Source organism: Myxocyprinus asiaticus, chromosome 34 (genome assembly GCF_019703515.2).
Source record: "Myxocyprinus asiaticus isolate MX2 ecotype Aquarium Trade chromosome 34, UBuf_Myxa_2, whole genome shotgun sequence".
Classification (NCBI taxonomy): domain Eukaryota; kingdom Metazoa; phylum Chordata; class Actinopteri; order Cypriniformes; family Catostomidae; genus Myxocyprinus; species Myxocyprinus asiaticus.
In genome coordinates, this window is record NC_059377.1 from 37,257,984 (window position 1) to 37,546,341 (window position 288,358).

Here is a 288,358-nt window from a genome sequence, read left to right on the forward strand (position 1 = left end):
GAATTTCTTTCGACCTTGTCATAGTGTGCTACTTAGTGAGACCTTTTAGCCAACTTCATGCTGCTGAAAAATTTATATTTAGGTGTTGATTTTATTGAACAGGGCTGGCACTAATCAGGCCTGTGTCTAGTCTAGCTGAACACTGTTATGAACGCAGTTTCATAGATTTGGGGATTTAGTAACTGGGGTTTTTTAGTAACTTATTTATTGAACTTTCTTGCTTCAATAAATAACATTATCATTTAAAAACTGTATTTTGTGTTTACTCAGATTGCCTTTGTTTTATGTTAAAAAAATATATATATATATTTTTATAACAAGTTAGTATAAGATAGAAGAAATCAGAATGGGGGCAAATACTTTTTCAAAGCACTGTATATATATATATATATATATATATATATATATATATATATATATATATATATATATTTTCTTTTCTTTTTTTTTTTACTTTTGGGGTGAAATATGACCCGAACATGTTCTTGACAAGCTGACATGGAGAAAAAAAAAACATCCCAACAAGTTCAATTAACATTAACAGTGTTAACAGTATGAGAACATTTACCTCTGTAATGGGTTTTCTATGAACTCTGCAAGTCTGTTAATGGTTTTACTGTCATTAGTTCTCTCTCAGAGGTTTATAACCTTTCTCCTTTTAGCTTTTTACGAGTCTGGTGCTGTGACAGTTATAGAGGTGACTTCTCCCGAAATAATTTTGTTAGATTAACAAAAAATATATACATCTCACTCTATATTGCATGATTTTTTTTTTAACATTTTCTTTATAATTCATCATATTTATTTGTTCGAAATGCCAGGTGGTCAGTGATAGATAATATTTAATGTACAAAATAAATAAATAAAATAAAAATGGCTCTTTCACTCACACACATCACCTAAAGGTGTGGGTCACCCTGTTAAAAGACTGTCTGCACATACAGATAGAGACCAAGGGCTGGTAAAACAGCCTATATATTTATACAGGCTGTTTTATATATATACAGTTTGGGGTTTTATATGAAAGAGAAAGGAAAAGACAGGCTGCAGTAAAGTCTTTGATGAATTCCCTGGTTACATTCAGCCGCTGTTTCATTTTGATGATGAAGAGAGCTTGCACACCCGTGCACACACACACACACACACACACACAAAACCACACCTCTAAAAACAGAATTACAAACATGCCTTGAAGCCAACTCTCCCAAATAACAGAAATATGTCTCCTCATTATGACACACACACACACACACACACACATACACACACACTCCCCTTGTCAGCTGTCCTGCCTGCTTTAATCTTTCTGCTCAATGCAGACCCCCAGTCTCTCCCCCTCTCTCCCCCTTTCCCTCTCTCTCTCTCTCTCTCTCTTTCTCTCTCGCTCCACTGTTCTGTGTGATAGAATATCGATCGCTTGCCTTGTCTCAGCAGAAAGGGGGAAGGGAGGGTGCAATGGTCAGATGTGCACCAAGGTTGTCTCCTTGGCAACTGCTGGATAGGTCACAGGGTTGCCATGGTGCCTAGGTCGTCAGGGTCACCAGGAGGGGGAGGGGTCGTGTGGCTGACCAGTAATGTTTGGGTGATGAGTAAGTGTGGAAATGGAATTGGTCTGTGTTTTGGATGTTTGTGTGTGATTGTGTGTATGCAGGTGGGCTGGACAGTCATAGAACAGTTAATTCAATATGGTGATGTTTAGTTCTTATGTTGCTATGACATTTTGGCTTGTCTCTCAACTTCAGACACACACACACACACACACACACACACACACACAAGGAGGTGGCATAAACATATGATTAGTAAAGTTTACATTTGCAACAATGAACTAATTTCCAATTTTATATAAAGAGATGTGACAAGAAGATAAAAATCAAATCCTCAAAATAGCATGGAAGGTTCAATCAATGTTGCTTCTGTTTGATCACTTAAACTCTTGATTTTCAAACCTGGATCACAATTATAACAATTTGAGGAACAAAGTAGAGTAGTTGCAATCTAAATCGTTTTCACTCATGTTGTTATTTGTATAGGGAAGAAGCTGCACATAGTCGACAATAGAACAGAAGGATTTGCAGTATGCATGAGAACATTGTGAATGCGACTGTACGTCATAAAGTATCGCTAGATGGCGTCCAAACTCACTGAATCATGTGATTTCTTTGTGAGAATTATTTGAAGAGTCAGTTTTCATTCAAGCTTTGATTTAACCCGTTTATTCGAATCACAGTACACATTATGCCGTGTTGTACTTCTTGTACTTATTCAGTCATTTTCTACCGTATTCCAGTTAAAGTATAAACGATATTCTTAATAGAAAACTACTTATATATGTTTTTAATGATATTTTGAGGTATCAGAATTCCAGACACAATTCCATCCAGAAGTGCTTGAACATATCATATCCTGTTTATTTCAGCAGTTTGGTCAACAGTTTTATGTAGGTTAAGATGATTCATATGTACATTTATCATAAAATTGATGAAGGTATATAATGTTTATTTAAATATTAAAAATATGTATTTAATGTAGTGCAGCTGAGTGAAGCCGGCAATAAGGATTCTGTTTCTTTTGAAGCAGGTGTCTTAGTCGCGGTGAATTTTCACGAGGTGTGTTTGAAGGAAACATCTTAATTAGTAAAACTGATATTTGATCCATTTGAGGGACCAGGATGGAAAGAATATTGACTTTGGCGAGCAGAAACTTGAGATTCAAGCGACCAGATGTGGCTGATCACAGTGACAAGACTGGCGTGTATGGTGTGATGAAGGATTTTAGGTAATTGTTGTACGGACCATCGGCAGCATTGCAGGTCTGGAAAAGTGTCTTGGGTTTAATTCTCGCAGTTACTGGCCGAGAGCTGAGCACAGGCGGAAAATGAGAGAATTTCCAGAGGTTAAATACAAGTCGAGCGGAAGCGTTGTGGATGCGCTCGGCGGGACGCATGGCAGATGCAGGTAGACCAGAGTGGAGTGAACTGTCTGCACAGACTCTGCAGTAGTCTGTGATTGAATAAATGCACATGAGTAGAAGCTTAAAAGCCTGATTAATGTTATTGGTAATATTCCATTCCTTGCATCGTCTTCACTGATAGGTATGAATGATCACCTTGGGGTTAACACGGTTTTGGAAGGTTAACTTTAAAATGCCAATAGTGATAGAAATGGGCAAGCTGCAAATAAAAATATAGGCCTGTAGTTTTTTGTCAAGCTGCAAATAAGCTTTCACTTTGCAAGTACTATATGTTTCTGAGTTCAACAGGCAGGTAGTTGACATAGCTAGTCAAACAGCAAGCTGCAGTGTATGCAACTATTTTACAATGCAAATATATTATTACTTAATACAAATTAAGCTCAGTCGACAGCATTTGTGGCATAATGTTGATTACCGCAAAAAAATAAAAAATAAAAAATAAATAAATAAATAAAAAATTATTTCGACTCGTCCTTGCTTTTCTTTAAATCAAAATGCAAATATCGAAGTTACAGTGAGGCACTTACAATGGAAGTGAATGGGGCCAATTTTTGGATGGTTTAAAAGCAGAAATGTCAAGTCTATAATTTTATAAAAGCACTTACAATAATTTTTCTGTTAAAACTTGTGTATTATTTGAGCTGTACGATTGTTTAAATAATTTTTACAGTCATTTTAGGGTTTTAATGTTTGTTTATATTACATCATCATGGTAAGGAAGTTGTAAAATTGGCTCTAACTTTATACAGAAAAGGTTAGTAAGTGATTTTATCACACTAAAATCATGTTAACACGCATATTTATATATTGTGGCTATACTTTTGAACAGTTACGAATTTGCCCCATTCACTTCCATTGTAAGTGCCTCACTGGAACCCAGATTTTTGCTTTTTTAAAGAAAAAGAGGGGCAAGTCAAAATTAAATTTTTGTAGGAATCAACATTATGCCACAAATGCTGTCAATTTAGCTTAACTTGAATTGAACCTGGAATATTTCTTTAAAAAATAATTTTCATAGCAGGACCAATTTTTAAAAAAAATGCAAAAATTGACTTAAAAATGGTCAAAAACCTTAAAGAAATGGTGACCAGTCATATAATCTAAAATATGCACTATGTCTGAAATACTGAAGTGTTATTTCAATAGCTCTCACTGCAGGCAGAATGTTTGTTTTTGAATGTTTTGTCATTTGTCAGCTACTCATATTGACATTCCTAACTTGTTTTCCATTTATGGTAGTGTTTTATGTAAAAAAGCAACAAAGCAGCAGTGTTTCTGCAATACTTTAGCTGACTTTGTACTTGCAAATAGCCAGTAGCCAAACATTTTATCAGCTAACCAACTAGTGTGCAAGTTAAGCTACATTAGGGGATCTTCAGTAGTTTACTTTCAAGCACTCGTAAAATGGAATATGCACAAAAGAAAAAAAATTTCTGTGCCTTTATACATGCAAAATGCTGAAGCTTATCAATGAAGTCGTGTTGATGTATGTTAAATTTGTCAATGTCCATCAAGTGGAATCCAACCCTCAATTATTCAAGCTCCCTCACAAATGTGCCCCTTCTTCTCGGTTGTCATGGAAACAGCTAAGATGCTGGGTACAACAGGGGAAAGTGAGAGAAGGAGAGATGGAGGGTGAGGGACACAAAAGTGTCTGAAGGTCGCACACAGATTAAAGGTGGGTGATGACAAAAGTGTGTATGTGTCGGTCAAGGTTTGAGTTGGGTTCCTCATATTTATAAAATTAGATACTTCATATGAATTCCAGATCTCTTTTGCACAGTACTGCGCCAACACCTAAATATTGCAACAACTTGGTTTTATGCCATATCACGCCATGATCTTACTCTTTCTCCTGATCTCTCTCTTTCTTTTTCAATCATTCTCCCTGAAAGAGCCAGATGGGGTGATCGCTTTTTATTCTCGTAGGCCCTCCTGCACGTGCCTCCTATTCAGAACCTTAAAGCGTTTAATTCATGAGGGGCCTCTACATCCCTTCCTCCGCCCTCGGTCTTTCACCCCTCTCTCTTTCTCTGATTCACTCTTACACCATCCCATTTCTTCCTCTGTTCACCTCACTCTTTTTTCTTTTGGTTCCTCTATTCACTCCCCTCCTCTCTCTGACTCTGTCTCTTTACTCCATACAGTTCTGTCTCTTTCAGATGTTCTGTCGTTTATTTACCTTTTAGGCCTGAAATTTATATTTTGAGATATACTGCCATGGCCCTATTAAAATTAGATTTTTGTTTGAAAGGGAATGTCCAAGCACACTTTATATAACAACATTTAACTGTAAGTTAGTACTGCTGCATGCTTTATTGTTGTGCATTTGATTAAATTAATCAAATGTGCAATATAGCATGCAACAGTAATTGATGGCAATTAAATATTATTAGCTTATATAAAGTTATTATTATTATTTTTTTTTCTATAAGGATAGACATACTCCTCTTTCTCATAATTGCACATTCTGAGTAAGTGGCTATTAGATGGTTCCATTGTTCTTAGATTTATTCTGAGGACAGAGCAAAGGTTGTCACAGATAAATATTTTTGTTGAGTAGCCAGATGTGAAATTAGTTAATCAAAAAAACAAACAAAAAAAAAAAACAAACAAACAAAAAAAAAAAAGCACAAAATTGACATGGACACATTGACGTCGTTTAGTGGTCAGTCGGTGTGGGGTTTTCCATTATTTGATTCTAATGGACAATATTTAAATTTAGAATATTTCTGTACAGTACTGACCAAATTCTTTATATCATTTAATTCATATTATTTTATCATTTTTGAAATACACACATTTGTTCCTTTCATTTTAATGAACTCTCCACCTTTCGACGGGACCCGTGGCAGAAACGGTGGGGTTATTTAGTGCCGTTAGCCTTTAACTGTTATTGAATGTGGTCAATATTTATTCGGCTTCACTTAACGCGAAAATAATAAGGCCTTGTGTTAGTGACCGGTGTTAGAGAGGCCGATGCGCCGTCGAGTGGAAATCGATAAACACACTGAGTTAATTATGAGAAATCAATTAAAAGGATGGAATTGTGACTTTTATAAAGAGCTAACTGCCATGGAGATATCGACAGGTCGAAAGGGGAAAGAAAGACGCATCCTCCCGCGCGTGACTCTCAGCGAGTGTGTTTTGAAGTCTCGAGCGCGCGGCTGTTATCTCTATCAAGAGAGACGAGAAAGAGAGCTGCTGGCCTGAACTACAAAGATTCAACACAGATCTTCCAGCTTCAAGCTGTCTGTCTCTCAAGATTTAAGAAGCGTTATTGGCATGGTTGAGAGCTTTACATTGTCAATGCATTATATTTCAGCTGTAGCCTATTTAAAACATTTATATAGGTTATAGGCTATATATTTGGACATTTTGGCAAATTTGAGGATTATGTGCATAAATATTTTAATGCTAAAAATTGGTCCAGTTTAGGCTACCTGACCCTAAAGACGCAAATCTCTTTTTCTCACACCCTCATTCACTCTCTTTTCTTTTGACCTCCTCCACAAATTCACCAAGACTTTAATCGAAAGGTTAGTTTACTGACCTAATCTGAAGACTCATAAATCTTGTAGTGTAAGCTTTTACTTTAGCTGAAATTAATTATTTGCCATCAGCCTTTGTGGAACAAAGTTCCCATTACTTGTCTGCCAAAGAAAGGAAAAGAAAAGAAAGGAAAAATCATTTATTATTTATGATTTATAAACTTACGGACTGCAGAATACATTTGGTTATTTAGCAAATGCAATATGCAAACACTTTTCTTGTTTTCACCCATAGTTTATTTTAGAAGGAAATAAACAGTAGTCAGATGTATATTTATTTAGTTTCAATGTAAGAATTCGATTATCACACAGTTTAACCAGACGTTTTTAATCTGATCTTTTCAACTTTAACCTAAAGTTTTAATTTATTCACGGTCAAGTTCAAGTCGGAAGTTTGGCTGTTGTGGTGTTTATTGTCGTGTTTTTTCGTGTTTAGAAATGGACCGTCATTGAATTTACAATGGAATATTAGTTAGTTTTAGTCTTAATATATTAGCATTGTTTCGAATGTATTTTTGACAGTAAGGTGCATTTAGATTTGATGTTTTTATGATTTAACATTTGAAATAATTAATTTGGCGATTGCTAAAATTACAATTTTTATTTTTTATTTTTTTTATTTTTGGGTAAGTAGGATATGGATTTTACTTTTATTTATTTTTAAAACTCAGACATAGGCTACGTTGTCAGTGCAGACAGACTGAATTCTTACATTTGGAATAAACGCAAATGTATGTAAATAAATATTAATTTTAAAGTAATGACTACTTTGAGTTCAGAACTAAACGATTAGAAATCGAAATATTGCCATCTATGTTTTTTTATGCAAAAAAATGCAAATATGCAAAAATATGTACAGGCAAAGATATATTAATCAACATGTTTTGTAAGCATACATATACATATTCTTCGATAATAATTAGTTTTATGAATATATTTGTTTAATTTGCTTATAGAAATGCAATTAAATCGATATAATTTAGGATAGAAAATGACAGATCACAGCAAGCAAAATTCCTTTTGATACCATTTTGAAATTCATTTTTTGATACCTGAATATGTGCAGGTGCAAATCGAAAATGAAAGACGTCAAAAGTACGCAGTAAACAGGCATTTGATTTCCAATAAACAACCTTTTATTTGTGTTAATCATACTGTTAAATGGATGGAAATTTAGGGACTGATCATTTTTAATAAAAGTATGCGCATGAATAAATAAAATCTTTATATTATTATTGTTAATTATAAAACCAAGAAAGATATTGCATAAAAAATAATGAAACAGGCAAAATATACATGTTTAAAGATATTTAACAAATACATCACTGTGGCTAATGTTTTGCATTTTAAGACCTATCGTGGGCAATGTTAAGTCATAACATTCACTTTCATATTGGCCTATCCAGCCATCAGTTTTTATTGTTTTCGATTAGAACAAGTATAGGCACCCCAATATTTCTGCGGACATGCACGTCATAATAAAAAAATGCTGCGATAATTATTATTTTTTAATAATGTCGATTTCAAATTTTACAACTTTATTATTTTTTTTATTTTTTTACAGACATTTTACAGCAACGGTTGTTCCAAGAGTCTGTGACTTTAAAAATAAATACAATACAATTTGTCCACATAATGTGCAAAGCTGTGCAAAGCCCATTAGCTTGCGACCTCAGTGTCAAAGGGCAGCTGGTCAGTCTCGAGACGGACATCATCTTCTGTCCTTATTGCTCTGTAATTCATTAATAGAACGACATGCTTAACAGTACATAAAAATACATATATGTAATTCAGAGACTCTCTGTTCCAGTGGTGTGAAATATTCCAGATATGCTGCCAATGTCTAATAAACGGTGATGAAAATTGAACCTACACTGTTATAATATTGTATATGCTGCATAGGCTCGATATATATCATATAAAATGCAGCATGTAAAAATGTATAAAATAAAATAGATATAGTCTAATTCAATGGTTTTATATATAATACCTCTAACATCATATAGGCTATTTCATATAGATGCTACATTGTGATATCCTGGTGGAATTACTTTTAATTTACTTAGTATTGCTGCTTATGGGCACAAGCAGTCTTTACTCTGCGGCGGATTCTCTTGTTTGGCTTGGATGTACTCTAATCAATAGCTTAGATTCTCCTGAGCTGATGCATTGACTTTTTGATGTGTCATCATAAGAATAGTCAGTGAAGTTTGACATTGATGGTTTTGCTTTACACTTTCCTGTCTGGATTACATAGTTTGTGTGCTTAGAGACCAAATCAAGTGTGTGTGTGCTTGTGTGTGTTTTTAATTTTAATGGTAATACATTTTTAATTGTTAAAATAGACTTCTGAGGAGTTCATTAAACATTTTTTTAAAAGTCTGAATCGGTAAATCCAAATGAATAGTTAGTCAGTTTTTGATGAGCTGAGCTGATATTATGAAAATATTATTGTCTACACTGCCAATATACAGTATACTTAGGTTTGTAAAATGTTTATCCATTTATATTTTATATACAGAATGAATCAAATGATTTGATTGTTTTGTGACAAACGCATATACGCATGCACACACACGTACACTCTGTAAGCTCTGTGCTGGTTGGTCGTCCAGGTGGTTAGAATGCGGGCAAGTGATCAAGTTGAGGGGTCAAAGGTCAATTTCATCCCAGACGAATGACCTCATTTGCTGGAGGCTGACCCCTGTGGTCAAACTGGTAAGAGGAGGAAAGAAAGAGATAAATACAGAGAGAGAATGGGGGAAAGAAACAGAATGATTGGCAATGGGACTGGTCATCTAACAGTCATGCACTCTTGATAGTGTAGTGTCTATGTATTTGGTCAAATTCTGCCATTCTTGTTTTGCTATCATGCATTTCTCTCTCTCTATGCATTAACATCTGACCTTGACCAGTGACACTGAACCTAACCTTAAAGAATGCCTAAACATCAACCCCCACTGCACCAAAATGCACACACACATACATTAAGAGAGAGAAGAGAGAAGCAAACACACACAGATGTCCAGCTAGAAGCTTGTGAGTAGATGTTAAGTAGTAAATGTTGGACTATTGCACTCTAATCTACATACAAATACTTTCCTCTCTAAATCTTCCCTCGTTTTTTTTTTTTTTTTTTATAAAATAAAATAAAAATAAATATGGAAATTCCTTAAAATTTTAGTCATATGCATTGCATGACCTATTTAATTTTCTTTTGGATTGTTTTTTTTTTTTATGATCAGAAAGCTGTAAAACTCGAAAAGGGTTTCCTTCACAAAACAGCACTGTTGCCATAAACTGATAAAAAGAGCTGTAGTGCATTTTTTCTATTTTTTCAGCAGCTACAGAGGTGGTCAGTTTGTACTAGTGGCAACAGTGATCACCCTAGCAACCTTTATCTCTGACCGGCAAACAAACGACTGTAGATGTATATAAGTACTGTATATATATATATATATATATATATATATATGTGTGTGTGTGTGTGTGTGTGTGTGTGTGTGTGTATTTACACACATAAATAACATAAGAAAGGAACAAGTGAAAAAGCAATAAGCACAGAAGTCTCGACACTAAGTATTTTACACTTCTATCATTTTTGTCACTTCTCCTCCCCCAAACACCCTTCTCTTTTTCTTTCTTTCTCCAACATCCTGTTAATCCCTGCCCACTTCACCACATGTTTTCTAATCCCAAATATCAGAGGTATCCCCCTCTTGCCTTTGAGCCCCTAATGCTGTAACCTCCTTTGATATAACCTCCTTTGCTTCCTCTTTCCCTCGTTTTCCCTCATCTTATCACTCACTCACACTCCTTGCACTTGTCCTCTCTCGCTTTGTGTATTTTTCCTTGAATTCTTTTTCTTCTCTATTTCATTTCAGTTGCTTTCTTCATTGGTTTGTGTAGTTTATTTAGCCACAAATAATGAAAAACTACTGTCTATATTTTTAATTGGATAATGCTAAATAACTCTAGGCCTAAACTGTATATTCTTACTGAATCCTCATGTCCATGGAGTGTGAGGGTATGTAGGCTCGCCACCGTCATATTTGTTCACATTGCCAAGTGTGAACATCATATCAATAGGTTAATAGGCACGGTGTCACATTCAGTAAGTCGCTGATTAGTTGGCACTTCACCAATCTATAAACTAGTCGGGAGTCATAGACCCTTCCGCATTGATTTCCCCCCTCTGCCTTAAGAATGAGGTAGAGGTCGGCATGAAGTTCAGGTATTGATCAACCCCAAATCACAACCCACCCGTTCCATGTCAACCTGTGCCACTGTAGCTATCCCATGCTTTTGTATGGTGTAGGCAATGGGGCTTTGTTTTGCTTGCTTCTCACCTGTTACCCGGTCAGGGTGCTTTGATAATTAGGCCTTGTTGTGATTGACAGCTAGATGCTACAAGCTTACCCATGGATGAGTGCCTCTGTGTTTGACCATCTGATGGGACCGTTGAACCAACTGCTATACTTGCACATCAAAAACACGGCTGTGTATATGCACACTAACCTTTGACTCCCTAATTTGCTTAGTCACAATTTAAACTTGTGTGATGGTCCATTTAGGTTGGCCGTTGTCCATAATGGACCCTTCTTGCCAGCACTCGTTCATTATTTGTGTCAAACCTCTCCTCCCCTTTCCCCTTTCCTTTCATTTTTTTTCCCCTTTCTTTTTCTTCTTCGGTGGGTAATTGCATGCCATAGTCCTTTATTTTCATCCCCTATTTTTCTTCATCTGCCGCCTTTTCATTGACTGTACTTCCTTCCCTTTTTCTTGCCCACTTCCCTCTATCCATGTTCAGCTTTGCAGTTCTTCTCTTCTATACTTCCTGATTCCCAGCTGTAATCGCATCAGCGCTGCTTCCCTCATTCATTCTCTCCCTCTCTTTTTCGCTCTCCCTCTCTTTCTCGTCTTCACTGTGTAAGCAAGAGAGTAGAGGTTGTTAAACATTTTTCTTCTCTCTTAATTGTTTTGACTTGTGCCATCGGCATCCCGATTAGGGCCCATTGATTTCCTAGTGCTAAGTGCATTGATTTCTACATTTCTTATTGATCTCGGTTCTAAATCTACCCACACTCAGTCTCAATGCACAAGGCGAGACAGAGTAAAAAGAGAGAGAAGAGAAATCAGTAAAGTATTTAATATTATTAGCCATTAAAGGCATTTAAAAGTTTAAGATTATCAGACAATTTTATATACTGTAGTTAAATGGAAAGGCTATTTTTATGTGTGGTTCTAAAGATATGGTTAGTCAATAAATTCAGAGTTATTAGCTGTGTACTGATGTTTGAGGAGTAAAAATCATAGGTTAATATTACATATGTGTCATTTTATACAGTAAACTACTGTCGTAATTAAGAGATTCCGTCTTCAGACTTCCGTAATTCCATGAACGCTCCAGCTTGAAAGTTGTGATGTCATGTAAAAAGAACCAATATGGCAGTGACGTCAAAAGTTAAAGGTAATGAACACAAATTTCTGGTTGATATTCCATTCGATTTAGATACAATTTGATTGGATTCTGATTCACTTATATATTTGAGTTATAATGTCCATTCGTCATATGGAATAAATTCTAGCTCGGCTTATGCTGTAAATTATACTGGAAACCTTCTAACTTATTGCATTATGAAAATATTCAGTTTAAAAATTAACAAAAGGGCCCATCCAAGCTATGCAGTTCAATTGCTATATATTTAACAGAAAAAAATAATCAACACAAACAAAACTGAAGTAAACTTTAAAGTAAATGGTCGATCTTGGGACTTTAAGAACTGATATCAGGATCGTTCAAACAAAGATTGCGATTAATTGGAAAATCAATATTTTTACCTGACCTTACCACAAGCAAGCATTTTCAAACCATTTTTCCCACTGATACACAATACGCCAATACACAATGAATACACAACATACTAATCAGCTCACAATATAGTGGATATTAAAACGCACACACATATTATAAATCCATACAGCACATTTACCCTCTCTTTTTTTAACACACACACACACACACACACACACACAACACATTTGTTTCTCTATGCTAGCGCTCGGATACAAATGCTTTACCTTTTACTATGTCTAACCAGACACACACACACACTTAATCGGCACCCCATAAAGATCACAGATGGGTATTGGGGTTTTATCCTCTTCCACTGTAACGGTGGATCACATATTTAGCAGGCCTCTGACTGGGAAAAGTCAGCTACCCCTCTCAAGCTAGTCTGTGTGCTACTGATAGCCCCTTCCATGTCATAGCATTAGGCCGCTGCAGGCGAGACACATCACCAGCACTTTGGGGGTCGATGTCTTTTACCAACACTGACTGCTGGGTCTTCAGCTGCTGTCTCCCGAGTCTTTGATCGTGTTAAAACTAGCATAGCGTGGAATCAGTAGGAACTGGAAAATACTTTTTCTATTATAATTTGCAGCAAGCAGAAAGGATGCATTAATGAAAAAGAAATAAAAAATCTTGTTTGTGAATTTTAACCCATACAAGCAAATGTGTGAAATCAAAATATTGTAAGAATGTTTGGCGGGCTGTGCAAGAAAAGCTTGAAAAAAGGCAACAAGGTGTAAATAAGCAGCCTACTGCGAACTGTATGTGTGATTAGAGACTCAAAGGAAGGACGTTTGTTGAAATAATTTAATTTTGAGTCATTGTAATATAGACTTTATTAATAAATCTTATATTCTGCACTCTTAAGCTTATTGTGTTTAAGGAATATTACGGGTTCAACACAAATGAAACTAAATCGACAGCATTTGTTGCATATTGTTGATTACCACGAAAAATCACTCGTCCCTCCTTTTAAAATAGAAAAAATCGGTGTTACGGTGAAGCACTTACAATGGAAGTGAATGGGGCTAATTTTTGGAGGGTTCAAAGGCTGAAATGTGAAGCACTTACCTTAATTCTTCTGTTAAAACTTGCGCATTGTGTGAGCTATAAAGTTTTTTAAATTGTCGTTTTTAAAGTCATTTTAGGGTTTAGGCGTTATGTAGTCATGACAACAAAGTTGTAAAATTGGATGTAACTTTACACAGAAAAGGTTAGTAAGCAATTTTATCACACTAAAATCATGATTACATGCATATTATTTATGTCTTGTGGCTAAACGTTTGAAACAGTCAGTATTTTAACGTTTATCGTCTGGCCCCATTCACTTCCATTGTAAATGCCTAACTGGATCCTTGATCTTAGCTTTTTTTTAAAGAAAAGGAGGGACAAGTCGAAATTATCTTTTGTAGTAATCAACATTAAGCCACAAATGCTGTCGATTGAGCTTAACTTGTATTGAACCCGGAATATTTCTTTAAATGTTTCAAAGTGCAATAAACGTAGAAAGGGAGAAAGGATAAATTATAAAATATTTTAACAATAGCATTTTAAACAGAAACAGAAATCAAACACAGCTATCTCATCTGAAAAACTACATTTCCCAACATTCCCTGGCATTGATGAGCAGGTAATCCATTAATAAGACATGAGCTGATGTCTATTGGTGATAAAGAGGACCACATTAACAATGTGCAATTATTACCCTGATCTGTGTGTGGTGAAAGAGAGCTATAAGGCACAGAGGATGGATTTGTATTCGGGTATTGGCAGACTTGAGCCGGGTATTGACGATATGTCAGCACTGATCATTAGATCAGCTGAACATAGAAAGTGAGTGTCTCTGTTTGAATCTGCCTCCATCATTCAGGAAAGGCAGATATGATGACCGAAAGGCTAAAAGTTGTGTAAATGTTGGTGCGTTTTCACAGGAAAACCTTTCTGATTTTTTTCTTGTTTGTGTTTTAGGTGTAGATGTGTGCATATAAGAGCGATAAAGAGAGTAGAAACATCATAATGCATCCATGTGTAAAAGAAATAGATGTTTTGTGTGTGAGTGAGTGAGAGAAAGAATGACTGTATTGTGTGTACCTGAGTGTTTGTGAGGGAGAGTCCTAGTCACAGTATTAGCTGCTTGTTACAGCATGAGGGGGTGTTGATATAATTGTAAGCTGGTATTGATTGGGGCGCCTTGTTATTGATGAGAGAGAATTTAATTCAACAAACGCATTTGTCAACATGACATTGCCATTTAACGATGAACTCTTTCACTATCGCTGTCTGGTGCACCCACACAGACACACACAGAAGGAAGTTTCTTTTTATGAGTGTGCTAGGTAATGATTGTTTCTATTGATTGCCATGTTCTTTTTATTTTTTTTATTTTTTTTATCACATCAAGACCTGCGTAAGCGATGATAATTATGTCAGCAATAATACTGATATTTGACAAATTTGGACACAAAGTTAAACTGAAAGAAATCCCAGTATTTGAACACCCTATGCAGTTGTATCTGGCAGTTTTGTGGTAGATGCTAAAATTTTGGACTAAAATATGTTGGTCAATCAAGTATTTAGTGATAGATTAACAACAGTTGAGTAATAATTTTCTTCAAGTTTTTTTTCCCCACATTTGTTTTTTTATTTAAAGCAAGTATATGTCCATATGTCCTGTTGTTGCTCAGGTATATAGTAGACTACTAGCTGACCACTGTATATGTAACCAAATGGAAATGTCATATTTGGAAACTGTGTTTCAGTCCACACACCTTTCTTCCTTCCTTCTCTGCGCTAGACGTGCAAAACACACTATATTCTACAAGAAATAATTGCTTTTGTCTGGAAGGAGTTTGAATGGGGGGGGGGGGGTACAACGCGTGCCCTCTCAGGCGAGGGGGATTCGTGAGGGACAACTTGTCGCTTCTTTTTTCTTCTGTTCCCCCCTCTTGCTCCTTGGACAGGAGGATGTCATAACCATAGTGTGTCTGTTGTGTTGCACAAAAATCTTATTTTTCAAAAAAACCTAAATACTTGTATATTTAATATTAGCCTAGTTCTTCATGTATCAAATAGCTATAAAAGCATGTTTCAAATTTAGCTATTTAGTCAATTTAATTTTTTATTTTTTTATTTTATTTATTTATTTTTTTTTTATGTGATACATTGGCCAATATCTGATCTATGTGAAACAGGTAGACACAGTTTAGAGACGTTGGTGCGAATTGGGGGGGGGGGGGGGGCTCTGCTCTTTCGATTTTTCCCGTATTGACTGCGATGTTTAGCGTATAGATTTTTCTATTTAAAAATCTATGTCGGCAATAATCTTGTGTGTAAGTGCGCAGCATAGATTGCAGCTTTATTACTGACAGCACACAATGTGTCGGAGGAGGAAAAGGGAAAGAGAGAAAAAAAGAAAGGAGGGATCGAGGGAATGAAAAGATAGAATATGAGAGAGAGATATACCCTCATAGACCAGTAATGGACCAAATGAAACTTTTGTGAGGCACCGAGAATCGCTTTCTATTTGTAGCCAAATGTGATCACAATATCATTCGCCACGTTAAATAATCACCATAACATGTAAATGACCGGTCGTTTAAATCGCCCCATCTTTTCCGCAGACATACCTGCATGTAGATGAGGATATAATAATCACCTGATGTAAGCCGCTCGGTGAATGCATGTAAGCCTATCGATCAGCGGCCCACCGCGATCATCAGAGTCATCATAATGAAGAGTAATCAAGCGATCAATACGCAGGATAGCTCGCCTTATATGGGATTAGTTAAAAAAAAAAAAAAAAAGGGGTGGCGGGGGGTAGGAAAGTGGGGGAGGTATGGATGGAGAGAGAGAGGGGAGGCGGGGGGAGTATAGCGGCTGGTCCTCTCGTTTCAGTGTTGCTTTCATACCGGGAGGCGGACAGAGCTCGCGAGCTACCGGGGGTCCCAGATAACGGGACTATCGTAACGGACACACACGCACACACAGACGGATGGTGGTGGGACAGAGCCAAAGAGCTGAAATTCGCTTGACGGGTACCGTGTTGTTTTCTTTTCGTTCAGTTTTAACATTCCGAGTACAAACAGTCTTGTTTATTAATTTATTTATGAATCGATTTATTGCGTTTTAATTACCGGCTAGTGAGTGGAGGCGAAGGGGGAGGAGCGTACACAGCCGCTGCGTAGCCTTATACTTATGTAATTGATTATTTAAATATATTAAGCGAATATATTATAAAGCCTATATTTATGCAAAAAATAAGAAATAAAAACAAAATGCTGCTTGAGATGCATGCAGGAGAGCTAGAAACCAAATATTCCCGTTAAACAATTGTAAACAGTTCTTTTTTTAAGCCAACGCTGCCAGTAACCGAGACTTGATTGTAATGATCCAAGCAGTTTTTGTACTAACGCGAACCCGATTTTGACTCCAGATTTTTTTTAAAGTGGAACCAGAGTTCGGCGCGCGTAAGGCCATTGTGACGTTTACCGTTCTCACACCTGTTCTCGCGCGGGATACGTAAAACCCAGGATTACGACTGAAAGGTTTGGATCAAATAAATAAATCACAATTTCAGTTTATGGGCTGAAAATTTCCTCTTTATGTCTAAGAGTCTTAGAACCGCTTGATAAAACCACTGTTATTCTAATTTATTCGAAATTACTAGTGAAGAGATCAAACAAACGGTAGTTGACCACAGACCGCTTGAAAGATTCCCGACTATCCGTCTGTGTGTCAGTCCGAGATAGAGCATTCCTGCCGAAGCTGTAGTGACGACAGAGATGCACAATACCAAAAAAAATGTTAAAGATAGCTTGAGCCATTTACTCAAGTAATTTAATAAACCAAATAAATACCATTACCAAAAAATTCAAAAGAGTAAACAACCTCTAACACAAGTCTACGTGACAAAAGCAACCAAAGAAGAAACTCAATACAAGCGCCAAAGTCCAAGAAACCATAGCAGAAAAACCCAGACGACAGCGGATCATGTTTGTTCCCTTGCCGGTGCCGTTAGTGTTTCAGAGATCCGCTCCTGACTTCAGCGCCTGGCGACTCAAGTCTCCGCTGCCTCTGCGCTCCGGTAACTCCGGTAAGAGACCTTGCCTTCCTCTGGTTCATGTCGGTAACAGTTTTTTTCTTCTCACGGCTGAAAAGAAGACTATGTGGAGCTGAAACACCTGTTCAGCCCCAGTCAACCTTCTCAGTGAAATCCATTCAATGTATTTTTTCAAGCTTTTTCTTATGAAATAAGACCTAATTTTTCCAGTTTTTATTGTTATTTTTAATTGTGCCACCTCGATACTTTGATAAGTGTAGCTACTGTAGGCTATAGCCTATTTGATGAAGGTTGGTTGAGTTGAGAGAAGATGTCTGCTTATAATTGCCCTTGTTTGCTTCGTCTCGGCCTATTTTAGCTTTTATCTTCTGTTCTCCCAGTATCTGCTTCCCCATCTGCCGTCTGACTCTCTTCTCACGGCCGGTTCAGGGATTATTCATGGTAATTTATCGATTCCGCCAAGATCGATACAGGCAGACCGCGAGAATTTAACAAGTTTGTGAATGCCACTTTGTTTTTGTTTTTTAATCTAATTTGAAGTATTTTTACATTAGGGATAAATAACATAATTTAATTAACTTAATCATTTAATTTCAAATTACAGTAATCACAAGACCTGACTGTAATTTAGGATACAAGTTATGGCTTTTATGACAAAGACAGAACTGTTTTACTATTTTGTTTTTCTATTATAAAGAGTTTTTACAAAGAGAGTTGCAAGACTTTTCATTTGGCTGTGTATGTACTTATTCTTAAGTACCTAATACAAATAAACATCATAATGTGTAGGCTAATTATGTTACTTATGTGCTTGTAAATAAGATAAGTACCATAGTAATGAATTGTAACAGCATGTAACAAGCATGGACATTGCAATGTGAAGTGGTACCAAGAAGTTTTATTGGCCTCAAAATGACAAAGACTGTGTACATATTTGTACTTTTTTAAGGAGTGTTGGTTGTGTGAAGGGGGCAGACGTATACAGCATCTGGCCTTCAAGCAAGCAGAAATGTTCCAACCAGCAGATGGATTAGGCAGCACACTCTCACGGCGAAATCATCAGTATTCGTACGACTTTTCTAAATTTGGCTAATTCGTATGATATCGCGGGACTGCACTCGTTTGAATTCCTACGGCTTTCACTACAGCCAATGACGTCCCTGGACATCATTTCCATCTAATATGTGACAATTACTTGCTTCTGTCACACACAACAGCTTCCTATCATGTTTACACACTCTACTGATTGGTTAAGTTTAGATAAGGGGTTTGGGTAAGGGCATAATATTAATAAGTATGTCCTTAATGCCTCGTGCATGGAACTCGCGCTTACTTCCGCAATAAACTTCCGGGAATTTGCACGTGATGAAGTCGTACGAGTTTATGCGAACAACATTGTGCGAGACCATATGAAATAACCAACTCGTAAATTATGTACGAATTTTCATGAGATCGGATTGGATTAGACGCAGTATGCAACAATTATCGCACATGTCGCACACCCGCTCACAACAGCTGAAATGTAAATAAGGAAATTAGAAACTTTGTTTCGCATTTTTGCTCCAGTTTCTTCACAGCTTGTGTAAAAGAGCTGAATATTAATAAGTATAGGCTATATCTCAAGAACAGAGTGCAGGAGTCTTTAATTACTTACTGGCGCCTAAATGCGTAAAGAGCCAGACGTTAAGCTTTCGTCAGCGGCACCACATAATAGGCCCACATGGTGATCTCGTTTCGTTAAAAGCAGGTAGTGTTAAAATTGGATCTGCCGGCTTATTTGAGCCTGGGATTTGACGTTTAGGTCAGATGTCTAATGTTTTGAAGGATGTTGAGGGAGAAAGAGAAACAGGAGGATTTTATGATGTTATAGTGTATGGTGTTCCTGGTGTGAAATGCTAAATAGTTAGGAATGATAAAATTTCTTATACAGTTACAAGAAAGCCTAACAAATTATAATGGGCATAATTGTTCATTTTGCAGCTTGTGTATTGTAAACAGATTGTTATGGTGTTTTCATGTTACGTCTATGCATTACGTACTTGTGTTCTGTGTTTGCAGACACTGGTGTATGTTTATGTCTTCTGTGGGTTTGCAATGATTAGCCTCTTTAATGTCTGGAGGGCAAATGTCATCATCACTCTATGATGTATCAGTGTGAGTCACATTCCACTTTTTTCCCTTCAAAAACTGATGTTTTCATTTTTTTTAATATGAAATAGGAGAAAATGTTCTGTGTGTATTTGACTGTTCAGTTGTCACTTCTAGATTAATCTAGACGTCTAGATTAAAACCTTTTAATGCTTTGATCATAAAGCAAGACTCAAAATGGACACCAGGCGCCAGATCTAACATTAAATGCTGCAGAGGTCAGATTGACAGCCAAACAGCCAATAAGGATTTATATTTGTAGTGAGGGGAACACCTTACAGGTGATAGACACTATGGAGGGCATCAGTTTAAAGTTTTCATTGCGGGTGGTTTTTTTTGTTGTTGTGTTTTTTCAGATGATGACCATGATTTGCAGAGTATTACTAGAGAATATCTACAAAATAATTTACCCAATGTGTTGCTGAATACAGTGATGTCAGGAAGAATTACTGTATGTTTTAAACTAGTCTGTGTATATCTGTGAGCGCTTAGGCTGTTAATAGGTTTGTGAAAATTATTAATATGGCGCTATTATATTATGTAGATGCACTATTATACATTAACATTCTCCAATGCAAAGCTTGTTTTATTAAACAACTGTCTGTAAATGTATGTTTCAAATTTGATCACATTGCGTAAACACTCTCACAAGGAAACATCACTCTACCTATGTGAATCTTCATGGATTGTATGAAGTCTTGTTTAAAGCTAGTAGAATCAGTATAACGAAGCATGTAATGTAGGTCCTAAAGTCTGAGACCCTAGTGAAAATGAAACCTAAAATGAAGATAAAACATTTATGATTCATTTATTATTTCTATGTCACTAATTAAATAGACAAAATTTGTGAAATATGTTAGCTTGTGGAGTCCATGCCAGCTTAAAAGCATGTTGCCATTAAAAAAAGGGGGCAAAAATGGACAAACCAGATATAAAGAAATTCTGAAATTCATTAAAAGTGTTTAATTTTTTCACTCAAATTGTTACGCTAATAATACAATTTGTAATTTAAAACAAATTGCACCAGGAATGCAAAATAGAAGTGGTCTCAGATGTTTGAACCACACTTTTTGTATTAGCTATTTGCATTATTGCATATGTAAATATGTAAAAAAACAAAAAACAATGTAAATATTAAGCAAAATTATTACAGAATTCGATTAAGCCGATTCTAATGTGTTTTAGCTTTTACAAGAAAATGCTTATGTTAACAAGAACATTTTTACCAATTTAGTTTTGGTATTGTTAACATAGTTCATCAGGGAGTTGTCAGAATTCATTTTCCTTTGGCGCTGTGATTATGAGCCACATTGTAATGTTGTTCTTTTTTTTTTTTTTTGCGCAATCTATCAACTCCTTTCAGTGTTAGTGAGTTTTTGTGATACTTAAACAATAATTTTTCACAGCCCGTTCACTGCAGTCAAACCGCAAATTAGTTGCTACAAACTAGTCTTACCTTGCTTCCAAAAAACAGGTGTAAAAGGCGTGAAACAAGTAGCTGCTGTTAAAGGAGAATTTAGGGGTCCGTTGTGGGGCTGCTTGAGGTTAACGGTCAAATTTGATCAGGTCACTTGATGGTTAGTTTCGTCATGTGTCTGTCTGCGTATGTGAGTTGTTTACACTGATACAAATTTACAGTTTGATGCCCCATGAAGTGTTTTAACCTCAAACAGGTATTGATTAAGGAAGATCAGCCCTGCTGTCCACAGCCGGAGTGTGTGTACGCACGCACATGTGTATAGATCGGATTTGAGCAGGAACGTCGGCGAGTCCCAGTGCTAACGTGATTGCAAATGACAAAATGTCCACCCGGGTTTGTTAGGGACATAATGGGGAATCAATAGACACAACAGAGATGTCAATACAACATGCTTTATTGCATTAAACCACCTCTCTCTTCCCCATTCCGACACCTCTCCCTCCACGCCAGCTCTGTCTCACATACACGTCAACACACACATCTGCTGCTTCGTGGGTTTTTTTTACAATTTTTTATATTGTACTTACAGGAGACTGAAATCATTTGAAGTGCTGCACTCATTGCACTATGTAGGCCCTATCTCTGAACGTATACACACACATGCATTAAGACAAACACACATATATTCGAGTTCCCCCGCTGAGAGCCCACCTTTCCGATTGGAGCCATCTCTATCCCTCCATCCATCTCTCTCTCTCTCTTGAGTATCCATGGAGACATTCATAGGCCATTAAACAGATGGTAATAAAGGGATGTAGGTAAACACTCTCTCCCCTACGCGAGTCCTCACCTCTGCGATGGAGACCACCATCATGACCACTGGCAACTAAATGGACCTCATTCTGACTCCAATACCCTATATCTGGCAGGGCCAAGTGGTTTTTGTCGTGCTCTAATGTGTGTTTGCGGTAGCTGGTGTGTAGGTGAGGACGTATGCGTAATGACCGCTGGAGGGACAGTGTGTGTCGGCCAATTTCTGATAGCTCTTAACACACTGAGCGCTATTATGGTCCAACCATCTGAAAATGGAATCCAGTGGTCATATTGTGCAGAGGGAGCTCTGCACAAGGTCTGTGGACTTTTATCAGACTCATAAACCAAATAACACACTGCAGCCATGTTAATACACTCTCTGGTCAGCTGTAGCCGGTCTCTCTCTGTATCTGTTGTATCTACCCTGCTGGAAAACCAGGTCATACCAGCTTAAGGCCCAAAGCATACTTGCAAACTCCATTTCTTTTGTCGTCGGAACACAATTCATAGTGCAACACAACTATGCATTGCATTCTATAAGTTGCCGCTATATCAGACTGATCACACTGTGAATTTGGCGACAGTAGGTCGAAAATTCTGCTGCTGAAATCTGTACTTACTGAAATTTTAATCACTGCCACCAGTGGCCGAAGTTGGAAGTATTGTTGAACGAATGAGCGCTTGTGATGTTCAGTTTCCGGGTGAAATGTCCACAGAGTGGTACCAAAAGCAAGTTGTATTTTTAGTTGTAAATGAAGTAACACCATCAACAGGAATGCATATTTTTTTTAACTCTACCTAGTGTTATTATAGTTAATGAAAACTAAAACGAAAATTAACTTAAATAATTTTCATTAACTAAAATATAAAATAAAAACTGAAATTATTGGAAAAAACCGAAACTAAACTAAAATACTTTTTCATAACTCAAAAAATACATAAAATAAAATAAAAATGGGTAAATATGGGCAAAGTGGGACACTACTGGAAATTTTGCTTTTCTTGACACTTTGAATTATGATCCAATCGCCACATAACCTAACATTATACCTTTGAAGATAGCTTAGGATGTCTTATACCTTAGTCAAAAGCAAAAATGAAGACATTTTCAGTACAGGGAAGTAAAACCTTTGAAGAAACCCTTTTAAACAAATCCCAGATTTTTAAAGCAGTGCTGGTAAAGTGGGACAGGGGCAAAATTATTCTCTAGGAAATATCTACAAAGTTCTGGAATTAATTTTTATATTTTCTAATACATTTTCACATCATAACATAATATTAACTTTTACTTTTTTATAACCTTAACAAGATTTACCTAAATTTTCTTTACCATTGCTTTTCCCACCAGTGGTAATGAAATGAGCTCTGCCACACATCCCAAAGTAAAACCATCAATTTAAAACCTCAAAAAGATAAAGGGATAGTTGACCCAAAAATGAAAAGTCTCTTATCATTTATTTACCCTCATGCCATCCCAGATGTATAAGACTTTCTTTTTCTGCTGAACACAAACGAAGATTTTTAGAAGAATATTTAGCCTCTGTAGGTTCATACAATGCAAGTCAACAGGGTCCAAAACCTTGAAGTTCCAAAAAGCACATAAAGGCAGGATAAAAGTAATCCATAAGTGGTTTAATCCATGTCTTCTGAAGTGATCTAATCTGTTTTGGGTGAGAACAGACCAAAATGTAACTCCTTTTTCACTGTACATCTTGCAATTGCAGTCTGCAGGAACAATCATGATTTCAAGCTGGATTACACTTACTAGTAGAGCTCGCAGAGTGCTAGATGGTGCTGGGAAATATAATCGATCTTGAAATCATGATTGCCAAGGAGACTGCTGATGTCAAGATTTACAGTAAAAGGACTTAAATATTGATCTATTTCTCACCCACACCTATCATATTGCTTCTTAAGACATGGATTTACTGTAACCACTTGAGTCGTATGCATTACTTTTATGCCACCTTTATGTGCTTTTTGGAGCTTCAAAGTTCTGGACCCTGTTGACTTGCATTGTGAGGACCTAAAGAGCTGAAATATTCTTATAAAAATCTTCATTTGTGTTCAGCAGAAGAAAGTCACACACATCTGGGATGGCATGAGGGTGAGTACATTTATTTGAGAACTTTCATTTTTGGGTGAAATATTCCTTTGATTGTGTACTCCCAAAAGATTAGTTTAGTAAAGATTTATAATCATTTAATGAAATACATATGGATACAAAGTGGATCAAGCTTAAATGTCCTTTGTCACTTTACCCATATTCACCCTATATTATAAAATTGCAACATTTACAATTCACATTAAACATGAAAATACCAATAGACAGAGGTAACACAAGACTGCCCTGAAAAATTTTATATGAGACTTTTTAAAATACACCAGTAAACACTCAGCTTTGGCAACCATAAAAAAATACTAAAACTAAAATAAAAACTAGCTAAACTTGGAGTTGGCCAGTGTGACGCCAGCTTTAGTTAAAATTGGTTGAAGTGTCGACATGTTTATAGTTAATAACATCCAGTTTGTTGGCATAGACATTTTAAGGGAACTCTATCACCCTCTTAGAGTACTTTAAGTATGTTCAATGGGACCAAATGTTTAAAATGCGTTGTTTCTTCATACTTTGAGCATGTTGAGTATGTTTCGGGCATAAAGTGGTCCAGCTTGTTTTTGAAACATCACAGCTGGTCCATGGTGGTTTACTAGCTCTATCTATCTTGAGCAATCCAGATTATCACCTATCTAGACCAGCTTGGACCAGCTCAAAACCATGTAAAACATGCTACCATAAGAAACTGGTTTTAGCTGGATTTTTCAGCCAGGTCTACTTCATTTCTCCATCTGTTCATCACCCTTTAAATCTTATTCTAGTTTTTATTACTCATTGGTTCTATACACAAGTACCTCACACCTTTGCCTTATTTACAATCAGATACTTCTTTTTTCAGAAGCAGTGTGTGAATAGCCGTAGGGCTCTTCATCAGGGTCAGGGTCTTACTGACTCCTAATTACGTTCAAGAATTAGATTTCACACTGTTAAAAGCAACCACACAAAACCAACATTTACACTTGTGCATTAATATGCACTAACAAAACATACATTTACACCTACAGTAGCCTATATCCTTTTGTGGCATCCAAAATATGATCCAACCATTGTCAGAAATGTTGGAATTGATTTTCAGGGCCTTTATGATTCTTTTCTAACATATAGGTAACACACAGCGTGTTGTTCATTTATGTCTGTTTAAGTTTGTCCTACCCCACATTTGAAATATCTGGGACATTTTTGTCAGTTTCAGTGGCATTTTAGCCCCAATTTCCCTCACTGTTGTCCATTTTTTTGAGCCCTTAATCAAAGGAAATCCCTCTTTTTGAGGAAAACAGTCAGGGTTCACTCATTTTATTATAGAGAGAAAGAGAGACATAGTCCATTGCCCTCTGGTCAGAGAGAGTGACCGTGGGCCATGTAGAACTGAAATTGTTGGCAGTTGAGTTTCATGCATTAGCGTTTAGGACAGAGAAAAAAACGAGTTAGATGGAGAGATCAAGAGCGGATGGAATGAAAAAAAGTATTGTGTACACATTCATATTGATTGTTAATTTCATGTTTGAATTAATATTCACTTTTAAACTTGTATTGATTTATTTCGTTTTCACTGTGCAGGCTTCAGTGTTTCATATGTGTGTCTTTCACAAGTATCTACATCTGACCGGTGTGATGTGGCCATTGAAGTAATAACATGGAATCATAAAAACCAGAGCTTGTTTGATTGAATTTGTCCGCCCTGCATTTCATTTCAGCTCCTGAACCGAGAGTGTCCCGTTTTGGGTGGGTTTTCAGCACCTGGTTTAATTTGATGGACAAGCTGTAATAAAATTAGCATGTGTATGTATCTATATGTGTGTGTATGTGTGCTTAGACTTGAGGGATGGGTTGCCCTTCCCCTTGGCTGTGTGTAGTGGTTACAGTCGGGGTTGGAAGGGAGAAATTTAATATCCCTCCACAATGTATACACAATGAAGGGGGTATTGCAACAATGGTGCGGAATAGAAGAGAGAGAGGCGTGAGCGGCAGCTTTTAATAAATCTGAGTGCTTTTGCGCTTCGATCTTCTCGGAGTAACCACATCTTTACCCTACACCCCCCCACCCTGATACACTTACACACACATTCACTCACACAACACAAGCATATTCTCACACTTTTGACAATGGACATGGCCAAATAAAGACACACATAATGACACACAAACAAGTTCACATATTCATAAATTACTTCAAAGAGTGCTGTTCACCTCTGATTCATGCTCTCTTGCGAGATTTGAACTTTTGAAAAAAAAAAAATAAATAAATAACAACAACATTATTATGAAAATTTGAACTTTATTTCTTTGAATGACTTGTGAGCCCAAAGGAATGCAGCAGGCCACAGAGACTCATACACATTCTGATTGTTAGGACAGTGTTCAAGGAAACATTTCATTTTCTTGGTATTGTTAAATGTCCACTTAACAACCTTTTATGCTTTTCTTGCATGCCTATTCATTCGTTTGACCCTTTAAATAAAATCAACCGTCTTACAAGCATCTGTCTTTTATAGTTCTCTTTTTAACTTTTTTAAATTTTACTCTTCTCAACTCTTTCTTTTTTCACTTAAGGAACCAAAGTCTTCTCTCTTGCCTCCTCATGTTGTATATGAATGTGGAAGACAACGCTGAACACAAAGCAACACACGCTTCGGAGACACACACGCACAAAGATATACATTGTGATCTGTGTATAAACCCATTTACCCTAATGCAGAAATGCACATACAAACACACACACAGCTGACAAATAATCTTCTGATGGTTTCTTCAGGGGATTGAGTCAAATGCACAAGATAAACACACACACACACACACACACATACTGATATGGATCAAACACACATCCTCTCTTACTCCAAACTCCATTCAGTTACTTAGTGATTAACATTTTTGTGAAAAATCCCAAGGACATGAAACATTTTTTTCCTACTACAGGCTGAAAAGTAGGTTATTACAATCTCTGAAACAAATGGTTTTGTTTTGGACCTTGGTGTGTTAGGCGGTTTTAACCGCACTTTTGTCTGAAAAGTGTTGAACATTTTTGTCCCAAAATCCTTGCCACCCACTTTCCTCTAATATTAAATAAAAGCGCATAAGAATCAAAGACTCTAATCTTCTAATGGATTTATTTCTTTTTACCCAACATGACACTTCTGATTTGTGTATATGAATAATACGTTTTTGTATGTTGAGAATAACTAGGTCAGGTGACCCCCCCATCCCCTCCACTTCTCTTTGCATCTATCCATCTTCCCCTGTTCCATATGCAGGATGATATACGTAGCGGTCAGCTGCATAATTCTATAAAGAAATCTTGCTCTGATTACCCAAGAGGGTAACCACGGGAACTGGGCAGTTGGTGTGGGTGTGGTTTACCTGACAGGCTGCCTGGCTAATCCAGTAGATAAGATAAATAGGTAGCGTAGCGGTGAACGTAAGTGGACTTGACCTCCGCCGGCACGGCAGCGGCGGATGTTTTAAGATAATGACGGAGCTTTGACACGCACTCACGCACGCAATTCTTCAATGTCTACATTTAGCTTGAGATTTGTTATTGTTTTCTTTGAGTTGTAGCGTCGAGCAACAAAGAAAATCTTCAGTCGCATTAGTGTATTCAAAGGAGCCTGCCTGAATACGTGAACGTGCCAAGCAGCTCTTGAAAGGAGGACTCTCTTGAGGGCGGCTGTGTATTCAAATTTCTCTTGTTGAAGATCTTGAAAAGAATCTGAATGCCTCAGCCGGTTCAAAATGCCCTCAAAAGGATGCGCCGAGACTGTGAAAGACGCTCTTTTCTACGTGTGGCTAAAAAGACACCCCCGATTGGAGTGTGTTCACCAGTTGTCCATCCAGCCGTGCACTCTGACCCCTCTCACCTCCCTTTGTCTGCCCGCCAGGGGCAGTGGGGGTTGACAAGTTGACCCCTGACCTTCTCCTCTCCCCTACCCCTCCTCCGGCCCTCTCCCGTGCCCCTTCCATTCACTTGTGGCCACTCATCATCCCCCTCTATGCTTTTTTATCTCATTCTGTCTTTCTAAAGCGTTGTGTTCTTATTGACTCACTTGCCGTCTCAAGTTCAAGGCCTCGCCGGGCCGCTTGCATTGAGGCAGGACTGAGGCAACCATGCACAGACCGTAATGCACCACGTGTGTCTGATTAGCAAATAATGCTACAATGCGCAAAATCTCCACATATGCACAAATCCAGGTAAATCAGTTGTTGTTGGTTAAAAATTGGTCATAGGAATCTAAAAGGACCAGTGTTGCTTATTATTATTTATAACCATCTAAGAAATCAGTTGTTTTCAAATGGTTTTGCTTCAGTTTTGCATTGGATCAAGTGGTGAGCAAACATAGTACCAAATTTACTGTGCAAAAGTAAACAGAAATGTTTTTAATTATTGGTAACTCTTTACAATAAGGTTTTATTTGTTAACATTAGTACATGCATCAAGTATCATGAACTAACACTGAACAATAATTTTTAAAGCATTTCTAAATCTTGATTATTATAATTTTTTTAATATAGGCTACTATTTTTCTTTGTTAATGCATTATGAACTATTATTAACTAATGTTTGAGTATAAAACTTTTAAAAATATATTAGTATGTGTTGAAATTAACCTTAACCAAGAAATGTGCTGTAAAAGTATTTTTCATTGTTAGATCATGTTAACTAATGTAGTTAACTAATGTTAATAATGTTAACAAATACAGCCTTATTATAAAGTGTTACATTATTTTTCATTTATTATGTTCATTAAGCCAATAGTTCACAGCACAAAACAAATTGGTGTGTTTGCGAACATTTTTGCAAGTGAACCTGAATTTAAAGTAGTCTGGGTTCTTGTTTCTTATACATTGTGTAGTTTTGTTAATGGTTTTTGTGGAGTAGGGTACGTCACGCAACCTGTCCATGTTAGCAGTTGCCTAATTTGGCTAGCTTCTAACAAGTGACAGATGAATTTGTGTCAAAGTACCATAGAGTTTGACTGGATGCACAGCCGTTGACGTCAACAGCAAAAAATATGGGAAGCATTTTCTTCCTTTTAAAGTTGATAAGCCTATTTTTTATTTTTATCCTAACTATACATGGTTAATATAAGTGGTATGTATGATGTTCTGTGCATTTTTGGAAGTGTATCAGTGGCATTCTTCAGAGAGAATTTCTTGATATTTTTGGAGGCATTTGATATTTCACACATTTTGAATGTGTTTGACCTCACTTTTGAAAGTTTGTTATGAGTTGAACAGGATTGAAATCGTTCTCAAGATTAATTCAATGTGCAAAGTAAACCTAAATGAGCCACACAATACATGGCAGTTACACAAGAATGTGGCTCAGTATGTTACGAGGTGTTGAGGTGTGCACTGAATGAATTGTAGAAAGGCATAGAAATGCTTGTAAAAAGAGATTGAAAATGAATAAAAAAAATATATTTTATTAAGTCAACCCAAAGAATGTGCATGGAATATCTGTGTATGTTTGCGTGTGAATGCGTTTTTTATGTCTTTTCTTTGGATGGTGTAATTGAGTGATTATTGGAAGGACCCCAGGGTGGAGGCTTGAGAAGAGGAAAGAAAGAGGGAAGGTTTTAGATCGGTACAAAAATAATAAGACCGAATTTGTCGCATTTCACACAGATGAGTTCTTAATGTGGTATCATAAATCGCTGAGCTATAGAGAAGACTGAATCTTAAGGACATGAAAGATTCTTTTTTAATACAGGCTGAAATGTAGGCTCTTAAAATCTCTGAAACAAATGATCGTAGCTGCAGCGTCATTGCTAAAAAGTACTATTTCTTTATTTTTTAAAGGGATAATTCACCCCAAAATAAAATATTCTGTCATCATTTACTCACCCTTAACCATTTACTCATGTTGTTACAAACCTTATGACTTAATTTCTCCTGTGGAACACAAAAAGAGATGTTAGACAGTATGTTGGTCTCAGTCACCATTCACTTTCATTGCATCTTTTTTCCATACAATATAAGTGAATGGTGACTGAGACTGTCATTCTGTCTTGCATCACATTTTGTGGTCCAAGAAAGTTTTTGCAAAACTCCTGCTGTTCCATACTGTAAATAAATATTATTAGAGATTTTAAGGTATTCTACTGTATTCAATTGTAATATTTACTGAAGTTGTTAAAAACGACTGTCAAATGTTCTACAGTGGCTGAAAAAAAATCGTTTATTCTCTCAGCCATAAAAGGAAATACAAAAATTGCTCTGCACGTGTGCAATCTGTAGGTGCAGCTTTTAAGATCCCTCTTTTAACACACATTCAAACGCTCACATACACACACCAACTGTGCTTTCTGTCCTAAAAGCCCCTTTTTACTCCCTCAATTTTGTCCATTTCTCGTCCATCCTCTCCGCTTTTATATTAGCAGGCGGTGAAAACCACATACAGAAAATAACACAAAAAGATGTGCTTGTCGAATTATAAGCCTCGCCACATGTGTCTTACCTTGAAGATATTCCTCATTCCCTTTTTTTTAATCCATCAGAAATTACGTTTCAAAGATAACAATTATTTGTATCGGTGCACTTAATGTTAAATTGTCCATCAACAATATGGCTATACCACTGTGAAAATGGTACATACATTGTGCACGTCGTTTTTCACTGCTGGAATTATTAAATCATTTGTCACGCTGACGGAGTGCTCCGAGAAGGTTCTATCTATCTATGTTGGGCTTTTATGTGACTTCAGCAACATATATGTGGCCATGACGGTATGGTCATTAGTAGGGAGCACCCAGGTTTAGAGAATGCCGTATATACTAGTTTTCAGTGAAAACCTTCTCAATGGACAGAATCAGTTATGGTTATTGCAAAATCGTCCACAAATGCCTTATGTTATGTAATGCCTTATGAAGTTGACATGAAAATAGAACCTACATTGTATATATATATATATATATATATATATATATATATATATATATATATATATATATATATATATATATATATATATATATATATATATATATATATATGCTGTTATCAAGAATAAAATTGTTATCATCAGTCTTTATACTGACACACTGTATCGGATATAGCTACCTGTTGCCGTTCTTGCTATTTAAATGTGCTGTACGTGTTGGGACCTGGGTAGCTCAGTGGTAAAAGACGCTGGCTACCACCCCTGGAGTTCGCTAGCTCGCTAGTTCAAATCCCAGAGTATGCTGAGTGACTCAAGCCAGGTCTCCTAAGCAACCAAATTGGCCCAGTTGCTAGGGAGGGTAGAGTCACAGGGAGGTAGGTAACCTCCTCGTGGTCGCTATAATGTGGTTCGTTCTCGGTGGGGCGCGGATGCCGCGGTGGGTGGCGTGAAGCCTCCACACGCGCTATGTCTCCATGGCAACGCGCTCAACAAGCCACGTGATAAGATGCGCGGGTTGATGGTTTCAGACGCGGAGGCAACTGGGATTCGTCCTCTGCCTTGAGGCGAATCACTACACAACCACGAGGACTTAAAAGCGCATTGGGAATTGGGCATTCCAAATTGGGTGAAAAAGGGAAAAAAATAAGAAAAAAATAAAAATATACTGTACACAGGAATCTTTCTGAACTTTTAAGAAAAATGTATATGAAATGAAAATGTGTTGTAACTCGTTATCACTTGCAAAGTTTTTAAAATGCAAAGAAACTACATGTTTAAAGAAACCAAAAGAAACTCTGTACCAGTAAATTAGCGTTCAGCTGTATAATTAATTAGTAAATACTGTATGTTGTCAAGCAGTGCATTGTTAGTTTTTTTTATTAAAACTGCCACAAAAAATGCATGACTGTATAGAGTCACAGTGATTTAATAGATGAACCTCATATAGAGACATTGTTGCGTGTTTCCATTAGTTTAGTTTCCACAGTGAGAAGGGTAGTTAACAGAAAAGAGCGAGGTGAGCGTCCAGGGTTCGGAAATGAGAAATGACCCAACGCCACACCAGCAACCCCTCCACCTCTCCCCTCCCTGTCTGTCCCATCCCCCTCTCCTTTATCCTTCCCCCAGGAAAGAATGAAGGAGGGATGGGTCAGGAGAAGAGGAGAGAGAGAAAGAGAGACAGAAAGCATTAAAATTCATGGACTTTTTTATTTTCCCCACTGAAAATCAATACCGTCTACTATGGATGAGGTGAACAGTGGACAACAGTGGTTGTGGGCAGGGGAGGTTTGGGGTGGGGTGGGGTGGGGTGGGGGTGGATGTGGCGGGGTAGATGGATGGGAGGGTTGTTGTTCATTAAGTGTAAGCTGCAATACTGGGGACCCCTTAGTAGGGTGCAGAGCAGAGGCTATTGTCCAAGCGCCAGTCACACAGGAAAAGGGAATGAGGGTGAAGGTGGGACCATTGGACAGGGCAGTGTGTGTCCAGTCACACCAGGTACACGCAGAACACACACACACACATGCTTCCAAACTTCACACTTTCCATCAATCCATCCATCCATCCATCCATCCATCCATCATTTTGTCTATCTATCATTCTATGTATCTTACGAGCCAAATTTAATGATTATTACATGACTGTGGTGACATTTTAACAAAATGATATTACATGGCTCCTTACACAAATCGCAGCAGTCCCAAGGTGAAATGTCCACTTTGTGGCGCAAATGGCGAGTAAATGTTCTCCCAAATGGATGAGATTGTTAAGGTTAATTCTCTAAGGAGTTTTAAATGAGAAAAACCTACCTCCCTACCCTAAACCTTAAACCTAAACCTAACCAATAGTGTCTTATAAAGCAAATGTGACATGAAAAACACAATTGCTGAAGCAACCACATCATTTTGTGGTGCTTCTATGACACTTTTGGCTCACATGTGCTCCTCAGGACTCATACACAGATTATTTGAATCGCAATTGCAATGCTCCGTTTGATCGCATTTGAACAAGCTTGTGAATATAGTTGGTTATGTAATGCAAATGTTAAAATGTATCACCGTACAAGTCATGCACTATAGTAGAAATGTTTTGATGACATAAGACAGTATTGTGTGAGGAACAGGAGCGAAAAGTAAGTGTTTATGAACTAATAATCTGCTCTTTTACTTGTCAATTGTGTGTAAGGGAATAAAAGTTGTTGTTGTAGTTAGTGCCTCTGTAGGGTTCATTTCACCAGGAAAGTGCTGCTATATGTACAATGAGCCACGTAAAAATGATGTTTCAAAATGTAGCTATAGTAACGTTTAATAGCAGAAATCCATGAGTGTTGGTTATGCATGTTTTTGAGATGTTACAGACATTACATCAGAAACTAGCATAATTAATTCTGATTCAAAGTAATGGCCAGCATCATTCAATCACTGCCAACTGTTTAAATAAAATTATACACTCTAAATTCTGAATCTATGTACTGATTTCCATCGTCCCATGTCTGACAAACATGTTGAGTGGTCCAAACATCATCTGCAGCCTGAAACTGAACTTTTGATAGGAAATTGAATGCATTTAGCTCCATAGAGTGCTATAGGATGCTCCCTTGTTCTCTTGCTCCCTGTTTAGTGAATGGCTTAACCTCCAGTGGGCTGTCTGTCTGCACTGGTCTCAGAAAAGTTCGAAATGCACTTTATGTTTATCCTAACTCCATATAAAGCCTCTGAAAGCAACATTTTTTAGCTTTTGGATGAACCCATTAATTCCCAATGTGAAAATGCACAGCAAACATAAGAATGCATTTACCAGTGTTAATGAATAGAACCATACTGTAAAATAAAATGTAACAAAATTTATATTAAAATGAAGTGAAATGACCCACAGATGTGTTAATGTTGAAAGTTATTCAAAATAATTAACTATAATTGTGTTTTTTTTGTGTTTTTTTTTTTTACTTTTAATGGAATAATGTCCCAAAGTTCACATAATTGGACATCATGTTTATCAGTGCGCTGATGCATGAACAATTTATGAGTTTTTTAAAGCACCATATCAAACGAAACTAGAGCTGCTGCTCTTTATGCCCAAACAGGTTTCAATGAAAAAACTTAGAGGTTTCTTACTAGAGGCACTTTTGTTGGCTCTGCGCCTGTAGAAGCGCTTCAAGGAAATTCATGTCATGCTGTTGTGTCACGTGACTCTGTGCTCCAGAAGTTTAACCCTTAAATAACAGTCTAGATTATTGTGAACAGTATTTAGTCAGTTTAAATTAATTTTAATTATGTGTTGCATATAGCGAAGCCAAAAACTATCGTCCACACCTGTGGACGTGGGGTCGCTCGAAGGTGTAATTGACCGTTGTCCTGGGCAACCAACTTACTTCATAGCTATGATAGTTTCATGTCTCTCGTATCACTCTACCATCTCTTTCCTCTCACATAATAAGATAATTTCAACTCAAATGATGAAGTTTATTTATTTAATTTTGTATTTATTTATTTGCTAAGCAGTTATGTAATAAGTGCGATAATGTACAGTCAGCTGGTCGTTATCGCAAAATAAATCCCTTCAGGGTGATGCAAGACCTTTTATCCCATACTTATAGGCCTATATGTCTATATGTATATATCTTGCTCCCGTCAGATATGACAGCATCTTGTCCCGGCATGTTCACACTCAGCAGTACTCTTGTTTTTCACTCCATTCTCAGAAAGGCACTCACCTCTCACACTTCCTCCCCAGGACATCAGGAACCCCATTACCATTGTGCATACATGTATGTCCAAATGCACACACACATATGGCAATATATGTGCACTGTGGGGGGATGGCTATCTGTGCACATAAAGGACTTGTGAGGTTGGTTACTATGGGGATAGGTGTGGAGGTGTAGCTTTTTTGCCTGACGTGAGTATAAGTGTCATAAATAATGAAAAGGAAACAGCATTGAAATGCAAAGGCTGAGGCTTAGACATGTGGGTCGTATCGACATTTGTGAATTCTGATATCCACAGAGTGTGGAGTTTGTAGCTCAAAACTGTGGAGCCTGAAAGGGACTGAAGCTTAGTGATATTATATTGATATGTTGACAGATATTTGTGATATTGATTCTGAACACATGTATTAAATAAAAATAAAAAAAATCTTTGGTGGCTTTATTGTATTTACAGTGCCACTATTTGCCTTTTTACTATTTATTTATTTATTTGTATATTTGCTTTGTTTTTGTTTGAAAATCATGAATTTGCTGATTTAATAATTTAATGTATAATTTCTAATTAATAGGGCCTCATTTAGTAGTTTTATGCAAACATTTTTGTTCAGGGTGACTTCACAAAGGAAGGTGACATTCTTCAGTTTATCTTTAGTTATTTCTATGTATTTTGTCTAGTTTCTTTAAATAGATGTCATTTAACCTTTTCACGTGTTGCAAAATTCATGAAAAGTGTTTCCTGTTTCGCCTGGCATATTTTAGCAGAATGGTTTGCTTTACAGAAAACAATGCCTGTTTTTTGTGTGTGTAATAATATAATCCTTTTATTATTATTATTTGGTTATGAAAAAGAATCTGTGCACTTCAAATTGAAATCAATCACTGCAAACTTTGAATCCAGTTCGAATCACTACAAATCTAGAATCAAATCTGAATGATGGCAAACTTTGAATCAAATTCATCTCACTACAAGGTCCAAAGGGATATCGAATTGCTGTAAGATCATAATAGCTTTGATTATAAAGGGAGTGTTTTAGTTTTGTCATTTCACTCACTTGTAGTGTATACGGGGTGTTATGGACTTTTACATGACAGTTTTAGATCACACTTTGAGTCCATTATAACACTCCCATTACAATCATCAAAGCTGTCTACACATACAGGTGCATCTCAATAAATTAGAATGTCGTGGAAAAGTTCATTTATTTCAGTAATTCAACTCAAATTGTGGAACTCGTGTATTAAATCAATTCAGTGCACACAGACTGAAGTAGTTTAAGTCTTTGGTTCTTTTAATCGTGATGATTTTGGCTCACATTTAACAAAAACCCACCAATTCACTATCTCAAAAAATTAGAATATGGTGACATGCCAATCAGCTAATCAACTCAAAACACCTGCAAAGTTTTCCTGAGCCTTCAAAATGGTCTCTCAGTTTGGTTCACTAGGCTACACAATCATGGGGAAGACTGCTGATCTGACAGTTGTCCAGAAGACAATCATTGACACCCTTCACAAGGAGGGTAAGCCACAAACATTCATTGCCAAAGAAGCTGGCTGTTCACAGTGTGCTGTATCCAAGCATGTTAACAGAAAGTTGAGTGGAAGGAAAAAGTGTGGAAGAAAAAGATGTATAACCAACCGAGAGAACCGCAGCCTTATGATTGTCAAGCAAAATCGATTCAAGAATTTGGGTGACCTTCACAAGGAATGGACTGAGGCTGGGGTCAAGGCATCAAGAGCCACCACACACAGACATGTCAAGGAATTTGTCTACAGTTGTCGTATTCCTCTTGTTAAGCCACTCCTGAACCACAGACAACGTCAGAGGCGTCTTACCTGGGCTAAGGAGAAGAAGAACTGGACTGTTGCCCAGTGTTCCAAAGTCCTCTTTTCAGATGAGAGCATGTTTTGTATTTCATTTGGAAACCAAGGTCCTAGAGTCTGGAGGAAGGGTGGAGAAGCTCATAGCCCAAGTTGCTTGAAGTCCAGTGTTAAGTTTCCACAGTCTGTGATGATTTGGGGTGCAATGTCATCTGCTGGTGTTGGTCCATTGTGTTTTTTGAAAAGCAAAGTCACTGCACCCGTTTACCAAGAAATTTTGGAGCACTTCAGGCTTCCTTCTGTTGACCAGCTTTTTAAAGATGCTGATTTCATTTTCCAGCAGGATTTGGCACCTGCCCACACTGCCAAAAGCACCAAAAGTTGGTTAAATGACCATGGTGTTGGTGTGCTTGACTGGCCAGCAAACTCACCAGACCTGAACCCCATAGAGAATCTATGGGGTATTGTCAAGAGGAAAATGAGAAACAAGAGACCAAAAAATGCAGATGAGCTGAAGGCCACTGTCAAAGAAACCTGGGCTTCCATACCACCTCAGCAGTGCCACAAACTGATCACCTCCATGCCACGCCAAATTGAGGCAGTAATTAAAGCAAAAGGAGCCCCTACCAAGTATTGAGTACATATATAGTAAATGAACATACTTTCCAGAAGGCCAACAATTCACTAAAAATGTTTTTTTTATTGGTCTTATGATGTATTCTAATTTTTTGAGATAGTGAATTGGTGGGTTTTTGTTAAATGTGAGCCAAAATCATCACAATTAAAAGAACCAAAGACTTAAACTACTTCAGTCTGTGTGCATTGAATTTATTTAATACACGAGTTTCACAATTTGAGTTGAATTACTGAAATAAATGAACTTTTCCACGACATTCTAATTTATTGAGATGCACCTGTAAGCTCATAAATCTACACTTTGAATTGAAATCGAATGACCATCAGCCTTGAATCAAATTCGAATAATTGAAAACGTATTTACTTATATCAATTCTGATACTGAATTGTATCTGAATCACTGCAGACTTAAGCTGTTTCTCAATGTGCTTTCTTATGCGTTCTTAAGTTCTTGTGAACTCTTTTGACGTCATCATCCACCATCGAAAAAAAGAGAAAATAGAAATGAGGTTGTTGAATCTACATATCACGGCACATCTCAAAATGTGTGTAGATACTTTCTATGTCCTCCTGTCCTTCCGAGTTCAGTCTTTCAAGGCAAAACAGATTTTCACGAGAACACAAGTCTGTTCTTTGTGTTCTCAGCATTGAGAAACATCTAATTTAATTCAATGAAACCTTAGAATCAAATCCAAATAACTGAAAACGTAGAATCGAATCCAAATCACTGCAACTTTTGAATCCAGTTCAAATCATTGAAATCTTAGAATCAAATTCAAATAACTGAAATCTTAAAATCAAATCCAAATAATGGAAAATGTAGAATCAAATCCAAATCACTGCAAACTTTAAATCCAGTTCAAATCACTGAAATCTTAAAATCAAATCTTAAAATCAAACCCAAATAATTGAAACGTAGAATCGAATCAAAATCACTGCAAACTTTGAATCTGGTTAGAATCACCGCAGACTTTGAATCCAGTTCAAATCACTGAAATTGTAGAAAATAATCCAAATAAAACCGATATCTCTGCAAGCTTCAAAGGGGTTTTGAATCACCATAAATAAATAAAAAAGCTTAGATTATAAAGGGAGAATTCTAGTTTTGTCCTGTCCCTCTCCCTAGCAGTGTAGATGGGTGTTATGGACTTTTAGATGACAGATAGAGGTTTGAATTGCACGTTGAATCACACTTTTTAGTGGCCTTTTTTATTTCTAAGATTACACATGGAGGTGGACATCACGGATATAGACCTGAACTACAAATAGAGGTTGGAGTGCATTTTGTGCTCACAGGTGAGGCGAGTGTGTGTGTGTGTGTGTGTGTGTGTGTGTATAAGTGTGTGTGTGTGTGTGTGTGTGTGTGTGTGTCTGAATGTGTGTGAACGTGGACCCTTTGAAGTGGAAATGGCCTCTGGTTGGCAGTAGGCCAATGCATCAATAAAGGCAACTGGAGTTTGAGAGCTAGTGAGAGGCATTTAAGTTCCATTTCTCCCAGGCCTTACAGCCTTACAGAAAGATCTGCTCTCTCTCTCCCTGTGTCTCTCTCTTTCTCTTTCTTTCACGCACGCCCTCACAGAGAGAGAGAGAGAGTGAGAGAAAGAGAAAGAGAAAGAGAGAGAGAGAGTAATCAGGCCAGACTTGTGCACTACAATGTTCAAGTGTGCCATAATTGAATATGTGTGCCGGGATGTTTATGTGTGTGTGATGGTTGCTGATTTTGAAGTGGCTTGTTAGACACTACCACAGTAGGGCTGACTTTCAAGTTTCATCATGAAAGATGTATTTTTGTGATGTGTACAAAACGCACAATTGAACTGGGAGACACAAGCACACACTTGTTTCTTTGCTAATCTGGCTAATCTGGCATTGTCACAAATAGCCGCAACATATATGCACGCCTTTTAGTTTGTCCATCTGTTTTTTAGCAGTTATTTACAAAACTTGTGTGTAACACTTAATAAACCTGTAATAATCCATTTATTTTCCATTTCTCTCCTTTTTTCTCCCAGTAACATTTCATTCTCAGCATGGTTTAAAGGAATATTCCAGGTTCAATACTAGCATTTGTGGCATAATGTTGATTACCACAAAAAAAATTGCAGTTACATTTAAAGCACTGGATGGGAATGGGGCCAGTCCATAAACGTTTCCAAAAGTAAAGCCACCATATGTAAACAGTATATGTGTTAACATGATTTTAGTGTGATAAAATCGCATACTAACCTTATCTGTGTAAAGTTATAGCCAATTTTACAACTTCGGTGTCATGATGATGTCATACTGGTAAACCCTGTACTCAGTTAAACTATGTAACACTGGTAAATCCCTTATTTTTTCGCACTAAAATCACGTTAGCATGCATATTCTTTAAGTCTTGTGGCTATTCTTTTGAGTATTTTAACGTTTACGGATTGGCCCCATTCACTTCCATTGTAAGTGCTTTACTGTAACTGCGATTTTTGCTTTTGTTTTTAAATAAATAATGTTCATTCAAAATATTTTTTTGTGGTAATCAACATCATGCAACAAACGCTGTCGATTGAACATAACTTGTATTGAACCTGCAACATTCCTTGAACATTGGCTTTATTAACCACTTTTGTTAGCCAAGGCTTTTTGACTTTTATTTATTGAGAATGATACCCAAAGTTGAGAGATGATAGGAAATGATGAAGAGGAAATCGGATCAGTACATAACACAGGTCAGATTCGAACCTGCATGAGCACTAAGGCTCAATGCATCTGCAACTAGGCCACGGCTCCAACTATAGCTGGACTTTTGAGTTTTTGTGCAGTGTGAACCATTCAAAATGGTTTGGATTTTGGATTTTCAATTGATTTAGGTTGATCATAAAAGTACGTACTGATCAGAACTCTTTGACAATAACTTTTTTTCTCCTGAGAAAGGATTTTATTTCTAAGTGCAACAACGACAAATACTATCACAGTTTTTACTCTTGGTTCCTGTTTTACTGTTATCGATTAAACAAACACAACAGCATTCTACGTCTTTCCCTGTTGCTTTTGCTTCGTACAACTGTTGCATCACTCTTTTTTTCTGCCAACTCACAACCTATTTGCAGTAACCCTACAAAACACGCGGCCGTCCTCCCTCTCTTTCTCATTCTCTCTCTCCCTCTCTTTCTCTCTATTGATCTAGTCATAGTTTTCTGTCTTCAGTGTGCTGGCTGGCTGGCTTTAATCAATACAGATAATTGTCTGCTTTCTCCCGATGCCAAACAGTCTGTGTTTTCTCTCAATGAGTCCAGGTCTTCCCCCAACTTACACACATACACACACACACAGGGCCCACCTACCCGGGATTCCCCCCCATTAATGACGGGAGATAACCTGCTTTCCTTACCGATTTTTCCTTCCCCCCACCTCTGCTCCCCCTCTCATCGATTGCTGTGAGATATCGCCCCACGTGCCCCTCTCTCCCAGTGTAAACATGGCGAGCACGTGGTGCCAGAATTACACACACTCACATGCATAAACAAATATGCAACACAAAGCTGTTTGTTATGCAGGTGAATTACATTGGAAATGTCACCCTGGCTGGCCCCAGACAGTAACATACGCCTTCCTTCGATTGAATAGCCACTGATGACTGATGGCTTCAGTCTTCACAAGAAGTTACTAAGACATCTTAAAATCTCACTTATTTATCTATTAGTTGTTGAAACATTGAGTGTTTACATGCACAGCAATACGCTGATTACTAGCAAAAATCAGCTCATTTAAAAAACGAAAACGTAAGTAACCCAGATTTTAAACTAGTGCATCATTCTATGCTTTTGACATTACAACGTAAACAGCCATGCACACAACTCTAGCGCACATTGGATAAACCAGTAAAAATTCTGGTGTTTACATGCAATGCAAAATCAAGGTAATTGGCCAAAATATTAGTTTGTCGACCGTTTATTACCATACCCCGATAAAGGAAAGCCATTTAAGGCATTTACATGACCACACATCTGCTTAATAAGCATAAGCAGTTTAAGAACATCCATGTAAATGCACTCACTGTTGAAAGGCGTGTAAATTTCAATTGCTTCGACTGCAGGCCTTCTTCAAATAACACTTCACTTCAGAATATTGAAAGTATAATTTTTAGGGATGCAAGATATTTTAGGGATTTTTTTGTCCAAAAATTGCATAAAATGCTATTTTCGGTTTTCGGCTGAAAGAGAAAAAATGCTGAAAATCTTGGCAGAAAATGTAAACAGAAACAATAAAAACACTCACATTAAGAAAAAGCATTGTTTATGTTGCACATTAAAGCCCACATCCCCAGAAGTGAAGTGATTGTTTTCTTGGTAATCAGCGCATTTAATAAAGTGTTTTCCAGTGCTCTGATATTGTGTTATTATGTGTCATGGTCGTTACTCTCAAGCTACAATATGACATTAAAGAAGCATAAAAGCACCATTATAGGAGTCCATGTGACTCGTGCATTATTTTCAAAGTCTCTTGAAGCCATACAATAGTTTTGTGAACCATAAAGGATGTGTTTAATAAGTAAATATATAGTCTGCATGCACACTGCTTCAGTAAATGAGCACTGCTCTGTTGACAAACACTCATAGCCATGCTAATTATGGGCTCATGATGATGCTTTGCTTCTTGGAGTGGTCTGCCAAAATAAAAGCCAAAGGGTTTTAAAGTAAAAAATTATGACTGAAATTGTATTATTGTATAATATAACTATATTATTATTATTATTATTATTATTATTAACAATAATAATTAGTGCTGTCAGTTGATGTAAATGTTTTATTGTGATTAATCGCATAATTTCTATAGTTAATCGTGATTAATCGCAGATTTTAAAAGTTGTGAAATTTTACTCTGTATATATTTTTTCCCTGTCAAAAGGCATTTATTTGCTTTTTAGGAAAGAAAACAAAACAATACTTAACAACATAATGCTTTATAAACATTTTCCAAGCCTTCCACAGTATAAAATAGAAATGCACTAAAATAGCACCGATTTATGTAACATTAAAAGTTTCTAGTGGGAGTCTAAGTGGGAGTTTGACTAATTGAAAGAACTAGCCCCTCCATAGGTTCCATATTTATTGCTGTGGGCATTAAATCTCTTAAACTATCATCCTTTACAATACAGCTGGCAGACTGTGGCTATCCGCTGTGCTACAGCAATCATAAAGCTGCGTTCATGATTCGCATGAGGGCATCAATGCCAACATCAAGTGGCGCATTGAACTCCACATGAAAAGCGCTGCAGCCAACGTTTTTATAATAGTTAAGACTCGACGTGCATCTGTGGTAATTAAACTGCACATAACAGCGGCTGTAAAGTACTTGATTTCTGTCACAAGTCCCATCTGGGTTTGTTTTGTACAAAAAATAACGTTAAGAGGTTCTTTCTTCATCACTTGATCATTGACACGGAATCTCTGTTGTGTGTGTGTTGTGGTGTGTGCGTCTGTGTAGTGACTCTGGGCGGACACATCGACACATCACAAAGGTTCCGCCCTGGTCCGACCAATGTTTATGCTGGTTTATGCTTTATCAACGGTAAATGCGTTAATCGTGATTAAGAAAAATGTACGCGTTAACGTTTAAAATTAATTGCATGTGTAAACGCGTTAATTTTGACAGCTCTAATAATAATATATTACAAATGACAATAACATTTAAACTGACCCAGTAGATTAGTAAACAATAAAGGTTTGATAGTCTTCACATTTTTATGTAATTTTTCTCTGTCTGCTCTATTTTATAATGGTGTGTAGCTATAGAAAAGCGGTTTCGGAGCATCCCTAATAATACAATTTAGAATTTGTTTAGTTATTCTAAGAATTTTCATTTCTCTGCATCACTAATAACTTTACGTAGTAAAGTCAGCTCTTTCAATGCATGTCTCTTGACTCCGTTTTGCTGCCTTACTTGATGAGAAACATACAGTAAAAGATAATGTTCAGTATTTTGAATGTAGCATTGACTTTGGCCTAACAGCTCTTTTGTAGACGATTGTGTAGCCTTGCATCCTCAATACAAAAACAATTTAACCATGTTGATTTAATGTTTTTTGTAGCATGTTCATGCATTGGCAGTTGCAGACATACTCATTTACTACTTATTGAAACGTTAAACCTCCCATACCTTAAAATAATTATGACAAACATCACAGGTCAGTGAAAAGGCAAGGACATTCCCGGTTTTCCAATAGCAGGATTCCTTGCAAGATACAGTCCAGCATTTGGAGCAGAATAACTTATCTACATACCAAGGTTTTTTTGTTCAAGGTCATAGCTTTGAAAATGATGCAGACAGAATCGTGAGATGGTTTGAATGGCTGTCCGCTCAGTCAGAGCAGATGTATTGAGAAGAATTATAGCCTGAAGTACTCTCATTAACTGTTGTGCATTTCAATTCATTTGTTCAAGTTGAAGAATCTTCTTTAGGCTTCTGAGCATCATTAACAATGTAGGAAAATCTATTTCTATGCCAGGTTTATAAAAGATGTTTATGCTACACTTGTAATAGCATTCATATGTTAAAGACAACATTATATCAATATTAATACTTTCTATAAAATGAATGAATAAATGCCCCTAGTCTTATTGTGCACGGTGCATCAGTGCATGTTATTCTAATGAAAAAAAAAGTTTGTTTTCATAATCTATTATTAAAATTTAACACCCTTTCTCCACCTCTGCAATTATATGACTTGGCCTGTGTGGGGAATGGTAATATTAACCAATAATATCCTAGTGTAACATGTTTCTCCAACACTCTCATCCAGTTGGGTGACTCCCTGATCCAATTCCCCCTCCACCAATTTCTGTCAAGATAATGACAAAAAAGTCCAAAATCTCCATGGATACAATTAAGTCCCACCCAACATTATTTCCCATTAAACATTCTGTTTCACTTGATTATATTTCACATTATAGAAGATAAATGCATTTTATGTTGTCTTTAAAAATATTGTGGTACAGTAGGTCACTATGATTTCTATGTTTCATTCATTTATTCAGTCTACTACATTAAGTCCCTAATATTGTTTACTGTGTGATTTAGTTTTTCTCTATTCGTTATTCAGTGGTCCAGCATCCAGTATTGTGGTACTGGAGATTCAGCCATTTTGTGCGTCTTATTTTTTCTGATCCAATTTGTGTTGGTCACCAGTGTGAAATGGCGGTAGGCCGGGGGACCGGCACTCTCCAAAGCCTCTCAGGTCTCTTCCTCTTCATATCTCTCTCTTTCACTCTTTCTCTCAGCTGGTGATGTGCCACTCACCCGGCACCTTACTGGCCTGGCACCCAGCACGACCAGCAATCAAGAGACAGCACACATAAACACACACGTATACATGTGCAAGCAAAGACATGTCCGAAATATGCTCCCTTAGTCTTCTTTTTTTAAATGATAACAAAGTATTTGTACAGCAAAGTGTATAAAGATGCTATCAAAATACCCACCATGCAAAAAATATCCATATTGGTGTGATGTTGCTGTAGTTTTTATGATATTTATACTATATTTATATTATTTATATATTATTAATAAGGAGACACACTAATAAATGTGCCAATCAAATAGTAACATAATTTATCTGACTCTTTTTTTAAATGACTTGTTGCTTGGTAATAATTTTAGTATAGGGCAGAGAGCATTTTGCACATTTTAACGATGACTTTTAAATAATATTATGTCAATGACATTCGTTTTATACATTTTTGACATGAATTTAGGATTGGGGCCACATAGGCAATAAGATATATTTCAATTCTGCCTCCTCCTCTTGGCAGAAAGCAAAAACACAACAGTTTCCTAACACACTACAAATCAAACTCAAAAGGTGACTTTGCAAAGTACTTTTAAGAGAGCACACACACGTGCTTGCTTCGGCAGCACATATACTAAAATTGGAACGATACAGAGAAGATTAGCATGGATTAGGATGACATGCAAATTCGTGAAGCGCTCCATATTTTTGGCGTGCTGAGTGACTCTAGTCAGTCTTCCTAAGCAACCAATTGGCCCGGTTGCTAGGGTAGGTAGTGTCACGTTAGGTTAACCTCCTCGTGGTCGCTAAAATGTGGTTCTCGCTCTCGGTGGGGCGTTTGGTGAGTTGTGCGTGGATGCCGCGGAGAATAGCGTGAAGCCTCCACCCGCGCTACATCTCCGCGGTAACGTGCTCAACAAGCCACGTGATAAGATGTGCAGATTGACAGTCTTAGATGCGGAGGCAAATGAGATTTGTCCTCCGCCACCCAGATTGAGGCTAGTCACTACGCCACCATGAGGACTTTGAGCGCATTGGGAATTCCAAATTGGGGAGAAAAAAAAAGAAAAAAAGAGAGCACACACACGCATGCACACACTCTCCCTTTCAATGCCTTGAAGACAAAACACTTACCTTGCCATTTCCCCTTGAAATACACACACTCACTGTGATTTTGGCAAAATTGCCATGTAGCCAAAGACATAGCAACAAAGAGAGGATGGGGGGATATGGGGCGTTGGGGGGAGGGGGGTTGGGTGTTTGTGTGTGTCATTTGGTGAGTGAACATAAGTGGCACTGAGGCGGTGGAAAGGTAGGCTGATGGAAAGGGCGAGGTAAAATTAGACAGGAGAGTGGCCGCCTTTTTTGAACAGGCAGAGCTCAGGACAGCCTCAGAGAATGAAGGCAGCCATGAGCTTTATGTTTGCAAGTAACACTGACAATTCAAAATGGAGTTTGGTTAAAAAACCAAGCAGAAGCCGTGAAAGAGCTTGGAATTAGCGCAGGTGCTGTGGCCAAAATGGACAGCGAAAAACACAGAAAGAAGAAGAGTTTGAATGCACCCCAGGGAGCCATGGGTGAAAAACCTTGCCCAAGGGCAGGAGCCGATGGTAGAGGGGGCCTTCATCCATCCAACTATCCCTCTCGTTCTCCCTCCCTCCCTCCATTATTCAGGGGAATTGTCTGTCCATCTACCTCCACACTTCCATCCTAACATTTTCAAACACTGTAGGTGTTACATTCAGCCTAATCTCATGAAAATTTAGTCGACTGTGGTGACATTTTTGCAAAATGACATTATGTGGTTCCGTACGCATATCACAGCAATCCCGAAGTAAAATGTCTACTGAGTGGCGCTAAGAGCAAGTTAAATGTTCTCCCAAACAGATAAGGTGAAATTGAGTTTTAAATCAACACAACCTTCTTTCCAACCCTAAACATTAAACCTAAACATAATCGATAGTGTCATAAAAAGCCAATGTGAGATAAAAAAACACAATTGCTGAAGCAACTACTTCATTTTGTGGTGCTTCTATGACACTTTCAGCTAACATGTCAACTTGTGTGCTCTACAGGGCTCACATCCTGGTCCTTTGCTTCTCTATCTGTTTTGCTACCATGCAATCTGAACGCACTTGAACAAGTTTGTAAATGTTGTTGGTTATGTAATGCAAATGATAACATGTATCGGTCTACAAATCATACATTGAAGTAAATGTGCTTTGATGTCATAGGATAGCATTGTGTGTGGAAACGGGCAAAAAGAATGTGTTTATAAACTAATAATTTTCCGTAAAAATCAACTTGCAAAAATATAGGTATAGTAACGTGGTTCTATGACACCAAGTTAATTTCCCTTTCTTTTGTTGTGCCTTGGCAAGAGCACTTGTTCTGCTCTGTTTTGCAAGGACAGCGAATGATTCCACAAGACAACAAAAAGGAGAGTGAAATGAAGAAATTAGGTTGAGGACAAGGGAATATGTCTAAGTTTGTGTGTATTCGTCCATGTTTGATATGTGAAGGCCACTGTTGATTTGACTCCCTGCTGCACTTGTGTAAGAAGTGGTTGGGTAAATACAACACAAGCCGCCTTAGTTCAAAGTTAAACAGATGGTGCGGATTTAAATCCCTGGGTGTATAAATGACCAAATAAACAACAGAAAGAGAGTGTATATGTGTTTGAGATAAAGCAAAACAAAAAGAAGAAATGAGAAAAGGGGGGAGGTAGCCGGCATTGCAAAAGTGCCTCCAATGCGTGCGGGTCTGAGCACCTCCGAGAGGGGCCCCGATCGATACCAACTCAGAGCAATAAAGCTTTCTCCCTGTCATCTCCACAGAATACAAAGCAGAATGGGGGAGAGAAGGGGAGGGGGTGGTGGAGGGGGGATAGAGGGGTGAAAAGCTGTTCCGCTAGCCAGACCAATTTCCTAACCCTCCCTTCTCCTCTCCCTCCACCTTTTTTAGCCCTCCAACTACTACCATGTACACCACCTTTTCTCTCTCCTTCCTCGCCCTTTTCGTAGACTTCTTCCTGTCTGCCACAAGCCAAGGTGTTGTGTCTAGTTATATTCTTAATACTGTTTGAATAATTAACTTAATTCATTACTGCAGTTTTAACCGTATTGATAGCAGGTGAAATATTCTGCAGGATACAGTGAAATTAAGAAGGGATGCAGAGGGATGGGGCACCAGGTTCAAACCGGGGGATGCAGAGACGAAACAGGTTTGAGGTTGTTCCATTACAGACGAGGGAGGCAGGAAAGAAAGGGTGAAAGCAAGATAGAGAGATAGAGATGGAAAATCTAGGTGAGGAAGAAAGACACGCAGGCAGGGAGGAAGAGGTCAAATAAGTGTTCTCTTTAATTGAGAGCCAATTTAAACCCAGCGCAATCGATAAACCTATACACCGAGCAATCTACCGTCCCCCATAACACATACATCATGCTGTTTAGTTGCTTAGTAGATTCTGTCATGGACAGACACTTCAGCCCACAGATGGGATTCATGGACACATTGGATTGGCTCGGCTCCAGTGGTCATTGAACTTGCCGTGTATTTGTATTGGATTTAAATGTAACATTTGCTAAATATTAAATTTCTTTTTCGTACTTTGGAGGGGATGTCAGGAAGCAGTCATAATTGTACACTGCGTTTTGAAGAGGTAGATACTCTTTCCCTCTCTATCCATCTGAGCCCCCTCCCTCCCTTCTTCAGATCTGCTCTTTATTAGGAGACAGCTGTGTAAATCTTCGTTGCCTTTCCTTTGTTTTTATTGTACAATCACAATGCACCCTCACTCGTTTCCCTCCTCTTCCTCACTTTTCATCTTCTCTTTGTTTCTCCCTCATCTTCTCTTATTTCCTGCGTTTACTCATATCTTTCACTAATATGGTTTCTGGCACTCATCGCAGTCCACTCGTTCTCCATCCATCCCTCCATCCCTGACACCTCCTGTCGGGGTGAAATAATAGAAGGACAGAGGGTCGGGGTGGATGGACAGAGGGATGGAGTAAGGGTGGAAGCGTTGGCCTCCCCTGTTTTGTGCGTTCCCCCTGGGGAGTGTGGTAATAATGGTAGCCATACAGGGGAGGGGGGAGAGAGGAGCGATTATTGTCTTGTAGGGAGTCAGAGGTATCGATCTGCCCAGAAATATGTGGTGCGCGAAAGAGGTACTGTATCGGAGATAATATACACTCCTGAGACGGCAGGCGCAGAGGCACACACACATACACACTAATACAAAATACTAACCGAGAGGTGCTCACGTGCACACACAAATACAAATATGAAATACCCACTGCGAGAGAGAGGCTTACACACACTCGCGCCAAATTTATTTACGTAAATCCACTCTAAGAAAAACACACTCAAGCTCCAAGCTGGAAACACACACATGACCACAGCTAGAGGCAAAGATAATACAACCCCCCCATCCACCCCCCCCCCCCCAACACACACACCCCCTGCACCATACAAAAAAGACACTAATACAGATATACCCTGGCAAAAGATTCACATGATGTGATGGACAGCCACCTATGTATATATGAACTTTTTGCATGCACATTGGAAACAAACAAATTAAAAAATTTAAATAAATGTTATTTGGAATTATTAAAAGCTCACTGAAAAATTTAATATATTCATATATTATTTAAAACTTTAGCAACTCACTAAATCAATATATTAACAAACTGTTTAACAAAATCCACTGCATAATACTTAATTTCCAATGTTGCAGACTTAAATTGCAGTACATTCTTGTTCTAGGAGGTGAAATAATTTCTTGTCAAAACCATACCAAAATTCTGGTTTTAGTTTGATTATCACATATACGCTCACACACACACACACACACACACACACACACACACACACACACACACACACACACACACACACATGCAGGTCTTTCACTGCTGTTGCCTGGCAACCTGGCTAGGTGTCCTATTGGAGAGCTGCACTGTCCAGTGATGTCATGACCGCAGCTGACCAGCACTGCTGAACGCTATACAGAGAGCGAGAGAGAGAGAAATATACCAAACACCAAAGGCCTAGAGTTTGTGTGGCTTTTGCGTAAAGTTTTGTAGAGGCATTACAATTATTTTTTTTAACCAATGACATTTTTGCTAAATGAGTTCCTTTGTAATGGCAGTTTTAGGCAATTATATGATTATGATAAGGAGTAGTAAAACCACAACAGCCATCTGTTGTGTGCACATATGCGCCATTATGATGCAACAGTATGTATTATTAAAACTTACTGTGCAAAGATCTGATGGGATTCTTCAGGTGCACTGAATACAAAACCTGACCAGAACATGTTGCAACTTTATATTTCTATTTGTGAGAAACACACAGAAAAAGAGGTCTAATTTTAAACCTGTACCCCTCCATTGTTCTGCTCCATTGTCTTTAAATAAGGTCAACAGCCGATAAGATTTAACACCCTAACCTGCCTCCGCATCTCTCCTTGAGGGGATGGGGAGTCATGGCTGTGCTTGAAGTATGGGAAGGTGTGTGTGTTTGTACCGCATCCTCAGAGCCCTACGTTTATCTTTTGATTTGTTGTTTTGGTGTTGCATTAGTCTGGGTAAAAGGAATATGCTGGATTAAATACAAGTTAAGATTATCCACAACATCTGTAGCATGCTGTCAATTACCACAGTTTTTTTTTTTTTTTTAATTGTCACTCAGTTTGTACGAAAAAAAAAAGTGTTGGCAGTTATGTACTAGCAATGTAAGGCTACAGGGGCAGTGTATTTCTCTGCATGAGTTTGTTTGTTTTTAGAAGCTCTAAAGTTTTTCTATGGTAATCAACAATTGATTTCAATTGTTTACGGAATATAACTTTAATATAATTACTTTTGACCTCTTTATCTGACATCTTTTATAAACATCTCATATTTTTGCCAGCCTCTCTCAATTACACCATCAACTAATTACATCAAAACTAATTCAAGCACTGCGACCAGTCACCGTTATTTATTGAGCTGTCCCTGAGAGAGACTCCGCCTTCTGTTTCTCCGAGGCAGACTCACCCCCTCACTGGCCTCCCCAAAGGTCAAGGGGGGCAAGACCAGGGGGAGGGGGACGAGAAAGGGTGTGCAGCGGAGTGACCCTTGACCTTAACACACGCCACCCAGCATCCCTCTTTCAGTCTCTTAAATGGACATACACACACACACCCACCCAAGTGCCGTCTGTCACGGCCCTGACAGGCGTTACTGAGGTGGTTGGGGGTACATAAAAGGAGGCCCAAAAACTTGCTAAACCCCTGACCGTGACCCTGAACGTTACCCACACACACTTATTCAGAAGACAGATTCATTATGAGTGGTGGGGTAAAAGATTTAAACCAGAGGATGCATCCACTGTCCTGTGGGTGAATAAGTGTGTGTGTATTTGTGTTTAAGCAAGAACGTGTGTGCTGTATATTTTAATATGAATGCAAGTGAATGATAGTTGTATAGCAAGGATACTGTATGGTGAAATCATTGGTACAGTATATCACCAAAAAACAAAAAACAAAAAAAAAAACACTTTTTCTTTTCAGAATGTTAGCATAACATTTTCTCACTTCTAAAATTTGGAGCAGTACTACTTAGCTTTCCTTGGAAATTAAATCAAACGAGAACAACATCAAGCTGGAAATTAAGCCGTTATGCAAATTCATGTTTGTTTTGTTTTTTTAGTTAGCGCATTTAAATCGCGTCATTGCTAAAACGGTTGATGTCTGTTACTGCCGCTCAATATTGGGTGTAATGCATTACTAAGTAATTAATTACTGTAGTTAAAATACTTTTTCATTGAAAAAAGTAAAGTAAGGGATTACTCTTAATTTTTCAGTAATTTAATTAGTTACTTCTGATGTAATTGCGTTAAATACTGTATAGACTCTAGAACATTTCTATATAAAACAATAGTGAATTTAAAATCGAAATGTAATATCTAATGTTAAAATGTATGTTTTCTAATTTAACGCTGCCCCTTTACATTCTATGACCAGTTCATGAATAATTTATTTGATTGTATATGATTTATTTGAAAGAATTAAAAGAACAGTTTCATGTCTATCCTTGTATTTTTCATCTGGTGGAGGTTGATAAGGGTTTTAGAAAGTAATTAGTAGCCTAATAAGTAATGCAGTTACTTTTCAGACAGAGTAATTAGTACAGTAATCTAATTACACTGTAGATGATGTAATTAGTAGTTAGTAATTAATTACTTTTTTTAAAGTAGCCTAACTTACCCAACACTGCAGGTGCTGCATGAACGATGCTAATATTTTTGGCCTCACTTAAATGTTATTTACATTGATATAAGACTAACTTTCTTTAAAATATATATATATTTAAAATCAATCTAATTTTAAAAAGTTAAAAGTAGAAAATCGGAAGAAAACACTCGTTCGATCCACTGAAGACGCTCGTACAGCCTGAGAAGGGTTTAATTCGGGTCTCTCTTTGACTTCAAATAACTCAAAGTAGAGCCTGTTTTCTTGCGTGTAATACATGTCAAATAAACATGACCAGAAAAAGTAAAAGTTGTAAAGAAATAAGAAGAAAACGATCGTTAGATCATTGTAAGCAGCCCGTGCAGCGTAAAGATGAACGACATTAAAGGCGTTGCTTCCCTCTTGTGGTTCAGTTCCGCCATTGCAGTTTCATTTTCGCTGGGCAGACGTGGTCATTTCAGTGCTTTGAGAATGAGAAGTGGAAAAGAGAGGCGTGTGAAGAGAGGGAAGAACGAGAGTGAAATATAGGCGACTTATTTTTCATTCAAATGATAAGCACTTTCCAGCCACCCCAGCACTTTCTTATGCTGTCTAGAGCTATGACTATCTCCCTTTCTCTACCTATATCTCTCTCATTCATCCTCGAGCCCCTCTTCCTCTTTTAAAATATTGAAAAACACCACTTCAAACCAAACCACAATAAAAACAGCATGCCTATTTTACCTTGTCTATGTTTCTCTTCAATAACACTTTCCTTTTTTGTGTTTGCTCTCTCTCGTACCCACGTTCAAAGGATGTCAGAGGAAGTAAAGGGGTGAAAGATTGTATTAGGGGGTGGAGAAAAAAATGTGGGTGTGAGGGAAATTAGGAGAGAGTGACTGTATGAACTGCCGCCTCTTTTAACGCCCCTCTCTCATTCATCCTCATTCTCTCAATTTGAGATAAGAGCACTTGTCAGGACAGAAGTTTGGGTCAGCAGCCTTCTAACAATTTTAAACTTGAATATTCAAATGATATGAATATTTGCTCTGTAATTTGCATGAACAGGGATTGGTCAGCTTGATAGGGCACTGTGAGATGGACTGACGTCTTTCCTGTACAATGATAAACCTGAGAGACTCAGACTGCAGACGGAAGGCTGTGGTTTATTTATAAAATGGCGGCAATGGCGAAATGTCTGAATTCCAGGTAAGTCAGTGTCTTTCTCTCTCTCTCTCTAATGATCTCTCGAGAGGGGGCCTCAAGGTTACAGTAATTAGTTTCGCCTTCGCTAACAGACTCTGCTAATGAGAGGACATCAAAACCAACTGGACTAGGGGCAAAAGTAATGAAATGTCAGGAGCAACTCTCTGGACAAATGCAAGAGACTTGAATATCTCTGTGTGTGTGTGTGTGTGTGTGTGTGTGAGAGAGAGAGAGAGAGAGAGAGAGAGAGATTGTATATTAGGTGTTATGTATGTTGGTTCAGTGTGGTATATGCAAATAACATGTACAGGTCCTGTGGCTTTTCTAACATACAGTATAAGAGTAGATGAGATATATTTGAGGTAACTAATGTGTTTGAAAATCAGTGTGAATGTGTTGTGTATTTATTCTATGTTTAGGTGAGAATATAGTGTAAACTTTATGTTATAATCAGGGCAGTGTAACAGTTTTGCTCTATTCTGCTGTGTCTGCATTTGCGCTAGTGCATGAAAAAATAAAAGATTAAAAAAACGACCCCACTTCTGAGGCTTTGCGCTATTATCTGCAGCAAAAATGTAGAAATCACAACCTAAGCATTTACTCTGTTCAGTTCAGTTTTTTTTTTTTTTTATGATTTGATAGTTGCTTTTCACAATCCCTCAATAAAAACTGCTCAGGTCTTCCTTCATAATAACGCTTAGAAAACTACATTTATTTTAGGCGCACACACACATTTCCCCTCAAACGTATTCAGGTTATTACATGAAAAATTTGCATCATTATAGCATTAGTTTCTATAAAAATAACTTGTATAATACATATATAATTAAAATAAGCTAAGTAAAATGTGAATTAATAATGTAATTTATGCATTCATATTCATAACATTATATTAATATGAAAATTAAAGGAATATTCCATGTTCAATACAAGTTAATCTCGATTGACAGCAAAAAAAAAAAAAAAAACAATTGAAGGTACATTGAGAGGCACAATGGAAGTGAATGGGGCAATTTTTGTAGGGTTTAAAGGCAGAAATTTAAAGCTAATAATTTAATTAAATGTATTACATTTATTTCTCTGTTAAAACTCATATATTATTTGAGCTGTACAGTTGCTTAAATCATTTTTACAGTCATTTTAAGGTTTGTTGGCATTGGCATTTTAAGGTTTGTTGGCATAAATTAGCTATAACTTTACACAGAAAAGGTTAGTAAGCGATTTTAATTTTATCACACTAAAATCAAGTTAACATGCATATTGTTTATGTCTCATGGCTAAGCTTTTAAAACAGTTAGTATTTTAACATTTATGGATTGGCGCCCATTTACTTCCATTGTAAGTGACTAACTCTAACCCAGTTTTGCTTTTTTTTTTTTTTTCTCCCCAATTTGGAATGCCCAATTCCCAATGCACCCTAATGACTCCCCTCAATCCGGGTGGCGGAGGACGAATCTCAGTTGCCTCCGCATCTGAGACCGTCAGTCGTAGCTTGTTGAGCGCGTTTCTGCGGAGACTTAGTGCATGTGGAGGCCCATGCTATTCTACCCTCCCTAGCAACCGGGCCAATTTGGTTGCTTAGGAGACCTGGCTGGAGTCACTCAGCACGCCCTGGATTCGAACTCGTGACTCCAGGTGTGGTAGTTAGCATCAATACTCGCTGAGCTACCCAGGCCCCCCCAGTTTTGCTTTTTTAAAGAAATGGAGGGTCAAGTCGAAATTGATTTTTGTGGTAATCATCATTATGCCACAAACTTGTATTGAACCTGGAATATTCCTTTAAGCCATCTTTACACTGCAAAGGTGGCACAGAAGCTGCATCTGATGTTGAATTGAGGTGTATTTACTGTTTAATGCTGCTCAGAGCAGGCATAAATGCCTTTACACAGCAATTACAATTAGTGTTATGAGATTAATGCTTTAAATATAAAATCATAAATGTATAAATATGAAACAAATTAAAATATACAGTTATACTTTTAAATTTGAAACTAAATTATGAAATACCCCTTACAAAACATTCTTAACTAGCCGCAAATTTGCAGCAATTTGCTCGTTATTTCCATATGCAAATGAGCTTTTGATTCACCGCAAATGTTTGCCAGAAGTTTTCAGCTCTTCACCAGTGTTGGTGAACCTCCAGCAAACCTTTGGCAACAATGGACAATTTCCTGCAGGTTTGCCGCAAAGCTCATTTGCATGGGAAAATTAACAGTGGCAAGTTTGCGGCAAATTTGCCATGAACTCTCGATTTTCGTAAGGGATGCTCTATCATGACAACAAAGTTTTTTTAAGGCTGCTCAGATGCTACATTTCTTTCACACAGAACCAAAGCGTCATCAGAACTGCCTTTGATACTCTGGGCTGAGGTGAGTCAGAGCAAGCATAATTTAATCTGGCTTTTATGCACCATTGCGTCTTTACACAGACGTTTGAGCAGATGTAAACGGTCCTGCTCAACCCACTCCGAAGAAGATTCGAACCGGCGTCTCCGGCATGGGAGGCTAACCAGGAGGCTAAAGTCTCCAGCACCAAGCGTCAGTCGCTAGTGTGCCTCTTGAGGCCAGGGGAGTGAGGTTTACACACTGCACAGCTACCTACCAGCTGGCAACCATTACACAGGCACAAAGCAGGCTTAACTTGGCTGTGTAAAGATGCCTTTAGTTACTTTTTAGGTTCATTTTGTAATCAGTTGCTTGTTACACAATTATTTAAAACAATGGTATTCCAATGCTCTCAGTTAAAGAACATGACTTGACTTGTACATGGTTTCCCACAGTCAGCTTTTAAAAAGATGCAACTGGTGCTGATTGATTGAGTTTTTCCAAGAATATTTCTCACTCGCATCGTTCACTCTCTCTCCTCTCTCTCTCTCTCTCTCTCTCTCTCTGTGATAAAAGTGCATGAAAGACTACAAGTTTAAACAGGAAATGGGGGTGACACAAGACTGACTCACACACAGCAAAGAGGTTTGTGGGTAATAGTGTCACACAATAGATGGCATGTGTCTAAACCTTCACATTTTTCACATTCTTTAGTGATGAGAGTGATATTTCCAATGAAGATATTACAGTGTGCCCTGGGAATTGTTAAGGTTTCAGTAAATTAGTCATGTTTATTGTGTTCTAGAAATCACAAGATCAGTCATTACAAAAACTGATCTCTATAGCATATTAAAATAAATAATATGCAAATGCTGAATATTTTATCGATAAATGAAATATTAAGAGTCTTTAAGAGACACGTAAGCTTCTGAAAATGAATGGCATATATTGAGTAATCTGGCCAAATAAAGTTTCTTTCAATCACTAACTTTCATGAGTTGATTTGGAAAAGTGCTCCTTGAAATGAAACATTTTAATTCAATCTTATTCTTTTAGAACTTGTATAAAAACACAGATATGTAGATGATTTTCAATGTTAAATGCAACCTCTGATTTTGTGAAGTGTCAAGAGTATTATACCCTTAGAAAGTTAAGGCATTTGGAGTTTATGAAGTTAAGATAATAGACAGATAAACAGTCCTACTTCATAAAACATCAACATTGAGCATATTTCTCTGAGCGTCTATGTTTTTATTAACCGGCCTAATGGCTGATTTATTACAGCCTCATTAAATCTTAGATCACTCTAACACTTAAAAAAAATATAAATAAATATGAAAAAAAATTCAGTTGTATAAAAAACATAAAATATAATATAACAACAAATAACATTTATTTATATTTTATTCATTCATTTTTATTTTATTCATTTATTTGTTTTATTTATTATTTGTATTTATTTATTTATTTTTTTTGCTGTTTGAGTTGGCTATGGTTTTTCTTTAAAAACTTAACCTCCTTAGTTTTACATAACAGGCTCCTCAGATCAGCATATTGGTTTTAGGGTTCTTTAAAGCACTAGTACAGATTGTTTCCTAAAAAAAAACTGGAGATTAAAAAGTTATTTGTGAAACTTTTAAAAGGTTCTGCTACAGCATCAAGTTGTAAATCCCCTTTTTTAGATCTAATTGGACTCTTTATTTTTAAGAGTGAAGGGTGGTCTTTAGTCAAACACACAGATGGAGGAAGTGTGAGACACGTTTATTCAACCTACGCATCATATTCGTCTCTCAAAGGCCTTTCGTGGCTTTGCATCATGAAACAAAAATCAAGAAAACAATTCGGTGGCATGTTGACTGTGATTTTACAGTGTACTTACACTTAAAATTGATAGTTCGCCTCACAAATGTGACTGTCTGGAAACAGGAGATCAATCTTTTCTTTCATTTCAACTCATTCAATATCAGTGAGTAATTCATCTTAATTTAGTAACTCAGTTGAGTGCAGTGGGTGGCAGAGGTTGGAGTTTCGCTTGCCTCGGTTGGAAAGTGGCTTTAATTTGAGTTTGCCTCCTATGACTAAAGCAAGTGAAATTAGTGAAGCACTAAAACAGCACCCACAGTCACAATAGTGGCATATCAAGTGAAGGAGCTTTTCTCATTGAGTGATCCGAGGACAGAAAGAGTTCTGAAAAATTCCGGTGAGTCACAAACACACCGACCTGCGATTTCTGATTAAAATGTACTTAACAAAATACACCATCTATTGAAATAGGCTAGAATTTAATATCAGATTACTATTATGATTTCTGTGCATGATTCTTGTGGATTGGTCATTGTTTTTTGTGATTTTGTAGGGTAGGTTTAGTAAAAAAGAGTAGAGAGAGAGAGACTCATTGTGCATTAAAGTTCTGATATTTTGTTTAGTGATTCTTTAATATTGTGAGTGCTGAATGTCTAATTTATGTACGTTTGTTCAATGTAAAACTTAAGTTACTTAAGAATGTTTATTTTACGTTGGCCTGGGTAGCTCAGCGAGTAAAGACGCTGACTATCACCCCTGGAGTCGCGAGTTTGAATCCAGGGCGTTCTGAGTGACTCCAGCCAGGTCTCCTAAGCAACCAAATTGGTCCGGTTGCTAGGGAGGGTAGAGTCACATGAGTTAACCTCCTCGTGGTTGCTATAATGTGGTTCTCGCTCTCGGTGGGGCACATGGTGAGTTGTACGTGGATGCCACGGAGAATAGCATGAAGCCTCCACACGCACGTCTCCGCAGTAACGCGCTCAACAAGCCATGTGATAAAATGCTCGGATTGATGGTCTCAGACGCGGAGGCAACTGAGATTCCTCCTCTTCCACCCAGAGCAATTGTATTTTCATAATTAAATTAATTTACCAATATAAACAAATAGAACCTAATTGTAAAGTGTTACCAATTAAATATAATTTTTCATTTAGAGTGAATAATATTTATATAATATCGATGTTAATTAAATACTGAATCATAGTTTTTTATAGGAATGCCTATTAACTTTGCGTTTACATTGCTTGTGTGGCATATTTTTAAAAATGGTTCAACTTTTGTTGAAATTGTTACATTTTTTTCTTATTTCCTTACCTTTTCACAAACTGACTTGATTGCATTCATAAAATGAGTCAAGTCAACAAGTCTAGCCATGTCATATATGACCTAATTTGAAAATCAGAGAACTGAACAGGAAAATCTATTTATTCTTGGAAATGGCCATGTAGATGGTCCAGTGCGGCCATTAATTTCACCCAGATTAAGGAGGAGAAAAGCTGTTATCATCCCAAGAAGTGCAACACTACTCTCACGGGACAAATCCTCTCCTGACTGCATTAACAACTATTGGTGGTGTGTTTACGTTTGTTTGTGTGTGTACATGAGTGTGTATCTATATGAATGATGCCGTGCAGGATGGGACATGCCCCTCTCTCCCTGCTGCTCTCTGGGAGGCGTAGGTGCTGTATTAGGATGAAGAGAGTGTCAAACAGGATGAAAACAAAATGAAATAGAAAAGTAAAGGGCAAATGGAAGACGGACAGAGAAGTAAAACTGCACGCAGAATACTTTTGCTGATGGAAACTGTACAATTTTGCGACTAACGTGTTGTTTCATTGATTACAGGCTTTGGTTTATTTATTACAACTTGGATGGAATTTGGATGTTTGGATGTTTTATCATTTACATTATAATAAATGTTAATGCTGGATGTAGCAATACCAATATTTTAAATAATGTTGTCAAACTACAAGACTATTTAACTGCAATAAATGTAAGTGATTGAAAATGAGACACTTAAAAGAAACAGTGACCAGTTACAGCGTGTAAAATATACACTTTTCCTAATACATTCATATACATTTTAACCTAAATCTTGATGTTAAACAACATTTTATGGACGTTTTTTTCAACTACCCTTTTATCTAGTAAGATACAATTATAGGACTAAGTGACACATTATGTCTAAGTTATACAATTAAATATATATATAAATATATTGATTAAATACATATAGACTACTATATACAAATATTAGACATTGTGTTTAGACATTGTATTTTAAAAATAGTTTTCAAGCAGTTTCTCTCTGTTTTTGCAGATATCAGGATGTCTAAATCCATAGAGGATGACAAGATGGGTACTGAGCTTCCAATGGACAGTACAGGTAAGAATGATTATTTCAACATTAATTTGTGTGTTTATCCTCACACTACTGAAGGTGTAATTACGTCTGATTACTTTGACATTTGTAGTACAAATTATTAAGTCATATTGTTCCTGTTTTATCGCCCCCACCAGAATGATTCATGCATATACCTAGACGTGTTTGTGTGTGTGTGATTTTGTTTTGTCACAATTCTCACATTTTCCACTTTGTCTGAATCATACACTAACAGAACACTTTAGTCAGCCGTGGCCCCAATCTGATCCACACACACACACACACACACACACCCACACCAGCATACAGTAACCAAGGTTAAACGCTCCATGGTATTCCAATAATGCAGTGCCTCTGGCAAACTAGACCACGTTTTGTTGATGTGAGGCCCAGAGCCTTAGGCACTACTCTGACCTGATGTGTGCTTACATGTGTGTTTGTGTTTGTGTTTTTTTACAGACTCTGAGAGGAACAGTCCTGAAGCCAGCGATCAGGTGTGTGAACATCTTTCACTACAAGTTTTATACGAGTTATTGATGTAAATAAATGTGTTTAATTATAATTATTAGGGCTGACGATTTAGCACGTTAACTCAGTGTGATTAATTATATATAAAATAACACATTAAAAAAATTAATGCAATTAATCATGTCTCCAGGCCGGAATAAGGAATATTCCATCGGAGCAATTCAAGCTTGAAGTACCACCTGTTTTCAGCAGGGGGCAGTATGCAAAACTCCAGCTGTATAGGCAATGAGCAGCTGTACAGACAATAAACCACATTTAGGCTTGCTTGGCATTAGTGACAGCACAAGATGAGAATGCATTGTTGTGTTCAAAAACAGCTGGATGGAGCGCAATTTCAAATGCATGGATCTTAAGACGTGCTGTTCTAAGTTTCAAACTAAGGGGCCGTTTACACGACAACGTTTTCAACTAAAAACGGAAAACTTCTTATGTGTTTTGGCTGTTCGTTTACACGATAACTGCGTTTTGGGGCAGCTTTTGATAAAGGGTTTCAAAGTGCAAGTTTTTGAAAACGATGCCGTTATCGTCTCCGTGTAAACATACAAAAAATCGAATTTATGAAAACAATGACGTCATGCGCACGCGTATTACGTGTTCAGTCTTTCACCTAAAAACGGAAAACTTTTTATGCGTTTTGGCTGTTCGTTTACACAATAACTGCTTTTGGGGCAGCTTTTGAAAAAGGGTTTCAAAGTGCAAGTTTTTGAAAACGATGCCGTTATCGTCTCTGTGTAAACATACAAAAATGCGAATTTGTGAAAACGATGACGTCATGCGCACACGTATTACGTGTTCAGTCTATAGGCATGCACGCGAGTACTTCAAAACAACACACGAGACATTCAAAACTACAACGGCGGACTACAGGACTGTGTTTGTGCTGCTCAAGATTTTGAGTTTATTGACGCTTCTCCAGCAAAGTGTTGATTTACTGCCTCACTAATACGACCAGCGATCGCCATCTTCATTGTTTGTATTCACCGCTCTGTGGAAGAATGCTTATGTGTGCAGGCACGTAGTGTTTCTTTACAAAGTGACATCGCCAGCTACTGGCTTGGCATGCATAATACAGCGTTTTTAGTCGTTTTCGCGGATCCGTGTGGACGGGGATCGTTTTGACAACATTGTCGTCTGTACGCAAAACTTCAAGTACATCGTTGTCGTGTAAATGTACCCTGAGTTTAACTTGACACAGCAACCTAAAAACACTTTGTTTATGATGTGATGCAACCAAAATTAGACGCTCCAAAAGCGTTCAACTGACGCATGTGTACATTGACACATTCTTAGAAAAGCCCTTATAATGAATCTACCTGGGACAGATGAACAAGTTCAATTGCAAAATGGATTGCTGTGGACTGTCGGCCAATGATAGGCTTATGTTCAGTAATATGGAAATAAACAATATATTGCCTTCTTAAGCCACTTTTCGTATTGTCTTATCAATTCTTCACGTCTGCCACAATAATGTAATGCATTTTAGCTATCTGAAATAGATGGGCTTTCTCAGCAAATATTTATACATGCGATTATTTGCAATTATCATGTAATTGATTTGATTTGAAATGTTAATCGATTAAGAGCCTAAACGAAATACACTAGAAAATCATAATTCAAGAAAATAGCCAACTATAATTACACAATAGAGACCGTATTTCACATATCTATATATTTAACAAATGGTTTCATCAATAAGGGCCATTGTGAAGTATGTCAGTGTCTTGGATATTGACCTCATGGATTGTTACTGGGAAGTTTATTGAAGGTTACTGTGGTGGCTCTACAAAAATAAAAATAAAAATAAAAATAAATGCCAATGAAAAACATCTAATCTGCATATTTTGAGGGAAATGTCCTCCTTAATGTCTAAGGTAAAGTCCATCTGTCAAAACCATCTAGATGTTCCACTAGTGGAACAATGTTTTGTGGACAATTTGTTAAATTTACACATCATGTTTGGAGACACTGGAAAAACCTAAATGTTAGTGTCGTCTTACTTATGAACAATGTTAGCGGGAGTATAAAGGAGTCGGTTGGTTGTTCTGCCTCAGGGGCTTGTAGTCTGCAATGATCCAACTCCAAAAGTATTTTGCAAAATGTCAGGGTGTCTGTCTGTGATTTAAACCTAAAAAAAAGTCTGATAAAAAAGTCAGAGTGTGTTCTTTGGAAACGGTATTCTTTTGACAGTCAAACGTTTAAAAACCTGGTCTCATTGAATCACGCTACTGTACCAAAATTATCACTAAATGATTTTTATGTTGCTCGTATGTATTGCGCCAATTTCGTGGTGAAATAAACACTAGACTACAACAACGATGTATAATTCATTTTTACACGAATCACGAGTAAAACGGCAGATTATCAGTTCATAAACACTTTCCCTGTTCCTCGCACAATGCTATCTTATGACATCTAAACACTTTTACTATAGCGCATGACTTGTAAGGTGAATTTTATCCCTTGCATTACATAACCGACTAAATTTACAAGCATGATTAAGTTGCGCAGTTGCCCAACTGATAGAGAGTTGCACTTGCGATGAAACAGCTTATCGAACAAGAAACAAATGCAGGGTGGGGATTTGAGTTTATCCATTGGTTGTTGATTGGATTGTGAAAATATGGGCATTGCATAACGGAACGGAGGCAGATCTGAATGCAAGTTTGCAGTTGACACACACACCCCTACCACCGTGCTGCTCAAGTCAGAGCCGGTTATCGGTGAAACTGAGCAGTGATCTCAACACATTTATTATCAAACTGACAACATAAATGTACAAGCACATCGTTGTCATAATATGCATTTAGAAAATAGATAGGGTGAATTTTCATTTCATGCCGACTTTAAGAGCACGTGAGTTGATGCATGAGCCAAAAGTGCCATAGAAGCACCACAAAATGGCTTTGTGTTTTTCATCTCACATTTGCTTTTTATGACACAATCGGTTAGGTTTAAGGTGCGGTCACATTTACCTTTGCACAGCGAAATTGTGTGGCCGAAAAAGGCGTGGGCCTTCTTTTTATTGCAGCACTTTATACTCTGTGAGTGATGTTAAAAAGAAACTTGCCACTAAAATGACATCCGTGTTAACTATGAATATTCAGTGTAGCAGTATACGAAGCATCGCCCACACAGACGTCACTGCCAAACCAAGCAACTTCCTATTGGTCAACGCGGTGAATTCGCCTGTCAAAATTCCCCAAATTGAACTCCATGCGAAATCCGTGAGGGGATTTTCGAAATTCACGATCGTGTGGATTCCCATTGAAATTACTGTATTTCACTTGCGGAATTTCGCAGTGCGAAGGTTAATGTGACCGCGCCTTAAGGTTTAGGGTAGCGAGGTAGGTTTTGTTGATTTAAAACTCAATAGAGCATAAACCTTAAACTCATCTGTTTGGGAGAAAATTTAGCTCACTTTTAGCGGCACACAGTTGACATTTCACCTTGGAACTGCCACAATACATGTAATGAATCATGTTATAGCACTGTGCAAAAATGTCACCACAGTCACAGAATTTTCATGAGATCAGGCTGATTTCGAAATACTTTGTCGTAATTTTAATCAGTATTATCATTTTTTAATTTGAAACAAAAACTTTTTTTTTCCTAATCAGACCCTGCCAATGAAAACAAGTCCTTTCTGTCTGTCTCCTGCCCCCAGCAACATAAAGGTATGTTTGTTTGTTTTTCTAAATTCTTTTATTCTGTCCTTGTTTACTAAAACAAATGCAGGTAGTTCTATGTTAAGATGAGAATTCTTCAGTCCTTTGAGCTGCATTCCAAACTAGAAGCCAGAAAATATACAGCTGCAAGATACTGAGAGAGAGAGAGAGAGAGAGAGAGAGAGAGCTATGATGTTTAAAAGGTATATAAAGAGAGATTGATCAATTAGAAGTAAAGTGTAAAGGGGAAGGATCGACATTTGAGAGTAGGAAAGTTCCAGTCAGTAGAGTTAACGCAGACCCTTCAGTTACACATGATGGACTGGATATTTACTTAACTAAATGAGCATAACTGCTGCTTTTCACCTGAACCTGAGAGTAAGTGTGTTTATTTATGAAAATATACTTCATGTGTACTAGTTTCTGTCAAAAATGAAGTGCTAGTTGGCAAAGTTGGTTGTTGACATGAAGTAATGGCATTGATCCATAGAATTTGCATGTTAGCGTCAAACTATATGTACCAATAACAAATGACGACTTTAATTTGTTACAGATCATGTCTCTCACAAGTGACTTGATAGTTCATAATTTGTATTTTTTCCTTGCAAATATACATACTTTTATTGCATTGTTTTTCAAAGTTTTAGTGGATTATTATTATTATTATTATTAATTAAATAAATAAAAACACATTAAAACATGCTAAAAAAAAGTATTTTTTTATTCATAATTGTTTAAAACTATATTACAGTACAGTTTTGTGTTTTATTAGTAGTGTTTCTTTAAAATGTGTTAACTGTTAATTTTGTAATTGAAGAAAATGTAAGTAGTAAAGAGTATTTTGGTGTTCAGAAATTTGTGTGTTTCATACTGTTTTTGTACTGTTGGTGTTTGTGACTGGATATGTGCGTGTATATGTGCAAAGGATCGATGTGTTACATTATTAGTGTTTATGCAATATAAATAACTGATATAACATATATATATATATATATATATATATATATATATATATATATAAAAGAGATTAGTGTTTTTGCTATTGTTGTTTAGTTATTGTTGTTGTATATTTGAGTTTATGTATTTATTTGTGTGCTTTGTAGTTGAAAGCAGAGGAAGCTGCTGAGATGGCTAGTGTTCACGCCCCTCCACCTCCTCCGGCTCAGCCTCCTCTATCACACACACAACTTATGCTGGCAGGCAGTCAGCTTGCTGGGGTATGTGCTTACACACAAAGACAAGTTCACGTAAAAACAGGAATGCAAAACAACCAACATACTAAAACCTTTTTAAATCTTTGATGGAGACGGTTAAAGGTTTTTAAAACTCATTTAACTAAGTAGCAGTCAACAAAATGGCATTAATGGAATTAACAGTAACACTTTGCTCTAAGGTTTATTTGTTAACATTAGTAAATGCATTATTTATCATGAACTAACAATGAACAATATATTTAGTTCATAATGCATTAACTAATGTTAATATATAGAACTTGTAGTTTTAATAATGTATTTGTATGTTGCAATAAGATTTAACGAGATTAATGAGTGCTGTAAAAGTATTGCTCATTGTTAGTTCATGTTAACTAATTTCATTAACTAATGTTGACGAATACAACCTTATATGTGTTCCAAATTAACATTAATTTTGGTGCAACTTTATTTTGTTTATTTATTTCATTGAAGCTACAATGGTGAAATTAGTGCCCTTGTCAAATTGCTACACAAACTTGCTATACGAAAGATTTAAATGGGGCTTTCTTTTGTTTAAACAGTCCTCTCAGATGGCAAATTATGTTTGGGTTCCCAACATGTTTTTCTCAGCTGATCCCTTATGACCTAAGTTATTTACATGAAGTACCCCCTGAAATGTCAAGTTCTAACCTTTCAAAACATAAAAAGAATAATACATTTAATGACTAATAATAATTAAAACTGTTTAATGTTACACATTATTTTACATTTCTATCTTTTCTGTCTCACACTCCCCTTCGCAGTTCAATCATGAACACATGGTTTTGTGAACACCGGTTGAACACCTTGGTCTAAAAGTAGTATTCTGAAACAAACTTTTTTTTTTTTGCAATAATAATACAGCTGAATGCATTTATTTTTGTATGACATATGGATTCATGGATCTTTCTTACTTTTTTTCTTATTTTCGCTCTCTGCTTCTATTAACTCCACTGCATGCTTTTGGTTGATATATAACCTTTGTAATTTATTCATGCTGTGGATAATATCATAGGGTTTTGCTTGCTAAAAATTTCCTCAAGCTAATGAATTCTAACTCTGCTGCTTGGTGACACTGTTCTTTTCTCCACCTTCTCTCTACATCCCTCACTTCTTTCCTTCCTCTCTTTAGCTGGCAGCTCTCCTCCCTGCACAGCAGCAGCTGTTGCTGCAGCAGGCTCAGGCGCAGCTATTAGCTGCAGCGGTGCAGCAGTCCAACGCTGCGCATGCCGCCCATGCAGCTGCGGCAGCCAATCAGCAGCATCAGACGCAACAGCAGCAGGCCAATCAGGCAGCAGCACAAGCCCAGAATCAAGCCAAACCTGAGCAAACCCCATCTCCACTTGCCCTATCACAGCCTATCCAGCTAACTGCCCAGGTACAGCTGCAACTTCTGCAGTGTGGTTTTAGTTTTAAAACTGCATCTTTGATTGGCACCCAGTTTTGCATACTTTTGCATTTTAGTTAAATGAATATTCTGGGTTAAATACAATTTATAAAATGGATAGTTCTGCCTCGAAATTTTCATTGGATAAGCCTGGAAGTAAAAATCCTATTCATTTTTTACATAGGGGAATAATTTACAATATCTTATAAACATTTTAAAGAAAGACAGATATTTTAAATCGATGGTATATGCTTCTGTTGAAGCCATCAGTCAGCATTATTTCAACTTAATAAAAAATAAATTATGGGGGGCCTGGGTAGCTCAGCAAATAAAGACACTGACTACCACACCGGAGATGCATTCGAATCCAGGGCATGCTGAGTGACTTCAGTCAGGCTTCCTAAGCAACCAATTGGCCCGGTTGCTAGGGTGGGTAGAGTCACGTTGGGTTAACCTCCTCGTGGCCGCTATAATGTGTGGTTCTCGCTCTCGGTGTGGCGCGTGGTTAGTTGTGCATGGATGCCGGAGAATAGTGTGGGCCTCCACACATGCTAGGTGTCCGTGGTAACGCGCTCAACAAGCCACGTGATAAGATGCACAGATTGACGGTCTCAGATGCGGAGGCAACTGAGATTCGTCCTTCGCCACCCGGACTGATGTGAGTCACTACACCACCACAAGGATTTAGAGCTTATTGGGAATTGGGCATTCCAGATTGGGGAGAAAAGGGGAGAAAATCCAAAAAAATAAAAAAATAAATAATGTTTAGCTCTGCAGTGACTGGCCACTTCCATTATGCAATCCCCCTAAACAACACTTCTTATATATATAAGTATATATCTGAATATTTACAACATACCGTAAACATATTTTTTCTATAATTATTATCAACAAATTTAAATCAATAGTTTTATATTTTTCCATACTTTTTCATTCAATTATTTCATTCACAATGCTTCGTTCATTCCCTTACTGAAGACGTTAAGTACACAGTCTTGAACTATTGTCTGTTTGTATGATTTCCAAATACTTTTAGGCTTCAAATATTGTAATGTTGTTATTCACCACAGAGCTAGTTGGTTTGGTTTATGTCTTAGAACTTATGAAGGATGTTTATGAAATCCCTATGGAAATAAAGAATTGGAAAAATACTTCCAGAACCAAGATGCTGAAAAGTGGGCAGGCATTGTTATGCTCTATAAATCTGTGACCACACATTATATAGTGGCAATTTGCAAAATTGCTTGGCAACCAGAAACAGCCTACATACTTAACTGTATTTTTGGTGGAAATTTTTTTAATCCTATTATTAACTTTAGTGACTTTTATTATATTGCTGTTGCCACCTGAAGTTTTTTCACTCGAGGTTTTGCATGGCTGACGATTACATCAGACATAAATTATAAAACTTACAGAAAACACATTTACAGTAATGTACCTACAATGGAAGTCTGACATTATTAAAATATGCTACTATTGCCTTTTGTTCCCTGAAGGTCTGGTTAAGTAAACAGTTTGTTTTCATTTTGTCAGTCACATGTGACATGAGACTTGAAATAAATATAAATATCAAATTAACGGACAATGCAAATAGCGTTTTACTCTAAATGGTTTGCTTTCAAACTTTGTCATGTAACATGGCTGTACTTTTTCTTCTGTCCCCCCTTGTCTTTTCTCTTTTCATCCTCATAAGTCTCTCTTTCTCTCTCTGAAGGACATTCAGCAGTTTTTGCAGCTACAGCAGTTGGTACTAATGCCAGGTCATCATCTACAGTCTCCTGCTCAGTTCCTGCTGCCCCAAGCCCAGACTCAGCATGGCCAGCAAGGTTAGATACACCCATTCCCACAATGTATTAAGATGGTTATAGGGTCAATGGTAATCGTAGCTGTAACATGTTGAATGCTCATCCTGTTATGTGTTTCATCACGAGCATTATTTTCCCTGATTATATTAAATTACATGATCAATGATCTTGTGATGCTTTAGTTTATAATGGCCATTTACTCTCTCTCAGGTTTGCTTTCAACACAAAATTTGATTCCACTACCTCAGCAAAGCCCAGGGAGTCTCCTGACCACCCCACCTAGACTGGGGCTCCAAGCACAGGTAAGCACAAAGGCCTTTGTAGCCTAAGCTTAGAACAATTCTACACTAAAGGCCCCGATATACTTCTGGGTAAAAAGGAGTTCGAAACAGCCGAGCAACGGTATACTGTTTGTGAACATTCAGACATCTGCCACACTGCTGTGGGAGGCGTTTATAAGTACATTTAAATATGAGGACACTCAGTAAAACCTTAACTAATGTGACATTAAAATGAGTAATCAATGACTGTATGCCTCATTCTATGAGTAGAATTCACATGAGGTCAGTAAAAGAAGTTGTTTTAACCACTTGATGATGATTTAAAGTAAATTAATGTTTATATGCAGTAGAAAATGTTAGATTTGTCTTGTTTACATTCTGTTTAAATGACGCTAATGTACTAACACGCTATACGTAGCCATAATAAGCACCGATTATACTCTATTTTTGTATTTATGATGACACTGATACTACAGCAAAGACTGGTGTATAAAAGAGTGTCAATGGGCAGAATACAGACAAAAGAATGATGATAGGCATATCTTATTTTAGGCAGATGTATGAATGGCTTTCGCTGCAGATAGCACATGAGTGAATAGGCTCTTGAGAGTATTTGAGTAGATTTAAATCCTTTTTTAGACTAATAAAAAAAAAAAATAATTCATGGTCTTGGAAAATGTCTCTAAGTGAACAATCGTACAGATGTAGGGTAAATTTGCACCAGCTCGCTAATAAATCTGCATGCCAGTGTGTTCATGTTGATTGAACTCGACTGACTAAACAACGTAAACAAAATTAGGTGGAGCTTCAGGTCACACCTACTGATGACGTGGACCAATGGCAGAAAGGTGTTAAGGCGCCAGTAAGAATTTTTCCTAAACGTTTGCCTAGTCAAGCTGTTACAAACCACCAAAATGAATGCAAAAACACCTTCTTTTTGGCCAGATTTTGCTCTAAATGACATCACACCGTTCATTCTTCGATTTCGTAGGAAGTATATCAGGGCCTTAAGGAGGAACAGTCATAGTTGGTCTTATAAGTCATACCTGTTAGCGCCCTCTGCAGATTTGAAAAGTTCAGTGAAGTCAGGCCTGACTCCACAAGGGGGCCTGGGTGGGCCTTGTCCACCCTATATAGAGGCTGGCCCACTCTGGCATCCACCTCCCCAACTATCTGGCCCACCCAGTGAGTCCTACAGCCCACTTCATAGCTTAGGGTGCTTTCACACTGGCAGTTTAGTTCGAAATTTTTCGCATGAAAAATTGGTAATGTGAAAGCTGTCATGAGGACCGGGGAGCGCACCGCGGTACCAAGACTACCTGTAGGAAGTGGTCTGAGTTCGGTTGCAATGGAACTGTAGCGCAATTCATGTGAATGTGAAAGCAACTCGGACTCGGGGGCGCACTCGTTCAGGAAGTAAAGTAACCTGCGCATGCGTTTTAGCCGATGACGACATCTATCTATCTATCTATACACCTTATAAATACTATATATAAATACTATTATAGGTTATAAATATAGGGTATAATAGGAGATGACAGTGGCGATAACTTCACATTGGACACCAGCGTAAGCGTGCAGTGTAAACAAAGATGCAAATGAATTCCTTGCAATCAGCTGTGTCCTCAAAAAATGCCGTTTGCGAGCAGCAGCAAGCCGCCTTCCCCTGGACATCTGATGAGTTACACCATGAAGCGCACATATATGCAGTTGTCGTTCACTCTGCTGTGCATAATGGCACCAAAATAACAAAAAAACAAAAAGTATGATGAGTCGCATTGTGTTCTCCATGCGTGTTTGTGATGACGTAAGATGAACGCAAATGGACCGGGGTTCGTTAGAATCAAGTGAGTGTGAAACCAGACCAAAGCTGCGGGGGGCACCGGGACCAATCGCACTCGGAATCGGACCGCAGCAAACGTGCCCAGTGTGAAAGCCCCCTTAGAGCTGGAGCTGGGCCAGAGTGAAGTGAAAAAAAATATTGCTGCCGAATGCATCAAATTTACACTAGTCATGTGTCAACTGTAACAAGGGAACTAAAAGACGAGGGTAGAGAGAATTACATGTGCCCTAACCAGGCGACAAGCAATAAATCGGACCTTTTCCATGGCAATCTGAGTTTTTGTCCTAAACCAGTTATGATCATGACAAGCAACAGGCAACAACATTTTGTAAGTCGCTTGGTGTCTTTTTCTGTTGCGTTGCATTGAGCAGCGCTACCCACATTAAAATCCCTTTGGTCCAAAATTCAAATTCATCATGTGAATTTGTCGCTCTGCACAGCATTTTTTTTTACATTCAGAGAGGACAGAAAAACCAGTGGAACCTGTTGTGTCGCACCTAGTTGGAAGATGTTGTTGTACTAAGGGAAATATTACAAATGAGCCTTAGAAACTATGATTATCGAGACATTTTTTTGGAATATGTTTGAAATGTTCTCAAACTACGCACGTGTTTGAGAAAGTAGTCTGTTTTCCCAATTTGTGCTGTAGCATCATCCTGATGACAGGCTGTGGTCATTACAGAGGGAGAAGAGTGTGGAGAGCGCCGTGAGCTCCGCCCCCTCCTCAGCCCCGCCCATGAGCTCCATTTCCTCCGTGACCCCACATGCAGAGGAGCCCAGTGATTTAGAGGAGCTCGAACAGTTTGCACGAACCTTCAAACAAAGAAGAATTAAACTGGGTTTCACACAGGTGTGTGCTAATGTCTGATATTATTTGTCACATTTTGAAAACACCTTTTTTAAAGTCTGACACTAACAAAAATCAAACTAAAATGAACTTTAATTGCATTAATAATTTTGGAGATACAGACCACAAGATCCAAGCACAATGTTGTAATGTCGTAAATGACTACAATTCGGAGGAAGTTTCAAATTCATACATTAATTTGAAACTAACATTCCAAATATAATAAAAATGTATCATTAATATCACATTTCACAAAATTCACAAAAATATTACTTATATTAGATCACATGCATTTGAGCTGAATCTGAAGAAATGAATAAAATAAGTGAATGCTAACTATGCTCTATGTCTTCATGTAGGGGGATGTTGGAATGGCGATGGGTAAACTATACGGCAATGACTTCAGTCAGACCACCATCTCACGCTTCGAGGCTCTCAACCTCAGCTTCAAGAACATGTGCAAGCTGAAACCTTTGCTGGAGAAATGGCTGAGTGATGCAGGTGTGTGTTTGTGACTGTGCAGGTCTGTTTCCTATTGGCATGTCACATTGGCATTCTTTATGATCAATGTTGTGTGTGTTTATTGTACAGAAACCATGGCAATAGACAGCATGCTGCCGAGCCCCAGTTCACTGTCCTCACCTCTGCTGGGCTTTGAAGGGTTGCCCGGACGCCGCCGGAAGAAACGCACCAGCATTGAGACCAACGTCCGCATAGCCCTGGAGCGCAACTTTATCATGGTTAGATACACACACATCATACTACTAAGATTTTAATTCCTTTTACAGAAATTGTATTTCGTTCAAATGACTTTATTTGTGTGACTCCAGCCAGGTCTCCTAAGCAACCAAATTGGCCCGGTTGCTAGGGAGGGTAGAGTCACATGGGGTAACCTCCTCGTGGTCGCTATAATGTGGTTTGTTCTCGGTGGGGCTTGTGGTGAATTGAGCGTGGTTGCCGCGGTGGATGGCGTGAAGCCTCCACACGCGCTATGTCTCCGTGGCAACGCGCTCAACAAGCCACGTGATAAGATGCGCGGGTTGACTGTCTCAGACGCGGAGGCAACTGGGATTCGTCCTCCGCCACCCGTACCGAGGCGAATCACTACGCCACCACGAGGACTTAGAGCGCATTGGGAATTGGGCATTCCAAATTGGGAGAAAAAGGGGAAAAATCCCCAAAAAATAAAAAATAAAAAATAAAATAATAAATGACTTTATTTGTTGACGTTTTATTAAAATGACGTTATTTCACACAGCAGGAATTACCTTTTTTTTTTTTTTTTTTGCTGTCTCATGATAAAATTATATTAGTTTTGTTTTTGCTGATGCCATTTTTTATTTATTTTTTTGCTCTCTGGAGAAGCAGAGGTCTACCAACAAACTAAATTATTGCAATTCACAGTATAAGAATTTTATGTCACCATATTAAATGCCACATACTTCTGGCACGACAGTAGATCTATTACTAATTACTATTACTATTACTGTGAACATATTTTATACATGATTAAATACATACACTCACTGAGCACTTTATTAAAAACACTATGGTCCTAATAAAGTGCCCGACGTGGTCTTTTGCTGTTGTAGCCCATCCGCCTCAAGGTTCAACATGTTGTTCATTCTGAGATGTTATTCTGCTCACTACAATTGTACAGAGTGGTTATCTGAGTTACCGTAGCCTTTCTGTCAGCTTGAACCAGTCTGGCAATTCTCCGTTGACCTCTCTCATCAACAAGGTGTTACTGTCTGCAGAACTGCCGCTCACTGGATGGTTTTTTGTTTTTGGCACCATACTGAGTAAATGATAGAGACTGATGTGCATGAAAATCCCAGAAAAGCTCCTGACCCGTATATGCATGATTTTATGCATTGCACTGCTGCCACATGATTGGCTGATTAGATAATCGCATGAATAAGTAGGTGTACAGTTGTTCCTAATAAAGTGCTCATTGAGTGTAGTATCATAGGCCAGTTTACTTCAGCAAAAACGTTTGTTTCTAACCAAGGCTTCACTCTAAAGCAACACAGTTAAAGTAGGAATAGATTTTGGTTTTGATATGATATGAGTATAGCAAGCAAGAGAACATAGCTAATGGATAAAAAAACGTCCAGCTGCCACCACCCAAATCTGCACTAACAGTACAAATTCAAACGTAAAAAAATAAATAAAATAAAAAAGGTCAAACTTCACCCGTTCCAAGATCACTTTGTTTCATACGGCTTCACATGTGGTCACAACCTACCGCAGACACTCTATTGTTTTATGATGCACACAAAAATGTTGGTTAGACTGATACATTTTTTTTTTTTAAATTGTCAAAGTCATGTTGAAGCCAATATGTCACTTAAAGCACTAGAGGCGTCTTATACTGTTTTACTTCTTGTGGAGAAGTCATAATTAAAAGCCTCATTCCATTGTTTAAGGAAGTCATTCAGATAATACAGTCCATCATCAAATCAATGATATGTCCCTTAACCAGATGAATAAATTGAATAGGAACAGGTCAGTTCGCATTGCAGTTGATAGTGTGAATTTTTAGAATAATTACTATAGTGAATTATTAACAAGTAAATTATTATTAAAAATACCCAGTTCAAAAATAGTTTAATAATGTTAAATAATGACCAGTTTGAATGTAAACAATCTGGAGGTTTGTACCTCCAGATGGTGGGAAACATGTCCTAAAAAGTCCTTAAACAAAAATTATTTAAAGGAAATTATTTGTGTGCATGCTCTCAAGAATAAAAAATAAATAAATCTGTATTTGCATTCATTTTTGAATGGTAATGTTAAAAAAAAAAAAAACAAACAAACAAAAAAAAAAATTGCTAACCTGCATTTTTGCATGCCTAGCACTGTTGTAGTGTGATAAAGTGTGCATTTTAGACACTTGAATCAATCAATCATGCATCAAAATAAAAGAGTTTTGGGCTGAAACTTGGCTTAGGCCTGAGTGCACATGTTTGGCATGTCTCATGCAACTCATCTCACAGGGTTATTATAGTTTTTAGTCTTTATCTCTGTTTTATTTTCAATTTATCTTTCAATTTAATTTTCACTGCCATCTAGTGGCAATTTACAGTAGTAAAGGTTGAAATTTTATGATAAACAGTGTACTGTATCTAAAATCCTTAATGTTTGTCTGTTTAGTTTTTTTATTTTATTTTGGTTAACAAACATTTTTTCATTTAGTTTTCAGGTCTTTTTTTTTTTTTTTTTCAGGTTTTGTTAAAGATAATAACACACTCTCACCCTCTGCAGAACCAGAAGCCTACCTCTGAAGAAATCCTACTGATGGCCGAGCAGCTCAACATGGAGAAAGAGGTCATCCGCGTCTGGTTCTGCAACCGACGGCAGAAAGAGAAACGTATAAACCCATCTAGTGCCACCCCTCCCCTGCCCACTCAAGCCCCTGTACAGATGCACAAACCCCCATGCTATAGCCCGCACATGGTATGGCTTACCCACTCACATTTTTTGACTGTTGATTTAGCCCAAAGCCATTGAAGTTGATGATTAGCTTTGGAATCATGTTTGGAAGGAGCATGGTGAGAATGGGTGCAAGATGTGGTTTAGAGAAGGCTTGTCTGGTCATTTGAATAATGTTCCATGAAAGAGTAGACCGGACCTTCAATTGTTAAGCCTAAAAAAACATTCAATGGAAATCGTCTGCCTGTTTTAGTTTGTTTGTTTCTATCCAGTTTAAACTTACTTGAGCCTGACTACAATAATGTATTTTAAGAACTAGGGTGCATGTTAGTGGCTTTTGATTAAGTTTTATTTTGTATAATGCAGTTTCCTTAATCTTTGCATTAGAGCTGCATGATTATGACAAAAATCATAATTGCTTATTACTCCCCTTGATATTGTAATTGTGATTAATTTAGATTCATAGAGTTTACATAAATATATTTATTTTATGTGGGGTATCTGCATGTCATATTCTTTATGTAAACAAAACATCCAAAACCATCTTATAACTGTGCGTAAATTATGTTATTGCAGTTTAATAGCATAATGAACAGAAAATTTTGATTAAATTATACACTAAGCGAGCAACAGACAGAAAAATATGTTGTAAATAGACAATTCTGATATAACGGGAGTAGAATAGAATACCTTAATTGAAATGTATCATGATTATTTAATTGTGGTGAATATAATTTTTATCTCAGTCATTTATTTGAATAACTGTGCAGCCCTTGCATGCATAACCAATAAAGGAGGTTAGATCTTAACAATGTTGTCTTTTTTTTTCATTAGATGTCCAGTCAGGGAATGGCCCAAGCAGTCACCAGTCTCAGCACAACAGGTAGGATTTCTCTAAGATTGCATAGATGGAGTGTATATGTTGTACTAGGTTGCACATTTTACATTAGTGGTCACAAGGACAGACACTAAATCTCTCTCCATATGTAGCCGTTAGTCCCACACCTTCCGTGGCCTGCCCTCTTAACCTCAGTGGACATGCAGCAATGAGCTCCGCCCCTTCCTCTGTGACCCCGCCTCCTCTCAGCACAGTGAGCCCCACCCCACCCAATCTCGGCAACCCTGGCTTGAACACAGGGTAAGAATTTGTCCATATTCAAATGTTAATAAATAACTATATAAGTATAGCCTAGCCTACATCCCAGTTGTGTTTGACTTTCTTTCAGCTGAACACAAACAAAGATGTTTAGAATAATATCTCAGCTCTGTAGGTCCATACAATGCAAGTGAATGGGTACCAATATTTTGAAGCTCCAAAAGCACAATAAAGGCAGAATCAAAGTAATCCATACGACTCCAGTGGTTAAATCAATGTCTTTCAAAGCGATATGATAAGTGTGGGTGAGATACAGATCAATATTTCTATCACTTACACATTCTTCTTTTTTTGTTTTTGGCGATTCGCATTCTTCATGCATATCGCCACCTACAGGGCAGGGAGGAGAATTTATAGTACAAAAGGACTTAAATATTGATCTGTTTCTCACTCACACCTCTCATATTGCTTCTGAAAATATAGAGTAAATGTAACCACTGGAGTCTGATGGATTACTTTTATGCTGCCTTTATTGTGCTTTTTGGAGCTTCAAGATTTTGGTACCCATTCATTTGCATTGTATGGACCTACAGAGCTGAAATATTCATCTAAAAATCTTTGTTTGTGTTTAGAACAAGAAAGAAAGACATATACATCTGGGATTGCATGAGGGTGAGTAAATGATGAGCGAATTTTCATTTTGGGGTGGACTATTCCTTTAAGTGAGAATTAAAATGTTTAAATAAGCTGGAGTTACTCAGAGCTTTGGTTAATTAATAACCCACCAAAATTATAAACATTTTGTTATTTGTTGATGTAATTTCAATCAATTATCTATAAATGTTATTTATTATATATTAATTCACTCATTTAGTTTCTACATCTATTTATTATACAGTATGTCTGACATCAGAAGCAATTAATATTTGCTTTAATCCAGTATCTACTGTTATAAATAACCCAAATGTTAAAATGTAAGACTGTCATCATTATTCTGGACTATTATTCTGTCAGCAACTTTCATCATGACTGAGCATTCTGTACTGAAATAATTACAGTTTAACTGTATTCTTATTATACTTCCATACTATTCTCTGTTGTGTTCCCACTTGCCTATTTTAGTGTGATCGAGCATGCTGAATTTCTTGCTCTTTAGTTTTCTCTCTTCGTCTGTCTTGATGTAATTCTTTCCAGCATGTGAAAAAAAATCACTCTCCATGATAAGGATAAGGTTGCTCTTGAAATGTCACTAAAATGCTTGTTTCTCTCCGCTTGTATGAATGGTGCGTGTTTGTGGGCATGTGTAAATGACACCAAACATATTGCAGGAACACAATGATGGGTGTAAGCACAGGATTGAACCAGGCCCTCCTTGGCAGTAACCCTCTGGCCACAATGCAAGGTTTGTCATAGAGAAAGGACAAGAAAATAAGGGGTAGAAAGAAAGATGGAGGCAAAATAAGATATGCTTAAAAAGAGATAAACCAAGTTAAGGGAACAAGAGAATTCTATGTGAAGAGAAGAACATACTGAAAGATGGAAGTATGAAGGTGTGATTTAATAGTGTATATTTATAATATTTAATAAGGGGGTGGAGAAGACAGTTGGAGAGCTATAATTATTATCAATCAAACCTATCCATCATTCCATCATCAAACAGGGTTCCACTATTTTTAGGAGATGTAAGTGACATTATTGAAGCAGACCAAAGGAATGAAATATGTTCACCGCATGTTCATCACATCACATCACATCTGCATCCCCACTATTTACCTACATGTGTGTGTGTGTGTGTGTGTGTGCGAGTACGCGCTTGTGTGTGAAGAATTGTTTGGGTTTGTGAATCTTTTTTTGTCTCATTTCAAAGCTTCTGTCATTTCTACATTCTTCCATTTGTTTAAGTCATTATGAAGTCAAAATTGGTCTTATTTTCTTTCCTAATACATGTTCCTGGTCTTATTGTGCATGATTCTTCATTGCACGTTATACTGTAACTTTTAAATTGAATGCCTGTTAAGGTTATGGCAATACTAGAAAATAACGACAGATTTGAAAACAAGCAAACGTGAATATGTGAAATACTGTTCTCAAAGGGTAACTTGATCTTTAGCCTCCAAGTAACAGTCAGAAAGCCTCCTCAAAAGTGGGTGCCAGTACCCAGTTTTGTACGATCCAATTAACTGGATGGATAAAACCAAGGCCCACCATATATTGTGTTTTTTTCAGTGAATACTGTGTTTCACTTGTGAAATACTTCACACTACGTAAGTAAAATGGGTTGTGAATGCTGTTTCGTGTTGACTTGAGAGCTCATTTTCATCCTCATCACTCAGACTTATAGTATAGGAATATATAGGAATAGTTTACTCCGAAATTATTATTCTCTCATCATCTACTCACTCATATGTCGTCTCAAACTCATATGACTTTTTCTTCTGAGGAACACAAACAGAATTTTTTTAAGGAAATATGATGTGTTTATATCCATAAAGAGGATATAAATTTGGATATAGATTTGGAGCAAGTCAATGGGCTCCAAAACTTTCAAGCTCCAAAAAGGACATAAACGCAGCATAAAAGTAATCCATAAGACTTGTGTGATTTAATCCGTCTTCTGAAGCGATACAATCGATTTGGATGAGGAACAGACAAGACGCGTCAAGTGCGAGGAAGTATAATAATCTTCTCTCATGAACGTGCCAATGAGACTGGGGATGTCAAGATTTATAGTGAATAAGGACTTCAGTTTTGGTCTTTTTCTCACCTAAAGTGATTGTATCGCTTCAGAAGACATGGATTAAACTATACGAGTCGTATGGATTACCTTTATGCTGCCTTTGGACCTCACTGACTTACATTGTCTGGATACAAACACATCAGACATCCTTCAGTTTTTTTTTTTTTTTGCATGTGTTCCACAAAATAAATAAAGTAATACGAGTTTGAGATGGCATGAAGATGAGTAAATGATGAGAGAATTTTTATTTTTGGGTGAACTAAGGTTTTTCAAAGCGTAAATGCACTGTATGTACTAATGTTCCGTCTTCTATCCTTCTTTTTCCATATCTTTTCTCATCTGTTTTGCAGCCCTGGCTGCCAGTGGTGGCCAGATGCCCATTTCTGCTCTTGAGGGTAGCGGCCAAATGTTCCTGGGTGGAGCTGGAGGTCCAGGAGCTGAACTTCGCCAATCCCTCTTCTTAAACCGTCCCACTTTACTGGCCTTGGCAACAGGCGCAGGAATGGGACTGGTCGGCACCCCCAGGGCTTCTCCGCCTCCTGGTGCGAGTGGCGTGAGCCCAGACTCATGCTCCGTCTCCTCCTGCTCAAGTCCCGCCTCCTTCTGCTCATTAGGCGAAGCCTCACCACCCCCTCTGGGTGGAGCTATGGCTGAGTGATGCCCACAACAACCTGCTGCACTTGAGGGGAGTCAGAGGGGCGGAAGGAACAAGTAAAACAAAATTCGCCTTTTCAACCAAAGCCATCTCTCACTCACTCCATGTCTCTCTTTTGCTCTCTCTCTCTCTCTCTCTCTCTCTCTCTCTCATTAAATCTTTTAATGCCAAAAATACAGACAGATAGAGGGAGAAATGAGCAGGAGAGAATAAGGATGAGGAGAGAACAGGAGAATGGGGACTGTTTAAACCAAAAAATATTTATGTATAAACGTGGAGAGGTGGCTTCATGGAGCTACTTTGAGAATGTACATTTATTCCTTTCTGAATGGAAAAAGACAAACTTACATTTAACAGATGAAACTGAGGGCAGGGTTGAAAGCCAAAAAAAAAAAAAACCTTTACAGTGGAAAAAACTAAGAAAATGGGTGGCAAAGAATGGAACAAAGGAAGGACATCTGACAAGTGTCACTGGACGGTGGAAAGAGAAACCAAAAAATAAATACATGGAAGAAGAATGGAGAGATTCACAAAGACAAAAAAAAAAAAAAAAAAAAAGACAAAAATGCCAAAATCGCCAAAAACCAAAATACCAAAACCAAAAATCGGAGAGAAAAGCTTTACCTAAGACTTTTAAACCTGACTTGTCCAGGATCAGATTAACTCTACACAACACCAAAAACTTGCTCATTTTATTATTTTCTTCACATTAATTTTCCATGCACCCCTTATCATTTTGATGGCCTATAATTTTTGTAAAAAAAAAAAAAAAAAACTATTTGTAAATGTCTTTCTCCATCTACCTCTGCTATTTAACTAGTTAGATGTACTCATTCTTTCTCATTCCATTATTTCATAATATTCAAAAATAATTTGGGTCAAAATTGTTTAGATCAATACCACAACAATTGAAGAATTTGGAGGGAGGTTTGAAAAAACAAAAATACCTCCACTTTCATATCTGCATCTTAATAGTATTGCATGATTGTTCAACACGCATAAACACATGTACACTAAAACTACTGTGATACACCTCCCTAATTTTTCCCTTTCCGTGATTTATCAATTCATTTGTCCATCCATTCGAAACTCATCCATGCCTCAAACTTTGAGTCACTTTCTTGGATACCAAAGCATTTGTCTGACATTTTGCGTCAGCTAAAAAGTGCTCAGACGACGAGACCTCAGATGTGTCAAAAAAGCCAACCAACATACACAAGAAGACAAAGAAATTAAAATGTAAATGTAAAAGAAAAAAATCGCCCTAAGCCCCAAAATCCTTGCCTTCCATCCTCTTTGGACCCCTCTCCTGTGCCTTGGAAAAAACCGGAAGGATCAAATGGAGGAAAGACGAGCAAAACCGATGACAGGCTAGAGGAGCAGCGACCGAAGAGGATCTGAGGAACATGCAGGGGAAATTCTACAACCAAGATGCAGAGGGGAGCCTTTAAATCGGGACATGTGATGTCACTGTTGTTGCTTTTTTATTTTTTCAACACACGGATTAAACCAAAAATGAAACCAAACCAAAACCAATGGACAACTAAACTTTGCTCAATGGAATGGGGAAAACAATGAAACCAAATACTTGGAGTGGACATACAGGAGGTGGACAAGGAGGATGTTTTTAGAAACTAGTCGATCACAGACTGATATTGTTGTATACGAAAAGGCAAAATGTGGCTTTGACTGGGAGACCATTCCTTCACCTCCTCTCTCCTTTCCGTTAAGTCGATGCTTTCACTCTCCGTCCTGTACAGGAGAATATCTATTAACCTCATCGAACTGAACTTCAGAATATATAAATATATATTTTTTGTTTTATTGCTTTTTCTCTTGGTCTGTCTGTTTCTGCTGTATGACCTTGTCTCTTTGCTTTATATTTTTGGGGTAATGGGGTAATGTATTGCCTATTTTCATATTTTGTGTGTTTTTGCATCATTTTAAATGTGTTGTGTTTGGGAGTTTCCCTCATCAGGCAGTTGGAAACAATACTGTGAAAATGTAGCTTCCAAGTTTTGCTCCGATTGTGAATGTTGTGAAACAATAAGCCAAAACTGAAAAAATACCCAAAGCGAAAACATTTTTCGACTCACAAGAAAACCAAATAGCAACCTAACCAATGCACAAAGTGTAGAGAAGACTGCTGTATTGGTGCTAGGTCTCTTTGAGAAGAGATAGCTAACAAGGAGAGAACTGTGTGCAAATGTTACTTAAGAAGACGTGTGTGTGAATGAGTGTGAACATGGAAGCTCATCTCCAGCATGGAAACCAAACCGAAAAATGACCAGTAAGCCAACTTACCTTTCGTGTGTCAACAAAATGGTTTTTGACTATGTGATCTTAGACACATAGAAAAACACGGACGAATAAACACCAATTAAAAATGTAGTGGAGGGGGGCTTGGGGTGGGTTTGGGGTTTAAAACCAACTGAAAATCCAGTTGACATTACACTTCTAGAGGGAATGTACCTGTTAGTGCTTTGATAGATTTTGTAGGAAAAAAAATCTATGTTCAATGCTTACTATTGCTAATGTGAAAAAAAAAAAAAAAAAAAGGCTGTGATAAAAATAGTCCTTATGAAATGTTGATAATGATGATAACTTGATTTTAGACCAAAAGCTTTAAACTGTCTCTCTTTGAATTTTTTTTCCCTCAAAAATTTGTATTTATTGTGTGAGGGGAGGGTGTATCGGTGATTTATATGTTACCAACTCTTCATCTTATTTATTGGCTTATTTATCTATTTATAATGTTTTAATTTATCGATTCGATCTTTTTTAATCTTCGTAATACCAAACTGGGGGAATGTGGGGTAGCTTGAGAAAAAAATAATGCCATTGTCGTTGTTTAGACAAAAGATAATTTCTTTGTAAACCCAGATGTTTTGAAACCAAATCTAGTTACTAAATGGGCGCAAGCTTTCTATCGGTATCAAATTTGCGCACCACTTTTGACTACAGAGAGAATCAAAAATATGTTAAAAACTAATTCTCTTACTGGTTCTCAACAAAGTCAGTGTAATATATAGTCATGGGCTAATGTTAAACTTGATGTCCACGCTGTTGCTCCAACTCTTTTTTTCTTGTTTTGTTTTTGGTCTTTATTTAAATATGTTGGATGAGGGAAAAAGAGAGAGAGATACGCTTCTGCATATACCTCATGTTTGATTAGAAATGTCAAATAAATGGGAAAAAAGCTTTAAGAATTTGAAAAGGGGGAGCAGAGGAGATATTGCTCAGGAGAGGGTCTTTTAGCAACTTTTGCATGAGTATAAGGGTTCACAGACGTCCCCAGAAGATCTATTCTCAGTCCAGTTCAGATATCTGGCCCACTAGCTCTATAGTCAGGAATTCATAATCAGTTTTTAAAAACTAAAATGGTAGTTTTCTTTTTTTTTTTTTTACATTATTTTTTATGGTTTTAGATGTGTAAATTGCTCATGTGATTATTCCTTTTTGTATATATCTTTGTGTGTTTGTGTGTGTGGTTGGCTCTGCTGTAGAGGCCCCTGAATGATACCAAAGTTAAACCTCTACTGTTGGACCTCTCACAAATTAGACAGTCAAAATGCATGGACATTTTTGTAGACCGACCATTATCTTAGATATTCACTGCAACATATTTTATCGGCAGAATTTTCTATATTAGCTACAGTATTCAAATTAGAACTTCAGTTAGGTCAAATTATGTTGACATAAAACATTGTGGGTTTAAAGGAATATTGAATGCATCATATCGGTTGTCTCGTTGTTTTCCTTACGTTTTTCTTTTCTCCAACCAATACAGCTTAAATCCAAAGGTAAATAATTAGGTCAGCAAATGAATATTTCAATGCTAAAACCTCAAGAGTTGAAACCAAAGAAGTTCCACCATTACTTAAACATGTTGTCAGGAAACATGCAGATGCGTTTACTCTAGTTCTGTTTTTGGAAAACATACTCGCTACTCTTTTTTTATTTCATGTTGATGCTGATACTAATTACATGGCGATGATCACTTTTGACTCTGTATCTCTGCGTTTGCGAAGATCCCTTTTCCTCTGTCTGTGTGTGTCTCGCTCTTACCTCAGAAGCTCTCCATGGAATTTGTAAACCATTCTGGATTTTAATCTGGATTTTGTTCAGAACTGTTGAACTGTCTGTTACTCATCGCTCTCTGTGTGCCTGTTGTATGGGTGGGACCGGGGTGGGGAAAAAGGGAGGGGGCCAAACAGGCAATAAGTGTTAGGATTAAAGTGCAACTTTAGACCAAAAATGTGTCCCTGTCTGGTTTTTATTTTTTTTACCTTATTTGGGAAAGGCAGACATTCCTGAACATTCCTGATAGAAAGCAGATGGAATAAAACATTGAGGATTAGAAAGTGAGGGACTAGAAGCAACATACATTCTGTCCTTCTTTATATATTTATTTGCAAGTGTAAATTAAGTATTCCTTCTAAATGACATGTAACTAACTCAAGTTACTACCTCTGAGATGGTTAGCTAAGAAATTAAACTTTTATGTCACACCTGACATCAATTACGTAATGGAAATCCAGGTCCTCTGGAGTCCTTTGACATTCCCAAACACTTTCATTTGATAACACTAACAAGCTGATCACTACTCAAGCCTGAGTCAGAAATAATAATTCTCTTAAAAGATGGCTATGATGTCTTTTGAAAAGCCACTCAAGCACCACTTTCTAACATCTAAACAGCAATGTCTTCACCCCTTTGACTGTGTGACGTCATTATGCTGTCACTTCTAAACACGACAAATATTTGGAATGTTTGAAATCCCTAACAGTGTATTTACCTTCTACCCTTTTACCTTTGATGCAGCACAAACTAGCACAAACTAGCTGACTATTGCAGTACCATGGTATAGTGATGGCATTACACTGCCTGGCCAAAAAAAAGTTGCATACTCTAATATTTCATTGGACCGCCTTTAGCTTTGATTATGGCGCGCATTCGTTGTAGCATTGTTTCGAAAACCTTATGCAACAACACAACATTTATTTCCATCCAGAGTTGCATTAATTTTTGGCCATGATCTTGTATTGATGACGGGAGAGTCGAACCACTCCATAAAGTCTTCTCCAGCACATCCCAAAGACTTTCAATGGGTTTAAGGTCAGGACTCTGTGGTAGCCAATTCATATGTGAAAATGATTCCTCATGCTCCCTGATCCACTCTTTCACAACTTGAGCCCAATGAATCTTGGCATTGTCGTCCTTGAATATGCCTGTGCCGTCAGGGGAAAAAAAATCCATTAATGGGATAACCTGGTCATTCAGTACATTCAGGTAGTCAGCTGACTTAATTTTATTGCCGCATAACGTTGCTGAGCCTAGACTGACCAACTGAAGCAACCCCATATCATAACACTGCCTCCAGAGGCTTGTACAGTGGGCACTATGCATGACCTTCGTTCCTTCTCGCGCCCATCGCTTTGGTGTAGGTAGGGTAAATCTGGACTCAGCAGCCCACATGACCTTTTTCCATTGCTCCACAGTCCAATCTTTATGCTCCCTAGCAAACTGAAGTAGTTTTTTGTGATTAGCCTCACTAGCAAGTGGCTTTCTTGTGGCCACACAGCTGTTTAGTCCCAATTCTGTAAGTTCTCGTCACATTGTGCATGTGGAAATGGTCTTAATTTCACTATTAAACATAGCCGTAAGTTCTACTGTTGTTTTTTTACGATGTGACTTCAAGCGTTTTAGTGATCTCCGATCACGATCATTCAAGATTTTTTTGTGATCACATTTCGTCCATGACGCTGATGGTTCACCTCCTTCCAGGTTTTAATAATGCGCTGGACATTTTTTATCCCAATTCCAGTGATTTTAGCAATCTCCTTAGTTGTTTTCTTTGTTTGATGCAGGCCAATAATTTGAAACACAGTAACATCTTTTCCACGACAACGGGATACGTCTTCCGACATGGTTGTTTAAGAAATGAGAAGCTACACTCTGCATCAGTTAAGGTTAAAATAATTGTTGCCAGCTGAAACATTTTAATCACTGCAATAATGATCCAAATATAGGCTCTTGAGTATCTGCTTATTTAAAAACCCAAACGGCAACTTTTTTTTTTTTTTTTTGGCCAGGCAGTTTAGATAGTAATACAATGGCCCTTTATTATAGTACTGACTGTATTTACATTTTAACACAGTCAGCATATTTCCTTTGGCACAGCTTTGGCCCAAATAACCATCTGAAATGTGGCTCTGCTCAGAAAGTGAATGACAGCCTAAATCTGTTACAAATCTTTTTAGCCAGAACAGAACCAAAACATTGCCAGAACTCCATCAGTAAAAGCGTGTGTGGTCCATACATGGGCTTTATATATAGTTATTGTTTAGTTGAGTTCTGTTAAGGCCTGATGGCTCTTATGTGGCCCACATATGGCTGATAGACAAGAACCACAACAAATAAATCACAATCTTTTTTATTTTAAGTACAAATAGCATGTTAAACATTACAGAGGTGTGTTGATGTTGGTAGTAACATTGGAAGTGGTTAGAAACTGTCTAACGCATGATGTGAGCATATTTCCAATCATTTTTATTTTTTATTTAAAGAAGCAATATGTAATATTTACTGTACTAAAGCATAAAATTATCATAATATGTTATCAGAGATTTAGGAAACATGCTAAGTTGAAATACTGGCTTCTCCGAAAACAATGCTACAGCCAGTATATTCTACTTTGAAATGTCTGTTATGGGACGTTTGTGTTTTGGCCTGTGTGATCCCGCCTATTGCCCATTTCCCAGTAGTATTTAAACACCTCGGGTTGCCAGATTTGAAACAACTTAGCAGGCGAACAGAGCGCGCTACAGCCACTGAAGCCAGCAATACGTCTAGCAAACATTGACAGAGTTATAAAAAAATCCACATGAGCTGGTGTATAATTTAAAAACAATAAAAACATTGCAAACGAATACATTAGCTTATCAACTTACAGTGTAAGGCTCGTTGCTTGCCGTTGTCAGTTTGCTCGTTCCTGTTGCGTGTCCTCAACCTGGCAACCCGCGTGAGCTTCGAGTATGGGGAGGAGGGGGCGTTGGAGACGACTCCCTGCAATATTTTGAATTGGGACTGCATTACCCATTTTTAACGCTTGATGTCAATGTTACATATTGTTCCTTTAAGATAATGTTAAACATAACACATGAAATGTGTATTAATGTTGGTAGTCATATAAGAAAAAACACCCATGGGCAATATCTTTTTCATTCACAACCTGTCAGAAAAAAAAAAAAAAAGGTGCACAAGGCATTTCCATCCACAGAACTGCCTCTCGGGTGTTTTTTGTTTTTGGCACCATTCTGAGTAAATTCTAGAGACTGTTGTGTGTGAAAATCCCAGGAGATCAGCAGTTACAGAAATACTCAAAGCAGCCCGTCTGGCACCAACAATCATGCCATGGTCCAAATCACTGAGATCACATCTCCCCCCACCCCCTCTAATGGTTGATGTGAACATTAACTGAAGCTCCTGACCCGTATCTGCCTGATTTTATGCACTGCTGACACACAACTGGCTGATTAGATAATGGCATGGATGACTGTATATATATATATATATATATATATATATATATATATATATATATATATATATATATATGTATATATATATGTATGTATGTATGTATGTATGTATGTATGTATATATATATATATATATATATATATATATATATATATATATATATATATATATGTATGTATGTATGTATGTATGTGTCTATATATATATATATATATATATATATATATATATATATATATATATGTGTATGTATGTATGTATGTATGTATGTATGTGTCTATATATATATATACATTATTATTATTATTATTATTATTATTATTATTATTAATAGTAGTAGTAGTAGTAACATATCGAACATTATTTCTGAGATTAATGTAACTACATATTTCAAATAATTTTCATATCACCTGAATAACACTACACACATCATCTTTGCCTAACACTTTTGATCCTAGGTACCAAGAAATAGTAGATTTACTCCTTCAAAACAAAGACAAATAATTGTGAATATATCAGTATTAGGACTTTAAAATGCCAAAACTTACCTAAAGATGCTTAAGTGTGTGTCAGGGTACAGCAGTTATGAGGAGAAAAGAAGAGCGGGGAAAATGGCCACAGTCCAGTATTTAAGTTGCTGTGCAGTGACAGTTTCACCAGTTCCCTTAACAGGAATTGAAAGATGATGCTATAACAACAAGAGCACCCAATTGCATTGTTGAACAGGTTGATTTACCACACCTGCCTGCATGTGTTTTTTTCAAGCATTCCAAGAGAAAATTCCACATTTGGCCCAAAGGTTCTTACTTTCTGGGAAGGTAGCCTACTTCAAAGATGGTACATGTCCAAAATACAATGGTAGTACCGTGGAAATTTTGGTACTCTTTTGTTAGCATAAATGTACCTCACTTCACAGAAAAATACAAATTAATTATTTAAAAAAATTATAAGACACTATGCAAAACATTTGGATGTAGCTGGTAAAAATAGCAGTATTCCTTTGTTATTCTCGAAAATTATCCCAAGACCTCGCCATGGAAATTGAATCAAGTATTTTCATCCGATAGTTCACCGTGAGGAAAACAACACAGCTTCAAGATTCCCTCTGGCTTTTTTCCCGCCTAATTGTATTTTGAATCACAAAACGGTTAGTATTTGCAGAGATGTGCAATACCAACATTAACCACTAGGTGGACTCCCATCTCTATCTGAATTCAAATGTTGACCTGCAGTCTTCCACGCAACGGATTTTACTAGATCAAGGGTCTGCGGTGTGAATTCATGTAAATAACCTCTTGACTGGTAACATTCCCATTTTGTGACAACCCAACGTGATGGGTGTGTTATTTTGAATACATATTTGAATGTTAGCTGTGACTCTGAATATTGGTTTTTGAAGCTGTGGAACAACTGCAAATTGGTTCTCAACACAGTGACACGAAAGCTTATTTTTCACATGCTTTGAAGTATAAAGATATAATTTATTACATTGTACCTCACATATTATATGACTTTTGACATCTAATATCTAGAGTTAATTTTTGACAGCATGCCTTTTAACATAGGCTTGAGGGACTAACTTGTAACTACTACTGGTACTTGCTATGGCATCGTTTTGACAGCAAGTTTTGCATGAGCAAGCACCACTTTAATTTTACTTCAGAAAATGTAAAATATTAATAAATTGGTTGGAAACCTGCAACAGACCCACTAAATGAACAAAGCGCTAACACTTCATCTTCAAAAAAAACATTTTAAGATTTACACATTTCAGTTTCATAACAAAATTCCATCCAGTTGAATTGAGAAGACTTTAACAAAATAAAACGTAAAATCCCTACATATTTTAAGCTGAATTAATTTAGTTAAAAATTACACAATTCAGTTTGTTGGAATTTTGTTTTAAAATTGAAATGCTTAAATCTTAAATATTGGCAAAAATATTTTTTTGAGTGCATGAAGTACTGGTAAATGGTAATGCATTTTAGTTCTGTAATGTTAAACTCCTGTCACTGATTAAATCATTATAAGACAAAATTAATATCATGAGCTCAGAGTGAGGAATGGCAGGCATTCAAAATCCCCCTTTGATCGTATAATGATGAGCATGCTCATTCTCATAATACTCTATACACCTGCACTGCCTGACCACACAAAAGCAAGAAATAGCCGGAGTGTCTGCATTCTCACTCTGAAAAATTCACTCAGCCATGTCCTCCACATTAAAACAAAAAGCCAACAACTTCAACAAACAAGGTCATTCACAGTCAAGGCCTTGTGTTAAACATAAGCTGGCCAAATGTGTAGGATGTGTACTTCTAGAGACCAGAAAGCAAGACGTAAAAAGACACGGACACAATACGTGTTTCCAGTTTTAAATGTACAATCACTGATGAATTTTAAGCAGTACAATCCAATGCTAGCTGTAGCTGCGATAGTCTACACAAAGTAGAGTATTCTTCCAAGTGCATTCACTAGAACTTAATGACACATAGGTTATCTTAAAGGAATATTCCGGGTTCAATACAAGTTATGCTCAATTGACAACATTTGTGGCATAATGTTGTTGATTTCCACAGAATTTTTTTTTTTTCCTATTTTCCTTTTCTTAAATCGTGATTACAATGAGGCACAATGGAAGTAAACGTGGCCAATTTTGGAAATTTAATATAAGCACTTTAAGTTTTCAGTTAAAACTTGTGGATTGTTTGAGCTGTAAAGTTTAAGTTGTCATTTTTCCCCGTCGTTTTAGGGTTTACGGCATTATGTCATCATGGCAGCAAAGTTGTAAAATTGTAAAGTTAGTAAGCTTTATTTTTTTAATCACACTAAAATCAACAAACATATTGTTTATGTCTTGTGGCTATATTTAAAAAAAAAAATGAGTATTTTAACATTTACAGACTTGTCCCATTCAATTCCATTGTAAGCGCCTCACTGTTACCCAGATTTTTTTTTTTTTTTTTTTTTTTTTAAGAAAATATTTTATGGTAATCAACATTATGCTACAAATGCTGTCGATTGTGCTTAACTTGTATTGAACCAAGAACATTCCTTTAAAGGAGTAGTTCAACCAAATATGAAAATACTCACTATAAATTTTTAACTCACTCTCATTTAATCAAAGGTATCTGCCACTTGACGCAAACAATTTTATTTTATTTAAATGGTTAGTACATCCCAAAATGAATTATTTGGGAAATATTTGGCAGAATGTTCAGGCTGCTCTTGGCTCGTCGCATTCGGTCACGAAACACACGAGAAACTATGGTGTTGGGCATCGTTGACGTCAGACCTGGTGCAACGTGTTTCGATGTGCCATTTTTGAGTATAGGCAAATGTGTTTTGAAAACTGAAATGGAGGGGAATATATTGCATGAGTAACAACATCAGTTTCAGTCTGTTCAACACAAATTTATTGAATGGCTTCAGAAGACTTGTAATATAGAGCGCAAGTTGTATGAAATACTTTTATGATATTTTTGCTTTTTTGACGTTTTTTGGAGCTCAATAGCATCAGTCCCTTTTCACTTACATTGTATGGAAAACAAAATTTTCTTCTAACACCTCCTTTTGTGTTCTACAGAAGAAAGAATGTCATATGGGTTTGGAACAACATAAAATGACGAAACAACCATTTAAAGTTCCAATAGTATTGATTTGCATTAAATTTAATAGATAAATGTGAAATCACCAGTAAATTGTGTTAGCCTAGAAGCGTTAACAATTATACTTATTTGAATCCTTCATTCAGTATGCCAAACTACAACGTAGTGATAGTTTGTTATTATAATAACATTAAATAATCATGTATTATTAGCTTGGCTTATGTCTACTGTATGTGTGGTTGCAGACTAATGGCCATAGCAACAGACACCGCGAGGTGTTTCTCGACACCCGATGAACGTGATTGAGGTCGGAGCATTGGCAAGCTGTCTGCACACCACAGTCATCCTGGCATTGAGTACACAAACACATATTCTCACCCTCTTTCTTTATTTCTCTCTCCCTCACAAACCAACACTGTGTTCCTCTCACTGCAACACATAAAAACACACACATTTCCTCTGTACTGCATGTGTTAAAAGGCAGGGCCACGACTTCATTGCCAGTGAGGTAATGAGGCTGCCGTTGCCACACAGTCTGCAGTTTTCGACAGACTCACCCGGCCCGGGCATCTTTTCACTCTTTCCAAACCCAGTGCTCCGTCTCACATTTACTTTATCCCATATATCTCAATTTTACCCCATCGTTTCCATTCCCTCTCCATTTTTTTTTTCCGTATCACTCTGTCTTTTTCTTAAAAATAACTCCGCACTTTGTTGCTTTAATATGAAACAAATTTTTGAGAGACTTTGATGACGCATCCAACCAAAACAAAGTGGAGATATTGGTTTATGGCAGCATAACATTTTTCACTCAGTGACTATTTTCAGCTGTTCCACGATATGAAAGGAAGATAGAGAGAGAGATGGTTCAAGTGAGGGAGGGCGAGAAAACAGGAGAAGGAAGAGGAGGAAGTTGCAAAGAGTGAGAATAGAAGTAGGAAGAGAGAGTTCCTAGCTGAGATACAGGAGATGCTGTCAACACATGCACCTGCCCGGCCCAATATAGACTGACATCGTTCTGCACATACCAGCGGCCCTCACACACACACACACACACACACACATATAAACATGCGTACTCTCTCATAACCATTTGGAGTGCTTCAACACTTAACCTTACTTGAACGCTAATGTTTCTTTTGACTGGTGCGTCATGTCTCTGCTCCACAATTTACTTCTGTTCTCACTTTTAATTCCTTTCCCTCATTTCATTGCTCTCATAGGCTTGGCACAGTGCTTGGCATAGTGCCTGAAATGGGTCAAATATAACTCTCACATTCCTGTGCCTCAGTCTCTTTTCCTTGCTGGCTTATAGGGGCCACACAAACACACATACATACACAAACACAGTCTGCCTCTCTCAGGGATTACAGTAGACTTTATTTACACCTAATCAAGTGGTCGCAGGGCACCTGGTTTTACCACTTTCGAAATGTTTACTTTAAATAGCTCAAGGGTGCTCGCATATGTAGCGTTTGGTGGTTTGTGTGCGTGTGTGATATATTAATTCTGCATTCTACTATATTTGCTTACAGGAAGGAGCTAGTCAGCATCACTGAAAGTCCCGAATATTCCTGAAAGTCATTTTCAAGAAATTTTATAGTCTACTATATATTTCCCTTACTTTTTTTTGCGTCACTATAATGTTATTAGTGATGCTGCTTTTCAAAGTTTAAGGGATAGTTCACCCAAAAATGAAAATTCTGTCATCATTTACTCATTATCGCTTTGTTCCAAACCCCTATGTCTTTCTTGCTTCTTTTGAACACAAAAGGAAATGTAACGCAGGATGTTAGCCTCAGTCCCCATTCACTTTCATTGTATGGAAAACAGATCTTAGAGATTTTTTTTTTATCTAGGGCAAGTGCATAACCACCTAACAACGAATCAGAACACCTTAGAAGCAACATAGCAATGTCCTGGCAACCACCCAGAACATTTTAACATTGTGGCTGTGAATTTTACATAGGCAAACACCAGTAATATTTTCTTCAGAAAATGGAGAACTAGCAGCACTGGGGAAGCAACGGCAATCTTGCAGAATTCAATAATATCACATACAATATTACTATAAGTGACAACATTAAATTTAACATAAATTTATACTTAATATAGGCCTACACTAATAAACCTATTTTATATAACAGAATCGAAATACACTCACTGAGCACTTTATTAGGAACACAATGGTGCTAATAATGGTCCCGACGTGGTCTTCTGCAGTTGCAGCCCATCCGCCTCAAAGTTCGACGTGTTGTGCATTCTTAGATGCTATTCTGCTCTGTACAGTTGTACAGAGTGGTTATCTGTGTTACTGTAGCCTTTCTGTCAGCTCGAACCAGTCAGGGCTGCGTTTCCCAAAACCATCGTAAGCCTAAGTAGATTGTAGAAACCATTGGTGACATTGGTCTCCACGATCAACTTAAGCTTGCAATGCTTCTGGGAAACGCAGCCCTGGCCAGTCTCTCTTGACCTCTCTCATCAACAGGAGGTTTTTGTCTACAGAACTTGCGCTCACTTGATGTTTTTTGTTTCTGTCGTTATTCTGAGTAAACTCTAGAGACTGTTGTGCGTGAAAATCCCAGAAGATCGGCAGTTACAGAAATACTCAAACCAGCCTGTCTGGCACTAACAATCATGCCACAGTCAAAATCACTGAGAACACATTTTTCCCCATTCTGATGGTTGATGCCTCTGACCCGTATCTGCATGATTTTATGCATTGCACAGGTGCCACACAATTGGCTGGTTAGATAATCGCACGAATATGTAAGTGTAGAGGTGTTCCAAATAAAGTGCTCAGTGAGTGTATAATGATAAACAGCAGCAATACATTAAATATTTTGCTTCAAAAAAGAAGACAATGTCCCTTTAAAGCTGTGCAGGGCTCAAGCGAATCAGTGAATCATTTAAATCAGTTAATTTACATGAACCCTTTGAAAGAACTAAAATTAATCAGAGTTCCCAATGCTAACTCTAAAGGAATCGTTTGTTTTAAACGGAACTCTAGTTCTCTCTCTTCCTCTTTTTAACCTCATAAACCTCTTTCTCTTCCTCCATTCTTTCACCCCATCATCCCTCATATACATCTATCTGCTCTTCCCCAAAGTGAAAGTGTGATAATCCTATTAGAAAAGTGTGAATACCAGCCGTGACAATGAGAAGCAGAGAGAAAGAGGACACTGAACAGAATGTGAGAGTTTGTATGTACTTGAATGGGAAACATGGACATCAATTTGCATGGTCCAAATCTAGAATCCCTTTGAGATATAAATGTATGTTTGAAGATGAGATATTGTCATTGGGATTGCAGCACTGTAAAAATCTCTCTCTGAAGTTGTGTGTAAAGTCAAAGGTGTGTTAAGAGGTTAGCGTGGCAGACAGCAGAGAGACAGGCCAAATGTGTTTCCTGAAGAGTTCAAGCTTCAAGAAAATAAACAAGTCTTTTGATCACAAAGAGTCTATTCACACATGCTCTTTTACACACACACACACACACACACACACACACACACACACACACACGAGAGAGATGTATACATAAACTCTCCCTCTCTCTCTCTCTTGGAGTCTCTTGCTCTCTTTTTCTTTCCCCCGTTGCCCTTCCCCCTCCACTTTCGGGCTGCTGCTTTACCCCTTGCACTTTTAGCATTTTATCCCCACCCGTTCCTTTCTCTGTCATCCTCACACTCTTTCCTAATCCCTGATTCCCTTGAGAATTCCTCGCCATCGGTCCCACAGCACTTCCATATCTCTCTCTGCCTCTTTCTCTCTCTTTCTCAGCTGAGAAGCCTGGAAGACATTGAGACCTCAAGTGCCACAGTTTATCTCTTTTTTGAAAAGCTAGTGAAAAAAATAAATAAAAAGGTATGGTTATTTACGGACCTTGACACCTTTAAACACCTTTATAACACTATTACGCATATACACACACACACACACACAAGTACCTTCCATCATTGGTGCACAAAGCTTCCTTTGTTTGTTTGAGTGTGTGTGTTTTTGGATTCTAGATGCATGTAAATGTGGATGTGTATATTGGGTCCCCTTCACGGGGTCAATGGGGGCCATTTACTACTACAACTATAGTAATGTTTGGAAGATGACTAAGGGAGGGCACTTTGCCTATTGAACCTCAATCGTATTAACATTAATTTTCCTTAATCAAAACAATACTGATCATCATTGCTTTGATTAGTCCTTCATTAACTTTTAACGACTGGCCATTAAACAATACGGTAAGCCATCAGTGATTAATTGTTTTCATTCATTCTAAATCCCCAGCTGTATGATCATTGGCATTAAATGTGTGGGAGATGGCAAGCTAATTGCAATGATTGTGGTGCTTTTTGTAGACTTGTCGGTAGGTGATAAGTTGAAGGGACGACAGGTTGAAGGAAACCTTTGATTTGTTAATGTTTGACTGTTAACATCAGTCCTGTCTCTACGTAAAACAACTTGAAAATACTACATAACTCAAAACGATTGTAATTAGAGATGTGCCATGAGGATGTCCTCATTCAAAGGCATAGAAGAATTGGGTTTTTACGTAAAATTGTTGGTTTGCTTATATGTTTTACTGTTAATACAACATGTTCAAACTGTCAGTATAAAGGCTAGTGTGAAAGTGTTTTAGTACAGTCAACAGGAAGCACATGTGCCAACGACGTGCAAAGACTCTGACTGTCTGCATATCTTGAAAAACGAGGCTGCACATGGATAGTCCGCGCGTACTTTGCTAATGACGAATTTTGTGTCACGGTCACTGTATGCGAGACTTACCTGCAGCAGATTTCAGAAACGGATGATAGCAGGGGAAAAGTCATTCATATTTATGAGTAAAGCACTACCTGATTTGTTAGGGTTAGTTTCTCTGACCAACCAGGTAATGCTTTTCTGATAAATATTATTGAATCATCCAATCAGGTATAGCTTTCTTCATGAATATAAATGACTTTTCCTCTGCCATCCTACATTCTGGAAATTCACATACCGGCACTCTGAAAAGTGAATTATACTTTGGCCTTAATGGCACCTACACACTAGAGTTTACACTATGTCAGTGAACACTGCAAATCCATTGACTGATCATTTTTTGTTTTTATGGGTTGTGTGTTGCAAAGACAAAGACAATTTAAATCAACACACTTTGATGTGGGCATCAGTTGATCAATGTGAAGTTCAGATTGATGGGTCCAGTTGCACTTTTGGAAACCCAATTCCACACCTTCAATATGAACCTTACGCATACCTATTCATAGAATGCTCCATCAGAAATTTTTATAGCGTGTAAGTGTCCTAAATCTTGCTTACATGAAAATAATTTACATTGGGCATTAAACATCGAGTTTTGGTATTTTACGCTCTCATGGTGGTGGCCTGCTAGACGTAACTCTTAAGTTTGTTTAAATAAGGTACTGGAGTCGTTTGCTTGACAAAGCCCCCTGAAAGTCATCTGCTCTTGGTGCTCCACTGGGACGTAATTATTGACATAATTACGTATATGTCTGTGTTCAGAATTAGAAACACGCAAAAGTTAAAACACTCTGTGAATACCATGGAAAAAACAGCACATAAATTACATCTTTCTTCTCCCATTTTGGAGTATGGATAATCTTTATGACGTACTTGTCCCTGCTATGTCCTTCCATTCCTTTGATATTCTTGGATTCCCAAAAAAGGCTTCTTTTTTTTTTTGTAAGTGCACAGTTATGGTTTTCATTAAGTTACAAGAATATGTGAATTGCCTCTTATTAGTGCTGTACTCAAAAAAGCACTACGGTTTGCCTTGCTTCATCTACCACTTGTGTGTTCCCAAAGCCCATTTTCCTTGAGTATGACTCCTCTATTTCTCTCTTTCTTTCTCATCTCTGTCTCTCCCCCTCTCTTTCTTTCCTGCGCGTCTGTCTGTCATCCTGATTAGAGACGGCGGGGTCGTGCCACAAAGGAAAGGAGTGAGAGAAAACATTTCCAAATGAGGCCACAAACTAAATCTCTGTCTCTTTATCTGTATCGATCGTATTGAGTAATTTGCTTACGCACAAGCAAATGGCTGCATTGAGAGTGTGACACCCACAGCCATCTTCACATTAACATCAATTACTTGTAGATGTCACTTTTTCCTATGTAAATTTAATTCTAATGACTGAGGTTTGAGCGTTGAGTGAATTGTATCATGCATAATGAAAGACAAATGTTATTTATCATTTATTTTAAAATCACTTTCTTTTAAAGATTAAGTGTGGGGTTTTGTTGCATTCTCAGCATTTGGGCCCTGGAAATAGTGCTCAGAAATGGGTAGATGTCAAGGCCTGGCGTATGTGCGTGTGCTTGCTAGTAGCATTAACATTGAACTGGTAATTTAGCACTTACATGCAAATGGTTTTCAAATGTCATCTACTACCCTTGAGTTTCCACTCACAACTGCTCCAGCTCTAAGAGTGAGAAAGGGAGGAGGTGGAGGAAAAGAATGATAGATAAGGAGAAGAGAAGGCCACCTACAGACTCACATTCGTTTCTCACTCCAGCCCACATTTAGCACTCTCAATAACAATTACATGTCTGAGTAAACAACCTTGAAGAACGTTCTTACGTGTTCGATCCATATGCTGACACTGACACTTCACCTTGTGCAAATAAGAAGCTATTTTGCCGTTACGTTGACATAATCATTTTGATTACCCCAAAAGAATGGTGTGGGGTGGGGGATATCAAACCTTAATTGCACAGGTACATCACCCAGACATCTATTTGATGTGTATGTGTACATCTGGAAGACATATTTTTAGATTGTTTGCTCATCTGCAATACGTCTATAAAACACTTCCTCTCAGATGTCAAAAGGACATGTAGTAGATGTCTTTGAGATGTTTATGATTTAAAATGTATGTAAATCTCCACTTTTAAGATGTTTATCAGATGTTTATTAGACTGTGATGCTTTCCAGATTAAATACTCTTAAAGGGATTGTTCACCCAAAAATGAAAATTCTCTCATCATTTACTCACCCTCATGCCATCCCAGATGTGTATGACTTTCTTTGTTCTGCTGAACACAAACAAAGATTTTTAGAAGAATATCTCAGCTCTGTAGGTCCATACAATGCAAATGAATGGCGGCCAGAACTTTGAAGGCCAAAAAAACACATGAAGGCAGCATAAAACTTATCCATATGACTCCATATCTTCAAAAGTGATATGATAGGTGTGGGTGAGAGACAGATCAATACTTAAAGGTGATGTAAGCGAATATACAACAATTTTCTTACTCCCTGAAATGTATTAATGAAATAAGTGTTGTGAGATATCTCAGCTTTGTCTGGAACAGCTTTAGACTCTGTAAACAGCTAACAAAAATGTGTCCACGGCCACGGTCTCTGACGCTTTCTGGCTGTCAATCATTTTGTGCGTTCTCAAGTATTGTAGTTGCAGCAAATTATTGAGGCTTAATGCCATTTTTATGCCATGTTGCTCATAACAGTTGTCAGTTGAGGGCGCTATTGTGCTGCTGTTATTTTTGACAACTGCTTCTCAATAAAGCTCATTTGGTATCTTTGGAGTGCCGGGTTTTAGAAAGAGGGGGCGTGGCTATTCCAATGGCTCAGCTTGTGGAAATTCTAGAATGGCTAAAATCGAGAAGGGTGTAGCTGCAGGGATTGCTCCAAAAAAGGGCGTGAGCTCCAAATCGCCATTAAAGATATAGAGAACTCTTAATCGTGCCCTTTCCGGGGGGGAGTTTCTCCCCTTTTCTCCCCAATTTGGTATGCCCAAAATTCCTAATGCACTCTAGGTCCTCATGGTGGCATAGTGACTCGCCTCAATCCAGGTGGCGGAGGATGAATCTCAGTTGTTGCCATGTCTGAGACAGTCAATCTATGCATCTTATCATGAGGCTTGTTGAGCACGTTACCGTGGAGACCTAGTGTGTGTGGAGGCACGCACAACTCACCACGTGCCCCACCAAGAGCAAGAACCACATTATAGCGACCACGAGGAGGTTAACCCAATATGACTCTACCTGAGCCAATTGGTTGCTTAGGAAGCCTAACTGGAGTCACTCAGCAAGCCCTGGATTTGAACTTGCGACTCCAGATGTGGTAGTCAGCATCTTTACTTGCTGAGCTACCCAGGTCCCACTCTTTCCCTAACCTTAACCGTGAGTGGAAGTGATGCCACCTTTTGGAGTTGGAACAACCCCCTTTTGGCGCAAGCCCGCCCTAGAGATTTGGAGATTCTTGAAATTCTTGCTTCACCCGTTATTACCTAACACCCGTTATTACTGCCAGTCACAGTGTGGCCATAACTGAGCTAAACTGTTTTTAGTACGGACACAACAACCCATAATACACATCTTATTTTTGCCGTCATTTGTTGTGATGCGTCAACCTTTGAGACTTTGAGGAATGCGAGACCACCTCTGACAACTGCTCTTTTTTTCGGTTTTCGGTCTGTCTCTGTGGGACAACATGTCATCATCACCTCGCAAAATGCTAGCCAAGTTTAGACGGCGTTGACTGTCTCCACAGAAACGCCTCGTGCCAAAGTGACGCCAACCCGGCACAAATGGTGAGTGGGCGTGGTTACTCAGTGTATCCCCGCCCCTCCCTCCCCCGTTTAGCGTGGGCGGTCCCGTGTGCCTGGAAGAACGAAACACTACACCCCGAAAGAGGAGGAGGACGAGGAAAGGAGGCGGCAGACTGGAGAGAGAGAGTGTTGCACGGAGCGAGTGGAAAAAGAAAAAGTCCATGGAAAGAGAGGGGGGAAAGTGGATCTTGTTTCTCTCGTCTCGTGTGTTTTGATTTTGTTGGCATCGCCGTGTGTTTCAACGTGAAGGCTTGAATATGCAACTTCGCAGCGCGCATAAAGTAATAAGTAGTTCAGCACGGACACGGCCCTTGTCCAGCAACACGACGCGCTCCGATATCTGACCGCAAGAGAGCGAGTCTCTCCGGCCACAAGGCAACAACGGTCCACGCTGAGCAGGAAAAACAAAACACATAAAACTCCAAACAAACTGTGGGAGTACGAGTAAAGGGGCTGGATCTGTGCAGGAGCGGAGGAGGAAAAGTTTACAGAGGAGTTTTGAGTGCGATCCTGAGCTCATTTCATCTCTTTCTCGCTCACACTCTCTCTCTTCTTTCTCAGTTAGCACGACTTGCTAACGAAGCGGCAATACTCTCAAACATGAAGACCCCGGGCGACACGGGTAAGTTCACCTAAACAACTACATCAGATATGTTTACTCCAACTTTTAAAAGCTATATCTGAATCATTCAGAGGTCAAAGGTGTATTTTAGGGAGGTTCGATGCGTGTGTCGCATGGGGTTTCACTGTGGATATACAGCCCGCTAATTCCACTCTGATTAGCTGGTTAGCCACTTAAACTTTTGTGTGTTTATGTTATAAATGACTTTATGCGTCGAGATTTAGCTCAGAAAAGCGCAATAGGTCAGGAATGAGAAATGTAGGTGGTAAATTGTTGGTTTAAAAGGATGGGAAAGTTAACAGAGGAAAACCAAGCAGCTAGCTGACAAACAAAGTTAGTTTTCATGAGTTTTGGGTTATTCGACTGTTTGTGTTTATATTGTTACGGTTGTGTAACATTGGCGTTGTAAAACATAAAAAGTGTATTTTGAATGGTTGTCAACTCGCGTTGTTTATTAAGCTAAATTGTTCGCTATTAACGATTAAAACTTAAAGGTACTCGAGGGCACACAAGTTTTGGCTTACTTTTTTCTATTGATCTGTCCCGAGTTAGACGATCAAGTCTGGTTTAGGTATCTCTCCGATTATAATCTTAATTCTTTAACTTCCCGATGCTTAAAAGTTTAGGAGGAGATGTTAAAAATATTTTAAACGGTGACTTTATAACCGGTTGTGTTGATCAAGTGTGGCCTCCACCATTTGCGAGCAACTTTCAGCCATTTGGCCCTGAGAAAAGTGGCATCCCATCACAGCGCCTCTCTCAGTGTGCTGGAGGATTTTACACAAGATATTTCACATTTTTGCTTTGTATGTGTTTCCTGTTGTTTTTATGTAACTTAGCCTTTATTCGATTGGATATTGTATTAAAGTTAGTAAAGTGAAGAGTTAGTTTGGCTCCAAGTCTTAGTTGGCTTTGTTCACTCTCTGAAGGAGGCTAATTTTGGATAAGCTGACAGTCAGACACTTTTACTTTTTTTTTTAGTTTTGCATTTAAAGTGAAGAATATAACTGTTCAAATGGCAATATGTGCCTAAATAACCATTGACTTTTTTAATAATCAAGTGAATATTCATCTGGTTGTTTGGAAAAAGGATGCCAGTCCATGTCTTTTTAATCTCTGCTCCACCAACGGTGAAGTCGTGCTCTTCTGCATTAAACCATTAGTTACTTCTTCCATTCCTCCTCCCCCTTGTTTGGTCTCCAGCATATAAAGTAACCCTTCTTATGGTATGGTAGAAGTTTTCCATGTTGTGCTTCGTGTCTGGGACGCAAGTCTGCGTTTTTGCGTAGGTGTGCAGAGGTGGGGTTCTGTGCACACTTACTAACTCAATGTCAACTCCAAACAGAGTGGGATTTTAGAGGTAGTTCAGCTCACAAAGGATCTGATCCAGTTATTTTATTTTATTTATTTTTTTTGTCTTCATTGGTTCTGGACATTACTCTTCGTTTAACTGCATTAAATGCATCTTTCACTAAGAGATCCTGCATGCTGTGGTATGTAAAAGGAATGGGCAATGTAGAGCGTGTGTGTTTCTTCATCTCCCAACCCTTGCATTTATGATTGGACAGTACTTAAATAAACAGAATTTGAAAAGAGTTTTTGTCAGTGGAAATAAGCTGTACGCTTATTCTCTGTGCCATATCAAATTGTTCCTTTCAGGCGAGGTGTACCCCGCCCAAGACACCTAGGCTTTGTGTTTGGACTATGAGCTTGGTCCCTTGCTTTTGAATAGCTATTTTGCTACCCAAGGGATTAAAGAGTCATCTAAACCAGCAATTTTACCTGCTGTTTATTAGTATTGATTTGGAATGAAGTCACCGCCTTTCTGCCTTTATCGCACATTTAAGTGATAATCAAGGGTATTTTGTATACTATTATTCTATTGAACTTTCAAACATAGTCTGACCTAGATTGTAGAAGTTGCAGAAAAGTATGTTTGTATTCACATTTAAAGGAATGTTCCAGGTTCAAAACAAGGTTAAGCTCAGTTAACAGCATTTTTGGCTAGGGCTGCACCTAACGATTATTTTTTTATCGATTAATCTAACGATAATTTTTTTACCGATTAATCTAACGATTATTTTTCTGGTTAGTCTAACAACTAATTTGCCGATTATTCTAAAGATTTGTTATAATTATTACTTGATTGTCTCATATTTCAATATTTTATTAAATCATCTTCTCTTAAACAAACAAATGTACAAGAAACGAAGTGTGCACTGCAGGGCATTATTCTGCAACAAAAAACAGTGTTACTATGAATGCAAACTTTAATACAGTGAAAAAGACACTCTATTAGCATAACATATATGTATATATAAATAAATACAAATTTCCAACATTCTTTTGAATGTCCATGTACTAAAATAAAATATTTTATGCCATGAGTGTACCTTCATTAACTATTAGTATTGTTTTGAATGGCCATGGAAAATGAAGCAATGTGATAATTTTACCTGGTCGCAAAGAGTAGTCCATTAATTTACCTGATGAACTTTCACCTTTAGCTGACCCTTTATGCTTTGCAGAGCTAATGTGTGCTTCTAAGTCACTTGCACCTTTATTAGCAACTGACACATAAGTGCCAGCTTTACATGTTATACATTCTGCTTCCCACGGATCTCGACCTGGATGAAAGCATGGGAATTTTTTATGCAAATCTTCTATAAATTTGCACTTTCGTTTGGGCATTGTTTCCATTCAGCTGTCATTTGCTGCTGCTGTCAAGCAACTGTTTGATGCCGAACACAACAGCGCGTTCGCAGAGAGATTGACAGGCAGGAATTTGGCCAATAGTTGCTGCAAGCCTCTTATAATTGACCAATTGGTGTGCGAGAAGGCGGGACTTACAAAGAGGGGTTAAAGCAATGCAAATATGCATGCACACACAATGAAGTATTAGACCAGATGCATATCACAATGCAACTCAAGCTGAATCACGGACATTTCCGCAAATTTAGAAATCCCGGCCAGATGCTTTTTTAAGGGCCGAAAAAGAGGACATGTCCAGGATAAAGAGGACGTATGGTTACCCTATGTTAGCAGCGGTGCAGAATTTACTTTTAACATGGGGGCGATGAGGAAACATTTAGAAAATCAATTTAAAGTGACTACTACTAACAGAAACACGTGTTGTAATACTAATATGTCATGCTTGGGTGGAGACAAAAAGTAAACAGGACTTATGGTGCTGCCTTGCTGCCGTCTTGACAAAGCGCTCTGGGACGCTTTCGCTTCAAGTGTTCGTTCATGGCGGTTGTACTGCTGTGATGAGCCATTTCCAATTTGCATAGCTTACGCAGCACCACATTGTTGGGTCTCTGGCTAAAATACTCCCACGCTTTAGATGACCGTAGGCGAGTTTTTTTTTAGCTGCAGCTTGTTCTTCTGGGGAATCCATACTTAAATCGGGCGCTACCATTTTAATTACTCCATTGCGATGCGCCAACGCATGTTATGCAAATTGACGTATTTCTGTAATCGATGACATCGATTACGTCGATGAATTGTCCCAGCCATATTTGTGGCTTAATGTTGATTTCTACATGCACACACACACAAATGTTTTTATTTTTATATAAAAAAGCAAAAAGTACGGTCATAGTTTTTGTGCTTGCAATGGAAGTGAATGGGGCCAGTCCATAAACATTAAAATACACATTGTTTCAAAAGTATAGCCACAAGATGTAAACATAACATATGTTGACTAAGGCTGCAACTAATGATTATTTTGATAATCGACTAATCTAACAATTATTCGACTATTCGGGTGATTGCAACAATTAATCATTAGCTCTTAACTGACTATTCATCTTTTACCTTGACTTAAAAGATTGTAATAAACATGCTTACTAACAATAAAGAGGACAAAACATCTTTTAAAAATACCTTTAAATGACATTCATTGAATTACTTGAATTAAAAAATTCCCTTTAATTCAGTTTAATTCAGTAAAAAAATAAAAAATAAATCACTGCAAAAATCACATTGTAATCAAGTGTTTTGTCTTGTTTTCCATTTGAAATGAACTAAAAATCCTCAAAACATGATACATTTACCTGAGAAACAACATATATTTAGTCTTGCTTTCAGAGAATGGATCTTGAATATCAGTGTATTTTGTATATAAGTGTATTTTTTAACTTGTTTATTCATACATACACCTAAGCCAAATACATTTAAACTAAATTTTTCACAATTCCTGACATTTAATCATAGAAAACATTCCCTGTCTGAGGTCAGTTAGGATCACTACTTTATTTTAAGAATGTGAAATGTCAGAATAATAGTACAGATAATTATTTATTTCAGCTTTTATTTATTTCTTCACATTCCCAGTGGGTCAGAAGTTTACATACACTTTGTTAGTATTTGGTAGCATTGCCTTTAAATTGTTTAACTTGGGTCAAACATTTTGGGTAGCCTTCCACAAGCATCTCACAATAAGTTGCTGGAATTTTGGCCCATTCCTCCAGACAGAACTGGTGTAACTGAGTCAGGTTTGTAGGCCTACTTGCTCGCACACGCTTTTTCAGTTCTGCCCACAAATCTTCTATCAGATTGAGGTCAGGGCTTTGTGATGGCCACTCCTATACCTTGACTTTGTTGTTCTTAAGCTATTATGCCACAACTTTGGAGGTATGCTTGGGGTCATTGCCCATTTGCGACCGAGTTTTAACTTCCTGGCTGATGTCTTGAGATGTTGCTTCAATATATCCACAAAATTTTCCTTCCTCATGATGCCATCTATTTTGTGGAGTGCACCAGTCCCTCCTGCAGCAAAGCACCCTCACAACATGATGCTGCCACCCCCATGCTTCACGGTTGGGATGGTGTTCTTCGGCTTGCAAGCCTCATCCTTTTTCCTCCAAACATAACAATGGTCATTATGGCTATACAGTTACATTTTTGTTTCATTAGACCAGAGGACATTTCTCCAAAAAGTAGGATCTTTGTCCCCATGTGCACTTGCAAACTGTAGTCTGGCTTTTTAATGGGGGTTTTGAAGCAGTGGCTTCTTCCTTGCTGAGCAGCCTTTCAGGTTATGTTGATCTAGGACTTGTTTTACTGTGGATATAGATACTTGTCTGCATGTTTCCTCCAGCATCTTCACAAGGTCCTTTGCTGTTGTTCTGGGATTGATTTGCACTTTTTGCACCAAACTATGTTCATCTCTTGGAGACAGAATGCGCCTCCTTCCTGAGCGGTATGATGGCTGTGTGGTCCCATGTCGTTTATACTTGCGTACTATTGTTTGTAGAGATGAATGTGGTACCTTCAGGCATTTGGAAATTGCTCCCAAGGATGAACCAGACTTGTGAAGGTCCACATTTATTTTCTGAGGTCTTGGCTGATTTCTTTTGATTTTCCCATGATGTCAAGCAAAGAGGCACTGAGTTTGAAGGTAGGCTTTAAAATACATCCACAGGTACACCTCCAGTTCAGTACACCTCCTATCAGAAGCTAATCGGTTAATTGTCTAAAGCCTTGACATAATTTTCTGGAATTTTCCAAGCTGCTTAAAGGCACAGTTAACTTAGTGTATGTAAACTTCTGACCCACTGGAACTGTGATATAGTCAATTAAAAGTGAAACGATCTGTCTGTAAACAGTTGTTGGAAAAATTACTTGTCATGCACAAAGCATCTCCCCCTTAGTTTGGGTCACTTCACACGACTCATAGAAGTGGCGCTGACCACACAGAGATATGCCAGTTTCGGAGTTTATACTTATTTACATGACCTGCTTCCTTATTATTTGAACTTTAATAAAGGATGCATTAAAGATATAATGACGAGGTGTTTCCTTTAAACACGCTCTGAAATGCAAGTTTTGCTTCAGTAGAACGGCAGCTCCAGCTCCGCTGTATTTCACAACGGGAGTGCTTCTGTATTTTGTTATTTTTTATTTTTTTTATAATTTCCTCATACTTTGCGATCTACATCACTTGAAGCTGTTTGGAAAGTTTGGAGTGCATGTGGACTGTAAGCTGTGTCTTCTTCCTCTCCTCAGTCAGGCGTGAGATGCTGCTCTCGTGCACCATCATTAGTTTCATATCTGATCTCGTTACTTTAATGAGATCAAATGACTATTCGACAACGAAAATTTGTCGTAATTTTTAAAAAAAAATGTATTTATTTTGTGGATTTTTCCCCTTTTTCTCCCAATTTGCAATGCCCAATTCCCAATATGCTTTTAAGTCCTCGTAATCGCGTAGTGGTTCGCCTCAGTCTTGGTATCGGAGGACCAATCCCAGTTTCCTCCGCGTCTGAGATCGTCAACCCATGCATCTTATCACGTGGCTTGTTGAGCGTGTTGCCACGGAGACATAGCGCATGTGGAGGCTTCACGCCATCCACCGCGGCAACCACGCTCAACTCACCACGCGCTCCACCGAGAACGAACCACATTATAGCTATCACAAGGAAGTTACCCCGTGTGACTCTACGCTCCCTAGCAACTGGGCCAATTTGGTTGCTTAGGAGACCTGGCTGGAGTCACTCAGCACGCGCTGGGATTCGAACTAGCGAACTCCAGGGGTGGTAGCCAGCGTCTTTATCACTGAGCTACCCAGGCCCCCGTAAATTTTTTTTTTATTGTTGACGTTGTCGACTAAACATTTCAGCCCTAATGTTGACATGATATTAGTGAGGTCAAATCGCTCACTAATCTTATCTGTGTAAAGTTATATCCAATATTAAGACTTTGTCGTCATGACAACGAAGCCCTGTAATCCCAGTATTGGATAGAACTTTGCACAGATAAGGTTGACAAGCGATTTTTATCACATTAAACCCATGTAAACATACACGTTTACATCTTGTGGCTATACTTTTGAAACAGTGTGTATGTTCATGTTTATGGGCTGGCCCCATTTACTTCAGAATCTGAATGAGCTTTATTGCCAAGTATGCTTACACATACAATTAATTTGACTTGGTGACAGGAGCTTCCAGTGTACAACAATACAAAAACAGCAGCAAGACATAGATAATAATAAAAAATAAAAAATAATTATACACACGTACAGACACATGCATACATACATACACATGGGTAGTACTTCCATTGAAAGGGCCTTATTGTAACTGAAATATTTTCTTTACAAGTCAGTTTTTTTTTCTGCTAATCAACATTATGCAAAAAATCCTTTTGATTGAGCTTAACTTGTATTGAATTCAGAACACTCCTTAAAGCCTGAGCTATTGTTTAAAGTTCCAATGTGTTTTTCATGCTATCAGTAGGGTTAATGCGGAAAAAAGATGCACAGTTGCATCAGTTGTCTGCACTTTGGCACTCTATTTTGTCATCAACTCTTGCCCAGTTAAGCACGATATCAGTCTGTCTTGTAGGCCAATAAGTGGCCTATTTTTGGTGCATTTTTCCAATTGCGTTATTCATTATATCAACGGTTTGCCACATGTGGGTCTCACATCTGGAAACAGGCACTCTTGTCCCTTCCAGCGTATGAAGTTAAGGGACCCACATGGGCAATTAGCCAGTGTTTAGGGAGGGTGGTTGGTGCCATTATTTTTCAAAGGAGAGTCCAGGTCGGGGTGGGTTGAGCGTAGGTGTAAGTGTATAATTTCTGCTTTGCTACAAAGGTATGATTCACTGTTCCATTGGCAAGAAAGTGCCATGGGTTTTTTAAGTCATTCTTCTATTTGGATGTTTTTTTTGCATTTTTAAAAATTTTTTTTATTTGTTCTCTTTTTGTAAGCTTAGCAAGTCATCACTGAGATATGAGGTAGTTAATGCTACTAAATTCATCCCAGACATTTCATTGTAAAGTTTGCGAATACAGCCTTTCTATAAACAGATGCATGTCTGTAAGAGATTTTCTGAGCCATTAGGATCGGAGAGACATTGTACATCTCTCGAGAATCTGACTTAAACGTTTCAAAATGAGATTATTTGTAGCTTTCAGGTTAACATCTCATGATATCTGGGTTGCTTACTTGAATGTCATAGCAGTAGAATCGCTGAGGAAGCATGCATGTGATTGGTTGATTGTGTTGTTTGTGGCTCAGCAGATTGACTGTGTTTCCTGGCCTGTGTTTTTTCCTGGAAACACCGTAAAGATAAACATCTAACCAGCCACACAGTAACACTCAAGTTAGTTAGCTCATAGTGGCATACTTTGGGTTTAAAGAGACATACACAAATTTACTAGTTTAATGGTGAGCTACTTTAACCTGCAGGGTATTTAGAGAACTATCCAAGAGAAACAAAATAAATCGACTACTAGCTGTGGACTTGAACCTACTTTCTTATTGCATCTGTACACTTCCAATTAAATCTCCAATTACATACACCGATCAGCTACAACATTAAAACCACCTGCCTAATATTATGTAGGTCCCCCTCATGCTGCCAAAACAGCACCAACCCGCATCTCAGAATAGCATTCTGAGATGATATTCTTCTCACCACAATTGTATAGAGCGCTTATCTGAGTTACCGTAGCCTTTTTGTCAGCTCGAACCAGTCTGGCCATTCTCTGTTGACCTCTCTCATCAACAAGGCATTTCCGTCCACAGAACTGACACTTACTGGATGTTTTTTGATTTTAGCACCATTCCGAGTAAATTCTTGAGACTGTTGTGTGTGAAAATCCCAGGAGATCAGCAGTTACAGAAATACTCAAACCAGCCCATCTGACACCAACAATCATCCATGTGATTATCTAATCAGCCAATCGTGTGGCAGCAGTGCATAAAATCATGCAGATATGATCAGAAGCTTTAGTTAATGTTCACATCAACCATCAGAATGTGAAAAAATGTGATCTCAGTGATTTTGACTTGCATGATTGTTGGTGCCAGATGGGCTGGTTTGAGTATTTCTGTAACTGTTGATCTCCTGGGATTTTCACACACAACAGTCTCTAGAATTTACACCGAATGGTGCCAAAAACGTCCAGTGAGTGGCAGTTTTGTGGACGGAAGTGCCTTGTTGATGAGAGAGGTCAACAGAGAATGGCCAGACTGGTTCGAGCTGACAAAAAGGCTACGGTAACTCAGATAACCACTCTGTACAATTGTAGTGAGCAGAATAGCATCTCAGAATGCACAACCTGTCGAACCTTGTGGTGGAAGAGCTACAACAGCAGAAGACCACGTCGGGCACTTTATTAGGACCATAGTGTTCCTAATAATGTGCTCAGTGAGTGTAGAAATAAGCTAGGCTACTATTTTTTTAAATTTATTTTTTGGTTTAATAATGTTGATCTCTGCCAGTGTTAAAGTTAGAAATGTCCTTTGTAAATTTTCTGGTTTAAATATTGACATTAAATGAGTTGTTTACCCAAATATGAAAATGTTGTCTTTACTATAGCGATCCATGTTGTTAATACAATGGCAATGATGATAAGGACTAGGGCTGCAACTAACGATCATTTTGATAGTCGATTATTTTTTCGATTAATCAGATAAAAAAACTGAAATGTTTATTTCCTGTGTTTAATTAAAATGTTTGTATTTATTTTATTTTTTATGAAATGATAAAGGGCACGAGTATTTGGTTTGATTTTACGGTACTGAATTCTACTACACGATTCTATACTCTCACAAAACTTTGAACAAAGCCCAAAAAATGAAAAGTTACATATGTATTTATTATTATTATTAATATTCTTATTCCTCTCAGGACATAAAAAGTTCCTTTCCATTACTTGTAAAGCTTAACAAAACATACTGTTCATTAAAGAGTAAAATAATCCATCAGGGATGGATTGGGACAAAAAATCAGCCCAGCAGAGGGCAAAATGACACCAGAATAAAAATATTAATAATTCTGCCCGGCTGAAAAGACATAATTATGTTACTGATTACTAGGGATGTGCGCTACGACTAATTTGACTGTCGTTTAAACGGAAGTTTTGTAACCGACTAGTCGACTAGTCTAAAGAGAAACCAACCTTCAGAAAACAGTTAAAAAAAAAAAAAAAAGTTTTTATGTGACCCATTTAAAATACTTAATCTATTCCAAATCCAACGCTAAATTCCACTGAAAAGGGGCATTTATCTACAACGTGTTCGCCTTGAATTATGATCATTGTACATTAAATATAGAACATGACACGCATTCATTGAATCAACATTAGCGAATATTTAATAGACATATTTATTGAAAACAATTGAATGAATAGTGCAGGATTAATGGAACAACCCTAAAAGCCTGTTCTAAATGGAAATCACCAAGTAAAAGTTACTTAACATATTAAAACAGTCAGGACATTGTTGAAAATAACTAACAGGTAGACTAAGCCAAATCTATGAGAGAGAAAAAAAATGCGCTGAAAAGTTGCGCGTATTTCACAACGTGCAGTCGTGCATTAACCATTGATATAATATGACGGCTGTTCGGTAAAGAACATCAAACAATAAGAGTTATGATGTAAAAAAATAAAAAATAGTAGCTATAGGAAAGAAAAATAGGCCTGTGATGTAGCCTAACATAAACCTAATGTATTCTAAACATGACGCGTACACAGAATAAAAGATAGTTTAACACGCTAAGCAGTCAGCACCTCGTTGAAAATAGCCTTCTTAATCAGCAGATTAAAAAATGACATGCCTAGTCTAAAACAGTTATTTTCTAGGCTGCTTACTCAAAAGCATAAATGTTTTGATGAGTAAAATTAACAAGTGGACATGGTCCTGTGGACGCAGCCTGAGGTGAAATTAAACTCTGTATCTGCTCCAGATATCCTCTTTTTTTTTAAATAATATTTGTATTATTAATTCTATTTAAAATATGTAACATTAATATGACAGTAATTTAAGTGCAGCCTAGTAATTCCAGTGTCGACTAGCAGCATCAGAACCGTCTAGTTGACTAGTCTCGCACATCCCTACTGATTACATACATTTTAAGTATTTTAAAATTCATATTGTAAGTTTTAAAAAGTATATTCATTCATTACATGTTTCTAAACTATTATTTTAGAAAAAAACACTAATTGAAGTGTATGCTTATCCAGTAAAATACTGTTTGCCGTATTATAAATTTACTGGTGAAATCAGACACATTTAGCATTATCAGATCTATCAAATGTCAAGACTCTTAGCATTATAATACATTATATTCAGCATACAGTTTAATATAGTACAAGCATCAGATTCACTCTCGCACTGAAAAGTCTCATCCCAGACTTTTTGTCACGACATCCTAAACTCATTGTATTACATGCGCTTACATGATGAGAAGAAACCATCTAAAACACTTTAAAAGCCGGCACACTTGGACCTCTGTGACATTGTGATTGTGATTGCTGCATAATTGATTCCACTGAAACTGAAATTGCGGTAAGATGTTGCACGCGTATAATCAAAATGATTGCGCTCCCTTTCTCCATTGCAATCGGTTTGATTGACGTGGATGCGCGCTCGCGTGTTCGGTAAAGTTTAACGGAGGCTCGCTTATGGTAAAGACAAACCGTTTTGCGAAATGGAAATATGCGCCTGATTTTAAATTCATAGTATGTATACATTACAAAACATAGAAAATAGCAGTAAAATTTACGTTATTTGCTGGAGAGAAACAAGTCTAAAGCGCATTTAATCAGCACAAGTCCTCTTTCAACACAATGCAGCAAACGCTCCACTATAAACTGTATGATTATAATTATCTTCTTTGAAGTGTTTATAAAGTGCTCTTGTGCGATGGGCATCTTGGGTCATGTTTTGACATTTTGAAGTTGAACATTTCGACTTGTCTCCGTCGTTTTTCAAACGAGTTATCATGCAACATGTTTCACTGGTCTGTAAAGTGACGTCACTGATGGAGCTTCTCTGTGCTCGCCGCAAATATCCAACTAATCGATAATAAAATTCATGCCGATTGATTAGTTGTTGCAGCCCTAATAACGACTCGCATTACAGTTTATAAAGGAACTAAAAAGTAGTTAATGTGACTTGTGCATCATATTCCAAGTGCTCTGGTGGCATATGATACGAAATGTACGTTGTTTTTAGGTGAAAATCTTGGGCAATGATTGGCCTACATTTATGGTACATTTTGGGTTCTTTTTAAAGCTTTAAAATCAGTCACCATCAACTGCTATTGTATTTAAAAGACTGACTGGTATATTCATTATAACAGCTCCTTTTGTGTTTCATATAAGAAAGAATATCTTAATATACAGGTTTGGAATGACATGGGATGAAAAAACGATGATAGAATTTTTTATTTTTAGGTGAATGATTTCTTTAATATATAGTAGGTAAGGTAATGACTAGACATTTTGTCATTCTAGATCCTGTTGGGTTTGTCCTAGATGATTTCCAGCAATTATCGATGTTTGATTTCACTCTGACCTGAAAAATACCACTCATGTTTGTTCAAAAACTGAAGAAAAGATCTCTACTTTTCAGAATCAGTCGCATTTGTGACCGCAGGCTTTGCTTTTCCTGCCTTTAGTCTCAGATCAATAGCTTTCCCTGCATGCTTGAACTAAGAAACCACATTTTTCTCAAAAAACAGGAATACCTTTTTTGATGAGCAAGATCATTTGTGATAGTGTGCACAACACACTCTCTTTCTTGCCTTCTAGGATGGTCTTTGTTAGCTTTCAATAGTCAGTGTAGGGTTCATCTATGGCTCTTTGTCATATATAACGCCACACCTTACTTTAATCTGCATTTGAAGACTAATGCCATGTGCACAGGTTAATTTGTGTCCTTGTGCCAATCGGGTCACTAACTGCGGTTTTAGCACGCCCGACTTTCAGAGTGTTGTGTTTAGTAGAAGCCACAGTTTGGTGGGAGCTCTGAGGTTTCGTCGAGACTGTGGCTGACAGTCCCCCCCACCCGTGTGTGTTCGTCTGTATGAGCATATGGCTTTGGCTGTCCTTTTGGTGTGTGTGTGTGTGTGTGGTCACGCTTGTGTAACAGTTTGTTAGTTTGAGTTGCGTATACTTTCCCTGACATTTTCAAGAGCGGTCCCTTTTGTAGTTTGGGCCCATGTTTATGATGACCAAAGTTGTAAAGTGTTAGAAAGTGCTCGTGAGTTTCTCGACAGTTTAGAGCAAGCTGAAAAATTATGGGGCGAAAAAATGTACAGGGTTAGTAGGTTGGGAAATTTGTCAGTGTGTCAGTGTAAATATCAAATTAATCTCCCACTTCCTCTAGTGCAGTATTGGGGAATCAGTAACTAAAAGTAACAACCCTACTAACCTAGTGATATTTTTTGTTTGTTTTCAAAATACTGCTATATCTCTTCTGTAGATTCTGTTTTTAGGTACAGATTCTTCTTTCTATTTTTCAACCTTTTTTTTTTTTTTTTTTTTTTTTTTTTGTGGCACCCAATATCCAGTTCTCGCAAATATAAATGAGAATGGTTTTGAGACAATGACGCACACTTTCCCCATAATATGGTTGTAATGAAGACAAGAAGTCATGGTTTTAAGCGTGTATTTGGTATGCATGTATGTGTACAGCGCAGTTTATTAGTGGGGCCCAGACCCCCCACATTCCACTTTAATGGCTGCTGTCTGTGTTGCATTACACACACACATACACACCCCAGCCTTCACTGAAGGAGGCACACACAGACGCGTTCCTAATTCTCACTGTTGCGCACTCTCTCCGTCTCTTGAGCTGCCATTTTTGTGGTGACGCCACTTTGACTCGCTCCCACTTTTATTTTTATGCAGCCAATTTATTTTTGCAGGCAGATCCAGTGCTGGTGCAATGGGGCTGGGATTAAACTGGGCCATTTGTTTGAGAGAGAGAGAGAGAGAGTGAGAGAGACGGTTATTGTAATTAAGACTACATAGTAGAGCTGCAGGATTAAGACAGTAATCATTATTGTAGATTATTTCCATTCATATTGTAATTGCATTTCATTTTAACAATGAAATTTACATTAAAATACTTGTGTTGTGTGGGGCATATGCCTGCCATATTCTTTACGTATAAAACAAACTGAGAACTGTTTCTGAATTACTTCATTGTGGTTTTTAGTGGTCGACCGATAAATCGGCCGATATTCTGACTTTTTTAATTATCGCATCGGCCGATATCTTTTTTGTTGTTGATATTGAGGGTGCCGAAAATCACCTGCTTGCATGTGAAGTGAATGAGACATGTAAACTACCAGTCACGGTTCATTTGTTGTTACGTGCCATCGTGTTACTACAATAATAGACCGGTGTGCAACAAAGTCTCATTTAAATGGTCCGCATATCAGAGCTGCGGCAGACACGTTTGAGCTCATAATGTTAAAGTGCTCGCCTGTTTCATTCTCCCTCCCTCCTCAACAGTCCCCTGTAACTTTTAACTGATTGTCTAATGATAAAAAGGCAAATGTCAATAAACTAATATCATAAACCATCTGCTAATATGCACGTAGCTCGTTTAAACAGATGTAATAAACCAATCTCACAACTTCAGCAGATCCATGTCCTGTGCAGCGCTCATTGATTTACCTCTAAAGCAAGTATTCTAACAGCCTCTCCTCAACAGTTCCCTGTAACATTTCTAATGATAAAAGGCAAATATCAATAAAACTATTATTTACCGTTTGCAAATATGCAGTATCTCGTTTTCACGAACCTCATGAAAATCCAGCATTTTCTTCCCGTCGAGCGCTCCTCTAATATCTTCCTCTGAAGCGCGTATTCTATCAGCCAGAATCAAAACTTCAGGTCAAAAGTTCCTCTGATTCACAAATCATGATGGTCCACGGTCACAATCCAAGCAGGCGATCCAGGCTGTTTAAACTGTCAGGAGATTGCTGCAGCTCGCTGGATCCGCATGAGCACGTGAGTGCAACCAAAGTCTTTCTAGCAAGTCAGTCCACTGTCGGCCATTTTTTGGAATGCTCTTGGTAGGCTATTTCCAGTCATGAAAGTGCAGCTCCTATCTACTTGAATGAGGAAAGACCGAAATCTCCAAAATGGTTTGTCAAGATTACAATCAAAGAACATATTTCAAATCTGCAGTAAAATCTGACAACACTGGTATCATAAATGGTGCTTTTTTTATCTCCGGTTACACGCACAAACACAATTTTCCCAGCTTTTATAGCTTATCTGCATGCGCGTTCTCGAGTTGATTGACAGGTGATGTCTGTATCTAAAATGTGATTGGCTTTTTTACCTGTAAGGCAGGACTTCCTATCTACATCTGTTCACCGTTGGCTGCAGTTGGATGTTCTTATTTTTCACATTCATTTTAATAGAAGTGGCCCGTCTCTGCTAAATAGTCTCTGGTGCAGCTTCAAAGTAAAAGTGCTTCACGTGTGCTATAAGTAAATGTCTTATTCACTGTGCGCTGTATGTACAATTGGTTTGATTCTGTATTTTTTGAGTAAATGCTATTGCTAACGTGGACATGCCATCCATGGTTGCTGGACTACTGTGTGTACTGTTATTTCCTTCTTCCTAATATATTAACAATTTCTTCTTGTGCAAATAAATGACTAAAATTTGATGACTAAACAGAAATCAGAAGAAACTGCTATCTACCATTAAAAATACAGTATTTTTTTAGATTCTTTTTTTTTTTTTACAAAGTTAATGTTTTGTGTGAAATTGAGTAAATATAGTGCTAAATAAGAGATATTTTTTTTAGCAATTTTATGTTTGTTATTTACTATATTAAACTGTTTGATATATCGGCATTGTATCGGCCACCCTGCTCTCTGGATATCGGCATCGGCCATTAAAAAACCCATATCGGTCGACCACTAGTGGTTTCATTTACAAATGTGAACATAGTGATAATATTAATGGAAATTTAACCATTAACTCTGGTGAGTTCAACAACCCACATCATTTCTACTTTCATAAAATGGCGACATTAGTTTGTTTACTTCACTTAGTCTGTGCTTAAACGAATAGTAAACACCAGTTTTCCAATTTGGAGTACTGTAAGCCTAATAAATTGTCTTCTGTGTTCCCCATTTAATGTTGCCTAATAATTTCCCCTGTGTTCTTATCAAATATGTGTATATATTCCTTTTAATTAATGCAGTTAATGCTGTCTAAAGAAAAGAAAATAGACCTACATTTTATGTTCAAAGTGAACATGTTTTTGTATTTATTATTTAAACATTTTCATCTTTGTTTCTTAAATGATGCTTTCCCTTAGCAAGTCGTTTTGGTTGTTAAAGGGGGCCTTTGTACGCCATCATTTTATTTCAAAGTTTAATTCTGTGACCTGCAAATTAAAAACTTTTCTTTTTGAAGTGGATTATGAATACATGTTGATGTCACTTTTGAATAAATGTTTTTCATAATGACCGGTAGTGTTGTCATGGTACCAAAATTTCAGTAGTCGGTAATGATGAAATTTCACAGTTCTCGATAACAATTTCGATACCACAACAAAAATATGCTAATATTATAATGTGCTATTGAACACCAGTTTAGTTATTTTTAATTATTTCATAATTATAGTTTAATTATTATTATTTTCCAGAACTTTCCAGAACATTTTTTCAAGTTTAATTTAACTTCATCATCAAAATGGTGTCTAATCAATAAATTCTTAATGTTTAACATGTGAAAATAGAACTTTTCAAAATGTCATTGCATTTTTTTGCCAAACTTTTATTCAAAAACTGTTTTGCTTGTGATATTTTGATTAATTATTATTATTATAATTATTACAGTGAATATAACATTTTACTGTACAGTTGTAATATATTTTTCTTCAATTTCAGGCATGTAGATTTTATTTTAAATCATGCTTTTATTATGACGTGTGTTTGCCGGATGCTTCACTTTTCCGGATAAATAGTTCGTGACACGGTGCAGTGAGGTCATTGAAGACTTAAGTCATGTCTGAAATCTCATCTCTTTACATTGGCCTTTGAGTCTGACAAATGAAATGTAGGACACCATTTTGGAGTGTTTGGATTTTGTGTTTTACTGGTGTTTGTGGTAATTGTAAACTTTATTACTGAGAAGCACTTTGGTCAACTCTGTTGTTTTAAATGCGATATAAAGAAAGCTGAGATTAAAGTGCAAATGCTGTGATTTTAATTATATAAATATCTATTTTACATGTGCTGTGTGGTTCACAATGTGAATGATTCTCAATGTCTGTGGAGTTTATAGTGGATAAGTGGTCGTATTTATTTAAAGTACGCTGCTCGTCCATAGTAAGATTGCAGCCTTTAGCGGTTTAATAAATCACACTAGGACATCACGATTTTAATTTGATTAATTGTCCATTTCAGTGTACAAGGAGTAACAGAGCACTCGTTCAAAATAAGCCTGTGAGCATATTAAAGCAGTCGTGTGTAAGTCATACTGCACATTGGTACCAGATTGAGTCGGTGCTCGGTACTACCGGCAGGGCCATAGCTAGTGGAGTGAAAGGTGGTAACGATTCTAAGGGCCCACAGTTCCATGGGGGCCCCACAACAAATTCTAAACTGTAATTTTTAAAAGGAAAGGTCCCAGAGCTTCATACAGTCAGGGGGCCAAAATACCTTGCTACGTCCCTGACTACCGGAACTGTAACTGTATCGTTACATCATTTTTTACTTTAGTATCGACTTGGTACCGAAGTACCGGTACTTTTGACAACACTAATGACTGGTGTTTCATCACTCATTATATTTGCCTTAATGACATTTTATAAAAATGTATTTCCAAAGGTCAATCTTTTACTTTAAAGTACTTTATAGACCTTATTCACAGTAGCACCATCTTTGAATTTTAATGGGAATGACAACAAGGCTTTGAGGGACAGACTTGCATCTCTTCAATGGCACGAACAGTATAAAGCTGTAAAAAGCTCCTAGATCACATCTGATTTTCCACAACTCATGTTGTCTGGAGTTTTTTGTTTACAGAATGTTTTTGAAAAGATGTTTTTTCAATGTCTTGTCCACAGAACAATCCAAAAACACTTTAAACTGCAGTACAACCCATTGTAAAGACTGTACATCTGTCCCTCTGCCTCATTGTTATTCCCATCAAAAATCAAAGATGGTGCTGCTGTGAATAAGGTCTATAGTTTACTTCAGATTTGGTTGTGTTCTTTATTCTGTCTTTTAAATAAATGGCAATTGAACTGCATAGTTTGGGAGCTGTTGTTCATTTTTTAAATTAATATTTTGTAATGTACCAAGTTAGAAGGTTCCCTATTTCATTTACAGGATAAACTGAGCATTCCTTTATGTAAGCAAAATTAACGTTCTAACTGAAACATACCCAAATTAATCAGAATTTAATCAAGTCATATCAGAATATAATTAAATCAAGAGCTTGTAATTTGGAATCCAATCAAACCGGGAAATCTTTATCGCTACTCAGCCCTACTATACATCAGCAAATCGAGTGCCTAAATGGTCAACCTCACATTGGCCCTCTTTGTAACGTCATAAACAAAACTGTTACTCACATTGTAAGTAAATTATACACCGAAAGCGAGCAACCATGATGTCTGTGATTGGTTAAAATGCTCAACTGTAGCAAAATACACATAGTAAATAGAAAGGTTTGACACAACAAGAGTAGTACACCTAAATGTCATACTTTAATTGACATTTTTCATGATTAATTAATTGTAGAAGCTGTGTTGTGATGTGATATATTCTATTAATTGTGCAGTGCAGCCCTGCTACATAAGGGCCATGCAGGTTTGATCTCAGCTCCTGATCTGAGTCATGGAGGTCTACGTGGAGGAGAGAGTGCTTTCAGAACCTGTCAGTGGATTTCCAATTCTGTGTAGGCCACCAAATAGGGCGGTGGAACTTTCAACCACTTTTGCAGAATAGTGGAAATTAGAGCATTTAAAAATTAAATTATTCGTGAACCAAACATTTTCAGTGGGATTCTGGTGTCTCGTGGCACTTAGGTGTTTTCCAGACCTTTAAACTTTGTGGTTTGAAGTAGAACAACCTAAAAAGTCATGCTGGCCTCAATGGGACATATAGCCCAATGCTAGCGTTGTTGAGTGGCTGTGATTGACATGTGTTTGTGCGTAGTTTGCGGAGGCCTGATGTCTGTGTGCTAATGGAAACCTTGTAAATGAAAGGCCCATTAGCAGCGAGGCAAAGGATTGGCAAGGTTTTTCGGTGCTGCAGACTTTGCCAGGGGTTGGAGGGAAAAACAGGGAGCGACAGTGAAGACGGCATTTAAATCCCACAGCTGGAGCCGCGGCATGTGCCGTCAGCGACTGTGTGTATTTGTGTGCATGTGCATTTGTCTTTGGAGGAAAATGAAAGTGAAGAGTGAGTCTAGAGACCTAACCACAACACAGAACTTGAAAAGAGGCAATCTATTGACTTCTCATTCTCGCCCCCCCTCCCATCACCACCACCTCTTTTTCCACTCCATCATGCTCTCCCTGCTCTGTTCTCTTTTGATCTCTTTTGTGATCTTGGGTCTTTTTTTTTATTGCTCTTCATTTTGACTTTCCAGTTGGGTGGTATAATTATTGAATGCACAACTCGCGACAGTCATTGTAGTAATCTACAACAAAGTCTGTAGGAAACTTTGTAATAGCACGCCCTGACATGCTGGGATGGGCATGAGTAGGCTACTCAGAATTTATTGAAATAATCATCAATCAATAATTGCTTAACGCAATGATTGCTTGATTAACTTTTACATTCATCGAAAATGTGCCTCGATTTTCATTTTAAGATTGGCGTCATTGTCGGCGATACAAAACAATTTGTGCCAACACCATACATGGTGACCTTTAGTCTTGTACAGTAACATTGTTACAACACTTAATGAAAAAGGTGGGGTACACATTTGCAGCTATCCATTTAGCAGACATTTTTATCCAGTCTTCATCAGTTTGTCTAAGTATACATGACAAGGAATGGGAAATGTAAGGAATTTAACAATTCTGATTCCTCTTAACGATTCCGGTTCCTTAACAGTTCCAGTAATGATTCCAGTAATTCTTTGTACCTTTTTTTTAAAAGAATTATTTGGAAATGAGAAATGTAATTCTTGTATTTACTAACCTCTGCTGTCTGTTACCAAGTGATGAGATCATTTCAGATTTCTACAGAGCAGATATAACTAATCAGAAATAAATTTAATACAGGTCTTGTAAAAGATGTGTTTGCAGACTTAGACGCATGAATACAATCCAATAATAGATCCTAACTATATTTTAAATAAATCTAAACCAACAAGAAATGTTATGGCATATTTAATTATTTTATAAAAGTCCACTTATTACAACAAAACTCGTGTATCTTTAATTATACATTGTCTTATGAACAACCAGTTATTAACTACACTTCTTGATTTAATAGAGACACAGGTCATCATTAAATAAACAGTAACAGTTCCAGAGATAGTTTAGAATGTGTTTTGTAGCCTAATGTCAGGCTTCAGGCTTGTGAGACTTCAACATTCATAACTTGCTCATCAGTATAAGATTACTTGTATACTGGACTATACTGAAAGTGCTGTATGTTTCACGCTGTAGATTCAAAAGAACCGGCTCATTAGAATTATTCTTTCGGAATCGGAATATACTGGAAGCGCTGTATATTTTCAGGAAGGTGTTCCAGCCGCATCGGCAGAAAATTGCACACAGGAAAACCGTTAACGGAACCGAAAGTCATGAAGATCTTACGATTTCCAGTATTTTTTTAAAGAATGGAACTGGTTCTGAACAAGAATGTAGGGTTCCCAACCCTATACATGACACAGTGTGTAATTGAATATTTGAAGGAAGGACTTCAGCTGAGGAACTGTTAAATACACACTGTGGGTCACCTCTGTCTTTTAAAGCATAATGAAAAAAATAGATATACACTCGTCTAGCACTTTATTAGGAACACCTATACACCTACTTGTGATTATCTAATCAGCCAATCGTGTGGCAGCAGTGCAGTGCATAAAGTCATGCAATTACAGGTCAGGAGCTTCAGTTAATGTTCACATCAACCATCAGAATGGGGAAAAATGTACTCAGTGATTTTGACAGTGGCATGATTATTGGTGCCAGACAGGCTGGTTTGAGTATTTCTATAACTGCTGATCTCCTGGGATTTTCATGCACAACAGTCTCTAGAGTTTACTCAGAATGGTGTTGTAAACATCCAGTGAGTGGCCTTTTTGATGAGAGAGGTCAACGGAGAATGGCCAGACCGGTTTGAGCTGACAGAAAAGATAAAGTAACTCTGATAACCACTCTGTACAATTTTATTGAGCAGAATAGCATCTCAGAATGCACAACATGTCAGACCTTGAGGCTACAACAGCAGAACACGTCGGGCACCTTACAGTATTAGGACCATAATGTTCCTAATAAAGTGCTTGGTGAGTGTAGATTGGGTACAACTAAATGGAACCGAACGTGGGGGTCTTTTTTAATATGTTTAAAATTTGAACAGTTTTTTATCTTGACACTGTATTAATGCCGAAACATACTCTACGCAAGTACGTGAACGTGGATACAAGTGCTTGGCCAACAAGATGCTAAAAATGACGCCCATCTGTTGCATACCTTTATGCATTCAACAGTGCTGTTGTAGTCCCCCAAAGGAATCTGTTGATTTATCTGTTGCATTCTCAAGCTGTCAAAGTGACCAAAATGCCCCTCCCTGCTGTTATGGAGGTGGAAAGAGGAATTAAAGGTGAGACACAAGTCGTTGTCATTGCCTGCTGTAGTTGGTCATTAAATAGAGGAGGTTGAACCCACCAAGTGTTGCCTCCGGGGTCCCCATGGAGACATTCAGACGCCTAGTCTCAAACACTTGTTCTCTTTTCTTTAGACATTCCACAACACACACACACTCACTCAGTCAGGTCATACAATCTAGAGAATCACCTGGGGCCCAGATGATTGTCTCCTGGCCAGTCTTTGGGTTTAATGGTGCTTTTGTGCTGTTGATGTAGACCAATCACTACTCTCAGCAGGGTGATGTCTCCAGTTTTTTTTTTTTTTTTAAATCCAGCACTCGTTTAAATTGTTACAACAATTATTTTTTGTGTCTTTTGAGTCAGCTTTACCCTACTAAAATTATTATGCAAATCAGTTAAGTACCACCCCCCACCCCATCAAACAGGTAGATCTTACAATGGGGACATACTTAAACTGAGGACGTATCTAAACATGCTGTAACAAGTATGTCTGCTTTGTGTTAAATGCTATCTTTTAGATGTTATGAGATTTTATTTCCGTAGAATTGTCTTTAAATCCTGTTTTCAACTTCATGGAAATTGCAGGGTTCACCAACGAATACGCCTCATTTTTTCTGAACTTGCATGGTTTTGCATTGCTGGAAGGGTAGGTACGGCATTCATCACAAGTTGAAGCCATGTGGAAATGCCAGTAATAGAACAATGGGGCAAAAAAGAATCAGAATCAAAGCCCACAACTGGGAGGGAAAACTGTACAAAATTTAGTAAGCTGCCTTGTAAAGCAACCTATAATAGGGAACAGTAGCTATGGGGCGAGACAGTGGATAGAAAGTACACCATGTTTATTCCTCAAAGTCCATTTGGCGGCCTTGCACATCTACAAGTTTGCATTTCTTTTTTCGGCAACTCTAGAGAAGAGTTTCTCTTGGTCGGTCCTGCCCAACCCTGTGTGATCTGACATAGGCGGGGCAATGGGGGTTAAAATTAGCTACTCAGAATGAGCTCTTCAAGTATTAAGGAGAAAACGCTGAGCTTTATAGTAGCCAGATTCAACCCGGCTGACTTCCACCTGCCCTCGTACACCAGGAGGGTGAGGTTTATTTTAGTTTCACTGAAGGTATAAGCGTTATCATGTCTTCCACACTATACAGTTGGTTTGGGAGTATCTCAAATTTGGCCAGACTTGCTGTAAATTTTAGAAAGTTCTTATGAGAAGTCACCTGTTTAGACTCTGCATTATAAACATCTATGTTGACCCTTGTGACAGACTTTTTATCTGTTTTGGGGTATGCCTAATCTGGAAGCGGTATCTGGAACCGGAAAAATCAAGCAGGTCTGTGCAGGTTTCCTTTGATTGATCCTTCTGTAAGACTCTGCCCATGACTAAGTGTGAACAGAACAGGGGGAAGGAAAAGAAATCGGTTAAAAGTTCTTGTAGATGTGGCCCCACTGCGAGATAAATCAAGGATGAAAGCTTTACTGTGATAAGATATTAGAAATCCACGTCTCGCTGATAAAACGTAATGCCACTATCACCCTTGCAACCTCAACTTTTCTAATGACTTTTGCTCAGCTGCCTGAGCGAAGGCCATTGGAGTGTGTGATTTAACACTGATGAAGAGAACATGATGGCTGGAGGAGGCTTAAGATGGAATCTTGGAGATTCCACATTATCAGTGATCTTAAGGGGTTGCTGTTTTTGCCATTCTAACTTAGCTTTTGTGCACTAGTATATCAGTTCATATTACAATGATATTTAATAGCTTATTCAATATATATTGTCATTTTTAAAGTTTTGCAATTCTGTATTACAATTTTATGGTACAGTATATTTAGCTGTTATCCCCATTTTTTTTTTTTTTTTTTTTTTTGGGGGGGGTGGGGGGGGGAATTTTTCCCCTTTTTCTCCCAATTTGGAATGCCCAATTCCCAATGCACTCTAAGTCCTCGTGGTCGCATAGTGATTCGCCTCAGTCCGGGTGGCAGAGGACGAATCCCAGTTGCCTCCACGTCTGAGACAGTCAACCCGCACATCTTATCATGTGGCTTGTTGAGCGCGTTGCCACGGAGACATAGCGCGTGTGGAGGCTTCACGCCATCCACCGCAGCAACCACGCCCAATTCACCATGCACCCCACCGAGAACAAACCACATTATAGCGACCACGAGGAGATTACCCCATGTGACTCTACCCTCCCTAGCAACCGGGCCAATTTGGTTGCTTAAGAGACCTGGCTGGAGTCACTCAGCACGCCCTAGGATGCAAACTAGCGAACTCCAGGGGTGGTAGCCAGCGTATTTTACTACTGAGCTACCCAGGCCCCTGTTATCCCCATTTTTGTTAGAAATGAAAGGTTTACTGAAGAACAGTTGTGTCTGATATGACATTTCTTTCACTCTGTAATAAAGAATTGGCAGGTAAAAGGTTGGGATATGCAAAACTACCAGTTGTCATAATTGACTAGTCAATGCATTGTCTGAGCTATTAGCTGACTAGTCGTGTTACGGAACTCAGGACCCACTTTATATTAGGTGTCTTTAACTACTACATACTTAAGTCTTTGATACAATGTACTTATGTACATGCGTGTAGTTGCATTGTACTTACATTTAAAGTACCTGCATTTAATTACACCTTTAGTTACCTTACTAAACTTAAGCCTACCCTAACCCTACTCCAAAACCTACCCCTACCTCAACCTCAGTAGCAGCAAATGTGAATCTTGTGAGAATTGTAACACACTAAGTACATTGTATGTATTTTGATGTTAGTACATAGTAGTTAAAGACACAATATAAATTGTGGCTGGAACCCACGTATAATTAGGCTGCATTATGTCCATGTGACACCTATAAGATGTGTTTCATAAGGATATATAGATGTTAAGCTCAGCCCTTTAACAAGGGAACTGATGGATATTCAACAAATTAATAGGCTAAATAACTATAACCTCTATCGCACAAAACTGTCAAAGTAAAAAACGTACGAAGTGAGCAAGGCTCCGATACAAAACCGCTTTTGCGCATCTGTGACGCAGAATGACATGCTTTAATGTAACTGGAGCGTTTGGAGTCACAGGGTGATCCTCGCTCCGCTTTCAAAAGTGCACAGCTGTTTATAAAATTGCAGGCACGCAACATGTAGTTCATAGCAGTTTTTGTAACCGAATAAAACGTTTTACCACCCCTAGTAAATAAAACATTTCATGGTTTTTAACCGTAGATTCTAAGTTCTTACGGTTAAATTTACCATTACATTTTTATTGCGGTTAATGGTGAAACTGTATAATCGCGACATCCCTATATGCGAGTGGTGATTATTTTATACATATTTTTTTAAATTAAAATTAATTTCTTTAGGAGTAAGACTTTTTAATGAAGCGTCTTTAACATCTCTTCAAAAAATGTAAAATACAGGAAGGTTGATAAACAGTTACAATCAGCACCTTATAGCAATTGGTGTTGAACCCAAACAAATGCTGCCATGTTGTCATATGCTATATGAGGTTCAAGATCTAGGGTAATGTTTGGAAAGTAAAGTGAGGTTTTTGGTGATATTCGCAGAATTGCAGGCCAAGTTAGTGAGTGCACGCACAGTTCAGTAGACCTGCACAGGCCTGTTGGTAAGGATTGTTTGGCAGGCAGCCGTTGCAGGCTGCTCCTCATGCTCGGCAGTCTTCACATAGCAGGAAAATTGGCCCAGAAACGCGCCCTGCCTGACCGTTTATGGTTGATTTAATCATATCCCTACGAGGAACTCCCCTGTGACACGTCTGGTTTCTGTCTGGGCAGAGTTGGCCGTCGCACTGCGGCGTCCCGGACATCTGGAGCACTGTCTCCACCGCCGTGTGCCGGTAACTGAGTTTTTGGTCTCGCTGGTGTTGACATGAAGATTATAGACGTGAAAATAACAGCTACTAGATGTTTAGCTTATGGAGCCACAGCTGAGAAAGTATTAGACGTAGCTAATGACGACGGTTTTCAGGACACAAGGCGCTCTTCACTGTCTGCTTGGGTGGGAAATACCCTCAAGGTGTGACATGGGTGGCCAGATGACCTAGAGCCTTGGATAACACTTTTGCAAACATAATCAAACACTTGATTGCTTTTGCTCTCAGTTCTCTCGTATTTGGGTTAAAGTGTTCCCAAAACACCTGTTTTAAGTGTGGAATATCAAGCACTTTAGATCAAGGAGACAGATTATCCGTATTATGACTATAACATACACTACTGGTGTGGGTTACTGATTGCGTTATTTTCATACTGTTGGGATAACGGAGTCTACCCAAGTTGGGAAAAACATAGATGCTTAAATCATAGAATCAGGTAATTACATCGAGCAGTTGTACAGTTTTTAAATGCAGTGAATAATTTTTTTTATTTTTTTGTTTATTTTATTTTTACTATCCATAAATGTGTAAACCACACACATGCTCAAAAATTTTGCCTTTTTTTTTTTTCCAATGGTGATGTTTATAAATTAATAAACATTAAATTAACATTAAAATAAAAAAAAAATCTGCATAGATTTGCTAAGGTGAATCAGTCTTACTCAGCCACTTTGAAACTTGTCTCGGTTCAATAACATGTGCGAGTAATTTGGTAACCCTTGTCTAATAAACATTTTAATTGTTCTTACCCACATTCACAGTAAATGTAAAAAAGCAAAACTGTAGAGACTTACACACTTTGGGGGTAATAAAACTCGTAACACAAAAATGTCCGAAATTTTACAACAAACTCACCGAAATCTCACGGGGTACTACTTTTCTCAATTACTCTATAGGTCAGATGGAACCAGGGTCAGAAATCAACTTCTTCATTAAGGGGCAAGATTTGATTTCCAGGGGCATTTTTGTATTTATTATTTTACCTTTACAAGGGCAAAATAAATTCTGTTCTAACGTTATAAAATGACCCCGTCATCCTTTTGTATTATAATTTAAAAAATTAATTCAATTTGAAAAATTGCATGTTTCAATTACAAATTTGCACATCTGCATAATGTACATTGTTACTGAAACAACTTTTTTTCTCATGCACACTTCCAAATATTTTGACTATTAAATTAACATAGCTTACAAAACTAATGCACCGACATAGAGGAGATGACAGCATTTCTCCAGATTTGGAATGAGGAGCTTAAAAAACGTAGCAACTCCTTCATGCCAATTGAATAAAACAATGCAAAAATAAACATTTCACAATGAAATTTAGTCAGAAATATGATTTATACACTAAATGTGGTTCATGTAAAATTATTATTGTATCATTTAATAATGTTTTATTTCACTTCAAGGCTATTTATCCAGATACTATTTTTGTTAATATTATTATTAACTACATTGTAGCACTTGGTTACATTATATTTTATGTTCTCTCAGACCTGATTAACTTAAAAAATCATCCATCCCTCCCGCACTTTTGGCTTCTAGCAGTTGAGGAGGCTTTTCACTTATCTCAAACTGAGAAGTATAAGTGAGATGAACCGATGGGCAGGCAAATAGGCTATGGCACAGGGAGTGACAGTGTTACTAGGACAGTGGCCGAGTTCAAAATGACATACTACCTTCCTACTCCTACTATTTCTGCCATAGACAACCATGGCAGAAGTAGTATGGGTAGTATGCCATTCCGAACTCAGCCTGTATATTTTGAATAAAAGGACAGAACGGTCAAGTAATTTAGCGCATGAGCACGACACTGAACTGCTGCGGAGTGTGAGAAGCGAGTGCCCATTTGTGTGCGTTTATGGCACGAGCATCCACCACTGACTCTGCACAACAGATGACACGAAACAAATTATGTTCAGTGAAAATTCCAATAAAGATTGCGATTGTATGTATTTGGAGCTAGTCCTGTATCAGATTTTATTAATAACACAACAACTCTTTGTGGGAGCATTTTTGCCCCCATATTTTGAATTTAGGGGGCATTTTGCCCAGAGCCCCCGTTCATTTCCAACCCTGGATGGAGAGATGGAGATGAGAGGTGTAACAGGTGATTAAGTGTCTCTTCTCACCATGCAGCTGGTACACAAAGCATTTTTGCTATTTCTGCCTTTCTTGTCAAATGTGCTGCATTATGGCTAATGATGGAGCGCCAAGATATGAAAGGTGTCAAAACTATAGATCGCTCCAATGTCACACTTGCAATGTTAACAGCTTTGTTAATTATTAACAGGAGCGATAGATTTATTGCGTCGTTTGCTAATGGAGACGCAGAAAAACACCATTTGCATGTCGAGTTAACAGGTTTAGAAAAGTTTATACATATGTTACATCTTAAATTCAGTAACTATCCGACAAAGCGCTTCCACACTGCGCACGCTCACACTAAACTCAAGCGTTCATAACGGTCGCGTAACGCTTCTTTATGGGTAAAAAGAAAAGAAAGGAGACAAGTGTGCAAGTTCATCAACTTGCACACGCCAAGGCCAGTTATGGTTTTAAGCCGGTGGATACCTGCATGATGGACAAAGCTGAGCTACAATCACACTGTGTACAAACGTACTGGGAATATTACTGCTGTCTTTTTATATCAGTCTCCACGTTGTTAACCTGTCACGTTCATTTAAAGCTGGCCGCACACGTGCAGCTGATCAGATCGGGTGCGGCATTAAGCCAAGAGCTATAAATGAGCTATAAAAGCTTATTCAGCCTTTGGTGGATTTACAACATATCTAACTTTAGCTTCAAATTTGAATTAATTGGAAAAATCAGAAAAAGCGCCCAGCCCTTGGGGCAACAACCCTGAACACCTTTACTGTCAGGGTTGGCAAGAGGTGACATGACTGTGTTGTGCACACACACACACACACAAACACAAATGGCGTGTTATGCAAGAGTGCATGTCGGGGATCATGTCAGGGCTGCAGGCTGGCACTGCGCACTGCTGGTTGTCCGACTCTTTGATCCTCTCCTCTCAACCTGAGTGTTTATTCTCTTCTTCTGGTCGTCTCCCTCTCTCTGTCTGTCTCTCTTGTCCAATGTTCACCATATTCTGTTCTCTGCTGTTTGCTTTTTCTCAGTTTTTGTGCACTTGTCATATTGGTGGATAGGGTTGGGGGATATAGCTAAAAATGTAAATAAATATAGACCTATATTCGCCCTTTTGACAATATTCAATAAATATCTTGATATTAAAGTACTGATAATTGTTATATAATTTTGACCAAGCCATTGTATCCCTGTATATTTAAAATGTTTAAACAAGATGCAAAAAACATTAAAATTAGTAAAAATGATGTCCTAGAACAGTTTACTTTACTGACACTTTACTGTTTGTATCACTCCGTTTGTGTTCGTGTGTAAGAGCAACACGTGTGTTAAAAGCAGCAAAATATGTCTTTTCATTTATCCCTATGACATTAAAGATTTTAGATTTTAGGTGGTGACAAAAGACCATTTTTATGTGTTATGAGCCAGTTGAGTAGACAGCGTTCATTTGAGTCAGCGCTATCAGCCAGTGATCGGTTTCTTTGAAGTCATCTGCATTGTGTCTCGCTCCATGATTGCTCGGATTACTACTACACTACAGCTGGGAAATAAAGTTAAACTAACAACTTCAGCACTGAGGCTTATCACAGCTGAGAGACACAACAAAGTAATCAAACATACTCAAAGTGCTTACATACGGGAGTTTCTCATTGGGAGCAGATGTAAACATTCAACATGGCGGAGGAGAGAATGAACCGGCTACTGCGAAAACTTGGGGAGAACCCCAATCGTATGGTTATTTAAAAAAATAATAGGATATATTTGACCAAAATATCATTATCTTCAGCAAGCTGACTAACACTACACCTGAGGAATAGGGTTAAACAGCTATAGCTTTACTGTTCATCACTGCTTGTGAGTGCGAAAGACGCAGGTAATCGCACTCTCTCTCTCTCTCAAACACACAGACACATTCTTGTTTCTCCAATAACTTGTAGAAACAGCCCACGCCTTCATTAGTTCTACAGTGATGTTTTTGAATTGTGCACATATTTTGATCTAGCAACGGCAGATCCTGATCGGTGGTGAAAGAAATTAGTTCCATGCACAAGCACATTTTTTTGTGACAGTCCTTAGTTTTTTTGGCATTTTATTTACTTAGTTGAACTGTTGAATAAAAGCAATATCACACTCGCACCCCTAAGTGCCATACAGCATTCTTGCTCGTGTGATATTGCTTTAATAAATCATGTAGAATATATTTTAAATATTAAATATATTGTTCAGTTTTATATAGTCACTGATTATTTGTTCGTCTAAGTTAGACCCAAGGTATTGCACACCCAACATCTTAACGCAAATAAAAAGGTGGGATCCATATTGAGAAAAACAAACATTCAGTTGCAGGGTTTTTATTTATTTATTAGTTTTTATTAGTTTTTGTCGGGGGCGTTCTCAGTAGCCCAAAAACATGCATTCAAGCAAAACAACGCTGACTCATTCTATCTACGGACAGAGTAATGCATCAAACTGCCAAACGTACCCAGATGGACTTCAGTGTGTCCGTATCATCATCAGGAGTTTTCACCACTCTACAAGGCAGTGTGACATTTTCCTGCAGATTGTAAGTGGAACGTTTAGGCAGCAGCGCAGTTTGTGGTTCTTTGTATTATCCTGCACACATTCACACTGGTACACACTTTTTTTTCCCCGTCGCCACCATCATTAGTAGATGGAGAACGACCTTTTCCTCTGCCTAAATATAGAGCCCACAAAGAATAGGAGGAAGGGAGGGAAGTGGGGGATAGAGGAAGAGAACGGAGAAAGAGAGCGAGAGAAACAGAACGAATGAGTGTGAGGGCCCTAAACATTTCTGAGCCTTTAAATACAGACCAGAGATGCAGGATGGTGTTTTTGTTTTCTTTTTCGTTCTTGCGTCATAGTATCACCCTAAAAAGAGCTTTTACAGCCGACTGTTTTTAGACCCTTTACGTACAGGTTATTTGGCAGAAACTTATAAAGAACTGTTAATGTATTACTGTCATCCATCCAATTTCCTGTGTCTGAAATGCACCATTCCTTGTGTAACATTTGGTCAGATGTACGTCAGCCGGTTTGTTTATCCGTGTTAGAACAGTTTGTACAGGTGGTATCATGTAAGCCTTGTGTCATATTGTTTTTGCATGTGTGTGTGTGTACAGGGCCCTGTCAAGCGAGGGTTTTGTCAGGTGGTCTCCTGACTCCATAGCCATTAGTGACAGTTACCATCAGAGTAACGGCAGTCCCAACAGAACCCACAGACACCGGGGGACGTGCCTGTTATAGCTGTTATTGCGCTTTTGATTGAGAGTGTTTGTGTGCACGCGCTAAGTTGTCTTGTGGGCTTGTGGTCTAATGTGAAAAAAAGTGTGTTATGGCATACTGGTTTGTTTGAAAGTACCTCAAAGCAGTTTCTTGTAAAGTAATTTCTCAGCCCTCCCCAGAGTCTGATTTCTAGCCTGGGTGTGGGGTCCCCCAGCCACAACTTAACAACTGACTGTGATTGTCTTGAAATGTATTGTTGATGCGGCACTTTGCTGTAACAACAGTGCATAAGACTAAACTTTAAGCATTAAAGAGACAAAACTTCTTGAGTGTTTTACTGTGCTAAATGTTATTCACAGTTAAGCTCGGCAAGTTCATCATGCAAAAGCTTATCACGCAAAAACACTCAAGTTGCGTCTCTCAATTAATTTGAGAATTGCATCTCCCATTAAAACCATCACCGCTAAAAATATTAATGTTAGTAGTCGACCCCACTAATCGATTAGTTGACCACCCTGTCACATCCCTACTAGCTCTAGACTCGAGCATTGTGGTGGTGAGTTTTGCACAGGCAACTACTTTCTTTTCTTTCTTTTTCTCCAAGAATGTCAACCTGTTGATCATTACTGTATTGCCAATTGTGAATTTCTCACTCTTTTTTATTTATTTATTTATTTATTTTTTCAATTAAGTAAACATTGCTTCAAGTTTTGTTTAATTAGGACCCTGTTAAATCAGTTTTATTTTTTTCTGAATTCTACGGGGTTTTTTTTTTTTTTTTTAAGTGCACCTGTTATGATTTTTAAACGTGCCTAATTTAGTTTTAAAGATCTCATACAGTAGATTTACATGCATCCAAGTTCAAAAAACACTTTAATTTGCTCATAATTTAAGTTGCAGCATTACTTTTTTCCCCCAGTGTCAAAAACGACTCCTTCAATGATCCGTTCTAAAGGATTCATTTTAAACTCCTCCTTTCAGAAAGCCTACTCTGCTCTGATTGGTCAGATGTCCCAGTCTGTTGTGATTGGTCTTTCGCTTACAGCACGTGTCAGAAAGAAAACGGCCACTACCATATACGAGTTTCGGCTCTGTCTGAAAAAATGTCTGTTTTACCTTACCAATTTGAGCCCGAGTCCAATAGTGATACATTGGAAGATCAACCTGAACCACCATCGCAAGCACGACGAGAACAGGACGTTTCTCAGTGGTAAGTTTTTATATGTAGTTTGACAATAACGTGAGTTAGCTGGTTAGCAGAGGCTACAGCCTGCACTGGCTGTACATGCAAACAGACCAGAGGAGGGTTTTTTGTTACCAAATTGTGTAGGTTAGTACAGGAAGTAAGTCTGGAATTACTAACGACTCGTTTCAGGTGTTCAAAATCGTTTCTTTATTTTGGGTGTCAGTAACTACATATTTTGTGCACTTCGATTTTTGAAACTTTGGAGACTTTTTTACATTCACAAACAGCTATGTAACACACTACATGAAAGGTAATATTTGAAAAACCATAATAGGTGTTCTTTAAATGTTCTGAATCCCATGTTTTAAAGATTTTAAATTTCATCATCAAAATTGTGTCTAATCAAATGAATCACAATTACAATTAAGGACAATTACTTTTCAACAAAACAATTTTACTACAGTGCTTTAGTAAAGATCCTCACAACATAATCTAAAACAACATTTGTCTTATTTTTGTCAATTAAAGTGCTGCACAGCAGAGCATCACATTATTTACATTTATGCATTTGGCAGACACTTTTATCCAAAGCGACTTACAGTGCACTTATTACAGGGACAATCCCCCTGGAGCAACCTGGAGTTAAGTGCCTTGCTCAAGGACACAATGGTGGTGGCTGTGGGGATTGAACCAGCAACCTTCCAGTTATGTGCTTTAGCCCACTACGCCACCACCACTACATAATAAATGAAAACATTGATGAAAACTTCTATTCAGTACAACAGCACTCTTGCTTGTGAAATATAGGTTCAACATAATAATAAAATACATTTTACCAAACACTAGTAATACATTTCTGTCGCTATTTCTTACATTTCACACAAAGCTTTTATTTTGAATCAAACTTTTATTTTGACGTGAAGACGTTTCTGGTTCTGTGATTTTGACGGAAGTTTCACACTTTCGGATAAGACGTCGGTTATATGACCCAGTGTGATTATGAAATTTTGAAGCACAAAATGCTGCGATGTAATGATATAAATATACACTCACTGAGCACTTAAACTGTAATACCTGTACACCTACTTATTCATGCGATTATCTAATCAGACAAGCGTTTGGCAGCAGTACAGTGCATAAAATCATGCAGATACAGGTCAGGAGTTTCAGTTAATGTTCACATCAACCATCAGAATGGGTGAAAATGTGATTTCAGTGAGTTCAATTGTAGACAGGCTGTTTTTAGTATTTCTGTAACTCATCTCCTGTGATTTTCATGCACAACAGTCTCTAGAGTTTACTCAGAATGATGGGAAAAACAAAAAACATCCAGTGAGCGGCAGTTCTGTGGATGGGAATGACTTGTTGATTAGAGAGATCAACGGAGAATGGCCAGACAGGTTTGAGCTGACAGAGCGGCTACGATAACTCGGATAACCACTCTGTACAATTGTAGTGAGAAGGATTGCATATCAGGATGTACATGCACAAGGATGAACCTTGAGGCGGGTGGGCTACAACAACAGAAGACCACGTCGGGGACTTTATTAGGACCATAGTGTTCATAATAAAGTGCTCTGTGAGTGTATAGGCTGCAGGCGCTATGCGCATCACAGTGAATGAGCGCTCTATCCTGTACTACAATAATCACAGCTAGCAATGCTCATAAAATGTGGTGTTTTCAGCATATGAGCAGCTTCACACATTATCAGTGCAACGCGCAGTACATTTAGAATACATTTATTTAATTAAATCACACCCATTTGATGTTTAATAATCACACTAGGACATATCACAATTTTAATTTGATTATTTGTCCATTTCGGTGTAAAAGGAGAATCTGAACAAGCGCTCAAACACATCACTACTCCAATAAGTGTACCTTTTTAATAGTTCACAATTTTTCCATTATGATTTAATTAATTGATTAATTAAGTTCATTTTTTCCTCAGCTTTGCGTATTTATAGAGCTAAAATGTCTTGTTGCTAGGAGATTGTGTGGGAGGCAGGGACCCAATGAACGAATGGATGAGAGCAGAGGGAAAAGGAGCACTTCTTGTGAATGCTGAATGACAAACACTCACGTATACGCTGTGAGTCAGCTCTGACACGCACACGCAGTAGGAAGCTTTGTTTCTGTATGCCCACTCTCTTGGTGGAGGTCTGGTCCCACAAACACTCAACTAAACATGTATGATCTGTTTAGTGTGACGTGCCTCAGTAAGGTTGGCATGAAAGGATGAAGGCTGGGAAATGTTTAGCATGTAACTTGAGGATCAGGGGTGTTTTTGAAGTTGTGTTTTACAAACTTTGCTGGAAGAGAGGTCAAAATTACAGGCTGAAATCGTTGGGAGTTTTTCCTCAAAGTTCTTGCAAAACTTCTTAAATATTAAGTGCATAATTTATCTATCAGCTAATGCTGTAAATTATACAGGAAACCTTCTAACTTTGTACATTATGAAAATATTAATGTTAAAAATTAATAGGCCCCAAACTATGCAGTTCAAGTCTAGTCATTTTTAATTGTATAGCGCCTTTCACAACACACATCGTTTCAAAGCAGTTTTACAGAAGCTATATATTTGACAGATATAATAATTAACACAACCAAAACTGAAGTAAACTTTATAGTAAAAATAAAAGATTGATCTTGGCATTTTAAGAGTCATTATTAGTACCGTTCAAATGAAGATCACGATTAACTGTAAAATCTGTATTTTTACTCAGCCCTAACCTCTGTGGTTTCAAACCCAACTTTCTTGCGTAGAACACAAGAAAAAGATGAGTAGTGAATGTTGGCTGAGGCTTTTTGGGTGAACTATGCCTTTTGTGTGCAAAATGTAACTAAAAATCTTGATACAGCATTGTGCTGTAAAATATCGCAATACGAACATTGCAATACGTTGAAATGGTATTTTTTTATTTTTTTCACACCTTTCTTGATTGTTACATGGATATTTAACTTCTGAAATATCCTGACCCATACAAGCAAGGCAAACCTGATCTTTAGCTTCTGTTTAGTGGGTCAAATCAGTTTACCATCTTGAAATTGCCAGATCTCTCAAACAAGTATCTCAACCATGAGTCAAGCTGCATGTCCGACTGTTCAGCAGTTGTCACGGACAGTTAGTACCAGCCCACGTTGTCCAAGTCATCCTACCGCCCCCCTGCGCAGTGTGGCTCCCTGCAGCACATGTGTGGGGTTGGCGGTGGCGGTAATGCTGAGCTGTTCTGCATTAGCTGCCTAACACGGTGATGGGCTTTATTAGCAGCCACGCTCTAAACAGTCTGAAATGGGAAATCTTTAGTATGGGAAATATTTTGTTATTTTCGGCCATTCCCACTTGACATGTTGCGCTAAGAGAGAGGATATTAGTTTAAGACTGGTTTTTGTGTTTTGTTGTGATTTTAGTTTTTTCTTTACTAATTGGACATTTTAAAATTTCTAATTTCGGGGTAACCAAAATACTTGATCTTTTTTTGGAGTCTGTTTTTTTTTTTTTTTTGCATTTTGCACTTTCTTTTACTTCAGCAGGTACTGAAGTCAAAAGGCATGCCTTACTCTTTCTTGAACCTTATGGCAAATATTTGAGATATTTCTCCCATATTTCTCTATTTCTTTTTTTTTACATGTTTGTCAATTCAAAGACCTTTCTGTAGTCTCACAGTTTGTTGATTCATATAGCTTTCTACTAGGGCTGAACGATTTGGATAAATTGCTTTTAGTGTTGTCAAAAGTACCTTTACTTCGGTACCAAGTCGATACTAAAATAAAAAAGATGTAACGATACCAGTGTTTCTGCAGTACCGGTAGTACTGAGCACCGACTCAATCCGGTACCAATGTGCAGTATGACTAACACAAGACTGCTTTAAAATGCTCACAGACTTATTTTTAACACCTGCTCTGTTACTCCTTGTACACTGAAATGGACAATTAATCAAATTAAAATCGTGATGTCATAGTGTGATTTATTAAACCACTAAAGGCTACAATCTTAGTGTGGACGAGCTGCGTACTTTAAATAAATATGACCGTTCATCCACTATAAACTCCACAGACATTGAGAATCATTCACATTGTGAACCACACAGCACATGTAAAATATATATTTATATAATTAAAATCACAGCATTTGCACTTTAATCTCAGCTTTCTTTACATCGCATTTAAAACAACAAAGTGCTTCTCAGTAATAAAGTTTAAAATTACCACAAACACCAGTGATCTAAAACACAGGATACAAATACCTGTTTGTGTACCTTTTTTATCCACTTTGTGAAAGGCCACTTTTCATAATTTTTTGGGACCCAGTTAATTGAATATTATACAGTATTATTGTAATATAATACTGAATAATAATAATAATAATGAAGAAATATTTTACAAAAAGATATTGTTAATATGCAATTGCACTGTGTTTTTGTAATAATTTCTTGAACCCTCAAGCCTTTTTTTGGCAAAAAACTGAAGGAGTGGCAACCTGTTCCCTTTTATCCACAAAAGCCTGGTGTCATGTGGTTATTTTATATTTGTATAGTAATTTGTAGCAGACAAACATATGTGGAATTACGCAGATGTACAATTAGTGAACCTAGAGCGATTTAAATATAATGCGCTTGACAGACTGAACTCTTGAGTACATCTGTCAATCTGGAGACCAGGTAAAATTTGTGTGTACTGAGCATAGAACTGCTCTGAAAAAGCTGAAACACTGTTAACCCTTTTCCACCAAAATTGCAATGGCTGGTTCATGGCCCAGGCAATCTGCAGCCTATCGTAATGTGGCCATGCTTTTCCTCTGACTTGAGAGCCAAACGGTGACGTAACGGGTTATGTGGCTGCTTGGTAGTTTTACGTGACTACCTCAAACATAAACAAACATGGTGTGTCACTTTGTTTGTGTAGCTTACAGTTTTAACTCCTTTTTTTTTTTAGGACATATAGAGAAATTCAATCCAGCATTATTACATTGCTCAACAAGATTGCCAGAGATAGTAGTCTCTGTTTTCTTTCTTTGCAATTACTCTAGTTTATCTCGGATCTCCGTAGAAGACCATATCGCAAGTAGAGTGCTTGTTTTTTCTGCGTTTCCTAGGTTTTTTATTGTTGTTGTAGAATGATGATGTACTCTTTGCTTCAGATGTTAGCTGCTGTAGTTGTTTGGTGAAATTTTGGTGACAAAACATAATCATGCCCTCCGCCCCCTGGCATAATCGCTTCCTGCGTAGAGACCAGCAAGCTTTTGGGCCAGATTTTCCGCACCTGAATGGCTTTTTTGTGCGGTGGAAGCACGCATAACAGTTCGAAAATTCGCACTGGCCTGGGAACCTGCCCCTGAACCATGTAGGTGGAAAAGGGCAATGTATGATCAGGACAGGAGCCTCATGCATGCTCAGAGTATGTGTAAAAGCACAGCATAGTGGGCAGCATGTTCCAAACTATTTATTTATTTAATTAAAAATCAGCGCTTGCCGTTTGATAATCGCTCTAGGTCATATTGCGCTTTAAAACTTTATAATCATTCAGCCCAATGCTACTTTCTACAGTCTCATTCTTGAACCAAATATTCTCAGATAGTTCTTCGATTTTTCTTGTTTTACATGTTTATCATTTCAAAGAGCTTTCTACAATCTCAGCTTTTTGCTGTCTCTTGGTTTGTCAGTTTAATAAAAGAGCTTTCAGCTGTCCAATAGTGGTCATGCCTCTAGATCTCACATTGACTTAGCATTGTGCATGGATAAGTTATAGGCCTGTCACTTAGAATGTTGTGTAATCATCTGACAGATGTTAATATTCCTCTGCCATTACCAAAGCACAAACAGTTTTAGTAATGAGACAGAAGACCCTCAAAGTCATTGCCACATTTTTGTCTCAACTCCAAAAATCTTCTGCTTTTCTTTTGCTTGAAGTTGAGTCTAGAAGTATAGACCATGCACACTCCTGTTGCTCCTCCTGTGATTACATGAGTGTTGTTTTGACTACTACCTCAAGGATTCAATATTGAAATTCGTTTAATAGACACCTTGGCATTCTGATGAGTTATTTAAACGTGTGTTCTCAGACGTGACTATAAGCTAAACTGGTTGTACTGTACCGCTAAGCCAGGTTGCATGCAATATTTTATCAAAATTCAGAGAATTGTGAATTCTAGTGCTGGGAATCGGCATCTATTTACTACTATCACGATACATGTCATGGCTCGATATAGGCTACGAGACCATAATTGTATACCAATTCTTTTTTGTCCAGTAAAAGCTAGGGTACTTAGTTTTTCCGTGTGTGTTATGTTTAATGAGGGATCTAGCGCTTTAACCTTTTAAAGTATACTATATTGACCACGTACCCATACAGTTTGATGCATAAGCACACTACAACTGCTATAACTCAAGGCGCATGTACAGACAATGCGGATAGTCTGTGCGTACTATGCTGATGAAAAAAAATTGCGTTACGCACGCTGTGCAAGCTGCGCACGTATAACCGAAGTAAATTTTGGCCAGTTTCGGGTATTATGCTTATTTAGACAACTTGCTTTTCAAGTAATTGAACTGTATGAAATTATGTGGATGCACACATGAATAAAAACATATCCATACAAGGATCTAAAGCATCATTGTAATATTATGAGAAAAATAATTGCAATATATTGATATTAGACTGTCAAATTAAAACTTCGAATATTCGTTGAATTTTAGATAAAAATGCACATTAAAATGCTAAAAATAGAATTGAAATTTTGGATGTGTGCCAAGCACTAGGGCTGCTAGGATCACTGGGCAACTACCCCACCGCTGTGTGTACTGCCACCGGTGGTGATGTGCACCTAAACCATCAACTTATTGCAAAAACCTGAAATAAATTCATAAAATAATAGCATGTCATGAGCATAGATAAGTATTAGATCCTTTGTTACTGTGTTGTCAATTCTAAATGCTAGAGACGTATTCATTTTAGGGCTGCACCTAATGATTATTTTTTTATCGATTAATCTAACGATTCTTTTTCCGATTAGTCGATTAATCTAACGACTAATTTGTCGATTATTCTAAAGAGTTTTTATAATTATTACTTGATTAATATAACAATTAACCCAAAATAAATATAAAAAACTTGTCTCATTAATATTTCAATATTTTATTAAATCTTCTCTTAAACACAAACAAATGTACAAGAAACAAAGTGTGCACTGCAGGGCATTATTCTGCAACAAAAAACAGTGTTACTATGAATGCAAACTTTAATACAGTGAAAAAGACACTCTATTAGCATAACATAAATATATATATAAATAAATACAAATTTCCAACATTCTTTTGAATGTCCATGTACTAAAATAAAATATTTGATGCCATGAGTGTACCTTCATTAACTATTACTATTATTTTGAATGGCCATGGAAAATGAAGCAATGTGATAATTTTACCTGGTCGCAAAAAGTAGTCCCTTAATTTACCTGATGAACTTTCACCTTTTGCTGACCCTTTTTGCTCCGCAGAGCTAATGTGTGCTTCTAAATCACTTGCACCTCTATTAGCAACTGACACATAAGTGCCAGCTTTACATGTCATACATTCTGTTTCCCATGGATCTCAACCTGGATGAAAGCATGGGAATTTTTGGTGCAAATCTTCTGTAAATTTGCACTTTCGTTTGGGCATTGTTTCCACTCAGCTGTCATTTGCTGCTGCTGTCAAGCAACAGTTTAATGCCGACAGTGCGTTCGTGGAGAGATTGACACGCAGGAGTTTGGCCAATAGTTGCTGCAAGCCTCTTATAATCGACTAATTGGTGTGCGTGAAGGCGGGACTTACAAAGAGGGGTTAAAGCAATGCAAATATGCGCGCACACACAATGAAGTATTAGACCAGATGCACATCACAATGCAACTAAAGCCGAATCCCGGACATTTTCGCAAATTTTGAAATCCTGGCCGGATGCTTTTTTTAAGGTCCGATAAAGAGGACATGTCCGGGATAAAGAGGACGTATGGTTACCCTACGTTAGCAGCGGTGCAAAAATTACTTTTAACATGGGGGCGATGAGGAAACATTTAGAAAATCAATTTAAAGTGACTACTACTAACAGAAACACGTGTTGTAATACTAATGTCATGCTTGGGTGGAGACAAAAAGTAAACAGGACTTATGGTGCTGCCTTGCTGCCATCTTGACAAAGCGCTCTGGGACGCTTTCGCTTCAAGTGTTCGTTCATGGCGGTTGTACTGCTGTGATGAGCCATTTCCAATTTGCATAGCTTACACAGCACCACATTGTTGGGTCTCTGGCTAAAATACTCCCATGCTATAGATGACCATAGGCGAGTTTTTTTTAGCTGCAGCTTGTTCTTCGGGGAATCCATACTTAAATTGGGCGCTGCCATTTTAATTACTCCACTCGAAGTTTCATCAACGATTACGTCGATGAATCTTCCCAGCCCTAATTCATTTTCAGTTTTTTGGAGACTTTAGGATTTTGCGCAACATAGTTACGCATCTAGCGGTGTTCAGCTCTTTTAGCAACCACAGTTCAGACGGGGCAATCCTCAAAATACTATGACTGGATCATTTGTTTTATTCAAACAAGATGTTTCTCTTTCTAAAGTATTGTTAGTACATTAGTTATATCTTGCAGTGTTATCTATTTCTCATCATATTGTAGTCGAATGTAGTTAAGTTGAATTTCTCATCTTTGTTAATGGACAAAAGCACATTTATTTTTGTCTGTAATTTCATTTATGATATTAGTACTGCATCTGAACATGTATTTGGTACAGCTGGAAATGTCATAACCCAGTGAGATCCTCTTAAAAAACAATGTGTTTTGTTGTTTTTTTTTTTTTTTCTGAAAAAATTCAAAACATCTGAATTTCTAATTGAAAAGCTTTCATTAAATATAGAATATATAGAACATTATGGTAATATTTTTGTGAAAAATTAAAAATTAGTTTCTCAGCCCTTTTTACAGCCCTACTGTGTAATATATATATGAGCCCAACAGACTTCATTGACAAACATCATCCCTAACTGTCACTATATGGTAATTTTGTCTTCAAAGAAGTTGCACAGTTGCCCTTTGCCTAAAGTTATTGAAGAGACAACAGAAGTAAGATGACCCTCTTGTTGTTCTAGAAAAGACAAGCATGATAAAACATAGCCTTACCTCAACCTTCATTGCACACTGTCATGACAAGATTGTAGGAATCATAAAGAAAACATTCTATGAAAGTGACATGCATTACAAAGTCATATTTGTGTCTGATCTCTAGGGTTTGCTTTCCCAGACTGGGCGTACAAGCCAGAGTCGAGTCCTGGTTCCAGACAGATCCAGCTGTGGCACTTCATTCTTGAGCTGCTGCGGAAGGAGGAGTACCACGATGTCATTGCCTGGCAGGGGGATTATGGAGAGTTTGTTATCAAAGACCCGGACGAGGTGGCACGACTGTGGGGCGCCCGCAAGTGCAAGCCACAGATGAATTATGACAAGCTCAGCCGAGCACTCAGGTAAAGCCTAATTTTGCAAATAAATCCACAAAATAGTACTTGTGCTCTTCGATTTTCATCAGACATGGCTTTGCTGATAGCGCGGAGAGATGTACGTAGAGTAGCTGGATGTATGAAGGTAATGGCTCTATTTCAAAACCAAGTGAACTGCCTACCAAGGCAACAATTATAGGCATCATAAACACTCTGCCTTCACTCTTCCAGGTGAATACCTCATTTTGGCCAAAATCTTAAGGTAGCATCACGTGTCCCTCATGGATAAGATAATCCCAGATATTTTTGTAAGAAAACCTTAAACCAAGATGACAGACATAGTTGAGGGAAATGTCAATTGTAAACGGGCTGTGAAATTTTACTCCTTAATTTCTGCAATTAATAGTTGACTGTTTAATGCGTTAATTTAAACACAGTATCTTTTTTTTTACTTCCTGAAACTTTACTAATGTTTTTCCCCACTTCCTGGCATATATAAGTATCCAGGAGGTGCACGCTCGACCACACTGGACGTCCTTCCACAGAAACTGATTGTGTGGAGCAGTGCATGCTTATTCATTATGCACGAAGCATGTCCCAGGCATTATAAACATGGGAGTGGATTTACTGTATGAAGACTTCACCCCAAAGTGGTGAGCTAGGTGTGGGAGAGATATGAGCAAGCCGCCGTATCTCTTCACATTACCTGAAAATGCTCACTCACTGTCATCTGAACTAGTGTCAATAGCAAAACCGTGGGAGAGAGACTCTGTGTGTGTGTGTGTGTGTGTGCGATTGAGACTGAACGGCAACTATAGAAAATAATCGTCTTGAGATTTTAAACTAGAGCATTCAGTATGTTTTATATATGTATGTATAGTGTTTAATAATGCATTGGCAATTAGAGTCCAACCGATACCAATTTTAGAGAGGGAAAATTCACTGATTACCGATATGGTTGCCGATATATTTAATTTTTGAGCTGGGATGAAAACATACCTTTTCTGTGTGGCTTTTTCACCGATTTTGCACCAATATGACTATGCAAAGGTACTTAGAAGGCTGCTTTCTTAAATATTTTTATCAAAGAATATTTGACATTATTATTATACATTTTCAACAAATTCTAGAAATGAACACTGAGAAAATAAAGAATAAATAAAAATACAATAAATAGCTTAATAAACATCAGTACTGTATGTTTAGTATAAGTCAATTGCTGACCATTTAAATAAAGAATAATTAAAAATAAAACAAATAGCTAAATAAACATCAGTACTGTTTAGTATCAGTCAAATGCTGACCGTTTAAATAATGAATAAATAAAAATAAAATAAATAGCTAAATAAACATCAGTACTGTTTAGTATCAGTCAAATGCTGACCGTTTAAATAATGAATAAATAAAAATAAAATAAATAGCTAAATAAACATCAGTACTGTTTAGTATCAGTCAAATGCTGACTATTTTAGTACTGCCGAGTCAAGATAAACACATAAGCAGCGGTGTTAGGAAACTTTCAACGGTGGAAAACCAGACTTTTAAATATTACATTTTTGTAAATGCAGTGACTAGAATTGTTCGGATGAAGGGGGTACCAAACTGTGAATCCTGAACAAAACAGTTTGGTGAATACTTGTTTACTCATTAGCTTCCACTCAGCTGACAACAATGAAAGTAGCTACGTGATTAGCTAGTTAGCTATAAGCTCGTTGTCATGGAGAGTAAAAGACAGACGTTGTTTATTTTACTTTCCAGCATTGCGTCTCACCAACTAGGTAACAACATAGCATAAAAATCAATACTCAACAGACACAATCCACCACCGCACCATTGTCTGCTGAGCTGCAAAAAGATGCTCTGATGTTTACCTTTCAATCTGCTACATTACTGACTGCACTGACAAACTATAGCTGGCTAACAGCAAACAGACATGAGTGACATGGTTGTCAGGGATAAGGTTAATGTTATATTATTTATATTGAAAAGGGAAAATGATGGGGTCATTGTTTATCAAGTTTCCAATATGTATTTCACAGTTAACTAGTTAACTTGACAACACACAGCTTAACTCCGCCCTGTCTGCAGAGCCACCATCAGTTCAGCTCTGTAAATAATTGGAGGCGGAGCGCGCTCTGCTGGACAAACTACGTTATGACACCAATTATAAAGCATTGTTTTCTGCATTATATGTTCTGAAAAAAAGTTTTCATACCGGCACATATCGGTAAAATATACAGCAATACCGATATATCGGTGAAAGGCTAATATCGGCCGACCGATATATCGGTTGCCAATAGTGCCCGATATATCGGTTGGGCACTATTGGCAATGTACATTTAAGTTTATCTCGCCAATAAAGCTTGATATAAACTGAATCTGCCCATTTAATCCTATTATTAAAAAGTCCACTGGAAAATGACAGAAGATTTTGCCCAACTTTAATTATAGCATTTCCACTGATTTTATGGCATATATATATATATATATATATATATATATATATATATATATATATATATATATATCACTTGTATCAAAGATACCTGTAGAAATGTCTAATTAACTCTATTTGCTAAAAACTGAGCATTTTAACATGTACATTTTTAAATAATTAAATGATGACAAACCAATTGTTTTCAAGTTATTTGAGACAAAGTATAAAGTAAATATATTTATAATTATATTTTAATGTTTATTTTAATCTGCCATGTACCTTGATTAATCACGTTTAATTAGTTTAAAAAAAAATCAATTCACAGCCCTATTATAAATATTTTATTTAGAACTGAAAATTATCAATAAAAAAACAAATAAAAAACAGTCAATATTTTAAATATTAATAATATGGATTATTGAGCATATTTTAGCAACATGCTAACTTCAGATTGCATGTTAGCAGCATGTGAACATCATTAGAATCTATCTGCATTTGTGAGCACTAGTCGTGACTGGTCGTGGAGGTGGGCTATTTGTGCGACACCCCTAAATCAGTCTTTCTCTGACAGTATTGCTGAATATCTCATTTCACTTGTCGTTCATACACCTCACCATAATGCATGCCATCTTTTTATTAGCAACACTTTTATCTGTTCGTTAGCCTGCCTCCTTGTACGGACCTGTACGGCCTTTTTCTGTCCTTGTCTGTCATTCGCAATCTGTCCAGTTGCCTGTTTGTCAGTCTTTTCCTGTTATTCAACTCATCGGACCAGTCACCATGGCAACCTGAGGATGCCCAATCAAAACTGCTGAACCTGATCTCAGCATCCCAGAATAATCAAGCCCACTTTGTGTTTATCAGCCATCACTTACAGGACTAGCGTGCATCCTCCACTTCTGAGAACTCTTTCAATTTTTCAAAGAGATATGGACATATGAATGGATGAAAAGAGGGAGGGGGAGGGAAGGGAACAGAAAGATATGAACAGTTCAGATGTGGAGCAGGCAGTTCTTTAGTGTCACAGCAGAGATTGGGACGATTCTCAGAAATGCATAGACGTCACCTCTGTTTAGCACATTTGGAAGATATAAAAAAAATGTTTTCTTAATTAATTTTAAGGACTTATTTATACTTCTGCATCGAACCTAGGCCGTAGGGTACGCCGTTGCCTGATGTGCACCTCTTCAAAAATGTAACAGTGTTGTGTCAGTACAGACCACAACAGCTGTGATTGGTCCGCTTTGTTACCAGAGACCGTCTCTCAAGATGACAAAATAAAAAATCTGAGGTAATGTCGCAATTAAAAAAAAAAAAGAAAAAAAAATTAAGACCAATGCATCATATTGTATTGTATTTGGACACGCACTCTTTCTTTCGGTTTGTCTAAGGACACACACATTCTCGTGACCTTTGACTTTTTCAAGCTTTGTTGAAGCTGATCTTGCTGGTCTTGTTGGAGCTCTACTGAACAGATCAGGTGTTGATACTTGCAGTTTTCATAAGTAGGCTCACACAGAATCTGGGCTCTGCAGATTTTCGAAGAATATGAACGCCTACATTCCCTAAAATTCTGCACATATCCCACCCTTTGCATTTACCGTTCTAGTTACTATTACCATTGCTTGTATTTAGAGTTAGGGATTTAAACAAACCCCAAGCTCTAACATCGTGGTAGACTTATGATTTCAACCTTTTGAACAATTAAACAGACAAAAAAAAAAAAAGACCATGCTATGAAAAAATTATTTGTAACACCCTGTCAAACATTGTACTTGGATATATACAATGATACTGAAAGATATGTTCAAGGCTCTTTAAAGAATCCCATGATATTACCATGGCACACATGCAAAATAAATGTGATACTAAATGATCATACTTTTTGTAAGTGTATAATTGCAGTTTTGAATAAATGTTTAAATAGACAGGATAATATACAGTTAGAAAGTTGTTTCATTTGATAATACTTTCAAGTTTTGTAATGTCAGGTCTGTTTAAAACACTTTACCGTAGTTAAATCTGTTCTGTAGATTTTACCTCACAACAAGTGCAGAAAACTTGAGTGCAGATTCATAACCATCAGTATTCCTCACATTGGCCTGAAGGCATTCTCTCTCACTTTTTGCTCGATTTATACATCTAAGAGGTTGCACATGTTCCTTAAAACATTTTACACCCAAACACCATTCACATTTGCTTCATTATATTTTGTTAACCTGATGCCACTTGTAGACCATCGTATAGCCAGACCGGTGCTTCCATGATGGATGTTGTGTGTGCTAAAAGCTAAACACGCAGCCATTCGGATCAGCCAGTTTACAGAGTGGCTTATCTGGCCCATGTGCACGTAGTATGTGAATGTCTGCACACCACACATGGGCAAAGGCATACACACTTAAGAGCTCTTTGTGCTGTTTTGAAGCGAGTTCAAATGCACTTCAAAGAGTGTTTCTGTTTGCCTCAGCATGTTTGTGTCTGAGTGTAATTGTGTTTTTTTTATGTGTATATGCCCTTTACTCTGTCGTTTGAGCTTGTGCAACCGCACTGAATCTGTGAACAGTGTGCAGACATTAAAAACTTTCAGTGCTCCATTTTACAAATCACTGTATATATCAAAATAATGTCTTCTCACACTGATGCCAAAGCACATGCACCCTCCACTACCTCAGTGATGTCTTAATTAAGCTTAAATAGCTTGTCTGATGGAGATACCACATAAAACACACTGAACTCATGAATTGTCTTAAATATCAGAACTTCAGATGGTTATAAACATGAAGTTATGAATCTGCTCACAGAAATGTTGTTGGCCAAATCCTTTCCTTCATCTTTGAAAAGATATAACATTTGATTTTAATTTAACTTTCTATAGGCTTTATAACAATGCTGTAATCATTAATGGTACAGATAATTACATCTCAATTTAAACTTAAAAGAATTTGTTTTTTTACTCTTTAAAAAAAAAAGCTGTTTCAACATTTCTGGCCAGACTTTTAGCATTCTGACTATTGCAATATATTACTACTACACAAGATTCATTAAGATTCATTCAAGCGTTAGTTCCCCCAAAAAATAAAATTTTAGAATAAATAAATATATAGTATGTGCTACATTAGAAGAGAAAAATTACAAGATACTTTGAATGACCTACTAGCTGTTTTTAAAAGCAAACAAGTTAAAATGTTGCTGCCAATAAGAAGTTCTATATTTGGAATAAACTCAGTGCACTGTCATTATGTAAAAAAAAACTATCCAATTGCTTGCTTTCAATGCTTTTGTTGCATTTAGACCTTTTTCATTATCTGAAAACTGATAATTGTTTCTGTAAAGTTTAGCAAGTGCAAGAATGTCAAACGCATACAAATTGATGGCCTTCAACAAATTGTGGCTCCATATAATGGCTTTCACAAGTGTGTAACCATGCCAACACTGTTTCTGCAGATACTACTACAACAAAAGGATTTTGCACAAGACCAAAGGGAAGAGATTCACCTACAAGTTCAACTTCAACAAGCTGGTGCTGGTTAACTATCCGTTCATTGACATGGGCTCTGCAGGTGAAGACCCCTGTTTCTAAAACCCAATATTTCAATAGAAAGTGAAACATAGGTTCTCTTTATCATTTTATTTTGAAGTATTCCATTTTTTGTAATTACAGTTTTTTTTGTCACTTTTTCTGTAGGTTCTGGCATTCCACAGAGTGCTCCACCTGTCCCATCTGGCATTAGCAATCATTTCCGTTTCCCTCCATCCACGCCATCAGACATACTCTCTCCCAGTGAGGAACTTCGCAGTCCAGGTGTCTTCAGTGGTGTGACTCGTCGTATGGCTCGTGGCTCTGTCTCCGACTGCAGCGATGGCACCTCTACAAACTCTGAGCTTGAGGAAACAGGCATAGCTGCCGGCGATGACCGCCCAGCCGACCGGGCCTTCAGAAACCTTCTCCACCCACGCCTGTCCCATGATTCTCTGTTCCGCCTCTATGGCACACCACCCAACCTAACCGGGCTGCCCAGGAGCGGGCCCCATGCGCCCCCTCACAGGGTACACCACGAACCCCTGTCCCCCTTCCCAGTGTCCCCTCTCCCAGGCCCTGGAGGCTTGCTGGCTCCTGCTCTTTCTCCAGCTCTCTCAATGACCCCCACATCTCACATACCCTACACACCTTCCCCATCCCTTTCACCCATGTTGGGATCCCACTTCTCGTTCAATCCAGAAGACATGAAGCGCTGCCTGCAAGCTCACACTCAGAGTGTCTACAATTATCATTTGAGTCCCCGTGCATTCCTGCACTACCCCAACATCATCATCCCCCAGCCCCAGCGCCCAGACAAGGGGCTAGGAGGGCCGGCAGGCATAGGTGCACACCTCCCAGGTCACCCTTTGCACCATCAGGCTGAGGAGCCTCATCTATCTACTTTCAAGTTTAAATTACAGCCACCACCTCTAGGCCGCAAACAAAGAGAAGGGCCAACCTCAGTTGTAGGAAACTCTGGAGGTTCGGCCGCTTCCTTCTTATACAGTGGTGAGCCTGGTTCTGCTTCTGGGCAGGGGTCAACTTCAGCCTCAGCTGGAATGATGAACCCAACCCCACCACCACCAGAGATAAAGGTGTGTTTTCTTTCCTTTGTGGTTTTGCCATAGTTTTGATGGTGATCACATCAATTTATTAAGAACCTGTACTTTGCACTCAGCTTGGCTTAACACTTAAAATGGACTCAAAGGGCTCATTCACACAAGACAGGTTATTGCATTCAGAAACAGCTAGACGGGGCATAACAGGATTGAGCGAAGTGCATTTATAGATGCATTAAATCCCAGATAGCATTGTCCATATAATGTAATCACTTAATACACTTGTGATCCCACTCCCAGCTTCATCTGATTGGTTGAAACTTGAGTTTAAACCGATTAAGCATCAGTGCATCACTGACAGGGCTCTATCAGTGCACTTTTAACATTACTGTCTCCTCATGATGAATCAAAAGTGTTGTACTGCTTTTCTTGTTAGTCGCTTTGAATAAAAGCAACTAGTAAATGAATAAATGCTAATTTAATTGCTCAACCCTCTCTATAGCTGGTTAAAAAAGTGAAGTAATATTGAAAAATACAGTTGCCTGTAACTTTTTTATTTTTTTATTTTTTTTATTTTTTATTTTTTTTCACCTTTAGGTTGAGCCCATCTCAGACATGGAGTCAGAGGAAGAAGTTGAGGTCACCGACATAAGCGAGGAGGAGCATGAAGATGACGAGTGTGACGTCTTTACCCCTCCCCATTCCAATGGTTGCTCCGCCCATCCACCAAACCACGATCGAATGACCGATGATGACGATCTCGAGGAAGATGTCTTCAAGACTCCAGCTGCCCCTACTGCTGGATTTGGCCCGACACTTCTAGGTCTTAAAGTAGAACCTAGGGAGCTTAACTTGGGCCTGGGTGCTCCCATCAGTCCTGGAGGTACACGCTGCATTCCCCTCAAGCTGCGCTTTAAACGTCGCTGGAGCGAAGACCAGCGAATGGAGGCAGGAGCTGAAGAGGCCGAGGACAAGAAGAGTAGGGCTGAGAAGGAAGAGCTTACCCAGGAGGCAGAGCCTAAATTGGGGGAGGAAAATGGAGATAGAAAGAGTCCAGAAAGTTTGGTTGCACCCCTTGGGACGGGCCAGAGGAGGGTGAGCTCTGAGCTGCAGCGAGCGACTGCACAGTTGTCTTTAGAAAACAATGTTTGCTGAAGCAACGTGGTCAAACAGATAAATGTACATAGACAAAGCTGTCCTTCTTAAGGCGACTGCTTCACCATGCTCTCCAACTGCCCACAGAATTTACACACAGACCCATCTAACCATGCAACTGCTCAAGTCCATTCGACTCACTTGGAAGCCCAAACTAACATTCAAACAACTATACACAAAGGTTCGCCTCAAAGTGTTGCGACACTAAGAATTAGCAATACTTTCATTTTCTCTTATGAATATCAAGTAATAGAGCCCCTCCCTTACCGAATTCATTTCTTATTGATTGCTGTGTAGACCTTCACCATCCCAAGTTTAAGTCTGTAAAAACTTGGAAGCTTTTTCCCCAGCAGCAGCCCTTGGAAGGTATCCATTTTTGATTCGATTTGGGGATCAACTTATTGATTTCCAAATTCAAGAGATTACAGAAATGTCTGAACCAGATGTTGATGCACACCTGTAAAATATGTGTTGTGATATCTGATTGTAATTATAAATTGGTCTCCTCCTCATCTTGTTTTCCCCTTTTCATTCATCCCCATGGAATTTGGGGTCACAGTCCTGTGGACATTATCTCATGTTTAGCAGACACTCTTGGATAAAGTGAGAAGTGCAGGAGGATGTTGGGCGCACCCTTCAAACTCGATCATAGTTCTCAAACTTACCGAATACGGATGCTCTTCTCCAGGCAACATGCTATTTTTTTCATCGCTCACCAAGATTCAAGTCCCCCACCCAGACTTTCAAAAAACCACCTTGCCTTTTGTTTTCAAGTCAGGACCTTCGTGTTGTGTCACTGCCTTCAGAGTGGTTAATGCTTGAGTGCTACCATTGAAATGCTGCCTTCACTGCCATAGTGTCCAACCAAGACACCAGCTATCCGAGTTGTTCAGCAAGTTCAGCCTTTGCTAATGGGACCACTCAACAACCTCTTAACGTATCTTACACGTGTATATATAATGAGGATTTGTTTTATATACAATAGTCCATCTACATGACCACCAGCTGTAAGACGAATTATGGATTGCATATGATTATTACTTCTCCACCTCTTGATGTTATTTATTTTTTTATAATGCATTTTTAACCCATGATTGGGGATAAGTAGAAGGAACATTGGGGCATCATATAAGTAGGTGCAGGTGCTTAAAAAGCTATGAATGTGTTGGTGTGAACGTATGGTTTTAGTTTAAACGTTGTAATTCTTACTAAAACCATTTTTAAAATCCCATACACCCCTTTGGTTCGTAAAAAAGAGAATCACCATTGTTTAAGCGAAGATCTCAGGCATACCTCACCATATACCCTTCTTCTATTAAATAGGTCGTCTTTGAATATGAAGCCTTTTAAAGAACAACAACAACAACAAAAAAAATGTGCCTTTTTATGTACAAACAGAAGACTTGACTCCCCAATGATTTTAAATAAGATGTGTTGCTTTAACCACGATACATACAAACTCACACACAGGAGAGGCCTTAGAAACATGACCTCAAACACTGCTATTATGCCTTAGTTTTTTACCTGAAAAGAAACTATCCTAAATAAAATTGCATTAGAGTCCATATATTGTCTCACTTTATTGCAAGATAGTTGTTTATATTTGATAAAAAAATAAATAAAAAAAAAACCTCAAAACACAGGTTTGGATATGAGCTATATTTCTGAAGGTAAATCTATATGAATATCTATGTAAGCAGAGTTTAGTTTCAGGGCCCTACAGTGATTTACTGTGAATGAAAAGTGTTGTTATAGACAAAGCTAAACATAACTGACCAATCATTGAGAACCTTGACTGGCACAGCTGTCCTTGGCCTTATAAGGTCTACATATATAGTTTGCTCACTCAGATCACGCACACGTCCTGTCGCATTTGTGCATTTTTTTCCTCTGTCTCTCTGCAGTGTTTTAGTTGTAGGAGACCGTGTTTTATCTAACATGATCAAGATTGAACAGGTATCACTTTTTGGAGCACTCGAACATGCGCATGTCAATGTCGTTTGAGCACAACCAGCTTCTTTTGTAGCAAAATGTAAGGATATCCTAGTAAACAGTGATGTCGTGTTCTTGAATAATGTCATGACCATGTCCTTGAAAAAGGGACCTCATTTTAGTAAACAGTTTAAATCAAAGAAAGAGGAAAATCAGACACTTAGCCCTAATCAGAGGAGGAAATTTAGGACCTGGCACACTCCACTTTTTTATTTTATTTTATTTTTTACTTTTTTGGAGTTTTATCTTCGTTTTACGGCCTTAAACCGGTATTTCAACTGACAGCTGCCTTATATTTGTTAGAAAATATTTTTTTCCTCTTGTCTTTTCAATATAAACAGTGCTGTTTTATTATAATTTTGTTTATATTCCCATTTATATTATTGCTGGTATTTTTTATTTTATTTTTTATTTTTTTTTATCTGAATTTTAGCCTCAAGATGCCATTTTAACAAAAGCGTACTTCTCTACCCTCTTTGATTCCACAATATAAAAGTGCTCTGGCTTTGTATTAATGCTGGTTTTTAGTTGTATTTTAGAAAACCAGGTGAAAGGGGAGGGGGTGACATTATGCTATCACGTTATTTTTATTTTATTATGTCCTTTTTGGTTTTATATATATATATATATATATATATATATATATATTCCATTTTTGGGGATGATGTAAGAAAAAGACAGTTATTTCTTTAATGTGTTCAAGGTCTCATTTATGCTTCTCTCTTCTTTTCATCTCAGCGTTTAACACTTGTAAAGAGAGATGAAATTTGACATCACAAGCAACCCTATATACTTTTGTTTCTCTTGTGGTTTCTTTTTCTCTTGTAATTAAAACTGTAATCAGGGTTCATTAAAACAGGTAAAAGCGGATCTAGTGGTCTTGTCCTTTAATTTGCATCTGTCTGTTTCCTAATTTTACCCATGCTGAGCTCCATTTGTAATGGAGTCGGTATCTCACATTGCGATCAGTTGAAATGTATTTGCAAAGCGGCAGAAATAAACACTTAAAGAAACGGATAATATTTCTACATTGTCACTACATTAAATATTTTAAGCCTCAAAAGGTTTACTATGGTAATACAATGAGCTAGTAGACATTGTACCATAGTAATTTTTTATTTATTTTTCTTGTGTACGTAGTGTCCCATAGTAATACTGTGGTTTTCTTTAAAATAGCCATGAGTACCATGTAAATGCCATGGTGTATGAATATGATCATCATACAAAACAGTGGCATTACTGTCTGTTACCATCGCTGTACCATGGCATGACTGCAGTACACTTTTGTAACTCCTGACACATTTACCCTGCTAACCATAGTTAACTGTATTTACTACTACACTTAATTATGACTCTCAAACTTTTAAACAGTGTAAGAAGCTTTCAGAAACAATTTTTGTTTGACACTTAACTGCCAGTTAGGTCTGCACGATTATGGCAAAAATCCTAATTGCTGATTATTTCCTTTGATTATTCATTTCGATTAATATAATTTACATTAAAATATTTCTTTTGTGTGGGGCAGTTGCATGCCATATTATGTAAGCTATGCATCAAAAACAACTTGAGAACTATGTTCCAGAATTGCTTTTAATATTTTAATTGAATGAAAAACAAAAAGTGTTGTTCATATTTTGAAATTGCACACCGTATAATTTGAGATAGTGAGAATTACTGATATGAATTTAGACTCATTAAACGTGTCAGATTTGGCTTTGCATTCATGCACACATCAGCCCCAAAAAATGTCGTAAATAGGAAATTTTGACGCAAATAGAGCACATCTAAATGGAATGCTGTAATCGACACTTCACAATTCTATAATTGTGACCACTGTAATTGTCGATTATTTTATTTATTTTTGATTAATTGTGCAGCCAGTAGCCTACCAATTTGCCACAGATTTATTAACAATTACTGTGTCAACTGTGGTGTTTTGGGCTAAAACTAAGATTACCACGGTACGTTTTTGTACATTGTGTTGATGAAAATAAAGAAAAAAGCTTTTATGCATCATATCATCGTTTTGGACTTTATTCAGGTTCAATACAAGTGAAGCTCAATCGACAGCATTTGTAGCATAATGTGATTACCACAAAAATAATTTCGACTTAAAAAAAAAAAAGCAATAATTGAGGTTACAGTGAGGCACTTACAATGGAAGTCAATGGGGCCAATTTTTGGAAGGTTTAAAGGCAGAAATGTGATGCTTATAATTTTGTAAAAGCACTTATATTAATTCTTCTGTTAAAACTCGTGTATTATTTGAGCTATTAAGTTGTTTAAATCATAATTTTTACAGTCGTTTTAGGGTTTGTTTGACAGTACATCGTCAAGGAAACAAAGTTTTAAAATTGTCTATTTAACGTTTAAAACGTTTCAGTGACATCACTTTTTCCCCACAGCCACCTCTGTACTGTTGATCCATGCCAAGGATTCATCTCCGTATGCCAGCGAGTCTGATGTGTGACCAGCAAGTGCACATGTCTACAGGTACATCACCGTAAAAATGTCCCATTCAAAAGTTACACATGTTTGTGATCTGTTCTGATTTGGTCAAAATATTACAAAACATCTGTGATGATCCTGTCTGTATGAATGTAAATGCTGCTTTTAACTCATGAAGAACACACAGAAAGCAACCTTGTCATATTAGTGAATATGAATAATATGTTTACATTGTAGTCTGGTGGTGTGAAATAAAGTCTGTGCTTCACAATCTTATGATGTGATGTTTATTGACTAACATTAGTATATACACATTAAATATATACTACATATTTACATTATAGTGCTTTTTTATTTATTACAATGTGTTAACATGCATACCTTTATACAGTCTGGGTGTTATGAATAACATCGTCCTATGTGCCTTTCCAGTTTAATTGTATCCGAATCGATGGTGTTATAAATATTAGTGACACGTGTACAGATAACTGACATGTCTGAATACATGAGCAAAGACCCACAAGTGTTTTTATCCCTGCTCTCCCCCTTCATCGCTGCTTTACTTGGCGAAATGAAGCCGTGTCTCTTAAAAGATAAAACTTTCTTGAAAGAAAACTTACATTTAAGCTCTGGTAATGAAATGGCATTATCATCTTTTCAATATTTATAAATAGAAACAAAAATGTTGTCGAATTTTGCCGCATCCCAATGAAGGTAAATGGAATTTTGGTCACAAGCATGGGGGCGCAGTCATACAGTGACGTCACATGAAACAGGTCAGCTTGCTTCATGTGTGTTTGTGACTGACATATACAGTATATAGAACTGGATCGCTGACACAACGCTAAACAGCCAACAGGAGGTGAAGCCACCAGAAGTGTTCGAGCGGCCATCTTGGTATGCCCAAACTGCCATAAAGCATCAGTGACTGACAGCCGAAAACACCCGTTTAACCGTCTCTGACCTGCGGCTACGACAGTTGCATTTTGTCCTCTAGTGACAATCATGTTTAATGGTTAATTCGCTTGTCATGGATCATATTCGTTACGGGAGAAGATACAACTTTCCTGGGACTTTGCATGGATCAAAAGCATTTTGAGGTTTTTCTTGATATCGTTTGACGGGTGTTTATCCATTGACTGCCATTGTTTCCTCCCGCTGATGGTCACAAATATGGCAGCTATGGGGGAAAAGTGACGTCACTGAAACAGGTCAATATCTTTACACAGAAAAGGTTAGTAAGTGATTTTATCACACTAAAATCATGTTAACAGGCATATTGTTTGCGTCTTGTGGCTATACTTTTGAAACGGTGAGTATTTTAACGTTTATGGATTAACTCCATTCACTTCCATTGTAAGTACCTCACTGTAAAACAGTTTTGCTTTTTTAAAGAAAAAGTAGGGGGAAAGTCGAAAAACATTTTGTGGCAATCAATATTATGCCACAAATACTGTCGATTGAGCTTAACTTGTATTGAACCTGGAATATTCCTTTAAGCACAGCTATGGAAAATGCTAAGTAATATCGGGTCAGTTTATCCGGACAGAAACAAAGACAGTTTAAACTCTTTTAGTTCTGTGCATCTTTTGTTTTGTTGTTACAAAAACAAAAAGAGCTCAAAGAACAAGGGCTGTTATATTGGAGACCTGTTAGAGCAAAGCAAGATGCAAAAATGAACCAGGATTTGCTTTCCTAACTGACTGGAAATTCGTGTCGCTTAAAGACTGTTAACACTAATGTTTCTAAACCAACCTGACAGGGCATTTTAAATATTGGGGGTTGAATATGAAACAACAATTATATGTTTGAGAGGGAAACCTGGAACCATTACCTGTGTAACAGTTACGATTCTGGATCAGTTTTCACCTTTTGCACAAGTATGCTGACAATATCTTAACCCTTGTGCAACCTTCGGGACATTTTTGTCTTTTTCATTTTTGTTTTGTTGATCACTTTGGCCAACGGCATAAATTTAGCCAAAGGTGTGTATTTTGGGGGGAATTTATTTTTTTTCTTTTTTTTTTTTTTTTTTTTTATTAACATTTTTTATTGATACCAAGACAGACAAAAATAAATTTAACCATAAAATTATGCATTAGGAGTCAACTTATAACCCTTTATAACACCCCTCACCACACACACACACACACACACACACACACACACACACAAATATAAAATAACTAAATACCCACATATAAACAGACACACAAATAGAAATACGTAAGTACATTTTTTTTAAAAAGACAAAGTTCAACATATAGGAGAAAAAAAAATACAAAACTGTCTCCCTCCACTGCCCCACACTAGGACCTCTCCAAATGAGACTGCCCCATTTTCTGCCATAACTTAACAGGTTCCTCAACCATCTGGAAGTCATCTCGAAAGCTGCCACTTTACCCAACTCGGTGCACCACTCACGAAATGAGGGTGCATCAGTTGACTTCCAACCCCTAAGGATTAGCTGTCTGCCAATCATCACGCTGGTTAGGACCCAACTTTTCATATATTTATCTCCTATATTCAGGACCCCTCCATCACCCAAAATACAAAGTCTGAGGCAAAATGAAAACTGAGTGTCCAGTACGTCACACACAAAACACTGGATCCTCAACCAAAATTCCTGAATCTTAATACCACGCCAAAAAACATGGGTTGTGTCCCCGTCTTCTGACTGGCATTGCCAGCAGGTGGGTGAGTCTTTAAGACCAAGCCTATACAATCTAGAGGGGGTCCAGTAGAACTGATGCAAAATCTTAAATTGCATCAGACGGATCCTTGCATCTCTAGATGCAGACCTGATGCTTTTTAGGATCCTAGCCCACTCTCCCTCCTCCAATATCAAGTTTAAATCTTTCTCCCATAATCTCTTGAGAGAAGACAAAGCTCCATCCCCCAGACTCTGAATTAACAGGGAGTAATACACTGAAGCATCATGACCTTTCCCATCAGTAGTATTCACCATTTCCAAAGTATCTGCCGTTTTAGGGGGGTGTACACCACTCTCAAAAACAGTACAGGGCAGGTGGCGCAGCTGTAAAAACCTAAAGAACTGGGATCTAGGAATCTTAAAATGTTGAACCAAATTATCAAAAGATCTCAGTATTCCACTCTAATATAGGTCACCGAGTGTAGTAACCCCCCTCCCAATCCACTCTGACCAACAGAAAGGGGACTTATTAATATGTAATTTAGGGTTCAGCCATATGCTTGAGGCAACATTTAAATAAATGTCCGAATTAAACACTCTGGACACTTTAGTCCAAACCACGTGCAAATGCTAAATAACGGGGTGTGATTTAACTTCTCCGGTTAGTTTGATCAAAAGGCTTTGCAGTGGTGAAAATGGCGCAAGAACTTCTTGTTCAATAAGAAACCAGGGAGGAGCTCTCTCAGGTGGAAGTGACCAATGAGCCAAATGTCTGAGACCGAACGCATAATAATAAAACAAAATCTTGGGTAGGCCTAGCCCACATTTGTCTATCGGCCTATGTAACTTATTAAAATGCAATCTGGGACGTTTACCATTCCAAATGAAGGACTTCGCTATGCTTTCAAATTGCTTGAAATAAGAGAGGGGGACATCTATAGGGAGAGACTGTAGCAGGTAGTTAAATTTTGGAATACAATTCATTTTAATTACATTAACCTTCCCAATTATTGATAAGTTTAATGAAGCCCACCTGCCCACATCATTCGAAAACCATTTTATTAAGGGATCAATATTAACTCTGACTAAATCAGACAAATTTGCTGGGAATAAAATTCCCAAATACTTAATGCCCTGTTTGGGCCACTGAAATGCGCCCGGCTGGAAGGCCGTTACTGGACAGTATGCTGTCAAAGCCAAAGCTTCAGATTTAGACCAATTGACTTTGTATCTTGAGAACTTGGAAAAGGAATTAATAATTCTGTGGAGGCAAGGCATAGATCTAGTGGGGTCGGAGACAAATAATAAAATATCATCTGCGCAAAGCAGAATGCGCCACACCTCCCGCAATCACCCCTGGAAAATCATCCTCCTTTCTTATCGCGGCTGCTAATGGTTCCAGGGCAAGACAGAACAATAATGGGGAAAGAGGGCAACCCTGCTGAGTGCCCCTATCCAGAGTAAAATAATCTGAAATTAATCAATTTCTTTGTACTGCTGCTACAGGGTGTCTATAAAGTAACTTAATCCAACCAATAAATGTACTCTGGAACCCATACATTTCCAAAATCTTAAAAAGATAATCCCATTCTACCATATCAAATGCCTTTTCGGCATCAAGTGAGATGGCAGCGACTGGAGACTGATCATTTGCTACTGACCACATGATATTGATGAGACGCCTGAGTTATCAGAAGAGCTGCATTCCCGAATAAACCCCACCTGATCTATATGTATAAGAGATATCATAACCTTACTTAATCAGTTAGCCAAAATTTTTGACAAAATTTTTACAACTAGTTGGATCAGGGAGATTGGACGGTAACTTTTACACTCGCTTGGATCTTTGTCCTTTTTTAAGAATCAGACTGATCCGGGCTTGTGTCATGGTTGGCGGAAGCTTTCCATTCTTTAATGATTCAGTATAAACTTGTAACAAAAGTGGAGCCAGTTCTGTAGCATAGGATCTAAAAAAATCTGCTGCAAAACCATCTGGCCCTGGAGCCTTGCCAGTAGGTAGGGACTTAATTACCTCGTCAAGCTCCTCCAAGGTTATCTCAGAATCAAGAGTGTTTTTTGCTCAGTCTTCAGTTTAGGAAGATCTAATAGTTCCACAAAGTTTCTAATATCTTCATCAGTAGACGAAGACGTGGAACTATAGAGATCAAGATAGAATTCTTTAAAAGCATTATTAATATCAATGGCTGAGGTAAATATTTCACCACCAGCAGATTTCACTGAGGGAATGGTAGAAAAAGACTCTCTCTGCTTTATATATCTAGCCAAAAGTTCCCTGCTTTGTCCCCCGACTCAAAGTATGACTGTCTTGCCCTGAATAACCAAAACTCCACTTTCTGCGACAAAATAGTATTATATCTATATTTCAATCGGGTTTCTCTGAGGCCATCAGATGACATACGGCACTTCAGCTCTGCCTCTACACTTTTAATATTTCCTTCCAACTCCACGAGTTCTCGTGCTTTGGATTTTTTGATGAATGATGCATACTGTATGATCCGACCCCTAAGAACCGCCTTAAGTGCCTCCCAAGCCATGCCCACAGAGGATACTGAGGACCAGTTGGTCTGCATATTAACATTGATTTCAGTCTTTAACATTTGTTGGAAATCAGGATTTTACAAAAGGGATACATTAAGGCGCAAACTATATGGTTTCTTATTTTTTTGGGGGGGGGGGGGGGGGGTTTGATATTGCAACCTCAATTCCTATAATGCAGCTATAATACACTGTGTACACAAAATAGTTACACTCAGGACCTTAAGGACAAAAATGTCCCAATTGAAACCCTTTAAAACTGCAATATTTGATCCCAGTGCCATTAAAGCATTTCGTTCCGGAGCCCTGGCTTCAAAATGTAAATTAAAAATTTTACACCAGATGGCACCATTTTTCTCATGTTTAACCTATGGAGCAAATACATTCTTTTTTCCTATTATCTGTTTGTTGTATTATAGAGCACTGCAGACCAGTTGAATAAATGATGCAGCTAAAATATTGTGGGTGTGTTGGTATGGATGTCAGAGTGTGTTTTGTATGTGTCTATTGAGAAATGTGTGTGTGTGTGTTTGTGGGTAAAAAAACAACAGTGGAATTATGTAAACAAACTGGCATTTAAAGGGTTAAAATCCTGAAAATGAATGAGTATTTGGTAGTTAAGATCAGGACCGATGTTAGTTAAAAAATCTAAGTCCGTGAAAGTGGAAAATAATATTAAAATATATTTTTATGGTAGTATTTTGACGTGGACATTTTTGTACTCTAAGGTCCTAAGTGTGAGTTTGTGTTTTTAAATCTGACACTGCACAAAAAATAATAATGCATCCAATAAAGTGTTGTTGCTACACTGATATATCCCAGACTGTGATAATCAAAATAAATAAATTTAAAAAATGAAAAATTCCCCTTAGCATTTAGTATATGGGAAATAATTCATTTTTTTTGTTTGTTTTTTTCATAAAAAACAACAGTGGTATTATATAAACAAACTGGCATTTAATGGGTTAAAATCCTGAAAATGAATGAATATTTGGTAGTTATGATCAGGACTGATGTGGGTTAAAATAGTTAACTCATTGAAAGTGGAAAAAAAATATTAATATATAATATTATTATGGCAGTTTTTTGATGCGGACATTTTTGTCCTCTAAGGACCTTTGAGTCACTTTTTTAAATTGACGCACAAGGGTTAAACGCACGCCGACACTTTAATTAATGTCCCTACTTTTTCCAGTTTTGTCCACCTGTAATTATTTGTGAAATAGCGCCCTCTGCTGCCATGTCAATGTAATCGTTCAATCTTGTTAAGCAGTTCCCCAAGTTCTAAAAGACGAAATGTGTATCTTTTTCGATGTTAAAGTACTTTAAATACAATTACAAATAAGCCATTAGTAAGCTGACTTGCAAGAGAAGTAATCATTAATATTTTAATTTTTTTTTCCTTTTTGGTGCCGCTAGTGGTACAGGAAATACACCCTTCAAATTACCGAATAAACGTCGAGCTCATTAATATTAGGTAGACCTAAAAAAAACTTTATATGTTTAAAGGGATCGTTCAGTAAATATATGCACCTTTACTGTATCTTTTATCCACAATCAAAGTGAATTGTCTGCCTCACATCTCCTTTTGTGTTCCACAGAATAAAACACGTCATGTGGGTTTGGAACAGCATGCGGGTGAGTAAATGATGACAGAACTTTCATTTTTGGGTGAACTGTAAACAGTTGATGCTGGTGTGATTTATCACAAATCACCATTAAGTGGCAGTATAGGATATTTGTGCACTGTGTGCATTGTAACTAAAAATGTTTTTAATATGGAAAATTATAAAATCTTATTATTCAAAATACATTTACCTGTCAGCCTGCCAGTCATTTTACACTTTCAAAACCCAATAGTTACATTTTTAAACACATTTGTTATATGTATTGTTATTTTGGGTATGTAATTTTTAGGGTACAATGGGATCTAAAGGTCCCCCAAAAACACTAAACAGCAACAAAAACTAACATAGTTCTTTCCTTGTTTGTCACTATACTCTGAAAAATATTCCTGATCCATGAGATCATTGCATCCAAAGTCTAAAGTTTGATTTTGGGGTAATTTGATCTAATATTTAATCATTTTCAAAATGTTGCAAATTTATGTAGCTAATGAGAATCCCTGAAATTATCACATTTAATTTGAGACAAAATACTCTTTTGTCGTTTTCAGTTTTGTTCAAAGTAATTAGATCAAAGATTTTTAATAACTGTTCAATAAGTGAAAGAATAGTATTTGGGGTAAAAAGCCCCCCTGTTGCAGGGGCTAAAGGCCCCATTGAAACACTTTTTTTTTTTTTTTTTAAGTGGACCGAATAGATTTGTAATGAAAAAATGTCAAAGTGGGCTCGTATTGACTGATCCAATTTCAATGGAGATTAATTTGTTAAAAGAATACTTGAGATGTTTTAAAATGCCAAATGGTTAACCATTTTCTAAAGTGCTTAATTTGAATAAGCATTATCTTAATTTGTTAAGTATTTGACTAAGTTGACAAATGTTGCCCTATAACTATTGTCCCTATATATTTACATGATATCACACTTTGGGGACTTTTACACCAAGTGTGGAGTAAGAGGCTCACTCGAACCCCCCCCCTTTTTTTATATAAAGAATTTGAATCAAACAACCTTCCTTTATTCTTTATTTTCACACAGATTATGTTGCTCCATCAGTATTTAACACAAACAAATGTATTTTTTAAATCTTGATACACTTTGTGACCAGAAAAAAAAAATCAACATTTTCTTAAGGTGTGCCTTTAGCCCCATTGTGTCCTATTATGCCTATTAGCATTCTTATTAGTATTATACATGTATAATATACAGTATCATCTCAATACACAATGCAACAACTAACAAAAAAGTGCCATATTCTTACTATGTTTTTAGACATGTACCATGATAATACCGTGGTATTTTCTGAAGTACCATAGAATACCATGTCAGTACCACTGAATGTTAATATGATAATCACCATGGTTTTACCATCTGATGCCATCACAGTAGACTGGGGAAAAAAACTGTTGCACCGTACTGTCCTGTCAAGGTTGTATTACTGTTTTTCAGAACTAAAGTTCTCAGATCTCCTCACTCTGCAATAATCAGATATCTTACAGAAACTCATGTGGGGGATGCAGTTGGGGGTCATACAGAGGTTGACTGACAAGAAAGCCTGGACGCTTGCTGGGAGAGCTCATTGACTGGTTAACGGTAGGTCAAAGATCAAGTCTTGCTAGAAAAAAGGGCACGATGGAACAGTGGGTGGTTGTAACAAAGAGGACTAATTTGTTTGTGTGTGTGTGTTTTTTAAGAGGCTGTGTGTGTCTGTTGTTTGGTTGATTGATTCATTGAATCTGACTGGCTTTACTCTTTCTATTTTAATTTGTCCGTTTTATATGCCTTTATAGGTTACACTTTAGATCTTATAAATGTTTTGTTAAATAGATCAAAAGTTTATTTCTTACTTCATCCACAGGCACCTAACCAGTACTTGAGTAAATTTGTTAAAGGTGCACTCAGTAATTTTTTCCTCATTAAAAAAATTTAACTCAAAAGTTTGGAATAATGTACAGATTTTGCTCTTATGGAAAGAAATTGGTACTTTTATTCACCAAAGTGGCATTCAACTGATCACAATGTATAGTCAGGACATTAATAATGTGAAAAATTACTATTACAATTTGAAAAAAAAAAAAAAAAAAATGTCAGAACTTCTTAAACTACTTCAAAGAGTTCTCATCAAAAAATCCTACATGTGCAGCACTTCTCACGCACCTTACAGTCCAGCTGATCCCACAAAATCTCAATGGGGTTAAGATCCATAACACTCTTTTCCAATTATCTGTTGTCCAATGTCTGTGTTTCTTTACCCACTCGAACCTTTTCTTTTTGTTTTTCTGTTTCAAAAGTGGCTTTTTCGTTGCAATTCTTCCCATAAGGCCTGCACCCCTGAGTCTTCTCTTTACTGTTGTACATGAAACTGGTGTTGAGCGGGTAGAATTCAATGAAGCTGTCAGCTGAGGACATGTGAGGTGTCTATTTCTCAAACTAGACCCTCTGATGTACTTATCCTCTTTTTTAGTTGTACATCTGGCCTTCCACATCTCTTTCTGTCCTTGTTAGAGCCAGTTGTACTTTGTCTTTGAAGACTGTAGTGTACATCTTTGTATGAAATCTTCAATTTTTGGCAGTTTCAAGCATTGTATAGCCTTCATTCCTCAAAACAATGATTGACTGATGAATTTCTGGAGAAAGGATTATTTTTTTGCCATTTTTGACCTAATATTGACCTTAAGACATGCCAGTCTATTGCATACTGTGGCAACTCAAAAACAAACACAAAGACAATGTTAAGCTTCATTTAACAAACCAAATAGCTTTCAACTGTGTTTTATATAATGGCAAGTGATTTTCTAGAACCAAATTAGCAATTTAGCATGATTACTCAAGGATAAGCTGTAGGAGTGATGGCTGCTTGAAATGGGGCCTATCTAGATTTGATCAAAAATGACTTTGTTCAAATAGTGATGGTGCTGTTTTTTACATCAGTAATGTCCTGACTATACTTTGTGATCCGTTGAATGCCACTTTGGTGAATTAAAGTACCAATTTCCTTCCGAAACAGCAAAATCTGTACATTATTCCAAACTTTTGTCCACCAGAGTACATGAATTTAAATTTTGCAATATAATTTTGACTTATAGGCCATTTCATTTATGGAGTCATGTTTAAAATGTTCTCTGTTCTTCTTCTTTACAGTTTAACAGTTTGTGCCTCTTGTGAATGTCTTTTGGTGTGTGTGTGTGTGTGTGTGTGTGTGTGTGTGTGTGTAAGTCAGACCGTAGTAGCTGTTTGTTTCCTCATTGTTTGAGTCAATAATTTTTTATCTGACAAGGAAGAAAAGGTGTACACAAATACTCAAATGAGTCTAGAGAACAAGCACACTAAAAAACTGGTACATTTGGAGAATAATAGAGGAAAGGCATAATAGAACGCATCACTTAGCAGCCGGAGTTTTCAATTTAAAACATGTTTCCAATGCAGAGCCCTTTTATTCTGTTGCTCCATATGTATTACTTCATAATATCTCTATCAAAATGTGTGGCTATAGGAAACCTAAAACTCACATTTTTACGGAATAAGCTACATTTTGGCCTCTGTTTCCCTTTCATTTTCACTTTGTTTTATAGGTCAGTGTGAAAGTGGCCTTTGAGTCATGACATAACTCTAGTTTTTCTACTCTTAGTTAAATGTTAACCTTGCAAAGATCTATATTCAACGTCAACCCAGGCCAGGACTTCTCGGGAGCTTTAACAGAACAACAGAACAGGGTGTGGTGTGTACTGAAAGATTAATGTCTATGTGTGGAAGAGTGAGTGCATACGTGCCTGTGTGCATTATGCAATTTTCAATTGCATGTAATAGCTGCATGCAGAGAGCGTGACAGTGCAACTGATCTGTGATGCATAAACTCATATCATCTCCATAAATGCAGTCAATGTCCTCTGTGTAAGCAAAGCACGCACAAACAACCTCTCTGTGTTAAAACCACACATTTATTCAAATAGGACTCAAAGGAGGCAGCCCATGATACGATTACATTAAAACTGAATTTGCAATGCAGGGATGTCTATCTGTCACACTCTATGGCATTGCATTGCAATCTCCCATTTAAGCTAATTTACTCTCGACCATTTCTGTTTGGATGTAGTGATGGCAACAGGCATAATGAGCTCATCATATGGCTTGGTCATTGGTCTGGAGACCCCCGCAGGTTGACCAATCACGGGTTGATTTGATGACGCTGGCGCTTTAAGGCGGGCTTAAGACTCTAACTGACGTCATAATAGTGCGAACGAGCTTTGTGATTGGATAGATTCGTTATGGTATAGAATCCACTTATAAGCCTAGAGGGAGACTGGAGTTGGAAAAAAGTTGTTCTATCCGTTGTTTTCAATTTATAATAAATATTTGGGAGTTAAAATAACCCAAACTTACTTAGACGAGGACTTAGAAGCGTGTTTCGTCCTGTTTATTTTTTGCGATAATGTCAGACCTCCTAATTTTCTGCAGTAATCCTCGCAAGTGAACTGTATTATATAACTTTTGGATTAGTTTGGAGTTTAAACGCATTTTAGAAAATATTGCAGACACTAATATTTCATCCAGCCAATTATCAGCGTTTTCCCTATCCAATTGGTGTATAATGTTAGTATTCTCGATTTCGCACATCTACTCCCTTCGGCTGGCCCTCCCCTTCATTCTCATTGGATGATACAGTTGCAGGATCGACCAGCTGTTTCTTGTTTTCCCATAACGCGATTCGTCCGGACGACGTGCCACTCAAGCGGATTTTGACAGATGACTCCACCCTCATCAACGTTATGCGAGTTCCGATTGGTTACTGTACCCTTTTGTGGACGCTGATTGGCTGAGGGCAGTAGTTGTCAAGGCTTAGGGCTTCATTCACCATTTTGCGACTGTAGAGTAGCCTGGAACACAAACGGCTGGACTTTTTCTCATTTGGGTGTCTTTGCGGAAAAAAAACAGTCTTTGCAAAAACTGTCGCGATGATACAGTAGTTTTATCCGATTCATTTTCGCATCGACATAATTTCGACGGCACTGTAAATATTCACGGGGTGAGTTGAAACCTTTGCTACAAATCTTTCATCTGCAGTACTGCAGTGATCTGCCTACATTTTTATGCTGTGTTTTGCCTTTAAGCCGCGGATCCTCTGAAACTGTTGCCACTGGTTTATCTACAATGTTTCCCTGGTGGTATTCTTTTTTTTCTTTTGTGGATTGTATAAAATGGGAGAGTAAGCATTTTACATTACACGCACCTGGAAAGGGAGGGGTACGGGTGCATACTAGTTAGCCTAAAAACTTTCTTTCCAGAAAATATTTGCACGACACAACAGCTACGGCTTCGACAAACTGTTTATATCTATTGGTTCGCTTTTCAGGGACTGTCACTTCTGAAATCCATAGTTATTTACAGCAAGATAATGCTGATTTTTTTGTTATTGAAACTTGGATATTTCCATAAATGTGGCACACTCCCCCTCCCACTGTCGGTCCTTCTTTTCTGCGACTTGAAGGCCTGCTCTCTTCCTGTTGACGGGGCTGTAGAAACATTGTATCCACTGAATAAACAAAAGTATCTTTCGATCTGCTACAATGTTGCGTCGCGGATTAAACCCCTGCGATCATTGCTCTGATGTTGTCACCACGCAACGCATACGTGCAAAGCTTTACAATTGCATTTTACTTAAAATGTTATATCTTTGTAGGTTATAAGCAGACATATGAAAAGATCAAATGTTTTCCCTCGTATATTAGTATTATAGACAGTGTCGCCCTCGATTCAGAAGCCTATGGGAGACGGGAAACTGCTCTGCGGCCTTGTGTTATGGAGGAGGCCTACGCCACTCCACTGTGTCGTAGGTGGTTGTAAGCGTAAAGTAGGGCACTACGACCAATAAAAGCGCTTGACACAGATACGGCTGTGTACTACTCAGCAAAAACTTTCGCAAGTCGACGACAGCATCACCATTGTCGATGGGAAACAGGGCCTTTACTTTGTTTCACTTGTTTTTGAGCAACTTTTGGGAAGCTGCTTCTGATATGTTTATTTGGAGACTTGCTGTTGCTTAGGAACTTATTACTGAGCATTTGGCGAGTCATAATAAGATTTAGTTGTTATAAGTGTTAGTTTGTGGTTGCAGCTGACAAACCAACAAGGTTGAAGTGATTGATCATGCATTGCAAATGAATTTAATTAGAACTGTGACTTTGTATGCTACCGTAAACATGCATTGGAATAGTACAGTGTCCCTAAAACCTTTATTGTCTCTCTGACTGGAAATGAAAAGAGATTCTGTTTTTCTTTTTCTTTTTTTTTTTTTTTTTTACAATATAATTTTCTTACTGGAGGCAATATACTTGCATATCATAGATTTGCATGTTGCCTGCAAACTTGTTTTACAGTGCAAATGACAGTGTGGTAATTGTGGTTTGTGCTCACAAGAATGGGGCAGTTTTGCAGTAAGGGCCCTTAACAATCTGTTAGATCTTAGGCTAATAGTTAATCAAAAGAGGTTATTCATGTCCTTAAACCATAATATACATTTAACACAACTGAACTAAAAAATCCATTATAAGTTAAATAATCCATATGGGTGTTATTATAGTTTGTGAAAAGCCTCCAGTCATATTAAATAGTCGTAAACCTATGTATATTTTGAGATATTCAAAGCTTAAATTAATTTAAATTTGACTTCACTAGGCTATTTGTAATTATTTGGACTACTGTAACGTGTATGTAAACTGGGTTGTAGCACCATCTGAGTGTCTGAATATACTTAGGCAAACATTTATGTTGATGACTGCTTATCTCGGGTTGAGTTTTAGACACAGTACACACTGAAAGAAGTTTGGATGGAAGTTGAAGGAAATGGTGTTTTGGTGGGAGGAAGGAATGTGAAAGTAGTAATGTGTAAGGATGGCATTGTACATTGAGATGTAGTAATGCTGAGACAGGAAGTGAGGACTGTAGGGGTGGATTGTCTCTAACAAATGCAAAAAGGTCACTTGAAAGAGCGAGTGAGTGAGAGAGTCTTAGAGTCACAAAAATAACACCGAACAAGGAATTCCCCCACCTCCTAAGTTCCAGCCAAACCAAAGTGTGTGTGTGTGTGTGTGACTTGTCTGGGCAAGCAGGTTTTTGTGTTCAGTTTGTGATAAAGTGTTTAGTAATAAGTTGTGTTATATACAAGTCGTAAGGCTATGTTATATAATATAATATATAATGATGTTTTGTTGTAATTAGGCAGTAAACCTAAAACTACATTTTCTGTACTAGATTTGATTTTTTACTTGTGTAGACAATGTTCTCAGTATGAGTATTCTATTACTGTAAAAAGGACTAATCCATCTTATGTGCTCTGTTTCATTACAGGGTCTAATTTAAGAAGGAAAAGACAAAGCAAACAGGAAGAAGCTGGGACAAGAAGAGAAGAAAAAGAGAGAGAAAGGGCGGGATGCAAGAGGGAAACAGTGTGGAAGATATTGATAGGCCAGGACTCACAGGAAATCAGGAGGATTATAGACTCCTTTAAAGCTAGAAAAGATGAAGCCCATTCAAATACAAGGAAGGCGATCACCCCCCTCCACTCGTGCCAAGGGAGTTAAGAGGAGGGCAGCAAACAGTAGTCCACAGGAAGAGAAGAGAGACACAGAGGAAAAACCCCAAATTTCACCTACCTCTCCCAAGAGACATATCTCCTCAAATTCTGACTCATCACAGGAAGGGCCAGTGAGAAGAAGCGGGTTTGCAGAGAAGAAGGGGATCTACAGTGATGGGACCCTCAAAATAAGAGGGGATTGTGGGAAGGCAGAGGAACATCCTGGGAGCGGAACACACAGCGACAGCAGCAGTTGCACGGTCAGTGCCAGCAATAGCCCCAACTCTTCATTTAGTCGTAAGACAGCCACTTTTAAGGCCCGTGTGCCCAAGAAGAAGTACACCTCTGAGCACTGTGCCAGAAATCATGGCAACGCTAGCAGTCCCAGCACACCCCCACAGAGCAGCAACAACTCTCACAACATTGCTGGTGCTAGCCAGGGACCAGCATCCTCTGCAGTACATAGAGATACACATGGCCAAAGCCTGCTGGGTGAGGACAACATTTCTGGGTACTTAAACAACAGTGTAATTGGGCCTATGGATAGAATGGCAGGTGAGGGCGGTGAGAGGGATGGAACAAGAACATCTAGTCCACAGCGTTGCTCCTCAACAGATACGGCCAGTGAGCACTCAGCTGACATAGATGTGACAGTCTCAGGACCCGATTCCCACTCCAACTCCCAACAGCCACAAGCACATAGTACTTTAACAACCTCACAGGAGAGCCTGTCAGCAGGGTTAGCTGAAGCCCTTGCAAAGGGTCTTAAGAATCAAAGAGTTCTGGCCCGACAGAGTCCAAGTTTAGGAGATGAGTGGCCTCCTGATCGGGGCCGGGATATGTCAGGAATGTTTCGTGCTGGTGTTGTACGAAGAGTCAGCGAGGAGCATGGGAGTGTGGAGGTGCAGCTAAATGGTGAGAAGACCCTATGCAAGTACCCTTTTCGAGTGGCTACTGATTCTGTTGACCTAATTCTGGATGCGCCCCCTCCTGGGGTGGTGCCATTGCCTATAGGCTCACGGGTCTGTATACCCTTCGGAGGAGGTGACGAGGGTCGTGAGGGAGCACGACAGTGGTATAGAGAAGGCATAGTCACTCAAGTGGATCAGCATCCTGCTGTATCTTGCCCGTACCGTGTCCGGCTATGGGAGGATCTGTCCGATGAGAGAAAGGAGAGGAGAGGTGAAGAGGAAGATGGAATGGGGATCAGTGCTAAGGCTGTTTGGGTCTCACGACAGAATCTCCGTCTACTGGTTCCTCCTTGGGACCTAGAGCCACCCCAGCCTGCTGAGCCAGGGATTGATGGCAGGAGGGGGAGAGAAAGAGAGTGGGAGGAAATAGAGGAGATGGAAGTGGAGCAGGAGGTGGTTAGGTTAACCAGGCCAACATTTGGAGTTCCGAGATTGTTGCATCCTGTAACTGTACCTTTCACATCAACCCTTTCTTCATCCTCTGCTGTTAGCACTGCCATTACCTCTGTATTCAGTTTAGCTCCAAATAGAGACTGGGAACATAACAGAGAGAAGGATCAGGAGAGAGACAGAGACTTGCAAAGGCACTTAGAGAGAGAAAGGGAAAGAGATCGAGAAAGGGAGAAGCACAAGCTTCTTCCTCTTCATCCATCCACCCCAGAGGAGGACATGGAGGTCAGCCGTCTCAGCCAGCTAAGGGACGGTGGGCTCACTGCAGACATGGGAAGCAAAGCTCTAAAGGTTCCTTCTCAGCATCAACCTATTCTTTCTAAACCAAACTACCTCAACTCTCCCCTTTCTGTGGTGAGAGGCCTCAGCACCCCAATTGCACACCACCTGCCCCTTGTCCCTCATCCAAATCACCCCCCTGTGCTGCTGGGCCTAGATTCAGCAACAGGGGCGGCAGTCATCTCCTCCACACTCCAGATGCCTCCCCTACCCCCCACCTCCTCTCAAGGCTCCCTAGACAAGACCCCTAGCTCAAATTCACATGGAGCATCAGGGGGTGGCTCTGGGTCGTCTTCCTCTTCATCACGTTCCCGTACACCACTCACGGCTGCTCAGCAGAAGTACAAGAAAGGTGATGTGGTGTGTACCCCTACAGGCATCCGCAAGAAGTTCAACGGCAAGCAGTGGCGCAGACTTTGCTCACGTGAAGGATGCTCAAAAGAGTCACAGAGACGTGGCTATTGCTCGCGGCATCTCTCCATGCGCACCAAGGAGATGGAAGCTGGAGGTGGGGTGGGCCGAGACAGGAATGGTGCCAGTAGCACAGGCACTCTCACACCCGACCTTCGTTTAGGTGGACGCACCAGCAGCGAGTATGACTGGGATGACAACTCACGTGACAGCAGTGAAGCTAGCAGCCGTGGAGGGGATTCTCGGCCACGTCTGGTCATGGCCTCTCTCATACCGCAAGATCTATCACGTGACCTTTCCCGCTTTGACTTTGATGACTGCGAGGCTGCAAATATGCTGATGTCACTTGGCAGCTCGCGCTCATGCACACCCTTCTTTTCACCTGTTTCCAATCAGTCTCCATTCTCCCCTGCACCATCCCCCTCACCCTCTCCGCTATTTGGCTTCCGCCCAGCTAATTTCAGCCCCATCACTGCACCTTCACCTCTGACCCCTCGCCGCCCTCGCCACCTCAGTGGCACAAAGATCCCGGGCACCCCCGGCACAGAACGTGAGCGCCATCTCTCCGGCATCATGCCCACCTTTCAAACTAATTTGACATTCACTGTACCCATGAGCCCCAGTAAACGTAAGCTGGATGCCCCACCACCCCCGCTGCCCAGTGTGTCAGACTATGTTAAGTCTGATTCTCAGCTGAATGACCCTGGTCTTGGCCTCAACACGGCAGCATTCAGGGTTCTGTCCCCCCAAAGCCAGCCTACCACCCCCTCATCTATCTCATTCCCTCGACAAAGGAGCACCACGAGTCGGCCCTCATCTTCTGCTGCCTCCACCCCTCCACCCATGCTGGTTTCCCCCACACCACCCTCTCCTCTGCCACAGGATCCTAGTTTACGCCGCATTGTTCCCCTACGAGATTCGCCCGTCATTGTTCGAAACCCTGATGTGCCGTTGGCTAAGTTCAGTGATAGTCCCCTGAGCCGTAGAGGAAACTTACTGTCTAGGGGGCACAGCCAGACTCCGCATCTCACTGTGGGCCTCCAGGCCCCCGTGCCCATCAATGGTGCTGCCACCAATGGAGACGTTCTCCTGCGGAATCCTGCTCCCAACTTAGTCTTGGTGACCTCCTCCGAGTCATTGACATCTGTGGCTCCTGGACATCCTGCCCACTCAAGCCCTGCCCCTTTGAATGTGTCCACCTCTAATGCATCCATTGGTCCAGTTCTTGCAATATCTGGCTCAGGAAGAAAGGAGCAAAAGAGGAAGCCGGGGGGCCATGCAGATGCTGGTGGTAGTGCTCTTCCACAGCCTGTAGCTTGCCATCCTTCACCCACTGCTCTGCTACCCCTTATCCTGCCAGCAGAGTCCCCTCATCCTGCTCCTCGCAAAGACATCATCATGGGACGACCTGGCACTGGTAAGAGCCCTAAAAGAGGAATAATTGCAAACAGAATACTATAATTTTTTAATTACACATCACAATAGCCATCAAATAGAGTTTACAATATTTAAAGTATTTAAAAATGCAAGAGAGCTTAAAGGGATTGTTCACCCAAAAGTTCATATTGAGTCACCATTTACTTGCTCTAATATTCCAAACCTGTATTAGTTTCTTTCTTTAGTGGGAACACAAAAGGAGATATTAGGCAGAATGTTATTCTCAATCAAGCATTCACTTTCATTTCCATACAATGAAGGTGAATGGTAACTGAGGCTTACAGTCTGCCTAGCATCTCCTTTTGTTTTCCCATGGAAGAAAGTCTCCTGAACTATGAAAGAGCTACCTTTGAGCAGTACATTTTTTCTAGGTTAGTTTCTGCAGGCTACTATTTGCTGTTTTGTAGTGTGGAGGAATCCAACACACACTTTATTTCCTCTTTAAAAAAAAAAAAAAAGGGAGCACAGAGTGCCTTTGGTATGCTGGTTAACAACAGGTGTTTCTTTGGGTGTGTGTAGTGAAGAATCTTCTGTGCTTTTAGGGTCAGTGTTTTTTATAGAAAGTTGTAGCATGTCTGAAATGAAATGCAGGAACTTGCCCAGACATGTACAGCTAGAGGGGGATTGGACCACCCTGATTCTCTTGAGCACTTAGACTCACAATTAGCTGGAATGACAGATGCTCAGAGCATGTTACACACTTTCTTACACACTTTCTCTGTCTTGGCAATCACTGATACAAAGCAAAACACATATACAAATGCTCACTCCACATATGTATACAAATGAATGGCTTTCGTTCTCAGATTAATGTGCACTGTGGCACAAAAAGGTGCTGGTTTTAGCAGTTTCCTCTTAAGACAATAGAGAGGCTGTAGGTTTTCTGAAACAGCCATGTATTATATATAAAAGGTTTGTCTGTTTCTGCATGTAGTCTGGACCAACGTGGAGCCCCGCTCTGTGCCAGTTTTCCCATGGCATTCATTGGTTCCTTTTCTGGAGACCAGTCAATCAAATACGTCCACACAGCCTACGGAAGGCCAAACACTTGTAAATACGAACAAAGGTAAACTTTTATAAGAATGGACATTTTAACATCTACTTTAGTATGATATTTATACTAGTATATATACTGTATACACCGATCAGCCACAACATTAAAACCACTTGCCTAATATTGTGTAGGTCCCCCTTATGCCGCCAAAACAGCACCAACCCACATCTCAGAATAGCATTCTGAGATGCTATTCTTCTCACCACAATTGTACAGTGCGGTTATCTGAGTTACCATAGACTTTGTCAATTTTAACCAGTCTGGCCATTCTCTGTTGGCCTCTCTCATCAACAAGGCATTTCCGTCGGGAGGGGTAATAGTGAGGGTTAAAGGTTAAATGTTGATTCATTGTATATATGTTGTGTTTTTTTTCTTTGTTATATGTCTACGAATCAATAAAAAATGTTAATTGAAAGAAAAAAAGCAAGGCATTTCCGTCCACAGAACTGCCGCTCACTGGATGTTTTTGTTTTTGGCACCATCATATTCTAGAGACTGTTGTGTGTGAAAATCCCAGGAGATCAGCAGTTACAGAAATACTCAAACCAGCCCATCTGACACCAACAATCATCCATGCGTTTTTCTAATTAGCCAATCATTAGCACTGGCAGCAGTGCAGTGCGTAAAATCAAGCTTCTGTTAATGTTCACATCAATCATCAGAATGGGGAAAATGTGATCTCTGTGATTTGGAACGTGGCGTGATTGTTGGTGCCAGACGGGCTGGTTGAAGTATTTCTGTAACTGCTGATCTCCTTGGAATTTCACACACAACCGTATCTAGAGTTTACTCAGAATGGTGCCAAAAACAAAAACATCCAGTGAGTGGCAGTTCTGTTGATGAAAATGCCTTGTTGATGAGAGTGGTCAACGGAGAATGGCCAGACTGGTTCAAGCTCTCAGAAAGGCTACGGTAACTCAGATAACCACTCTGTACAATTGTAGTGAGAACTGCCACTCACTGGATGTTTTTTGTTTTTGGCACCATTCTAAGTAATCTCTAGAGACTGTTGTGTGTGAAAATCCCAGGAGATCAGCAGTTACAGAAATACTCAAACCAGCCCATCTGGCACCAACAATCATGCCACGGTCGAAATCACTGAAATCACAATCTTCCCCATTCTGATGGTTGATGTGAATATTAACTGAAGCTTCTGACCTGTATCTGCATGATTTTATGCATTGCACTGCTGCCACACGATTGGCTGATTAGATAATTGCATGAATATGTAGGTGTACAAGTGTTCCTAATAAAGTTCCCAGTGAGTGTTTACTTTTATTTATATGAAATATTGGGTGCTTTCTGTTAAATATATAAAGGAAGTTAATCATCTTACAGAACCTCGCTTTGGAGTTGCCCTTGTGACTGAGGGACGTATTGACCAACCTGCACCAGAGAGAGGTTCCCCGTGTTGCCCCCCTCCTTCTACTGAAGACCCACCAGTTGAAAGAGATGGAGGCGATAGTGAGACAGAAAGTGATGCTGATGATCTGTAAATATCCATTTGCTTCTTGCTCTTGTCTGCCATACCAAACTTGTCAATTTTTTTTCTATATTTTATTTTCATATATAAGGCATTTTGGGACAAATGTGGTAATGTTTCTTTATGACCCAATGTAACTTATTTTGTTTTTCAGTTTTTTTCCAGGTGTAGCCCGAGAGACCTCTCCATCTACTGGCCCAGTGAAAAGACGCTCACAGTCTCTCAGTGCACTTCCCAAAGACGGTGACAAAAAGGTAAGCTCTAGTCCCTAATCTTCTATTTCTGTTAGCATTTTCATTCTGTAGCATCATCATCTAACACTCTTAAGGTGTTTTTACACTGACACTGATTAAATCATAGGGGTCCGCCAGTCACTGTACTGTTGGTTGCTAGTAGGAAATCCTGTTAGAATGCTGCATCCAACTGTATTAGGCTGTATCACTCTCTCCACTTCCATTGGTAGACACAGCATATTAACAAAAAGTTGAACTTGTCTTTTTTATTTTTTTATTAATAGCTTTCAAATGTTTTTCTGTGTGAACACCCCTTCCAATTTTATTCAAACCAGACGTGACAGGAAAGCACAGTGGAATCTCATTGTACCAATAATAAACATCAAATAATTTCTGATTGACTTCTGTTTTTCTCTGCATAGTATTTCATTTTCAGTTAAGTTACTTGATGCTGGAAACTTGTTGCGTCATGCCTAGTTATGACACAGTGTAACAGTCACAGAGGTCAAGCATGCTCATTAATAGAAAGTCAGATAAAAGAGTTCCTTTATTATCATTTTTAAAAACTGCTTTACAAATCTACACTGAACTGATCATTGTTTTTTCCTCCTCACTTTTTCTCTCACACCTAAACATAGAGGGAAAAGGACCACATAAGACGGCCAATGAATGCGTTTATGATTTTTAGTAAGCGCCATCGTGCACTGGTGCATCAGCGGCACCCTAACCAGGACAACCGCACAGTCAGTAAAATACTGGGCGAGTGGTGGTACGCCCTGGGACCTAAAGAGAAGCAGAAGTATCATGACCTTGCCTTCCAGGTACATTCAGTGCTTCCTGGTACTTTTTGTGAAATATTGTATTATTTGTTGAAGATATATTGACAATATATCACTATTACTGTTGCTCATATTATGGTTAGGGATTTGAACAAAACCCTAACCCCAAGTATTAAACTTGGGAGTGTAATGCTTCTTGCAGCATCTGTGTAACGGACATCAATGATACCTCCAGTTGTTCGGCTTGTTGAGAGGTGTGCCATTACTTTTGTGAATGAAAAGACTTGCCACTTTCTGGCTGATGATAAAACAGACAAAAGAATTCCACAGACTTACATTGAAGGAAGGGCCTGAGCAATATCTGGGAATCATTTATCTTAAAGACTTTAGCATTGGTTAACCACAGTCTTGCATCGGTTGGTGACTTTTGCACGGACCCCTCACATTATCTTCAGAAAATGTAAAAATCTAGTTTTACACAATATTAACTCAAAATTCACACCTGATTAATTGGCTACTGCTTTAAATGAGAGAACTCTTCATTGGGTTCTGTGGTCTATTTAGGCTTTAGTCAAATGTTTCTTTTTTTCTCTCTTTAAGGTGAAGGAGGCTCACTTCCGGGCTCACCCTGATTGGAAATGGTGTAACAAGGACAGGAGGAAGTCTCTGTCTGAGGGCCGGGGAACTCCAGGGGCCAAAGAAACTCGCGAGCGCAGCGTATCTGAGAGCACAGGTCCGCGTGGGTGTTTGTTTATATGTGTGGGTGTTTGTTGGGTTTCTGAAACTATCAGTGCATACTAGTGTGAAAGAGAGCTGATGTTAAATTACTCCTTTTCTCTTCCCAGAGGCCCATTCCGCATCTCAGGGGGCAGACCACAAAGGAGCAGGTCCCAACTGGACATCACCTCGATCTGACTGTCATGGAGGATTAATGGGAGGGCAGAATCAACGGCCTCGTGCTTTTTCTCAGAGTACTGTGCATACTCTGGAGAGGAGGGACAATGAGAGAGAGATAGAAAGCGCAGGTCTGTTTCCACCCCGCCCCACTACTCACCCTCTATTCCAGCGAAGGGTGAGTGAGGATGTGACCAGTGATGAAGAGCGCATGGTGATCTGCGAGGAAGATGGGGATGATGATGTCATGGGTGAGTGAAATTTTATATGTATAATTTATATGCATGTTTAGGTAAAAGTAATTCAATATCATCTTTAAGACTCATCCAACCAAAAAAAATAAAAATAGTATAGCTTATCGAAGAGAGGTGTGGTATTACTTTTCGAATCGATCTTAGAATTTTCTTTGGGGGGATGGTAAAATGGGCAAAAACATCCCATAGAGACTTGAGATTTGGCTCTTTCGACTTGGGCCAGTAATCAACAACCCAGAACACCCTAGCATTGTGGCTGCAGGTTTTGCATGGGCAGGCACCGCTCAGAAACCGCTTTTTCCAGAAAATGTAAAAATCTAGCTATACAAACAGATCTTAGTAGATGATGCAGTTATGTGAGAAATGTAAAGTCTGCCTGAAAATTAATATCATTCAGAGAGTTTTTCTAGCTGTTCATCCTTATTGTCTCATTATTACTCTCTCAACTGATTTCAGTGTCTTTGTCTCCCCAGAGCCTGTTAAACTAGTATTATGAATAAAACATGGTCCATTTTTAAACATTTTAGTTTTAGAACCCCATCAGCTGAAAAATTATTCATTACTTTGTTGGAAAAACCAGGTCATACCAGTTTAAAGCTGCACTGACTAACTTTGGGCTCTTTAGCGACATCTGTGGTTGAAACCTAAAATTGCAAGTAACTTGCAGAGGAATATTTTACTCTAATTTGTTTCGGCACTGCTCTTCTGCGCAGATGATCATGAATCTCGTAGTTTGAGGTTACCTGGACGTTGCCTGCATGGGGACATTGCATCACTCGAAGATACTCACTTGCAAATCCGGAGTCGTGACGCAAGGACAGATGATGTTAGCCTGCGATTTCATGCCAAATCTGACCTGACAGCTCAAATGATTAATGATTATTTTATAATTATGATTTTATTAATTATTAATTATTATAGGCCTACCGTAGTGAATTGGGGTAAGACAAGAACAGGGTTTTGAGCACAGATTTTTGTACTTGCTCAATTATTCAATTTAGTTAATTATTAACAAAAAAAATCTTACATAGTGCAGCTTTAAGTAGGTCAGCATGGTTTTTGGAGTAGGTGTTTTTTGCTGGTCTAATGTGGTCTACCAGATCTAAATGTCTTAAACAACATGGTCTACTATGTTGAAACCAGGTCCACCAACTGGCAGTCCATCTGCTTATCTAGACCTCTTTGAAATCATGCAAGATAAATTTCCAGCAGTATAGATCAGGCTAAATCTTCTCACTGCTCAGCTCTCTTACTCCCATTAGTGTGACACATTAAAACCCTGGTCTTTCATTTTAATGTTTCACTGTGATTTCTCTGCAGAGGACTCATTTGCAGAAGGCTCCATAGACCTGAAGTGTAGAGAGAGAGTGACAGCAAGTGATGATGAAAACGACCATGCAGATGAGGCTGATAGCAAGGTAAAGCTTAATAAAGTACATCCAGCTGTGTTGTGTTTTCTTGAATAAAGACACTTCTCTTTTAATATTTTGTCCACAAAATGTGATTCCTTTACAGTTCGTAAGATTAGCCACATTATCTTAACAACAGAAAAGGATATTTGCTATTGTTATTTCTAAATGTTTTTTCATGTAGCTCAACTGGTAGAGCTTGGTGCTAGCAACGTCAAGGTCATGGGTTTGATTCACAAGGAATGCATGTACCAATGAAATGTATACCTTGAAAGCACTGTAAATCCCTTTCAGTTTAAATGTCTGCCAAATGTGTACATACTATATTAGATTTAGTGGTATAGTAATGGTTTAGGCTTGGGCAGGTATGTTTAATGTTGCAGGTTCAGTCCCAAGCAGTGATAACCTGAATATTGAGTTACTGAGATCACATTCCTTCTCTGTCATCTTTGTGTTCTTGAGAAAGGCACTTACTATAACTCTTATGCAATGAGCAATAAGTCACTTCAGATGAAAATTATTGCTGAGTTGCATGTAACAACTATTTCCTCATGATTTCATCTGATGGTGTCCTTAAAAATAGGTATATACTAAAGGTACTAGAGGTTTGGTGTCTGTGGCCGTATACACATGGTATTAAAATCTGTTTTGGATGATCAGATCACAAGTGGACAGTGCTAAAAAATAGTGTAAATGGGATCCAAAGCGGTTTGTGATCCGATCATTCAAACCACATTCGAATCGGAGGTAGTCAGATTGCATTTGACCACATTGCATTTGTAGTGTAAACAGTAATGCATCTTGCACACCATTGAAGGACCGCCTACCCATTCAACATGTAATGATTATGGCAAAACAAGACTTTGAAACTTTGCCAGCTGCTTTATGTAATGTATGACTTCAAAAGAAAATAACCATTTAATTGAAACATTTCGAAAAGCCAATACACGCACAAGACTAAAACTATTACAACCATCTGATCGAAAAAATTTGAAAAGCCAATACATGCACAAGACTAAAGCTACAACAACAATCCAATCAAAAATTTCGAAAAGCCAGTACATACTCAAGTGCTTTCTTTCTCTTAGATAGGTGACCAAACAAAATTTAGAGGTTCATTTGGCCACTGACTTAATAATTTGGCCTAAGGTTGACTCCTAGGTAACAGCATTACAAAAAATATTGGGGTTTGATGATGTGGGCTAATTGCAAATAGTAATCTCAATTTTCTTCCCCACCTTTCGATTCCCTCGTCTTCAGCACACCTTCCAACAAGTAGTCCATTCCTCTTTGGCGTTCTCTCCTGGTAGTTCAACTGCCATCAAAGATGAAGACCGGCAAAAAGAGAACATAGACAGGAAGAAAAAGAGAGGGATGGAGGGAGTAAAGCAGGAGAATGGGGGGCCCAAAGAAGGGAAAGAAGGAGGTGGAGGAGGACAGGTTCCTTCTCATGCAAATTCAGCCTCCATTACTAGTATAAATGCCACTTTGCTGCATGAGGCAGGGATGTACCACACACAAGGTGCTGTCAATATGGCCCCTACCATAGTGACCAATGTTGTTCGGCCCATCACCAGCACCCCTATCCCCATCGCCAGCAAGCCAGCTGATGGGGGTGTGGCTGTTGGGACCCTTCCTCCAGATGGGAAGCACAAGCTACTGATTGGTGCTGGCAGAGCAGCAGGAGGTGGGGCCATTCCAGGGGGTGGGTACTTTCCCTCCTCTTCTCCCAAACCTAATGGTCAAGGAAGCTTAGTCACTGGCCTTGTCCTAGGAGGAGCCTTCCCAAACCAACCCACTGTTCAGCTTATTCCTCCACCCCATCATACTCCATGCAATGGAACGCCTAACAACAGTGCTGTACCCCTTCCCATGTTTCATCCTCAGTTCCTCCCTGCTGCTTCTATTACACCCCCTAGTGTTGGGAAACCTGTGAAACAGATGCAGTACATCCTTCCAACGCTACCAGCCAATCCCAACAGCCCATCCTCCCAGCAGCCATCCAGTGTCCTTGCCTTGCCCAGTGCCCCGCCCACCCATATGACCTTGGCCAATGGGGTGCATTCAGGGGCAGGGCAAGGAATAAGATATGCTTCAATTCCAGCAGTGGGAGGAGTCATCCCAGGAGGTGGAGGTAAGATTTGGGGCTCAGAAATCCCTTTTAAAAGGATTGTTGTGTCCATACCTAACTGAAACTAAGATTTTGCATGCTTTTTGCATTTTTTTATTTATGATTTTGAACAGATTTTATGAAATTTCACAACTATTATCTCAACTATTTTTTATGTGCACAGTGTTCGGGATTTAGACAGGCTGTATATTAATTATTTTCTCACTCTCTACTATATCAGTCTTTTTCATCTCTTTGCACAGTTCAAGCACAGTCCCCAGTCTTGCAGAGCAAGATGCTGGTTCCCATGGCAACTGTTGGAACAGGATCCACACCTCCGCAACCAATTTCCCTGCTGGGTTCACCCCTTCCTGTTCAAAATGGGGCTCAACCAGGAAGTAAGGTAGATTGGCTTAAGCTACTAAACCACTACATGAACTTGGGGTATTCACTGTATTTACAATAGATGTAGTGGATTCATGCAGTGGATATATAAATGCATGTTTGTATTACAGATCATTCAAATTGCACCAGTTCCTTTAGTCCAAACAAATGTGCATCCTGGAGGATCAGTGCAGACTGGAAGCTCCTTCCCAGTTTCTATGGCAGCCGCGACTGTCATGACCCCTGGCCCCACCCCACCTCAGACTGTGCTGTTGACTCCACCACCAACAAGGTGTACAATGGCTCACTGTTACTTTAAAACTGGTGTTAGGCATCTTAGCATTGACACATAAGTGATAAGTGATTGTGATTTTGACAAGTAGGACATGTTCCTAAATCAGCATCCTTATTGATCCTGGAAAACAAATCCTATCAACCCAGTATATTTTTGGGGTAAAGTAAAGGGTTGGGTTAGGCTTAATGTTGGACAAGGGGGCTTATACACCATTCTTATGAACCTATAATTTCCCTCTGATTTTAGGGGCAGTTCATGGTTGGGGTTAGAGTAGGCATTTGGTCAAAGTGATTTACCAACTAAGACATGTTCCTGGATCCACAATGATGTACAATTCCCTAGCCCTAAAACTAACCATAATTTTAACCCTAAACCTTACCCAAAAATCAGATTGGGTGATAGGAGTGTTGTTCCAGGACCAAAAAGAATGTTGATTCAGGAACATGTGCTACTTGTCAAAACCACAGTCATAGTTAGGTTTTTGACTTCTTGACAGGAATGTTGTTCTAGGACCAACAAAAAATGCAGTGACCCTAACCTTCTACCTTTCTGCTTTGCTTTTTTCTCTCAGGATAACGTATGTCCAGTCAACTTCTGGAGTTTCTGCTCCTTTGCCATTGGCTTCTACACCTGCAGTCTCCTCCACTCAGCAGGCCCCGTCACCTGCAGTTCCATCATTTCTGCAGTCTCCAGTGGCAACTCTTGGCTTTACTGCAATTGCTCCAGCTGGTCAGGCCTTGGTGCAACCTATTGTTGCGAGTGAGTATAGTGACTGACAATCCTTTATATCAGGGGTTTTCAAACTGAAGTTTGAAGGGGGCAAAGTGTATTTTACAAAAATACAAAGTGTATTTTACTAAGTAAAACCCAAATTTACATATGGTTTTGTGATTTTTTTCTTGTTTTGTTTTGTTACAATTTTATTTAATTTATACATTTATATTTATCATGTGTTCATGTCTCCTTCCTTGCAACATATTTGGGTAACACTTTACAATAAGGTTCCATTTGTTAACATTAGTTAACATGAACTAACAGTGAACAATAATTTTACAGCATTTTCTAATCTTAGTTAATGTTAATTTCACCATATACTAACACATATTTAAAATCAAAAGTTGTATTTGTTAACATTAATTAATGCACAGTGAACTAACATTAACTAACAATGAACAATTTTGTTTTTATTAACATTAACTAAGATTAATATATGCTGTAAAAATTCAATTGTTCAATCTTTGTTCATGACACCTAATGCATTAACTAATGAATGGAACCTTATTGTAAAGTGTTACCCAAATACACTCACTGAGCACTTTATTAGGAACACTATGGTCCTAAAAAAGTTCCCGATGTGGTCTTCTGCTGTTGTAGCCCATCTGCCTCAATGTTCGAAATGTTGAGCATTCTGAGATGCTATTCTGCTCACTACAGTTGTACAGTGGTGGTTATTTGAGTTACCGTAGCCTTTCTGTCAGCTCAAACCAGTCTGGCCATTCTCTGTTGACCTCTCTCATCAACAAGGCATTTCCGTCCACAGAACTGCCACTCAGGATGTTTTTTGTTTTTGGCATTCTGAGTAAACTCTAGAGACTGTTGTGTGTGAAAATCCCAGGAGATCAGCAGTTACAGAAATACTCAAAGCAGCCCGTCTGGCACCAACAATCATGAACAGTCAAAATCACTGAGATCACATTTGTTCCCCAGTTCTGATGATTAATGTGAACATTAACTTAAACTCCTGACCCGTATATGCATGATTTTAAATGTTTCTTTAATGTTCTAATATTGGGTAGAAAAAAATAATATTTTGAGGAAAAATATATGCTGTTTACTTCATACAAAGTAAATATTTTCCAGATAATACTTCAATAATTTGTTTTGGCATTAATACTATATCAGAATCAAAATAAGCTTTGTCAAGAATGTTTACAATCACAAGGAATTTGTCTTGGTGACAGAAGCTTTCAGTGCAAAAAATTACAACAACGACACACAGATAATTAAAATAAAATATAATACTGTAAATAAAAATATAGGTAGAGAAATACACAATAGGAAAGAATAATGTATGTACAAATATGCTATAAACATTTATGCGCAAGGGAATGCTATGGCAGAAGAGGTAGGATATATTAAATAAATATAAATATGAATATTGTATTTAGGAAACAAGTTACTATTTTTATACACTGAGTATAAATGTGTCTGTATACATTAAAATGTGTAACTGTCTCTATATTTTAGCAAGAGGGTCCCTTACAATGGAATCATCATATTTAGGGGTCCTTGGCATTAAAAGGTTTGAAAAGCCCTGGTTTATAAACCAGCACTTTGATCTCTGCTCATATTATGTGCTGAAGACTATACATTTATCTACCAGAGGAACCAATATACAAGTTTCTCCTATAGGTCAGCCACCCCACTTGGCTCCATGCTCGCCCCCAAGCGGTTTGTCACAATCTGCAACAGCATCGACAGCTACCCGTCAACTTGTGACTGCTATTTACCCCAGTGTGAGTTCAGCTGGAGGAGTTGTGTCGGTGACAGCTGTACCACAAAGCACGGCAAGTTCCATATCAGTCCCAGTGTCTTCTACATCACCTCAAGCAAAGACCTCCTCAACCGTGACTGCACAGCTGCAGTCTCAGGTAAACATGCAGATCGAGAGGGAACGAGCACCAGAATCGAGAAAAGAGACAGGGACACAGAGAGAACAGCCAATGTCAAATGATGGACATCAGACACCACCTAGTAGTGTGGACGAATCAGTGCAGTGTACAAGTACATCCCACACACATACAGGTAAAAACAACCTCATTAATACTGTATATACAGCAGTAACTTGTGCTTTCCAGAAAACGCAACAATAGGAACATTTTAGCCCATGTCAAGGTCTTTAACAACGGTTCTCTTTCAAAAATTTGCCTGATACAACAGCAAGTTTTTGCAGTCCCTCAAAAGGTCCAAAGTGACACTAAGTAACTACATTTACATGGACACCAGAAAGTGGCTTATAAAGCGAGTTATTGCGAGAAAGCAGCATTCCGGTGTATTCTTTACTCCCGTATACATGCGACTTGGTCAGTAAGCAGCTTTCTCCAAAGCAACTTATTTTCCCTGCGACGCTTGTGTAAATAACAAACATAGCATCAGAAGAAGACTTTATTCACTTCTTTTTTTTTCGCTTCACTTTATTTCCAGATATTCCAGAGTTGTTGCTGTGTTTGTTTCCTTCATTTATCACGATCTGCAGTGGAATTGCGCTACAATAGTGGAGTTTCCCTCTTACGCAAAACTCTGGGATTCCCCCAATGTACGTGCGCATATACGCAAACATAAGGGACAGTCAATATTTTACACTGGTGTGTATAAATGGGTATAGTTTATAGTGTATTTGCTTTTCCCACTGTACTCCCAGAAATGTTGAATTCTTTCCGCTGTGTTGACTTGTTGTTGGGCTCCATCCTATGACGTTTGTTATTCGGTCTGTTCACGCACATGCGCACTCTTCAAACACCCATCAGAATGCCGTTTTATGTGTTTACATGGCCATGCTAAGCTGCATTCTCGAGGAGAAACCTAGGTGTGTTAAACCGCTTTCTCTTAATCCCTTAAAAGGCATAAGGAAGTCTGCATTTCAGAATGAAGCTTTCTGCAAAAATCCTGGAATAAACAATTTTTTAATTGCATGTAAACGTGTATTGAAAAATTACCCACAGGTCAGCATTGTGAAGGGAAGGATGATGGAAAAAAAGGGAGCAAAATGGAGAGAGAATATGAGAGAGATATTGGAGGGGGCTCATCTCAAACAGAAAGAGGTGAGGGAGTGAGAGCAATGGAAGGAGAGATAGAGGGTCAAGATGCTGAGACCAACATCAAGGATGAAAATAGTCGAGAGGTGAGACATGTTTTTTTTCTCTCAAAGGAACAATTCACCTTTGCTAAATTAACTCAGTATTCTTTGGCTCTAGCATTGAAGCAAAATTTCCCAGATTAAAACAGATCCCCACATTTTCACTCTTGTATGAATTAATGCTGTTTCAGGCAGGACGGATGGAATCATCTGTTTTGGACCCCCCACCACCTCCTTTGCAGACAGACACCACTTCAGCCAAAAAAAACAAGTCCCGCCCACCGCCACTTAAAAGCACCATAGATGCTGACAACAAGTGAGTAGCACTGCCCTGTACCAGTCGGAAGCGAATGATATCACTAATTCCTTTACATTTATGCCAAAATGGTGGTCATTTTTTCAGCCTTTACATTTGTTTGCAAGTCAGGTGGTCATTGTGTATTCTGTGATATTGTTCAGTAGAAAAAAGTTTTTTTTTAAATGCATTCCTCTCTTGTTGTTGTGAGCTTTCTTAATTATTTCATTTTTCTAAACTGCAATTGGTCTTTCTCAGGATGCTATCTGGATCCTCTTTTGAAGAGCGTCTTGCAGAGCTGCCAGAGTTCAAGCCAGAGGAGGTGCTGCCCTCTCCAAATTTACAGAGTCTTGCATCTTCCCCTAGAGCCATACTAGGCAGCTACCGCAAGAAGAGGAGAAACTCCACAGGTGAGAGCATAAGAATATGAGAGAGAGTGAGAATGATGAATTATATAGATACTGAACCTTGGTGCGTAACTCAAGCACATTTGTGCTACGGACATGAATGATACCTCAAATCATGCAGCTTGTTATGGAGAGTTGTGCTGTTACTTCACTACATAATCAGACAACTTTTGGAACATAAAATAGGCAAAAAAATCCCTTAGACTTACAGAAAAGGAACCCAAGCCATATCTAAAAATTGGAGTTCCAAGTCTCTTTCAAGTCCACTCGGCAGCCATCTTTGTAATGCTCCTGGTAGCTATTTTCTGTGGATACAAATGGCATAAAAGCACAGCTGCTACTTACTTAAATGGGGAAAAAATGAAATCTCCAAAAAGGTTGGTCAAGATTACAATCAAATAACATATTTCCAATCAACAGTAAAATCTGACAACACTGGTATCATAAATTGTGCTAAAGCTCAGATCACGCTAAAAAACACTTTTTTATGGCTGGTCCAGCTAATGCCCATTCTTGTTTTTGCATAAACTGACAGGCGATGTCTGTATCTAAAAGGTGATTGGCTATTTTACCTGTAAGGCTGGACTTCCTTTTCTTCACCCACCATACTCCCATTAATTTTAATACAAGTGCTTCATCTCGGGCAAAACATTCTCTGCCAGAGTGTCAGAGACTTGGTGGTTGGCTGAACTGGCTATTTAACAGAGATATGCCACTTCAATGGTCAATGGATGTAGAAAGGAAGTCCTGCCTTTCAGGTAAAAGCCAATCACCTTTTAGATACAGACATCGCCTGTCAATCATCTTGAGAATGTTCATGCGCTTTAGCTATACAAGCTGTGAAAATGTTGTTTTTTAGCGTAATTTGAGGTAAAGAAGCACAATTTATGATACCAGTGTTGTCAGATTTTACTGCTGATTTGAAATATGTTCTTTAATCGGAATCTTGACAAACCTTTTTGGAGATTTCAGTCTTTCCCCATTAAAGTAGATGGGAGCTGCACTTGTATGCCGCTTGTTTGCATAGAAAAATAACTGCCCGGGAGCGTTGTAAAGATGGCGCCGAGTGGACTGACTTGCCGAAAAGACGAAAAGAATCACCCAGAACTCCCTAGAAGCCGCATAGCAACACACTTAAAGGTGCACTCAGTAATTTTTTCCTCATTAAAAAAGTTTTACTTATAAAGAAATTAATTGTAATTTTTAACAAGATGAAGACTCCCAATCATATCAGTAACTTATTCATATCAGCTGTTTTATTCTATATGGAGTGGGTCCCTTCACGGGTCCCTTCACGCTAAATCTCAGTAACTGCTCTGTTATTGGAAACTTCCACTCATGGATTAAATTGAATGATGCTGCATCCACGACCCAAGGTGTCAGTGTTAGTCCAAGAAAACGTGCATTAAACAATTACTGAATATACCTATAAATTGCTCAGAACACTTTAGCAACGGCATAACAACATCCTGACAACCACCCAGGACACCCTAGCAGCCACCTAGTAACCACCAAGAACATCCTAGCAACCGCATAGCAACGCACTTAAATGGCCTTAAACACTTAAGCAGCCACATAACATTTCCACAGTCATGCACCACTTGCATTTTCATAACATAATAAAAATAAATCTTGTCTCACTTTTTCCTTCCCTTTATTTTCCTAGATCTAGACTCTGCCGATGACCCCAGTTCACCAAGGAGAAAGAGTCGTCGCCTGTCCAGCTGCAGCTCTGAGCCCAACACGCCCAAGAGTGCTGCCAAGTGTGAAGGAGACATCTTCACCTTTGACAGGGCTTGTGTGTACACCACACACATACACCTACATACATTCCCAAATGATTAAAAACATCATACTTATTTTTAACAGTTCATTAACCCATACATGAAGATGTTCTGCTCTGTGTTCTCATTCTTTTTTCTCTCATCTTTTCATGTGATTATCAGTTGGAGAGACAGAGCATATTTTGGAGGAGATGGACCGCGTACAGCCCTCCTCTCTGCGTCGGATGCTGGACCAGCGGCGAGCGCTCGTCATGCAGCTCTTCCAGGAGCACGGCTTCTTCCCCTCAGGTAACACGCAGTTAGCATTCTCCCAGTATTGCATGGCCTGAGTTTGAGTAAAGTCACATGGACATAATAGCTTATTGTGGTGAAGAACCAACCACTTAGACAGGAAGGGACCACATTTCTGACATGTCAAATGACCATCTACAGTTTTTTTATGTGTCGTTTATAGGCATTTAAATAATGGCACAGCAGTCTGCGTTTTTTCTCTTTTTTGTCGGTCTAGCAGAGCTGCCAATTTTCACAGTGGTCCTATTCAGACAAAGTGTCAGAGTCAATGCTAGGCATATTTAATTTTTTATATACAAAGTGATATGCATATTTAATGTTAGGTTACATATTACAATAACAAAAAAGCAGCAGAGGGCCAAAGAAAGGAATAAAATTACATGGGTATGACTAAATAGTTAAAGGGATTAGGATATTGATTCATTATATACAGTGTTGGGTTTAATCCATTTACAAAGTAATTAGTTATTGTAATCTAATTACTTTAAAGTCAGAAAAGTAGTATAATGCATTACATTTTAAATTCTTGTAATCAGATAACAGTTACTGACTTTAAATTAATGTAATTACTTTTAAGTATATTATAGGGTTATGCTTATTTCTAATATATTATTTATGTAGAATACATGAATTATGGCCCTGTAACGAGTCATTGTGAAGGAGAAATGTGAGGTGCTGATGACTTGTGTGTAACAATGAACAAGGAATAGATCTAGACACTATTTTGAATTTGTTGAGTGGAAAAGTGTTTTAGAAAAACTTAAAAGTGAAGTAATTAGTAATGTGATTACTTTTTCAATGAAGTAATAAGTAAAGTGATCTGATTGCAGTTTTAGATAAATAATTAGTAATTTGTAGTGGATTACTATTTTAAGTAACTTACCCAAAACTGATCATTTATGCAGTTTTGGAATATTATCGGCAAGACGGAATACAGCAGTGAATGGTTGGGAATGTAAAGCTATGTTATGTTTAATTATATAAATTAGCTAATTATGTTTGAGAACAGGGTACTCACTTAATATTAGAGATTTATCAGCATATATTAAAAGAAATTATAATTCTTGATCTGTCTTATAAATCTGTTTTCAATACTTTGATGTTTTTGTTAACCTACAACCATGTCTTTTCTCTGTTTTAGCGCAAGCCACAGCTGCCTTCCAAGCTCGCTACTCAGATACTTTTCCCAACAAGCTTAGCCTGCAGCTGAAGATCCGTGAGGTAAGGCAGAAGATCATGCAGACAGCTGGCAGTTCAGAAATTGGAGGTGTGGCCAGTGGCTGTGACTCTGCCTCCACTCCTGGACCATCCAATCCAGCACCTAGGGAGAATTCCGAGTCAGACGAGAGCGGGAGGGGCACGGAAGAGCCACCTAAGAAAGATTTGGGGATCCGCAAGAAATGAGATGAAGAACGATGGCGAGGACGGATAGAACGGAAGGACGAAAGATGAATGTATGGATGGATTATAGAAATGTGTAAAACCATTTTCGCTGACGATATACAGCACTTCATTTCTATTCAAACTGATCTTGTTGCCGTTGGCTTCACTTCGTCGATGTTTTGTTGTTATATGCAGTTACACACACACACACACAAACACATTCACACGTTATGCAATTACATAAACACGTCACTTTCACACATTACGACTTGCACAAGAAACTATTACATAGCGTATGAGGTCGCACTCATTTGCATATGCCACTCGCGTTAGGCAGTCATTGGTCCACCTCTGCGTTAGGGCGTGGCTTCACATTCTGTCTGAATTTTAGAGCCCTTCAAATGCTGCACCACAGGCAGCTCCAAACCAGCCTGTCTGCACATGCTCAGTAAGCCCCTGCTTGGCAAAAATTTTGCCACATGGGGCTAGCACAGATTTTTACTGAATGGACTGAATGTTTTAATGAATAGTTGAAATTAGACTGTGTGAGGTACTGGTAACTTTCAATCCAAATCGGGTGGGGGTGGGGGAAACAAATGCGCTTGCACTTTCATTTGTGAGAGACTGAGAAGGAAAGCAATAGCCGGGGAGGAGGGTCTTCGTGCGAATGTTACGCTACATGCATTGGCTGTTACTGTTCTTCAGCATGGGCTGGAAATTCAAAACCGTTTTTTCCCAGAAGCAACAAACTCAAGACTCCTACTCGCGTAGACCAGCGGAGCAGAAAACGGAGGCTACGGCGACCGACAACAACGCAACACATTCAAACCGAAAGAGGAAAGCATTGTCCTAAAACAACAACCTCAGAAGAAACATACAAAAGAAGACTTAAACAAATAGAGACACTACACCTCTTTGAATCAACTTGTTGTTATGCTTAGTTGTTTTGTTGTTGTGTCGTAATGTGGAACTGACTGATATATTTTTTTGTATTAGCTTGCGCCTATCTTCTTCTTACTCTAATAATACGTTCAGCATGGACAATTCCAGCTATCTAAGTGTTGGAGCAATTATGTCAAGAAAAAAAAAAAGACTTTGTTTTAGCCTCTTAGCTGAAGCTCCTCTTCTCTGGTCGCCGACTTAGGCTTTTCCACTTACACTGTATATAACCATGATGACTGGGGAGGGAGGAGAGGGTGGGCATGAGGCTCTGTCTGTGTTCTTTTCCTCGTTTCTTTCTTTTTATATATATATATATATATATATATATATATATATATATATATATATATATATATATATATATATTTCAATCAGGTGTTTGCACAATATGTGGTCCTAGACCATGGTTTAAATCAGGAAAGTATTTGTTTTTAGATATTTAAAAACTAACCAACGACTTTGTTCCATTTTGTTCGATTCTCCCTTCCATATTCCTAAAGGAAACCCCCTTATTTTTACTGAAGTGTTGATGGAAAGCGCCACTTTAAGCGCTGGTCTGGAGTCAGAGTAAGCTTTGTAGTCTTGGATGACTTCGATTCAGGATTACGCAAGGTAAAGCTGACCCGAGACCAGCGCTGGGGCGGCATTTCTCAGGATCTCCTCTTTCTAAATCTGCCTCTTCTTTCATTGGTGCAATAGGACGTGTGGGTGGGAATTTGTTTTTGAAGTAGATGAGTAACCTATTAGTGCCATAGATTTTCACTGTACAAGCTGTAATAAAATTATATATATATTGAAAAGAGAGAGGATAAAAGAATTATAATAACATTCAGGAGTGAGTATTGAGAGAGAAATCCAAACTGAATAAACTAAAACAATAATATATATATATACACACACACTACCGGTCAAAAGTTTTGAAACACTTATTCTTTATTATAATTTTTCTTCACATTTTAGAATAATAGTAAAGTCATCAAAACTATGGAATAACATAAATGGAACAATGGGAATTATGTTGTGACTAAACAAAATCCAAAATAAATCAAAACTGTGTTATATTTTAGCATCTTCAAAGTAGTCACCCTTTGTCTAGAATTTGCAGTCATGTACTCTTGACATTTTCTCAACCAGCTTCTTGAGGTATCACCCTGGGATGCTTTTTAAACAGTATTGAAGGAGTTGCCATCTATGTTGGGCACTTATTGGCTGTTTTTCTTTATTATTTGGTCCAAGTCATCAATTTCAAAAACTTTTTTTTTATTTATTTTTTAATTAAATTTTAGTTTTGTAATGAAATAAATTAATATGTTGGCACAATTATATTTTTGTCTACAAAACTAATCTCAAACATTTAAGTATACACCTTAAAAAGATTTTTAAGATCATGAGAAACATTTCAGTCAAGTGTTTCAAAACGTTTGACCAGTAGTGTACATAAAGAAATATAAGAAAAATGAATTTTTTTTTTTTTTACCTAGCACTTTTTTTTGCGTCTGGTGTTGCTGAAAGAGGAGTGATGAGTATAAAAATGCTACTCAGTCTTCACTTGAATGTGTGACAATATAAATGTATAAATATACCTAAATATTTCTATATGTCCATGATATACAGATGTCTGTGTGTGTGCGAGCGTACGTTCTTATACATTTACATGCACCGTAACAAATCTAACTTGTTCCCAAGTAAATGCTTATTAAAAACACATTTATTTCCCAAACAAAGCACCGGCACTACATCAGAAGACTGTTAGCATATGCCTGTAAACTGGTGGCTACCGAAGATGTGAGGAGATCAGGCATATGTAACCATTCAGCTCAATTCTTAACTTGATTTTTGCGGCACTTCCTTTTATCTTCCCCGGCAGCAGACAAATGCTTACACACACACATTCATACCTGCACATGTATGCGTGTACATCTTATGATTGTGTATCCAATAAACTGTCTTTACTTTGGAGAAGGAGTGTAAGAAAAAGGTGAGAAAGGTGAGTGTAAACTCATCAACAGGCATGTTGACCATGTGCAATATTTCTAAACAAGAGATTATTGAAAAAAATTAAAGACCTAACATAACCCTTGTTTGCTGCGTATTTTTTCTTTCTTTTTTGGGTAGCTGACAAAAATTGATTTTACAAGTCAAATAGTGTTAGATTTAGATAGGCCTATGCTTTTATTAAATGTGTATATTTTTGTGGTCAGTATGATCAGTGATATTTTTATATACACTTTGAATGCAGAATCTGGTATTGTTTGTGTATAAGAACTACCTCTATCTATCTATCATTTTATATATCTGTCTGTCTATTAATTATTATATAAAATATAGTCCATTATTATATAAAAAAGACTTACCTTAAACTACAGTATAACTTGTATATACATCTACAACATAGTAGCTTAAATATTATGGAATTTGTATATCTAGACCTGAATAATAATAAAAACGTTTTAGGGATTTTGAAGGGGAAAAAAGCTAAGAAATATTTAGGATTCTGCAAATTTTTTTAGGGCACTAATGAAACGTTACTTAGTTGACCATGTTAATTCCTTTGTAAAAAAAAAAAAAAAAAAAAAAAAGATTTTCTTGCATTCACTGAACTAAATGTGGAAAAAAATCCTCATATCCACAATTAGTTAACTCTTATTCATTCATTTCATGTATTCTTTCATTCATTCATATTGCAGAATATACTGTAGTTAGATATATGGGCCCCTAACTTGAGTCTTCTGACATGAACACAGCGACACTTCTGGTCTGGTCAGTGTATGACGTTTTCTCTGTAATTGTTTTGAACCCTGATCAATATTGAGCCTAAAGTCCACTGGAACTGCATTTCCCATGAGGCTGCGTGGCTTCTCAGCTCGTGAGTGAGTGAACGCTGAGGGTCGAGGTGAACCGTTAGTGTGTTTTTATTTATTTATTTTATTTTTATTTTTTAACCCGATGTTTCACCCAGCTCCAGGCCCTGTTAACGAGGAAACCGATGGTCCTCGCCCCCCTGCCTCGTCACTCTCTCAGTCAGATATGAGCGCCAGCGGGCGGCCCAGGACGAGCTCGTTCGCTGAGTCTCAGGTAGCTTCAGGAGCCGCTGCAGCATCCGTCGGATCGGCCGCTGCTGTGGTGAGCAACGTAGGAAAGTCCGGGGTCTCACAGGCCTCGGTGGACAGCCCCTCTGCCCTCGCCAGTTTAAAACTAGCCAGTGAGTATATCAACGTTATGTGGGTTTAATGGGCTTTCGTGCATCAAAATAATGTTTTAGGCTTATGCGCGATATTTAAAAGGGAAAATTGTATATTTTGTGTATTTATTTATATTTATATCTGTCAGATATTGGCTGTTTCTCAAAACCTGGTGAACTGCTTACCTAGACAGCCATTGTAACATCATATCCTTAAAAAGTACTGTGGTGGTATCTAGATGGTAATACCATGGTAATTTGATGTAGACTATACAGTGGTACTGAATGATTGTCATAGTCATGTATCATGATATTTACAAGATACTCAAAGGTACTACAATGTTCAAAAAACCGTGGAAGTTAACTTGAATAATGTTAATATGATGCTTTAACATCACATTCTTACAAACCATCCAAATAAAACACCAAATGCATCAGTGAAATGGCCTTAACCCTTAAAAAAAAAAGTGAAAAAGTCCTAGACAGCATTTCTGGGCATTGTAGGTGCTTTTGGAATTTTTCCAAACATGCCTAGGATTCCCTGAATTGCAGTCTAGGTAGGCAGAGTGTATTCAGCCCACTTAAAACAAATATATGATAGATATATGACATTAGTTTCCCAATATTGTGAAAGAGGATGTATGATACCCTAATATGTTGTCTGTGTAGGCAGCTTTGTGTATCTACAACCTACACCGATCAGCCACAACATTAAAACCACCTGCCTAATATTGTGTAGGTCCCCCTCTTGCCGCCAAAACAGTGCCAACCCGCATCTCAGAATAGCTTTCTGAGATGATATTCTTCTCACCACAATTGAACAGAGCGGTTATCTGAGTTACTGTAGACTTTGTCAGTTCAAACCAGTCTGGCCATTCTCTGTTCACCTGTGTCATCAACGAGGCATTTCCGTCCACAGAACTGACGCTCACTGGATGTTTTTTGTTTTTGGCATTCTGAGTAAATTCTAGAGACTGTTGTGCGTGAAAATCCCAGGAGAGCAGCTGTTACAGAAATACTCAAACCAGCCCATCTGGCACCAACAATCATGCCACGGTCCAAATCACTGAGATCAAATTTTTTCTCTGTTCTGATGGTTGATGTGAACATTAACTGAAGCTCCTGACCCATATCTGCATGATTTTATGCACTGCATACATTTTATGCACATGCTGCCACACAATTGGCTGATTAGATAATCACATAGATGATTGTTGGTGCCAGATGGGCTGATTTGAGTATTTCTGTAACTGAAATATGTAACACATAGTTTGGCTCCTTTTTAAATCATAATGGTAACAGAAATCACCCAAATGGCCCTGATCAAAAGTTTACATACCCTTGAATGTTCCCCTTTCTGCCAGGGTATGCAAACTTTTGAGCACAACTGTATATTTAATCTAGACTGGTCAATATAGATTTACTCGAGCACAATCAAACATTGCTTTGAGATCTGGGTGCCTGAAAATCCTTGGGTTAGACATGCTTATTTACAGCTCAGCTCTTCATACTAAATGTCCTGTGTTTCAGGAGAGAGTGGGAAGGTGACCACAGTGGTTGCCACCCCAGGCCAGGGCCCGGATCGCCCACAGGAAGTGTCCTACACTGATATCAAGATAATAGGAAATGGATCCTTTGGCGTTGTGTATCAGGCACGCCTCGTTGACAGCCAGGAGTGGGTGGCCATAAAGAAGGTACTTCAGGATAAGCGGTTTAAGGTATGACACACCTTTCTACACACACGCATGTTTAAAGGAATAGTTCACCCAAAAATGAAATTCTCTCATCATTTACTCACCCTTATGCCATCCCCGATGTGTATGACTTTCTTTCTTCAGAAGAACACAAATGAAGATTTTTAGAAGACTATCTCAGCTCTTTTGGTCCATACAATGCAAGTGAATGGGTGCCAACATTTTGAAGCTCCAAAAATCACACAAGTCAGCATAAAAGTAATCCATATGTCTTAAGTGGTTAAATCAATGTCTTCAGAAGCGATATGATAGGTGTGGGTGAGAAACATTTCAATATTTAAGTATATTTTTACTATAAATTCTCATCCCTGCTCAGTCAATCTTCACTTTAACGTTCACATTCTTCTTCTTGTGTTTTTGGTGATTCACATTATTCATGCATACTCCCCCTACTGGGCAGGGAGAAGAATTTCTAGCAAAATGGACTTAAATATTGATCTGTTTCTCACCCAAAACTATCATATCACTTCTGAAGATATGGATTTAACCACTGGAATCATATGGATTACTTTTATGTTCCCTTTATGTGCTTTTTGGAGCATCAACAGTTTGGCACCCATTCACTTGCATTGTGAGGACCTACAGAGCTTGAGATATTTTTATAAAAATCTTAATTTGTGTTCTGCAGAAGAAAGTCATACATCTGGGATGGCATGAGGGTGAGTAAATGAAAAGAGAATTCCCATTTTTAGGTGAACTAGCCCTTTAAGTACTTCAATAGACAGACTGTTGAACAGCTATGTTGACTTCCTTTTTGTAATAAGTAATAACACTAAATACAGTAGTTTATTGTAAGTTGCTTTGAATAAAATATCTGCTACATAACTACTTATCTATGAGAAATGCTAACTGTCATTTACCTTTATTTGTGAAGAACCGAGAACTTCAGATCATGAGAAAACTGGACCACTGCAACATAGTGAGACTCCGCTATTTCTTCTACTGCAGTGGAGACAAGGTAAATATTATTTTTTTTTTTTGTGAAGCTAGATTGTGATATACAGTGGCAAGAAAAAGTAAGTGAACCCTTTGGAATTACCTGCATTTATGTATAAATTTGTCTTAAAATATGGTTTGATCTTCATCTAAGTTACAATAATGAACAAACACAATCTGTTTTAACTAATAACACACAAATTATTTTATTGTTATTGTACATATAGAATACATCATTCAAACATTCACAGTTTAGGTTGGAAAAATTATGTGAACCCCTAGGCTAATGATGTTGTCAAAAGCTAATTAGAGTCAGAAGTTGGCAAACCTGGCATCCAATTAATGAAACGAGATTGGAGGTGTGGTTTAGAGCAACTCTGACTTACAAAAAGCACTCAAACATTGCTTTTTTTTTTTTTTAAACATTGAGGACAATTCCTTGCAAAAAAGAGATCTCAGAAGACCTACGATCAAGATTTGTTGCTTTGCATAAAGCTGGAAAGGGTTACAAAACTTAACTCGTAGAGCTTTGATATTCATCTGTCCACAGTTAGACAAACTGTCTATAAATGTAGATGATTTAGTACTGTGGCTACTCTCTCTAGAAGTGGCCGTCCATCAATATGACTCAAAGGGCACACGGCAGAATGCACACTGCGGTAAAAAAAGAACCCTAGAGTGACAGCTAAAGAATTGAAGGAATCATTGGAACTGGTTAACATTTCTGTTCATGAGTCTACTATACGGAAAACATTAAACAGGCATGGTGTCCATGGCAGGACACCACGAAGGAATGCTGCTTTTCAACAAAAACATTGCTGTGCACCTGAAGTTTGCCAAAGACCACCTTGACACTCCAAAACTTTACTGGGAAAAAATTTTATGGACTGATGAAACTAAGGTTGAATTGTTTGGGAAGAACACGCAGCACTATCTATGATGTAAAAAGTGCACCGCATACTAACATGAAAATATCATCCCAAAGGTGAAGTACGGTGGAGGGAGCATCATTGTTTGGGGCTGCTTTGCTGCTTCGGGGCCTGGACCGCGGACAATGACCCTAAACATTGAAGTTACTCCACTACAGAATAGCTTCAAAAAAGGAATATCCACCTTTTGGAGTGCCCAGTCAGAGCTTAGACCTTAACCCAGTAAACATGCTGTGGAATAGGGGTGGGAGAAAAAATATTTTTAGTGATGCATCACAATTTTAGAATCACGATCAAGAATCATTTTGTAATATAATCATTATCCTTTGAAGCGTAATCGAATTGTAAGGCTAGTGAAGATTCACACCTCTACTCGGGAATGACCTCAAGGGAGCCGCTCACACCAGACATCCTAAGAATATGTCTGAGCTGAAGCAGTTCTGTAAGGAAGAAGGGTCCAAAATTCCTTCTGAATGTTGTGCGGGTCTGATCTGCAGCTACCGGAAATGCTTGGTTGAGGTTATCTCTGCCAAAAGAGGATCGACCAGTTATTAAATCCAAGGATTCACTAACTTTTTCCACAGCACTGTGGATGTCTAATGGAATGTGTTCAATAAAAACATGAAGATTATAATTGTTTGTGTGTTGTTAGCTTAAGCACATTGTCTATATTATATATGTTTATAATTGTGACTTAAAATCACATTTTATGACCAATTAATGCAGAAAAACAGCTAATACCAAAGGGTTCACATAGTTTTTTTTTTTCACCCACTGTATGACCTCTGAAATGTCAAATCAGTACAATGTTGCTATAATAATTTATAGAATTGTGTTTTAGGGGATTTTGATTTTTAAAAACTTGTCCACTCTGCATGTCAATGCTATAGTTTTTGTGTTGTCTAAAGGTTCTGATTGTAATTGAACTGTGTTATGGAAGCCCCTTTCATAATTTCTGGCAGGCTTTTGCTTTCATAAAATACTCATATTAGGGTGTCCTTATTCCACAGAAAGATGAGGTGTACCTCAATCTGGTGTTGGACTTTGTGCCTGAGACAGTCTACAGGGTGGCACGACACTTCAGCAAAGCCAAGAATATTATTCCTGTCATTTATGTGAAGGTAAAGTTGACTGAACAAACTTGTCACCAACAGTTACAGCTGACACTGAAACAAATCTACTTTTCACAACGTGCAATCAATATTGATCCTATTGTTTATATTTGCAATTCCTGTTTCTCGTTGTTTTTATAGTTCCTTAACAAATGCTTATCATGCCTCAACACAGAAAATTACTTGCACTATTATAAATACAAATAGAAAATATAAAGCAGGGGCGATTCTAGGATTCTAAACTTAAGGGGGCTGAGCCCCCAATGACACTTTAAGATGTGCATATTTTATGTATTCCACCCTGTTGCATAGATGATGTTTTGTTTTTTAAAACTGTGTTTTTAGCATCACTTAAGCTAGCCAGCTAATATTCATTCAGAATATTGTCATTTTCTTACGGAAGCCCGTTTTGTCCATGGTTTATCACTTTTTTTTTTTTCTAATTTTCTTGTAATCGCAATTTAATTGTCTCTTGATCTCAACATAAGAAAAGTTGTTTTTTCATGGTCATGACTTAAAGGTGTCATGAATTGGATTTTTATTTTATTTTAAAATGTTGCTTGAGGTCCACTTATAATGTTAGTGTTTTTTTTTGTTTTGTTTTTTTTTCATTAAAAGTAGTCATAATTTAGGAATAATTGGTCATTTTCTATCCAGTTTTTGTGCCTCTGATTCAAATGCTCTGTTTTTTGGGGTGTGTGTTCTTGAAGACTTCAGTGTAAATGGCCACTGCTGTGATTGGGTAACATCTTTGCATGTGGATAAGTGTAAATGCCCCCTGCTAATACACGCGTTAGGGTTGTTTTGAAAACTTCAGATAGTTAAAAAATTACAACCGGAGGAATTCATCCATACATGTTTGAGCCAGAGTCAGATCCCGAATTAACCCCCCTCCACAAACACCACAGATACTGCAGTCTGTGACAGCATGGTAAGTAATCACTGTAATTTACTTGTTTATTTGTGTAATATGTATTACTTTTATTCTTGTTTAAACCAAGACGCGACACAACGGTGTGTATCTTGTTACATAGTTGGGGCATTTTCCAACGGTGAAACATATCCGTGTTTTACAAATGCTGAGTAACGCATGACAGTACCAAATAAAGTGTAAATACATGGTGCTATCACATTTATAACTGTGAAATGATACACTTACCGTGCAACATTTAAACGTATACAGGATACATTCACCGGTGTTTGTCACACTGTTGTTCATCATATAATCATCTTTCATCATATTTTCAGTGTAGTGACAAACGCATACGTTGTTCATTACAATGAGTCATGTTTTCATTAAAAAGGAAAGATATTGTCTAAATATATTGATATCAATACTCTTTAGGTGCATCTGTGGCAATTGTGCCATCATGCCAACAGAACAAGAAAATATATGCTGCTTAGAGATCCCTGTGCATTAAAACTAATACACGAGTGTCTAAAATCACTAGGATCAAATCAAATACTCAGTACACATCTAACAATCTGTAACATATGAAGCAAAACAATTAACATGGATACTCACACTTGTTTGTTGCGACATCACTGTTGGGTCCAATATAGTTGGCACTGCATCAACTTTTAATTTAAGTCTCTCTGCAAAGCCTGCTCTGAACTCTGTCTTGTTTGTGAAAGAATCATCGGTAAAATGAAGCGAGCAAACAAACTCGTTCTTACCAACGCGATCCGGTACTTCATTAAAAATAAACGTAAGCCACTCTTTCTTAATGTTGGGATCCTTGCGAAGCAAATGCAAGAAATCTAGTTTCCCACAACCTGGCACTGCACAACGTCTTGACATCTTCGTGGCCATCGTGACACCTGTTGCTCAAAATAATCTCACCGCTCTACTCTAACTGCAAGACCAGTGGGCGGGCCTAAGCAGTGTTGACGATAAAGTAGGCGTTGATCTGTTTAGGCAGAGGGCTGGCGTGTGCTGATGTAATACCTCACTATGACGTATTAGTGAGGAGGATGTAGAGAACAAGCCATTTTGGCACCTTGGTTTCAATAAAGAAGTTTTCGGTTCTGAAATTTACAGTATGTTTTTATAGTGCTATGAAACCTTATATATCAAGATATCATGGTAAGTTTGATTTTCCAATTCATGACCCCTTTAATTTTCTCGATCTTGACATAACAAAATCTTGTTTTCTGATGATCATGATTTATGTGCAAATCACTGCAGAATAATTTCAGAGATGCCATTCGGTGTGGCAATGTCAGAGGAGCAGGAGCATATTGATCAGTGGATCACTTATCTCTTTAATCAAGACCTGACAGTAGCTGAAATAGCTTTATGCCTTGTAATTGTTATAATAATTATTTTATTATACTATTTTAGTATAATGAATGCGCATTCCCTACCATGCGGCACAATTTTGCATGACCGCGATAGAAATGGGTCTAACATTTCTACTTGTACATCGATTAAACCGGTATTGCCCTACTCAAGAATATGGATCGTGGATGTGTATTTAATGTGAATGTGTATTTAAGCTACTGTTGTCACAGACTAATGCTTAATTATCACTGAAACCCAAACAGATGACGAAGTAACTTTAAACACGTGTTTTGCCGGTATATACAGTATGCATCATTTGTGTGAGTCCACACAACATACCGTACCTTCTCTTTCTCATTTTTGCGAGGTTCTCGGAAGAGATAACATCCATCTCCTTGACCATGAGAAGCCTACTTTTGCACAATTAAGATGAAAATGTTGTCCCTGATACATTTAGGAGCTGCTCCAAATGCCAAAAGGTGTTTTCTAGCAAGAACATTAAGTCAAAATCACGAGAAAATGAGAAAATTAAGTCGTGATCTCGAGAAAATTAAGTCATAATCACAGAACCGAGACAATTGTAGATCAGTTACTACAATAATTCGTAAAATTTTTGTAAATCACACCTTAACCAGTAGGTGGCAACAAATGAACATCTTTTGTGTTTTAATTTAATAATTAAACCATTGGTTAAGCACCGAGTCATTCACAACTGAAACGAGTTTTAATTATATTTTATTAAAATTTGCGTGTCTACAAATCTACTAAGAGTAGTGTCTAAGCGTCATAAGCGTTTTCCCCACAAATGACAACAAAGCTAAGCTATCGTTTTGTGAACTGCTGTGCATGACTATACGGAAAGTCAACCTTACCCTAAATATAATTATAAGTGATTCAATTATGTCCTGATGTCATTGTAATGTCATCAGTCACTTTTACTCATAATTCATCCAGCCACTTTCCCTCCTTGTTGTATGAGATCATCGAAGTAAACTAATGTCCTGCCTTCTCCTCTCCTTCAGTCGGTCAACGGACCCTGATCCTCACTCATTCAGTGAAGGGGCTTATTCGTTCAGTGGGTCAAACCAGTGATATGCTCCTTTACAGCCTGCACTCAAATGCTATTGGCTCTTGCTATAATTAGTCTTTTTCAGGCATGAGGAGCCACCAAACAGTCTTGTGTTTCAAACTAGAGCTCATTGGCTTCAAAAGGGAGAGATGTCAGTGAACAAGAAATATGAGTCAGTGTATGGAGGTGAACAAGAACGATTCTTTCACCTAAAGAGTCATTAAAAAAAGACAAAGAAACATCACTACTGCGTGCAGTGTAGAAAACATGCATCTGACTGGGGGCTAGTAAGTGTTACGTTGCATCAAGAATATTAATGATCCATGTGAAATTTCAGCAGCAGCAGCGCTGATAATTTAGACTTCACCATTTCTAATTTATCATCCTTTAATAATTTTTGTCTGCATTTTCTCTTAGGTGTATATGTATCAGCTTTTCCGCAGTTTGGCCTACGTTCACTCCCAGGGTGTTTGTCACAGAGACATCAAACCACAGAACCTTCTAGTGGACCCTGAAACAGCTGTACTCAAGCTGTGTGACTTTGGCAGGTCAGTGGTGTACATTTATGAGAGAATGCGAGTATGAGAATGTGAATACTGTATGCTGTCTGATGGACTCTAAGATGTGTCCTTTTGCCCTACAGTGTACATTTATGTTCAGCTTTAGTTGGTGTTGCACTATAATAGTCATTGTGCGAGGGAGTTCGTGGCCTTGGTTAAGTGTCTAGTTTTAATGTATGCTGTCAATGCATGATCTCACCCTGCCTCTGGTCATATGTAAAGAATATTTGTTTCTGATATTGCATTGTTAAATATGTTCGCAAATGCTTTTGCTTGTAGCCATGGTTGGCTGACGAAAGCAATATGTGTTCAGAAATTGAATGCTGCAGGTGCTGGACAGATTATGCTATGACCCTTTGTCCTCCAGGCCAAATTCTACTCTCATTTCCAGTAAATTCCCATATAAAATGGGCCCTTTTTTGAGCTGTTTTATGGGAATAACTTCAGACACATTGAATGATAGGCAGACATGTTGACTAAAATAAATCAGACTTTCTTTGTTAACTTTATAGCACTTTCCTATTGTATCGATTGTGTAAGCTCCTCTGTTTGTTGCCTTTTCTTTTGTTACTTTTGAAAAGAAGGATTTGATGATAATCCAAACACTGCCAAGCTGCCCATTTTATTTCAGACACAAAAAGCTTGAAATGTTTTCTGGCCAAATTTAAAAATGCAGTCTGCCGTTTAGACTGGAATAATCTCCTTGCAAAAAGGATGCTTTGGAGTTCAAGCAGTGCTGCTGAAGTGTGCATTAGCCTGGAGCTGTTTCCCCAGCAGTCGAGTCATCCAAACAGATTCCAATCCATTCAGTCCCATTTTATTTTAAAATTCCAAAACATATTTTGTCTGGTTTCAGATATAATTAATTTATTTTTCCTGGACAGTTATGCTGTCGTATAATTTACCTTGTGTGACTTACAATTGCCCATGTTTACATGTTGACTGTTGCTTTTTTAAATCTGTATCAGTATTTGCATGAAACCATACTACTGCAGAATTTTGCATTAATAGTCCTTGGGTTTGAATGTGTGGAAGATGTCAGCAGATCTTACTAGATTTTTATATTTTCTGAACATAATGTAAATGATGGTTGACTCAAGCTCATCTCTTTTGATGTTTGGAGTCGACGACTAGTTGGTGACTGGTCTGCGACGAGAAGTTTCAGATCGCACGGCCGATGTTTGTGTAGTGTGCACGCTTCTGCGACATGCGCAGACTAGTCACAGATACTAAGATGGATTTCAAGCCTGCTTGAATTGAGTCCACCCAATTTTGGTCCCTAGACATGACTCTGGTCCCTCCACAATAAGTCTGTGCAATGTTTCCTGTTATACTTTAGCTAACCCAATGTTAGGGTTTATTGAAATCCCTAAAGGCGTTAGTGACCAACGCGTTTGTCTGCATTTATAGTTCTGCATTGGTTTCTACATCGTTCTGCGATAACACAGCCAAAATGCTAATTATACATTCATAAATGAACAAAAATAAATGTAATTCGTGGAAAAAGTATTTATTAAATTATTGTATGTGTATGTGTACATGTTGAAATGTAGGTAGGTGCTATTTATTATACATGTTGCCTGTATCGCAGGGAGCAAATAAATGAGAAAAATACTGTATGATTGCTCTTGAGTCGCTTAATAATAAATAAATAATTTGGCATACATTTGAAATTCCGTTCTGAAAAAGAAATCATCAGATTAATTAATAACTATACCTTGCTTGGCGAACACTAAATAGGTGTCTTTTTAAAGATTTTACAATGCATATAGGTAATATAACCAACCAGGTGCTTTTTAATTTGCTGATAAATTAGAAGTGTTCCATTTCCATAACTTATGAAATATGATTATTTACTGCACACAGTACTGTCAAACATATGGTCAAATTATTGTGCACATCGGAAAGTTTGCGAGTAGAATACAACACATAATTATTTCACTCACATATCAAATTAATATCAAGTAAAAGCCCTGAGGAAAAAAAAGCTGTAAACGGATATCTTTTGTCGTTTTTCAGTTGTTACTTCATGAAACACAAACAGAATAAAAAAACAGCAGATGCTCCCGATTGAGACAATTGCTTTAATGCTCCCAAGTCCAAATGTGATATGATGCATAGATATTAAAATACTCTAGGATAAAATGTGATGCTACCTCAGATATCGTTGTTATCATCCTGGGGTGCGGTCTCTGGTTACAAAGTGCACCAATCACAACTGTTGTGGTCTCCATCGACATGTCGTGCAGTTACACGTTTGAAGAGTTGCACGTCAGGCTATGGCATAGGCTACGCCGTAACTACGTGTTGTCTACAGCGTAGGTTCAGCGCAGAAGTCTAAATCTGTCTTAACCCTCAGTGTAGAGCGCAACAGTGCCCTCCCAATTTTTCAGCCTTCTGGGTTCCGGAAGTATTTTTCCCATTCATTTCTTCCATAGACTTTTCATAAAATCCTCTATTAAAGAGTTGTAGAACATGAACCCAAGGGACCAGCTCTGAGGTGAATCACAACAATACGGACTTTGTTTTAAGGAAAGAATTATTTGAAAATCCAACAAAAAAGACAAAGGTACAAGTCTGTGTATTTGCCATCTTTCATAAGGGCATGTACTACAGTCCCATGAAGCATTGAGAATGACGTAATCTGATATAAAACTATGGAAATATATAAAACTATTGATTTTACGTTGTTGATTATAAGTATAGAAACAATCTATTTGACGTTTATTGCAAAATATTTCGATATACACAAATATACAAGTAGTTTGAGAGTAGTTCTGTCTTTAAAGGTGATATGAGTATCATTAGATTAGCTGCAATGCCCCAATTTTATTTTGTTGGACATCAACAAATTTTCAGTGAAGGGAAAAACCCTGACTGTTAAAGTGATAGAAAGCATTTGAATTATCCATCATTTTCAGTTACCACAGGTTCTAATGTAATATGTAAGTAGTGTTTTACATTTTGCGTGGGACATTTGATCGGATTTCTATCCGATCATAGTGGAGACGCATTTGACTGCAAGGTGTAAATTTAGTCCAGCTAAAGAATACCTAGATACTATCTGGATGTGAAACACATGTTAATGCAAGGTGTAAATGGAGCCTATGAGTGATGAAAATTTCGTCATCAGCACAGTCTGTGCGAACTGTCCGCGTGCGGCCCTGATTTTCTTGACAAGCATCCTCGTCTGTGCGCATCGTCGGTGCGTATGCCTGCCGTTGACTCTAACGACGACTTTGTGATATTCTTTAGTAGAGGTCGACTGATAGTGGGTTTTGCCGATACCGATAACTAAGGTGGGAAAACGGGCCAATAGCCGATTAATTGGCCGATAGTTTTTAAAATGTCAAATATGAATGAAAACTTTCCACTTGGTGTAAAATAGTGTTGAACTTTAGTATCACTTTCAGTGGCAGTATTTTATATGTTTCTCCCACACTGGTACCTTCTTCAGAGTCTTTTGTCATCTGAAATTAATGGAAATATTAATTAAAATATTACAGGTCAAATGTGTTTGTTGTTCAGCAGTAACAAAAAACACTGCCTTGCAAAGCCAAATAGCGACTGTATGCTTCATCTCAACTGACAATATTATTTTTTTATTTTATTGTCATATTAAATATATGAATGATGTACAAGAAAGGGAGAGGGAAAAAGGGATAGAAAGTCAACTCAAGTCTTGTCTTTTTAAAGATAAGTTTAGAATGGCATTGTTTATATTATATGTGCCCTCACATGAACACATTGTATTAAATAACAATATGCCCTCTCTTGAATATCAAATTTATATTTCAGACATATATTTTACCATGCTCTTACATTTTTGCTTTTTTTGTAAATAACTACGTCATAAAATTAGGAAGTCTGCAATAATTCATAAGTGACTTTTTTCAATCAAGATGTTTGTCGATGTTTCAAACCCGCTTTTGAAGTGTCTTTCTCAATAAATAGCCTAGTCACGTTGCAAAACAAACTCCATGCGGAGTCACTGATTGTTTTTTATTGAACATCTAGAGGGTGCTGTTATATTGTTGAACCAAGGAGTTCAGACTGTAGAACCCTCGAGCGCCGGCCACGGAGAAATGAAACCAAAAATAATTATCGGAAACTATTGGAGTTAATTTTTTCCGATAACCGATAGTTGAAAAATGCAACTATCGGCCCAGATTAATCGGTAAATCCGATATATCGGTCAACCTCTAGTTGTAGTGCGTGTGCGAGACTATCCTGCTCGTGGAAAAACAAAGTATACCCGAGCCTTTAGCAAACACCACTAATATAAAATGACTTTTTTGAACAATCGGTTGAGTTTTTGCTCTTTGCGTGTGATTCTAATTGTGACACTGAGTGAAAGATCCTTTCAACATGAATTTCTAATGATCACATAACTATATTCTCACTGAGCATATCACTTCTTTTTCTCAATTTCAGTGCAAAGCAGCTGGTGAGGGGCGAGCCCAATGTCTCATATATCTGTTCACGTTACTATCGTGCCCCTGAGCTTATCTTTGGTGCGACAGACTATTCCTCCAACATTGATGTCTGGTCAGCTGGATGCGTGATGGCTGAACTGCTGCTGGGACAACCCATCTTCCCTGGAGACAGTGGAGTGGACCAACTAGTGGAGATCATCAAGGTAAAACTAATCCTTCAGCTATTTACCTAATTTTGCAATTAGGTTCAGCTCAGTGCAGATAAGCATAACAATGTCATAATAATTATGACACTTATTATACAAAGATAATAAGTAATAGTCAATATATTTTATGGTTCATAAAGGCTTTGATCATACTGCACACAAATCAGATTTGTTTTTCAGATCCGACCTTTTGGACTAAATATCCACACTGTTATTTTGCAAGTGATGAAATCAGAATTGTATGTATTGCAGTGTGGTCAGTATCTGGTATATCTACAGTGGTTGCTATAGTATTGACTTGAGTGATAGCACGTTGTCAAGAGACATAGGCGAGTAGCTTTCATTATGGAATGAGAGAACAGAAAACTGGAAATTTTGCCTCTGCTCATGTCCAACATCACATCTAGCTGTGGTGCTGAACTCTTCAGCACGAGACAATATATGTGTCAGCTTTACAGTCTTTACACATTCATGCAGATGCTGTATCTGAAACCACTCACTCATCCACCCTTCATTACCTAGTGAATGCCACTTGTGAGCGAAAATTTGAGAATTCAGACACAGCTATAGAAGCTACTGCGCTTTGTGGATGATGTTGCAGTCACAACCCATCCCGAATGACAAACAAAATAAAAAATGCTTGAAATTCGATCTGACCGCTCAGACTGAAACACATCAACAAAAATCAGATTTATTCAGATTTCAAACACATATCTACGTAATTTGGATCAGGTTTGTAAAAATCTGATTTAAAAAAAAAAAATGTTTGATGTTCAGACAACAGACAACTATAATGATATGGCAAAAAACAAAACTTGCTTCTCTAAACACAACCAAAGTTACTTGAATATCACTTGGCACCATATGGTATGAAATGTTTACATAAATATTTTTTGTTGCAGTTTGTTGCTTTATATAGTTGGTATGCTTAACATCGTATTTCAACATAGCATTCTTCATAGTGGTTTTTGTTTTGTGGCTCAGGTTCTTGGAACCCCCACAAGGGAACAGATCCGTGAAATGAACCCAAACTATACAGAGTTTAAATTCCCTCAGATCAAAGCACATCCATGGACCAAGGTAAAATCTCACCCATATCTGATCCTAGTTTGACTCTACCCTTAAAGCCATGAGGTGTGTGTATCTGTGTTAGCACAGCATTCTAATATTCTGATAGTTTGTTTCTTGTAGATTACTTTAGCCAGTGTCAACTGCATACATATTTTATGAACTGTAAAAACAAAATCAAGGCTTTGAGGGATAGAAGTATGGTCCATTCAGTATGCTGTACAGTCTATGCCTAATTTGTCATTCACGCCTAATTAAATGTGGCTTCTGCTCGAGCTAAGGTCAATTGGCTCAAAAATAACTTTTGAAAAAGCTAACTTGATAGCTATTTTTAGTGTACCGTTAAGTGCCGTTAATTGTTCTATCTTTGTATGTAAATGTTTTATCGCTCTCTCATGCCATCCCTCCACAGGTGTTTAAACCAAGGACTCCTCCTGAGGCAGTAGCCCTGTGCTCTAGGTTGTTGGGGTACACACCAGTGACACGACTGTCCCCACTTCAGGCCTGCGCTCACGCCTTCTTTGACGAACTGCGCCAACCTGGTACACGGCTGCCCACCGGTCGAGAGCTGCCCCCGCTTTTCAACTTCACTACAGCAGGTTTGTCTTGGGACATCAGGGCCTTTCAGAAATGAACCTTTGCAATATATTCATCTGACACAAAGATTTTTCCATTACATTAGTTTCAATTTGAGCCAAGTATTACTAAGTCTCAAAAACAAGGACCCGGATTAGTGTTGTATATCTTTGAGGTCTGCACAGGCCGTAAAATGAAACCCAGCCCGTACCCGAGACCGTGTGGCCAGACCCTCTCCGGCCCGACCGATACCATCAGATTATAATCCCGAACCTGACCCACACCCAAAATCGCTCACTATCTTTATAATTTTTTCTCCTAGCAAGTACTGTTGCAATTGGCTATATTTTATGTAAGCGTATAGGCAACATTCGTAACAGTATTGAAACAGTAAACATACAGTTTTAACAAGGCATAACAGCCCCTCAGTATACTAGAGCAGTTGTCATCTTTTTGACAACTGCACTAAAAACAATCTAGACGCAGTGCAAAGAATGAAACAGAGCGCAGGTGTCTCGACATGCGTTTTTGAAAATTTGAAGTTCTTTTTAACTTGTCATGGTGTTTAAAATACGCCGGTCCTGCGTGAGACACTGAGGAAAAAGCAAGATGTGGTCTAAATGTCAAAGACATTTGTCCAGCATGTGTTTACATAGGAAAACAATAGGAAAACAGAACAGACATGCACAAAAACACATTCAGTGTGAACAGCCCTGTGTCTGTGAGTGAAAGCGCATGCGCAAAACAAGTTCGGTAGGCCGTTTTTTTCTTTTTTTCTTTTTTTTTTTTTTTCGTTAATTACAAACCAGACCCAAACCCAAAGTCCTACTTGAAGAACTGACTCAAACCTGCTGGTCGGGTTGCAGACTTCTAGGATATCTACTTTTTTTTAATCACTTAAAGTGGGTGTTTAATAAAATTGTGGATTTTTCTTGCTCTTTTGAAATAAGAGGTATGTACTGTAACTCTTCTGTTGGTTTAAATATGTACAAAAGGCCCTTTCCCACTGCAGAAACTAAACTTTTTACCGGAAACCACTCGTTTTCATAATTTTTGCACATGAGTAACTATATTCCCTCATAGCCATTTAGAGAGAATTTTTTAGCTCCTACTCCTGGATAGGTACTTTTTGGGAGAAGAGGGACTGTGGTAGGTGCTGCAACCTGTGATTGGTCAAACACGTATGACGCACAAAGCAATGTGAAACGCGAAGAGTCGGCAGCTGCCATTAGTAAACAAACTTGTAGCTGCTAGCCTGCTGCCCAGAGGATTGCGGTAAATTTCCAATTCCATTAACAGAAATAACCAATAAAACCAACAAAGCTCACCTGTTTCGCATGTTAAGTGTGTGCGAGGGCTGAGCAGAGCTGCTGCGTGACTTCAACGAGAGTTTTCATCGGATCTGTACTGTGTGACTATACCAAAGAAAATACTTTTCTGTATTACTAAATTCAATTTAACAGAAATAAATTATAAGATTGTTATCGAGAGTGGGTAAATTAGGGCTGAGCGATATGACTATTCAGTGCTTTCAGAAAGTATTCAGACCCCTTCATTTTTTTCACATTTTGTTGTTGCAGCCTAATGCTAAAATGCTTTAAATTATTATTTTTTTCACATCAATCTTCACTCCATACCCCATAATGACAAAGCAACAACCAGATTTTTGATAACTTTGCAAATTTATTAAAACGAAAAAACTGAAATACACTATATTGCCAAAAGTATTTGCTCACCCATCCAAATAATTGAATTCAGGTGTTCCAATCACTTCCATGGCCACAGGTGTGTAAAATGAAGCACCTAGGCATGCAGACTGCTTCTACAAACAATTGTGAAAGAGTGGGACGCTCTCAGGAGCTCAGTGAATTCCAGCGTGGTACTGTGATACACAGGTGGCATCCTAACAAGTCCAGTCATGAAATTTCCTCGCTACTAAATATTCCACAGTCAACTGTCAGTGGAAGTGGAAGCGATTGGGAATGACAGCAACTCAGCCACGAAGTGGTAGGCCACGTAAAATGACAGAGCGGGGTCAGCGGATACTGAGGCGCATAGTGCGCAGAGGTCGCCAACTTTCTGCAGAGTCAGTCGCTACAGACCTCCAAAGTTCATGTGGCCTTCAGATTAGCTGAAGAACAGTGTGTAGAGAGCTTCATGGAATGGGTTTCCATGGCCGAGCAGCTGCATCCAAGCAATACATCACCAAGTGCAATGCAAAGCGTCGGATGCAGTGGTGTAAAGCACGCCGCCACTGGACTCTAGAGCAGTGGAGACGCGTTCTCTGGAGTGACGAATCACGCTTCTCCATCTGGCAATCTGATGGACGAGTCTGGGTTTGGCGGTTGCCAGGAGAACGGTACTTGTCTGACTGCATTGTGCCAACTGTGAAGTTTGGTGGAGGGGGATTATGGTGTGGGGTTGTTTTTCAGGAGCTGGGCTTGGCCCCTTAGTTCCAGTGAAAGGAACTCTGAATGCTTCAGCATACCAAGAGATTTTGGACAATTCCATGCTCCCAACTTTGTGGGAACAGTTTGGGGATGGCCCCTTCCTGTTCCACCATGACTGCGCACCAGTGCACAAAGCAAGGTCCATAAAGACATGGATAAGCGAGTTTGGTGTGGAAGAACTTGACTGGCCTGCACAGAGTCCTGACCTCAACCCGATAGAGCACCTTTGGGATGAATTAGAGCGAAGACTGCGAGCCAGGCCTTCTCGTCCAACATCAGTGTCTGACCTCACAAATGCGCTTCTGGAAGAATGGTCAAATATTCCCATAAACACACTCCTAAACCTTGTGGAAAGCCTTCCCAGAAGAGCTGAAGCTGTTATAGCTGCAAAGGGTGGGCCGACGTCATATTAAACCCTATGGATTAAGAATGGGATGTCACTTAAGTTCATATGCGTCTGAAGGCAGATGAGCGTATACTTTTGGCAATATAGTGTATCACACTGACATAAGTATTCAGACCCTTAACTCAGTACTTAGTTGAAACACCTTTGGCAGCGATTACAGCCTCAAGTCTTTTTGGGTATGATGTGACAAACTTTGCACACCTGGATTTGGGGATTTTCTGCCATTCTTTTCTGCAGATCCTCTCAAGCTCTGCCAGGTTGGATGGGGACCGTCGGTGGACAGCCATTTTCAGGTCTCTATTGAGATGTTCGATTGGATTCAATTCTGGGCTCTGGCTGGGCCACTGAAAGACTTTCACAGAGTTGTTCCTAAGCCACTTTTGCGTTGTCTTGGCTGTGTGCTTGTGGTCATTGTCCTGTTGGAAGGTGAACCTTCGGCCCAGTCTGAGCACTGTGGACCAGGTTTTCATTAAGGATATCTCTGTATTTTGCTGAACCCTGATCAGTCCTCCAGTCCCTGCCACTGAAAAACACCCCCACAGCATGATGCTACCGCCACCATGCTTCACTGTTTGGATGGTATTGTGCTGGTGATGAGCGATGCCTGGTTTCCTCCAGACATGACACTTGGAATTGAGGCCAAACAGTTCAATCTTTGTTTCATCAGACCAGAGAATCTTGTTTCTCACTGTCTGAGAGTCCTTTAGGTGCTTTTTCATGTGTCTTGCACTGAGCAAAGGCTTCCGTCTGGCCACTCTGCCTTAAATCCTAGATCGGTGGAGTGTTGCAGTGATGGTTGTCCTTCTGCAAGTTTCTCCCATTTCCACACATGATCTCTGGAGCTCAACCAGAGTGACCATCGGGTTCTTGGTCACCTCTCTTACCCATTCTCCCCCGGCTGCTCAGTTTGGCTGGGTGGCCAACTCTAGGATGAGTCCTAGTTGTTCTAAACTTCTTCCATTTAAGAATAATGGAGGACACACATGGGAACTTTCAGTGCAGCCAAATTTGTTTGTAGCCTTCCCCAGATCTGTGCCTCGACACAATCCTGTCTCTGAGCTCTGCAGGCAGTTCCTTTGACCTCATGGCTTGGTTTTTGCTCTGATATGCATTTTCAGCTGTGAGACCTTATATAAACAGGTAGCCTTTCCAAATCATGTCCAGTCAATTGAATTTGCAAAAGGTGAACTCCAATCAAAGTGTAGAAACATCTCAAAGATGATTCAGAGAAATAGGATGCACCAGAGCTATGTTATATTTCAGTTATTTCTTTTTAATACATTTACTAAGTTATCAAAAATCTGTTTTATGCTTTGTCATTATGGGATATGATGTGTAGATTGATGTGAAAAAAATAAAATAATTTAAAGCATTTAAATATAAGGCTGCCTCATAACAAAATGTGAAACAGTGAAGGGGTCTGAATACTTTATGAATGCACTGTAAATATTGTGGTGATAATATAAAGTGTCAATTGATAGAGATTTTGCTATATCATGTATATTACGTTATGTAAATATCCATGTGCACATCGTGGTCATCTGTATCACAGGGCAGGGTTTCACTTGAGACTGAGATAATTAAAGAAACATGGACAGGGCATTTTTCCAGCATTGAAATTTTTCTGCAGATGCCCAAACAAATTGAATGACCTTCATCTCACGTTTGGCGCTTCAAAAGCACAAAATATTCATATCATCTGACACGCGAGAAGGAGAGCTCAGAGCGGGATCACCCAAGTGGAGGAAGAAATCTCCACAGAATGGGATGACACCCAAACAGGTCAAGAAAATGAAGAGGAGATTGTTATTAAAACAGGTGCAACATCTGTGGTGTGGGATCCTATAAGCCAGCACAGTGCAGAAAAATATCATCTGCAAATTGTGTTGCACGACGATATAATCACTCGTAATACAAGCAGTCTGTTTTACCACCTCAAAATGAAGCACGCAAAAGAATATTATGAAAGCCAAAAGATAAACTCTGCATTAACTCGTCATTTGTTTATTTATTTAGCAAGAAGTGATATTTATTTGATATTTATTTTCTTCAATAAGTGTTTATTTTCATTGGAAATGTTTTACTTATGTTTTCTTTTCTTTTTCGCTTTGCTTTGAGAAGATCTTAAGTTTCTTGAGCAAAGTTTATAATAATATTAATAATATTGGTCAGCAATATTTCAAATTGAAATGTTGCGTACTGTGAAATTTAGCATTTTGGTAAGGTTAATTTTTGAAAACAAGTTGATTTTGTTTATTATTATTATTTATTTACTTTGACATTGTTGTCTTGTTTCAAATAAAGAGAAAGTAGTTTTAATTTACAAAGTATTTAATTCACTGCCTGGAGTTCCAAAAATAGGCATTACAATATGATTATTTGATATATAAACCAATTTTTATTGATTTTCCAGAAAACGTACTATATCGTGATATATATTGTTATCGTGATATAAAATTACTCATGTCGTGATATAAGATTTTGGTCATATCGCCCACCCCTAGGGTAAATAAATTCAATTATAAAATTAACTGTCATGAAATCTAGTTTACATGAGGAAAGTGTTGCATGCCTGTTACTGCGTGGTTAACTTGCATCAAGACGTCTTTTTTAAGTCAACGGGTGAGTAGTTCAATACATTATTTCATGCGGAGTCATAAAAGCCTTTATTATAAAAGATTGTGTTGTTAATTTGGTTTAAGTGTATTTTCAACTAGGGTTGCCGCGGTGTGAGTTTTTGATGGTTAGGTTACCGTCTGAGAGAAAATCGCAGTTAACTGGTTTTACGATTATTTGCAAATTAGCACTGATGCAAAAAATGCATATCATATCACAATTGAACGTCTTGGTGGACGTCTGGGGATATGTGGATGCTAAGGGCAGCCCTATAATAAGAAAACTGATGAACATACAAAAAATAAATAGGTGGTATATAATTAGAGACGCTCCAATCTAGGGCACGACATCACTTATGTGCATCCCAAACTCAGTGGTGTGCTTCAATGTAACCACAGTGCTTCAGAAGTGTACATGTAAGATTATTGTGGGTGCGCAACATGTAGTTCACGGCATTCAACAGTCTTTTCTTATGCAACAGTTTAGGAATGCAATCCGTTGTCTGTCAGACAACCCAACATAAAGAATCGGCAACAGACTCTATAAACGGTCCACAACATCTCACAAATAAACCTGTGGACTATGCATAATAATGGGAACATTGCTTACAGCAGGCAATTTAAAGTCCGTTAAAGACTAAAATTGACATTTATTGTTGAATGCGGTGAATATACACAAGCAATCCTTTAAATAATGATTATGATTTAAGATGCAACTTTTCAAAGTTTATTCGCTGATAGTAACTACATGCAATGCAGCACGCTTAAAGCAAAGTTGCATCTTTTCATTAAAAATCACCACAAGCAAAAAATTATTAAATGTACTAGTTTGTTGTTGGACGACTAGTGGAGCATCCTGTCCCATTTGTAGAATTTGTGTTTTTCTAGGACTTCTGTCTGCATGTTTTATACCCGTCGTATTCAGCCAGTCATTTAAATGTCATTTTTTAAATTTTTTTTTTATTGTTGGTGGATATGAGTCTGGTAGATCGAATTCCTCTGTTATATTTTGGAGTTTGTGTGTAGCCCCAGTTTCAAGTGAATTGAAAATTCATGTTCAGCCCGCGACACCTGGACACCACGTCCGTAACCATAGCAACAGCTCCAGTATCCACACATGCACAAGAGTTTTTCACATTTAGTCTTACAAAATCTTCTGAATAACTCTTTTTATATTATAAATTTATACATTATATATAATATTTTTGCCACATGTAAATAAAGCATTTCACGGTTTTTAACCGTTGATTCTAAATTGTTATGGTTAAATTAACCCTGACATTTATAATACTAATAAATAGTAAAACCTTAAAATCGCAGCATCCCTATTTTCAACATGTTTTCCACTGAGTTCAATGTGTGCTGTGTGATTAAAATAGGCTGGGCGCCCTTTTCTCTCCTCTCACTGCGGCATTAGGGATGCAGCACCACATGTACTAAAACGGAAAGTTTTCGAAAAGTTTTGCATACAGACGACAGCATTGTCTAAATGATCCTCGTTCACACGGATCCGCGAAAACGACTAAAAATGCTGTATTATGCATGCCAGGCAAGTAGTTGGCGATGTCACTTTAAGCAAATAAGCATTCTTCCACAGAGCGGTGAATACAAACAATGAAGATGGCGATCGCTGGTCGTATTAGTGAGGCAGTAAATCAACACTTTGCTGGAGAAGCATCAATAAACTAAAAATCTTGAGCAGCACAAACACAGTCTTGTAGTCCGCCATTTTAGTTTTGAATGTGTCGCGCATTGTTTTGAAGTACTCGCGCGCATGCCTATAGACTTAATACGTAATACGCGTGTGCATAACATCATCGTTTTCACAAATTGCGTTTTTGTATGTTTACACGGAGACGATAATGGCATCGTTTTCAAAAACTTGCACTTTGAAACCCATTTTCAAAAGTTTGCGTTTTCAAGCCCCAAAACGCCGTTGTCATGTATACGAACAGCCAAAAGCATAAAAAGTTTTCAGTTTTTAGTTGAAAACGTTGTCGTGTAAACGGCCCCTTAGTGGCAACCCAACACAGTACCAAAATTATCATACAGAAGTTAACAAAATTTCTTTATAATGAAAAATTGAAATGTACCAAAATGATATATTGTTAACATGATAAAGGCAGAATAGGAAAATCGACAATTTTGTTAATGCAAACAACAGCAGAAGTGTGATATTCAATGAAGCACATAGCCTTGAAAAAACATGTGAAAGTGAAGAATTTAGGATAGAGACAGTTTACTATTGCATTATACTATACTACACCGATCAGCCAATACATTAAAACCACCTGTCTAATATTGTATAGGTCCCCCTCGTGCCACCAAAACAGCGCCAACCTCACCACAATTGTACAAAGTGGTTATCTGAGTTACCGTAGACTTTGTCAGCCCCTCTGGCACCAACAATCAAGCCACAGTCCAAATCACTGGCGCTGTTTTGGCGGCATGAGGAGGACCTACACAATATTAGGCAGATGGTTTTAATGTTGTGGCAGATCGGTGTATAATATACTATAGTGTATGAGCTATTCTGGTTGACTGGTTTACAAAAACAACAGTGTAAATGTAAAATGGACCAAGACAACAGTTGACCATAAAGAGAGACATATTCTAAGTATTTGAAAATATTTTAATATTTAAAATATTATTTTTCAGGTCATACGTTTTTAAAGCCTTAAATCATATAACCCCCAAGTTGCCCTGAGTCTGGCATTTCTTGGAAATGGACCCAAGGTTCCAGTGATGCAGTGCTTGCGCATTTTTTTTTTTTATCACACAACCCGAGCTTGTGTCATTTCTGTTCTTAAAAAAGGGTTTGATATGTTTTTGCTTAGTTTTTGTTAATCTTCAACAGAGCTGTTTTTCTTCATTTCAGAGCTAATGATTCAGCCCCAGCTAAATTCCACTCTCATTCCACCTCATGCCCATGCACAGACCACAGCGTCCTCCAACGGTAATGCCATTATACTTTTCATTCAGGATCTAGAAGTGGGTGGGGTTAATAAAACATGAAATAAAAATGTACCCCTTTTACTTTCTTAATATACGTTCATGGACTTGGAACTGATTTATCAGTGCACGTTTTTCAAAATGTTATTCACGATAATTCATTATCTTTCATCAAATTGTAACAAGTTTCTCCAACTCAGAACAGACATTTCTACTGACATAACCAAGACTCTGTCTGTGTGTGTGTGTGTGTGTGTGTGTGTGTGGATAAATTATATTTACCAATATCAATCCAAATGATCAAATCAAATTCCAGTGGATAAAGTCAAGTCCCACCCTACATTATTTCCCACTAAATATTCTCGTTTGCAATATTGTATTGTAATATATTATGTATTGCTTTTACACAAGTAAGGGATAATCTAGTCAGCCATTTAATTTGCGATTATGAAAGGTTGACTGTACATTACCCCACTTATTACAAGGCTTCTTACCAAATTAATAATTAAATGGACATGAAATAACACTGAGTTGAAATGACGTTTTATGTGAGAAAAAAGACCATGAGTCTCCAGAAAAAGCTGAATTCAACCTTCGGTTTTGCATCTGAATTCTGTTGGTGTTTATAGTGTGAAAATTATCATCTGACTGCTCATTATTGCACTTATTACATAACTACTTGCCAAATAAATGGACATGAAATATTGGTTAGAGTTGGAATTCTTTTATTAGCTTACTTGTAAAGATTGCAGAGTGATACGAGAAGTAGGAAATCATGACCATTGAATTATCACTTTATTTTCGAATGTGTGGTCATTATTCAGAAATATTTGATCGCTGGATGGCACAGTTGACCAATCAGAACCAAGTATTCCATAGAGCTGTGAAATAATATTGAGTGACGTGCGTTTTAGAAGCCAAAGCTGGATCAACCATTGCATGTCCAAGTAACGCACAGACTGACAGCCTGTTTTAAACACTGTGAACGCATACAAGCAGAGCAATACAAAAAGTGTCCTATTGTTGTTATACTACACACCAGCATTCATGGATTACACTTCCATTCAGATTAGAGGACTGTTGTACAGAAATGCATCATTACATGGAAATGAGGTGTTTCGCGAATGCCATCTCATGTCTGTGAGTGAAAGAGCCAGAAACACTGAAAGTATGGAGTCCTATGTTTACTGACTGCACTAACAAATGTCTTAAATTCCCTTATAATTTGTCCTTTTTCTCCTCTGCCAGATGGCTCTGATGGTTCTGTACAGCCCGGATCTACTCTGACCAACAGCACCTGAGGCCGTGAATCCTAAAAAAAAAATAAGCTTGCACACAAAAGCTTCTGAGCCACCATAGCAAATTCTCTCTCTGACAAACACATACATAGTCTTACACTGTCTTTACCTCATACATGGCTTTCTCCTCTCTACAGCTCTAAATTCAAACATTTATTCAGGTGCCATATGTTTCTAAATTGCCAGTAACTGACAGCTCTGTACAGCTGGTGTTGGTTGCAGTCAGATTGTTTGATAACATCTGATCTAACTTGCAGTATACAGAGAAACGACTGTACACACAACATACACACTGCCATGTACATGCAACAAACAACAACAAACCGAGTTTCACTTGTACTGGTAATATTTGTTTCAAATAATAGAGGTAGGAAATCTAGACAGTGCTTCAAATGGATGTGAGTATCCATATTAAAGCTCACGGGCATCCATAATGCAATACTCATAAGTGTTATGGAGGCAAAATATAGTTGGTTTAATGGCTAGAGGGGTAGGCCTCTGTCTAATAATGTCCTAATTTTGTTTTTTTCAATCAACATTTACAATGAACTCTAGTGCAGTAGTATGATTTACCCTTGATCTCCTTTGAAATATCAACCTCTCAGATGTAAAAATAAGTTTCGCAGGGAACAAGCAGTCAGGTTAAAGATGTATCCGGTTGTAAATGTCAAGGAAAGGGGGAGGGCAATCTAAATGTGATGATTTTATACAATTATTGAATCGTATTGTTTAAAAATGAGAATTATTTCTTGCTTTTACCTTCCAGTAAATGTATTTATTATTTTAAAATGGTGAATTGGATGGACTTGAAAGCTTCTACAGATGTCATTTGTTCGCAAATTGACGTTGGTTAACTTCTTGGATGAGGTCGTGTTGGTGTTATTGTTTTCCCGGTGCAATAAATGCACAGTGGTGAAGAACTAGTTGAGAAAGGGTTTAAACTTCCAATTGACCATAAAGAAGGGAATGAATGAGTGCAAGATGTATCCAAGACTTCAGACATTAGAGTTTTAGTGTTGTTGTACTGTCATCGAGCAATATCTGCTCATAAGTGCAATGTATGAGTGAGGGAAAGAAAATCTTAAGTGACTTTATCTGCCTGGATGTTTAATCATTAACTGTAAATTATGTTCCATGACTAGGCTTAATCTATGCTTGTGAGATTACAAAATCTTCATCCATTCAAAGTAATTTTTAGTCAACATCAGGTCTAGGTCCAATGACTGAACCCTTTCTTTCTGCATTAGCATTTCACTCAAGATAATTTAAAGGAATATTCCGGGTTTAATGCAAGTTAAGCTCAATCGACAGAATTTGTGGCATATTGTTGATTACCACAAAAATTCATTTTCACTCGTCCCTCCTTTTCTTTAAAAAACAAAACAAAAAGTTACAGCGAGGCACTTGCAATGGAAGTGAATGGGGCCAATTCGTGAACGTTATAATACTCACCGTTTCCAAAGTATAGCCAGAAGATGTAAACAGTAACATGTTAAACATGGTTTTAGTGTGATAAAATTGCTTACTAACCTTTTCTGTGTTGTTATTTCCAGTTTTACAACTTTGTTGCCATGATGACGTAACCGTGTAATCCAGGTAATTTAGTAGTCCGTTGCAAACATGACGATTTAAACCGCTTTACAGCTCAAATAATACACAAGTTTTAACAGAAGAAATAATATAAGTACTTTTATAAAATAATAAGCTTCACCATCCTGCTTTATTAAACCATAACCAAAAATTGGCCTCATTCACTTCCATTGTAAGTGGCTCACTTGTTTTTTGCCTATTTATTATGAAAATGAAACAAAAAAATAATTCAAAAAGTCAAAATAATTTTTGAGGTTATCAGCATTATGCCACAAATACTGTTGATTGAGCTTAACTGGCATTGAACATGGAATAATTATTTAAGGGAAATTAAATTTCTCCTAAATTTAAAGGTATATTCCTTTGAAGTACAGTGGTTGAACAGCCGTTAAACTCATAATGTCAGGCGATTTAATAAGTCAGGTTTCAGTCAACAGTATTGATAAACTGTCCAAAAGATTTTTTTTTTTTTTGTTTTTTTTTTTTAAACAAATCTCTTAGCTTATCAATAAACCCTGTTCTGCTCTCTTTCTGTTCTAAAATTCCCACTCTACTGCAATCTTTTCCTTAGAGTTTAATCTTTTTATGTATTCAGTGGATGTGGCTTGACCAGGTTTACTTCACCCATCTGTATGTAAAAATACTTGTTTTTAAGCCCTGTGTAAGATGTAAATATCAAAACTGTATCACTTTTGTGTTTTGTTGATGTCTTGCTCTCCCTTCATCTCTCTTGGACTTTCTCTTTGGTTTGAAGGAGGGCATCAGTTTTGTTGCATTTACTGTATTTATTGCTTTTATTGAGCTGTTTCCTCTACGCATGTTGCGGCTGAAAGTTTCGCTATCTTTTTGAGTATTGTTTTGTGAAATATTAACCTGTTTAAGTGTACTGTATATCAGTCCATAAGCTCAGCACTTGAAATCAACAGTTTGATTTGGGGAAAATTATTCATTTTGAGAGAAATGCTGCTCGTAAATGTTAATTGTGAATTGGAGGTAGTTTGTTGTGGTCATGCTTCTCTACTTGGCAAACATTTGCACTGAAAGCCATGCTCATATGGGATGTTTTTCATGTAAAGGATGCCCTCTGAAGTGAATCGGCTGCTTCAAAACACTGTAGCTCTTTTGTGGTGGTTTTGCCATCTGGCTTTTAACCTCAAAGACAGTGGAATGTGTTTACTTTTTAATCTGACATCTGTGAATCAACCCCACAGCAATCATGTATGTGCACTCTTAGTGAAATGTTTATTTTTATATTTAAAAGTGTGTGCTTTAAAGTTTATTTCCCCTATGTAAGCTTGTTAAATGAATCGAGACTTGCCTGCAAAGTCTCTTCTCCTTCATTGCTCCCATAATCCCCTCCAACCCCCATCTCTGCGTTAAACCTACCATAAAAACGTGTAGCCCATTATTACCTTTTGTGTGTGTGTGTGTGTGTGTGTGTGTGTGTGTGTGTGTGTGTGTGTGTGTGTTAATTGTTGGAACTTTCTGCCTCAATGTTCTGGCCCAAGGGAATTGCAACCTGAGACAAAGAGTGATGAATAAAGAGGGCTTGTTAGAATAAATGTACAGAATAAAGTGACAAAACAGAATCTTACAGTCTTTGCTGGTGTGAGTGCTACAAGTATATTTTAACATGCCTTACTGCACCAGAGTAAAAAGAGCATTTATTATTATTCTAGTGCTTGCAAGGCAGCACTGTATTGAAATTCCTCTTTTTCTTTACAATTCTCTCTAATTAATTCAGCTCAAACTGCTTAATGTAAGCACTTGTGTAGGTAATTTCAGTCTTGAGGCCGAAATGTACTCTATGCAAGTACGTGAATGCAGATGCATCTAGCCATGCAAGCTCAAATTGGTGCGTTGAGTTCCAGAATGTGCTAGAACACGATTCATAACATTGCGCAAGTATGCTTGCATTCTCAACATGCATTACCACAAGGGGTGCTAGAGTGGACATTAGTATGAACTGTCAGCTTATACAGTGAGTTTTCTCTTATTGTCATGGTGGAGCAACAGTTTGAAGAGAATATTGCTGAAAAAAGTAAGTTAAAGTCAGTATATACATAGCACAGATGTTTGAAGGTAATTATCCCCTTGAGTACTGAGGTTTGTTAGCACCACAGTTAAGCAAAAATGACCATTATGTATGTTCAACCAGGCTGCGAGTTGTCAATGCATTGATCAAGTGTGTGCTTTTTACGGTAAAAGTGTGACAATTTTACTTACATTTGCTAGAATGTTCACCATTTAAAATCTAACAACCGTGATGTAATTGTTGATTAAGATTATCCTTTCTTGCATTTATTTGCATAATGAATTACACTTACTGACCACTCTAGGTCCACCTGTACACCTACTTATTCATGCAATTATCTTATCAGCCAATCTTGTGGCAGCAGTGTAATACATTAATTCATTTAGATACGGTTTAGGACCTTCAGGTAATGTTCACGTCAACCACCAGAAATGGGAAAACGTGATCTCAGTTATTTCGACCGTGGCATAATTGCTGGTGCCAGAGGGGCTGGTTTGAGTATTTCTTTAACTGCTGATATCTTGGGATTTTCATGCACAACAGTCACTAGAGTTTACTCCGAATGGTGCCACAAACAAAAAAACCATCTGTGTACCTCAGCAGAAATTTAGGTTCATCAGACCTGGCTATGTTTTTCCCCATCTTTAACTGTCCAGTTTTGGTGAGCCTGTGCCCACTGCAGCCTCTGCTTTCTGTTCTTGGCTGACAGAAGTGGAACCCAGTGTGGTCTTCTGCTGTTGTAACCCATTCGCCCCAAGGTTTGACGTGTTGTGTATTCTGAGATGCTATTCTTTTCACCACAATTGTACAGAGTGGTTATCGGAGTTACCTTAGCCTTTCTGACAGCTCGAACCAGTCTGGCCATTCTCTGTTGACCTCTCTCAGCAACGAGACATTTCTGTCCACAAAACTGCCACTCACTGGATGTTTTTTGTTTTTGGCACCATTCGGAGTAAATTCTAGAGTCTGTTGTGTGTGAAAACCCCAGGAGATCAGCAGTTACAGAAATACTCAAACCAGCCCGTCTGGCACCAACAATCATACCACGGTCGAAATCGCTGAGATCAAAATGTTTCCCCCATTCTGATGGTTGTTGTGAACATTAACTGAAGGTCCTGATCCATATCTGAATGATTTTATGCATTGCACTGCTTCCACATGATTGGCTGATTAGATATTCACATTAATAAGTGTACCGGTGTTCCTAATAAAGTGGTTAGTGAGTGTATGATTGATTTATTATTTGTTACATATATTTAACCATCTATAGCTGTCTTTACACTGTGTTTTGTTGAATTTAATTTGCACAGAACTATATACTTTTTTTCTGATTAACAATTTTTTATTGATTCACATATTAAACACAGAAAAACAAAACATATATACACAGAATCAACAATTAACCCCCACTATTACCCCTCCCAATCCCCAACCCCACCCTGGCCCCCAACAACATCCCAGTGGTCATATATGATTATAGACACACACACACACACACACACACACACACACACATAATAATCACACATTGACAACAACACCTCTCTCTCTGCACTGCCCCTCCCCGAGAGCCCTCCAGAAACACCAGATATCCGCTCCATTTCCCCACAAACAAGTCCAATTTCCCCAGTCTTCTAAATGACCCTTCTTCAAAGGCCGCCACCCTCCCCATCTCTGAGCACCACTCCTGAAATGAGGGCACTCCAGCTGACCTCCATCCCCTTAAAACTATCTGTCTGGCAGTCATGACACTGGTTAGGACCCAACTCTTTATGTGTCTATTCTCTACATCGATGACCGCCCCATCACTCAAAAGACAGAGTCTGGGGCAAAATGAAACCCGAGTGCCCAATACTTCACACACAAAACTCTGAACCTTCAACCAAAACTCCTGGATCTTGACACACCACCAAAAGACATCGGTTATGTCTCCATCCTCTGATTGGCATTGCCAGCAGTGGGTGTGTCTTTAAGACCAAGCCTATATAATCTAGAGGGGGTCCAATAGAATCAATGTAAAATCTTGAATTGCATAAGGTGCACACTTGCGTCTCTAGATGCCGACTTGATGTTTTTTTTTTTAGAATCCTAGTCCACTGTCCCTCCTCCAATACTAAGTTTTAACCTTTCTCCCATAGTCTGTTGATAGAAGTTAAAGCTCCATCTCCCAGACTCTGAATTAGCAGGGAGTAATACACTGATGCTTCATGACCTTTTCCAAAAGCAGTAATCACCCCTCCCAGAGTGTCTGCCGCTCTAGGGGGGTATATGCTACTCTCAAAAACAGTACAGAGCAGATGGTGCAGCTGTAAATACCTAAAGAACTGAGATCTGGGAATCCCAAAATGTTGAACCAAATTTTCAAAGGATCTCAACACTTCGCTCTCATATAGGTAGTAACCCCCCTCACAATCCACTTTGACCAGCAGAAAGTGGACTTATACATCATTTTGGGTTCAGCCATATGCTAAATGTCCGAATTAAACACTCTGAACACTTTTGTCCATACTGAGTGCAAATGCGAGATAACGTGGTGTAATTTCACTTCTCTGGTTAGTATGATAGGCTTTGATTGGCGAAATAGTGGCAAGAACTTCCTGTTCAATACAAAACCAGGGAGGGGCTCTCTCAGGTGGAAGTGACCAATGAGCCAAATGTCTGAGACTGAACGCATAATAATAAAACAAAATCCTGGGTAGGCCTAGCCCACCTGTGTCAATCGGCCTATGCAGCTTACTGAAATGTAATCTGGGATGTTTACATTCCAAATAAAGGACTTCGCTATGCTATCAAATTGCTTGAAATAAGAGAGGGGGACATCCATAGGGAGAGACTGTAGCAGGTAGTTGAATTTTGGAATACAATTCATTTTAATAACATTAACCTTCCAACCCAATCATCGATAAATGTAATGAAGCCCACCTGCCCACGTCGCTCAAACCTTTTTATTAAAGAGTCAAAATTAACTATAACTAAATCACACAAATTTGCTGAGAATAAAATACCCAAATACTTAATGCCCTGTTTGGGCCACTGAATGACGCCTGGCTGAAAAGCTGTTATCGGGCAGTACGCTGTCAGAGCCAAAGCTTCAGATTTAGACCAATTAACTCTGTATCCCAAGAACTTAGAAAAGCAATTAATAATTCTGTGCAGGCAAGGCATAGATCTAGCAGGGTCGGAGATAAATAATAAAATATAATCTGCGTAAAGCAGAAGCTTATGCGCCACACCTCCCGCCATCACCCTTGGAAAATCCTCCTCCTTATCGCGGCTGCTAATGGTTCCAGGGCAAGACGGAACAATAATGGGGAAAGAGGGCAACCCTGCCGAGTGCCCCTATCCAGAGTAATGTAATCTGAAATTAATCCATTTGTTTGTCCCACAGTTACCGGGTGTCTATAAAGTAACTTAATCCATCCAATAAACGTATTTCCAAACCCATACATTTCCAAAGCAAGGCCTTAATTACCTTGTCAAGCTCCTCCAAGGTTATCTCAGAATCAAGATAATTTTTTTGCTCATTCGTCAGTTTAGGGAGTTCTAATGGTTCCACAAAGTTTCTAATATCCTCATCAGTAGACGGAGATGTGGAACTATAGAGATCAAGATAGAATTCTTTAAAAGCATTGTTAATATCAGTGGCTGAGGTAAAAGCAGCAGATTTCACTGAGGGAATGGTAGAAAAAGACTCTCTCTGCTTTATATATCTAGCCAAAAGCTTCCCTGTTTTGTCCCCTGACTCAAAGTATTGCACTGAATAGCCAAAATTCCACCTTCCGTGACAAAATAGTATTATATCTGTCTTTCAATCGGGTCAATTCTCTGAGGCTATCAGATGACATTTGGCGCTTCAGCTCTGCCTCGGCACTTTTAATTTTCCCTTCCAACTCCACGAGTTCTCATGCTTTGATTTTTTGATAAATGAGGCATACTGTATGATCCAACCCCTAAGAACTGCCATAAGTGCCTCCCAAGCCACGCCCACAGAGGATAATGGGGACCAGTTGGTCTCCATATAAACATTGATTTCAGCCTTTAACATTTGTTGGAATTCAGGATTTTGCAATTAAAGTGCCATCTATATGATTTATTTTTCTCCGTATGTGGCAACATCTCTAAATTCACCAGGGTGTGATCTGAGACTAAGATGTTTCCAACTGAGCAGTCAACAACAGATGAAATGAGGGACTTAGAAAAATAAATTATTCTAGAATAAACCTTATAGACTAATGAAAAGAATGTATAGTCCCTAACAGATGGGTTCAAAAATCTCCAAATATCTGTAAAAACCAAAATGTTTACACATCCTGTGAAGTGTCAATGTTGCTCTAGGGGGCTTTACACACTTTACCTTCACTATGATCAAGGATTGAGTCTATCAATAGATTAAAGTCTCCTCCCAATGTTATATCATGAGGGGTGCCAGCGGCTTGCAACATCCCTTCAAGATCTATAAAAAAGCCCTGATCATCAGCATTAGGTGCGTAAATATTAGTCAAAATCAATCTTTGCCCCTGAAGTTCTGATAAAACAGTAATTACTCTTCCTAATTTATCTTTACTCTGTTTGAGACATTTGAATTGTAGATGTTTACTTATTAATGTAATGACTCCCCTGCTTTTACTTGAGCCAGCACTAAAGAAAACATGCCCACCCCATATCTTCCCAAATTTTTCAGCTTCCTGTGGGGAAAGATGCATTTCTTGAAGAAACACTATCATATTTCTTACGTTAAAGAAAAAAAAGAACCTTCCTTCCTTTTTATGGGGTGCCCCAACCCTTTCACATTCCACGTGGAGAGAGACAATCCACTCATACTAACATTTTACATTTTTGACAGAAAAAATAGATTGTTTCAAAAACAAAATAATAAAGACCACATTCAAACATTAGTGCAAAAATCAAACCCTGAACTTCCCCCAGAACCAAACAACAGAAAAAAGAAAAACGTGAGCATTAACCCCACACACGACATCGCCAACCGGCATCCATCCCTCAAAACTCAAACAGTCCATGTATGCCTACGAGAGCCTCTGTGACAACTTTGCCGTCGGATTGCTCAAGTCCAGTGTTTCTATACAAATTGTGTGAGACAGAATTACATAACAGAAGAAAATCTATAAAACAAACTCCAGCAAATAGGTGGGATAAACACAAAGAACGTGTAGATTCATATACATAACTGTCCCAAAGGTGTGTTCCTCCACAAAACAAGCTTCAGCTGCTAGCGGAACCAGCACAAAAAAAAAGCTGTTCAGTTTCCCCAGGCAGTTAAACGAATGTTCAGTGAGCCGGCACATTTACTGCTTCATGAGTGCAACAAATGACCTAATCACCCCAATGTCCTGCAAGAAATACTCCACAAAACAAACTCCAACCAATAAGAGGTATAAGCACAAAGAACGTGCAGATTCATCCACAACACTGTCCCGAAGGAGTGTTACTACACAAAACAAACTCCAGCTACTAGGCGGAACCAGCACCAAAAGAAAAAAAAAAAAGGTTTCCTCGGATGGTCAAGTGAATGATCAGTGAGTCAGGCCCACTCAGCTGCTACGTGAGTATCACACAATGACTTACTCACTCCATTGACTTTATGAAGGACAATGCTTGTTGGGGTCATCGGTGCAAAAGCGACCTTCCGTTGATGTAAGAGTTTCTTGCATTGCTTGAATCGATCATGTTTCTCTCTTGTCGAATTCTCAAACTCTGAGAACAAGAAAATTTTGTGGTTCTTCCAAGAAAGCCTTCCTTTACTCCTTGCCTCACGTAACAAAAGATCTTTATTGGATGATCTCAGAAATTTGGCCAGAATTGATCGGGGCCTGTCTCCCTCAGCGGATCTCTATGAGCTCGCTCGATTTCCAGCTTATGGCCTGTTATGTCGAGCAGACTCGGAAAGAGCCCGTCCATAAATTCCACCATATTCTGACCCTCTGCTCACTCAGGAATTCCAACAATTCGGACGTTATTCCGTCGGTTACGATTCTCCATATCTTCCAACTTTTCCCAAATGCACTCCAAGTCCGCCTTGAACACTAGCGGATTAGCAGCTAATTCCCTGTTTCTCAACATCCGTTACTCTTGTAACCATCTCAGTGAATTTAATCTCCATGGCAGTGATCGATCGACGTATTACAGCAAGCTCCTCCAAGTCAGCAATGACCTTCAACAGCATTGCCGAAATGTTCATCAATTGTCGCCGAATTTCTTTCACCTCACTGGCCAAATCAACTCCCGGGCTTGCGGCCTGCTGCTCGGGGGCTTCAGCATGAGCACGTAAGTGTCTTTTAATGTCTCTAGAGCCCGAGGATTTTGAATTCTTTGACATTTTGTCTTCCTAGAACAGTTAAGAATCAGAGTGTATCAAGTCTCAACGGTTTATGACACAAAAAGGTATTAAAACTAGCAAAGTGCGCAGAGCTTGCCGTTCACATGTCTGAAACTCGCATGGTGCCACGCGACTCCCACTAAATACTTTATTGACCAAAGCAATGTAATGCAAAACAGTCATCGTGAAAGCAAGCTGGAGTGAAGTGACTTGCTCAAAGGTACAGTGGATATAGTGCAAAATTAAATGGTGAGTTAAGTGCTATCATATTATGCCTATATGTAAAAATCTTAACAATCACTGTGAAACTTGGCACATCATAATTGGTTACAAGACATGACAGCCAAAGGCTTTTGGCATCATTGACGTAAAATTAAATTCAATGAATTGATTCAATGCTTTTTCACATGCCAAGTTTGAATGTGTGCAAGCATGAATAGACCTATGATTTGAGAGCTATTGTGGAGTTTGGTTTTCATTGTTTAAAAAAGAACAGTGTGAACATTCTTTAAAACACCTCTCTTATAGAAGCAAGAAAGCCATGCAGGTTTGGAATCACATGAGGGGAAAAAGAAGTAAATGATAACAGTTTTCATTTTTGGCCAATTTATTCCTTTAAGGATGATACTAAAAGCAATAAGGTGCAATCTCCAATACAGACAAAGCAAAGCTATATTGCCTGCAATTCAACACGAGTTGTTCACTTTGTTCTCTGCAAGCCTACAACATTCTCAAATAAACATTTGTCAATGCTGCGAGTGAGCAATAAAAACAAGTGTGCACCAGAGGGCATCTTTGCACAGATATACAAAATGACAGGGGCAATAAACATGCTTTCAGTTCTGTTTATGGAAATGATTTTTGATGAAGCATGTCATTGCTATTGCAGTCTGATGCGTTGTTGAACCCATCAAACTTTGGCCTCATGGCATGTATTAGCATGAGACACTGATTGTGTTAATAAATTCACCCACCTTTGGCCTTTCCCGATTAACACTGTCTGATGTGTGCAAGCCTTAAGAGATGGTTGCCTGGAAACAACCGGCACATTAATTGCCAGCATTTCCGATAATTCTCTGTAATCTGTTCAGAAAAATCGACTGATTGGTGCTTCAAAGCTAGGTGATGTCAGTTGAAATAAATGAAAACCAAGGGCAGTTTCATTTTCCTAGAAAAATTGCACATTTTCATATTTGTATCAGCGTCCATGGGTCACTGCTCAGCAGTAAGGTTGTTACTGCCAGTGCTGTGTAGTTTGAGTGGATTCATCATGTGTCTGATACTCTCTTGTTGTTGTGTACTACATATGCAGAGCAGGGATGTTAACAGCCTGGAAAAGAAATTTCAGGCACTATGCTCGAAATGGAATACTAGCTTACTATTTACTGAATACTGCCTTGTAAACACTGTACTCTGCCAACTATTTTTGTATATAGTAAGCAAAACAGACCGTTTTGCTTCCATGGTTTGAGAATGTGTCTATATCTTTGGCCACGTCAATGCATTGATTTTGCTACGTTGACGCCTTTCATCCACAATGGAATGGCGTTTTCCTCCACCAAAAACAGTGTCTTTCGAAAATGCTCTCTAGTACTGCATTCTGCAAAAAACGTCATTTTAGGAAACTGAAAATGAATTAGTGTGGACGTGGCCTTTTTTTTACTTTCTCCTTATGCAGTCATATGCTTTGAAGTATATACAGTGCAGTCAAGCAGACTGTTTAAAAAGATTAGAGACATCTTTCCTTTGGCACTGAATTCCAGTTCAAGGCTAATGCACTAGCTTGCCTCCCACTTGAAAGATTCAGGCTTTTAAGAGAGAAAAATGGTCAGGTGTCTAGGATGAAAGGATAGACAAAGTAAAAATAAACAATACTGTCTTTTCAAAATGTTTAATTGAACAAGAGCAACATTCAAAGAGATTTTCAGAGAGATCAAATAAACACATTGATTTACATGTTACATTTAGCAAGCTCGCCGTTCCCAGATGTAAAAAGAAAAAAGAAAATCAAGGATGTTCCCTGAGGGTAGGATTAGTGCATCTGAAATTGTATTATGTTTAAAATTGCATGTCAGAGAGGTGCTTGGATGGTGTATTTTCAAATAATGCCTCATTGAGCGCATGCGTTTACATTCACGTTCTTACACCAATTATGCTTAATAAGCCGACAACGTGTATGCTCGTACAGTTGAAGTCAGAAGTTTACTTACAACTTAGCCAAATACATTTAAACTCAGTTTTCACAAGTCCTGACATTTAATTTTAGAAAACATTCCATGTATTATGTCAGTTAGGGTCACTATTTTAAGAATGTAAAATGTCAGGATAATAGTAGAGAGAATGATTTATTTCAGCTTTTATTTCTTTCATCACATTCCCAGTGGGTAAGAAGTTTACATACACTTTGTTAGTATTTGGTAGCATTGCCTTTAAATTGTTTAACTTGGGTCAAACATTTTGGGTAGCCTTCCACAAGCTTCTCACAATAAGTTGCTGGAATTTTGGCCCATTCCTCCAGACAGAACTGGTGTAACCGAGTAAGGTTTGTAGGCCTCCTTGCTCGCACGTGCTTTTTCAGTTCTGCCCAAAAATGTTCTATCAGATTGAGGTCAGGGCTTTGTGATAGCCACTCCAATACCTTGAATTTGTTATCCTTAAGCCATTATGCCATAACTTTGGAAGGATGCTTGGGGTCATTGTCCATTTGGAAGACCCATTTGCGACCGAGCTTTAACTTCATGGCTGATGTCTTGAGATGTTGCTTCAATATATCCACATAATATATTCCTTCCTCATGATGCCATCTATTTTGTGAAGTGCACCAGTCCCTCCTGCAGCAAAGCACCCCCACAACATGATGCTGCCACCCCCATCCTTCACGGTTGGGATGGTGTTCTTTGGCTTGCAAGCCTCACCCTTTTTCCTCCAAACATAAGATGGTCATTATGGCCAAAAAGTTCAATTTTTGTTTCATCAGACCAGAGTAAATTTCTCCAAAAAGTAAGATCTTTGTCCCCATGTGCACTTGCAAACTGTAGTCTGGCTTTTTTTAGTGTGGTTTTGGAGCATTGTCTTATTCCTTGCTGAGCAGCCTTTAAAGTTATGTCGATACAGGACTCGTTTTACTGTGGATATAGATACCTGTCTACCTGTTTCCTCCAGCATCTTCACAAGGTCCTTTGCTGTTGTTCTGAGATTGATTTACACTTTTCGCACCAAACTACGTTCATCTCTAGGAGACAGAATGCATCTCCTTCCTGAGCGGTATGATGGCTGCGTGGTCCTATGGTGTTTATACTGCGTACTATTGTTTGTACAGATGAACGTGGTACCTTCAGCCATTTGGAAATTACTCCCGAGGATGAACCAGACTTGTGGAGGTCCACAAATAATTTTTTTCTGAGGTCTTGGATGATTTCTTTTGATTTTCCCATGATGTCAAGCCAAGAGGCACTGAGTTTGAAGGTAGGCCTTAAAATACATCCACAGGTACACCTCCAATTGACTCCAATTAGCCTATCAGAAGCTAATAGGCTAATTGTCTAAAGGCTTGACATGATTTTCTGGAATTTTTCAAGCTACTTAAAGTCACAGTTAACTTAGTGAATGTAAACTTCTGACCACTGGAATTGTGATATAGTCAATTAAAAGTGAAACAATCTGTCTGTAAACAATTGTTGGAAAAATTACTCATGTCATGCACAAAGTAGATGTCCTAAATGACTTGCCCAAACTATAGTTTGCTAATATGAAATCTGTGGAGTGGTTAAAAAATGAGTTTTAATAACTTCAACCTATGTGTATGTAAACTTCTGACTTCAACTGTAAATGCATTAAACGGCTTTCTTTTATCGGTATAAGGTCATAAACAACATGAATAAACTGATCAACACGGGTAGATTTTTGCCCATTATGCCGATTTCGCATTGCATGTTAAAAGCCCAAATATACACTATATTGCCAAAAGTATTCGCTCACCCATCCAAATAGTTGAATTCAGGTGTTCCAATCACTTCCATGGCCACAGGTGTATAAAATGAAGCACCTAGGCATGCAGACTGCTTCTACAAACATTTGTGAAAGAATGGGCCGCTCTCAGGAGCTCAGTGAATTCCAGCGTGGTACTGTGATAGGATGCCACCTGTGCAACAAGTCCAGTCGTGAAATTTCCTCGCTACTAAATATTCCACAGTCAACTGTCAGTGGTATTATAACAAAGTGGAAGCGATTGGGAATGACAGCAACTCAGCCACGAAGTGGTAGGCCACGTAAAATGACAGAGCGGGGTCAGCGGATGCTGAGGCACATAGTGCGCAGAGGTCGCCAACTTTCTGCAGAGTCAATCGCTACAGACCTCCGAAGTTCATGTGGCCTTCAGATTAGCTCAAGAACAGTGTGTAGAGAGCTTCATGGAATGGGTTTCCATGGCCGAGCAGCTGCATCCAAGCCATACATCACCAAGTGCAATGCAAAGCGTCGGATGCAGTGGTGTAAAGCACGCCGCCACTGGACTCTAGAGCAGTGGAGACGCGTTCTCTGGAGTGACGAATCACGCTTCTCCATCTGGCTATCTGATGGACGAGTCTGGGTTTGGCGGTTGCCAGGAGAATGGTACTTGTCTGACTGCATTGTGCTGACTGTGAAGTTTGGTGGAGGGGGGATTATGGTGTGGGGTTGTTTTTCAGGTGCTGGGCTTGGCCCCTTAGTTCCAGTGAAAGGAACTCTGAATGCTTCAGCATTCCAAGAGATTTTGGACAATTCCATGCTCCCAACTTTGTGGGAACAGTTTGGGGATGGCCCCTTCCTGTTCCACCATGACTGCGCACCAGTGCACAAAGCAAGGTCCATAAAGACATGGATGAGAGAGTTTGGTGTGGAAGAACTTGACTGGCCTGCACAGAGTCCTGACCTCAACCCGATAGAGCACCTTTGGGATAAGTTAGAGCGAAGACTGCGAGCCAGGCCTTCTCGTCCAACATCAGTGTCTGACCTCACAAATGCACTTCTGGAAGAATGGTCAAAAATTCCCATAAACACACTCCTAAACCTTGTGGAAAGCCTTCCCAGAATAGTTGAAGCTGTTATAGCTGCAAAGGGTGGGCCGACGTCATATTAAACCCTATGGATTAAGAATTGGATGTCACTTAAGTTCATATGCGTCTAAAGGCAGGTGAGCGAATACTTTTGGCAATATAGTGTACTTCATACGAAATCGAAGAAGAGGTAAGTTAGAACAAAATTTGGCCAAAAAGACAATGTTTTTGCATTCGTGTCGGTGGTTCATAACACCTCGCCTGGGTGAACCGTTAGGAAAACTTTTAACCGACTGCTTAACACCTTCTTACTGCCATTGGTCCACGTCATCTGTAGTTGTGACCTGAAGCTCCACCTACACTGACGCCGACAGCTGATTCTGTTTAAGTTGATCAGTCAGTCAAAATCAGTCAACAAGAACACACCGGCGTGTAGAGTTATCAGCGAGCTGGTGCAGGTTTACCTACATCTGTATGATCGTTCATGTAGAGAAATTTTCCAAAGTAAGCCTACATTATTCTTTCTTTATTCTTTAGTCTTTATTCTGCACATTAATACTTTTATACACTGATCATTGCAGCAGTTCCAGTGTCATCATAAATTACGTTAACAGTGTAACCGGCGCATATTATGGTCATGTATACTGCATTAGCGCCATGAATTCAAAATGTAAACATGACAAATACAATTTTTCAACTGCATATATATTTAAATAATCATCGAGTGGTTAAAACAGCTTCTTTTACAGACCTCATGTGAATTCTACTCATAGAATGAGGCATAAAGTCATGGATAACACATTTTAACATCACATTTGTTAAGGTTTTACTGAGCGTCCTCATATTTAAATGCTCTACTAAACGCCTCCCACAGCGGTGTGGCGGGTGTCTAAATTTTCGCAAACAGTATACTGTTGCTCGGCATTTTAGAACTTCTTTTTACCTCTGAACGAAGAATGAATCAGACCTTCTCCGGAAGTATATCGAGGCCTCACACCTTAAACGCGTTCTTACCAGTTCGAATCCCAGGGCATGCTGAGTGACTCCAGCCAGGTCTCCTAAGCAACCAAATTGGCCCGGTTGCTAGGAAGGGTAGAGTCACATGGGGTAACCTCCTCGTGGTCACTATAATGTGGTTCGTTCTTGGTGGGACACGTGGTGAGTTGAGCATGGATGCCGTGGTGGATGGCGTGAAGCCTCCACACGCGCTATGTCTCCATGGCAATGCGCTCCACAAGCCATGTAATAAGATGCGCGGGTTGACGGTCTCAGACGCGGAGGCAACTGAGATTCGTGCTCCGCCACCCGGATTGAGGCGAATCACTACGCGACCACGAGGATTTAAAAGCACATTGGGAATTGGGCATTCCAAATTGAGAGAAAAAGGAATAAATAAATAAATAAATAAATAAAAGCTGATTTTTGGGAGTAATCAGGGGATTGATGTGCATGTAAAATCCTCATTAAATGAAACCCTTTTTGCACTAATATTGCCCCCCAAATCCTTGCACTATAGAATAGGATTGGCTTGTGATGGTTCTGTTATGATTAATTAGTGGTGAATGTGACAACGTGCAAAACCTCTGTGAAAACAAATGTGAGTTGAATGCTTTACCATCACCCCATGCTGTGTGAATATGTACATTATTTGAGAAATAAGTGTTGGACTGGCTTTGGCTAACATGCTAAATTTAACAGCAATGCATCACATGCATTTGAAATGTCACTTCAGTCAGCTGAGAAACAGTAGTAAAAACAACAACAACAACAACAAAAAAAAAAAAAAAAAAAAAAAAATATATATATATATATATATATATTTTGAGATGATACTACACTTTAAAAATTCCAACCTAGTCCCATACAATCATGTAACTATATTTGTTTTTCCAAAATCATTTTACCTCGTCTCATTCAATGTATTGTGGCAGTTTCCTGGTGATAAGAAAACCAGAGGCAACAACAACGACTTTTATTCACAGGTAAAATGACCGAGTTTATAAACACTTATTTTTTTCACCCTATTCTAAAAATTAAAACACTTAAACTATAGTGCATGATACATTTGGTGATACATTTGCTTTTTATGACCCTATTGGTTAGTTTTAGGTTTGGGAGTTTGGTTTTTCTTAATTATTAACCTCATCTGTTTGGGAAAATATTTAACTCTCTTTTAGTACCATACAGTGGACATTTCAGCTTGAAACTGCAGCAGTACATGCAGTGAACCATGTAATATCATTTTGCAAAAATGTTGCCACAGTCACGTAATTTACATGGGATCAGGCTGGAAAATTCATACACAGCTGAATACATAATGTATAGTGTGTCAATTTGGATACGGCTATAGTTTTGTGGCAATGTTACAAGGCCATGTATATGCTAGTGTATTCCTAAATGTTGACAAAAATCACTTTTAGCAGACATACACATTTAAAATAACTTTGAAAAACAGTGCAAGTAGCAAATCAAGGAACATTGCTGTGATATAATGAAATTCTTGCTATATAAAAAAAAAAAGTCCTACCCAAACTTCCTGTTTCTATAGGAAATAAGTCAACACAGCAAAGAAAACTGTGCTTGTCAAGTGATTTCACGTGGTCTTTAAAATAATGTAAAAAATGAACATAATAGTATTTAAATTGTGATTCAGCCCATGTCTTAGCTACAGGGGTTATATTTCAATTTATTTATGAAGGCTGCCATTTTAAATCACAATAGATATTCATCCATTTAAGATTAATTTAAGCTTTTGAATTAACCTATGATCACCTCCGCTAAGTAATTATTATGACATTGGTGTAGTGCATGTGGACTCTTGGCTCTGCCTAATAAAAATGCCATGAATGGTTGTACGTCTTTTTTTTTTTTTTTTTTTTTTTTTTACTCTGCACATTGTCATTCTGAGTAACATTCTGATCATGACCGCAGATCACACTTAGACAATCTGTTCTTGGAATTAACTTATTGTTGCTGAGGTAGTGCTCACCCATCTGTATTTTATTCTCAAACCACTGAACTCCAGACAGAAAAATGGATATGCAGTTATTATTTTACAGTACCAATCAGAGCATGCCACAGCCCAAATACCTCATTCTTCACAGACAAAAAAACAAGTCAAAAATATTTGTTTGAACACTGCAAAAAAGAATTTCCTTAATCAGTGTTTTTGTTTCATGTTGCAGTAAAAATATATAAACATCCCTAACACAAGATGCATTACTTGAGAATGACAAGAAAAAATAAATAAATAATAATTATATATATATATATATATATATATATATATATATATATATATATATATAAATTTGCCAATAGACTAAGTAAAATTAGCTTAATTCAAAGAAAAATAAAAAAGCTTATTTTTCTTACCTCATTGGCAAATATTCTTTTTTTCTTGTTTTTAAGCATAAATATATCTAAATTTAGTCTTTATTTCAGTGAAATAAAGAGTTAATATCTTATGTCATTTTGCTTATATCTTAAATGTATCTTGTTTTATGGATGTTTCAAGGATTTTACAGTCTTAATAATAATGTTGTTTATAACAGCATATTTTTAAAAGCAAACTGGACAAATTAAAAAGACATTGCAGAGTTAAATTTAGAAAATAAGTCCCACAATTAGTCAGAAATGTACAGTTGGACAGTTTTCATGGTAAGAAATCACATGATCATACAGTGTTATATGCTGTAAATGAAGCTATGTACAGTGGTCGATTTTAAAAAAAAAAAAAAAAAAAAAAAAAAAAGTGGTTGGATCAAAATTCTCTGCTAGTAACTGTAGCAAAGTATACATCATTAGATAAAGGTGTAATCCTCCAGCTTTGATATTTCACCACTGTTACAATAGAAATGTTATGAGAGTAATTACTTAATGTCAACATATCAAAACATAAATAGAAACCAAAATGAAAATGAAACCATAATAAAGATGCACATATCTATAACCTATTCAGTATTTAAACCCCTATTGATTTGTCTTTAGCAGGCTTCAGTGAACAACCATTAGAACGTTTAGTCCAAAATTGTGCACATTTAGAGAAATGTGGTAGTGGTAGCTCAGCGGGGCAGTGGTAGCTCAGTGGGCAGTGGTAGCTCAGCGGTTAAGGCTCTGGGTTACTGATCAGAAGGTCGGGGGTTCAAGCCCCAGCACTGCCAAGATGCCACTGTTGGGCCCTTGAGCAAGGCCCTTGACCCTATCTGCTCCAGGGGCGCTGTATCATAGCTGACCCTGCACTCTGACCCCAGCCTAGCTGGAATATGTGAAAAAGAAGAATTTCACCATATATGTGCAAAATGTATAATGTGTGATAAATAAAGAAAATTATAATTATAATAAAAAAAAATATTGATGGCTTCTCGTTTGTTTATTAAAATGTATTTATAAAGAACTGTCATTCATGTCCATTTTCCACAAAATTATGCGATCTGAAGCACGAAAGCACTAATGGCATGTATTAACATGCATCTAGAACGGGGAGGATGCTGTAATGAGTTTTTATGCCAAACATGGACATTAAGAGAAGTTATTACATCATGTATACCAATTTTTAAGTATAAAAATGCTTTTGATATGTAGTAATTAAACTAACTAGTAATGGATGCTTGGGCTGTTTCTATGAAGGATGCTTAAATAGTGGCGTAAGCAAGTAATACTACACAAAAGCATTTTTGGGGACGCAAACCTGAAAATGTTTGAACAGTGATATTTTCTAATGTTATGAAGTGTCAGTGTCTACGTCACTGGACATGTCTTGAAATGCAATGCCTTCCATTTTCTTTTTAAGGATAGTAAAAAGATTTCCTTGAACTGTTCTCTTGGCCAGGTTTTGCAGTGAAAAGAGAGCTTGCATGCTCATGGTTGCCAGATTGTGCAAAAAAAAAGCGTAACACTCGGCAGAATATTTCCAAACTGTGCAAGTGTAAGGCTCTGATTTGGGGATTGTATCTCTTGATATCTGGCATCCCTAAGCATATCTAAATCTAAATGTGGCATTAGGACAAACACAGCCATGCTGATATACGGCCATAACAGCACTCTTGCTCATGAGATATTGCTTAATTCCCTATATATGATCGATTGATAAGAATTGAATATTCCAAAGAGCCGAGTAGATTTAGATATGTTCAGGATTGCCAGATATCAAGAGATGCAAATCCCAATCAGGAAAAACCAAGGACTGTACCAAAAACTGCACTTTGTTATGCCACGGATCAGAATCTGCAGTTGCTAATTCAAATAAGGCACCCAAGCCTCCATAACTAATTCAAAAGTGTCACTTTAGAACTAGTAATGACAGCTTGGGATGTCTCTAACAAGTTACTGGAGTAACAAGGCATGTGTGTATGTGTGAGAGAGAGAGAGACTGAGCATATGTGATTACCTGCATCTGTCGCAGTGATGAGCAGTAATGCTGAAGCTTTTAGTTTAACTCTATTCCTCAGCTATAGTGTGGTAGTAATCTGCTCAGAGAGATCGTGGAGTGATGCTGCCTTTACATGCTCTGGGAATAATCCTACAAGTTATGTCATTCACGTTCAACTGTTTTGTTGTGGGAGAGAAAATATGGAGGACATCAGGTTCATTCTTGCATATTTCTAGTGGAACTCTTATTTTGACAGTAATATGTAGGTGTTTTTCTACACAACTGTGGAACTAGTAACTGAACTAAAATCAATTAGCTGTGGAACTATACCGGTTCTGATTAAATTCCAAGCGTCCTTTTTTTTTCACCAGGGACACAGAAGCAGGAACTTTATTTAAATAAGCTTTGGAGAAAGCATGTGATGCTGTTGGAGCAGCAACACCTGAACTTGATGCAACAACAATGGATGGCTCCATGAAAGATTTTGTGTTGTATTTATTGTATTGTTTTGTTGTGAAAAACTTCACGTGGAAAGAGTTGGAAGAGATGGATAACAACAGAGACCAATAGCAGAGAAGAGACGGCTTTAACACTACCTTCATCTATGGTCAACTGCATTTTGTTTGTTGGTTTTTCATACCTTTGCATGATCATATGTGTGTTTACAATAAACAATGCCACTTGAAACTATTGTGTATGGAGTTTTCTAACACTGATTTAAACTATTGATTCATTGAATAGTACTATGTACACATGGCAAACATAAAAAGTTCCCTTATAGCCTTGAGGTAAAATAAAAACATCTTTATTAGTACATAATACGTAGAGTGAAGCCTTTAAAAGGTCAAAACTTTGTTCCCTTCTCAAAGCGCTCGCGCTTGTTAGAGTGGCGTGCTGTCATAGCAACCATGTTACGTTCCGTTTCCTTTTGTCCTACGAAGGCCGTCTCGTTTAAACGAGGCTTGTTTAAAGGAGGACACTCGGTATACTGCAGCCTTCAAAGGACGCGTCCTTCCTAGCACGCAGCCAATGCAAAAAGGTAACTAAAACAATAAAGCACTAAAAAGTAGATTTTACAAAGGGGATGGTTTTTGTTGTTTCTTTAAACAAGGGGGATGGTATTCCCTCCCATCCCCCCTCAACTCGGGTCCTGGCTATATATAATGTTGATTTATCTTTAGAAATGCTGTCAGTGATGAATGTTTATGTTATATGCCGTTTAAACTTTAAGTTAAGCTCAATCGAAAGCATTTGTATCATAATGTTGATTACCACAGACCGTGGGCGATTCTAGGATTTCAATCTTATGGGGGCTCAGCTCCCAATGACACTATAATATATGCACATTTAATGTACTCCACTCTGTTGCATTGATTTTTGTTTTACTGTGTTTACATCATTCAAGATAGCCAGCTAATATTCATTCAGAATACTGTCATTTTCTAAAATAAGCACACTTAAAGAACCATTCAAAGAATATTTCATCTTATTCTTCATTTATTAAAAAATAAATGAACATGAATCAATAATTTTGTAACTTCTATAGATTAAACTCATATCAAACACCACAAAAACCTATTGCAATAAATGTCACATTTAGCTTGGTCATTATTTAGTGGAGTGAGTTAACTCATGCCTCGTGTCTTTTGAATTCCTTAGGGTTTAGATTAGGTTTAGGGTAAGGGTTGAGTTAGGATTAGGATTAGGTGTCGAGGTTAACAGTGTAACTACAGATGTAATTAAATGCAGATACTTTAAATGTAAGTACAGTGCAACAACACACGTACATAAGTACATGCATAAGTACATAGTAGTTAAAGACACCTAATATAAAGTGGGTCCAAGTTTTAATGTTTATGTACTGGTTACATTCACTTTCATTGTAAGTGCCTTACTGTAACCTTGATTTTTCCATCTTTTATAAATTGAGAGATGAGTTGAAATGATTGTCTGTAGCAATTAACATTATGCTGTCGATTGAGCTGAAGTTTTATTTAACTCGGAACAATCCTTGAAGACTAATTCCCCTTACAAAACATCACCATGGTAACCATAATTTTCACCAAAACAACACAGCTTTTAATTTTTTTTTCAAGTGTGTAAGAAGCTTTCAGAAACTCTGTCATTTTGACAGTGTTGGCAAACGTCATTACCAATTTTACTGTAGAAACGATACCTTTAGTATCCATGGTATTTTGGCAGTAATTATTTACCATGGTAAATTGTTGTAAGGGGTCTCATGATGTTTTGGTCACATGTTGTTATGTAAAGTGGATACTTTAGGGAGGAAAAATAAATTAGCTTTTTTCATTTCACAGTGTATAGTAAAAGCACAGAATAGTTTCAGAAAGGAACAAAAAGACTTCCTAAATTCAACAGTAAATTGATTGATTTGTAAGAAATGCTCTGATAGTAAAAAAAAAAAACTAAAAAAAAAAACTGTTGTTTTCATCAACAAAGCAGCTCCTCTGATATATTTAGTTGATTTGAGTTTACAGTACAAACACACACACACACACACACACACACACACATTGGTGCGGCTATCCTTATGAGGACTCTCCATAGGCATAATGATTTTTATACTGTACGAACTATAGATTCTATGCCCTAAACCTACCCCTAAACCTAACCCTCATAAAAAACTTTCTGTATTTTTACATTTTCCAAAAAAACATAGATTACTCTGATTTTTAAGCAATTTGAATTATGGGGACACTAGAAATGTCCTCAAATCACATTTACAGCATAATACTCTTGTAATTACCAGTTTGCAACCTAAAAAAATGTCCTCGTAAACCACTTAAACCTGTACATACACACACACACATACAGAGTGTGAGTGATAGAAGAACACACATTCAATGTTTCTGTTTTCATTTTCATTTTGTCTGTACTGTACATATGTTAGGGGGGTGGTTTGAATCGTCCACTGCCAAAGTGTTTCAAAACGGCCATCTGTCTGCAGTGTCTGTCAACACACAAAATCCAGTAAGAAAGTAAATGTAATTCACATAAGGCCTTTAACACCTGTAGACTCCAAAGGGTGCGCTAACAGGCTGCAGGTTTGGATAGTGTCACTAGCTGCCGTTTATTCTCTCCAAACGTGTGCTTGGCACGATAGCAGGTATTTAGCACTCATAAAACCAATCCTATTATGTGGATGTTTGTGTGCGTCTCATTTTGGTTCTCTCTCATTATCTCTTTCTCTCTCACACATACAAGTTTCTTGTTCTGTGTATTTGGTTTATGTCTGAGTTGTCTCTGTATCGTTTGTGAGTGTGTTTTCCCAGGTCCACTGGAATGGCTTGAAATTCCTCCATGTTTATGTCCTAAACCCTTTCCATAGCTGTTTGGATCCCTGGAGGAAGCTCTTTCCCATCAGTTTTCATGTAACTCCCACAACATCAAACAAGGGCTCTACAACATAGAGAGGCTGTGCATTAGAGTGACTGTCCCACGGTTAATGCATATTGATAGGCATGACGCAAAGCCCCTTCGTTCTGGTAAAATCACTGTAACACATGGCCTCAGGTTGTTTATTGCTTTCAAATGGCAGCAATGGCAAAATGATAACAGACACCAATGTGCAGTGAATACATTTATTTTTAAATTATTAGTTCACCCAAAAATGAACATTTTATCATAATTTACTCACCCTCGTGTTGTTCCACACCTGTATGACACATTTTCTCATGCAGATGACAAAAGAAAGTGTTTTAATAATTATCTTGGTCTGTCTGTTCAATAAAGTGACAGTGTATCGTGTCTCACTTTAAAGCTTAAAGGAATAGTTCACACAAAAATGATAACTCTCTCACTTTTATGCCACCTCAAACTCAAATGATTTAATCCATGTCCTCTGGATCAAAAAGATCGGTTTTGGTCTGTTTTTCATCGTATCGCTTCAGAAGACATGGATTAAACCACTCGAGTCGTATGGATTACTTTTATATGCTGCCTTAATGTGCTTTTTGCATCTTAAAAGTGTTGGACCCCATTGACTTGCATTATATGGACATAAATACATCATACATCTATCAAAATGTCTGTGTTCTACAGAAGAAATTCATATGACTTTGAGACAGCATAAAGTTGAGTAAATGATGAGAGAATTATTATTTTTGGGTGAACTATTCCTTTAAAAAGTATTCTGATGGCAATGATTTTTGTTTTGTTTTGTTTTAATAATCATTTTTTTAATAAACCATTCTCCCACCAAGAAATAAATAATTTTAAGTATACAGTATATGCAACAATATCAGTAGCTGTAGTTTTTTGTTTTTGTTTTTTACAAAATTGTGTATTATAATGTAATTCATGTGCAGTGAAAGGTATGCATATATCAACTAAAACTTTTTTTTTTTTTTACTGTGGCTCATCAAATCTGATTTTAGAGCCAGAACTGTTTGTTTTAAAACACACATTTTACTCTGTTGTAAATATCCTTTTTTTTAAAAACTGTTACTTTCACAGCCGTTTCATATTGCAAGTGTGAGCAGCGTGTGAGCAGAGTGTATTTTTTTTTGTTATCCATGTTAACAGGTTAGAGCATTCATATCGTAAGCGTCAGCAGCGCGTCAGAGCGTAGCGTGAGCTGTAGTGTAGAGGGGGTTTCGGCTCAGAGTCTATTTTTGCAGCGCTGCTCAAGCTCAGTTAAAGTGACAGCACACTGTTGATGGACAGCATGAATGTAATTTGACACCAAAAAGTACAAATTGCACAGAATAAGCATATATTTGTAGTCTAGAGTGTTTTATATGAATTAAAGAACATATACAAAATGAAAGGCAGAAGTATGGTTTTGTCATTTAAAACTACAGTTTACTACACGTTATAGGCTTAAACAAACTAAATAAAGCTGTCTATTATATACTACCATAGAGATAGCAGGTCTAAAGGGTTAACAGCAATATCCATATGCACAGCCAAGTGTGCTGCCAAACGTAAACAATGCACGCATTGCCACGTATGGTCTGTAAATTCAGAACTTACCTCAGTCTTGTATTGACAGTGAATGACGCAAAATTAATTGTGGAGATACGAAGTACTCCCAACATGCATTTAATAAGAATTAATGAAAGGGTCGTGAAACACTACAACACATATTTTGAGATGTTACCAGGTATATATGTCTTGCACACAAGGGCAGAGAATGTCAACATTTATTCTTTTTCATTTCAAGAGGAAAAGGCTAATTTAGGGATTTTCGTCTTCCGGGTTTGAAATGAACATAGAATCAACGTCACAGGTCGTATTGATTATTTATTTAATATTTGCGTATTAAATTACAGATTTAAATTGCCAGTATGATGTATTGTGAGCTTACGAAACAGTGTATAATTTATTTGTGCATTCTGTTATGAGCAATTGTGAGAATCTTTGATGCTGTTAACTGCATTATTAGTGACTGGATCAGACAGTTGTTGGGGTCACTCCCCCTTCTACCCTTATTCCTCTGCTGATCATGCCCACTTTGAGTGCATCATTTAAAAATGTGGTGAGAGCTCAACTGTGCTGAAACAGGGGGGTGTTGTGACCCTTTAAAAAAGGAAAAAACATAGGATGTACATAGTTGTTGCTTCGGCTGTTGGTGATGATAAGTTCACATTTTTTCTTTGGAAGTGTGTCCTTATTCTTAGGAAGAAAGTATTCAACAGATTTGGCTGATGTTTGAACAAAGATATATCGCAATTCAATGGTTGTATACATGTGACTATATGACTATAAAGCAAGTGATCGATCCAAAGGAGTGATCGCATCCTGCGTTGTACAAACATTCAAAGGCTCGTCCCCTTCCCCCTCATGTACAAAACTAGTTTCTCCACTGAATGATGATGTTTGTAAGGATCAGAGCATATTGTGTTTGCTGCCACTAATTTATTATTCAAGACTACATTAGGTTATATCAGCATTATGTAAATAAGATTTCATGACTAAGTTTGTAATACTTTTCAATCTCTCACTCCTGATAACCATTTTATAAGTTATGATCATTAATAAAGGAAAATACTCAACATAGTTACATAGAAATCACTTTATTTTTCTGTATAGAGCCACTGCTGTGACACTGTAAAAACACTTCTAGTGTGAAACCCTGGCGAGTCTGCAGCTGTAGTTACGATGTATTTGCACTGATGCTCTGCTCACATCTTGCGTGAGCATGCAATGTGAAACGGGTATTAAAGCCAAAGTTGATATTAAAGGGACATAACAAAACAACCATGCTACTTTAGTACAAAAGTAGCTTTCTTGGTGGTTTATGTATGCACTGAATTAAAAAGTGATTTACCCTACTTCATTTAGAGTTGATAGTGACATTGTCGATGAGATGCATTTTTCAGTTAAACAAATTTGACTTGGTTTTACCCTCAGCCGTGGGCCAGGCAATAAGGCAATTTTTCCTTACTTAAGATGGATGATTACATGTCCCTTTACCCGCTTGGGCATTATGTGTGGTAGCATCTGGCTGTCACAATGTCCTGTTACAATAACCTTCTGAATTTTCCACTAATTAAGGGCTAGCCTGCATGCCCATAATTTAGCATAAAGACCGATTTCCAGTGTTTATTGCCATTTATTTATTTATTTTTGGTGAGGGTGTCATGAATAGATAGAACATGAACCTCACAGAAAGTCATGCCACATTACCTAACCTTAACCCACATTTTAAAATATGTTTTAGCAAATTAAATACGAGTTAAGCTACACAATAAGCTGTATTAATATCTTCCAGCGTGTGGTCAGCTGATAGATTTTGGTTAAAAATTAAATTTACATTTACCAGCTTTTGATTTTGGTTAAAAGGAGGCAAGATCCAATCATTTAACTTTTAAGAGATTTAAAGGGATAGTTCACTCAAAGATGAATGTGAACATACCCAGATCCACCACCAATGCCAACATGGAGATACAGGAGAGGGGCCACCTGCCAAGTGACCCAGAGCAGGAGCCATGTTCGAGGTTCCCCTCAAAAGACCACAGTGTAGCTTTATGTAAGTTTTTGTTTTAGGGCATATTATCAAAACTCCATGCAAAGTGTAAAGAGCATACCTGGATTTCCTCAAGCCAAATTCCTTGTATGTGTAAGCATACTTGGCAATAAAGCTCATTCTGATTCTGATTCTGATTCTGATCTATGCCATCCAGCCATTCATCTCTAGCAAGTAGGTCTTCAACAGGGTCAGAAATTAACAGGGGGTCAGGGCAAAAATGCCACTGAAAGAGACAAAAATGCCCCAGAAATTGAAAATATGGGGACAACAAATCCAATTATCTTTTTTGTAACATCTGATGTTTCTTATTCTAGTCCCAGTTATTCATAATATGTGTTACAAGTAACTTGCCTATAAGAGCAATCTGGACTGTCAATGCCATATTGTGCACAGACCCTTTGTGTGCAAGCAATGTGCAAGACTTTACCCACCTGGCATGCTATGACAACAAATAACTAATCACTGGTAGTAATGCTGGTCTTGAAATAAGAGTTTATGATTATGATTAAGGTCACCTTCAGTAATATCACAGTGGCCTTCACACAAGACTTCTCAACACTATGAGTAATTATTGTTGGCAGAATTATTTACAGAGCATGATAGCAGTGAGTATCATTACATATTGATGTATTCAGTAGTATTGCCAATTAATCTCAATAATGACCTTGTATCTGTCACATTACAAATTATACTAATGATAGTGCCATTGCTAATGGTTACAGTTGTTCTGACATATGCTGTATGTAGTGATCATTTTGTAGTAGTCATTTTAACAGATGCTTTTATCCAACAGATGCTTTTATTCTTACACTGTGTCAAAACCAGACGTGATGCAATAAAGTGACACACAATAAAAGCAGCTCTTCCACGTTAATCAGAGTAATCAAAAGTTGCATCTTAAAAAACATAAACATCTGTGTTTACACGTTGCATCGATGACATCACATCATTGGTTATTTGATCAATGTATTGATCCAGATCGATGGATCATTACACCCCTACAGACAACACTGTGTCTGGTTGTGTACAGCGTTCTGAGTATGCATCAAGCATGAGGAACTGTGAACGAGCTTTTTTCATAATTATTTATTTTTGAATAAGGACTTAAATTTTGGTCTGTTTCTCACCCAAAGTGATCGTAACGCTTCAGAAGACATGGATTAAAGCACCCAAATTGTATGGACAAAAACACCTCATACATTCTTCAAAATTTCTCCATTTGTATTCCACAGACGAAAGAAGGTTATACAGGTTTGGATTGATATGTGGGTGAGTAAATGATGATAGAATTAAATTCTTTGGGTGAATACTTCCTTTAAGTGTCTTACTCAAGGGCGCAATGGTAATAGCTCATAGCTTGCACCATGCAGGGTCACTGCCCCGTGTGTCACACAGTACACAAATGCTTTGTTTCTCTTTCACATCTGTTTCTTTTACCAACATGATAAAATCCATTAATTGACCAGCATGTCTCAAATCCCCTTTGGCCAAGTGATGAGACACCAAAAACCTGCAACAGATTTGTGGTCTAATCAAGCTTAAATACACTGCTCACCCCACAATGCATCTACTTCAACCGCCCACACAAACTTGCACTCATACAAACTCAGTTGGCTGAGCTTGAGATAAACATTGGCAGGGGTAACGGCACTAGGCTGGCCATGCGGACAGGACTGCAACAGGCCAGGCAAGCACCCATAAATTAGGGGGTGCAAGCGGAAGTAATAGTGCAGGCAAAACGACTCATTAACTTTGATAGTTAACTTGGTGTGCATGTGTCAATGACATTATGACATAATGGGAAGCCAAAGGAATGGTTAGAAAAAGGTAGGCTGCACAGTGAAAAATCTTCGTAACTGGTTTTTAGTAGCGTGTTAAAGGAATAATTCACCCTTTAATTGTAATAACCCTAAAAAAAATGTAATTTTTACATCCGCCCACGCTGTTTTTACATTTTTCCTATGTAAACATTTTACCGTTTTGCCGCATCTCGTGTTTTTACAGTGTCTCGCATTGAAGCGTCATGCTTTTTAGATACGTCAAGTTAAAAAGATTTTAAAAACACATCTCAAGACACCTGCGTTTGTAGTGCTGCATCTAGCTTTTTAAGTGCAAGGACCATTTGGTGTGAATGACCTTTTACTTTTCTTTAATGGAACACAAAAAGAAATGTTTGTTAGACTCATTCACCTTTCATTTACATTGCATCTTTTTTCCCCCCATACAATGAAAGTGAATGGTGACTGAGGCTAACATTCTGCCTAACATTCCTTTTTTGTGTTCCACGGAATTAAAGGAAGTAAATCAGGTTTGGAACAATATTAAGATGAGTAAATGATGACAGAAATTTACATTTTTGGGTGAAATTTTTTTTGGACTAATTGCTATATGCAACAATCAGTAAGTAAAAACAAAAAAGTTAGACGTATTATTTTCCTAGTCAATGCCATGAAATTATACTGAAAAAATCTTTATAGTGCAGCTTCCCCCAACATGGCTGCACCATGAAAATAGCTATGGTACAAACCATATCTGTGTTGTAATGATGCAAGTGTTTGCAAAAAGGCTTGTTTGATTATTTACTTTAGCCTCAAACATTACAAATAGTGCTCTGAAAATGACTACCGACATACAGCAAGATAGAAATTTAGGAAGTGTCCTCTTTGTCTGTGTATTTCTATGCTCACCTTGATCTCAACAGGTTTTTTCAGTCTGCCTTAAGGTATTGGAATGGTTTCCAATGCAATTTACAACATATCCACTATAGCCAGAAAAGATGCATTGGTTTGGACTAGATTAATTTTTTAAAATGTCTTTTATTCATACAGGGCAGTACCCTTTCTTTTGTTCGCTCAGTGATAAATCCTTCTCTTGCGCTAAGAGTCGATAGCTCCATTCCATCTCACAATAAGGTCAGGGTGCATGTTAGGCAAGGTTTGCTTCCGTTTGCACTGTTTTTCTATGTAAACATGCTAGACGGATGTCTTTGATCGTTGCATCGCATCTCTGTATTTTTTAGCAATGTATCAAGTTAAAAAGGTTTTACATTTTAACAATTTGTTGAGACACCTGCGTTCTTTTAAAGAGCCTATTTTATGCTCATTTACAAGTTCACAATTTTATTTTGGGGGTTTACTATAATAGGTTTACATGCTTTAATGTTCAAAAAACACATTCTTTTTCTCATACTTTACATTGCTGCAGCACCTCTTTTCACCCTCTGTCTGAAACGCTCTGTTGTAGCTCCTGTCTCTTTAAAGCCCCCCTTTCCGAAAAGCCCAGTCTGCTCTGATTGGCCAGCTGGCCCAGTCTGTTGTGATTGGTCAACCTCTTAGAGCATGTGTTAGAAATGTAACACCCCTTACCATAACTGAATTTCAGCTCCCGATGCTTCCTGAGCAGCGCATTCCTGAGATGGGCATTATGCATAGTGACTTGGCTATGTCACGGAAGTATTGGCTGGATGGCAAACCAGGCATTTCAGGCAGTTCAGGAGCAGTGTTTTCTGTAACTCCCTTTGGAGTGGACTTTGTGCTTTATAACTTTGCAGACCTTTTATACACAAACAGCTATATTACACACTAAACGAAAAGGTAAAATCCCAAAAAGCATAACAGGGCCTCTTTAAATCCGTGGCACTGCATCTAGCTTTGTTCAGTGCAAGAACGTGTCCTACTCCTCATAACTGTACATTAAACATCAAATGATTGGGTGTGAGTGTGATGCGTTGTGCAGAAGTTTTGCATTCAGTGTTGTCAGAAAATTGCTTGTCACTGGAATCTTATCGCATCGTACCTGGAAAGACAGTGAAAAAGAGAGAATTAAAAAAGTAGCTGAAGTTTGGCTTGATGTCTTAGTTATGATTCATTTACCTGAAGTGTGTTGTGGATTTAAAAAGTTTTCACCTGGAGGCTAAGATGATGATTCATATCCTGTGAATATACAGTATTTTTGTTTGTTTGTACTTATTAATCTGGGATACACATCCACATGCTGTGATAGAAGTTTATAGCTTATGCTTCTTGTGTGTGTGTGTGTGTGTGTCTGTCTGTCTGTCTGTCTGTCTGTCTGTATTTGCGAGTACCAGTAAGTCAAACTGAATTAATTTTATAGCTTATATTGCATCATATATGAGTATTTTGATTTTGAGCCATAATTTCCACCTCTGTGCACAAATTCGTAAAGTTTCTCTCTGCCTTTCTCTACCTGTTTTTGTGCATTCATCGCATTTCTTGCAGCTTTAAATTCACACTGAGCTGCTTTTGTCCACAGTTCCACCTCAGCTGCTCTTGGCAGAATTGTTAATAAACTCCAACCTCCTCATCCAAAAAAGATGAACAAACAGCAGCAGTGGAAGAGGGGGAGATGAAGAAGAGATGAAGCGGAGCGTAACGCATCAAGTCGTCCTGCCCTGCAGCCTAACTCGTCACACTACCCACTGCCAAAGTTCTGATGGCTATCGAAAGCAGCCTCACTGCCTCCACATCCGTCTTATTAGCTAGTGTTGTACATAATTTCTGTTGTGCTTTGTTATTGTTATTAGGGAGCTTTGATGCGAGATGCAGTGTTGTTGAGAGTCAAGTAAGCTGTTGAGAGAAATGGGACCCTTGAAGGTACGGTGATTGAAAGAGGTTGTCACTATGATAAAATGAAAGGCATTAGTTGGTTTTCCTTTGGTTATCTTGCCTGTCTCTGGTTTGAATGGCTGCCAACTAATTTGGAAGAAATGTTTGCATATTAATTATAAATTATGCTGGCTAAGCCAAACTATTACTATAGCTATTGGTCATACTTAGGGTTAGGGTCAGAGTTAGTGTCACTTGGGGTTAGGACCAGGGTAAGGGATTTGAACAGTGTGTAACTCATCCTGCACCAATAGTGATATAAACCTGAACGATACCTCAAATTGAGCAGCTTGTTAAGGAGATGTGGTTTATTAATTGTCTAAGCAATCAAATCATATAGACTAACCTTTAAATTGAGATTGAAGTTATAGGAAATATATAGGGACCAGAATATTATAGAGTCTTGGGCAAATAAGAGGATACCTAGCAACAGCATTGTAATGCCCTAGCAAACATATACAACTTTTGCACGGGCTTGCACCACTCACATTTTAAGAAAAATGTATAAATCTAGTTTATCACGAAGTTGCTTGCTTTTAGAGGATTAGGTTAGTCTCGGTTATCTGTTTGTGTCTTCTGAAATAATACATTTCAAACTGTTGTATTGCTTTAAAAGTCTTTATTTCTCATAGGAAAGATGGCAGTTGCCTGCCCTGACCATTGGATGTTTATGACAATCTACTTGCAGAAGGCAGGGCCATGACAGGACAAAACCTCAAACAACTCAAATTTAGCAAGAAGATAGAGAGAGGGGATGATGCTGGATGAATCATAAGGTCATGCTGTGACCTATGTCGTCATTGCTATTTGAATAAAGAGGGGCTTGACGTTCATCAGCTCTCTTATTCCAGGCTGAAGCCCAAGCTGTGCATTGCTGCCATGCAGATGGCCTTTTGCCTCAAAATCTGGCCTTCAGCAGCACTTATTCCATCATCCCATAAAACCATTGGAATGGAAAACTGCAAAACCATGGCCATACCACTGCATAAACTGTAAGAACAGTTTCACCACTGCTTTGTGTAATGATTCATAGAGGGAAGTGACCCTTTCAGAGGTCAAATTTCACATAAGACTGTAAATCTGCATCATAAGAGCTCTACAGTTTGCTGTCCAGCAAATTATTGTTTTAATTATTTTTTTATTTTTTTGCTAAAATGCAAATAAACACACAAAAAGACATTAAGTAACCTGATTTGTCAAAGCTAGTTTTGCTTTGATTTTTCATTTTTCCTCCATGTACCTCAGTGTGGTTGGTGCGGGAAGTTTTTCCATCAAATCATTAACTCGCAGGACCACAAGCAACACCAAAGTGGCACTCAGGCCTTTGTAAAATGTAAAGTGTGCCCACAGCTTTGTTCTAGCCACAAGGCTGGCAGAACATGCCTGCCCACACAATAGGCAGAACTCCTTCCAAAGGCACCAGTGCTAACATGCCTTCCAGTCACAGTCCAACCTGGGCAAATACTGTAGAGCCCATGGTGCTGCTGCTTGTACAACATTGACTATGACACTGGAAAAGTAGGGTCTGGAGCACACATGGGCAACTTGCCGCACCATGGGCCGGATTCTGCCCTCCGCATGGTTTAATCTGGCCCGTGATCCTAAAAGCATTTTTTTTCGTTGGATATTTTAGTTATCTATCATTGGGACCTAACGTGCCTCCACAAGTATTTAACATGTTCAGGGTTGCCAGATAAGAAATGCAAACCTCCCAAACAGAGATTTATACTTGGGCAAATTTGAAATATTCCTCCTAATGTTATGCTTATTTTGTGCAATCTGGTAACCATGCAAGCAACTGTGCTCTTTCTAGCTCTCGCTTTCCCCTTTGAACAAACTTAGCGATCTCCAGTGTGATATTCTTCTGCTCAAGGAAAAGTGTTATACGGCCACTCTGTGTCCATTCTTGAGGCTGCTTGTGCTGTTTGGTGCTATTAAGTTGACGAGCAAACCTTCTCAGTGATAAACGTTAATAAAATCTAAACATAGATCTCTGCATCATTGACACGCAATAGACGAATATTTTTTATTCATGTAATTTAGAAATGTTGAAGTCCCCCGCACCTGAATGTTAATCTAACTCTTGCAGTAATAATTTATCTAGTCATGCAGTGTTTTATTTGTGTGCTGAATGGAAAGCCAAACCATTGACAAAACCCACATCATGACCCTTTTAGTGCGTAAACAGGTAATGTTTTGAAAATAAAAAAAGGAAACTAGCCCGCTTTGCGACAAACATTAAAAGTTCTATAATTTTAGATTTTTTAATTATTTTTATTAAAACAGACCCCTGATGAAGAAAGTGTTATATTGAATAATAAATTACCAGGGAAGCAGAGATGGTAAAATAAATAATTTATTATTTTGCTCAGCCTTAATTCATTTTTTTTTAATGCCTGATAGAAAAGTATCTACCTTTTGTAGAACATTATAATACCTTAAGCAATTGCAGAATAGTCCCATCCATCACATATTCACTTCAGAAAATTGAGTACACAGCTATTTCTGGGCTTAAAAGATGCAAGAACCAAATCAATGCGGAATATTGTATCTGAAAAGGAGTACAGTGTGGCCCCCTGTGCACTACTTAAAGCACAATGTAGCCCCTATACCAAAATAATTGCCCACCCCTGGTCTGGAGGTGCTGGATAGCAAAGATGTGCTCTCCACAGAGCAAGAATAAGGTTTAAAGCTGAAGTGTGTAACTTTTCCATAGTTAAAATACTTTCCCATATCCCAGCTTTTTTTTTCTTCTTCAAAAACTGTCAGCAAAAAAATAAAAATAAAATAAATCCTCTGTTTTGAGTGGCCCATCCGGCCTGACACCACAACACTGGCTCAGCCATTGCTGTGAGTTTGGGGCGGTACTATCTGTTTGTTCAATCAACAGCAGACATGAGGTGTATTCAGAAGGCTGTTTGAGAACAATGTTTGTTTTTTGCAATTCTGTTTTGTGGCGCTAGTGGTGTGTAATTTACACACTTAAGTTTTAATGGTGCACTTAATATTTGTGTTTGTTGTGCCGACACCTAGCGGCGTACATTACTCGAAAACAAAACATTGTATAAATGCGCTATTTGTAGTCAGCCATGATTAATTTTATTCAGTGAGTGACAGCGTCCAATTACAGGGGATTATTTCGGTTAAGCGAGTAATATTCAGCTGATCATTTGATCTCAACATGGCAGTGTTCATGAATGTGCGCCCAGCATAGCGACCAGACATCCCGATTTTACAGACATGTCCCATTTCTTTTGTCCAGATAATTAGCTATAGTTTGAATGCTTTAAATGGCCATTTTAAATGGACATTGTTGTGCTTCATGCTTTTTCTGTGACTAGATACCAGCAGAGAGCAACAAAAGAATCACTCATTTCCACAATTTCAATGGGGTAACTTTCTCCGAGCAAACTTCCCTGAGTCCCATCTACCGCTATGTAGCCTAGGAAAAAGTCTCTTCACCTGCTACAAGCCAAAATTGACGAGGAATGGGTGTTATGTTAATAGCTCCGTACATTACAGTTGAAGTAAATCAAATAAAATGCACCCCTGTCCTAATACACATCTGCTGAAATACTCTAAAATTAGGACTCAAGACTTGTCCCTTGTTGCAGATTTCACACATCTTTTATATGATGTCCATTATCACTTTTTCTGTATTTTTATTTGTTAGGTATTTCATCATGGCATGCATCATATCTTAATATAATTCTTTACTTTTGTAGTTGATCATATATTTTCTTCTGTTTATTCTAGCTAATATATGTCAACAGTATAAACGCTTTAGATGATTATCTTTATACACATATGTTTGCCTGTATGGCCTATATGTTTGTTTAAGTTTAGGACATAGACCTAAAAAGTATGTTTGTATTAATTTAGGGGAGTAGGCATCTAATGTGTCCTGATTTTTTTTTTTTTTTTTTAGGTTGCCACCTCCCTGTAAAATGGACGCCTTGCCACTTTGGTGACTCTGATTAGGGCCAACCAACCAGAATCATGCTCAATTTGTACATTAAGGCTTAGACATGTCACCTGGAAATTTGTCAGTCATATGTCTGCCCTTCTAGGGCTGGACTGCATCACTTGGGAGCCATGTGTCATTAGCAGTTTGGCTAAGTGCTGCTCCTTGTTTTATGTGCTGGTGCTAACATTAGCCTACGTGCTGGAGTGGAAGTTGGAGATGTTTTGATGTTTTTAAACTACTCTTTTCAGCATATTGTTTATTCTGAGGTATATTTGATTTTCTTTATTTATTGGGTCTGTCTTAAGTCCATGTTGGTGTTTAGTAGTCCATGTTTGTGTCCTGTTAGCTTGCACTCTTGTGAGCCAGTCAATTCTTAGCCGCCCGTAGATTTGCTACTGATTACATCAGTGTGGTTTAACAAATGATCAGATCTTTGGTGCGTTAGCTTATTTGAACTGTTGGGGTCTGGATCCATTCTTTGAAATTACTTGAGTGAATTTTACTGTTTCATCCTTGGTTGACTCTGGAGTTCAACCATTCCCTCCAGTCGCATGGGTTACAAAGTTGAACTTTTTGTCATCTTTAGGAAGTGCTGATGTTTTGTTCCTAGTAATTTTTTTTTCATTGTTTATATGCCTTTTTATTTAAAAAAAAAAAAAAAAAAAAAAAAAAATATATATATATATATATATATATATATATATATATATATATATATATTATTTTTTATTTTCTTTCTAAAACTATTTGATATTGTACTGCACCACACCACCCCGCTACATCATGGTCATCTGGTCACCCTATCCCAGCACCATATGTAAAAATGTTTTTTTTTTCTCCCCAATTTGGAATGCCCAATTCCCAATAAGTCCTCGTGGTGGCATAGTGACTCGCCTCAATCCGGGTGGTGGAGGACGAATCAGTTGCCTCCACGTCTGAGACCGTTGACCTGCGCATCTTGTCACGTGGCTTGTTGAGCGCAGTACCGCGGAGACATAGCATGTGTGGAGGCTTCACACTATTCTTCGCGGCATCCACGCACAACTCACCACGCACCCCACCGAGAGCGAACCACATTATAGCGACCACGAGGAGGTTACCCTATGTGACTCTACCCTCCCTAGCAACCGGGCCAATTTGGTTGCTTAGGAGACCTGGTTGTAGTCACTCAGCACGCCCTGGGATTCGAACTCCAGGGGTGGTAGTCAGGGTCTTTACTCACTGAGCTACCCTGGCCCCCAAAAGCAGCCTTTTCTGATATAGATTCTTCGGCCACATCCACACTAATCCATCTTTGTTTGAAAACTGTCAGTTTTCTAATATCCTCGTTTTCCTAAGTATGCATTTATGGGGAGGGTTTTTTAAATGCTTAGTTTTTGGTAGAGGAAAATGCCGTTCTAATGTGGATGAGAGACGTAAATGTCTGCTGCATACCAAAGTTCAAATTTTGTGAGCTGGTGAATTCGGATGATGGGAAGATGCATTAACAAACAGCAGATTGAAATCACATGCTGATCTCTTGGCTCAAAACATGGTACATATTAAAGCTGCATGCAAGAAAGTGAGTAGATGGTATATTTGAACATTTTGAATGATTTATTTGCAATTTATTAATTAAAACCAGACATCATATCCTGACCTGTTGCAGTGTCTGAACTAATTTTGTATGCTGAGGGCCTAGTGTGACCAATTCTTAAAGAGGCCCTAAAAGCAACACCATCCTTAATACCATAGTCATGTGCAGTATACTATACTGTATAGCACTTTAAAATAAAATAAACTGCTTTTTTTCACTATATATCAACCAAATTGGAGGGGAACAATGTCTGTTTGTTTTCCCATTAGCCACTTGTTTAAACCTTGTCAGCAAAGAGAAATCAACTGGCAAAATACCTACATTCTGTAATTTTGTTTGTAATTGTGCATTGTATAGCATAAAACAATATTGTATATTGTTATTTGAAGACCAGTTTTTAAAAATGTCAACAGTAATGCATTTTTTTTCTTTCTATTTTTATGACTGCAGATAATTTGTCTTTCAGAGTTTATCTATGAATTGTTACTTCGTGGAACCACAATTGAGGCAGATATGTGGGGTGGGATTAATATTATGGGATAGCCAAGACAATGGATGTGGACGGTTGGCAGCTGCCCTGGAAAGCCGGCCAAACTCTAATGGTGTCAGTTTCATGCCCAGCACATTGACCTCACAGTGCCATGACACTGGCTCTGCGTTCGTTACTTAGGCCTGGGTCTGCAATGCAGTGGAAAAAAAGGTGAGGGAGACATTTTCCAGCCGTGCAATGACACTATCACGACACACAGAGGGTTGGAGGAATCTTCTTTAGCAGTTTTTCTAGCTTCCTCTCTACGTGCAAATGGTATTATCTAAACCATTATGGACAACCAGCCAAATTACACTTGCAAAATTACACTTTTCTAAATGTTCTGAGAACTGTCTTCAGGGGAGTGAGGTAGGCAGTCACCCTTTGCTACTATTAGCATTTATCAAGAGTAACATAATATTAAGACCTAACTCCTCAGCAGTGCATGTGCTCACGGTAAAAGCTGATTCTAGCAAATCTCTCGCTTGATGTGAGGGTGTGTTTTTACAGTCATTTTCTGGTAATTCATCATCTTAACTTTCCTGTCTCTGTTTGCAAATGTCCATATTGCCTGAGGCATTCTGATATCCCGATTGGACGGAGCTAACATTGAAGTAAATTATGGAGCAAGTCGAAGCGACAGTTGGATGGTGGAGTTGAAGGTAAACAGGTGATACCGCATTTAACCCCATATAGGCCCAGATGTTGTGTGGTACATGAGCTACAGCTCAAGTGTCAGGTTAGATTTGTTGTGACCTTCTCTGCAGACAATACGTGGGAGTCTTGAATGACAAGAAAGCCCCCCCCCCCCCATATGTGGCTACTTTGTGCAATACTGCTTGTGGTGGTCATTGTGTCCTTTCCAATAACAGCTTTTTCATTTGGGCTATGTACAAAATGGTCTTTCATGAGCTATTGAAGGTTAACTGCACTCATCTACTTCTCCAGTGACAGTAAAATTGAAGGAGCATTAAAAATGTGATAGCCGTACACAAATACTAAGTCGCAAGACAGAGAAACAAACCAATAGCTAAACTAATCAACTTCCTGCCTGGGGCACAAGGCTAAGAGACAAACTCAAAGATTTCTAAAAGCTCTTGAAAATGCACTTCTTAATAGCTTCTATCTTAAATTTTGCCTTTCGTGCCTCTAAACCCTGTATTTTAGCTTCAACTTTTGATTGCTACTATCTGATGTCTTATTAACACTATGCTGAGAGGAGGAATAGTATCTTAGTTATTTTGATGCGTACCCTTTAAAGGCTTATTTGTGTTGAAACCTCAATTCCACACAGGGTGACACATGTGTACCGTTGAACTGATAAATCTTAAATTGACTGGAGATTTTGTAAGATCTGAAGATGAGGAACATTTCAGTCACTGAGAGTTCAGGATGACTGAGTCAATATTGTGTGCTTTGTTACAAACCATGTTTGCCAGCCTCTTTTTTTTCTTTTTTTTTCTTTTTTTTTTCAGCTGAACAATAGAAATATCAGAAAGTGATTTAATTAAAAAGCTTTAATAAAGCAATAAGCCATGACAGGCTGTGCATTACATTAATGTAATCTTAATATCCCTCAACCGTAGTAAAACAATGTAATACATGGCCTCTCAAGGCTTATTGCTTTTATGAAATACATTGACAATGTAAGACACCAATGTTCAATTAGATAGGTAGTCAAGCCTTGTCTGAAAGTTTGAAGGTTTTACAGGCCAAACAGTCAGACAGATGGCTGGCTCGTTGCTAGGCACTGGGAGGGTCTTCTAGCTGTTTTATTTATTGATGATATTAGGGTGTTCTGGCATCTTGCTAGGGTGTTCAGACAGGTTGTTAGGCATTTCTAGGGTGTTTTGGCTGGTTGCTGTGGTGGTGTAGCTAGTTGCTAGGGCATTCTGGCTGGTTGCTAGGCATTACTACGGGACGAATTGATTATATAGATATATATAGCTAGATCAATAGATTTTGTTTACATTCTCCAGGCTGTCGGCAGCGTGCCCCTCCTCCCCTCGCGGACGACGGCCGTCCCTCTGCGTCCAGGCGCCGGTAGCAACTCCTCCATCCCCAGGCGGATGGCCGTGGCTGCTCCTTTGGGGTGGATGGTAGTGGCGAGGACTCTACAACATAACAGGGTTCAATGGAAAGGAGGAGGAGGAAACCGGACACAGCATCAAAGTAATGTTTTTAATAAACTTAAACCCGAACTGCCGCATCTCGTTGCACCTATCCCTCTCCTCGGCTAATTAGCCCTATTGGGGGCAAGGCATGTGTAGTCACGGCCTGGCCCCGCCCTCCTCCATGTCACATGCTGTTTTATGAAATATAAGCCCTCTTACGGACACATTTGGCGGATGACACGATGCGTACTAACTTTTTTTTTCTCTCCCCTTTTCTCCCCATTTGGAATGCCCAATTACCAATGCACTCTAGGTCCTTGTGGTGGCGTAGTGACTTGCCTCAAACGGGGTGGTGGAGGACGAATCTCAGTTGCCTCCGTGTCTGAGACAGTCAATCCGCACATTTGATCAAATGGCTTGTTGATCACGTTACCGCAGAAACATAGCGTGTGTGGAGGCTTCACACTATTCTCCACGGCATCCATGCACAACTCACCACGCGCCCCACCGAGAGCGAGAACCACATTATAGCGACCACGAGGAGGTTACCCCATGTGACTCTACCCTCCCTAGCAACTGGGCCAATTTGGTTGCTTAGGACACCTGGCTGGAGTCACTCAGCAAGCCCTGGATTCAAACTCGCGACTCCAGGGGTGGTAGTCAGCGTCTTTACTTGCTGAGCTACCCAGGCCCCTGCGTACTAACATTTTTAACAATTGTTTTCCTTGTATAAACACTGGCGTCTGTCAGTGGCAGTTTTACATGAAGTTCAAACCAAATTGTTATCAAAGGACATAGATTATTTACTTTAGTCATGACTGGATGATACATTGTATATACAAGGTATATACACAGCCAAAACATTATGACCACCTGCCTAATATGCTGTTGGTCCTCAGTGTGCCTCCAAAACAGCGCCGACCCGCCAAGGCATGGACTCTACAAGACCCCTGAAGGTGTCCTGTGGTATCTGGCACCAAGACATTAGCAGCAGATCCTTCAAGTCCTGTAAGCTGTGAGGTGGAGCCGCCATTGGATCGGACTTGTTGGTCCAGCACATCCCACAGATGCTCACTCGGATTGAGATCCAGAGAATTTTGAGACCAGGGTAACACCTTGAACTCTTCATCATGTTCCTCAAGTCATTCCCGAACAATGTGTGACAGGGCGCATTATCCTGCTGAAAGAAGCCACTGCCATCAGGGAATACCATTGCCATGAAGGGATGTACCTGGTCTGCAATGATGTTTAGGTAGGTGGCATGTGTCAAATTGATGTCCACGTGAATGGCCAGACCCAGGTTTTTGACGTTCGCGTGCCCATTGTAGCCGCTTTTGATGGTAGACAGAGGTCATCAAGGGCACACTGACTGGTCCGCGGTTACGCACCCCCAATGTGTGTTGTGATGCATTCCTTGGTTTAACCATCATTAAAATTGTATGTGATTTGTCCCACATAGACCTTCTGTCAGTTTGGACCAGATGGGATAGCCTTCGTTGCCCTCACGCACCGATGAGCATTGGGCGCCCAACACCCTGTTGCCAGTTTGTCCCTCTTCGGACCACTGTTGGTAGGTATTCCCCATTGCTGGGCACCCCACAAGCCTTGCCATTTCAGAGATACTCTGACCCAGTCGTCTGGCCATAACAATTTGGCCCTTGTCAAAGTCACTCAGGTCTTTACTCCTGCCCATTCTTGCATTTAACACGTTGACTTTTTTCAGTTACAAGTATGTGTTTTTGTGGTTTGACAGCTTGAACAATGGCTATATATCTACAAGGCTACATATAAATTACATAAACGTCATCATTTCTCTTTGTTCAGTTTGCACAGTTACACCTGTTTCTTACAGTAGGGTTTCTGCAGGTTCGAAAGAATGAAATTTAAGACTTTTTAATACTTTAAGGCCAAATAAAAGTGAAATTTAAGACCACTTTTGCAATAATAAAAACAATTGTAAATAATTAATTAGATGGTAATTACAAAACCACTGAGGCTACTTGGATGTCTCAGGACATGTTTTTTTTTTAATTGTGCACTTATGGGTTTTCTTTTTTTAAATAAGTTAATACAACATTAAAACTCTAAATGAATTCATTAAGAATGAATGTAGCCTATATTGTGACCCTTCTCTTTAGTCACTTGCTTTCCAGCAAGACGTGACGCAATAGACCAGTGCTTTGGCAATGTCACCGCTTACGTCAAACATGGAAGTGGTGGCAAAACCATGTGTAAAAAGTAAACTTTTATCGGATTACGTTGGTGAAAAAGGATTCCAAGGGCTCTCGTTGACTGCTGTGGCTTCAAGCCATCAACAGAGCTAACTGGACTCAGGAGATCATTTCAACTCACAACTTTGCAGCAAATATTTATAGTGAGTATGATTGCATGTTTTAACTCATTTCATTATAGTAATTGTATCACTAAGAATATGTTTGTATTTATGATGGTTTTGTGTCATACTTTCGTTTAATCATCTAATCTGTCAAATCTAACACAACAGTCAGCGGGCTTTCTGCCACCACTTCTCATGCGCTGACATTTTTGTAAACAAGAGGATTGGTCTATAGACCTTATTCACAGTAGCGCCATATTTGATTTTTAATGGGACTGGAAAAGAAGCTGTGAGGTATAGACTTACCACCTCTTCAATGGCATGCACAGTATAAAGCTGTAAATAGCTCCTAGAGCCCATCTGATTTTCCACAACTCATGTTGTCTGGAGTTTTCTGTCTACTGAGTGTCCTTTAAAATATATATTTTCAATATTTTGTCTGTGGAATGATCCAAAAACACTTTAAACTGTAGTACAGCCCATTGAAGAGAATGTACATCTATCCCTCACAGCCTTGTTTTAATTCTTGTCAAAAATTAAATATGGCGCTGCTGCGAATAAGGTCTATAGACCAATCCTCTTGTTTGCCAGATACCATAAACAAATATTTTAACAGGTAGTTAAAGGGCAGTTCATTTAAAAATTCAATTTCTGTCATCACTGCTCACCCTTGAGTCCGTATACATTTTTCTCTGCCATGGAACAAAAAAGGAGATAAGCAAAATGTTTAGTCTCAGTCACCACTAACTGTCACTGCCTCTTGTTTTTCATTCAATGTAAGTGAATGGTGACTGAAACTCCCTAATATCTCCTTTTGATTTCCACTCAAATAAAGTCATACAGGTTTGCAACAGCATGAAGGTAAGTGATGACAATTTTCATTTTTGGGTGAAATATCTCAAGTAAAAGTCAAAACTCATCAGTTAAGTGTTGTTTAAAGTTGACAATATGTATTGAAAATTTTATGAAGGTTTATACATGTTTAACATCGTAAGTTCAGTAAAAATGCGCTTCCCCCCAGCACGCTTACACTAAACTAAAGCGTCAGCTGCTAAATGCTGGATGCACGAGAGAGAGAAATGACTCCTCTATTCACACCCCAAAATTTAAGACTTATTGTAATTTAAGATTTTTAAGATTTTTTATGGCCTTAAATTTAAAAAAGAAAATTTAAGACTTTTTCAGGACTGACCTGCAAACTCATCCACTTCACTTTGTAAATTCTTGAAGTACAAAAATGTTCGTAACTTTTGTGTGTATGGTGACTAGATTTACAAATTTGGACAGCCACCTACACCGCATAGACATGTCCTGTGTGTGATACCTGTGCCTTGTCCTCGCGACATGACGCTTCTTGTCCAGTGTGCAACCGGCTTTAGAATGCCGCTTGTCCAATCAAATTAGTGGACTAATTGTTGCATAAATACCTTTAAAAATCTTCAATAGACCTTGGTCAGGGTATAGACACCATAATGCATTGCACAAGGATGAAAATGAGGCTGTGAGGAATAGACAAGTCTCTTCAATGGCATCTGCTCTATAAAGTTCTAACTTTCACAATCTTTTCTGGAGAATTTTGCCTACTGAATATTTTTCAGAAAGATTATTTTCTGCTGAACGATCAACATTAAAATGCATCGAAGAGACTGTAAGTCCATCCCTCACAGCCTTGTTTTCCCATCAAATTACCATCAAAAATGTAATATAGTCCTACTGTAAATAAGGTAACCACTATGACTACAGCTACAATTAAGACTAGAAAAGGTTTTGAACAGTGTTTGGGATTGCTGGAATTTAGGCAAAATGACTGGTTTTTCATGTCTTCAACATGGAAAATGTGAACATGTGGTTGACCATATTGAAGAATGTAATTTTCACTGTGCTTGTTGCGCATATTCCATATGTCCAGAGTGTTGTGGCATCAAATTATGTGCTGGAGACCCCCCTCCCCAGCACCCCAGAAATGACTGAGTGCTTTTGAAGTGAAAGACATTACATAATTGCAGATGGTTGCCCAGATGGTGATTATCCTCACCTTGAAGATGACCACATGTTTTTGCAACGCTCGCATTGAGCTGCTCTTGTTTTAATTCACCTTTTCAGAAGTCATTTAGAAGATTTCACGCATAGGACTATGACAAGTACATTTTCAAATCTGAACCGCAGTGAATCTTGATGTCTTTTTTTTTTTTTTTAACAACTTCTTTGTTAACAAGGCACCATGCTTCATTAAATGCATCAAGCCTCTGGCAATTTTGGACTGCAGCTCTGTTTCTAGGAACTGCATTGTTGCTAAAACAGTATATGTTTGGAGAATGCACGGTCTTGGAATAGCTGGTGTGACTCCATTTCTCGGTTATGCTCATTTTTCCTCTCAGATTCTTATCATCACGTTGATCACTGCATATAAGATATATACTGCACATGATGGATCTCCCTTTGCATGCTCCCTCTGTGAGAGATATGGTTCCCTCCTAACATCCTTCTATTTCTCTGTCAACTTTTTCTTCCATTTCTCTACTTTCTCTTTTTATTTATTTTCCTCCTCTTTCAATCCAATTTCAATTTCAAAGTATTATATTGACATTACTGCATTTACATACAATATTGCAAGAGCATCAATACACACATCGTATACTGACAAGAAAAAAGAGAGAATAATAAAGCAGTAACAAATAACAGTAAAAACAGGATTAAAATAAGGTGCCAAGTAATGGTAATACATTATGTTTTGAATATTAATATGAATATTATAACTGATGTACATACTGTAGATACCCCTTGATTATGATGATCAAAGCAGTGGTTTCAGAGGGTGTGCAGCTCAAAAATGAATTTAGCTCACGACTGATGCATAATTATTCTCCCCCAGTAACCCCTGAACTGGAAATCTAAACTCTTTCTCTGTCTCTTCTTTTTCATGTCATTGCTCTTTTTCTTTCTCCCTTCCATCCCTTTTTTCTGTCTTTCTGCGGTCTCTTCTTTCAACCCATCCCTCTTTTTTTACTGTTACCTTTTCTGTTTCATCTTTCTTTTGTCATCTTTTTCATGTCATCCTTTCTTTATCTGTCATCTCTCTTTCTCATTTCTTTTGTCATCTCTTCTTTTTCCTTCTATCCCTTTTCTCTTTCTTTTTCATTCCAGCCCTCTCTTTCGCTCTCATATCTTTTCTTTAATGCTTCCTTTTTATCTCTTTTTCATCCTTTTTTTAATTTCTTTCTGTCATTTTGTTCTTTCTTCTGTCTCTACTTTTTCATTCCATCTCTCACCTTACTTTCTGCCATCTTTTTCCTTCCATCCTTCTCTCACTGTCATCTCTTTATTTTCATCCCTTTCTTTCTCTTTTGTCTCACCTTTCACATCACATCCTTTTCACATTTTCCGTGATTTTCCCCCCACCCCATTGTGTTCCACCTCTTTTTCCCACCCACACACACTCATCTATATCCTTGTGGTCATCTCTGTGGCTTTGCTAAGGTGACTATACCTGCAATGACTCTGTCAGCAAGAATGAGTGTAAATGAGACTGAGAGACGTGCCTCGCTTGCTCTCCTGCTTTCTGTGAGTCAGTATGAGTCAACAAGGTGAATGTGCATGTATTTACATGTATGAAGCCTCACAAGTACCCTGCTGTGTGACATTATCTGTGATGGAGTGTGTTCAGGCATGTGCATGTGTGTCCACCATACATCTTCATCAGTCATGCTTAATGCTTCATCTCCACATTTGACGTTACTTTGCATCAACATTCCCAAGCTTTCATTCCTCTCTTCCTCCCTCCCACTCTCCGTCAAACCTGCAGCCCACCCTTTTTCACCTTCTCTCTCTCCCTCTCTCTCTTTGCATGTCTCCCTCTTGCTCACTATCTCCCACTCTCACTCACTCATTGATAGTGGAACTCATGTGACTGGAATGCTGATCCACTAATCACTATTCCACTGAGATCCCGTTGTGGGATGGAATGCAAATCTGTCTCTCTCCTTCTATGAACAGAGGGACCACACAGTCAACTTTGGGAGACGAAAGACTGGGAGAACAGAACGACTCTCTCCCTGTCGTCCTCGCTTTCAGACTCTATTTGCATACACACACTGACAATAAATAGGTGTCAGATAGGGCAGAGCTTGCTCGCGTTGAGTTGGATTCTGATAAGAGCCTCTTTCTCCCATAAAAAGCATTATTATTGTTAATGACAATTAAGACAAACTAATTAAAAAAACTCCAATTAAAAAAACAAAAAAAAACAAATTCATTTGAATAACCGAAGCTAAACTACAAAGTTTCCAAAACTACAATTAAATAAAAATCTGAGTATCTTTTTGGCACATTAAAGAAATAGTTCACCTTAAAATGTTAATTCTCTCATTATTTACTCCCACCATTTATCCTTACGCCATCTCAAACTTGCATTACATTCTATCTTCTGCAGAACACAAATTAAGATATTTGAAGAATATGTGGTGCTTGTTTACATGTGTCAGGTGCTATGAAGGGTAAACGAGCTTCTCCCATAAACACCAAGTAGACTGCTAATGTCAAGATTTATAGTGAAAAGCCGTTATATTTTCTGTTTCTCACCCAAAACCGATCGTATCGCTTCAGAAGGGATAGATTAAACCACTTGAGTCGTATCTAATACATTTATGTTGTCCTTTATGTCCTTTTTGGAGCTTGAAAGTTTTGGTCCCCATTGACTTGCATTGTATGGACAAACATACACATTATATTTCCTTCAAATATCTTTGTTTGTGTTCCGCAGAAGAAAGTCATACGAGTTTGAGACAGCATAAGGGTGACTAAATGATGAGAGAATTTTTTTTTTTTTTTTTTTTTTGTGTAAACCATTCCTTAAAGGCCGGTACCTATAAATGTATTCACGGCAAAATCTGTACTGACAAATTACTCTGCTACTGCTATTGATATTCACGTGAATTTACTATTGCTAAGCCATTCATTCTCAGCTTATGTCGATCAGTTTAACATTTAATTATTTTTGGGCTGCTTTGACATAGTGTCTAAAGCTCAGGGCTGGTAAATAAAAGGTTTCTGGTTCGAGTCCCAAAAGAAGCAAACTGGAAGCCGTCGCCATTTTGCACTTGAACAAGCTATTAGAAATGAATATGCATTTATGTATAACTTAAGTGTATAATTTATGAATCACTATTACTGTTGCTCATACTTAGGGGTTTATTCAAATCCCTAACACTAAGCCTAAATATTACATTTTGACAAATAATGAAATTAAATGACTCGTCTCACACCATTTGTGCTACAGACATTAATTGATGCCTTAAATTGTGTGGCTTGTTGATGAGAGGTGTGCTATTACTTTTCAAAGCAAATATAATACTTTTGCTTGATGCATCATAAAACAGGTGAAAAATCCCATAGACTTACATTGAAGGAGAGACCCAAGTCATAAGTAGGAATACAAATTCTTATTGGCTTGAGGGAGCTCTTCTGACCTAGGCCATTTTGGTGGCGAGTTTTGCACTGGCTCACTTCATATTTTCTTCAGGAAATGTAAACATCTAGTTTCCATTTGTTGTTTTTGGTAAAGTTAAATGTAATGGAAATGCTGACAGCACCACCAAAGCAATGTCTCACTGGCTTGTTTGGAGACTTTTAACCTTTGTTAACACATCAGTGTATCTATCACTGGGTGTATGACACTGCTGCCCCTGCTGTATTCAAGGGGTTTGGATGAGTTTGATTGGTCTCCTTTACATTATATTTCCTCCATGAAAATGCTAATCTTATAGTTTAACAGATAAAAAGTAGAATGACAAAGAAAAAAGATTCGGTTTTATATATATATATATATATATATATATATATATATATATATATATATATATATACACACAGTATATATATATATATATATATATATATATATATATATATATATATATATATATATATACAGTATATATATATATGTGTATGTAGCGGAGAGGAGGGCGGGGCCGGAATGAGGCACGCCCAGACCCCAATCAGCCTGATGAGGCGAGCGAGGGATAAAGGTGACCGGAGACGGCAGTTCGGGGGAGAGAGAGAACTACAGGCAGCTGCCCTGTATGTGTTTATGTTTGTGTGTTTTTGTTTAAGTTTATTATTAAACTTTATTTATATTGTCAAGCCGGTTCTCACCTCCTCCTTTCCCTTATAACCCCTTTACTCTCTCTCTCTCTCTCTCTCTCTTTCTATATATATATATCTATATATCTCAGTGGCGGGCCGTGCATTACAAGTCTAGATCTTCAGTGTGATTCATGCCATTAAGAAAACACAGTTCTACAATGAATAAGACACCCTATGTCTTTGGGCATCATACATTATGTTGCAGCTAACTAATAATAACCAATTGTCATTTTAAAAACACGTCCACGCACGAAAGCCAGAACTTGAAACGACACTTAATGCTCAAGCAAGCCTAATTTTAACTGCAGCATGCCTGTTTTGTAAAGTGAACGTCTCCCGAACAGATATTCAAAAATCATAATTTTTCATATGAATCTACCAAGGAGGTCTATAATACCTGGAAAAATATATCTAATAATATTTGCGATTTAAATGTTGCTTGCAATAAATTTCATTTTGTCAGGGTACACAGTTATGCTGCGTTCCAATCAAGTTGGATGAGGGATATTCCTACTTGATATCTCCGAACATAAATGCATTCCATTCCCCGATATTCGGAACTGCAACGCTCCTGTTAGCTTAGCAGGGGTTTGACTCTCATTAGAGATGTCTCCTAGCAACCCAACTGATAAACAATGCTGCAGTGCTAGCATTTGTGCTTCAGGTGTACGATTATCAAAAGAGATTATAATGTTTTACACACCTGTTTCTGCAAGCGTTTGTTAAACAAGCTTTAATATCATTTTTAGCGAAATTACTTAATAAATTGAATGTTTATCACTTACTATGTATATCTCCCTGAGTGTCGACATGTTTGTGTGACATCATGCCCTGCATCTTGGCGAAATCGGAGTTGAGAATTTCTGCACGAGCCTACAAGTTGTAATTCTGACTTAAAGATGCATTCCATTGCACTTTTCCTAGTAGGAAGTTGTAAAATCCGACTTTGAGTTGAATGGAACGCAGCACTACTTTTCAAAACTTGATCTGACACTGAATGCTCAAGCAGCCTAATTTACACTTAGAAAACTCCTGATGTTGCTATAACAATGCAAAAAGCACTTACCAATTTACTTGAAGTGAAAATCAGTCCTCCTTTCATGATTAATAAATAAAGCAATCACACGGTCATGCAGAACATCTCAGGTTTATAAATCCATAAGGATCTCTTTCTCAGTGGTGATAGCGGCAGTAATGACAGTTGACTCGTCAGCAAGATCTCGCGCTCTTCGCTTTCAAATTACGTACATCACTTAAAACGTGATTGCGTCACTCAAGTCCAGCTAGAAGGCCTCGACTGGGACATATCCTAAAGATCACACCCATCAAGAACAAATAAATCAATCTGATTGGCTGATGAATCTGACAATCTGACTTTAGTTGCTCATTTATTTGCACTGTTGAGGGATTCTGTGGAAATTCTGAAGGCCTGAGGGGGTGGAGCTCAAACTCACACGCTGCTTCTGCTAACGAGTTTAGTTTGGGCATATGATTTGTGAAACAGTTGTCACACTTCGCTTGTAAGCATCAAGGAATAAATTCTGACTGGATAAACTTTTCATTTTTCTCTATTTGTTTGTAGATTAATTAAGAGTGGAAAGTGATTAAAAATATATGCAAAAAGGTGATTGAGAATGAAAGGATGAAAAATATTAATTTATTTGGCATATTAGGCCAGCAGAGAAGGCTTTGCTGGCCCTGAGAATTCGACACTGATATATATACACACACACACATATATATATATATATATATATATATATATATATATATATATATATATATATATATATATATATATATATATATATATATATTTACACACACCTGAATGGTTGTCTTTATGCAAATGACTCTATAATTTACTTTATGCTTCAAGTTGATTCCTGCGTTTCCCTGATCTGCAGTAACAGGCAGTCAGTTGTGTCTATGGACTTTAAAATTTGTGCAGATTGTCACTTGAATTATGGACTTGTTTTGCAGTCATGTGAAAGAATTCATGAATAATGCACATGATGTTAGAATCATAAGTCCTACTTCAATTTAGTTTAACTTCAACATCGTTTCAAGGTACACTCAGTGATACTTTCCTCATTAAAACTGTTTTGCACACAATGACATTTTTTACAAAAAAATTTAAATAATGCACACTCACATGAGCAACCTGGTCTCATAGAATCATGATACTATATATTACAAATCTGTTCCTCACACAATGCCATTTTATGACATCTTAACAGTTTTGCGATAGTGCATGACTTGAAGGCAAAACATTTGAATGTTTGCATTATATAACTGACTACATTTACAAGCTTGTTCAAGCTTGATCAAATTGCACAGTAGCTCAACTGATAGAGCGTTGCATTAGTGATGCAAAGGACTGGGGTACGAGTTCTGCAGAGTTCACACGTGAGCTGAAAGTGTCATAGAAGCACCACAAAATGACGTGGTGGCTTTAGCAATTGCATTTTTTAAGTCAAGATGATGTCACTACTCTCGACACTGGACCTCCTGTTCCTGTTGCTGACGGCACGCTGCACAAGTGTTTGTAGCCTGCTTAGCATTGCTTGTTCATCGTTTGATCCTTTGTCATTTTACCGCATTTTGGGTTTTTCTGTTTTTCTACTGTTTCATCTGTGTGTATTTTACCTGTTGCTGCTGGTGCCTAGCTCGGGTCTGTGTTTGTAGCCTGCTAGCTTTTTTAGCATCACTTATCTATCTGTTTTCAGCTTTTAATCCTTAACATCTGCCATTTTTTGTGCGCGCATCGGGTTTCCCCCTGCATTATTCTCTTATCTCGATTTAACTGCATGCATTTTCCACGTGCATCCGCTTTCTATTTTTATTGCAATTAAACTGTGCACATTTTACAGTGTGCACCCGTTTTTCTCCTCTGTGTTCTGAGATCCATCGATCTCAAAGCACCACTTATCAAGAACAACCATAACAACAAACAACTGTGAGAGGGATTCACATCGATCTCAATTCCTCACCACTCAGGAACAACCAACAATGACAAACAACTGCGGTAAGTCATGGTATCCGCTCATGTTATTTCTTCCTGCATTGCATGTCACGTGTTTACTATAGCTTCTTCCGTCAGCAGTGAGGGATTCACATGTGATAAATGTAAGGAATTAGTCAAGCTGACGGAGAAGGTTTATGAGTTAGAGACATGCATCCGAACGCTAGTGGAGTTCAGTGAGAAAGAGAAGCCGGTAGATACTGTTTCGGATGTGGGTAGTACAACGAGCAACACACACACTTTGGTTCCGGCTCTGGAGCCCCCGCAGCAGGGCCTTTGGGTGACGTCTCGGCAGCATACACGCTCAGCAAAGCGACACCACTCTCCTGTTCCTGTTAGGGTTTCCAATCAATTCTCCCCACTCAGTGATGTACTCACTGAGGATTATGTTGAAAGAGCCCTAATAATTGGTGATTCTGTTGTAAGGAGCGTGGAAACAGACTCCAGCCACTATTGTTAAATGCATTTCTGGGGCTCGAGCGTCTGACATCAGATCAAATCTACAAGTGGTGGCTAATGCTAAACATAGATTTTCTAAAATCGTTATTCATGTCGGTACTAATGATGTCCGGCTTCGCCAGTCAGAGATCACTAGAGATAATGTTAAAGAGGTGTGTGAACTTGTAAAAACGATGTCAGACACTGTAATATGCTCTGGCCACCTCCCTGGTTGTCATGGTGACGAGGTTTATAGTAGATTAGTGTCACTGAATGGCTGGATGTCTGAGTGGTGTCCGGAGAATAGCATAGAATTTATAGACAATTGTAAGAGTTTTTGGGGTAGACCTGACCTGCTAAAGAGAGACAGACTCCATCCCTCCAGGGAAGGTGCCGCTCTCCTCTCTAGTAATTTGGCTCATAGTCTTAATAATGATAGTATCTGACTAACTGGGACCAGGTCAGGAAGCAGACAAACTGGTTAATCTGAACGTCTGCTAGCTGCCTTGAGACATCACACAGATCACATAAACTACAACACACAGAGGCTGTATCACCTTTAATCAGAGGACAGTATATAAGTTTAAGTCTTTTGAACTAATAATGCTTAATGTGACACCGTCAGATATAAATAAAAAAACTCTGTTGTCTTTTGCCCTTGCTACAGTATATAGATCACCCGGGCTAATTTTTATCAGATCTTGTAGTTACTGTAGATAAAGCTTTATTCTCAACTCTCTTGGTGTCAGACAAAATGTGACAGGACCAACTCATCACCATAATCATACACTAGATTGAATTCTGTCATATGGAGTTGATGTTGATACTATAGAAATGCTGTATTACCTTGTCTCTTGTATGCTGCGATCAGCTAATGTTACTCAATCTTCACCACACTATCATTCAGGTAAAACTGTTCTTTCGACCACTAATGATAGCTTCACTAATAATCTTCCAGATCTATCTCATACACTCAATAAGCCCCAAAGTCTAGAAGAACTTGATGAAATAACAGAAAATATAAATACAGTCTTCTCTAGCACTCTTGATAGAGTGCCCCCCCCCCCCCCCCTCGATTAATGAAAATGAAAGAAAAAAGCCCTGCACCATGGTACAATGATCACACTCATGCTCTCAAGAGAGCAGCTCGGAAAATGGAGAGCAAGTGGAAGAATACAAAATTAGAGGTATTTCATGGTGCATGGAAGGATAGTGTCTGTAGCTACAGACAGGCACTAAAAGCTGCCAGGTCAGCATATTTTAGCAAACTCATTGAAAATGGTTTATTCAGTACTGTGGCTAAATTGGTTAGGAATAAAGCCTCAACTGAACCAGATATTCCATCACAGCACAATTTAGTAAAAATAAAAAAAAAGTAAGACTTTATGAATTTCTTTACTTATAAAATTGAAATAATCAGAAATAAAATTGGAATTATGCAATCATCTGTCACAGTACCTTAGAAAACAGTGTCTCATAATTTTCCTCACGTGCAACTTCAATCCTTCGCTGTCATAGATCATGAAGAGCTAACAAAACTTATCGAAACATCAAAAGCCACAACATGTATGTTAGATACAATACCAACTAAGCTCTTAAAAGAGGTATTCCCTGTAATCTCAGAAACTCTTCTTAATATTATTAACTCCTCGCTAAATAGAGGAGTCTAGACTTTAGTCTAGACTTAAACTGAGTGAGTGTGTCTGCATCTCGAACAGTGTTAGGGAGACAATTCCATAGTTTAGGAGCCAAATATGAAAAGGATCTACCTCCTTTTGTGGATTTTGATATTCTAGGAACTATTAACAGGCCAGAATTTTGCGATCGTAATGAACGTGATGGTATATAGCATGGTAGAAGGTCACTTAAGTACTGTGGAGCTAGACCATTCAAAGCTTTAACGTAGTTAACAGAATTTTAAATTTAATACAAAATTTAGCAGGTAGCCAATGTAACGATGATAAAATGAGGCTAATATGATCATATATCTTGGTTCTAGTCGGCACTCTGGCTGCTACATTTTGAACTAATTGAAGTTTATTTATTGATCTGGCTGGACATCCTCCCAGTAATGCATTACAATAATCTAGTCTTGAGATCATGAATGCATGAATTAGTTTTCGGCATCAGCAACAGAGAGCATGTGTTGTAATTTAGCAATATTTCTTAGGTGGAAGAATGCTGTTCTACAAACATTAGATTTTCAAAGGTCAGATTGGTATCAAATATAACACATAAGTTCTTCGCTGTTGAAGACAATGTAACAGTACATCCATCGAGTCAAATGATATTTTAGCGGCTTGTTTTTAGAGGTTTTTGGTCCAATAATTAGTACCTCTGTTTTGTTGGAATTGAGTAGAAGGAAATTTCTGGACATCCAATCTTTGATTTCATTGAGACACTGCTAATTTGGAGAATTGTGAAATTCCACCAGAATTTGAAGAAATATAAAGTTGGGTATCGTTGGCATAACAGTGGAAACTTATTCCACGATTCCTGATAATATCTCCCAGGGGAAGCATATTCAAGGAGAAAAGCAGAGGCCCTAAAACTGATCCCTGTGGCACTCCATACTTTTGTTTGGTTTGACAATTCCTCATTTACATAGACAAAGTGGTAGCGGTCTGCTATATAGGACCTAAAACATGCTAATGCAAGTCCACAAATGCCAACATAATTCTCTAGCCTATTCAAGAGAATGTTGTGATCTATCGTATCGAAGGCAGCACTAAGATCTAAAAGCATTAGAAGTGAAATGCAGCCGCGATCAGATGATAAGAGCAAGTCATTTGTAACTCTGATAAGTGCAGTCTCTGTACAGTGATGGGGCCTAAATCCTGACTGAAATGGTTCATATATACTATTTCTCTATAGAAATGAACATAGTTGGGAGGACACTATCTTTTCTAGTATTTTTGACATAAATGGGAGATTAGAAATCGGTCTATAATTAGCCAGTTCTCCAGGATCAAGTTGTGGCTTCTTAATAAATGGTTTGATAACTGCTATTTTAAAGTTTCTTGGGACATGTCATAAGGATAGCCAGGCATACACCTAATTTATCCTTCAACTCACAATTAGGCTGCTTTAGTTAGGTTTGCCGGAACCAGAAAACAGAGACATTGATCATGATCCATAACCCTGCAATAAATTGAATGGCATCTATGCTAATATTATTCTATTTGTATCCCTCTCTCAACCTCGAGACTCCTATCCTGAGGTCACCAGAACCGGCTGGATCCAGCTCCATTCCTGCTTCATGTTGGACTCCACTGCTACTTGTCTCTGAGTGATGACTACTAAATGCAGCTGGTGCCAGCCAAACATCACTTCAGTCTATTACGATGGACTTCAGAGGATGAACTGATGCCAACTCCAGCCATAACACATTGGATACATCATATGCGATTGCCTGAACCTTGGACTTAGTATAGACCTCACCGAAATTACCGGCCGGTTGAACTGCAATGCACCTCACTGATCTCTGCCTGCATCACCTCTGTCTAATGATGGAATACATAGACTATGAATGAATTGCCAACAAAACCCTTCATCAGCCAACTAACAAAGGACAATGCATCTATGTGAACTTCTGCAGTAAATCCAGGATGAACTTCAAAGACATTAGTCATTAATATTACAGTTCTTACTAAATCTTTGTTTAAACACTGACCCTTAACACTTACTTAGTTTAATAATTTTAAACCATGACTTTCACTATACATAATTAAGTAATATTGTCATTATATTCATGATGTTAGTCAGTGGGGAACTGGCCCCACATTGAGCCTGGTTTCTCCCAAGTTTATTTTTCTCCATTAACCAACATCTAATGGAGTTTTGTGTTCTTTGCTACAGTCGCCTTCGGCTTGCTCACTGGGATTCTAAATACAATTATTATTTAATTAATTATTTTTAATTTTTAAACACAATTCACAATCATATTTTATCAAACTACCCAATGATGACTCCAAGACATTATAGATATTCCAGTTTCATTTTCTGTTAATGCATGATTTTATGTAAAACTGCTTTGAAACAATGTTTCAGACTGCACATGAGACATAAAGATTCCAGTCATATCAGTAGCCTTATAAAAGCTGATTTGTTTTACGTGGAGTGGGAATTAAAAAAGTTAAATTAACTGTGTAAAACTGCATAAACTGTGTTATCAATGGACAGCATGGTTCTTACCATGCCTCAGTTTCTAGAATGGTAAATCTGTTGTGGATTCACGTTTGATATTTATTAGAAAACACTTGCCCACTTGGTACTGGATATACAAATCACCAAAAGGACACTCACACCTTTCTAATGTAATATTCGTGGGTCAGTAATAGTTTGTGAAAGCAGTTAAACTTTCATCTCAATGGCACTTTTGGAATTTTCTTTTTTCAACACTGCTACGCACGTTCTTTCTCTCTTTTCATATGTTCTAATCTCAGGTGAAAACATAGCCATGCATTACTTCACATCAACAACTTTGTGCTGTGAAAGCTCATTTCCTGCTGTTGCCCCATGTGGACCAATGTTCTTGCATTCCCATGGAGAAAACTGACTCTACCAGATGAGAATGAATAGCTCTTGCTTATGATAATAAATCAGGCACGCTGTCATATCAAAACAATTTAAATCAGCACATTTCTGCCAATCTGGTGTGTCTTGTCTGAACGCCACTAAGAGTAAGAGGATGTGCCACAGGAACTGTTGTGGGTGTGTGACAGAAAGAGAAAGAAAATGACTTAGACAAGGGACTCACAATTACCAATTCCCTAAGGGCATCACTCTGAGCTGGAGGAGGAAGAGCGAGTGAACTGTAATGTGTGTACATGCAACTGACTGAGAGATGGTAGATTAGAGACTCCCGAAGTGATGAGTTCAAAGCCTCTACCTTATGTTCCACTATGATTGTACGTTCATTTTTCTCTCTTAAAATGAGCCAAACAGAATTCAAAGAATAATGCATCCAAAAATGAAAATTCTGTTAAAAATGAAAATTTGTATGACTTCCGTGAAACACAAAAGAAGATATCTTAAAGAATGGGGCTCTCAAGCTCCAAAAAGGACAAAAAAGCACCATCTTCTGAAGCCTTACGATAGCTTTGTGTGAGGAACAAACCTCAGTTTAACTCAGCTGAAAATGTTTCCCTCTGCCATAACTCTCAAATCTCATTCAAGCATGCGCATTTTCAAACTTGCCATGTCAAGTGGCGTTTTGACATCAAGCACCATGTTTGACATCAGTGATCATTCTCATGTGTCTGGCAATTTCTTCAAAAAAGTCTCCTTTTGTATTCCATAGAAGAAAGAAGTGTGTAAGGAATAGGTGCAAAGAACCACGTAATACCATTTTGCAAAAAGGTCGGACAGTCACGTAATTTTCTTACGATCAGGCTGATTTGATGTGTTCCAGTGACCTGAGTCATTGTATGTGATGGAAAGGTTAAAGTATTGTTTATAAAATAAGTTATAATGTACAGTCAGCCAGTCACTATCGCAAAATATACCTAGACTGGGTGATAGAACCTCAAGGTGTAGGGGTCTTGTATCACCCTTTTAATTTGATTTAATTTGCGATGTCTATAAAAATAAATTAAAAAAGAACACACAATATTGATTTGACTTTCTTTTTTTTATGTGAAAAGAAAGACTGTGGAATGATTATACGAGAGACATGTAACTAGCACAGCTATAAAGGAAATCGGTTGCCTGAGACAACAGATAATTATACACAAATATTTGAGATACATATTTACCATTGTTATATCATAGGGCTCTAATTTTGTGAGCACGCAAAGCGGAGCGCTATGAGCATGCACTACGTCTTATCCACTTTTTGTGAGAGTGCTAATTCTAAGCGCAATTTCTGTACAACTGGGCGTGGGCGGGATTGTTTGCGCTATCTGTGGGTGTATGCGTGCAAACTGCATTGCATGTTAATGAAGTGGCGCAAAGCGCAATTTGCTATTTTCCTAAGAAATAGATCATTGCGCTAAGATGTTTCAATACCATGTCTGTTTACAGCGCAAAGTCCAAATTCAGTTCCTGCGTTTGTAGTTTGGAGATTCCACCAGCAGGTGGTAATACAGATAATTTCCAAACTCTGAAAAAACAGTGGAACATCCAATTATGTCCCTGAAATACAATGAAAGCCTTTTTCGTGAAACAAATATTTATGGCATTTAGGTCATGGTGTATTTTTTAAAATGATTATTATGTTTATGTTTACAATTATGTTTACTATTTATGATCTTATTTGTTTTGGTATGTTTCCACCTATTGTCGTAGAGTGATTTTTATGCCTGTTGTCGTTTGAAGTGTGAGTGAAGTGTGTTCCGATACAATCACTGTTAATACTAGCCATGATTTGTGTGTCAGTAGATGAAAATGATTAATAATACTTACATTCTCTATAATTTAACAGAGCATAAAAACCAAATCATAAAGAGAACCACATTTTCCATGGGTATAAAAGGAGCATGTCACTGTCATAGAAATATGCCTGACATTCAACAGGGATGCAGTTAATGCACAAAAGAACATGAGTCCATATTTCTATTCTTCTAATTCATTGCATACAGTCCATTTACACTACCAACATCTTATGAATGTGCTGTCTTTGTTTATATTGTGTGCTTGACAGGGAATGGACTATATAGAATGCAGACGTGTCGAAGAAGTACCTCGGAATTAAATTGAACTTAACCCAACCCATTAGCTCTTTGTGCGTGCAATTTCGCCAAACCCACTTGTGGCTAGACTTAGCACATGCTTGCATGAAAATACCAGAACTTCCTGGCCATTCCCATTGACTTTGCATGCATGACTTATGGCATAGCGCTGCACGTAGTTCTCTTAAAATAGGGTCCATAGTGTCAGTAGATTATTTTTCATTTTCACATAATTACATAATATATAAGGAGAAACTATTTCCTTTGTGAAATCTCATTTGTGATTTTTCTTTCCTGCAGGTGTGTAAGCATGTGCCATACAATAATCTAAATGGTCATTAAATATATGTGGTTAGGACAGTGGGTGTATTCTGTTTTAATGTGTGCATGCACATGTGAATATATTGTTTGTTGTCTTTATGCATGCATGCACATGTGGATATATGGTTTATTTTCTTTTTTTACTTCATAATTTCATTATTTGATCATTTGCATAAGCCCCTATTTTTTTTTAATTTTTTTTTTTTTTACTTTCCCAGCAGTCATATTTTTCTCTGAAATTTTATTCAGCATTATTCTTGTGTTCTGTGTGCCAATAAAAAAATAAAACAAATCAAATAAAGTTTGACATAATTTGTGGACTTTACAAGATTTTCTGATATAGTCTTCACCAAAATTCTGAATTTCTGAATGTGAGAAAAATATAATTGAACATTTGTGTGTTTCTATAGAGGATAAAGCTCAAGAGTAGTGTGCGACTGAATGCACATTTTGATGTTTATTTTACAGTATTCATAGGAGTAAGAGTTGAAAGATATGAGTGAGACAGAAAGAAAGAGAGAGAGGGAGGATTTGCCTCTGATTGGATTGGAGGCAGTGCTGAAGAGGCACTGAGATACAACACGAAAGAGAGAGAGAGAGAGGGCACGAATGCAGTTTACACGTAAGCCCAGCTGCCAGAAATTACAGCGAGCTCAACTGTGCCAGACTGGAACAGGGGGGCGTGAAACCGGAGAATGGCAAGGACAGAGAGGGTGAACAGAACCGACTATTGCATTCTCTTGGGAAATGATCTGTGGTGAATAAACAGAGACTGCAGAAGAGACACAGAGGGCGAACCAGGGAATGGAGGAGGAGGGGATAGCCTAGCGTCCTCTGAGGTAGCGCCTGTGGAGCCTGCTCATCCCGCTGAGTGTGTGCCTGCGTGTGTGTGAGCGCATGCATGCTGACACATTGATTTATTGCTGCATGTGTAATTATCTAAGTCTCCGATTAGCAAGTCATTTTGCATCTCTGCATATGTCCGGTACTGATGCAGAGATCCAGCGATGTGTCGGCTTAGACACTGGGATCTTTTTTAGTTTTCCTGCGGTCTCTAAGTTATGTTTTTTGCACTGCGATGGCACATGCGTTCATAATATTTGTTCTTTTGGCATTCCATTGAGGTTTCTCTTTCTCTCTGTCTTTCCCTCTCTCTTCCAGCGCAGTAGACTTGGTGCGACGCAACTGAAGGAAGACAGCCATGGGTGAGTATATCTTCGTCTGCTCTTTATCCCTTTTTTCTTAGCATAATGCACTGTCAATTACTGTAGTCTTTTTCCTCCCCCCCACTCCCCTTTCCGAATTCCCCCTTTTCTGTTGTCCATCAGCCATTTTAAACCCCCTTCATCGTCTCCTCCTACTCTTTCTTTATCTCTCTTTCATTCTTTCTCTCGTCATCTGTCACGGTCCCCTCCACTCCCCCTTCGGTCCCCATCTGCCCATCTCTCAACAGCCATTAACAACTGTCCCTGTCACAAGACTGCTCAACCTAAACCAATGTGCTCAGGTCAAACACATCCTTCACACATGCTTCCACTTGCTCCAACACACACACACACGGATGCATTGCTCATATATGCGTCTACCACTAAACTCTGAGTATTTCATGGGAGACGTAGGTAGAGGACAGATTGATGGTGATTGTGACAGCTTACCCACAGTGCTGTGCTTTTGCTGGTTATGCTACCACTGCCTGTGAATGTGTGTGCGTGAAGGTTATTTAACTTTACCACCTTAGAAGAAGGGGACAAAAGACAAGCATTTAATCAGTGTGTGTGCCTGCTGTGATGTATTGAGGAAAACACACACCCTTAACCACATATATTAAATGCCCATTTGGATTATTGCATGGCACATACACACATGCTTACACACCTGCAGGAATGAAAAAATCACAAATGAGATTTCACAAAAGAAATTGTTTTCCTAGACAGCAATGAGACCAAAAGGAGATGTTTGCGTAATGTTTCTCCTGATAAAGTGACCCCAGTTATCTCACGTTTCTCTTCTAGAGATCTCAACAACGTCTCAAATTTTGCTCACATCTGCACATTGACCATTTGTCACAGTCACAAGATGCCAATGTCTGCCATCAAAAGAGATTTCAATATGAACATTTCAAAAATTTCTTCATCAAATTCTCCAAAGTATCTGAGCTGTGCTTTCACAATATTAGAAAAAAATATTTTTAACTTGTTTTCCAATAAAAACATCTAAACAGTCTTAAAAAGAGATAAATTCACTTGAGAAGCAAAATGACAGAAGACATTTTGTCTTGTTTTCAGATACATTTTTATGCTCACAAAAAAGTAAAAACAACAACACTTGATTCAATTTTTTTACCCCATTTGCAAATAGTTTTTTCTTGCTTTAAGCGTAAATCACACTAAATATTGTTAAATCTCTCTGAAAATATGACTTAATGGGCTCTATTTTTGTGAGTGGGCAAAGCGCAGCGCTACGCGCTACGACAGTGTGCAACATCTTATCCAATTTTCGTGAGAGCACTAATTCTAAGTGCAGTGGACAGTTAATGGTGACTGAGACTAAACAGTATATGTTTGGAGAATGCGCGGTCTTGGAATAGCTGGTGTAACTCCATTTCGTGCCAGCTCAAATGGGTATGGGTGGGAGTGTTTGCGCTACTGTGGTGTAGGTGCACAAACTGTGGGTGTATTGTATGTAAATTAAGTGGCGCAAAGCGCAATTTGCTATTTTCCTAAGAATTTGGTTGTTGCGCTAAGACGTTTCAATACCACCTCTTAACTCAGCGCAAAGTCGAAATTTATTTCTTGCATTTACAGTTTGGAGATTACAACAGCAGCTGCTAATAAAGTTCATGTCCAAATTCTGAAAGTAGGCTACAGAACATAAAATAATGCCCCTGACGATAGCTGTTGAAGCCGTTTGTTGAAACAAAAAATTATGAGATTTGTGTTACATTTTTTACATTACATTACAGTTTCAATTAATTAATTACATTTTTCAAAATAAGTGTTGACCGGTAGAAGTGAAGTGCTTGCTGATTCAATCACTGTTAATAGTAGCAATGATTTGTATGTCAGTAGATGAAAATTATTATTAATTCTTACATTCTCTGTAATTAAACGGAGCCTACATCCATATCCTGAACCACATTTTCCATGTGTTTAAAAGGAGCATGTCCCATTTAACAAGAACACAGTTAAAGCACAATATAATGTAAATATATATTAATAATCTTCTAATTCATTGCATACTGTCCATTTAAACTAACAACTTCTTATGAATGTGCTGTCTTTGTTTATATCGCTGGTGCAGCAGAAGAACCTCCCTTGACCCGATTAGCCCCTTGCACACATGATTTCGCCAAACCCATTTGCGCCTAGAATTAGCGCATGCTTGCACGAAAATACCAAGACTTCATGGCCATGCCCATAGACTTTGTAATTATGACTTAAGGCGTTGTGTTGCACGTAATGCTTGCGCTCTTAAAATAGGACCCTACATCTTATGTCAAGTAATTTTTTTTCTTGTTTTAAGATAAATAGATATTTTTATCGGTGAGTAAGACAAAATTACTCTACTATTTGTAGAGAATATACTCTATACTCCTTCAGTGTCAACAAATATCTAATTTGTTTGTCTATTTTTATTTTTTCTAAGGAATTTTAGCAGAAACATCGGAGACCAAGTTGATATGTAAAGGTATAAGCTCAACCTTTCCTAAATTATTACAAAGTGAAAAAAGATATAAAACACAGAAGATGAGAAAAGCAATATAACAGAGGGTGCTTTATTGATTGGTTGGCGTTATACATATATTACAATGAAACAGAGTTGTGTGATATCAAGGTGAAATACTGATTGTTGTTGTCTCTAACAGAGATGATGCAAAGCAACTGATTTATCAGGGAAACCTTACGAGTTGTAAATCCTTTTGAAAGCACTCATTTCAGACAGAGAGGGCAGAAATAGAGGTAGCATGACAAAGCAGACCGAAGCATGTTTCACGGAGCCAACCACAGATACTACAGGAGAAAAACGAATCTTGTTTTCAACCTCTCACCTTTGCTTGGTTTCTTGGCACAGCTCTCTGACTCACTCGCGGAAGCCTTAGATCATACAAAGAAAAGTACAAAATGTGATCTCTGCTCCTGTACTCAAGTCTTTGTTAACATGTGTGCACAAGGTACAGAGTTTGAAGTCTGGTATGGCTTAGACCTATCGATTTAACATTACAGCTTTTAAAATGGAATAATCGAGCTTCCAGGTAGGCATAAAACTGATCGGTTTGGCTTCACACACAATAAAATAATACCAAAGTGCCTTTATTTACCTATGACATGACATGATTTTCAAGGACAAATGCACTGGCATGCACAAAAGGGAATGTTCTCCATGGAGAGCCAAATTTCAATCGTGCCTTATAAAAAAACAGCTCCCTCACGTAAAACGCACTTACCACAACATATTAGTTCAGCTGTTACACAAAACCCAGCAAGGACAACAGATCCATAATATCAAGATTAAAAATAGATATTCTGCACAAACTGTTACAGGAACTCAGTATTACAGCTGTAAAAGAAAGTATGCCATACAAAATAAAAATCATAGCCCATACTTACCTAACCCAACAGAGATTCGATTTGTTTCACTGAGTAAAAATAAATCAAATCTGACTCAAAAGCCTAGGCTTAATGTATTTTAATGGCGTAATGTATCACCTGCATTTGAAATATGACCCCGCACATATGTTATGCTTAAAACATATATATTAGGCAGTTCTTGACAGATTAGTGTCAACAACATAGCAAGCAAAAAGCCTATGAGTGAAAATATTTTATGATGCTCTTTACAAATTTGCTTTACTAACTGTTAAACACTTGCTTACCAAGCCATGAGGTAAAAAGCATCAGCCAGGTGTGTGTATGTTAAAAGCACAGTAGATTGGTTGACTGACGCATTTAGAAACATGGAAGCCACTTGACCGGCTTCCATTCTTGCAACTCTTACCAACGAGGATCTTTATTCTAACCATGGCTAACAGGCTTACATAACGTCAAGCACGCAAGGAGTCAGTGTTTCGGGTACATTTATCATGGAACATTCTACATATGGTCCATCAAAATACCACTTCACTCAATGAAAATACAGTCAAAGCAATAGTTCTCTTTTCAAAGCATTCGCATTGGCTTTTCACTTCATCTGACGGGCATTCGTCTATAATTAGATCTTTTTAAAGTTTTTGCTTGTATATGGAGAGATATCTTGGATAATAGAATGGGGGTATGACCGACTGTACTAAAATATTAAATATTAAAATACAAGGTAAAGGACACAAAAAAGGTCCTGACATGACAATGTATCATATGGTCACACAATGAGACTGACAATGGAAATGCTGGAAGAGACTTGGAATTGGAAAGTATAGACAGAATGTAAGAACACCACAGATTAAAGCCATGTCCACACTAATACGTTTTTGTTTAAAAACGCATGAATTTCGCTATTTTTACGCCTCTCATCTACACTAGAATGGTGTTTTAAAAACACTCTCCGTTACCACATAATTTGAAAAAAGATGACGTTAGGAAACTAAAATCTGAGTTTTCAAATGAATATGGATTAGTGTGGATGTGGCCTAAGGCTTTTTGTTTAAAAACGCAACAGGGTTTTCCTCCACTGAAAACGGAGTGTTTCGAAAATGCTCTCCATTACTGCGTACTTTGGAAAACAGTGATATCAGGAAACATAGTTTTTAAATGAAAACAGGTTCGAAAATCTAAGAAGTGATAAGTAACGCTAGGACTCATAACATGATCAATCAAATAATGGAAACAGAACATTCTGTCCAATTCTACATCTCTGGCATAGTATCATGTCTTTTCCTATTTTAATTATATGTTCCTAATTTTCTGTTCCTCTGGCTCCAGGCTGTTCCCTGCTCTGTAAGGGCCCATTTCTCCACCCTTGACTCGTCATCTTCTACTTGCCGGCTGACAGCAGGAAATTCTCTACACATAACCAGACACTCTCAGAATGCATCTAATTTCCTACCAGCAAAAGTGTGATCACAGGAGCACAGAGACTTGAGGATTTCTGATATTGAAAGTCAGAAGTAGGACTAAAAGAAAGAACAAATCCTTGATTTTGATTTTTTATTGAAATCACTTGACGTTTACTACTCAGAAACCATCCACTACTTCAAGGTTGAATGGAACCCTAAGGGGGCAAGGGAATAAGTGTCATCCAATCAAAGACCCTTTGATTTCATATCATGTCGAGAGGATCCTAAGCGATACCATTCAACAGGAGATAATTGAACTTCCTGCCTGGCAGGCAGCAAAAAATGGAAGACTAGAGGTCGAAGTGATTTTTCTGGGGGATACGTAGAAGCACCCCACCGCTCAGGATCAGATAGCCCAGTTCTGAAAGAAAACTTCTACCTACCTACCAGTGATGTTTGATTTCTTTTCTTTTTTCTGTCCAGTTCTGTGGAGAAATGACAGTGATGAAAGAAGATTTGAAAAATAAAAGAAGCTGTTGTTTGTTGAATCTTGGTCAGATCTTTTAGACTGACATTCAACAGTTTTACTGAGTAGGCGCCGAAAGTGATCCAGGAAAAAAGAGAGCGAGCAGATGGTGTGCTTTCGATTGACAAGGCTATTCTCCATAATTCTGAGGCAAACAAACAAAATGTTATTATATGCCTTAGTCTTACCATTCAGGTGCAAATAAATTGAGAGACAGAAGGAGAGCAAGACCAAAGAAGAATAAAAGCAAAAGGGGAGGGAGTTGGGTAGATGTCACTGGTGTAATTCGTTAACCGTACCTTTTTGATCAAGTTAGGTTTCTCATCTTTTCATTTTCATCTTCTTTTCATCTCAAAAATTTGATTTCCTCCCCCCCTCCGAATGACCCTTAAGACTTTAAGGGAGACCATAACACATTGCAGTGACAGAGAGGGTGTGGAAAAAAGGAGGGAGAAGCCTTTTTTCCAAGCTGCAACAGAATGTTCTTATGGCTTCCCGATTTTGCAGTTTTAGGTACTTACCTTGTCACTCGACCTCTGTTTTTATCCCCTTCTCCATGCCTCTGGGACAGCAAGGGAGGGAATTGAATTATTTGATCTCTGCTGGAATTTTTGCATTTGCCTTCCTGACAGATTTTTTCAGTACTCCTGTTTACCTCAGACAAAAAGCTGTTGTATCACAAGTCAAAATCTGGAACCTGATACTGTTTGGGAAGTGTTCCACAAGAGAGCAAGGCCATTGAGAAAAAAAAAACTGAAAACGGAAATCTTCTTAAGTCTAACCTCCGATCTTAAAAAGCGTGAGATATTTTTTTTTTTTCTCCCCCCCCTTCCAGTTCAGAGGTATCCTCGGATATTCCTTTCTCAGTTCCTCTCCTTCTATGGAATCTGTCAGCATTCCCGACTGGACGCAGCCAGCTTGATTCTGTGCCAATCCTTTGATATTAGCTGCTGGTGTCGTCTGCTTCATTCTGTGAGTAGTAGATTCCCACTCTGTCCGCCTTTCTATGTGTGTGTGTGTGTGTGTGTGTGTGTGTGTGCAGTCGTGTATGTGTGTGTATTTGACTTTGGCTCCATATGGTGTTCAATCCCCTGCGTAGCTATGCTTATCTATCTTTTGTTTGTGTGCATGTCTGGATGCATGTTTAACTTGAATGTGTGTACACTACACAAACGTAGAAGCGAGTCAAGGTTAACAGCAAAATCATCTGGGCTGGGCTACTGATGCAAATCTATAGTGTTGATCTAGGAAAGTAAGCTTGTTTTCCGTAATGGACAAAACCTATTTTAGGACATGCTCTGCTGCAGATATACTGTTTGTAAATTGTGCCAATGTGTTTAACAGGTGTCACCAACCTAATCCATATGCATATATGTGTTTGTACCTTGCATAGGGTGTTTAGTAACAGGAGACCAGACAATTATTTACCACCAGTGATTGTGCACTAATTAATGCAAATTAATGTAGATACGCTCAATGAAAGATAAAAGGCATTTTATGATGTGTCTGTTCATGAGGTCAGCTAATGAAACATGCAGTGGGGTTTGGCGTAAAGTGGCATGTTTATTGATAATTTCTGCAAGTCAAAGCATTAAGTTTTTGTCAATGGAGAGGGAGACATTTATAGAGTAACCTGTGACAATAGCTGTTCATAATAAATGTTTCTGACAATCCTGTTGCAGAAAGAAATGATTGTCTTTTTTCCTACTTTGCCCCCAGATTGAACAGCTGTGGTCATTGTCTTTCTCTCCATCTCTTTTCTCAGCCTCTTTCCATCACTTGCTCAATCAGTGTCTGGACCTCACTTGGGGCTGGCCAATAATTGAAATGCTATATTGATATTATGCTTGAGGGTGAGTGATGGAAAAAATACACTTTTATTTACAGTTTATCATTTGGAGTGGCATCATTTAGTGCCAGAACAGTTATCTATGGCTACTAAAAGTCTAGAATGCTTGTGAAACACCACTGATTGAACATCCTGCAAAGGCAAAACACAGTAACAACCTATTTTGTCAAAACTCAGCTATGAGACCTGGGTAGCTCAGCGAGTATTGACGCTGACTACCACCCCTGGAGTTGCGAGTTCGAATCCAGGGTGTGCTGAGTGACTCCAGCCAGGCCTCCTAAGTAACCAAATTGGCCCGGTTGCTAGGGAGGGTAGAGTCACATGGGGTAACCTCCTTGTGGTCGCAATTAGTGGTTCTCGCTCTCAATGGGGCGCGTGGTAAGTTGTACGTGGATCACGGAGAGTAGCATGAGCCTCCATATGCTGGAAGTCTCCGCGGTGTCATGAACAATGAGCCATGTGATAAGATGCGAGGACCTGCATCATATATGTCATCATATGCTGTGCCCATCGACAATGCCAGAGTCAACTTGAGATGTTTTCAGAAGCCAGTATAAAAGTCAGTGGGTAATGCCTGTCTAACATGTTCAAGGAATAAGTCTGATGAATAAATGAATATTTTTCACTGAAGTCATCTCAGTGCACGCTTGTTTTGAGCTGATCCATGGTGCGTACAGACACCACTGGTTGATCACATGCAACTGCAAACACTCATGTTGATACAACTTGAATGGAATCGTTATTAATGCTACCAAAATGTCTTCAAAACTTTGTTTCACGAATCAAATTACTTGTTTATTATAGAACAAAAATTTTGAATATTTTAAGAAATTAAGACATTTTCTCTGCATACACAATTGATGTAGAACAGTGGTTCTCAACCTTTTTTTCTATTGGGCCACACTACAGTCCAAGTGCCGCATATCATATACAAATAACGTCATCAATGCAAACCAACAAGATTTAATATTATGGTATTGCAGTTAATATTATGAATACCATGATACCTAGACAATTAAATTTAAACAGAGTATAATGCTACTCATTTTTATGTATAGTCCTGGTAAGCTTGAAGAGTCACTTGTAAGTTTCAGAGATTTTAATAATACATCATGGAGGACAAGCAAACAATGCCAGCGTGTTACATTACAGGCAGCCTCTAGTGTAGTCTATATATGGAACCACAGTGCTATCTCATGGACAGTAATTACTTATACAAGAACACAACACTCACCATTATTGGGACACCTGATGTTGTCGGGAGATGACCAATTTGGTGAAATTCGGCTTGAAAGGAGTCACAGCACAGTGAAGTTGCGACTGTAAGTTGCAGTCTGTAAGTGCACGGAAGCATGACTTGATGCGCAACATTGCGGAAAATCGCAAATGTATGTTGATCCAAATATGGAAAGCACTTTCGAATTTAATAATCTGAGGTTCTGTCCAGGGATGTTTCACCACATTCCTGTAACTGAGGATGCTTGCTGTGCTGTATGGGTGTTTCCTCTTGCCTGAACATCCATCAATTCATCTTCAAGTGAGTGGCGGGGCAAACCGAAAGTTGTAGCCAAGTCCTTGATTTTATTCCACAGGGAAAGTGAACGGCTCTCTGATGAAATGTCCAGCAAATTTAAGTTTCTCAAAATCTGAAAAATGAGAGATTAATATTTCTTGCATTTGACTGACAGTTGCAACAAATCTTTCTCTCTGTTGTGTGTCCAACACACACTCACTCGCGTCATTCAGTAGTGGGAAATTAGTTAAATCACCATCTTTGAGTTGTGCAGTGTACAGTCCTAGCTACATTTTGAAACTCTCAATACAGCACAACAGGTCATCGATGTGTTTTCCGTCACCTTGGAGTTGCAGGTTTAGCTTGTTTAGGTAAACTGTGATGTCTGCAAGAAAGACAAGATTGTTTCTCCATTCCTTGTCTCTCAAGACTGGAAATCTCTCTCCCTCGCCAATGTCATCAAGAAAGTGAACTATCTCTGGGAGTAAAGCCAGAAAGCGATTTAAGACCTTTCCCCGACTTAGCCATCTTACTTCGCTGTGCAGAACGAGGTCTCCGTAGGCACCGTCCAATTCGTATAACAATGCAACAAACCGGCGGTGCAGTAGAGGGCATGCTCGAATGAAGTTGACCACCTTGACCACAGTGTCCATAACCTTCATGAGGTGTCCATCAGCTAACTTGCTGCACAGTGCTTTCTGGTGCACAAAAGAGTGAAATGCCATCAATTCAGTGGACATTTTTCACATTTCAGCAACAAGACCCTTGTGTTTTCCCATCATTGAGGGTGCACCATCAGTAGTGATGGAGGATGTCGGTATGTTCATGTCTGTGCATGCTTCACTAAGTGCTCTACGAATGTCCTCGCCCCTTGTTCGTTCATGAAGCGATTTCAATGCCAATAAATCTTCCGTAACCTCAAATGTTCCTAAATTCAAACATCTCACCCAAATGCAAAGCTGAGCAATGTCTCCGATGTCTGTTGATTAATCTGCTGCCAAACTGAGTGCTGAAGCAGTGGCTAGCTTAGTTTTTAGCTGTTCTGTCAAGTTCTCAGACATTTCTGAAATTCGATGTGTAACTTTGTCCAGTTGCGGTTTTAACCACCACGCAAACCACGCAATTGCGTGGGGCCCCGGATGTTAATAGACATCAGTACTGTTGGTAGAAGTCAATTGCTGACCATTTAAATAAAGAATAAATAAAAATACAATAAATAGCTAAATAAAAATCAGTACTATATGTTTAGTATAAGTCAATTGCCCACATTACAATAAAGAATAAATAAAAATAAAATAAATAGCTTAATTAACATCAGTACTGTATGTTTAGTATAAGTCAATTGCTGACCATTTAAATAAAGAATAAAAATACAATAAATAGCTAAATAAACATCAGTACTGTTTAGTATCAGTCAAATGCTGACCATTAAAATAAAGAATAAATTCAAATAAAATAAATAGCTAAATAAATATCAGTACTGTTTAGTATTAGTCAATGGCTGACCATTAAAATAAAGAATAAATTAAAATAAAATAAATAGCTAAATAAACATAAGTATTACTGTTTAGTATCAGTCAAATGCTGACCATTAAAATAATGAATAAATAAAAATAAAATAAATAGCTAAATAAACATCAGTAGTACTGTTTAGTATCAGTGAATGGCTGACCATTTAAATAAAGAATAAATAAACATAAAATAAATAGCTAAATAAACATCGGGGGTTGGTTGTACCAGCTATACATACGTTACAACTTAGCCTAGTTGTGGCGTAAATGGGCACTAAGTCACAATTTATGCGCTACTAAATATTTGAGCATTACACCATTAAATTTATGTAAGACGTAACCCTACGTATAAACTAAATATTTACGGAAACCTCCGACCAGGAGTAAATGATGGAATAAAAAAGCAGACTGATATTTAATGACATCAATGAGCTCATGTTTTGGCTGACAGGCATCAGTCGTTTCGACATATATGATGATGTTGGCATTTACACTCATTTTCATTTACGAGAGAGAAAACAAAACGTACTTTTAAGTGGCTCTTCAGCATGAAACCGATCTAACGGTGCTGTTTTTAGGGTGCGTCGCCTGGTGTCAAGTTTCAACACATTCAAAATATATATATAGGATATTAAAATGAATAAATGTCTATTTTTCCAGCCTATTGTATTAGTATGTATCACCCCTCATTTATTTTAGATACATTTCCTATATATTATTATTTACACAGGCCAAATATACTATTTATTAAATCTAATTTTATTACGTATCCTATTTTAATGTCTGGAAAATCAGACTTCTAAATATTACATTTTGTAAATTCGGATGAAGGGGGTACCAAACTGTGAATCCTGAACAAAACATTTTGGCGAACACACGTTTACATTTTAGCTTCCACTCAGCTGACAACAATGAAAGTAGCTACGTGATTAGCTAGTTAGCTATAAGCTCATTGTCACGGAGAGTAAAAGATGGATTTTATTTACTTTCCAGCATTGTGTCTCACCAACTAGGCAACAGCAAAGCGTGAAATCAACACTCACCACACACAATCCACCACTGCACCATTGTCTGCTGAGCTGCAAAAAGATGCTCTGATGTTTACCTTT

General features: G+C 38.2%; 5 protein-coding genes and 1 pseudogene across 10 annotated transcripts in view; all 6 read left to right on the plus strand.

Annotated features, from left to right (window-relative positions):
* Positions 1 to 17,367: 17,367 nt before the first annotated feature.
* On the plus strand, positions 17,368 to 81,253 carry LOC127425042 (POU domain, class 2, transcription factor 2-like). The gene is made up of 16 exons (XM_051670661.1): positions 17,368 to 17,470; positions 59,105 to 59,170; positions 59,627 to 59,661; positions 63,313 to 63,369; positions 64,464 to 64,577; positions 65,725 to 65,970; positions 67,694 to 67,805; positions 67,995 to 68,086; positions 70,558 to 70,758; positions 71,115 to 71,256; positions 71,347 to 71,495; positions 74,023 to 74,214; positions 75,025 to 75,073; positions 75,181 to 75,328; positions 76,615 to 76,688; positions 78,374 to 81,253. The coding sequence occupies exons 1-16, from the start codon at positions 17,368 to 17,370 to the stop codon at positions 78,679 to 78,681; spliced, it is 2,088 nt and encodes a 695-aa protein (XP_051526621.1). The 3' UTR covers positions 78,682 to 81,253.
* Positions 44,846 to 44,945, plus strand: LOC127425761 (uncharacterized; annotated as a pseudogene).
* Positions 81,254 to 98,488: 17,235 nt separating the features above from the next.
* Positions 98,489 to 151,547, plus strand: LOC127425040 (ETS domain-containing transcription factor ERF-like). Of its 2 annotated transcripts, none has more exons than XM_051670654.1 (5): positions 98,489 to 99,035; positions 140,308 to 140,542; positions 146,397 to 146,512; positions 146,638 to 147,566; positions 148,128 to 151,547. In XM_051670654.1, exons 1-5 carry the CDS (start codon positions 99,014 to 99,016, stop codon positions 148,683 to 148,685), a joined length of 1,860 nt encoding a protein of 619 aa, XP_051526614.1. In that variant the 5' UTR covers positions 98,489 to 99,013; the 3' UTR covers positions 148,686 to 151,547. The 2 variants fall into 2 exon arrangements, with proteins under 2 accessions (XP_051526614.1, XP_051526615.1); XM_051670655.1 differs by having other exon boundaries at positions 140,323 to 140,542.
* A 13,277-nt stretch (positions 151,548 to 164,824) lies between these two features.
* LOC127425031 (protein capicua homolog) lies at positions 164,825 to 191,007 on the plus strand. 2 transcript variants are annotated; one of them, XM_051670631.1, is made up of 20 exons: positions 164,825 to 164,979; positions 167,301 to 171,054; positions 172,009 to 172,140; positions 173,467 to 173,620; positions 173,766 to 173,865; positions 174,483 to 174,665; positions 175,224 to 175,356; positions 175,469 to 175,768; positions 177,092 to 177,189; positions 178,441 to 179,314; positions 179,554 to 179,693; positions 179,806 to 179,966; positions 180,541 to 180,728; positions 182,382 to 182,774; positions 183,692 to 183,870; positions 184,017 to 184,141; positions 184,379 to 184,530; positions 186,194 to 186,325; positions 186,474 to 186,599; positions 187,744 to 191,007. In XM_051670631.1, exons 2-20 carry the CDS (start codon positions 167,472 to 167,474, stop codon positions 188,004 to 188,006), a joined length of 7,416 nt encoding a protein of 2,471 aa, XP_051526591.1. In that variant the 5' UTR covers positions 164,825 to 164,979; positions 167,301 to 167,471; the 3' UTR covers positions 188,007 to 191,007. The 2 variants fall into 2 exon arrangements, 1 of the variants encoding a protein (XP_051526591.1); XR_007894555.1 differs by lacking the exons at positions 184,017 to 184,141; positions 184,379 to 184,530; positions 186,194 to 186,325; positions 186,474 to 186,599; positions 187,744 to 191,007 and adding an exon at positions 182,217 to 182,271 and having other exon boundaries at positions 183,692 to 183,840.
* Positions 191,008 to 191,740: 733 nt separating this feature from the next.
* Positions 191,741 to 218,842, plus strand: LOC127425049 (glycogen synthase kinase-3 beta-like). 2 transcript variants are annotated; one of them, XM_051670671.1, is made up of 10 exons: positions 191,741 to 192,129; positions 193,639 to 193,826; positions 194,737 to 194,820; positions 196,738 to 196,848; positions 200,610 to 200,740; positions 205,187 to 205,391; positions 206,379 to 206,474; positions 206,875 to 207,061; positions 215,388 to 215,465; positions 216,710 to 218,842. In XM_051670671.1, the coding sequence occupies exons 1-10, from the start codon at positions 191,874 to 191,876 to the stop codon at positions 216,760 to 216,762; spliced, it is 1,389 nt and encodes a 462-aa protein (XP_051526631.1). In that variant the 5' UTR covers positions 191,741 to 191,873; the 3' UTR covers positions 216,763 to 218,842. The 2 variants fall into 2 exon arrangements, with proteins under 2 accessions (XP_051526631.1, XP_051526632.1); XM_051670672.1 differs by lacking the exon at positions 215,388 to 215,465.
* A 57,664-nt stretch (positions 218,843 to 276,506) lies between these two features.
* Positions 276,507 to 288,358, plus strand: part of LOC127425032 (glutamate receptor ionotropic, kainate 5-like) — a 132,155-nt gene continuing 120,303 nt past the window's right edge. The window contains exons 1-4 of one of the 3 annotated variants that reach the window (XM_051670634.1): positions 276,507 to 276,700; positions 277,023 to 277,066; positions 279,507 to 279,548; positions 281,777 to 283,348. Coding sequence is in view for 1 of the 3 variants with exons in the window: in XM_051670632.1 (XP_051526592.1) it covers positions 277,063 to 277,066 (4 nt within the window). In the remaining 2 variants the exon portion in view is untranslated. The remainder of the gene's footprint in view (positions 276,701 to 277,022; positions 277,067 to 279,506; positions 279,549 to 281,776; positions 283,349 to 288,358) is intronic. The other 2 variants (XM_051670633.1, XM_051670632.1) reach the window with 2 other exon arrangements.

What these genes read in the sequence shown, in the direction of transcription:
- LOC127425042 (XM_051670661.1), top strand. Translation starts at nt 17,368, where the DNA reads ATGTTTGTTCCCTTGCCGGTGCCGTTAGTGTTTCAGAGATCCGCTCCT. An exon ending in GTCCTGAAGCCAGCGATCAG is followed by an intron (nt 59,662 to 63,312) that starts GTGTGTGAACAT and finishes TTTCCTAATCAG; the next exon opens with ACCCTGCCAATGAAAACAAG. An exon ending in CTATCCAGCTAACTGCCCAG is followed by an intron (nt 65,971 to 67,693) that starts GTACAGCTGCAA and finishes CTCTCTCTGAAG; the next exon opens with GACATTCAGCAGTTTTTGCA.
- LOC127425040 (XM_051670654.1), top strand. Translation starts at nt 99,014, where the DNA reads ATGAAGACCCCGGGCGACACGG. An exon ending in AAGCTCAGCCGAGCACTCAG is followed by an intron (nt 140,543 to 146,396) that starts GTAAAGCCTAAT and finishes CTGTTTCTGCAG; the next exon opens with ATACTACTACAACAAAAGGA. An exon ending in CATTGACATGGGCTCTGCAG is followed by an intron (nt 146,513 to 146,637) that starts GTGAAGACCCCT and finishes CTTTTTCTGTAG; the next exon opens with GTTCTGGCATTCCACAGAGT.
- LOC127425031 (XM_051670631.1), top strand. Translation starts at nt 167,472, where the DNA reads ATGAAGCCCATTCAAATACAAGGAAGGCGATCACCCCCCTCCACTCGT. An exon ending in TGGGGATGATGATGTCATGG is followed by an intron (nt 175,769 to 177,091) that starts GTGAGTGAAATT and finishes ATTTCTCTGCAG; the next exon opens with AGGACTCATTTGCAGAAGGC. An exon ending in GCACGGCTTCTTCCCCTCAG is followed by an intron (nt 186,600 to 187,743) that starts GTAACACGCAGT and finishes TCTCTGTTTTAG; the next exon opens with CGCAAGCCACAGCTGCCTTC.
- LOC127425049 (XM_051670671.1), top strand. Translation starts at nt 191,874, where the DNA reads ATGTTTCACCCAGCTCCAGGCCCTGTTAACGAGGAAACCGATGGTCCT. An exon ending in TTCAGGATAAGCGGTTTAAG is followed by an intron (nt 193,827 to 194,736) that starts GTATGACACACC and finishes TTATTTGTGAAG; the next exon opens with AACCGAGAACTTCAGATCAT. An exon ending in GACCACAGCGTCCTCCAACG is followed by an intron (nt 215,466 to 216,709) that starts GTAATGCCATTA and finishes CTCCTCTGCCAG; the next exon opens with ATGGCTCTGATGGTTCTGTA.